We start from the raw sequence: 219770 nt of genomic DNA on the forward strand, positions 1-219770 counted from the left end.
CACCACAAGCACCTGTGAATTCTGTTGAAGCAGGAACCACTTTATTGAGGAAGTGTACAGGCTTATAAAGCTTATGAAGGACATGCGCAGTAGGGGAGCCAATCAGCGAAAAGGTCATGCAGGCACAGGTGGACCACGCACAGGGGCACCTTAAGTGAGGTATAGGGATCACACATTGTCCATGTGTCCAGAAATAAATTGGACCTATCCCTGCAGGTGGTCCAATCTCACACTGCAGTGGCCGCAGACATGCCCCCCCAATCATCCGCCAGGCGCCATGTTGTTAGGGACTATTTTAGGCAATGCCCAAGAATAACCATATGGTTTTTGTTCTTCAGTTTGTTAATGTGATAAATCACATGTATTTATTTGTAAATGTTGAATCATCCTGCATACCAGGGATAAATCCCACTTGCTCCAGGTGAATGGTCTTTCTGATGTGTTGTTGAATTCTATTAGCTAATATTTTTTGATGATTTTTGCATCTGTATTCATCAGGGATATTGGTCTATAGTTCTCTTCCTCTGTTGTATCTTTTCCAGGCTTAGGGATTAAGATGATGCAGGCTTCACAGAAGGAGTTTGGGAGGATTTCCTCACTTTCAGTTGTTTTGAATAGCTTGAGAAGAATTGAAATTAGTGCTTTTTACATGTCTGGTAGGATTCAGTAGTGAAGCTGTCCAATCCTGGGCTTTTCTTTGTTGGGAGGGTCTTTAATACTGATTCAGTTTCCTTGTGATCGGTTAGTTATTGGTCTTTTTAGATTTTCTATGTCTTCATGATTCGATTTTGGTACTTTTTATGTGTCTAGGAATCTACCTGTTTTTTCCCAGGTTTTCTGATTTGTTGGTATACAGCTCTTTGTAGTAATTCCTGATGACTAATTTTATTTCTGTGCTATCTGTTATTATATTTATTTTTTCATCTCTGGTTTTATTGATTTCTGTCTTCTCCCTAATTTTTATTAGTTTTACCAATGGAGTATCAATTTTATTTATTTTCTCAAAAAAACAGCTATTCATTTCACTGATCTTTTATATTTTTTCTTTCAATTTTGTTTATTTCTTCTCTAATTATAATTATTCCTTTTCTCCTACTAGATTTAGGTTTGCTTTGTTGTTGTGTTACTAGGTCCTTGAGATGTATTGATAGCTCATTTATCTGTTACCTTTCCAATTTCTTCATGTAGGCACCAATCGCTGTAAACTTCCTTCTTAATACTGCTTTGGCTGTATCCCATAAGTTCTTTTTTTCAGTTTATTTATTTGTTTCTCAAAGAAGCATGTTACTTAAATAATACAAACTTCATGTATTCCATAAGTACAACATTAGAAATATAGTGATTCTTCTCACCAGATCCACCCTCCCACCCACACTCCCACCCTGCCTCCTCCTCCCTCTCCCATTCTCAGTCCCATTCAACACTAAGATCCATTTTAGATGAACTTTATACACAGAAGACTTACTCTATACTAAGTAAAGGCTTCAACAATTTGCACAGAAAAAAGAAAGTGTTACTTAACAGTCGAGACAAGGGCTGTTCAAAGTCATTGCATCTTAAAGTTAATTTCACTTCCTATTTTTTTTAGAAACATAATTAACTATTTTTTAAGATTTATCTTTTTTTAAAAGATTTATTTATTTATTTGAAAGGCAGACTTACAGAGAGGCAGAGGCAGAGAGAGAGAGAGAGAGAGAGAGATCTTCCATCCACTGGTTAATACCCCAAATGGCTGCAATGGCTGGAGCTGGGCTGACCCAAAGCCAGGAGCCAGGAGTTTCTTCTAGGTTTCTCACACATGTACAGGGGCCCAAGAACTTGGGCCATCTTCTACTGCTTTCCCAGGCCATAGCAGAGAGCTGGATCAGAATTGGAACAGCCAGGACTTGTATTGGCGCCCATATGGGATGCCAGCAATACAGACAGTGGCTTTACCTGCTACACCACGGTGCCGGCCCTGAAACTTAATTACCTTTAAAAAAGCACCCAAGAATGATACATCTTTTGGGAACACTTACACATACTTATGATACAACTCTTCGAGAACAGCGGTCTTGCATCAGAAGTTAGTGCACAATGACTTCTGTTGTTAATTTAACAATTAACAGTCTTATTATTTTTTTCTTTTTTAATTACTTAATTCATTTTTTAAGGAATACAGATTTCATATGTACAATTTTAGGAATATAGTTATTTTTCCCACCATACCTACCCTCCAACCCACACTATCAACCCTCCTCCTCCCTTTTCCCTTCCCTATCCCATTCTCCATTAAGATTCATTTTCATTTAACTTTGCACACAGAAGACCAACTCTATACTATGTAAAGATTTCAACAGTTTGTACTCACACACACACACACACACACATACACTCACACAAACTGTTTGAGAATAAGTATCACATTTAACTCTCATAATACAACTCTCATAATACAACTCTGCAGGACAGAGGTCCTGGATGGGGAGTTAGTGCATAGTGTCCCCTGTTGTTAATTTAACAGTTAATACACTTATGTATGACATCAGTGACCACCCAAGACTCTTGACATGAGCTGCCTAGGCTATAGAAGTCTTTTGAATCTACAAACTCCATTAGTTTTTAAACAAAGCCATAAGCAGAGTGGAAGTTTTATCCTTCCTTCAGAGAAAAGTACCTCCTTCTTTGATGACCACTTCTTTCCACTGGGGTCTCATCAACTGAGGTCCTTCATGTAGGATATTTTTGCCACAGTTTCTTGGCTTTACATGCCTGAAATGCTCTCATGGGCTTTTCAGCCAGACCAGAATGCCTTAAAGGCTGATTGCAAGGTCAGAGTGTTAAGTAAGTCCATAGAAATGTATTCAAACTTCATAGCTTTAGAGTTACAAAATTCATTTACTTCACAATTACAACTTTATAAACATGATGATTCTTCCCACCATGCCCACCTTCCCACCCATACTCCCACCCCTCTTCCTCCTCCCTCTCTTATTTGCACTCTTATTTTTTACTGAGATCTATTTTCAATTGACTTTATACACATATTTTTAACTCTGTGTTGAGTTCAATAAATAGTATAATAAAAACATTTCTCAACAGTTAAGACAAGAGCTGTTCAAGTAATTGCTTCTCAAAGTGTCAATTTCCCTTCTACAGATTTCCTTTTATGTGCTCTATTAGTTATTACAGGTCAGGGAGAACATATGGCATTTGACCCTTTGGGATTGGCCTATTTCACTAAGAATAATTTTTCCATATTCATCCATTTTGTTGCGAATGACTGGATTTCATTTTTTTTACTGCGATGTGGTATTCCATGGTGTACATAACCATAATTTCTTTAGCCAGTCTTCAGTTGACAGGTGTTTGGGTTGATTCCATGTCTTAGCTATTGTGAATTGAGCTGCAATAAATATGGGGGTATAGATCACTCATATGCTGATTTCATTTCCCTTGGGTAAATTCCCAAGAGTGGGTTGGCTGTGTCATATGGTAGATCTATATTCAGATTTCTGAGGTATCTCCATACTGTCTTTCATAATGGCTTTAACAATTTACATTCCTATCATTGTTAATTAGGGTACGTTTTTCCCTACATCATCACCAGCATTTGTTGTTTGTTGATGTATGTATGAAAGCCTTTCTAACTGGGATAAGGTGAAACCTCTTTCTGGTTTTGATTTTCATTTTCCTGATGGTTAGTGATCCTGGGCATTTTTTAAGGTGTCTGTTGGCCATTTGAATCTCCTATTTTGAAAAATGTCTGTTGAAGACCTTTGCCCATTTCTTTTTTAAAAGATTTATTTATTTTTTTTTGAAAGTCAGAGTTACATAGAGAGAGAAGGAGAGGCAAGAGAGAGAATGAGGTCTTCCATCTGCTGGTTCACTTCCCTACTGGCTGCAACGGCCGGAGCTGTGCTCATCCGAAGCCAGGAGCTTCTTCCAGGTCTCCCATGCAGGTGCAGGAGCCCAAGGACTCGGGACATCTTCTACTGCTTTTCCAGGCCATAGCAGAGAGCTGGATCAGAAGTGGAGCAACCAGGACTCAAACTGGCAGGCCATAGGTGATGCAGGCTCTGCAGGCAGCAGCTTTACCTGCTATGCCACAGCGCCGGCACCTGCCAATTTCTTAACTGGGTTGTTTTGTTTTTGTTGAGTTTCTTTGATCTCTTTGTATAATCTGGCTATTAATCCTTTATCAGTTGCATAGTTTGCAAATAATTTCTCCTATTCTGCTGGTTGCCTCTTCACTTTTCTGAGTGTTTCTTTTGAAATACAGAAGTTTCTCTATTTGATGTAATCTCATTTGTTAATTTAGGCTTTGCTTGCATGTGCCTCTGGGGTGTTTTCCAAGAACTCTTTCCCTTGCCAGTATCTTGCAGGGTTTCCCCAATGTTCTCTAATAATTTGATGGTATCATGTCCTTGATGGATCTTTAATCCATTTCAAGTGGATTTTTATGTAAGGTATAAGGTAGGAGTCTTGCTTCATACTTCTGCATGCTGAAATCCAGTTTTCCCAGCACCATTTGTTGAAGAGAGTGCCCTTGCTCCAAAGGATTGGTTTTAGTTCTTTGTCAAAGATAAATTGATTATAGATGCTTGGAGTGATTTCTAGTGTTTCTATTTGTTCCATTGGTCTATCCATCTGTTTTTGTACCTGTACCAGACTCTTTGATTATAACTGCCCTGTAGTATATCCTGAGATCTGGTATTGTGATGCTTCCAACTTTGTTTTTGTTGTATAAGATTGCTTTAGCTATTCGGGGTCTCCTGTGTTTCCATATGCATTTCAGCATCATTTTTTCTATATCTGAGAAGAATGTCCTTGGTGTTTTGATTGGTATTGCATTGAATCTATAAATTGCTTTCAGAAGTATGCACATTTTGATGACATTGACTCTTCCAACCCAAGAACATGGAAGACTTTTCCAATTTTTTGTGTCTTGTATTTATTTCTTTAATGTTTCTTAATTCTCATCATAGAGATCTTTGACATCCTTGGTTAAATTTATTCCAAGGTGTTTTATGTTTCTGTAGCTATTATGAATGGGATTGCCCTTAGAAGTTCTTTCACTATGCTTTCACAATGCTATGGCATTGGCTGTGACACAGTGTTTATGGAGAGCCGCTCCTGGTGATTGTCCAGTGTCCCAACTACTCCCTGTACCTTCTCATGTAACCACTGAGTCCTTACCATCTCAGCACACATGAAGTTCCCACAGTCACTGGGTGCAAAGATCTCTGTTTGCCCTGCCAGCTTGCCCAGTCAACAGAGAGGAAGATGTTCCCCGAGATAGCTCTGTCTAGGCATCTTGATTCTGGGAGGCTGTGGGCACCTCACTGTCCTTTATGGTTGCCCAGCCACCTCCCAGCTAGGCCCAAATTCATTGGGGAGAGGGGTGTGTGTATGGATTGTTCCCTCCAGTAGAATCCCTGGATCACACACAAGAGCCACGGGCTGAATGTTGCTCTGCCACTGCTGCCAGTATTGCTGTGAAGATTGCATTCTCTCTTAGCCAATTTATGTGTGTGCACGTGAATTCTTCGCAGCGGCCACCCAGACCCACAATGGCCTGCCCTTTCTCAGCCAGGTAGTAGCAGACACTTGGGGGAAGTTGTAGGATGAGACAAATGTGCCCCTTCTACTTCCACTGGGTCTGCTGGCAACCACTAATAATCGCCATTTCCCAGGGCTCCATTCCGGCCTCTTGCCACGCTCTCCCCACCGTTAAATTGCCACTTGTTGCTGCAGTCCAGTCTCACATCCGTCTCCAAGCTGAAGCCTACTCCAGCTCTCAGCTGCTGCAGTTGTGCACTGCGCTTGCATTCATGCTACACATCCACACCCTCCACACGGGTCCACAGGGTTCTTACTCCTCTTGTAGGGTTTCCAGTGTGGTTTTCTCTCCATTTCCCAAAAAAGTACAGTTCCTACACCCCTTTCTTTCACTGTTTATCCCCAGTCGAGTGCATCATGTCACTCCCTAATCTGTCATCTTGAAATCTTCCCCCAATTGTCTTTCTCTAAAGTTCTTCAGTTTCATGTATACAACAAATGGATATAACAAAATGTCATTGGGGCTATCCATTTGCCATGATTGCCAGCCTCCATTCTAACATTGCTAGGATAACTCTTTCAATAAATTATTCTGTGAAACAAAGATATCAACCTAAAACTAGTGAGTAATTAATAATACATGACTTGCTCTAATCTAGATTATACTTCTGGGTTAGAATTTTATTTTTCATGTTTTGGTGAATGACTGAAAAGTTTCATATAATTTCTTCCTCAATGGAGGTTAAATTTCTTTTCAGATATAACAAGACATTTCTATTTCAAATAACTAAGTACAATATCATGAGTATTTGCAATGCAAGGGTAAAACAGACAATATTAATGAACCTCTGTTTATTGAAGTCTAATTTGTTTTCATCACTAAGCTAGGTGCTTTTGTTTCCATAATATTAGCTGTAAAATACCTCAACAATATATAATAAGACTTTTCTAGCCAGAAGAGTAATATGGAATGTAAGCCATAATAACATTCATAGAGGAAATACACTTTCAACTCTGATTTTGTCAAAATGGTGAACTATTATTCCTGGCTAATTGGTTTTAAAAATCTCTCTTTACCTGTGGTAGTTAAGAACATAGAAGATCAAAACAAGGCCAATGGAAGGAAGAAAATATCAATCAGAGAAAAAGATTACATCTCCGGAGAGACAAGAAAAAACACATAGATCTTTGGCCATTATGTTTTTGAAGGATGTCAATATTGATAAACATCAATTGATGAAGATTAAATGTTGAGAAGTATTTTAAGGAGCATCTAGCACTAAAAATACTATCCCAGGAGCACAAGTGACCTTGCACAAAGGCCATATGGCACAAAATGGAGCGTTAAGCACAAAGACTTTGGGTAAATCCAAGAAAATAGTTTTCCTTAGATTCTGTAAAGAGAGTGCTCTACCTTGACTAAAAATTAAAACTGTCTAGTATGATGAGGAAGAAATGAGATTTAATATGGGTACTCAAATATATATATTATTTAGGTTTTTTTAAAAGAAGATTTAAGTATGCCTGAATTAACTTTGGAATAAAACAGTTATAATATGCCTGCCATAGTTTGGACTTCATAATCTTAAATAATTCATCACTAAGTTTTAATTTAAAGTACTTCTTCTAGGTATAGATTTTTATCTAACTGTTGCAAGTAAGTTTCTGGGTCTGGAGTTGGCAGCACCAAGGAAATATCACCTTTTATTTATTTTTTTAAGATTTATTTATTTATTTGAAAGTCAGAGTTACACAGAGAGAGGAGAGGCAGAGAGAGAGAAAGGTCTTCCATCTGCTGGTTTACTCCCCTACTGGCTGCAACAGCTGGAGCTGCACTGATCCGAAGCCAGGAGCCAAGGGCTTCTTCCGAGTCTCCCATACCGGTGCAGAGGCCCAAAGACTTGGGCCGTCTTCCACTGTTTTCCCAGGCCATAGCAGAGAGCTGGATTGGAAGTGGAGCAGCTGGGTCTCGAACTGGCACCTATATGGGATGCTGGCGCTTCAGGCCAGTGAGACTGGACCCAGAAGGGAATGTTTGTGTGTGAGACATTTCACAGTGAAAAGAAGAGCTTGGTGTTGACAAGAGCTGTAGCTCAATCATGGCTCTGCCATTTCCTAGATGTTAGCCTTTGGCAAGACAACTTCCATCTCCATCTATAAAGTAATAGTGCCTTACAGGATTATTTACAAATACCTTAAAGGATTATTTACAAATGTTAATGATCATGTATGTGAAACACCTTGAAGTGTGTGTGTGTTTTTTTTTAACTTTTATTTAATGAATATAAATTTCCAAAGTACAGCTTATGGATTACAATGGCTTCCCCCCCATAACGTCCCTCCCACCCACAACCCTCTCCTTTCCCACTCCCTCTCCCCTTCCATTCACATCAAGATTCATTTTCGATTCTCTTTATATACAGAAGATCAGTTTAGCATACATTAAGCAAAGATTTCAACAGTTTGCTCCCACACAGAAACATAAAGTGAAAAATACTGTTTGAGTACTAGTTATAGCATTAAATCTCAATGTACAGCACACTAAGGACAGAGATCCTACATGAGGAGTAAGTGCACAGTGACTTCTGTTGTTGACTTAACAAATTGACACTCTTGTTTATGGCCTCAGTAATCACCCTAGGCTCTTGTCATGAGCTGCCAAGGCTATGGAAGCCCCCTGAGTTCACCGACTCTGATCATATTTAGACAAGGCCATGGTCAAAGTGGAAGTTCTCTCCTCCCTTCATAGAAAGGTACCTCCTTCTTTGATGACCCGTTCTTTCCACTGGGATCTCACTCACGGAGATCTTTCATTTAGGTTATTTTTTTTTCCCCAGAGTGTCTTGGCTTTCCATGCCTGAAATACTCTCATGGGCTTTTCAGCCAGATCCGCATGCCTTAAGGGCTGATTCTGAGGCCAGAGTGCTGTTTAGGACATCTGCCATTCTATGAGTCTGTTGTGTATCTCACTTCCCATGTAGGATCGTTCTCTCCCTTTTTGATTCTATCAGCTAGTATTTGCAGACACTATTCTTGTTTATGTGATCCCTTTGGTTCTTAGTCCTATCATTATGATCAATTGTGAACAGAAATTGATCACTGGGACTAGTGAGATGGCATTGGTACATGCCACCTTGATGGGATTGAATTGGAATCCCCTGGTATGTTTCTAAGTCTACCGTTTGAGGTAAGTCAGCTTGAGCATGTCCCGAATTGCACATCTCTTGCCTCTCTTATTCCCACTCTTTGTATTTTTTTTTCTTTTTTTAACTTTTATTTAATAAATATAAATTTCCAAAGTACAGCTTTTGGATTATAGCAGCTTTTTCTCCCCATAACCTCCCTCCCACCCGCAACCATCTCATCTCCCGCTCCCTCTCCCATCCCATTCACATCAAAATTCATTTTTAATTATCTTTATATACAGAAGATCAATTTAGTATATACTAAGTAAGGTTTTCAACAGTTTGCACCCACACAGAAACACAAAGTGTAAAGTACTGTTTGAGTATTAGTTATACCGCTAATTCACATAGTACAACACATTAAGGACAGATATCCTACATGGGGAGTAGATGCACAGTGACTCCTGTTGTTGATTTAACAATTGACACTCTTATTTATGGCATCAGTAATCACCCGAGGCTCCAACGCCGATCTTATTTTTTATAATCTAGAAATGACTTAATGCATTGTACCTAACCAAGGGGAATACAAAAGAAGATTATCCTCAAGAGCTGTGTGAGTCAGTCAGAGAATAATGACACTGTATGATGGGGTCAGTTGATATTTATATTTGATGTGGAAGTAATTGGGGCCTCACTGAACATTTATAGAAGACTGATGAACAAAAATCAACATGATATGGCACATTAATATTAGAACCACATAATGGGAAATTAATGGATCTTTTTGTCTGAGTGGGAAACTATTTGGTGTTTTATTTTAAAGATTTATTTGTTTATTTGAAGATCAGAGTTACACAGAGGGAGGAAGAGACAGCGTGAGAGTGAGAGAGATTACATCGGCTGGTTCACTCCCCAGATGGCTGCAATGGCCAGAGCTAGGCCAGGCTGCAGCCAGGAGCCAGATTTTTCTGGGTTTCCCATACGGGAGCAGGGAAACTCCACTGCCTTCCTGGGCTATCAGCAGAGAGCTGGATTGCAAGTGGAGCAGCCAGGACCCAAACTGGCAGCCACATGGGATGCTGGCATCACCGGCAGTGGTTTCACCTGCCATGGCACAACACTGGCCCAGCTCTTTTGTTTTAATGATGAAACAATATGTAGTTAGATTTGGGAATCTGAATTGCAATTTGAAGAAACAAGCAGCAGTAGACAGAAAATATAACATATTGTTAATATTCATGGTGTGTATTTCTGAGCACTTTCTTTTATGCCTTAAATTTTTCCCTCAAGAAGTTTATTGACTTCACATGAGAGCTATCAGGATGCTTACTGTAAGAACCTGGAAATAAGGGCTGGCTCTGTAGTGTACTGGGCTAAGCCTCCACCTGTGGTGCTGGTATCCTATATGGGCACCGGTTTGAGTCCCTGCTGATCCAGCTCCCTGCTAGTGCTCCTGAGAAAGCAGCGTTTTTTTCACCACATCTTTCCCACTAGTGTCTCCCACCTCCCTCTTCTCTTATAAAGACTTTTATGTTTACACTAGACACATTTGGGCAATTCAGATTAATCCCCTCTTTTCAAGATCCTTAATTTGGTCATATCTGCCAAGTCACCTTTGCTAAGGAAGAGAACATGTTCCTTGGATCCTGGAATTAGGACACAGCCATTGTGTGAGGCTGTTATTCAAATTGCCAACATTGATAAACCTGAAAATAAACATTGAAATTCGAAGTTGAGAACCTTATTAAAAATCAGAAGCAATATCAACACTGGCTCTGTACTTTCTCATGAAAAAGATTAGTCAAAGTTGAAAGCTTTTTGGAAGAGTTTATAGCCCTGCCATTCATCAGAGTTTATTAGGGAATGCTATCTTAACTGATGTTACTTGCCTGGCCTCCAAAGCATTTGTCCTTTTATTTTCTATTGTAAAAAGAATACATAATGCTAATTTCATCAGTGTCTAGAAAACATTTCATTTTTTAAGTATTACCCTTTTTAAAAAGTGATCTGTGGGGACTGGCACTGTGGCTTAGTGGGTAAAGCCTCTGCCTGCAGTACCAGCATCACATATGGGTGCCGGTTTGAGATCTGGCTGCTCCACTTCCAATCCAGCTCTCTGCTATGGCCTGGGAAAGCAGTAGAAGATGGTCCAAATCCTTGGGCTCCTGCACCCATGTGGGAGACCCAGAGGAATTCCTGGCTTCTGGCTTCAGATCAGCATAGTTCCAGCCATTACAGCCATCTGGAGAGTGAACCAGTTGATGCTGCCCTCTCTCTCTGCCTCTGCCTCTGCCTCTCGGTAACTCTGCCTTTCAAATAAATAAATAAATATTTTTTTTAAAAAAAGTGATCTGTGATAATAATTTGGCTTCTCTTGTGTGTTTTCCTAGTGAGAGATGCAAATATTTGTGTTCTGTTTAGAATTTTCTTTCTTAATGAACATTTTTTCATTTGAATTTTAAATTCATATATCAGGTTCATGATCCATTTTCAATATATAGGAAAAATGAGATCTCTGATGTTGCAAAATGAAGGCCCCATTCCTGGCCAGTAATTTATTCATGAAGCTGGTGATACTCAATAACATAGCTTTGGAGACATCCTGCTGGCTTTCTCATTTGCATTTTGAAATATAAACATGAGAGAAAAATAGCATAATCAAAATTTAACAGGGAAGCAGAAGGGACCTAATTATTTAGAGCATGCAAAAATTCTCAAACTAAAGAGCAGAAATAAATCTTTGAGTATTCTGAAAAATTAGAATGACTTTTTGTTACATGCATTTATATATATTTCAACTCTTAGTGGGAAGGGTAATAACTCACAGAGTATATTTTATTTCCATGGTCTACTGAAAATTTTAGTTATGTTGGAGCTATTTAATTCTTTGAAAAATCTTTTCAGATTTTTATTTTATTTCAGACAATGAAAGCTTTAGAATGGTTCTAACATGCAACTGAGTAACCCAGTGATATTTACATGTATTAGAATCAAAGCTGGACTTCAGTGTGTAGGAAATCCAAAGTCAGTCAATTGTAAAGTTATTACTTTGTCATATTTAATCATTTCTTTTAGTTTCAAAAATTTCCATGAACAAATGGAAAATATGTGCCAAGTAAGAATGCATATTTGGTTTCATTATTTAAAGTACACATTTATGTTCTGTCATTGCAAATTTGTTTGATCCATGGTGATCAGCTACATTGCCAAGATGACTGAAACATGAGAAATTACATATATTTTAGCTGTCACCACAAAATGATTCTCATTTCACATCATTAAACTCCTCAGTTTCTCAGGGGGTGTTTTCCTTTATAGCCCTAGGTAAATGTATTCCTCAATCCTTTGAATTTTTATGCCGCTTAGTGGGCATAGCATTTTATATATAATTTAAGATAATTTTTCATATCAGCATTAGTGACTCCTATACTCATTTTATTAAGAGCCCATTTGTCTTTGTTTGTTGATATTGTCTTGCAATGGATATCATGTCTATGATTTTTTTCTCAATGTCTTTCAAGAGTTCTGTGAAATAAGAGATAAATTTGACAGAATCATGAAACAGAATGAAAGGAGAAGGAAAAATAATTTCTATATAAATTCTGATAATTACCTCACAAAAAGAGTATTCATGAGGGATGCATTAGTTTTGTAAGGTAAAAGCAAAATAAGTAAAGTAGGAAAATATTAAGATATATAATTAAGAAGAAAAAATTCCTGAAGTAGTAAACTTGTCAATCCAAAGAATAACCAGATGCCAGATAAAATCATAGTAATAATCAGTTGTGAACTATATCTTTGTGAAATTATTGGACTTTAGGAAGAAATACCTTACAACCTTCCGAAAATCATTTCTGGGGGATGGTAGATGTAAATATGAAAGGTACAATATAAAGCATTTAGAAGTGTAGGAGAGTATGTTTATGTCCTTGGAGATAGTAAATATTGTTAAAATGAGGCACAAATTGCTACTATTAAGGCAAAAATTGATAAAGTGATTATTACAAGTTAAGATTAAGAGAGTGGGTGGGAGAATGTGTGTGTGTGTGTGTGTGTGTGTGTGACTTGACCCATATATAAATAAAGGTCTTACATATAGAATACATAAATATTACCTACAAATCAATACAAAAACGGTAGAGAAATTGGCAAATGCCTTGAGCAGACACTTCATACTAGAGGCTGTCCAAGGATCCCATATACCCATGAAAAGTGTTACTTTATTTAGTTATTGGAGAAATTATAAATTAAAACCAAAATGAGTTGTCACTCTACATCTGCCAGATTGGCTAAAATGACAATTTCAGGTGCTAGGAAGAATGTGGAGCAACTAGAATTCTTGTCCATTGGCCTAACAATTCTACTCTTTAGTCTATATTCCAATAGACAAGAATATGAATATCCATAGCTGCACATTTGTAATGACCCAGTGCTTGAGGGTGCTAAGACCAGCCCCAGGATTGATGATTCGCACATGTACTCACAGGTTTCAACATGACTGCAGTTCTGTTCCTGTGTATGATTGATTATGGTGCAAGCATACAAAGCAAAATCAGCATGAAGAAAAGTCTCACTGGGAAAATGCCAGAGAAAACCTGCTACAAGTTTGCAGAGCCCTCCCCAGTGCAGTCACATAGACAGGCTTAATTCCCCCAGCCACAAGTGGTGACAACACATGTGAAATGCTGCCTGCCAGGGAAACTTGGGAGAGACTCAGTACCAGAGATTTTACTAGGCGATAGTCAAATATGCAGCCCTCTGCCCAGCATGTACCAAGAGTCCAGACTCCCAGCAGGAAAGCAGGTGTTCAGAATAAACTATATTATTTTTATAAACCATTTTGACACAGAGAAATACTTTTACCATTTAGTTGCTTTAAAATCCAAATACTCACATGTCAGCCAAGATCCAACGGTATATGCAGGCCTGTTATTTTAACTCTTCCGCACAGCTCCAAGCTGGAATCGCAGCCTTGCATGACGTGATGCTGTCTCAGTCAAGGGTACATATGTAAGCATGCATATATAAGAACGGCCTCTTATGGGATTATAATGGAGCTGAAAAATTCCTATCCCCTGGGGACATTGTGGCAATTGTAACTTCCTAACACAGTGCATTCTCCCTGTATTTACAGTGATCTGTACTGTGAGCTATATAAAAGTGTAGCACCCATAATTATGTACAGAACATAATGCTTGATGGTGACAATAAATGATTATATAACTGGTTTATATGTTTACTATAGTATAATGTCATTTTAGAGTATATTCCTCCTATCTATAAAAAGCTTCCTATAAAGCAGTATGCCATGTTACACTAGCAGCACCTTCAAATATCTTGTGTTTACTGTGTCTCTTAACTGCATTAAGAGGCCACATTGAGTAATTGGCCTATGCTATCTAGGTTCATGTGAATGTACTCTAAGATGTTTGCAAAGCAATGAACAAATTATATCTTTGTCAGAATTCATCCCCATCCTTAATCAACACATGGCTGTAATTCAAAAGTTTATCACTGGTAGAATATAAGAATACATACATAAATTGTGGTATATTTACATGCTGGATTGCTATAAAACTATGAGAATGTAAATCAAAACAATGTGCAACAATATAGGTGAAATATAATGTTAACTGAAAAGAGAAAGACAGGAACAGGCATTTTGTCATGGTAGGCTAAGCTCTTGGGATTCCTGCATCTCATAGAAGTGCCTGGGATGGAGTCTCACCTCTACTTTCCATCCAGCTTCCTGCTAAAGTGTGTCCTTTGAGACAGCAGGTAATGGCTCAAGTTTGTGGTCCCTGGCTCTCACTGGGGACTGGGTTCTAAGCTCTTTTTTTTAATATTTATTTATTTATTTAAAAGTCAGAGTTACACAGAGAGAGGAGAGCAGAGAGACAGAGAGAGAGGTCTTCCATCTGCTGGTTCACTCTCCAATTGGCTGCAATGGCCAGAGCTGTGCCGATTCGAAGCCAGGAGGCTGGAGCCTCTTCCGGGTGCAGGGGCCCAAGGACTTGTGCCATCTTCTACTGCTTTCCCAGGCCATTAGCAGAGAGCTGGATCGGAAGAGGAACAGCCGAGTCTCAAACCGGCGTCCAAATGGGATGACAGCGCTTCAGACCAGGGCATTAACCTGCCGCTGCTCTTTCTCTCTCTTTCTCTGTCTCTGTCTCTCTCTCTCCCTCTGTTGGTAAAATGGTGCAGTCTTATCTATGGTGCGATCCACACCCTGACACCATCCTAGGCTCTAGTCCCTGCCGTCATTGCTGGAAGCCAGGTGACCCCATGGCCCAACCACTTGTGTCAGCCCCACTGCTATCCTAATGGGATGTTTGGTGTGTTTTGTGGCGGCCTTACACCCTCCCTCCCCCTCCCTCCTCCCCTCTCTCTGGCAGTCTTCCTTTCAGTTGAATTAAATAAAAACTTTAAAATATAAGTAATAAATAAAAGAATGTAAATTGTATGTTTATTTGTATAAAGATAAGAAATAGGGGCCGGCACTGTGGCGTAGCAGGTAAAGCCGTGGCCCACAGTGCTGGAATCCCATGTGAGTGCCGGTTCGACACCCAGATGCTCTACTTCCCATCCAGCTCTCTGCTATGGCCTGGGAAAGCAAAAGAATATGGCCCAAGTGCTTGGGCACCTGTACCCATGTGGGAGGCCCGGAAGAAGTTTCTGGCTCCTGGCTTCGGATTGACTCAGCTCCAGCCGTGGAGACCATCTGGGGAGTGAACCAGCAGATGGAAGATCTCTCTTTCTCTCTGCATCTACCTCTCTGTAACTCCTTCTTTCAAATAAATGAATAAATCTTTTTTAAAACAGCTAAGAAATAGCTAAAATTTAACACTGCAGTGTTTGAAGTCACCTGGGGAAGTTATTGATCTGAGTGTGTTGGTTACTTGTAGATATTCTTTAGGTCAAACACTTAATGATTTTACTCTTTTCTGTTTTATGTTCAGTTTCAATTAAAATTTTACTTATAGGGGCTGGCATTATGGCATAGTGAGTTAAGTTGCTATCTGTGACACTTGCTTCCAATATGAGTATAGGTTTGAGTTTGGCTGCTCTATTTCCAATCAACCTGATTGCTAATGCAAGCACCTGGGAAAGTAGTGGAAGATGGTCCAAGTACTTGGGCTCCTGCCACCCACAAGGGAGACCTGGATGGAGTTCCAGGGTCCTGGCTTCAGCCTCGCTCAGCCCTGATTGTTGGGGAGTGAAACAGTGTTGGAAAATTTCTCCCTGTCTCTCTCCATCTCTGCCTGTCTCTCCCTCTCTCTAATTCTGCCTTTCAAATAAATAAATGGATATTTGAAACATCTATTTAAAAATAGTTTTTAACTTGAGGAAAAAGAATCAGAATTCCTTTAGATATTTAAGCAAAAGGAATATGACCTTGGCTATTCTAGGCATTTGGGGAGTAAACCAATGGATACAAATTTTTTTAAAAAAGAATATTATTTATAAATAAAATATTTCCATGGCAGTTCTACATATCATAATAAGATAATAAAAAGATTAAAATTTAGTGAATTTTTATGCCAGAAACTTCATTGAGTTGTATTGTATAGTTTGACACTGTCCAAGATAATAGTCACTGGATACATACAGCTACTGGACACATACAGCTACTGGACACTTGAAATGTGACAAGTCCAAGTTGATATTTACTATGTGTGAATATTGTAATTGTATGATTTAACTATACATTATGTGTATAAAAACACATCAGATTCAGAATTCTTAGTATACAAAGGAAAGTACTGTCTAATATTATTTTATTACTTTACATGTTGAAATAACATGTATTTTTGAACATATTGGGTTAAGTGATATATAGGATTTAGATTAATTATATATGTTTCTACCCTTTTTAGTGACAGAAAAATGAAAGCTATATCTCTGACTCACTTTATATCTCTTTTAGCACTAACATAGCTTATGTCATTAATTTCTTACATCGAAACTGAGATGTATTAGATCCATTTTATAGATGAGATCACTGAGATTTAGAAAATAAGTAAATGGTGTATTTTATGTGTATGTTATGTAATTTGCAAAGGTCTCATAGCAAATAGTAGAGCTGAAATAATACCAGGGCTTGTGCTGTTCACCTCCTGCTCAATTCTAAGATGACCAGGGAGCACCATCCACTAGATTTTTTGAGGAGACTGAGTTTAATCCAAGAAATCTATTTAAGAAAGCCATCAGGAGCCACCGCAGTGGCGTAGTGGGTAAATCCATCACCTACAGTGCTGGCATACCATATGGGTGCTGGTGTAAGACCCGGCTGCTCCACTTCCAATCCAGCTTTCTGCTATGGCCTGGGAAAGCAGTAGAAGATGGCTCAAGTCCTTGAGCCCCTGCACCTGTGTGGGAGACCCGGAAGAAGCTGGCTCTTGGCTTCAGATCAGCTCAGCTCTGCTGGTTGTGGCAAATTGGGGAGTGAACCAGTGGATAAAAGACTTCTTTTTCTCTCTCTCTCTCTGCCTCTCCTTCTATCTTTGTGTAATTCTGACTTTCAAATAAGTAAATAAATCTTTTTAAAAAAGAATACAAATTCAAAGAAATTTTCTTATTTATCCATAGACTCAGGAAATATATTACCAACTTTCTAATTTCTCCATGGGTTCAGGAAATATATTACCAGAATCTGTTTTGTTTAACAAGCATTTCAGCCAATTTATGGAAAAATAAAGTATTTTTAAATAGGGAATCCATGATGTGAAAGAGCTGTTTGGTGAGCTTTGAGTCTATGTAAACATAGGATGGAGTTCAATTATTGTCATAAGTAGAATTGTGAAAGAAAACCTAATTCCTTTTTAAATGCTTAAGTAAAAATGATAAAATGTAATAATTGCAATTTCCAAAATGCAAAGCAGAAAAAGAAAAACTAGAGTGTGTGTAGGGAGATAGGACTAGGTGGTGGAAGTATGCAGGTCATTAATGCGTTTGTATTTGTTAGCAGGAAGTTAATAGATATTTCGTTCTTGAATTTAAACTGACACTGTATGCTTAATAAATGTCACTAAAAGATACAAATGTATACATTAGAGGAACTAAAAACAACATCAAATTTACAATTACTAAGAGTAGATTTCTTTTTTCTTTCTTTTTTTTTTTTTTTTTTTGACAGGCAGAATGGACAGTGAGAGAGAGAGACAGAGAGAAAGGTCTTCCTTGTGCCGTTGGTTCACCCTCCAATGGCCACCACGGCTGGCACGCTGCGGCCGGCTCACTGCGCTGATCTGAAGGCAGGAGGCAGGTGCTTCTCCTGGTCTCCCATGCAGGTGCAGGGTCCAAGCACTTGGGCCATCCTCCACTGCACTCCCTGGCCACAGCAGAGAGCTGGCCTGGACTAGAACCCGGTGTGCCGGCGCCGCAAGGCGGAGGATTAGCCTAGTGAGCCATGGTACCGGCTAAGAGTAGATTTCATAGAAAATATATGCCGTGAAAGAGAGTAAACAAGAAAATAAGCAAGAAAAAGAAACAGAATCTTTAAAATAAGAAGACTGAAAGGAGATCAAATACAATTTTTTAACAGTAAGAGAATGAAATAAACTCAATTTAGAGAAAATATTGAGTTAAAAGAAAAAATTAGAGCATAAACTTGAATTACATGTATTTTCCATTTGAATCTATTTCTCCAAATATTTAAGTAAAGCTGTAGTAGCAAAGCTGTAGCTAATGATCCCAAGGGATCTAATTCCATATGCTTATCTGAATGCTTTTTTAAGAATTCTTAGGGCCTCAGTTCTAGTGACTAAATTGTTTATATTCACTGGCAAACAGCCATGTGAGTTATAAATGTTAATGTCTCATTTTTAATTATCCCTGCTTCTCTCAACTTGTGGCTACATGTAACTCTGCTTTAGAAAGCAATCATAACTGTCCTTTATTGGAAGCATTTAAAGCACTGTTTATCTTTCCTGACTCTCAGCCTCCAATTATCTAGAAACCAAATGCTTTCAGCATAAAGGTGCAGATGCCAACAGGAAAGCAATGATTTGTATGCTCACTATAATAACCATATGTATTCCTTGTGATGAGACTATTTTTACTACATGCTTGCCTTTCACTGAAATGTTCCTGCTATATTTTGAGAAAACTCCATCATAGAAAACTGAGGGTACCAGGAATCTAGCTATTTATTCTCTTACATTTTATTGATTTGTTAGTGTTTCCAGGTAACTGGGAGGGCAGAGTCTGGATCTGGGTATCGGTTACACGGCAGGAAAGCGCTTTTCTGAGGTGTGATTCCACTCGGTCTCCAGGAAGGCCAGCCCTCCCCTGCCCTACACTCCTCTGCTTTGCAGGGATCTTCTCCCCATACCCCAGGCATGAGTCCTGCCATCAGCTGCAAGATGTCTGCTGTTCCTTCTCTCATGTCTTACCTCCTTGTGGTAACATTTCCTGGCTCTGAAGAGGCCATTTGTCATTTGTGCTCACATGTGATACAGCTGTGGATATGTACAGAAGTAGGCAGTTCTAGAACTGAAGCAGATGGGTTCTGCTGCAGTCTGCACACAGTTGTTGTTGTTGCTTGATGTTGAGGATATGGATACATGAATCACTTGTGTCTTCTGCTTCTGCCAAAGACATTGGCTCCATCTCCTGCAGCTACTGCCTTACGTCGGTACCAGTGGGGCTGATGCTTTGCGTTTCCCATGCCTGGCTGTATCTGTTGAACTCTTGAGCATTTCTTGGTGTTCACTCTTATTGCAACTCCCCCTCAAGATGCAAGTTGGAGTCTATGAGGACATTTTGCTTTTCTGATAGGTACCATGATAGTCAGACTCTCCTCTTCCTTTAATTAGTAGCTATATACTTGAGACAAGCTTCTGTCCTTTAACCTCACTCTTCCATTATAGGCCAATGGTTTCTCAAGAGGCTTCCCTGCTAGGGCTGCCAGAAAAAATATAGAATTCCTAAATTGCAATTTCAGATAAACTGCCTTAGTCTGTTCAGGCTATTATAAACATGCTGTAGACCGGTGCCTTATGCACAACAGAAATTAATTTCTATAGTTCCAAGATGAAAGTACTTGCGGGTTGAGTGTCTGGTAAGGGGCTGCTTCTAGTTCATAGATTGTTCTATTCTCCCCGTTTCCTTAGGAGGTAGAAGGGGTAAGACAGCTTTTGAAGGCCTCCTTTATGAGGGCACTAATCCCTTCATGAACCTCTGCCCTTGTGACTTCGCAATTCCCTCACCTTCACGAAGACCCACTTCTAAACACTAATGCATTGAAAGTCATACATATTTCATTTGTAGCAACAATGACCAATTTTTGCTAAAAGAATATGCCATGAATATAAGGGATATTCTTGTACTAAAACTTATTCATTGTTTATCTGGATGTAAGCTTAGCTGGGATTCCTGTAGTTTTATTTGCTAAGTCTGATTATGGAATTCCATATTTCTTATCAATGTAGACCAGTGAATGGCTCCCCGTACAAGCCCATATAGGCTCGAATCCTAGAGTAAATTTGGTTTAGGCTCAAGGCCAGCACCCAGTGTCAGAAATGATAAATCTGTATGTCTGAATTATTATTTGCTGGCCTTATCTCATTCAGTAATCAAGAACTATTTGAGTCAGCCTTGCAAACTCAAAATCTCAGTCTAAACACTCATTACAAAGGTGTAGCAGGCTGGGTGTAAAAGCACAGGAGCAGAGTGTGCTGTGGTTAAAAGTGGAGCAGGGATTCCCTTCTAAGGGGAACAGCCGATTGTCACCACTCAACTATTTGGTTCCAATGATGCTAGATTTACCAGTTTGTCAAAAGAAACTGGACATCTGGATTGTCATGTGAAATTTCCAGATTTTCAAATATTGGTAACTAAAAAAATCTTTTAAAATATACCTATGGGAATGTTCCTTCCAAACCCAGTTTGCTTAGAGTTTTCATCATGAAAGGGTGTTGTATTTTATCAAATGCTTTCTTGGCGTCTTGGAAGGAACATTCCTCAATACAATCAAAGCAATCTATGAAAAACCCACAGCCAACATCCTATTAAATGGGGAAAAGTTGGAAGCATTTCCACTGAGATCTGGTACCAGACAGGGATGCCCACTCTCACCACTGCTATTCAATATAGTTCTGGAAGTTCTAGCCAGAGCTATTAGGCAAGAAAAAGAAATTAAAGGGATACAAATTGGGAAGGAAGAACTCAAACTATCCCTCTTTGCAGATGATATGATTCTTTATTTAGGGGACCCAAAGAACTCTACTAAGAGACTATTGGAACTCATAGAAGATTTTGGCAAAGTAGCAGGATATAAAATCAATGCACAAAAATCAACAGCCTTTGTATACACAGGCAATGCCATGGCTGAGGAAGAACTTCTAAGATCAATCCCTTTCACAATAGCTACAAAAACAATCAAATACCTTGGAATAAACTTAACCAAGGACGTTAAAGATCTCTACGATGAAAATTACAAAACCTTAAAGAAAGAAATAGAAGAGGATACCAAGAAATGGAAAAATCTTCCATGCTCATGGATTGGAAGAATCAATATCATCAAAATGTCCATTCTCCCAAAAGCAATTTATAGATTCAATACAATACCAATCAAGATACCGAAGACCTTCTTCTCAGATCTGGAAAAAATGATGCTGAAATTTATATGGAGACAGAGGAGACCTCGAGTAGCTAAAGCAATCTTGTACAACAAAAACAAAGCTGGAGGCATCACAATACCAGATTTCAGGACATACTACAGGGCAATTGTAATCAAAACAGCATGGTACTGGTACAGAAACAGATGGATAGACCAATGGAACAGAATTGAAACACCAGAAATCAATCCAAACATCTACAGCCAACTCATATTTGATCAAGGATCCAAAACCAATCCCTGGAGCAAGGACAGTCTATTCAATAAATGGTGTTGGGAAAATTGGATTTCCACGTGCAGAATCATGAAGCAAGACCCCTACCTTTCACCTTACACAAAAATCCACTCAACATGGATTAAAGACTTAAATCTACGACCTGACACCACCAAATTATTAGAGAGCATTGGAAAAACCCTGCAAGATATAGGTACCGGCAATGACTTCTTGGAAAACACCCCAGAAGCACATGCAGTTAAAGCCAAAATTAACATTTGGGATTGCATCAAATTGAGAAGTTTCTGTACTGCAAAAGAAACAGTCAGGAAAGTGAAGAGGCAACCGACAGAATGGGAAAATGTATTTGCAAACTATGCAACTGATAAAGGGTTGATAACCAGAATCTACAAAGAAATCAAGAAACTCCACAACATCAAAACAAGCAACCCACTTAAGAGATGGGCCAAGGACCTCAATAGACATTTTACAAAAGAGGAAATCCAAATGGCCAACAGACACATGAAAATATGTTCAAGGTCATTAGCAATCAGGGAAATGCAAATCAAAACCACAATGAGGTTTCACCTCGTCCCGGTTAGAATGGCTCACATTCAGAAATCTACCAACAATAGATGCTGGAGAGGATGTGGGGAAAAAGGGACACTAACCCACTGTTGGTGGGAATGCAAACTGGTCAAGCCACTATGGAAGTCAGTTTGGAGATTCCTCAGAAACCTGAATATAACTCTACCACTCAACCCAGCCATCCCACTCCTTGGAATTTACCCAAAGGAAATGAAATTGGCAAACAAACAAGCTGTCTGCACATTAATGTTTATTGCAGCTCAATTCACAATAGCTAAGACCTGGAACCAACCCAAATGCCCATCAACAGTAGACTGGATAAAGAAATTATGGGACATGTACTCTATAGACAAATATCATATATTCTCCCTGATTGGTGACAACTAACTGAGCACCAAAGGGGAAACTTGTTGAAATGAAATGGACACTATGAGAAACAGTGACTTGATCAGCTCTTGTCCTGACGGTTGATGTACAATGTAATACTTTATCCATTTTAGTATTTTTTTCGTTCTAGTACCATTGGTTGAACTCTGTAATTAACACACAATTATTCTTAGGTGTTTAAATTTTAACTGAAAAGTGATCCTTGTTAGGAATTTGGAAAACATTATGCTGAGTGAAATAAGCCAATCCCAAAGGGACAAATACCACTTGTTCTCCTTGATCGGTGACAACTAACTGAGCACCAAAAAGGAAACCTGTTAAAGTGAAATGAACACTAGGAGAAACGGTGACTTGATCAGCCCTCATCCTGACTGCTGATGAGCAACTTGATATGTTATCCTTCTTAGTATTTTTTTTTTTGTTTGTTCTACTTAATACTTTTGGTTGAATACTGTAATCAATACACAATTCTTCTTAAGTGCTGAAACTTAACTGAAAAGTGATCACTGTTAAATATAAGAGTGGAATAAGAGAGGGAAGAGATGTGCAATTCCAGACATGCTCAAGCTGACTTACCTCAAATGGTAGAGTTAGAAACATACCAGGGGATTCCAATTCAATCCCATCAAGGTGGCATGTACCAATGCCATCTCACTAGTCCCAGTGATCAATTTCTGTTCACAATTGATCATAATGATAGGACTAAGAACCAAAGGGATCACATAAACAAGAATAGTGTCTGCAAATACTAGCTGATAGAATCAAAAAGGGAGAGAATGATCCAACATGGGAAGTGAGATACACAGCAGACCCATAGAATGGCAGATGTCCTAAACAGCACTCTGGCCTCATAATCAGCCCTTAAGGCATGCAGATCTGGCTGAAATGCCCATGAGAGTATTTCAGGCATGGAAAGCCAAAACACTCTGGCAAAAAAAAAAAAAAAAAAAAAAAAAAAAAAAAAAAAAAACAAAAACAAACCCCTAAGTGAAAGATCTCTGTGAGTGAGATCCCAGTGGAAAGAATGGGTCATCAAAGAAGGAGGTACCTTTCTCTGAAGGGAAGAGAGAACTTCCACTTTGACCATGGCCTTGTCTAAAAATTATCAGTCAGTGAACTCAGGGGGCTTCCATAGCCATGGCAGCTCATGACAAGAGCCTAGGGTGATTACTGAGGCCATAAACAAGAGTGTCAATTTGTTAAGTCAACAACAGGAGTCACTGTGCACTTACTCCTCATGTAGAATCTTTGTCCTTAGTGTGCTGTACATTGAGATTTAATGCTATAACTAGTACTCAAACAGTATTTTTCATTTTATGTTTCTGTGTGGGAGCAAACTGTTGAAATCTTTACTTAATGTATGCTAAACTGATCTTCTGTATATAAAGAGAATAGAAAATGAATCTTGATGTGAATGGAAGGGGAGAGGGAGTGGATAAGGGGAGGGTTGCTGGTGGGAGGGACGTTATGGGGGGGAAGCCATTGTAATCCATAAGCTGTACTTTGGAAATTTATATTCATTAAATAAAAGTTTAAAACAAACAAACAAACAAAACAAAAAATATGCCTATGGGCCAGCTTCGTTCTTCAGTCTTTCTGTCTGTAACAGGCCTAAATGACTGCCTGGCCAGGCCCACATGACTGCACCATCCAAACCGCCTTTCCTATCTCTACCATCCAGGCCCGCCTTCCATTCACCACCAAACCCCTAACTCCACCCAACTATTTCCATGTAGCAGAAACCGCAAGTTCCAAATGTTATGAACTTAGAACTAACACCAGCTGGAAATATTCAATATGGCTGCAACACATGTGCCTGCACATAATGCCCTGATAATAAAATTCCATAGCTGGCACTCACACTCCTATCATTCACGGAGTCATGATACTTCTGATCTTGGCACAGAAATGGGCATCATTCAAGCCATACTCCACCTCTCTCTGAATGTTCAATTAAACTCCACTCCAGATAACATCCCCTTTGCCCCGATGATATAAAAAGATGAGCTCAACGTTGTGGAGGATTTTTGTTTGCTGTTTTCCTTTGCTTAGGTTCTTTTTGTGTTTTGGTTTGTTGTTCATTCTCACCTTTTCTCAAATATTTTTCTTTTGCTTTGAATAAATCATGTTTCCCTGCACATCTCTATGCCTCAGCTTGGAACCATGTGTAAAATAAACCCAGCCAGGGACCCAGTGGCTCACAACAACCCAAATAGTTTTTCTTAGACTTCCTGGCTTATTTTTGACCTTCCAACTGCCTGCTTTGGTCTGGTATTTGCAGAGACTCAATGAATGAAAAGAATGACCTGAATTTGGAAAACAGAAAGGGACTATGGATTAGGCTAGCATAGGCCAGTCTGGTTACTTTTGCAAAAACAATGTCAAGCATGTGATTCTGTTGTAGTAAATCTTGAGAACGAGATAGTCTAGAGGAGGAAGATACCTTAAGCTTGGATTAGAAGGAAACCTTTCCCAAAAGGTTTCTTGTGTTTTTAGTCAGTCATTTGAAGAAATAAATTATCTAATGAATATAAGATAAAACATTTTAATAATAAAACTTTTAATATAATACCTTCAGTTGGAGTGACTTAGATAAACTCCACATAAATGGCCTTTTAAATTGAAATTTAGAATTTATTTATTTATAGTCCTTGAATGTTATGATGAGTTATTCTGATACACGCCCTGGGTTGGATGAATTTCTCAGCATAGGATGCTAAACCAGACTCAGCAGCTCTTAGGGGCGATGTTAGCTCACTCTGCTCCTGAGATCTGTTTTTCATATGCTCAGAGATGTTCTGCCTTCAGCCTGTAACAGAGTTGTACTGTTGAGATTCTGGGAGGCTTTCTACTGGGCATCAGTGATTTCCTCTCCTAAACTACAAACACAACAGCCCTTCTGAGGAGGAAAGCAGGCAGGTTTGCCTTGGCAAAAGTCCAGTGGCTCAGAGTCAAGCCCTTAAGTGCTTTTTCAAGTGCCCAGACGAGTTTCTTTGAGGATCAGTCTGCTTGGTAGCCTAAGAAGGAAATTACCTGATCATTTCTGGTCTGGCATACATTAGTATCCAGCTGTTACTTTCAATTCTGTAGGGGAGCAGAGTTGGACTGGCATCTTTCCTAAGTAGGAGAATACAGCTGGTAGACTATATAAAATCTTGACCTACAAAGGTTGCAGAATATATTATGAAAAAATGTGCTTGATAATTTTTTATTCATAAAATTTCCCTTATCTGTGCTACATATTAGTGCCTCTAGCAGTATTTCTAACACTATTAAGGCCTTGAGTTTTATAGGTATGTGCTGTGATAGTTTTTAATATGTAGACGATATACCCAGTCTCACTGAATCTAAATTTCCGGGGAAGAGGCCTAAGAATTTTCAACTTTCTCAGTTTTCACAGATGCTTTTGTTGTTCACTAACTTTTATAGAAATCTGGTTTAAACCCTAAAGCAAACAGTTTAACTTTATAGTTGCCATCTATTTCAGAATAAGAAGAAATTTAAATTATACCAAAATAGCACTGAGTTATCAGGATCTACTGAGATAGAGATAATTGTTATTGCAAGTGCTTCATTCCAGTAATGCTCTGATTTTTTTTCAAGGCCACAAAGTTTGTGACTCAGAGTAGACTCAGGGTGTGGTGCAGCTATCCCAAGAACACATTCATGTTTTAGAAGGTAAATCTTTTGTGTGCATCTTGAATATTTCCACATTACCAAGAACTCTTTTCTGTAGAAATGAACTTGTAGCGGGTTCCAGCATCACTAGTCTGTCAAATTTTATATATAACTTCACAAAAAAAGATTTATTTATTTATTTATTTATTTGGCAGACTGAAGAGAGAGAGTGACAGAGAAGTCCTCCATATGGTGGCTAACTCTTCAAATGGCCACAATGGGCGGAACTTGTCCAGGTGGAAGCCAGGAGCCCAGAACACCATCCAGGTCTCCCATGTGGGTAGCAGGGACCCAAGCACTTGGGGCAGTTTTTGCCGCCATCCTAAGTGTATTATCAGGAAGCTGAATAGGAAGCAAAGCAGACAGCGATTGAACCAGAACTCTGATCTGGTATACTGACATTGCAAATGGTAGCTTAACTTGCTGTGCCACAATGCTGGCTGTTAGTATAACCTTTGTAACATTGCCATGTACTATTTTTCACTCTTGTCTCAGAGAGGAGCAGATGGGGAGAGGAGTATGAAATGAATTTTTCTCAGGGACATAATCTATTACATCTAGAATCTATGACAAAATGTCAAGAACTGTTCTTACCTAGGCTCCCTTTGCCTTCTTTTTCTCTTTACCTAAATGGAAGCTTGTCTGTTTTACATTCTTAAATAAATATATTTTGGAAAAGATGTTGTGATGTTTGCATACAGGCTTCATACCAATCATGTGGTTTCATTGTTAATGTTAGCATGGCTACTTTTTCTTTTCTTTTTTTAGCATTTCTTTCCACCGTCCCCATCCCAACTTCCCCTGAGGATTTAAGTTCCTATGTCTGATGAATGATAGAATCTTAATCACATCCTGAGCAGCAAAATAGAAACCAAGCTTTATTACTAGCATATGGGACTATTCTCTAGTTCTTTCTCTGTTAAACAAAAGAAAAATAATGAAAGAATTAGAATAACTTTTTCATACTTTCTCCAGCTATTTAAGGTAGCCTTTAGACTGCAGCAAAAATATGATTATGTATAGATTTAATAATCCATGGACAGAAGCTGAACTTCAAACAGGTTTATCCTATAATTATTTTTCCTAATTTAGAGTGTTTATGAGTATTGCCTTATCTTCTGTATTCTAATTTCCATTGAGATGTAGTATAAGAACTGTGGACTTTCTTAATCACCTACATGTGAATTCCCAGATGATGTACTTCCAGAAAGGTTTTTATAAATTTCTATTTACTTATTTGGTCAATAACTAGGTTTTGAGCACCTTTTGTGGGCCAACTGCTCTTCTTTGAACTGAAGATATAACAGCAAACAAAATCAACAAAAAGCCCTGACTTCACAGAGAGTTTGTGTAGGGTCAGGCACTGTGGCGTAGTGGCTAAAGTTGCCACCTGCAGTGTCGGCATCCCATATGGGCACCAGTTTGAGTTCTGGCAACTCCAATTCCCATCCAGCTTTCTGCTATGACCTGGGAAAGCAGTGGAAGATGGCCCAAGTTCTCGGGCCCCTGTACCCACATGGGAGACCCAGAAGAAACTCCTGGCTCCTGGCTTTAGATGGGCCCAGATCTAACTGTTGCAGCCAGTTGGGAAGTGAACCAGCAGATGGAATACCTCTCCCCCTCTCTGCCTCTCCTTCTTTCTCTGTGACTTTCAAATAAATAAATAAATCTTTAAAAACAAAAGAGCTTGTGTAGATAGAAGAGGTAGACAATGAAAACAGCAAGTAGGGCCGGCGCCCCAGAAATAAATGCAATGCGCTGTGTGGAGCTGGTCCATATAGTTTGAAACTAATGAGTCATTTTTCTTAAATAATTAAGCAAAATATTAATGGCGTCTTTTCCTGTTTTTATAAATTACTTTTAAATCAGGCAGGCTGGATACAAAATGGTCACATAGCTACTTGCTGTCACTTTCCCCCCTCTTCCCTTTCACTGCCTTTTAAGGGTTACATTCACCTGATTTTGTAATTTCTTTATGTTGATCATTGCTGCTCATTGAAGTATCAAGGGCCTGCCCATGCTTTTCCCTTCAGCAAATTTAGGTTTCATTAGATTCATTCAATAATAACAAAAGCATACATTTTAAAAAAACATTTTTTAAATGAGAGAGAAAGAGAGAGAGAATATGAACTTTGGTCTGCTGGTTCATTCTCAGAGTACCTGCAACGGCTGAGATTGGACAGATGCTGAAGCCAGGAGCTAGGAACAAAATCTAGGTCTTCTACATAGTTGGCAGAGACCTGATTACATGAGCTGTCACTGCTGCCTCCCAGGGTCTGCACTGACAGGAAGCTGGAATTGGGAACTAGGTGAAGAGCAAACCCAGGCAGTTTGACATGAGATGTGAGCATGATAACCACTAGGCCAAATGAGCAATCCCAAACATAGATTTTTGAGTGTAGACAATGTGTTGTAGACAGTACTCAGGGCTCAAGGTGTTCTTTGCATGTCCTGCACACATGTCTGATGTGTGCTCCTTGTCCTGTGCACACATCCTCTGAGATGATATTACTGAGAAAGCCTAGATAATTTATTCAAATTCATACAGGTAATTGGCAAAGTTTAGCATTGGAATTTAGATTTACTTGACTCCAGAAATTAGAATCTTAGACTACACTAATATTTTTCTCTCCTTTTTTTTTTTAAAGAATTCTATCGCCTGCACTCCAATGTGACTACTGTTTAATCTGATTAATTCATCCCAGTGTCATACTCTATTGGGATATTAATTACATTATAATATTTTATTCTGTTTATATTCCATATCTCAAGATCACAAGGTAGCACTTATCTAGATTTTTAATTCCTTTAAAGAATGATGTATTTATTTATTTGAGAGGCAGAGTTACAGAGAGAGAGGGAGAGACAGAGAGAGAGGTCTTTCATCTGCTGGTTCACTCCCTAAATGGCCACAATGGTTGGAGCTAGGCCGATCCAAAGCCAGGAGCCAGGAGCTTCTTCAGAGTCTCCCACATGGGCGCGGGGGCCAAAGCATTTAGGCATCTTCCACTGCTTTCCCAGGCCATTAGCAGAGAGCTGGATCAGAAGTGAAGCAGCCAGGACATGAAACTATGCTCAAGTGGGAGGCTGGCGCTGCAGGTGTAGGCTTAATCTACTGTGATACAGCATAGGCCTCCAGATTTTTCATTTTGAGTTTTCAAATGAATGAATGAGTTAGTGACTTAAATGAATATAACATCAGTCAATATGCTTAGTGGCTTTACCCAAGAAGATGAATCTCAAGGTGGAAATTCCTGGTAGAAATAATAGTATTTTAGGGACAGATGATGCTTGGGACATCATTGTAATTTATCAAATCATTCTATCTAGTTTTATTGTTCTATAATAATAGTCATGAGAAGAAAAATTGCTGTTTTTATTTTGAAAATTATTATGTTGACGCTATTACAATTAAGTTGACTTAAATTCTTGATGTACTGAAAATGTCGCCAAAGAATTGCTACTATAGGGTTTGCACACCATTAGAATTGCAGGTATGTGTTATATGGAAGAAATGACATCCTCTCAGTGGGTAATTAGCATGTTTGATTTATTGCTATCCAGGTGAGATATCTAAGTAAATGAGCCACACAAAATAAGTGAGGAAGGAGGAAGAGAAGAAGAAAAATGTACACCTTATAAACATCATTGTTATGCCAAATACATAGAAGTAGCCATTTGATTTTAGGAGTTTTCTTCTTTTGTGGAAGGTGGGAATTCCCTGGGGACAGACTCCCTATCCCTTTCTCTCTACATCTATCTATCTATCTATCTATCTATCTATCTATCATCTATCTATATTCAGTTATAGGTAGACTGTGATTCTCTTGTAGCTGGAAACATTCAATTGTGATAGTGTCAGAAAACCTAGATTTAGAAAAGCTAGATTTAGACTCTGGAACTGCAATTTAAGAGCTGTGTGTCAATAAGAAATTCCATTAAATTTTCTGAACCTGAATTATAATTATGTTAAACCGACGATAATACTACTAAACTCACAGGAAGTTCTTGAGAATCATAATTAAATTATATAAGAAACCATAAACAGATCATGCCTTGTCGAAAGTACATAATAATAGTTGTTAGTTGAACACAGATTTCAAGTAGATTTAACTAAAGGGCTCTTTTGTATTATGCATACAGTAGAAAAATGTACCTTTTAGAGAATTCCAAACTATTCTAGGAATGTACTCATTCACTCTGGGAAATTAGTCACATTGGTTAGCCAAGTTTTGAGATTGCCATGAGTTCATTTGCCCTACTTTGCCTTGCCTTGCATTCTACTGCTCTATTTTTTTGACCAAAAAGGGAGAAATAACTTTTAATTGGCTTTTGCTAATTACACACATAATTCATGCTTATTTTATAAATATCAGAGAATAGAGATAGATAAATTTTAATAAATCCCTACATAATGCTATCCCAAAAAATAGATTCTATGAAGACTTTTCATCACTTTTTTTTCCTGACATTTTCCACAAGATGTACACATGGAAGAACCTCAAAAGTTTGTGGATGGGATAGACATTAGCACAGTGATTAAGAGGCTGCTTCCTATGCTTGCATCCGATATGCACGGTGCCTGACTTTGGCTCCACTTCCATTTCCACCTATCTGCCCATAATGTTCACCATGGGAGGAAGTAAATGATGAAATGATGAATCAATTACTTGTGTCCTTTGTCACCCTGGTGGGAGGCCTGGAAGAAGTGCCAGGCTCCTGAGTTCAGCAATTGCAGGCTTCTGGAGAGTGGACCAGCAGCTCTTTCCCTGTCTTGGTCTCTGTCTCTCTTTCATATAAATATAAATATAAATAAATACATAATTTTTAAAAGCTCATAGAAAATAAAACTAAAAATAAGCTGATTGATTTTCAAAAAATTAAAATCTGTGCATAGCTTTTTCATAGCTGCTCATGATCTTTTTAAAGAACACTTGTTAGGTGTATTTATGCATGTTTGAAGATTTTGATGTTTAATGTGCTATTTTAAATATTTTTTGAAATTTTTAATCTCTAAATTATTAGTATGGAAGTAAGGGTGCCTCTTCACATTTTCATTGACACTATGTATTATTATTGCAAACTTTTATTATAAAACATGACCAGGTATAGAAAAAATACATGCATGGGAATACATCATATATGTATATGTACATATAAATTCTATTTTTTTATTTTTTTTTATTTGACAGGTAGAGATATAGACAGTGAAAGAGAGAGACAGAGGGAAAAGTCTTCTTTCCACTGGTTCACTCCCCAAATGGCCACTACGGCTGGCGCTGTGCTAATATGAAGCCAGGAGCCAGGTGTTTCTTCCGGGTCTCCCATGCTGGTGCAGGGCCCAAGCACTTGGGCCATCCTCCACTGCCTTCCCGGGCCACAACAGAAAGCTGGACTGGAAGAGGAGCAAACGGGACTAGAACTGGCGCCCATATGGGATGCTGGTACTACAGGTGGAGGATTAACCAAGTGAACCACGGCAAATTCTAACACAGCGAATACATTTATAACTACTATACAGGGCAAGAAGTAAAACATTTCCAATCACACAAAGGTCTCTGCATGTGCCCTATCCCAGTCATAGTCCCCTCTCTGCTTCCCTTCAAAAGAGTGGAAGAACTCTCTTGGTTTCATAGATATTACTTTTTTTTTGCATTTCTCTATGGTTTTATCAGCAATTATGTATCTATCCCGGGGCATTATAATTTACCTTTGTTCATTAGTTTAGCATGACGTTCCTTTTAAATCTCTCAGCCTGAAGATTCCCTCCTCTGGCCTCCTCCGTCTCTTTTCCTTATAATCTGCAGAGGCGAGTCACAGCCTGCAGAGTTCCTGCAGTCTGATGTTTGCATAATCATTGTACAATTTTTCTTCCCTCTGTATTTCTTCCTACTCACAGCTGCATCCAGAGGCTTATCAGAGTTAAATTCACACTGATTGAGAGATCATAGATGATTCTGTCCTCTCTTCAAGAAGCTCTTTCTTTTTGTGATGTTAGAAGTAATGATATTCAATGCCTAGATGCAGTGATTCTTTCTGGATTGTCACATGTAATATTATTTATTTTTGTTTTTAATTATCATCTGAAATAATTTTAAAAACATATGTTTTCCTTTATTCTTATTTATTAAGAGGTAGAGTTTATCTAGGAAAGACAGGGTGAATACCTTATTTATTCAGTTTTCATGATGTCCAGATAATATCATTTTAAAATCAAACAGTTAAGCATATTTGTGTGTGTGTCTTGAGCCACTAGACTCATTTTTCCCACTGAAGGTCGCATTGCCCTAACTTTGGCCTGTGGAAGACTGACATTACCTTAGTGGTCTTAGACAGTTTACTTGCTATTGGCTTGTCCAGATGTTCCAGTCTCATCTTTTAGATTACCTCTCCTAGAACTGAAATTTGTTATCCAAGAATCCCTGGATTCTTTTAATGGGAATGAGCATTCAATGTTACAACCTGGGTGTTGGTGATGCTCACTGCTGCTGGATTTGTCATTTTTTGTCATGTCTTATATCGTTTTGGTGTATTTCATCTTTCATGGAAATGTATTATATTTTTGATTTTTTTTTCAAGTTCATTTTTTTGGGACACTTTCAGTGTATTTGTGATGTTATTCTCTGTATTCTTTTTTTAAATTTTTATTTATTTATTTTTTTGACAGGCAGAGTGGACAGTGAGAGAGAGAGAGAGAAAGGTCTTCCTTTAACGTTGGTTCACCCTCCAATGGCTGCTGTAGCCGGCGCGCTGCGGCCAGCGCACCGCATTGATCCGAAACCAGGAGCCAGGTGCTTCTCCTGGTCTCCCATGCAGGTGCAGGGTCCAAGCACTTGGGCCATCCTCCACTGCACTCCCGGGCCATAGCAGAGAGCTGGCCTGGAAGAAGGGCAACCAGGACAGAATCCGGCGCCCCAACTGGGACTAGAACCCGGTGTGCCGGCGCTGCAAGGCGGAGGATTAGCCTAGTGAGCCGCGGCGCCGGCCCTCTGTATTCTTTTTCTTATAATAACTGCATTGAATGTAATCTTGATATTTTCCTCATGGTCATTTTAAAAGTAAATTTAGTTTTCCTGAAATTTTAGAAGAAAGATAGGTACAGATAATTTTTCTAACTTTGCAAAACTCTTCTTAAAAATTGTCATGTAATGTTTAAAAACATAACAGCTAAGAGCCACACCCACCCCCCAAAAAAAAAAAATCTGGACCTTCTCTTTCCCTTATTGCTAATGTCCCTATGCAATTTAACTTTTATTCCACTCCTAACAGAGTCATTCCCAGCAGTGTGGGATCCTGGGCTGGAAGACAGCCTGTTAATATCAATTTTAAGAATTCATAGGAGATTAATTGCCTCAGTCCATTTATTTCATGAGACTTTTATAATAATTGTGATTGTATTTGATAAAATCATTTCTAGTTCCAGTGAGTGTAGCATATCAAGGGGTGGAGGTGACAGTGGAAGCAATTTGCCCTAGGCCCTGGCAAGAATGGGATACACTTTCTCTAGAGAGTTAAAACAACAAAAAAGATCAGCCACTGAAAGTTGAATTACTGTAAAGTATATGCTTTAAATGACAAAATAATCCTTCCACTGGGTCGGTCATTGTCTGTGCCTTCTTGTTCTTTTTGCCATTGATCCCAAATTGGTCTGCTAGATCTGAATTCATTCTGGCAGCATAGTTTCAAACCTTAAGTGAATAAATTTCTCAATTTTATCCCACATGGTTTTTGGTTGTTGAAGAGTTTGGTAAGTTTTACTGCTGAACAATGTTTAAGTAGTGTCACCACAGGATAAAGGACAATGAAATCTCAGAAGGTAGCCTGTTCTCTTAATTTGAAATCATAGCAGACAATGTTATTCCCATGTATAAATCATCTCTATATGCTGTTAAACAAATAATAACCAATTTATATGCAGGACTTGCCTCATAATTTATAGACTTCTTCACTTATATTAGTTGGGCTTGACAATAATTCACATACATAGAAAAATAACTGCCTAAAATCAGCAGCAATGGACTTCTTTTCCAAGTGAAGTTTGCCTAATTATAAATCTCTCTGTTGCCAAGGGACCTGAAGGTCAACGTTAGCAGTTACAGTTCTTTTTTTTTCTTTTCTTTTTTTATTTGACAGGTTGAGTTACAGACAGAGAGAGAGAGAGAGAGAGAGAGAGAGAGAAAGAGAAAGGTCTTCCTTCCGTTGGTTCACTCCTCAAATGGCCACTATGGCCAGCGCTGTGCCAATCCAAAGCCAGGAGCCAGGTGCTTCCTCCTGGTCTCCCATGAGGTGCAGGGCCCAAGCACTTGGGCCATCCTCCACTGCACTCCTGGGCCACAGCAGAGAGCTGGACTGGAAGAGGAGCAACCAGGACAGACTCCAGAGCCCCAACCGGGACAAGAACCCCGGGGTGCTGGTGCCGCAGGCGGAGGATTAGCCTAGTAAGCCACGGCTCTGGCTGAGCAGTTACAGTTCTTTTAAAAACCCATGGACAAATTAGTTCACAGACATTTGCCCAGAAATGGATTATTTGCAGATTATGTGACATAGATCTCTATAAGGGGCACACCCTTCTCCATACCCCTTCACTCTGCTTTTCCTGCTTGCTCTGCTCTAAAGAAGGAAACGTCTAGATACATTTGAACCATCAAAACCAGCAGTTTATACTAACATGAACAAAATAAGTTATAAAGAACAGAGGATGCTTGAATATTACTAATTTTTCTGTAGTTGATGATATCTTTAACTTCACGCTTTGAAAAGATATTATGAATATCACTCTTCTTAGAGTTTCCTTTATTTGATAAGAAAAGTTTAATAAAGCCCTAGCATGTATTTATGTGATTTGGGGAACTATATCTTAAACGGGAGCTTTAAAAACATATCTCTTTAAATCAAAGTTATTAGATTCTATGATGCTGCAGTTCTGTGAGTCAGAAACTCACCATATTTGGATGTTCAATTTTCCAGTTTCAATGGCTTCCTCTGTATTTTTTTTTTCAAACTTAACAAATGTAAAATATTTTAATCAAGTGAAAACAGACAAAAATATGACTCATTCTCCTCGACTGGGGACTGGTTTACTGATGTCATCCCAGGCCCTGCAGCCAACGGCTTTGAGGGGTATGATCAATCTGGGAGCCTGGGTTTCAGCCCAGAGCAGAGGCATTTTGTTCTAAACTCTCTTTATCTCTCTCACCCTCTCCTTTTTGTTTCCTTCCAAGAAGGAAAAAAAGAAAAAACTCTTGAATAGTTTCATGCTTTTCTTGTGCGTCATACTGCATACATTTCCTTTCAGCCCTCATGTCTCCATCCCACAGCTTAATATATATTCCTTCTAGAGACTGTTTGCTATTCTTTATGTAGGAAAAAGAGCCATAAAGATTTATCCTGGACAGCTTGAAAGCTCTGCTCACTCTCTTTTCTTAGACTCCTGTTCAGGGAGGCAATTACTCTGTATTTCCATGGCTTTTTCTAATATCTTTATTCGAGGGTTCCAATTTTCACCTTTTTGATGGAACTTATTCATGACCAAATCTCAACACACATCATCCTCAGATATCCTGAAAGCATTTTTAATCCAAAATATTCAACATAGAACTAGTTATTCCTACTGGCATCCAAATCTGATCTTTTATTTTATTTTACATTGTGGTCAAAAGCTTAATTATTCACCCAATCACTAAGACTAAGATTTTTTTGACTTCTCTATAATCATGAGTCTCTGTTGAATTAGTGTCCAAATATTATTACTTCTTTTCAGAAATAACTCAAGCGTTCAATCCCTTTTCTATTGGTAAAGGGAAGGCTGCTGAAACCAGAAGACTGAACTTTAAATCTTGAGTCCACCACCACTATCCAGGTGACCTGAGGCTCACGACTTGAAATTTCTCTGAACCTAAGTTTCATTTCTTATAAAATGGAAATAGCTACAGTATCTCTAATGCAGGAATTATGGAATTAGAACAATGTCTGTATATTTTTAAGTGTTTTACAAATGTTAAAAATTTTCTTTCTTTTTTTTTTTTTTTTTTACTTATATGAATGTCAGAGTGACAGAGGGAGGTAGAGACAGAGAAGAGATATTCCATCCATTGGTGCATTCCCCAAACAGTCGCTATTGTCAGGACGGGACAAGCCCCAAACCAGGAGCCAGGAGCCAGGAGCCAGGAACTCATACAATCTCCCATGTGATTTCAGAGGTCCAAGTGCTTGGACCATCTTCTGCTGCTTTCCCCAGGCACATTAACAGGGATCTGGATCAGAAAATGAGCAGCTGAGACTTAGCACTGGTGCTTAGATAAAGGATCCAGCATCACAGGTGGTGGCTTAACACACTGTGCCCCTGTGCTGGTTCATTTTCATTTTATTTAAGGTTATTTATTTATTACAAAGGAATAGTTAAAGAGAGAGGGGAGAAACAGACAAAGAGCATTCATCCCTTGGTTCACTTCGAAAAATGGCCGCAACAGCCAGGGCTGAGCCAGGCTGAAGCTAGGAGCTTTGGCACTTCATCTATCCAGATATCCCGTGTGGGTGGCAGGGGCCCAAGTACTTGGGCCACTTTCTGCTGCTTTCCCTGGAGCACTAGCAGGCAGCTGGATCAGAAGTGGAGCAGCTGGAACTCAAACTAGTGCCCATATGGGAGGCAGTGGTTTAATCAGCTGTACCACAATGTCATCCCTTAAATGTTAGCAATTTTTTAAAAAAATTATTTATTTATTTATTTATTTGAGAGGCAGAATGAAAGAGGAGGGTAGATGAGAGAGAGGGAGGGTGGGGGAGAGTGAAAAAAGTAAAAGAGAGAGAGAGAAATAGCTTCCATACTCTGCTACTCTCTCCAAATGGCTACAATAGCCAGGACTGTGCCAAGCTGAAGCCAGGAGCCAGCAAGTTCCTTCTGGTGTGCCATATGGTTGGCAGGGGCCCAAATTCTTATGTCATCTTCCACTGCCTTTCCAGGCACATTAGCAGGGAGCTGCATCAGAAGCTGAGCATCCAGGACTTGAACTGGTGCTCTCATACGGGATGCTGGAATCACAATTGGCAACCTATTCTGTAATGCCACAACACTGGACCTTTTAACAATTATTATTTTTTATCACTATCATCTTCACTCACATAGCCACAACTTTTTCTCTTGGCTAGAATATTGAAACAGTTTTTTAACTGTTCTTCCTATCCCCGTTTTTACTATTCTGTTTTTTAATCCCCAGCAAAGTGCTTATGCTGGTACCAGAGTCCAATCAGAATAGAAGGCAAGCAAGTATTTCAATACAGAGAATGGAAGATGTGTTGATAATCAGTAGCTAGAGAACTGAAAAGAAAAAGAAAGCAAAAGCAATAACCAGAGGAATAGCTGCAGAAGCTTCTATCAATCCACAGCTGAGGGAACAAAGGCAAGAGACTGGGCTTTCAGGAGCTAGCAAGTGAAAATAAAAGTCTTCTTAAGCAAGACTCAGACATGGAGCAGGTGCTTTGCCTGAATATGACTGGTACCTCCAAGAGGGCAGATGAGGCTGGCGGTGGGAGGACTGACAGAAACTTGTGCACCATGGTGGAATGAGGTTGATAAAAACAAGCAACAAACAGAAAAGAGGGAGCTCCTTTTCCTTCTACCATTATTAACATCTCCCCTCATATTCCATTACTGACAGAATTAAACAAGTAAGCAGTTGATGAAAGTGGGCCACTTGAGCATCCCTGCGCCAGCATTTCAGAACAAAGTTTAGAAAGATGGATTGGAAATGCAAATCAGTAGCTCAACAACAAATACAGTATGCCTTCTAACACATGAATCAGTTCTCTTCTTCAGCTCCCAAACATTAAGAGGCTTCTTATTGCATTTATGATGGAAGTTCTAATTCCTCAAACTCTGGTCAAAATCTCCATTTTTCAGTTTTTTGCCCAATTTTCTTTTCTTCCATCATTACTGCCCACACCCTACCACTTAACTTCTAGTTCCTGCAGCACTATGCCATTTGCTCTGAAGTTGTTGACTCAATCTCTTGAAACATTTAATACCTCCTTTGTTTTGCTTTTGTTGCCTCTGTCACCCTCTTTTATGTTTTGACAAATTCCGATTCATTCTTTAAGAGTCATCTCTTCCATTACACTGAGAGCTCCAGGCAAGATTAATGACCTGTTCCTCTGTCCTTTCAAAGATAGATTGCTTTTTCATTCATTCAAATAAAGTGTGTAGTGATCCATTATTCTGTAATAGACATTGTCCAAACAGATAATGCTGAACAAAATATCCTCAGTTTCTGCTGTAGAATTCTCTGTGGCAGAGATTTTTTTTTTTAAACTTGGATTGGAGTAACTAGGTGGTAATTAGGGAAAAGAGAATTGTTTTGGAGGAGAACAGTCATAAATTTGGGTTTCAATAAATGTAATATTCCTTTGGTACATAAAAGAGAGAAATTAAGAGGATTGTTGCATAGGCACAAGATACTTGTCCTCTATCTCTTCCCAATACAACGTTTCAGGGTGAGTTGAGACATGAGATGAAATCCATTTCTTATCTTTGATGGACTGTTTATTTTTAAAGTAACATTAGAACAGCAACTAAAGGAAAAATGAATTAAAATATAGAGAGCCTACTGGGCTAAAATTAAATTTAAAGATGAAATGGGTTCGCAAGTTTTAAAGTAAATCTAAGAAAATTCAACAACAATTACTGACACATCAGTGGATCTGGAACTCTAGATCAGTGGGAAAGTGAGACACAGGTGAACTCATAATTTAGAAACAAGGCAGTCTGCAGTAAGTGCTGATTAATTAGCCCAGAAGGACATCCTGAAAATTTCTACATGTAGAGAAACATGGCACTAAGGAGGTATTCAGTTGTTATTAATTTAACAAAAATCTCTGGGCAAAACCCTTCTTGGCGAATGAAATGGCACTGTTTTCATTTTCATTTTGAAGTGTTAGAGAAATCTGAGGAACCAGTGTTGTGTCGTAGCAGATTAAGCTACCGCCTATGCTGCCAGCATCTCATATGAGTGCCTGTTCTAGTCTTGGTTGCTCCACTCCAAATCAGCTCCGTGCTAATGTGTCTGAGAAAGCAATGGAAGACAGCCCAAGTGCTTGTGCTTGTGCCATGCATGTGGGAGACCTGAATGGAGTTTCAGCTCCTGTCTTCAGCCTAGACAGCTGTTGTGGCCATTTGGGGAGTGAACCAGCAGATGGAAGATTATCTCTTTCGCTGTCTCTCCTCTCTCTCTCTTTAACCTTACCTTTTAAATAAATAAATAATACATAAATATATCTTAAAAACCTGCATATTTCCATTAAATAGCCTAATTTATTAACCTAGGGAATTAAAGATCATTATGTGAAAATTCTTCATTCTTGGATAGGGAAATTCCTGGAGTAAGTTCTAATTTTCAGTCATTGCTTTTATGAACATAAATGTGACATAGTTCACTTTCATTGAAACTTCAACATATATGTAACTAATTATATATTTAATTAAGTGATTTTTAGGCTAAAGGATCATTAGCTGATCTTAAATTTGTAACACACTTGTGAAAAATATTAAAATATCCAAAGAGAGAAGAGTTGTATCTATGTAAGATGTGGCCTTGTTAATGAGGCTGGAAGTATTATATTACAGTTGATAAGGTGACAAAAATTCTTCACACAGCTCACTTTTCTGTAAAAAGTTTTAAAACATCAAAATGGCCCTCTGCTCTCTAAATTTGCTGATGCATTGCAACTTTGGATATTCCTTTATGTCCAATTCAGCAGTTTTAGGAACACTAAAATATTCTGCATGCAGCTGTGTTCCTACTTGCTCAGACGCCACATCTGCCAAGGCAAACACTGCTCTGCTCCCTGTAATTCTACCAGTCCACTAGAGTTTCTCCTGTATTTATGGGATGGGCGTGTTAATTATAAGCTAGAGTTCTGGTGTTTGGTTCTTGACTACATTGTACTTAACTTCATTCTATGTTCTTTTGGTTAGAACTTGAAAGCAATGCCACTTTTAGATTTGGGAGGTGGTAAAGAAATCAGACAATTATATTATGGTCAAGATATATCCTCATTATATTTCCTTGTCCTATATATGTGTTTGAAGTATGCATCCTTTCTTTTTTACAAAATAGGCATTAAAGACTCCATTGCATTTGTATTTTATCTTTACTGGTGGGAGGTTACTAAAGTTGGATTCCATTCTCAACATTAAAAAAAAATCTTTTTAAAAATAGCCATTAAGACACTTTAAAGAGTTTTAGGATCTTTGCTTTTATTTTATTTTGAAATTCATTCATTTATTTGAAAAGCAAACTAAGAGAGAGAGAGAGAGAGAGAGAGAGAGAGAGAGAGAGAATCTCCTGTCCCAAATAGCCACAACAGTCAGGGCTGGGCCATGCGGAAGCCAGGATCTAGGAACTCCAACTAGGTCCCCCACATGGGTGGCAGGAACCTGGGCCATCATCTGCTCATCTCCCAGCACATTAGCACAAATTTGGGATGGAAGTAGCATTGCGAACTGATCCCAGGTACTCCAATTTAGAATGTGGGCATCCCAAGAGGCGGCTTAACCCACTGAGTCACAATCCCTACCCCACATGCCCAATATTTTAATGCATTTCTGCACTAGTTGGGAAATAAACATATTTATTAGAGCAAGGATTTCAATCTGCTAGTGATCATATGCATGTGGAAAATTGTAGTGTTAAGAAAAACTCTGGGAGAGTAAATAATTTCATTTCAGTATTGATAAGTCGTGAAACATAAGTGATCAAAATTGATTTCTAGGAAAAGTTAATATCTGAGTGTCTAATTTTACTTCTCATTCCCTCATCCTCATCCCTAATGTCTGGATAAACCTCACAAAAAGATGATAATTTTCTTATGATTCTCAAATTCTTCATGCCTTAAGTAGATGTATTGCCTTCTTCAGAGTGAGTTATAGAAAATCATATTAACTTACCTTTCAATTCACCTTACATGTTTAAGTATTACTCTTATCTTTCATTTCTTTTGTTCAGTAATTTAAATTTTCCACCATGAATTATAAGCTGGAGAAATTTAATTTCTGTTCTTTCAGATAGTGAGCACTTTACCTCATCTGACCAATTCACTTATTGCCTCTTGAGTAAGTCAGTGTTCTTTCTTCTTCTACACTCATTTTCTTCACTTTGTCTTTCATTCATCCCAAATCCTACCTGTTATTCCAAGACATAGAATGCAGTGTATTTATAGTTATTTTAAACAAATTTTAACATATTTCACTTTTATTTTGCATTTTTCTTTTTTCTGTTTTTTACTTTCATGCTTTTTTAGGGAAGGTTTAGTGCACTTTATTTTTTTCTGTTTATATTCTACTCCCCCCTCTACTAGATTATATTCTTTGTATTTAATTTCCACTTCTTTTAATGATTATTCTAGATATGTTAACATATATAAAATTAACAATCTAAAGTTAATATCTTTAACCTTAGGCTTAAAACGCTTTACTCTCTAAATTATTTCTAGGTATGTTTATATATGAGATGTGTGTTTTTTATATGATAGTCCTTCAAAAAGTTCACAAAAATATGGAATTAAAAGATAAATTTAAGGGTAAGCATTTAGCTGAGCAGTTAAGATGCCAGACAATATACCTGTGTTCCACGTAAGACTACCTATTTTTTGATGCCTGATTCCAGCTCCTGAATCCAGCTTCCCAACCGTGCAGACCCTGGGAGGCAGCAGTGATGGCTTAAGTAATTGTGTTTCTGCCATTTCTATGGAGACCTGGATTGTGTTCTTACCTTTGGCCCAGCTCAGTTCTGCCCATCAAAGGCATCTGATAAAATTGTGCATGGGAGCTCTGTCTCTGTCTTTCTCTGACTCTCAAACAAATGGACAAAAGCTTAAAAAAAGATTAAGTTTATTTTGGTGTAAAAAAATTATCCAAATATATTAATAATTTTTTACTAAAGCACATTTCCAGGGAGTTTTAAATAACCTCTCATGTTTCTCAGGCATGGAAAGCCAAGATGCTGTGGCAAAAAAAAAAAAAAATGACCTAAATGAAAGATCTCTGTGAGTGAGATCCCAGTGGAAAGAACAGACCATCAAAGAAGGCGGTACCTTTCTCTGAAGGGAGGAGAGAGCTTCCACTTTGACTATGGCCTTGTCTAAATAAGATCAGAGTTTGTGAACTCAAGAGGCTTCCATAGCCTTGGAAGCTCAGGTGATTACTGCTGTCATAAATAAAAGTGAAAATTGTTGAATTAACAGGAGTCACTGTGCAACTACTCCCCACGTAGGATCTCTGTCCTTAATGTGTTTTACTATGTGAATTAACGGTAAAACTTCAACTCCAACAGTACTTTGTACTTTGTGTATCTGTGTGGGAGCAAACTGTTGAAATCTTTACTTAGTATATACTAAGTTGGTCTTCTGTATATAAAGATGATTGAAAATGAATCTTGATGAAGAATGGGATGGGATAGGGAGTGGGAAATGGGATGGTTGTGGATGGGAGGGAGGTTATGGGGGGGAAAAGCCGCTATAATCCAAAAGTTGTACTTTGGAAATTTATATTTATTTAAAAAAGAAAGGAAAAATAATCTCATATATGTAAAAATGTATTATATATAATACATGGTATATTCACTAAAAAGTTTGAAACTTAAAAAAATACATAGTATATTAGATATAATACATATACTTTTCATTTTTTATTATTTTTATTAATCCATTGTATATTTAAAAATTGTTGGGGCCAGCATTGTGACACAGTGGGTTAAGTAGCTGCTTGCAATGATAGAATCCCATGTCAAAGTGCCAATTTGCAACCCAGCTGCACTGCATCTAATCTAGCTTCATGCTATTGCACCTGGGAAGATTACCCATATGGGAAACTATGGTGGGGTTCCTGGCTCTTGGTTTTGGCTTGGCCCAGACCTGACTGTTGCAGCCATTTGGGGGAGTGAACCAATGAATAGAAGGTTCTCTCTCTCTCCCTCCCTCTCTCCCTCTCACTATTCCTTTCAAATAAAGAATTCTTAAAAAAAATTGTTTCATAATGCCATTGAATCTTTATGTTTACCTTAGTGTATATCATTTTCCTTTCATGTATTTCCTTTTTGCATCTCAGAATTTTTTGTGATGATTTTATTGATAAATTATTTTATTGATAAATTATTTTTGATGTTTTTATTGACAAATTAGCTATTAGCTTATTTGCTGTTCCTTTCGTAGCTATTTTTCTTTATTTTCCTCAAACTGATCTTTCAATATTCTGACTGGTGTGCTGGAGTTTTTTGTGCTTAACTTATTTGATATAATGTATTTAAAACTTGTGATACAATGTACTTATTTTTTAACCTATCCTGCTAGGGTTTCTCAGATTTTTCTAAATGTGAGAATCAGGATTCCTTTTTTAAAAAAGATTTTATTTATTTATTTGAGAGGAAGAGTTACAGATAGTGAGAGGGAGAGAGAGAGAAAGGTCTTCCACCCACTGGTTCACTCCCCAGTTGGCCACGATGGCTGGAGCTTAGCCGATCTGAAGCCAGGAGACAGGAGCTTCTTCCAGGTCTCCCATGCGGGTGCAGGAGCCCAAGAACTTGGGCTATCTTCTACTGCTTTCCCAGGCCACAGCAGAGAGCTGGATCAGAAGTGAAGCAGCCAGGACTAGAACCAGCGCCCACATGGGATGCCAATGCCACAGGTGGAGGATTAACCTACTGTGCCACAGCACTGGCCTACAGAATAATTTTTATTTTGAAAAATTATCAGCCATTATCTCTTTGAATATTGCCCCTCTTCCATTCTCTTTGTTTCCTCCTCCTGGGACTCTTATTAGATGTATTTTAGAACTTCTTATTCTAACTAATATCACTTACTGTCCCTTTCCTGTGTTTCATCTTAGTGTTTTTCTGTGTTGCATTCTGGATATTTTCTTGAGTTCTATTGTCCAGTTTCCTTATTCTCTCTGCAGTTATGTTGAATCTGCCTGATTTTGTATTAACTGCATATGTTGTCCACTTTATATTAGTTATAGACCAGTTATTGATACTTTGTTAGTGATTGTTCTAGGATTTTAATATGCATTTTAATTAGTCAATCGTTGCATTCAGTGTTGAACCTTACAGAGTTATTTTTCCAATTCCTCTTTGGTGTGCTTTGAGCTATGTTTATCATATAGTTTATTTTTTGTATGCTGTAATTGCTACCATTGTTGCTTTAGACATCCAGTTATATTTCTGAGTGAAATTAATAATGCCTCTGTTTTTAAAATAAACTATCTTCATTTTGGTCATTTCCTTAGATATTCATTGCTCTGTATAGATCCAAGTTTCTGTTATATTCCTTTTGCCTGAAGAATTTTCTTTAATATTTCTTACATTGAGGGTTGTCTGTAATGTATTAACTCAATTACTGTTTGTGTCAAAAAGGTCTTTATTTCTTCTTCATTTTCTGTTTCATTTGAATGGAGCTTCTTTAGGATATCAATCCTATGGCTTTGGTATTTAGAAGTAATTGAGTAAGTCAAGAAGCAGAGAGACAGAAATATAGAGACACACACACACATATACACACACACATACACACACACAAATGCATATGGAAGGGAGAGAGAGAAAAGTAGCTCCCACATGCTGGTTCTTCCCTCAGATGCCTAGAACAGCCTCCAAGTAGGGGCAAAGAAGAGAGCTAAGAACTCAGTCCAGCTATGCCATGTGGACAGCAGGATCCCGAACACTTGAGCCATCACTGCTTCATTCTATGGTTTGTAAAAGCAGGAAGGTAGGAATTTCAGCTAAGAATTGAATGCAGGAACTCTGATGGAAGACAAGCGTGTCTTTAACCATAAGACAAATGCCCACCCATATTTCTTCATCATTTTGAAAGGTATTCTTGGTATGTGAAGAATTATTGGTTGACTTTTGTCTTTCTGAACTTCAAAGATAGTATTTGTCTTCTGTCTTGCAGTATTTCTAGTGAGGACTGTGGTGCCATTCTTTGTCCCTACTTTTGTAGTATGTCTTTTTATTTTGGCTGCCTTAAATTTTTTCCCTTTTTATATTAGAATTTTAGAAATTTACAAATGGTGCATGTAGGTATTTAGTCTGAGCTACTTCAATCTGTGCTTTTGTGTATACTATTTTTTGAGGAAACTTTTGGTCATTTTTTCTTCAGAATTTTTTTCTGTCTCATTTGCTGTTTTCCTTCCATTTTAAAAGCTATCTTGTTCTCATTTTATTGGACTTCAAGCTTCTTGCCTTCCCTGTAACCTCAGCTCTCTTTTGGGTTCAAAATTTGATTTTGAAGATTATCTGATTTTCAATCATTATTATAATACAAGTGAGGCAGTTGCCAGTTTTTTGCTTCTTAGGAGATAAGAACTCTTTCATTCTAAATTTGAGGTGATATCTAATGACTTTGAACAATAAGTTATGAAAATTAGTATATTTCATCTTTTTTCTACTTCTCCTTTTCTTCAACTCCTTAATTTGAGTCAGTCTATTTATTACTTATGCCATCAGATTTGTTTTTTGTGCCATCAAAGAAAGAGCAACTGGTGAATTATCCAGGGCCCGCATTTGTCGTCCATAGAACTGGAGAGGCAAAGGAGAGCTTGTTGGAACCTTGGGGAATGTGGCTGTAGGACAAAGCTACTTCCCTGGAATGCATTCATTCTCTGTCCACAGCCTGGCAGCAGGGGAATAAGCACTCTGCTTATACTCTTCTCCTACTGTGCTTTCAGCTAGCCAGATCTCAAGGAGCCAAAGGACAAGTGTGTCTGTGATAGCTGTGTGAGTGGCCAATGAACTCAGTAAGGCAAAAAAGGAGAAAACCAAAATGCATTTGCATTGTTTCCTGTGAAAATTTGTCATATGAAGACACATATTCTTTTTTTAAGATTATTTATTTTACCTATGTTAGTCATATCAAATACATATTATGTTTTTTTTATAGTTCATACTTGTTTATTATTTACCTGAAGGTAGGTAGAACTGAATATGCACAGATGACATTCCTGGGAGCTGTTTTTTTTTTTTTAAAGATTATTTATTTTAAATATAGAATTACAGAAAGAGAGGGAGGTAGAGGGAGAGGGACATGGAAAGGGAGAAGGAAGATGGAGAGGGAGACGGAAGAGGGAGAACTTGCATCTGCTGGCTCACTCCCCAGAGGCCCACAATGGCAGGTGCTGGGCCAGGTTGAACCTGGCCAGGAACTCCATCCAGGTCTCCTACATGAGTGGCAGGGACCCAAGCACGTCCACCATCTTCTGATGCCTCTCAGGTTATTAGCAGGGAGCTGGATCAAAAGTGGAGCAGTCAGGACTGAAACCGGAACTAATACTGCATGCTGGCATCACAGATGGCTCCTTAACCCATTGTGCTACACCACTGTAGCACATACACATTCTACATACACATTCTAACAGTGGATATTCTATTTAGCTGTATTGGTACAAATGTAGGATGTTTAATTGTATAGCTTTTTTTAAAAAAAAGATTTATTTTATTTGAAAGACAGAGTTACAGAGAGGGGTAGAGACAAAAAGAGAGGTCTTCCATCCCCTGGTTCACTCCCCAGATGGCCACAATGGCCGGAGCTACGCCAATCCGAAGCCAGTAGCCAAAAGCTTCCTCTAGGTCTCCCACTTGGGTGCAGGGGCCCATGGACTTGGGCCATCCTCTACTGCTTTGCCAGGCCATAGCAGAGAGCTGGATCAGAAGAGGTACAGCTGGGTCTCAAAACAGTGCCCACATGGGATGCTGGCACTGCAGGCCAGGGCTTTAACCTGCTGCGCTGCAGTACCAGCCCCCAATTGTATAGCTTTTATCAACAGAATTTTTAGATTTCTGACTGTTTTACTTTTAATTGCCCACTGTACAGCTTCGTGATTCAGTGGACTCAAAAAAACATAACTTTGTAGACTATTCTAAATTTAAAAGAAGAAAAAAACTGTTGATTATTATTACCTTAGTAAGTCCTACTCTGTAGTCATGTCATTATTCAGTCATCTCTCTGGTTACCAATAATCCAATGATTTACATTTAAGTTTTAATGACCATTTATATGTAGATTATATAAATCATTTCTAAATAAAAATGGAATTATTAAAATATTCTATGTCGCTTTTTGATCATGAGGCTGACCAGTAATTCATATTTATGGGAATGGAGGTCTTGATTCTTTTTCTTAGGGAGCAATAGTCAACCTTGGAGATGAAGCATAATTATGTGAGAGAATAAATAAGAGTGCATATCAGCTTATGATATGTAGGGAAATAGCGATTCCGGTTAATAGATGTTACAGGATTTTAGAGAAAGAAACTTGTTGGCATGGCTGAAGGAGTGCATAAACAGCTGATGAAAAAGTTAGAAATTATGGTAGAATTACTTTGCTTCTCAACTCAGGCTCTAAAAAAGTCACCATTGTTGAAAAAAATGTCACCTTATCTCTGAAGGTAATAAATGGTGGCTTGAAGTTTATCATCATCTTAACCAATTATTTATCTCTATCCTCAAAATGGCAATTTATATATGTTTTACAAGGACAGGTAAAGGGTTGATATTCTTACTTATAATTATTTTTATATTTACTATTCTGCCTATCAATTTCTGGATAATTAACTCAGTTTCTTAGATACGTCACTAATGAAAGTGTCTGATAAATAACTGTGGCCACTATGTGTTTCCCATTTATCAATAAACCAACAAATTTTTTCTTGTCTCTCCCATCTTTCCAGCAAAACTTGTGCCTTGCTTTTCCTTTTGCATTGAATTTCCTCAAAAAGAGCCTTCCTCTACCACATTTATTCTTTTGCTAGCCATATCTCATCCAATTACAAACAAGCCTCATACTGTTTTGTTCATAATAAAGTCTTCTGCTCATAGATAATCACAGAGAAGTACGAGATCTCACCTTACTACAGCAGTGCTAGACATCAGTGACCGACCAGATTCTGTATTTGTCAACCAATTAATTATCTTCTTATCTGCATAGCTTTATATTCATAATATAAAAATGGTATATTAATTTTCCCAGCTTCATATGAGAAATTGGTAAGATAGTGTGATACATTTCTTCCAGATAGGAGTAATAAAATACTAGAAATAAATATATACCTCACTAAAGGTTAATGTAGCATAATGGAATACAATAAAGACCTTGAAAATTTTCTGTTGCATAAAAAAAAACACTAATTGGAGTCATCTGACCATTTGGAGCTTCTTTCTGTTCCTTAAATATATCAAACATCCAACATCAGTGTGTATAAGCTTTTGTTGAAGGATTGTTTTTCCCTGGAAATTTGTCATAGTTGGATACTCTTTTTGACATTTGGACCTCAGTTTAAACATCATTTATTAAATAAATAAACCTAAATATCATTCTTTTAAAGCCAATTCAACAGGTTTAATATGTCTTTTTCTACTGAATACCTTCATCTACCACCCATAAACTTAGAGCACCTCCCTAAAAACTCTCCAAGCTCCATTATTTATAATATTGTAAATTGAGGAACAGTTTAAGAAATTATCAATAACGGGATGGCTAAATGAGTTATAGATTGGACATATGATAGGATATGATGCAATCTTTAAAAGAGCTGTATATGGAATTTGTAACATACATTGGAAATGAAAGCACTACAATATGCAAAAGATTACATGTAAAAGGCATTTTCAAATGAAAAATATCTTCAAAGGGATATAAATGTTATAAATGTTAATAATGATTATATATTATATATTAGTGACATTCTTTTCTTTATAATTCTCTGCATTTTCTCTTTTCTAGTAGTGGCAGTAAAACATGTGATACTGTTATGTATTTGAAAATTAAATACTATATCCAAATTCAGTTGAAAAATGTACAGGCTTGACCATGCTCTAGGGCATTGTTTCTTTTTTTTTAGCTTTTATTTAATAAATATAAATTTCCAAAGTACAGAATATGGATTACAATGGCTTCCCCCCCATAACGTCCCTCCCACCCGCAACCCTCCCCTTTCCCACTCCCTCTCCCCTTCCATTCACATCAAGATTCATTTTCGTTTCTCTTTATATACAGAAGATCAGTTTAGCATACATTAAGTAAAGATTTCAACAGTTTGCTCCCACACAGAAACATAAAGTGAAAAATACTGTTGGATTACTAGTTATAGCATTAAATCTCAATGTACAGCACACTAAGGACAAAGATTCTACATGAGGAGTAAGTGCACAGTGACTCCTGTTGTTGACTTAACAAATAGACACTCTTGTTTATGGCATCAGAAATCACCCTAGGCTCTTATCATGAGCTGCCAAGGCTATGGAAGCCCCCTGAGTTCACCGACTCTGATCATATTTAGACAAGGTCATGGTCAAAGTGGAAGTTCTCTCCTCCTTTCAGAGAAAGGTACCTCCTTCTTTGATGACCCATTCTTTCCACTGGGATCTCACTCATAGAGATCTTTCATTTAGGTGTTTTTTTTTTTTTTTTTTTTTTTTTTTTGCCAGAGTGTTTTGGCTTTCCATGCCTGAAATACTCTCATGGGCATTTCAGCCAGATCTGCATGCCTTAAGGGCTGATTATGAGGCCAGAGTGCTATTTAGGACATCTGCCATTCTATGGGTCTGCTGTGTATCTCACTTCCCATCTTGGATCATTCTCTCCCTTTTTGATTCTATCAGCTAGTATTTGCAGACACTATTCTTGTTTATGTGATCCCTTTGGTTCTTAGTCCTATCATTACAATCAATTGTGAACAGAAATTGATCACTGGGACTAGTGAGATGGCATTGGTACATGCCACCTTGATGGGATTGAATTGGAATCCCCTGGTATGTTTCTAACTCTACCGTTTGAGGTAAGTCAGCTTGAGCATGTCTGGAATTGCACATCTCTTCCCTCTCTTATTCCACTCTTATATTTAACAGTGATCACTTTTCAGTTAAGTTTCAGCACTTAAGAAGAATTGTGTATTGATTACAGTATTCAACCAAAAGTATTAAGTAGAACAAACAAAAAAATACTAAGAGGGATAACATATTAAGCTGCTCATCAACAGTCAGGGTGGGGGCTGATCAAGTCACCATTTCTCATAGTGTTCATTTCACTTTAACAGGTTTCCTTTTTGGTGCTCAGTTAGTTGTCACCTATCAAGGAGAACAAGTGGTATTTGTCCCTTTGGGATTGTCTTATTTCACTCAACATAATGTTTTCCAAATTCGTAACAGGGATCACTTTTCAGTTAAAATTTAAACACCTAAGAATAATTGTGTGTTAATTACAGAGTTCAACCAATGGTACTAGAACAAAAAAAAAATACTAAAACGGATAAAGTATCACTTTGTACATTAACTGTCAGGACAAGAGCTGATCAAGTCACTGTTTCTCATAGTGTCCATTTCACTTCAACAAGTTTCCCCTTTGGTGCTTAGTTAGTTGTCGCCAATCAGGGAGAACATATATTTGTCCCTTTGGGACTGGCTTATTTCACTCAGCATGATGTTTTCCAAATTCCTCCATCTTGTTGCAAATGACTGGGTTTCGTTGTTTTTGACTGCTGTATAGTATTCTATAGAGTACATGTCCCATAATTTCTTTATCCAGTCTACTGTTGATGGGCATTTGGGTTGGTTCCAGGTCTTAGCTATTGTGAATTGAGCTGCAATAAACATTAATGTGCAGACTGCTTGTTTGTTTGCCAATTTAATTTCCTTTGGGTAAATTCCAAGGAGTGGGATGGCTGGGTTGAATGGTAGGGTTATATTCAGGTTTCTGAGGAATCTCCAGACTGACTTCCATAGTGGCTTAACCAGTTTGCATTCCCACCAACAGTGGGTTAGTGTCCCTTTTTCCCCACATCCTCTCCAGCATCTATTGTTGGTAGATTTCTGCATGTGAGCCATTCTAACTGGGGAGAGGTGGAACCTCATTGTGGTTTTGATTTGCATTTCCCTGATTGCTAGTGATCTTGAACATTTTTTCATGTGTCTGTTGGCCATTTGGATTTCCTCTTTTGAAAAATGTCTATTGAGGTCCTTGGCCCATCTCTTAAGTGGGTTGCTTGTTTTGATGTTGTGGAGTTTCTTGATTTCTTTGTAGATTCTGGTTATCAACCCTTTATCAGTTGCATAGTTTGCAAATATATTTTCCCATTCTGTCGGTTGCCTCTTCACTTTCCTGACTGTTTCTTTTGCAGTACAGAAACTTCTCAATTTGATGCAATCCCAAATGTTAATTTTGGCTTTGACTGCCTGTGCTTCTGGGGTGTTTTCCAAGAAGTCATTGCCGGTACCTATATCTTGCAGGGTTTTTCCAATGCTCTCTAATAATTTGGTGGTGTCAGGTCGTAGATTTAAGTCTTTAATCCATGTTGAGTGGATTTTTGTGTAAGGTGAAAGGTAGGGGTCTTGCTTCATGATTCTGCACATGGAAATCCAATTTTCCAAGCACCATTTATTGAATAGACTGTCCTTACTCCAGGGATTGGTTTTGGATCCTTGATCAAATATGAGTTGGCTGTAGATGTTTGGATTGATTTCTGGTGTTTCAATTCTGTTCCATTGGTCTAGCCATCTGTTTCTGTACCAGTACCATGCTGTTTTGATTACAACTGCCCTGTAGTATGTCCTGAAATCTGGTATTGTGATGCCTCCGGCTTTGTTTTTGTTGTACAAGATTGCTTTAGCTATTCGAGGTCTCCTGTGTCTCCATATGAATTTCAGCATCATTTTTTCCAGATCTCAGAAGGGCATTGTTTCTTAAATGTATGGTTTGGTCCCAGAAGTCCCTCAGACTCTTAAAATTATTGAGGACACCAAATAAATTCTTGTGGATTATATCTATTAATGTCTACCATTTTAAGATCTAAAATGAGAAATTCAAATAAGTCATTAATTCATTTATCAACATACCTAATCAATGTTAACATAACTACTGCATTTTTATGAAAATAACTGCATTTACTCAAGCACATTATTAATGAGAAGTATGACATTACAATTTGGAAATGTCTTCAATAACTGGCTTAATTAAATTCAGAAATCTCACGTTTGCATCTGATTCCAATTTGTTGTAATATATGAAAAAATCTGGCCTCATGCAAATATGTGGTTGGAAAAGGGACATTCTCACTGTCACCCACTCCCTAGGAATGGAGGTTGAGGGAGCACCCAGAGTGTTCAGCGTTTTCTGGAACAGAAGAACTAGAAATCAGATATGAGTTTGAGTCCTGAGCTGTTTACTCACGTGATTCTTGTGTAAATTTTGCATGACATTTAACCCTTCTGAACTAAGTGCTAAATAAGGTTTGTATCTTACTGTGTAGGTGAGAAAAATTAATGAGGCCTGTGAGTACCAAAACTAAGACTGAGCTACAAGAAGTGTCATTTTCAGATTTTCTCAATTTGATCAACAAAGGCCTTTTATAGTAGTTATAGTCAGAGCTCTCATGGTCATAACTGGTAAGGGGCTAATCTTCCATTCTTTCTATTACTTTTAAGAAAGTCTGAGTTTCCATCAGCCTGTCTCCCTCATTCTTATTTCTCACTGTTTCCTTCCAAGTTCTTTCTCTCCTTTTAACTCATCCTGTAAGATCAATAATAGACTTATCACTTCTTTCTGAAGTTAGACAGTGTGAAGGAAACTTTGCCATACCAGAAAACATCATATTACTTACTGCTCTTTCCCTTTTTCCCATCAAAAATGCATTTTAAAAGGCCAAAAATAGCAAAGAGTTGAAGACAGTTGGTCTCAGTCTGGTTGTGTTTAATCATCCCCTATGTTGAGGTCAAATAAACAAGAATAAGAATTATAGTTAATATTTTATTCATTTTTAGAATTAATACAACCCATTAATGAAGAGTTCTTAAAACACACAGGAATATGAAGGGGCTTCCCCCATACTGTTTTGCAAAGAAGGACTTGGGCTCTGAGGACCTATATAAAGCAGTGGTCAGAGGCTATCCCTTCCTCACATAGAATGGGTAGTGAGAGCTCACGCTTCCCACGCCCTCCCACCAGAGAGGACATTCTTGCGGAGCTAGCCCACTTCAAGTTCTTATTGATGCAAGCTCAGTTTCTGTTTCATTTTTTTCCCCTAAAATTCCTCTGATTATACTAGGAATTCGTTTCCTTTTCTTCTGAGTGTGGGACCGTATTTCATCTTTCTAAATACCTTACGTTGCTAGTTGCCCTCACTGACTTAGAGATGGGAGCAACCTATATGTGATGAGACTTTTTTCCACTTTTCTCTGCTATGTTGACTCAGTGTGATGAAAAAAGATGACCACCTTGGAGTGATTGTGGAAAAAGGGATGAGGCCACTATGTGAAAAAGTAGACGTTGAATTTATGTGTGGTTGCTGATTCATCCACATTTTTGCCTGAGCTATGTCTTCTTTTGGAAGCAAAGAAATAGGTGTGGTTCTACAAGAAACAAACCATGCAGAGCAGTTGAAAGTCTCTTTTTGCTGCAAGAGTAAAGATGTGAGAGATGTTATTGATGTCTTTCTGTGCCTTCTTGATGACAGAACATTATGGAGACTCCAGTGCAATAGTTTTAGCTTTGTGAAACAGTTAAAAATATGATGCTACTGTGAAATATAATAACTAACAAAAATTATCTTTAAATATTGGCCAGATCATTATAAAATGATGGTATTGTTAAGGTTGGGATTTATCGCACTTGGCGTTAAGAATATGGCCTGGCCATTCTTTCTGTCACCTGTACTATAAACATTTCATGATTTTCTCTAGGAATTTTAAGACATTAGGTTTTTATTCCCCCATGCTGTAGTGTTGAGTGGCTGATAATTTAACAGTGTAGGGTGTGCTAATAATTTCTTGAAGTCACCTAATTTCCCTCCTGATAATCTTTGCTGTAGTGCTACCATTTTTGAAGCTCTGCTTAAATTCCACACATTCACAAGCTCTTTCCACTTTCCTCCTGTTGCCCTGTCAGGTTCTTTCTGTGTATTTCTATGATAGAATCCATCCCTGTGTAATGTGCATTGCAGATATCAGTGCTTATGTCTGTTACCACCCAACCTGCTGTCTTTGCACGTATTCACATCCTCAAAGTAATCTCCCAACAAATATAAGAGTTACAGGTGACTTTTTACACTGGACCCTCCAGCCTTTTCTTAAGTAGATGAGCACATTAAGATGAGCAAAGAGCATTTAAAACCAAAGTGTGCATGACTGATGCTCATGCTTCAGTAGCACAGTAACTTTATCCTATTGGTGATTTCTGTGTCCAAAATAATTGCAGTGTTTGTAGAAATTTTAACAAAGTCACAACATACTTGAACAAAATTCAGAATTAATACAGGAAATTAACTGCATTGTGGCTTCTGGAGCCAGCTGGTGTGCCTTAGATATTCATCACGAATAAGAACTAGTAAAATTCTCTTCCTACAAATAAATGGCTATAAATTTAATGTTAGTAGGTTAATAGGAAGAGAAATTGCCAAATGTTCCAGATATCTGCTGATTGCCTTAGCTTTGTATTATATTTATAAAAAGATATTTCAGATGCTCTAGGAACAATTTTCAATATCCTCCTGGTTCTAAAACTTGGAAATGGAGATGATGCTAAAGAAAAGACAAGGCACATTTATAAAATCTCATTCATCCATGACTACATTACGATTGCAATTATTCCAAGGAAAACAAAAGTATCTGTGAAGCAACAAAATGAAATCCATGTGTTCCTCCAAATCTCTTGAGATTATATCATTCACATATAAAAAATTAAAATAGGACACTCTCCAACTGGTGAATGGAACCTACATTATAATTTACTATGTATTAGGAATATCCTATTTTTTAAAGTAAGTCACCACAGTAGACTTTGATGTTTTTGTCCTTGATTGTCAAGGAATACTCAGATTTATTACTACATAAATATGTAATAAGTTAATAGTATCAAAGTTTAAAATCAAATTTATGAATTACTCTTTCACCAATTCTTCTGGCATTTTTAAAAATATGCATACACACATGTTTTAATTAAACAGTAACTAAGGCTAAATATACAGTGAGGTCCTGATTTTTAAGCAGTGCAGTCAGTCACTGAGTTTAGAATTTTGAGAAACTTGCCTACATTTTAGTATATAATTGAGAGTTCAATCACATGATCAAAGATTATTTAAATGCATATTTGCATATTTATACTAAAGTGATTGTGTTCATTACTTTAAAATATTTAAATAGAAATTATAATTCAAATACATCCATTATTGTAGATCAATATTGCTGTTTTAGCTTTCTAATGAGTATTAAAGTACTTACATACTATTAAGAATTATAGTGTTTGTGTGTCCATCTGAACAATCAACAGTTTCTGGCTTTAAATAGCTGGTAAATTTTCAGTTCTACCCATTTTATCATCCACTCATGATTTTGAATTAGGGCATTTTAATTTCTTTTAAAAAAAGTATTGCCATAGTAGGGACAATGATCAGATTTTTTGCATTTTGGCATTAATCAAGACTTGACCACTGTTGGACATTTTCCATTTGATTCACCTACATTGGGGAGAGAGATAGGGCTGTATCTTTTTATTACTAACATATTCTCCAAACAAGGATTTTTTTTTTTAAACTTGTGGGGCAGAAATGAGGCACAGTGGATAAGTCATCACTTGGGATCCCTCATCCCACATTAGAGTGGTTGGTTTGAGTGTCCAGCTCCTTTACTTCCAATCCAGCTTCCTGCTGCTGCACACCCTGGGGTGCAGTGAATGATGTAGCAGTACCTGAGTCCCTGTCACCCAAGTGGCAGACCTGGATTCAGTTCCAGTCTCCTGGCTTAGGCTTGATCCAGCTCTGGTTTAGTGGGCATTTGTACAGTGAACCATTGGGTGGAAGATCTCTTTACATCCTTCTGCTTCACTCTCTGTCTCTGCATTTCAAATTAAGTGAAAATAATCAATAAATTTTAAAAATAAAAATTATTAGATATATAGAAAAGGAAAAAAATTAAAAATTGGTATTCAGTGTTTCTGATATATTGATGTTTGGTATATTATTTTAATGAAACACTGGGCCCAAATATGAAATGTAAAATGAAAGTACAACAGAAACAGAAAAATGAAAAATTCATATAAAATTCTGTCCTTTCATAAGGAATAATTTATGAAAACTTTTTACTTTTCTCTCAAAAGCAGATTTCCATAACTCTGTAAAATAGAACTGAGGTCACGAAAGAGGCCACAAAGTAGTTTTGCCCAACATAGAGGACATTTTAGAATACTAAACAAAATACTTACAGACTTAACAATATATGAGGATATACATTGCATGATTTCCCTGCCCTCTCCTGTCCTTTCCATACCAAGAGAAGATACATTTTCTGTACTTCTGACTGCCACATAATTGTCCATTAAGCAATGCACGATCTAGATGCCTGATAGACTGAATGACTTTTTATTTTTTGGGAGGAAACAACTTGAGACTCTTAGGCTTTTAATATTTTTTAAAAGCAGCACATGAATACTGGCACACTCATTTTGTATAAATGGCAGTTAGTGTCACTGAGCTTCTGGACAATTTCCCCTTTGTAGTCTGTACCTTTTTCTGCCATCTAAAAAGTTTCCCTGAGGGGAAGCCCTGAGTCATGGCCTCTCATTTTAGCTACCAAGAAAAAAAAAAAAAAAGTCTATTCCAATACAATCATCCATGTTTCAAGATTTGTTAGGCTTAAAAAATAAACAGATTAATTATTAAAACATAGAAACATAAAAGTCTGTAAAAAAAAAAAGAAGTAATCTAATGATACAAGCAGAAGCATGGATGAGTCTTGGAATATGACACAAAAAGCTACATACATTGTCATTGTGTTTAACACTCAGGAAAGATGAAATTATAGGGGTGGAAATCAGATCAATGGTGCCAAGACTGTGCTGGCAAGATTGTTTCCAAATAGAGAGACTTTTTGGAATAAGCAAAATATTCTATGGGTTGTGATGATGGTCACATGATTGTATACATTCGTTAGGATTCAAAGAACTACGCCTAAAAATGTGAACTTTGCTCTTTGTAAACTGGGCTTCCACATGTAATACACATAATTATAATTACACATTATAATTATAAATATAATGTATAATATGAATATAATGCAAAAATAAAGGAAGATTGACTAGAGCATAGTGTAGTGGATAATCAGATTTCCTTCTAATTCCCTGGTTCTTTAGTAAGATTTGATAGTCAAATTTCAAACTAATGATAAATGGAATATTATTACGAATTTTAACATTTTTAAAAACTAATTATTTTTATTTAATCAGCCCTTATATAATATTGCTTCTATGCCAGAAATTGTTCCAAGAATTTCACAAGTTTGAACCCATTTAATCCTTAGAACAACACAATTATGTAGATGATTTGTATTATTCTCCCTGTTGGGCAGATGAAGAAACTGAGACATGTAATTTTTCTATGGTTACATCACTGGTTAAGTGATAGAGCCAGTACGTGGACTGCCAGTCTGTCTTAAGGGTTTTTTCTCACAACAGCTACATTTCTGAAGACATTTTTGATGCTACCTTCCTAGTTAGCAAAATTTGATTTATATTTTAATTGTCAAAGTATAGTGGGTAGCATGCTAGAACTTGGAATCCTGTATTTGACAAAGTTCTTTGAATTCTGACAACTTGACTTCTGACATCTCATCTCTCTGAATTCCAATACAAAATGAGAATGCTCATCTAGCCCATGTTATTTCACTGGATTATTGTGAGTTTCAGAGTATGTGTATACTCAAATAGTATGTAAATAGTAGGATGCTACACATACCAATGCTATTCATCATAATTATGATCTTGGCTACTGGACTCTCCATAACTTCTGAATGTGACTGTTGTTTGCCTTAGGAGATAACACAGTATTTTAAAATGTAAAATCACAAACTTTTCTGAAAATATGACCTAGCTAATATATGAAATCCTGATGAAATTGAAACTCATATGTAAGAATGTTAAAGTAAATATATTCTAATACAGAAAAATCTTTATGCCTAAATATGTAAAGATATATTTTACTGTTTTTACAGATTTATTTATTTAGAAAATCAGAGTTACAGAGAGTGAAGGAGAGACAGAAAGAGAGATCTTTCAGCTTCTGGTTTGCTCCCCAGATTGCCACAACAGCCAGCTATGTGCCAGGCCAAAACCAGGAGCCAGGAGCTTCATCCAGGTTTCCCATGTTGGTGCTGGGGACCCAGTCATCTTCAGGTGTTTTTCCCAGGTCCCAGGTTCAGTTGGGGCATGAACCATATGGTTGGTGACCATTTGGGATGCCGGCATCCAGGGTGCAGCTTTACCCAGTCTACCACAATGCCAGCCCCTGTAAAGATATATTTTAGTAGACACATTCAGATAGAGATATCATGCATTTATAGAGTCTCAATATAGATGACATGTATAATTGACTTAATTTCTGGATATATTTGTTTGCTTGAAAATAACATGCTAATGACATTTTTGAGTTATTCTTTTGCCTTTTGTATAAAGAAAATAGTGATTGTGTTTGAGCTGAGGAAATAAACATCACATGATTTCTTTGAACCTCAACTCTTTATTAAAACACTGCATTTTTTAAAAAAAGACATATTTATTTAAAAGGCAGGGTAACAGAGATAGAGGGAGAGACAGAGAGGGAGACAGAAAGAAGGAGAGAAGAGAGAGCAGAGAGAGAAAGAGAGAGAATCTTCCATTTGCTGGCTTACACCCCAAATACCTGTAACAGCCAATGCTTAACAACAGCCAAGGCTGGGACAAGTCTGAAGCCAGGGTCCAGGATCCATCCAGGTCTTCCACATGTTGGTAAAGAGTACTTGGGACATCATCTGCTGCTTTCCCAGGTACATTGATAGGAAACTGTTTCTAAAGATGAGAAGCCAGAGCTTGAACCAGCACTCTGATATGGGATACAGGTGCCCCAATTGGTAACTTAATACACTCTGCCACAATGCCCACCCCTCTTATCATTTATTTTTAAAAAAGATTTATTTATTTATTTGAAAGAGAGTGACAGAGAGGGAAAGGCAGAGAGAAAGACACACACACACACACACACACACACAGAATATCCATCCACTTGTTCACTCCCCAAATGTCTGCAATGGCTGGGGCTGGATCAGTCTGAAACCAGAAACCAGAACTTCATTCTGGTCTCCCATGTGGGTGGCAGGGACCTAATTAGTTGGGCATCTTGCATTGCTTTCCCAGGAACATTAGCCAGAAGCTGGATCAGAAGCAGAAAAGCTGAGTGGGAAGCAGCACTCTGATACAAGATGTTGGCATTGCAAGCTATGGCTTAGCTTGCACACCATGATGCTGGCCCCCTAAACATTTATTGATGTCTAATTTGAAAGCCTCAATTTTTGTTCTCATTTGAAAATAAGGAAAATGATAGCACTTACTCCATTGCATTTACTTAAGGATTAAGTTAGTTAATGTATATAAAGTTCTTACATGGTATTTGACACATAGTAAACACTTAATACATTCTAGTCATTGTTATTATGTTCACAGTGATTTTCAGCTAGGAAGAGAGTATCCTCATAGGGTAGAGTCTTTTTCTGTTAAAAAGTTTTCAAAATGTACACGTGCAAACATGCAACTAATCAGTTACGTATTCTCCTTCTGCTCTAGCTCCAGTTTGTCTCCAAATCCTTTCAAGAGCATTGTCTTTTTCCTTATTCTCTAAAATGGATGTCCTGGAATCATCTATTTTGGCTCATTGCCACTTCTATCTTGGACTTTCAATCATCAGTTTCTATTAATTCTTTTATTTATTTATTTATTTGACAGGTAGAATTATAGACAGTGAGAGAGAGAGACGGAGAGAAAGGTCTTCCTTCCGTTGGTTCACCCCGCAAATGGCCGCTACAGCCGGCGGTGCGCTGATCCAAAGCCAGGAGCCAGGTGCTTCCTCCTGGTCTCCCGTGCAGGTGCAGGGGCCAAGCACTTGGGCCATACTCCACTGTCTTCCCAGCAAAGAGCTGGACTGGAAGAAAAGCAACCAGGACTAGAACCCAGCACCCATATGGGATGCTGGCACTGCAGGCGGAGGATTAACCAAGTGAGTTACGGCGCTGGCCTCTATTAATTCTTTACCAATACATTGTTTGCAATACGCATTCAACAAAAATCTATTGGGCATAAATAACCAAACAATGCCTTTAATAGCAGGAACTTTTCAATGTGGTGCAGGGTTGGGGGTCAGACTTATAAATACAGTGTGATGTTAGGCAGGCCTGTGCGGAACATGTTGGTCAGTTCTGTGAAGAAGCAGGATGGTCCATCACAGGAGGTAATGATTGAACTTTGCTGACTCTGCCCACTTCATGAGCCAAAGTGTCCTCTTTGATTTCTCCCTTGTTTAGTTGATCATAGCCCATCAGCAATTTTATTCCCCAAATGCACTCAGAATCCATCCACTTTTTTCTACCTCCACTGTAGATCCTTAGTCCAGACTATCATTATCTCTTATTTGGACTAAAAGTGTCACCTAACTGAAATCTCCACTTGCTTACCTTATTATCCATTTTTCTCCTTTTCCATTTAGATTTTTCAAAAGTAAGTGTATCAGAGCATGACATTCTTCTGTTTATAAACCCTTTTGTTGGTTTCTTATTATGGTTAGAAAAAAAAAAAGATTCAAGTTCCAGCTGCCCAATTTCCCCAATCCAGCTCCCTGCTAATGTGCCTGGGAAAACAATGGAAGATGGCCCAAGTGCTTGAGACCCTGCAACCACCTGGGAGACCTGGAAGAAGCTTCTGGCTCCTGGCTTCAGCCTGGCCCAGAGCTGGACTTTACAGCCATCTGGAATGTGAACCAGCAGATGGAAAATCAATTTCTCTCTCTCTCTCTCTTTCTTTCTCTCTCTCTCTCTCGTTCTCTGTGTCTCTCTCCATCTCTGTAACTTTGCCTTTCAAAGGAATAAAATAAATCTCTTTAAAAAAAGACTTTGTGAGTGTGATTAAGGACTCTTGAGTGGAGGCTGTTATCTGTTACCTAGGAGAACTCAATACAGACAAATGTGTCCTAAGGCAGAGAACCTTCACATGCTGTGGTCAGAGAAAAAAAATAATAGAAGTTGTGTCAGAGAGAGGATATGTCTGGCTCTGAAGATGGAGGAGAGGCTATGAGACAGGGAGTGTGGCTGACTTCCAGAATTATGAAAAACAAGGAAATGGATTCGCCCCTTGAGCTTCTGGAAAAGAATGCAGCCGTCCTGGCGTGGTGATTTTAGCCCAGTGGGATCCATACCAGATTTCTGACGTACAGATTGTGAGACAGTATATTTGTGCTGTTTTAAGCCACAAAGGCTGTAATAATCTTTATGGCAGCAGTAGAAACTAATATACCATCCCAGACCATTGATGCCTACTGTATCTTTTACTTGTAATGTCTGTTGTCCCTCAAGTTCTGCAGAGATAAACCTTTTTCCAATTTTAGGTCTTAGTTCACAGTTACCTCCTGAAAAGGGTTTTTCCTGATGACCTTATCTCTAACAGCCCTCCTCTTGTTGACTCCTGAACAATTCTAAAACAACAGACTGCTATTTCCTTCATGATATATCAGTGTCTGAACTTACCTCATTTGCATATTTGCTTTCTTACTTATTGCTGCTTTTCCCTTCAAGATTGTAGCTCCAGGATGTCAGAAACTTGGCAGTGGTGGTGTTCACTACTATATCCTCAGTGCTTTGAATAGAACCTGGTAGATATAGACAGTAAATAAATATTTGTTGATTGAGGGAATAAATTAGACCAGGGCAGTGATTATCTCAGGCAAAGATCAGAAATTCTGAGTGTGGCCTGAAACTGTTCTATGTTCTAGGGAAATATTCCTTATGGATGAGATAACATATGAAAAACAGAAAGAGATGGAAGCCAAGAAGTAGGCACTTATTATTATTATTATTTTAAAATATCATGCTACTTTAAGTTACAATTTTATATCTTCTAAGTACATGAAACTATTAAAAAATTTGGTGCAGCTGTATTAGCTTAAAAAAGAGAACTTAGCATCCATTCTAAGATAAGCAGAAAACTAATCTCACCATGATTACATAGCTGATCTTAAATTAATATCTTTTTATGCAATAATATGACTTATTCAGTAATCATGAATTAAGGATTTTTGTGTGCTATAGAATATGCAATATGTTGGGAAGATAAACAGAGATAAACAACAACATAGTCCTTATCAGAAGTCACTTTTTAAGGAGCAGGGAGCAACTGAGTGAAGGATTGCGTAACAAAATCAACAGGCCTTGGTGACAAATTGATTGAGTTGAGGGAGAAGGCTGAGTCTTCTGTTTCTGATCTTTGGGACAAGGGAAAAGGTGGCAGTGTCAAAGGGTACCAAGGACAATAGCAGCCAATTAGCATGTAAATGGAATAAAGGCAGGGGATCTAGTAGTTAATATAGCCCAAGACAATGGATAGGGTGGGGGAAGAGCTGAGCACAATTTACAGAGATGAATTAGCAATGGAAGTTTGCCCAGAAAAACAGGGGGCCCAGGGGACTAGGGAAGCCATGACAGAAAGGAGTTTGAGTAAGAGGGCAATAGTCAGAATTCAAATATAACTGTGAGGAGGGAAGAAAGTTTTGGAGGGTTGTATTCGGGGTGGTTGTTGATCTCTCGAGCTATAGGTAGGAGTGTGCTGGTGCTGAAATCCTGATGCAGAGGATGAAGATGACTGAGAGCAGTGAAAGCAAAGAGACTATAAAAGATAAGAGAAATCACCCATCCTTCCTTTCTTCCTTCCTTCCTTCCTTCCTTCCTTCCTTCCTTTCTTTCTTTCTTTCTTTCTTTCTTTCTTTCTTTCTCTCTCTCTCTCTCTCTCTCTCTCTCTCTTTCTTTTAAACAATGAGCAGTGAGTGAAGAGCAGATTTACAGGGTAGAGGAGAGGTACTAATACAGGAAGAGAGGAAGAAGGTAGAAGGCAGAGAGAAGACAATGATGTGCAGTGTCTAGAAGGAGGTTGAAGGGATGGGATGCAGTCCAGAGAAAGGTATCACCCCTAAAAAGGGCTGAGACAGCTTTATTCCTGAAGCTGGAAGCCTGTGAGGTAGGTCAACCAAGAGCTGGGAAGCCCAGAGAACAATCATTGGAAGTCAGATATCATCTAAGTAGAATCCTCAATTTTGTCATTCATAAACTTGAACAAGTAAAATTCTTTGAACTGTAATTCCTTATATATGCTTTGAGAAAAATAACAAGTAGCTCTCAGGGTTTCTATGACAATTCATTAACATTTACCCACTAGGAACATATCATAAAATGTACACAGTTAAGATGGGCTTTTTGGAATTAAGACAGATTTCTGAGCTTTCTTCAACAATTACGGTATAGTCTGTTCTTCAGGGACTAAGAAATACTTCCATCCTCTATGCTTAATTCAACCATATCTACTGATATTAAACACATTTCTAAATGGTAGTGTAGGACCCTGAAGTCAAAATTATAGGCAAAGGCCAAGTTGCAAAATATTTCTCTACTCATTACTTGACTCACAAGGGCAATAAAAATATTGATTTATTTCAGCACTCATGAATGCATTTGCAGTGGCTGGTCTTGTGGTACAGGAGGTTAAGCTGCTGCCTGCAAAGCTGGCATCCCATATAAGAGCTGGTTCAAGTCCTAGCTGCTCCACTTCTGTTCCAGCTCCCTGATAATGCACTTGGGAAAACAGCAGAAGATGACCCAAGTACTTCTGTCCCTGCCACACATGTGGGAGACCCAGTTAGGGTTCCAGACTCCTGGCTTATGCATATTCCAGCCCTGGGCTGTTGTGACCATTTGAGAAGTAAACCAATGGATAAAAGATCTCTTTCTCTCTTTCTCTCCCCGCCCCATCTCTCTGTAATTCTACCTTTCAAGTAAACAAATATTAAAAATAATTTTTAAAAATATTTATTTATTTATTTGGAACAGTTACACAGAGAAAGAGAGGCAGAGAGAGAGAGAGGGAGGGAGAGGGAGAGAAAGAGAGAGAGAAGAGGTCTTACCTTTGCAGGTTCACTCCCCAAATGGCCCCAACAGCTGGAGCTGTGACAATCCAAAGCCAGGAGCAAGGAGCTTCTTCCGAGTCTCCTAGGTGGGTGCAGGGGCCCAAGGACTTGGGCCATCCTCCACTGCTTTCCCAGGCCATAGCAGAGAGCTGAATTGGAAGTGAAGCAGCCAGCACTCGAACTGGCACCCATGTGGGATGCTGGCACTGCAGGTGGCGTTTTTACCCACTACACCACAGTGCTGGCCCCCCAAAATACAATATTTGCTATACCCCTATTACACTATGAGTTTCTAGTATGATGCAAAGAGGTGGCAGAAACTGGAGGGAACTGTGAGAAGATGCATTGTGTTTTAAATCTTTCCATGTAAGCTGTGTATTATGTTGATAAATTTAAAATAACTATGTAATGTATTGATAATAACTCTCTTAGTAACAGATCCTAAGGTGCTGATCAGAGCAGGTATGCAGTGTTATGTCCACTGACTGCTGTAAGACTGATAACTTGATGATCTGATCTCCACATGGCGAATAGTTTCTCAGAGTTGCAGGTTTTCTACAAATGTATATTTTCTCTGTGTTCCAGTAAGGTTCCACACCAAGATGGTTGAAAATCTTGCCAACTCTTTGGTATCAGTGTTGTGTTGATGTCTAAAATTACTTCATAATAGAATAGAACTTGGGAAGCTCAGAGGGTACTTCGTTCCTTGGCTTGCATTTGTTTATTTCCATGTTATTCTGTTTGAATATTTAGCAAGTTCATTTCAAAGTCCTGAATTCACTCAGATATTCTACAAAGGATTAGCAGAAGGGTGATTTTTGGTCCTCGGGCCATTTCTTAAGTGGGAACAGAGTATTCCATGAGAACGGTGTGGTGGTGACAAAAGTCATCAAAATGAGATGTGTCTAAGTAAGGTTATACTGAGGGATATAGGAATAGAAAATTGGAAATGACTTGGAAAATTGACCACCTCAGGAATGTTTCTATAGATTTTAGCTTCAAAGCTAAAATTCAATTTAATGCATATGTTTTTTCTATTAAGAAACATAATATCAATGCTTTATTTACCTAATCTCATTTTATAATCTCTCCTTTGGCTAAATTTATACAGGGCTTACTGTGTCCCACACATATGTATATGCAGTGGCTTATATATCTTTGTTTCATGTAAATTTATTTGCTCAGCACCTACATATGTTCATTGAAGGTGATGGCCTTTTATTGTTGTGTGCGTCATCCTTTCCTTCTTTTGCTTAGTACAGTGCCAGGTACCAATCACTGATAAATAATTACGAGCGATTGACTCACCTGTATGGTATAGAACATCCATTCTGATTCTAGGGGGATTCAAGGTAGCAAATGTATTGGTTTATGTAAAATGCTGACATCATTAAGATCTTAGTAAGCATGAAATTGGAAGAGAAGTTTATAAATAGTGCTACTTAAAGGCTTGTGTGATTGTCATATTTCCTAAAAAGCTGGTTGAGGGTTAATGACACTGCTATCTATGCTTATGTAGCTCTTTGTAATTTGGAACTTAGTTAATAATATATGGTTCATTTTAGTGTCACTCAACTCTGTAGCATTGGTCAGGGCAAAGTCCTTTTCTCAAGGGAGTAAATTGGAGAGTTCAGAAGTAAAGGAGTAGGTTTATTTACAAAATTGGTGAGTGGCAGAGCTGGTGTTTGAACCTTGCTGCTTCCAAATTCAGTGCACTGCCCATTCTACACTGACTTAGCAGACTATTTTTCTAACAAAACAAAACTTTCTACAAAAAAGAGGAACCTGCATATGTGGTCCATTAACAGGGGATGTGAAGAGATTAGGAGAGGACCAATGAAGGACTTGAAAGAGTTTATGGAAAATTGATTTCAAAGTAAAGTTTATTTTGGCACAAAACTTTTAAAAATCCATGCTTTTTTTTTATAGTACAGATTTTCCATGAAACTTTTGAAGTCCTCTCATATTTTCTTAATTCAGATTATGATTTGTCACAATTTCAGTCACCTAAAACAGTTTCCTTACCTAGATTTTACCTGAGCTCCATTCTAACATTGCCCTTTCATAATATTGAGGAAAAAAAAAAAAAAAAAACCAGGATATGAGAAAGGAACAAGAATCCTACCTATGTACTTAAACGAAAGGGTTAAAATTGATCCTTTGAAGATTTAAGGTGGACAAGGGAGTCCTGAATTATTTAAATCTTAAAAACTGGGCTAAAGGGCTGTATTTCCTCCCTAATGTCTTTTTTAGCAAATAGTGGAAAAGTTAAGGGGTGTGTGTTTGGGGGAAGGGCAGTCTGGAAGAATAGGATTCTTTGCTTCTAACAGACTTAGTAAAATAAAAAGAAAGAAATAAAAGTTTGTTTCCGTTATTAAGCCCCATCTATGCTTGAAACACAGCTGAAATAGGGCAAGTTCAAGGCACAGAGACGCGTGTTCTGATTTGGTTGTTTACCATCAATCAGACCGTTGCTTGGCAGACACTGGATGGTTATGAGCCTGAACAAGCTGAAAAGGGGCAGGAAAAGAAGTGGAGGCAGCATTCTTCCTATTTAAAGCTGCAACGCTTGAAAAAAGTTTCCGCAGACGGTGCTGGAGCTGGTGCTGAAAAAGTGGGTTTGCAGAGGCTGCCTTGGGGCTGGTGCCGAGAGAGGACCCCTCAGCTGCCTTCATGGTGCTACAATAACCTTAGAATCGACTTTTCACGCCCAGGAGGACCCACATGTCTAATATTTAGATATGATGGCAAACTGGGTGGAAGCAAGACCTCTCCTCATTCTTACTGTTTTATTAGGGCAATTTGTCTCAATAAAAGCCCAGGAAGAAGGCGAGGATGGCGATTTTGCCGGTGAGTTTGCTTGTGATGTTTATTGCACGGTTTGGGAAAGAGATGGAATGTTAAGCCCCAGGAAGAGCATGAAGAGGAGGTTCTGGTTTGAAGTTTGAGAAAGGGGCTGACAGATTTGCACCTGGGAAACGGCTCAGAAGACAATTGGGATGTTTGTTAAGTTCGGAGATTCCCTGTCTGCCATTGGAGAGTGTACATTACTAAGTGTTTCTGGGAAAGTCGACGATTAAGCTCTTTTGCTTTAGTGTAAGGGTGGGAAGTTTCAAAGAAGAGAGTTTAAAAACCGAGCCCTAAAGGCAGTTTTCGTTAGAGGAGTTCCGTTCTGTGGGCTGGAGTTTTCAGAGCAAGAAAAAGTTGCTGCAGAAGCTGGGTAGGGTGGAGTCTTTTTGTACTGAACTTCAGCTGCTTCATAAAATTCTTTGTTTAAAAAAACCTTTGCAGCAACTCTGATAGCTCTGAATTGCCTTTGTCTTTGTCTTCTGTTCCTTTCTCTTTACAGACTTACACTTCTTCACCATTTTCATTTGTGAGCTTAAAGCCATTTTTGCTTACTGAGCCGGAGTCTCGTTTATTTCTCTGACAGAGGCTGATGGAAGCCAGATTTCTTAAACAGTGGTATTTTCCCACCCGAGTGACTCGCTCATCAGGACAGCGGTGGTTCCCTAGTTGGATGGTGGGAAGCAGGAAACCAGCATGCCTTATATACAACTTATTTGGCATGGGCTATTTGTGTGGGCAGTATCCCTTAGAGCAAAGTTTTGGGTGTTTTTTTTTTTTTTCTGGTTTTTTTCAGAGACACATCTTGCCTGATTAACGAATTTTTTCCTATGCGATTTGCATATACTAGGGTTGGGTTATATGTTACAGTTAAGCAAAAACGCATGAATTATAGAACAGACAATATTTAAACTGGTTTCTCTGATTGTTAAATCCTTACTCTTGAGGAGTGAAAATTCAAATAAAGATATGTGTTCCTTTTTAATATACCATTACAGATTTCTATAAATGTTTAACATTAAACTCAAGCTTTTAAAACTTAGCATATTCATTAACATTTTCAGTTGCTATCTTTCAAATATATATATATATATACACACACACACACAGATACACGTGTCCATACATGTATATCAAATAAACTAGCTGCTTCTGTGCATTTTTCTCCAAGTTGTTTATAAAATTAATCTAGCGAGCATAAGTTCTAAAAACTTTTAAAAAGTGAAAATAAGCATCTGGAAATGGAGATTCAACAGTCCGTCAAGAGTCCTATAGAGGGGGCACTTTCTAAGATCTTGGAGCTTTTTGAAAATGAGGCAATTTGCAAAATGTAAACTCTTGAGTTTCCTTGCAATAGTACGAGCAGAATATATTGTTTAGTATGGTGTGGCCTACAACTGAATGGAAAGTGGAAGTTTGGAAAGTGAAGGAAAAAATGCAGCAAAATTACAATACAAATAGAAAATCTGAATATAAAAGGAACAATTTGCTCCCCTCCCCCACCAAAACAATCAACTTTAAAAAATGTAATACAACTTTCTTTTTCAACTCTTGTTAACATTATAATTTACTTTTGTAAAGCTTGAAAGTAATTGAATGTGTGAACCAATGAAAAGAATGTTCAATTTGGAATAGGCCATATGCCAAGAGACTTTCCCAAATAGTTGTGATTATCTGTAGGTATTTCTGAAAACTGAGTGAGTTTTCCTTAATACTAATTTACATAAATGTTAGGAATGTGATGCTTGGTACAAAGAAGTTCCCAACTCCAAATCAACCCCTCTACCCTCAGTATAATTAAACACCACAGAAACTGGAATTCCAAACATCAGATTTTACAGAGAAGGGGTAATTGCTTGCATATGTATTGCAAATAATAAATTCCCCTTTTATTTCTCAACCTAAAAGTGTGTATGTTATAAAACTCAATAGCAAAAAAAAAGTAACTACTTAAAATGATACAGAAAAGAATTCCAGAATCCAGTGTATTAAGAGTTACTTAGCTTTATTCTATTACCTACCATGTACATTTTGATTTAAGTTGATTTTGTTTGGATACTTGGCAACATCTTATTTCCCTTGTTCAGACATGTTACAAGCTTAATGAAAGTTTAAGAATTTAGAGACTTCATGTGAGATTGAGTTAGGGAAGAATAAGTTTAGGTAAATAAATTAGAGAAATATCTAAGGCACACATCAAAGCAAGACTATATTTTTCAAATTTTAGCTATAATGTCATATATTATAGTATTTATTTTGTGTACAAATGTCAACATGTTTATAAGCTTTTACTTTTGCCTTTTTAAGAGTTCCAGATATATTTTTATGAATGTGACTGTGGTTATTTGCCAGTAAATTTTTAAAAAGCTGAGTTCCTGTATGACAAAAATATATATGTATGATAATGGAAAGTTTCCAACACAAAGAAATATTACCCTGATTTGATCATTGTAAATTGTATATAAGTATCAAATATCACATTGGACCCCATAAATATGTATGAGTTTATGTGTCAATTAAAAATCTTAAGAACCTTGAAAAAGTGAGTAAATGCAATTTAGGGATTTTAGGTCAAAATAGTGCCATTTTTCAGTATATAACTTAGAACTGATTTGAATTTTTAAATTATATGAAATCAAAGGAATGATATTTGGGAATCAGGCTAACTTTATTTGAAACTATTCAGTAATAAAAATCAGGGAGTTAGAAGACAAAATCAGCTTTTGAAAAGTTTTCTCTCTCTCTCTCTCTCTCTCTGTATGTGTGTGTGTGTGGTGGTAGGGGGCTTTGAAATATTCCACATTATTTTTTGTAAGAAAAATACAAAAAATTTACAGTAAAGTTCATAATCCCAAATAAGTCTAACATTTAGTGAGCTATATACATTCTTATTATTAGAAAAAATATGCATACACTATTTGTGTGAATAATCTTAGGTATGAACCACTTTATTCAACTCTAGAGGAGGAATAGAGAAAAGTGAAGGTGGAGAAATGTACTATTTTATTTCCAGATGCTGTAAACACCATTGCTTTCAGAGGACTGACAGGTTACATAAACAAGTGAACCAAGTGAGTGTCACAGGAGATGATGAGGCTTCTGCAGAACAAAGATGCATGTCTACCTTAAAGCATTCAAAATTAACATTTTTAGAAAGCATTGTACAAGCCAAATAAAATATATCTTAGTGCCAAATATAGCTCATGAACCATAAATCTGCAGCACTCACATTTCAATCCTACACTGATATCCTGGGACCAAGCCAACTCCTTATTACTAAGGGAAGAGGGGCTCATAGTGTTTTCTGTATCGTGATCTCTTGTACTTTCGCACAAAGGAATAGGAAGATGCAGGTGCCTAACACCTGGCAGGGCTTCGATAGCATCGTTTTGCAGAATACATAGAATATTAATATGGAACTTAAGGTAGCTGTTCATTCATAAATTGTTTTCAACTCATTACTATTCATATAAGTACTTTGAATTATGCAAGACATTTAGATTTTTTTTCATAGTAAATGTTTTAATTTATGTCCAGCTGCGTGTAACAGAATGCAGTAAACCAAAAATTGCTGTTTTTTTCTCTTATGTAGCAGACTTTAAGTAGGCAGTGAAAGGCTTGTCTATTGGTTCTATAAAGTCATCAGGAAATTAGGCCATTTGTAGCTCTCTACCGCCATATTTGTAGGATGTGGTTATTGATTTTATGGTCCTAGATGGCTGATAGAGCTCCAGCCACTGCCTATACTTTCTGCATTTGGATACAGGATTGGAGACAAAGGCTGTGACCCTTCTCCCCCAACCCCCTTTAGAGAAACATTTAAGTTTTCGTAACATTTAAACTTGTATTTAGTGTTATGGTCACACACAGCTTCAAGGGAGACTGGAAATGTACTAGCCATAGGTATTAGCAATGTACTCTACTAAACAGTTATGCTGTGAAAAGTTCGAGGAGGAATGGCTATTCAGATACAGCCACAGTTTGGGCCACAATGAGCATATGCATTGGCCACTTTTAGTGAAATAGATCTTGTGGTTTCAAAGAACAGAATATAGTTGAGTGAGCAGATCCACCCTGATTAGTGTTCATTTCTGAGCACACTACAAAGCTAAGGACCCTGGAAGGCACTTAAAAGTTAGGCTATATTTTCTTTCCTAATTGTCTTTAGATAAAGTACTTATACTGTCTATCCAAAGTAAAGTCAATCTTTATGTTGAGGAGTTTATATTTTCCTACATAAGTAGATAGGTGAACAGATTTTGTGAATTTTTTATATAAACCAATACAATGTGTACTTCAAACAGGATTCAAATTAGTTGGTAAGCAGTATATGTATCAAGGTCAGGAGATCTTGTTACTAATGTAGATTCTAGGTTCCTCTCCTTTCCAAATATCCTGATTTAGTAGGTTTGGAATGGGTCTGGGAATCTGCATTTTCCAAAGCTCTACAAGTGACTGACTCACATCAGTAAACCACTGTATTAAATCTTTGACCCGCTTTTGATCTTAATGTGAATCATTGGCTTATATGTTCCAAGTCTACACATTGTGACTTTGAAAATAATTTGGTTTGTAGTTATTCACTTTACTTGTAAGGCTGCCTAGTTATTCTTCATAAATAATCCATTGCAAAATCTTTACTTTTATTGTTTGTTTGTTTTTTTGCTATGTGACATCCAAGTTATGGGCCAGTGTTGTGGTGCAATGGGTTAAGCCAATACTTACAATGCCAGCCTACCATATAGGAGCACTGGCTCCAGTCCTGCTGTGCCACAACACTAGCCCCTAAACTGTGTCTCCTTCTGTGGCGAATATGGCATGGCGAATATGGCATGTGGGCCATTTTAAGCGCTTTTTGCTTATTTTTTAAAAAAAGATTTATTTATGTATTTATTTGAAAGAATTACAAAGAAGGATATATATATGTGTGTGTATTTAGAGAGAGAGAGAGAGAAAAAGACACTCCTCTGGTTCTCTTCCCAAATGGCCGGAACGGCCAGGGCTTGGCCAAGCCAAATCCAGGAGCCAGGAGCTTCTTTCAGATCTATAAGGACTTGGACTACATTCCACTGCTTTCCCAGGCACATTAGAATGGAACTGGATTGGAACTGGAGCAGCCAGGACTCAAACCAGCACCCAAATGGGTTGCCAGCACTCCAAATGGTGGCTTAACTCACTGCGTCACAGCACTGATCTCTGAAATTCACTATCACTTCTGGAAAAGTAACTCCAGACCCAAATCTCCCTAATGGAGACTTAGATGAATTATTCTGCTATGCAAAGAACACTTGTTATCCAAATAGATTTCCAGTTGAATAAAAAATTTTCATTTTCAACATTTCCCCTAGCTTAACTTTCTGATCTTCACACTTTCAGCACTATCAGCAAAAGCCTGAGATTCATCGTTCGCTTTTTAAATTATTTTATATGTATACACAATGCAGGATGTGAGGCAAAAACAGCAAAAGAAAGCTTTGAGAAACTGGTACTTAGAAAATTGGAATCATGTTTAACTGTGGCCACAGAATAAAATCTTTGGGAGTCACAGTTTGCTCCATGTAAAAGACTAATTCATGCACTGTCTCTTTACCTGGCATGGTATTCAAAAAAATGTGAACATGGATATGCTTCATTTTGAACTGATGGTTCTTGCTCTGCAATTACAACATTGAAAAGTTTAGATTTAAATATGAGAGATATAGTAATGTGAAAATTTCATGGCATGTTTGATCTAAACCTCACGGAAGACTCATGAGCTGTTATAGTCAATATTTCCAAAGGTCACCTTTTAATTCTCTTGGCAGACTTTCCTGAAATGTGCTGGAGGAAGTTTCTACCTCTATTTCCATGTTTCATTCATGAGCTTCTTCTCCTTTCTCTGTTTTCTTCTCAAAGGACTTGGTTCGCTGATTCTGGATATCCTCTTCCTAGACCATCTATGGAAAAGTGATTTGCTTAACAACTAAATGCTGGGACTTCTCAGATCTCTCTCTTGGACTTGACCTTTCACATGAACTTCAGAGTTGTATATCCAACTCTCATCTGGGTGGTCCAGAACCAGTTTAAGTTCAGTATCTCCAATACCCAATTCATTATGTCTCCTCTGAGATGGGATCAATGTTCTTACATATTCATTATGACAGCAAATCTTCTACACCATCCTACCTGGCATTCAATCAGTACAATTCTAATCAGTGTCTACCATTTTACTTGCTAAGTGTTTCTCAGATTTACATCATCTCCATCTCTACTACAAATGCTTCAGTTCAGGCCCTCATCATCTATCCGTGGTTTACTGCAATAGCATTCAAATGTCCCTTTGTTTCCCACGTGCCTATTCCCCACCCACACATATACAGATCTACTCTGAGTGTGATATAAAACTAAAGCTTGATCATTTCATTTCCCTCTTTAAAATCTTCCATTGCTCACAGGAACTTTGAGAAAAAATAGGGTTCCAGGTTCTTAGCATGCTATGCAAGATGCTCCTGATTTGGCCCATTTCTTGTACTTAGTCACATCACTTGTCATTCTGTGCCTCAGAATAATGAGTTGCTTGTAGCTTCCACCCTTCAACACACACACACACACACACACCCACCCATACACTCATGCATTCACACACTCATACATTCATTTTTCCTTTTGTAATCTCTACTGTCCGCATTCTACTCAGAATTTACATTCTCTCTCTAGTTGAGCTAAATGCACCTCCTTTGCATTTCACAGCTCTAAGTCACCTCTCCCAGGCAGGAACTGTATCATATTGAGAACACTTTGACCCATGAATCCATTTCACAGTTTCCTAGAAGGTTAGTATTCTTAAATCCTGTTTTTATCATGTTATTACCAGTCTAATATTTTAATCTCAATTTGTCATTGTTTATTGCATCAAGCTTAACACATTATATTGGCATTGACTCTGTGTGTTTTAAGTGTAACAATGCTAAAATTATCCAACTGATTTTCAAGGCCACTCGTAATCTCCACTCTATCAAGCACCTGAAATTATTTCTGTTATCATGACTTAAACCCTATTGATAACTGCATGATATATCATCTTTTATCGTGTCAGAGCCAACTTGCATGTCTAACCTTTGCAATTTGGCTACTCCTGTGCTTCTCTTTCATCCTCCCCCTGTTGACATTTTCCTTCAAAACTGGTCTCAAATCTTATAACCTCTATGAAATTAGGGGAGTCTAGTCTTTAATAAATAAGCCTTTTCTTTAAATGTACATTCTCTCTAAGTGCTTCAAATATGTTAGTATTGACCTCTGGGAAGTTTCTTGGGAGATAAGGGCCATGTAACAAATTCACTTTACATACCAGGTATGGTAATTATCTCATGCATATATGCCAAGTAAATACTATTCGTGAAAAATCTAAACAAATTTTTTACCACCATTCATTTGAGTGAACTGATTTCAATTCATGTTTTGTAAATTATATTTGTGGATTCTTGGGTGATTTTCTTGATTTTCCTATGTCTTAGTTCCTTTATATATAAAATATGAATGATATTTGTCTCAAATAGTTATTATGCAGGCTATCATGTATGTAAACCGCCTATATGATAGCATGATTTCCAGCAAGTAGGAAGTCATTAAATGGTAGTTGATATTATTATTACATTACTATATCACTTAATAGCAATAACAACAAATACTTATTGGGTGATTATGAAAGCCAAGATGTTAGATGTTATAGAAAAATCAACAACTTCTATTCTCAAACAGATTAAAATCAAATGTAAAACTTAATATGCAAATTTCATTTACTACTCTGGTATGGTCATTTTGATAATACACCAATAATTTTATATTTTATTCATAAATTTTTCTAAACCAATTTTAAAAAAATTACTATTCAGATGGAAGGGTTATGTTGTATTGTCTCCTTTGGTAGGTTTACTACTGGAAAAAACAAAAGAAGAGGAAAACAAAAGCCTCTTCCCACTGGAGAGTTGCTGAAGGCCCCATGAACTGAAGCATCACTGTCCCTCTGCTATTTCACACCCACAAATACATCTCATTCTCTGTGATTGTTCCCAGGGTGTGCACAAGCCAAGCTTGATCCACTCCATGTCCCAGTGCCACCTCATGCCTGGTTACCAACCTTGTCTCTTTCAGAGTTTATTTTCTGAAACTATGATGGTCATAAAAGTTTCTGTTACGAAGTGGGAGCTTATTTCCCACCTTGCATTGCTCTGGGTTCTTTGCAACGAGAGGGATTGCTTAACTAGGCAGGGATTTACAAGGCAGCTCCTGGGACTACTTGGATACAGTAGTGGGAGTGACCATCTTTTCCCAGACTTTGCAGCATTTCCCAAAGGCTGTTAATCTACTTCACTCTCTGCACTCCCAGAGATTCTTGTGAAATTGACTCCAGAAAGCAGAAACGGATGTAAGATACAGGCACATTTTTCTTATGTTGCTGCACTTCTCTTTCTTCTCAATTTTTCAACCTTACAAATAAAGATGGGAAAAAAGCAATAAAGATGAGGTTAACTTAGAGGGAAAGAAGTGAAATTTATGTAGCTATGGAATTCTTTATCTTTTATATTCAATAGGGTTATTTTGTGGCCATCAGCTTTAGATGTTTTTCATTTTGGGATTCTGAGACTCCAAATGATTCCCATAGCAAATGCAATTCATTTATAGACATTGACTATTTTCAGTTCTCCTAACAGCAGCTGTGTGCTTATTTATTTGTTTCTGTGGAAGAAGAACTTATCAGACTCATTTATGCTGGTTTGTAGTATTGTTAAGCCATTTCCCCCCCTCATTGTTTTTCAGAGCTTTTTGAAGAAATGATTCTACATAATTTAATTCAAGGATCCTGTGTCTCACATTAGTGTTCAATTTTTAGCTAGGATTTCTGGTGGGATGGGCTGGTAGACAGTGAGACCAACTGATTACCATGGAAAGATGAACTGCAAAGAAGTTTCGAGTTTTCCAGTATCTCAGTAAGGAAGGCCGAAAGGCACTACACGTTATGACACAAGTCAGACATCTTGAGTGAAGAGCTTTCTGTTATATGAATTTATACTGGAAAAAAAAGCAATGAGGTCAACAAATGAACAACTGTTAATTCTATCAAGGGAACTTGAGTTTAAGCCTTGATGTGCGACAGTGGTATGTCTTTCTACGTGCTTGTAAAAAAAAAAAAAAAAAAAAAAAGCACTCAATTTTCCCCCCAACCCTTTACCAGCTTCTACTTAAATCTTGAAGTCTTCTGATTAGATTAGATATGTTGTAAGTATGATTTGTATTTTTCTGCTTTAAGCATAGTATCACTGAAGTGAATTTTGCTTAGACACAATTCATAGATTCCAAAATCAATTGGCATTCCCATTATCCTTGGAAGGTTTTTTATAGTGTGATTTTCTTTGATTATTTAAAAAAGGTAATAGTGGAGGTATTTATTTGTGTAGTGGATTAAACCAAATAACAATGAAATTATCTCTTCAGAGGTAAATCAATTAATATACTCCAAGTTCCACAGTGGATATTTTGTGTTTTCGTACCTGAAGAATGACCAAATTAAATCAATATGCTTTATGATATTTTACTATATTCAGCACATAAATAAATAGTTTTCTTGCACCTGCCAAAGGTACAGTTCACATGAGCCACCTCATGTTCTTGCCATGTGTTCTTTGAGTAATGGCTGCCAAAGCTGTAGAAGTAAGAACCACTTTACTTATTTTAATTTTTAAGATAAGTATGCTTTCAACCTCCTTTCTGTTTGAAGAAAACCCAGTTAGGATTTTGAGGCCATCCTAGCTTTTACTAGTGTCTCACACTGCAGCTCCATCTGCATATTATTTTCCCAAATTTTGCTTCAAATCAGACTTAGTTTTAGTCTGACCTACATTATTCTGCATCCTTTTATTTCTTACCCCATAGGGAACAATTGCATGCCACTTGTACTCTGTAGTTATTGCTTTAGTGCACATGTTTAATAATACTACTCCCTTGTAACGTGAGTTCAATATATGGCTTTTGCCTTTTAAAATCTTGGTGTGATATTCTCTGTCTGTGGGAATTAGCTGACATAGTGACCCTAGGAGAAAATCCCACTATTCCAATTACGTTGTGCTTTAGGCTATAGGAAGATGAAATTCAGTTGTTATAGAAACCCCAAAGTGTCCATGGAGAGTTACACAATCTAACATTAAAATCATTTCAAACCTATCATTTTTCTTAATTTTTTTCATTAATACATAATAATTGTGCATATTTATGGGACACAATGTGCTGATAAAATCATGGTAATTAGTACATCCATCTCCTCACCTTTACTTTAAGTTTGGAATCTTTGAGCTCTTCTTTTTCAGTTCTTCCTGAAAGACAACAAGTCTTTTCTAACAGAAACTGAAAGTCTCTTCCTATATTCAAAATGGAAACTTTCTCACCAGATTCCCATGGTTTTTAAATAGGAGTTTTGAGTTTTGTTCTTTCAGGATTGAACCCTAAAAAGGCCACATCATGTATGCCCAAAGTGACTTTTTCCCAAAGCACAGATTTCTGGAACCATTTCAGAATGGGTATTTCTGCCACCTCTTCTTTCTCTCCCTGCTTGCAATGTCTTCTCTTTCCTGCTTTGGCAGATTTAAAAAAAATCATTTTTTTCTACTGTGAAATCCTTCAGCAGCCTTTCAAGTGACACTGAATATAACTGTATGCCTCTGTGGCAATCAGCAGGATGTGGAAGATAGGAGAGAGGGAATGGGAAGTGTCATGTGCATGGGACAAGGGTTCTCTGACAGGGAGGAAACAAAACTGGCTGATAGTTGACTCTTAGACTCTCACTGAGATCCCCTAAAATATACTGCTCCATGCTGATGTATGGCCTGATCTATATCTATATGATGTCTTGTGAGATTTATTTAGAGAGTTTCAAGGAATTTGTCATCTCTCAGTTTGTGTTCTTTGTTCTGTTTTTTTTTTTTTTTTACCATGTTCTAAAACATAGCTATCTTAGAATAAATAATAAATAAATAGTGCCATGTAATAAATAAGTAAATAAATAGTGCCACATCCTATTCTTTTGAGCTAACAGCACGTATACTGTCAATTAAGCCTGCAGGCAAAAAAAGAGTATATTGATTAACAGTGGGATTTTTTTGTTCCTGAGAAATTCCTAAGTTCCCAACTATTATTATTTTTATACATTAAGAGCTTTCTATAGCCAGTAATTCCTATATTAAGAACTTCTTTCCTGTTTACTTTCAACATATGCTTAACAATGCCGAGGACTTTGGAGTCCCCTGTTCTGAGTTCTGACTCTGCCTTTTGCTGACCATGTGACTTTGAGCAATTTACTGATCTTCTTTGAGACCCAGTTTCTTCATCTGCATATTGAAGAGGAATTAAACCATTTGGCTCTTTATGGACACTGAAGAAATGTGGGTATTATTAGTTCTTTTTGGGTGGATTTCCTTCTTGGACCATAATAAACTATCACCTCCATTACTGAAATAATCTTCATTAGACCATTCCTAGTTACTAGGTTTGATAGTGGGAAAGCTAGGGGAGCAGTGAATTCTAGGCACCAGGGGAAAAAATGAGGAGGTCGAATATGGAGAAAAAGTGTAACTGGGACACCTGAAATGACAATGAGTTTTTATTTAACTTACATTTTCCCCCTTGGGCCAGACTTGTACTCAGCTCTTAAATATCCACAAAGCAAGTCAGGAAAATAAACTGGCCAAAACCTTTATTGGGATGCCTTTCACAAAGTTGGTGGTCCATATATTAATTTAATTCTTTTTTTCTCTGTAAAGATTTCTACAATTGTTTGTACATTTGACTCAGGTAGAGTTGTTTGAGAAGAGTGAAACTGCTCTATACATAAAACATCCATTTATTTTCCTGATATTTTCTTGATGCCAAGGTAGACTAATCTGAGCCCTGAGGCAGTGTTTTTATGAGGGAAGACACGCACCTTTCCCTGAGCAGTCAATGAAGAGTAAGCAGCTATTTGAACTCACTCAACTTCTAATAACTCAGCTTGGCAATAGAGTCCCAACAGCACTGACCCTGAGTCAGAGAACTGGAATGAAGTCAGGACTTTTCCCTTGTAAGTTTCTTATAAATAAGGTGTGCTGCAGCTTTAATTCTTTCATTTATCCAACTTGATAGCACTTTATACATATTTATCTTACAAGTTCAAAATCAAGAGTTTATAATATCTGTGGAAATTCTTCATGAGCTAAGGGTTGCGTTACTATTTTAATATGCCTTCACTATGATGAAGTTAGCTACATGTAACAAAATCTTTCACATAAATGATAACATGAAAAAAAAGGGAGTGTTTTTTTCTGTTCCAAAAATTTAAACCTTGAATCAAGGAAAGTAAAAGAGGCCACTTATATAATTTTCTAGAAGTTCTCAGAGTCCAAAATAAGAATTAAGTAGGAAAATTAAAAATAGAAGCTTTGATAAATACAACCTATTAGAAGACAAAATGTGATTTTTTAAAAATATAACTGGATGGCAGTCTCTCCAGAAGGAAAAATGTAGCTTCCTGGCAGAAGGCTGAATCGATTATTATTATGATTACTTTTTCCTTATTCAAGTCTCATCAGGAAGCCTGTCTCAGAATCAAAGTTAAGCTCCAAGGGCCTGTTTGCAGCATGGTATCCCTTTTCTCTGGGTCATAAGGGGACTTGGAGCTAGAAGTTTAAACTGGTGACAAATATCCTCAACAGTCTGAGCCAAGTGTTTAGACAAAGGTTCCATCATCCTTCAGGCCTGTCTACTTTCTAGTATATTTTAAGACTCCCATGAAGAAAGAAACATGCAGTTAGAGAGATGAAAGCTTCAACTAAATAGACTGTTACTTTCTTTCATGAATGAATTGTTGAAATAATTTTAAAGAAAAGTTTCTAAATTAAAGCTGGAGCAGGACACAGGAAACCTGCATTCTAAATGCAGCTCTATCAGAGACTAACTCGATGATTTTGTGCAAGCAATTTAAATTCTCTCAGCCTCAGTTTCCTGCCTTCCAAAATCTGTGATACATCATCCAGGACCACTTTAACCATTGAAAGCCTGTGAATAAAAAGTGTCATCAAAATGTTCATGAAGATGTGTAAATGAAAATATTTTATCTGGATGTCATTTTTTATGCAATAAAGTAAACATCTTTTAATACCATTTTCCAACAAGACTTTGGAAGTCCACTTGTAGAATATTTCCATAATCATCCTTCACATAGGCTGGATTTGTGCAGAAATACCACAAGGAGTCTCATGAACATGTTTGGATGAATGAAACCATCAGATGCATGCAATCAGTGTGGGAAAAAATATATATTATATTACTTCACTTAGGATTTGACGTTGTGATTCAGGATTACAATTTCTTCCCTAATACTGGCTCCCTGAAGGAACACATGTCCCATTTATGCTTTTCAGTGAGTGGCTCAATAAGAAGTTTCTGGCTAAAGAAATGATGATTATGGGAAAAATCCCCAATGAATGGATATCAAATTGTATAGATTTACATGTTCAGTTGAACTTTCTAATTAGAAAGGAAATATATGGATGCATCATGTGATGTGTAACATTTTAACAATCATAAGACTCAGTTTCTCTTATAGTTTTTGGCAGTTTGGGAGTCAGAGTTTAACATCATGCCTTCTTACCTGTGCAGTGGAGAAACTCCTTATTTTTTCCAAGAATCTAATGAACCTATTATACTACTATTTTATCTATGATAATATTATTGATAATAATGAGAAGAAGAATAGATGAAGAGGGAGGAAGAGAAAGAATAATGACAATTAAAGAACGGTTATGGCTTTTATCTGAGGAATAGATCATGGAATTTTCTTACTTGTTCTCTATTACTTATTTTATGCTTGCTCTTAATTTCTTATTTTTTTTACAATAATGTTTCTTGGGAGATTATTATAGTATGGATTTGTAGAAAGTTTGATTTACCTCCACTGGTATTTTGAGCACAAAATATTTTGGATCATGCTGCTTACCATTCTCTTTTTTCCACGAAAATGGGATTCCAGTTTTGTGTTCCTCTCTCCCATTTCCTTCCTTCACTAACACTAGTTGTGTCCTGTAAACATTCTGGAAAAGAGAAAAAAGCCTCTCTTAAATGTCTGCATAGTAACTGTGTGTATCTAATGCAGGTGCATGACATATTCATGTTAAAAGTCTTGTGAACTTATTTAAAAAATTACAAATGCTAATATCCACATTAAATCAGAAATTTCAGTGGGAGAAAACTGTCAGGTTCTAGTTAAATGGACTATTTAAAAGTGAGGTATACTGTGTTGTCATGAAGCATTTAACAAAAACTTACTTCTTTGTAGAATATAAATTCCTTTCCTCAGAATCCATTATAAAAGTGTCAGTGACGCTGGAATTTGCTTTGGATATCCAGCTTCTGAATGACTTGACCATTTTTTTAAAAGAAATGTTGCTTTGATATCAAATGATGGTGTCTTGTTTGAAATTGCTCTTCTCCACACCATGTATTCCCTCCATGCAACCTACAGGTCAGTGATTTTCACTTAGTAAGCATGTACTGAGAGCCTCTGCTTAGCAAGTACTTTACTGGATGATACAGAAACAAATATTTGATTCTTAATTCCATGAAGTTGCTTGTCTAGCTTGGGGATGAGACAAATAAGACAAGGTTAATACTTTATGAGGTGTGTTGTAGTGGAGGTGGATGAATGATACTAGGGAAACACAAGAAAGAGGACTGGTGTGGGAGTTAGGGAAAGTCTCAGTGGAGGGAACACTCCAGCAGTGTCATTTGTACTAAGACTATTATTTCTTTTATGAGGTTCCCATTTTCTCTTTCATAGCCAAATCCTTCCAGTCCTCAATCAAATCTGATATTCATTGTCTTTGAACTCTTTTTGAATATTCCAGACATCTTTTCTCTTTTTTCCTTTTTTTTTTTTTGTTAAAGATTACTTATTTGAAAGGCAGAGTTATGGAGAGGCAGAGAGAGAGAGAGAGAGAGAGAGAAAGAGAGAGAGAGAGAGAGAAAGTCTTACATCTGCTGGGTCACTCCCTAGATGGCCATAACCGCCAAAGATGAGCCGATCTGAAGCCAGGAGCTCCTTCCAGGTCTCCCATGTGGGTGCAGGGACCCTAGGACTTGGGCCATCTTTTACTGCTTTCCCAGGCCATAGCAAGGAGTTGGATCAGAAGTGGACCAGCCGGGACTCGAACTGGCACCCATATGGGATGCGGGCATTGCAGGTAGCGGCTTTGCCCACTGTGCCACAGCACCAGCCCCTCTTTTTTCCTCTTCAAGTGTAGCACCTTAGATCTTTCTATGTACTATCCATGGTTTTATTTTCACATGTCATACTGTAAATGTCATTGATAAATTAATTATGCTAATGAGACTCAAGCTATCTCTCAAATCCAGAAAGTCAGGTATAGATCTCGTGCTAAGAATATAATAAATACTCAGTAAGTGTTTGTGACTAATACGTAAAGCAAAATATACTTATCTCAATGGTTCATTCAAGTACCTTCTTTCTATTGTTAGATCATTGCCTAATTACATTATTAAATTTTGCTGAAGTATTTTGTAGACATCACAGTGAACTTAAAAACATGGAGCCAGCATTTATATTTTGGCTAGCTGTGTTCTTTGCCTCTCTCATGAAAATACATGCTTCAAAGCCTGCTGAAAAGGCTGTTAAATGGGAACAGAGGTTAAATTTGTACTTTATCTGTTTTATTCAGTAAATATATACTGAGATACTTTTCAAAACCAGCTGATCTATATTCCTGCTCTGTTTATTTTAATATAATGTGAAGATTACCAGTGAATAATGTGTTTTCATTGGGAATGCTGATGAAATAATAAAAAGGAAGTTGCTCAAAACACTCTTACATTACAATACCTGATAATTCCTTTTCTAGGTGGGCAATGTGCAGTTCTTTTGAATAAAATTAGTTTCACCATTCCACAAGTCAGTTGCTAACTCCCCTGTGAAAGATTGGGTGATGTCACATCAGAACAATAAAAAGAGATCCACTTTATCAGTGGCAATACTGGGGTTTTCTGTGCTAGTCAGCAGTCTGTACTCTGTTGACTTTTTGTTGTTGTTGTTTTAGAATTCTCTCCCAGTGCAAATAATAATGTTTGATGGCCGGTGCCGTGGCTCACTAGGCTAATCCTCCGCCTGCGGCGCCGGCACTCCAGGTTCTAGTCCCAGCTGGGGCGCCGGGTACTAGTTCCGGTTACTCCTCTTCCAGACCAGCTCTCTGCTGTGGCCCGGCAGGGCAGTGGAGGATGGCCCAGGTCCTTGGGCCCTGCACCCACATGGGAGACCTGGAGGAGGCACCTGGCTCCTGGCTTTGGATCGGCACAGCACGCTGGCCGTGGCGGCCATTTTGGGGGTGAACCAATGTAAGGAAGACCTTTCTCTCTGTCTCTCTCTCTCACTGTCTAACTCTGCCTGTCAAAAAAAAAAATAATATGTTATTCATGAAGTATATCCATTCACTTGATGCACATATTCTAAGAATGTTAGATAACAGATAAGGAGACTGAGAATTAACAAGAGATAAATGATGCAGAAGATTCCAGACAGAGATCTACAATTTAGTTATTTTGGCTCCTAGTCCAAGGTTCTTTCAACCATGCGTTATAGAGATGAGAAAAGGAAGGATGCAATGTTAGTTGCTCAGAAGAACACTCCGCACTGTGTGAGCATCATTTGTGATCAATGTCACATTCTTAGAGACATCAGTGAGACTAACCTCATAGTAGGTGGTAATTAGGGAAAGTGTAACTCAGTATTGTAGTAGCTTCATTTTCTTAGAGATTATTTTAAGCTCTAAAAGTTGTGGATCTGCATGGAGAGATGTAATGGGAGGGGGAGAATAACCACACATCTTTTAATATATCTAAATAAAATTTACTAGTGATGAAGTTGGTAATCTTTCAAGCTAGAATCTGCATGGAGATTAAAAATGGAAGCAATGTGATAGAAAAATAAAAAATATGAGCCATGGAAAGAAAAAAATGCTTGCTTAGCATTCAATGAGACGCCCCTAATTATGAAGACTTCTGCCTTAGCTTTATATACTCCACTGATTATTAAATTGATGGGACAGTCACCAGTCAAATACTTATTGAATTTCTTCTTAGATCCAGGGATTCCAAGTGTCATGTTAGCCAATGGAAGTAGAAAGCGTTAGAAGTGGTCTTCATACTCAGAGTACCAATATGAGAGATATAATTAGTGTCAGATTTTTGTACAGAGATATGATGGGTATATAACCAACAACATGCATGTAGACTATCTTCAGAGAAGATCAGACATCCAAATTATTTCAGTGGAAAGATTTCTAATGAAAATGTTTATTTGCCAAGGGAATATTTTTCTTCTTACTGCAGTGGCGTTTTTGATTATCATGGTTTTCATGAAGGCAATTACAAATGAGCTAAAAAATTAATCACCTGCAGAAATATTTTGCCAATTTATGTGAATACTGCCCATGTCTAGTCAATCAAGCAACCATGTATTCACCAAATCAAGTGCCATGGTGCATTCAATCTATATATTATTAATAAAGTCAGAGGTAGAATCGTTGGTTCCAATGTTCTGCAAAGTAAACATTTGTACTAATTGAGTTAAGAAATATTGGATATGAAAGCACTGAACAAAAAGACAAATAAGCTAAGAGTCAGTTCAGGAAATGGAAAATCAAGTGCAGTAGTTAGAAAATGAATACAGGTAAAACAGAGAAGCAGACAGGGAAAAATAGTGTGGTGGAAGCCATCAGAAGGATTCTTAGAAGAGCTTCATGGTGCCTGCATTGCACAGGATGATGGAGGAAAGTTACTGGACCTGGTAGTGTGGAGTGTTCTAATGACCTCTGAGAGAGTTTTTGTCCTTTAAGTTAAGAAAACAAAGCAATATTTCTAGAGATTAGATCTTTTCTATAACTTCACATACTGATTTTTGAACTACTATTTTCTTTTTTTTAAAGATTTATTTATTTATTTGAAAGTCAGAGTTACACAGAGAAGGCAGAAAAAGAGGTCTTCCATCCTCTGGTTCACTCCCCAATCGGCCACAACAGCTGGAGTGGTGCCAATCCGAAGCTAGGAGCTTCCTCCAGGTATCCCATGTGGATGCAGGGGCCCAAGGACCTGTGCCATCCTCTACTGCTTTCCCAGGCCATAGCAGAGAGCTGAATTGGAAATGGAACAGTCAGAACTTGAACTGGCTCCCATTTGGGGTGCCAGCACTGCAGGTGGCCGCTTGACCTGCTGGGCCACAGTGCAGGCCCCTACTTTCATATGATAGTTATTTAGTTCAGGTATTTGACTAAAATATTACTCGAATAAATTTTAGATTTATATTGTTTTCTAGTCTTAAGGACCTTCTATCAAAGAAATGATTAATACAATCAGTTGGTGTTTACACTGTATTAATGATTTTAGTGCTAGGAAAGTTCTGTAGTTCTAGTAGGACTAAAACAAAAGAGAACTGGGATTAGTGGATTTAACAATGGATTATATAAAATTATTGGCTTGCTGGTTATGTGTACTGATAATGATGCTTTTGTTACCATAAAAACCACAAACTTCTATTGGTTACTTAGAGTCAGTATTTTGGAGTCAGACACGGCACTTACCTTCAGCCTCCTGTCACAACTCTCAGTAACTCATCCTCCAATTATTGAATGATTGCCTAAAATGTTAACTTCACAGTTAAGATTTAACAAACATTTATTGGAAATGGATTATGTGCCAGATTTTTCTGTTAGGCTATAGGGATAACACAGTGTAAAATCACCAAACATTACCTTCTTTAAACTTAAGATCTATTTTGAGAGAAACAAATAATATGCAAAATGAAAAAAGTTTTCAAATTTTTAGCTGCCACACAAAAACATTTTTCCTATTTAGGTCAAGAATGAATGATATATATCTGAACAATATCAGATTTAAACAGTTTATTGTTCCAATGGTTTCACTGGTGGTGAAAATATTAAGTTGTTTCTTTAAACTAGGACATACCAAAGGGAGTAGGGCATTTTGACCAAACCCTTGGCAAAGAAAATTTCAAACAAGGATACCACAAAACATTTAGTTCCACTAAAAATTAGCCCATATTTTATTTTTTTTTCATCCAAAGTGTATTTCATTCCAGTCCCCCTTTTACTGGTATGTGTGAATTACACATTGAAGTAGACAATGGCCTGGATTGAGATTCCATGTGTCTGCTTAGTTAAGTTTGCAAAGCAGTGCAAATTTCACCTCCTCTAGAGGATAACATAATTATGTTTGTGATTCTTATAGCAAGTATGTGATGAAACTACATCCATGCTCTTTTTAGTTCTCTTTATTTAGATGTCCTTAGCAGGTCTTATTAATTCAATGCATATTTTAGATTCTTCTAAACCATTTTTTATTTTTTGCCTTTGCATTTGTTTGGGGTTAAACTTTCAAATGTGTTATAACTTGTACATGCTGCAGTATTTTTGGAAGAAGCACTTAAAAGAAAAGTGAATTTGTGTAATGTTCACTTTGAATGTGATCTGATAGTTTAGAATTATTAATTTTGTGCTTCGCATATATGATAAACTCATTTAGAGCATTTTGCTGTTCAGTTCATTAAACTGTACAGAAGGTTTACCTATTTCCTGCACTATAGCCTGAATACTATCCATTATTGAGGTGGGTAAAAATACATTTAGTTAGAATTATTACACAGTCACATTAACAGTTGCCTAGGCCAAATTTTCCATTTTGTTACCAAAAATTATTTTTCAGCAACCATGGCAACTAATCTTCAATCATATTTCTACTATTTTATTGTAACCTTTTAGAGTAACTTAATAGATCGTGTGTTTATTACTTTCCCTAGGGTGAATTAACACTGGATGATCTGCTAGCTATTTTAGAAGTTTAAGAAGACAATGTGATTTTACAGTGTGAGTTTAATGGAACTTATTCTTAGATAAAAGACTTAAATATTTAGTACAAAGATACATAACTCTGAGGAAACAGCAATGAGCAAATCTGTGAGCACATGGAACTTGAGTACAGCTGTTAGCTATGAAGGACAAAGTAATGGTCTCCCAAAGAAGTTCCCGCTTTAGTCTCTGTAACTCAGGTATACGTTGCCTTGTATGGAAAAGGGGGTTCAAGTTTGCAGATAGCATTATAGTTGCCGATCAGCCAATTATTCTGGATTAACTGGATCTTTTGTAAGAAGGAGAAAGAGATGCAGTGAAGGAATCACTTCTCGGCCTTTTGGCTAAGATGAAGTGTAGAGATACAGTGAAGGAAGACGTGATGATACAAGCGGGCTTGGAACCAGAGAGATTTGAATGTGCTACTTTTCTGGTTTTGAAAATGAAGGAGCTATTAGTCAAGAAATGCAGGTGGCTGCTGGAAGCTGGAACAGGTGAAGATTTTTGTTGTTGTTGTTGTTGTTTGGTTTGTTTTTGGTCCTCTAGAGGGTGTGAGTCCCTACCACCACTTTGATAATAGTATGGTGAAACCTATTTTGAACTTCTGACCTCCAGAACTATATGGTGATAAGTTTTTATTGTTTTAAACTAGTAAATTTATAGTAATTTGTTACAGAAACTCTAGGAAGTTAATACAACAATATCACATAGAAGAGGGAATTGGAAGAAAGAACCATGTAGATGGTAGTTTCAGAAGGACTTACCTAAAGTTTCTGGCTTGAAATTTAAAATAGAACCATGAGCTAAAAGTATATAGGCAGCTTTTAAAAGCTGCAACAGACATTGGAATGGATTCTTCACTAGGCTTCCAAAAGAAATGCTGGCTAATTGATTTTGGACAGTGACAGCCATTTGGAATTTTCGACCCCTGGACTTTGTTTTTAAAAGATTTATTTATTTATTTGAAAGGCAGGGTTACAGAGAGGCAGAGGCAGAGAGAGAGAGAAAGAGAAAAGAGAAAGTCTTCCATCTGCTGGTTCACTCCCTAGATGGCCACAATGGCCCAAGCTGCACCAATCTGAAGGCAGGAGCCAGAAGATTCTTCTGGGTCTCACATGTGGGTGCAAGGGCCTGAGGACCTGGGCCATCTTCTACTCTTCTACTGCTTTCCCAGACCATAGCAGAGAGCTGAAGCAGCGCCCATATGGGATGCTGGCACTGCAGAAGGCGGCTTTACCCTCTATGCCACAGCACCAGTCCCCAACCCCTGGAATTTTAAGATAAGGTTTTGTTGTTTTAAGCAGCTAAGTTTTGGTAGTTTGCTATGGTAACAATCAGAAACTAGTAGAGAAAGATAATAGATGAATTATTCATATTATGTATGTGTGTGTGTATATATATATATATATATATGATTTCAGGTAGTAAGTGAAATAAGTATCAAAACAAGGCAGGATTCTGAAACTGTTTTTCAACAACTACTGTCTCCTCACCACATGTGGCTATTTAATTTAAATTATTTAAAATCTAAATGCTATTAGTGTGGGTAGTGACCAATGCTTTGGACAAGACAAATAATAGATCATTTCCATCACCACAGAAAGTTGCTTTGGACAGACTTCTGATAGAAGCATGGCTTTAAAAAAAAGATTTATTTGAAAGGCAGAGAGTTACCGAGAGGCAGAGGTAGAGAGAGAAAGAAGTCTTTCATCTACTGGTTCACTCCCCAATTGGCTGTAAGAGTTGGGCTGATCTGAAGCCAGGAGCCTGGAGCTTCTTCAGGGTCCCCCAAGTGGATACAGTGGCTGCAGGACTTGGACCATCTTCCAGTGATTTCCCATGCCATGGGAGAGAGCTGGATTGGAATAAAGCAGCTGGGACTTGAACCCGTGCCCATATGGGATGCCGACACTGCAGAATGTGGCTTTACCCGCTACGCCACAGCATCGGCCCCCAGAAGCATGGCTTTATATATGGTAGATTCAGTTTCAGTGAAAAAAGGAATCAAGGATGTGAAAGGCCAAGGGAAAGGCATTCCAGACCCATGGAGCCAAATGTGAAATAATACACAGTGTAGTGCAGACTGATGTGATAAAGAGCATTTAAAAATCTCACAGAATGCTTTAGGTACATGATAATGATTTTATTTTAAGGTACTCATAACTACTCATTCACTCATTCATCAAGCATTTACTAACAACTGAATTTGGTGTCAGGCTTTATGCTAGGTAAATATAAATAAATAGATGTGGATGTGACAGATATTAAAAACTCACAGTTTGATGGAATTCTCCTTTTAAAAATTATGGTTCATGAGCTGATGTTATGCCACATTGAGTTAAGCCACTGCTTGTGATGACAGCACCCTATATCTGACTGCAAGTTCAAGTTCTAGCTCCTGTGCTTCAGATCCAGGTCCCTGCTAATGCACCTGGGAAGGCAGCAGAAGATGGTGCAGGTGCTTGGGCCCCTGCCATCCACGTGGGAGACTAGAACAGATTTCATGTCTCCTGGCTTTTGCCTGACCCAAACCTGGGTATTATAGTCATTTGGAGAATGAACCAGCAGATGGAATTTTTCACCTTCTCTGTTTCCCTACTCTACCATATCAAATACATACATCATACAAATTTTAAAAAAATTGAGGTTCATTTGATGTCTTCAGGGGCCATTGGTTCTAAAGGTGGAGAATTGAACTACAATTTTGCTTAATGCTAGGGGAATCTGGAAGAAGGCAACTGGCAAAATTCTACCACATTTGTTACTGCCCACTTGTTCAGTACCCAAAGGCATTTTCCCTGTCATTTTGTGGAATTGATTGAACTCTGACATCAACACACGTAACACCAGCAGAGGAAATCAGAAATAGACATGAATTATGGGGGCCTCATGAATGAGTAGCATCTTTCTTAAATTTTGTTAAGTCCTTCTGCGAATCAGTCTTGTATTAGGAACTTCATCTTGATGGCATATCTTTTTTTGTTGTTTGGCTATCCATTTGGTTCATCTTTGTTTTTCAGCTTGTATTAATGATATTGACTTTAAACTCTCATGTCTTATAAGAGAAAAAATTGAGCCTCTGGTATGGGTGTCTCCTTTAAGTTTCCCAGATGTGTGTGTGTGTGTGTGTGTGCGTGCGCATGTGTGTGCACACATGCATGCATGCTTTTTCTGTTGCCTTATTTATTTTAATATTTTTCTTTTAAAATTTATTGCTTTAGGATACTATCACATTGACTCATAAAATAAGTTATTATTTATGTAACAGAAAGTGCTGGAGTTGGCAGTCAGTGGGATCCAATTTTCCATAACCAAGGAATATTGGAAAGCTCTTACTCAAAGGTAATGCAGGATCTCAGGGGCTCTATATGGGAACTACCTTTTAAGGCAAATGCATCTTACCAGTGAAAGTGATGGAGGATGATTTCCAGATGTTGAAATGCTTATTTTGGCAACTGCTACAGAAAACTGAAGCATGTGTTGCCAGAATAACCAGAAGGGATGTGGAGCACTGATGTAAGAGGGCTCAGATGCATAGAAAGCAAGGCAAGCAGAAACCAGAGCATATAGATACAGGGGAGATAGTTGAGCCAAGAGAGGAAAGTTTGGAGCACTCAAATGCATGTAGTCAAATTACATAATTATACATGGTCAAACTGGGCCTGCCTCTGTGCTGGGTTGTACACTCAAGCTTATCACTGCTGCCCACTCCACCTCTCCTTCCTGTTCATCCTTCGGTATCTTTTCTGTAACTGTTATGTCAACATGCTAACCGAGGAGATTGTCTGAACTAATATGTTTGTTAGACACTATGGGGTTAGTGAAACTTACATGATTGGAGTCAAACAAATCCTTAGTTCATTATTTACCATTAGAGTTGTTTTACATTCACTTGACAGAGTTGTTTAGCTTCTATTTCTTCATCTATAGAATGATAGAATGGAGATTATACTATCATTGCAGAAAGACTGTTGTGGGAATCAAATGAAATTATGCACATGAAGTACATGCACTTCAGCAAGCCTCCAGAATCAAGATTATGCTTTTGTCCATTTAGGAAAAAACGCATTTTTCAAATGACATTAGAGAACTGAATGTAATGTTTTCAGACTTACAGATTAAATATTTTTAGTCAAGCTAACATTTTGTGAACTCTTTAAATAGAATCACCTAGGGAACCAGATATCTGTCTATAAATCAGGTACTCTCTTGGATTGTTTTCTAGAAGGTGAAGAAAATACAAAAATAAAAATTCATCCTTTTACACACTGAATATCTGCCATGATTCCTTTTGTTCAACACTTTTAAAAACTATGTGCTGTTTTTAAAATGAGGACTATCAATTGCTATCCCTAACTAATCAACCAGTTCCAATAAGTTCCTGATAAATAAAATCCCCCATCTTCCTGAACATCTTGGTGAGATCTTTGCTCTTAACTCCTAAATAATTTTTAACCCCCCACCCCTTCCTTCTGCGGTACTCTCTACGCCTGCCACTTTCTGGAATACAGATTTTAAATTTCTGTGCTAAGTGTGGTTGTGAGCCAGAAAATCCAGGCTTTTGGAAAAAGTCAGCCTATGCTGGAGTTGGAAAGTAAAGACCTAGTTCATAGTCTAGCTGTTTTCCCAAGGGGTGGAGCAACAGGAGCCAGGATAACAGGAAGAGAGTCCTGTGGGAGCTGGCTCATTCTACACCTGGGCAACTGTGAATTTGCTAGGGAATCTTTTGAAGTGTCTATTTTTAACTGACCTACATTGTGTCTGGCTTTCCTGTCATTTCAGTTTACCACATTAGCTATCCATGCCCTTTGCCATTTTAGTTTTTCTGAAGAAATATCAGATGTAACTCATCATTTTTTTATGTATAATGACATGACTTGTAGCCTGGATGTCATAGGTAAGCTGCATGACCTTGTATGTGAAATGATACATGTAAGTCTCAGGTTCTACATCTACAGAAGCAGAGCTCTGACTACTTCACAGTGTGTGCAGATTGAATGAAATCATGAGTCAAAGTACTTAAAGCAGATAGGATGACTCCTTTCTCAGTTCCCTGAGATTTAGATAAATCCTGTCACCTACTGACTCACTGAGATTATTTTTGTTTCTTTTGAAGCTCTTAAGTAAAAGAAAAAGAGTACCAAAGTTCTCTTTCTAGTAAAATCACTAGGGTCTTAGACTCCACTAAAACTTTAAGGTGAACTACATATTTATCAGTTTTGTTCAAAAGTCAAGTGGCTTTTAAAACCAAATTGGCTTTCATATAACTTCTTACTTGGATGTGATTTTCCTCAAACTATTGAGAACTATTGGAAATACATGCAGTCAATTGAAGAGGCTTAATTACAGCAAGTCATTCAAAATAATTATTGAAAATAAAATTAGGAAGGTATTCTATTGGTTTTTGTAGTTAAAGTAAATGGAAAATTACAATTTTGTGGTCTTAGGTTTTTAACTTAAACACGTTGGCAACTCATTATGGAAGATGGGATAGGGTAACTGAAATTGAAACTTATAGAAACAACAACTGAATTTCAGTTGTTATTTAATTTATGGATTATCTGTCATCACTATTTAAGCATTTTCCATACATTCATGTTTTCAGTTATTTATGAAATAAAAAATGAGACAATCAGAAATTGGTTATTTTCATTATAACTTTTCTTGAAAGGATCTGAAATCCAGATTGACTATCTTCACTTGGATGGTTGCTTAAATTGTCATTTTGTCTTCATTAAATATAAGTCAAAAACCATTTTTGGGCCCTACGATAACGTTCATTTATCATAGGGACTATTATACTTTAAAGAAGGCATGATTTTGAAGGATGTCTGGGGCAATTCTGTTGTTATAGAAAGGATGAAGTGATTGTATTCATGTCAGAGAAGATAAGAATAAAATGTGCAAAGGGGGATTATTAACATATCTTAAAATGTTTGCAGGGATTTTCTGTGTGGAAATGAGTTTAAGCTTATTTATTTTTGCAACTACAATAGGTAGAAGTAGCTCCATATGGTAGAAAGTATAGGTAAAATAATTTGGCTGTCAGGTAATCCATGATTTGTTCATTGAAATACAATTAAAGACTACTCCATAGCTCTGCTTCATATTTATGTACAGAAAAACTCTAATAAACCATGTGGGTTTCCCTATGCAAGATCATTTTAACAATTGTACTCAACTGAAAATACTGTTGGCTCCCTTTGAGGTAATGAATTCTCCATTCTTGGAGTTACCAAGAGGATTTATAGCATTGATAGATGCTATAAAAGGGTCTCCTAACAAATTGGGCTACATATCTCATGTTCTCTTCTGATATGCTGTGTAAATGAATTTAGTGTTTAAGGAACCAAAGATAAGCTCTTCAGGTTCATTCTAGGACAAAGATCTGAGACTAAGGGAGGTTTCAGTGAATGTCAGGGAAGGTTATTGTATACAGAAACCTTTATTTTAAATGGAGGTGAAGAAATTTAAGCCTGATTTAGACAGATTTTTCTTTTAAGATAAAAAATGATATCCCACTGAAATAATTGCATTTCATATGAGCATTTTAATCTTTGAGAACTTGTAAAGACTTTAAAATTCACATTTCCAAAAATATGTTCAAAAGAACTCTAGTTCTAAATTTTCAATGTCAATCCCTTTTTATACAATCAGCCAATGAATTTTATATTGATGTGACAAAACACCAGTTGCAGTTGTTCCCTGATGTGTGACAGTTAGTATGAGCTCTATTTGCTTCATGTGCTCCGTTGCTTATCATCTGAGAGTGTTCTGGATATAATTTATTGCCTGTTAAGGCATCTCCAAATTACAGTTGTGACATAGGAAACAACTGCAACTATTCAGTGGCTACACAATTGCTCACTTCCATTTGACCTTGTCATGGACCATGAACCTATAAGTTTGATTCCCGAAGGCACACACATTGTTCAGGAATGTTTACCAGTAATGAGTGAGGACTTGTTTTCCATATTGACCTCATACATAATTACATAAATTAAAGCAAACCATAAAAAGTGAGGGTACACATAAAATACACTTCAAAAAGAGACTGTAAAACCCTTGCATTGCCCTCAGCTTAAAATTACATAGCATGGAGCACATGTGTCATTTAAAAAATGGATGTTTAAGTTCCTACTAAGACTTTGAAAGAACATTAAATAAAAGGTTCTATTTTATTTTATTTTTAAAGATTTATTTTATTTATTTGAAAGGCAGAGTGATAAAGAGAGGAAGAGACAGAGAGAGAAACAGATCTTCTATTTGCTGATTGAGTTCCCAAATGGTTATCAAGGCTGGGCCAGGCCAAAGAAGGAGTCAAGAACTCCATCCAGGTCTCCCACATGGGTGACAGCGAGACAGGCCCTTGAGCCCTCTGCCATTACTTTCCCAGGCACATTTGCCAGGAGCTGGATCAGAAGCAGAGCAGTTAGGACTTGAATAGGTGTACCAATATGGGATGCCAGTGTCGCGGGCTGTGGCTTAACCTGCTGCGCCACAATGCCAGCCCAATAAAGGTTCCATTTTGATAAGTGCTACCATGAAGTTTTTCTGTAGAAAAATTTGGCTAATAAAAAGAATGTCAGCATGGAAGGCTCTTCTGCAAACTTATGGCTTGATGATAGAAATTTCTAATGCTAGGTTTCCAAACTGTCTTGACACCACTGAATGTTAAAAAAAGAAAATTGAAATGCAGAATTCAGGTCTCACCTCACCAAAGAGATCAGTAATTTTTTCCCTAAATTTTAATTTATTTATTTTGAGTCAGAGGGAGAGAGACTACTTCCATCCACTTGTTCATATTCCTTATGCCCACGGTGCCTGTGGAGCAGGGAATTCAATCCAGGTCCTCCATGCAGCTGACAGGAAGCCATCATGGCACCTCCCATTGTCTGTATTAGCAGGAGGGTAGAGTCAGGAACCAGCACCAAGAATCCAACCCAGGTTGTCTGATAACTGCTGGGCTAAAAGGCCACCCACAAATCAGCCATTGTTTGTTTTTTTTTTTTTTTAAAGATTTATTTATTTATTTGAAAGTCAGAGTTATACAGAGAGAGAAGGAGAGGCAGAGAGAGAAAGAGAGAGATTTTCCATCCACTGGTTCACTCCCCAATTGGCTGCAACAGCTGGAGTTGTGCTGATCCAAAGCCAGGAGCCAGGAGCTTCTTCCAGGTCTCCCACATGAGTGCAGGGACCCAAGGACTTGGGCCATCTTCTTCAGCCATTGTTTTACACTTATAGTTTCTTCCTTCTTCAAGTCTAATTTATAATTAAGCTTTTTAATATAGATACTTTTGGTTAATAGTGTGGTAGATTGTTGTTTAGATGTATAGTATTCATAAGGCTTCTGCAAATGAAATTGTATTCCGTGTGACTGCTGAAAGAATTTTAGACTTCCAGAAGTAAAGGAAATTTAAACCTGATATTACAGATATTTACAGATACTTTCTTTTAGATTTGGAAGGCCGAAAGTTTTAGCTATCAGTCGAATATTAATGTTCAGAGATTATTAATCTATAAGCATTACTACAGTCATCTCACTTTTTAAAATAATTGTGGTTTGTAGAAATTTAGTTTTAGTGATCTTCACCATTATTTTCTGAAGCAACATATTACATGTAACGATGGGGAAACCCTCACCCAGAATTCACAAATCAAATTTTCTTTTTGATGAGAAGAAAGTTGAAATCATTTTGTCTAGAAAAGTACCATATTCCATTTTTCAAAAACCTTCTCTTGTGGTGTAATCAGTATTTCTTGTTGATCATGTGAGAGTTAAAATTAAATTTATGTCCACTCATATTATTTAGGAGTTTCCGTTTTTGACTAAAACCATGGTATTTGTTACTTCCTAATCTATATGTGAAATCAAGTTTGTGTGGTGAAGCTTCACTGTGGAAAACGAAGATTCATATAAGTCTATAACTCTTGAATATGTGGAAGTAAGAGATAGTTAAAGGTACTCTCAGTATCTTAAGATTTCGAGGTTTAGCTAAATCTTTTTTGATGATTACATCATTCACAATTTTCTGACATCAAATTGGGTGACAATATAGATTTTTTGTTTTATACAAATATTGTATTTTTTCTTCCTAATTTTATATCTTTCATATCTTGATTCACATCCTTTGTTGCTTGGTAGACATCACTGGCCTATCACATTCTTGGCTTCTTCATCTTCCCAATTTCAGAGTCCTATTTTTTTCTGGATGCATTCATCCAAAAATTGCATTCTTTTGTGACAGTGTTTGGGCCTGTGCTTGGCTCTTTCTGAACTTTTCTGCCCCTAGGTATCTTTTCTTAGATATGATACCTAAGCCACATGACATATTCCAAACCCAGCCATATTTTGAACCCAAGTGTCACACATCATATGTAGTCTTCTCTTTTCCCAAATAAGTTGGCTTCAAAAACTGGTTTCTTCAAAAAATGGGTTGTGTTCAAAAAGGATTGTGAAAAAGCTGATATTTTTCTCAGTCCTTCTGATAATAATGTGACTAATCATCAAGGTAAAATTTGTATTGCTTGGCCGGCGCCATGGCTCACTAGGCTAATCCTCTGCCTGCGGTGCCGGCACCCTGGATTCTAGTCCCAGTTGGGGGGCCGGATTCTGTCCCAGTTGCTCCTCTTCCAGGCCAGCTCTCTGCTGTGGCCTGGGAAGGCAGTGGAGGATGGCCAAAGTGCTTGGGCCCTGCACCCACATGGGAGGCCGGGAGGAAGTACCTGGCTCTGGCTTTGGATGGGCTCAGCACCAGCTGTAGTGGCCATTAGGGTAGTGAACCGATGGAAGTAAGTCCTTTCTCTCTGTCTCTCTCTCTCTCTGTCTCTCTCTCTCACTGTCTAACTCTGCCTGTCCAAAAAAAAAAAAAAAAAAAAAAAAGTATTGCTCTTCTTGTTAGCCATCACAAAGCACACCAGACACCGGAGTAAGGGAAAGGGTTTATTGTTTATTGGGGGAAAACCCAGCAGAGGGATGAAGGGGAGGGATGAAGAAGGATAACGAGAGAAAGAGAGTATGAGAGAGAGAGAGAGACAGAGACAGAGAGACAGAGGAGAGGAGCTAGTGAGAAGAGAAGATAGAGCAGAGAGAAGAGAGATGAGAGGAGGAGAGGAGAGCAGATGAGAGGAGCCAAGAGAGCAGGAGAGAAGAGCCAAGAGAGCCAAGTGTTCAGGAACAGGTCCTTTAAAAACTTTGCCCGAGGGTGAGCAGGGAAGCAGGAGCACGAATAGGATGGGGGTGGAGCTTGACAACGGTGGTTGAGCCGTGTGGCCACCTGGCTTCCAGCAATGGCGGGGGTGGGGAGGTGGGGTTGGGCCTAGGATGTAAATCAGTGTACAGATCGCACCATAGATAAAACTGTGCCATTTTCCTAACACTTCCTTTGATGAATCGAAATATATTTTTCTTTGAATACAAGTATATTATCCACAGAGAAGTTACTTAGTCCTTTATGTACTAAAAGCATCACAGAACTATTTAGTGATTATCACTCAATTCTTTTTTACTTTTTTTTTTTTTTTTAAGATTTATTTATTTATTTGAAAGGCAGAGTCAGAGAGAGGCAGAGAGAGGGAGAGAGATCTTCCATCTGCTGGTTCACTCCCCAAATGGCTGCAACAACCAGAGCTGGGCGGATCTGAAGCCAGGAGCCAGGAGCTTCTTCCGGGTCTCTCACGTGGGTACAGGGGCCCAAGTGTCTGGGCCATCTTCTAGTGCTTTCCCAGGCCATAGCAGAGAGCTGGATCGGAAGTGGAGCAGTTGGGTTGCTGGCGCTGCAGGTGGCGGCTTTACCTGCTATCCCACAGTGCCGGCCCCCACAATTTTTTCGTTAATCCCCAGAAGAGTTTAGGTTTATCCTCAAGTGTTTCTTGGGATTTGCCATCAAATTCTCTTCCAACTCATTTGGCAGAGACCCAGCAAGCACCCAAGAGGAGATAAAGCTTCTCTTTCTCCTCTAATTTATTTGTCATGGATATTTGCTGTGGCCCTGGAATGTTGGGGAAGGTATGCAGGTGGAAATTCAAGACAATAAAAATCACCGTGAGAATGCTGTGGACAGAGAAGGTATTGCACTCTAGCTTCTGGATGGCCCTGGTGTCTGAATTTCTCTACCAGAAGCAATGCTTCTAACTGTGCCAGCTTCCTCCACATGTCAAATCATCTTCCTAAATTCCACGATGGATCAGTATTCAAGAAATTTTGGTTTGAAGCGTGTCATAGAGTTTTAGGAATTACAAACAAGCTACCTACCCCTGTTATCTCCTTTCCAAATACTTAGATTTGTGAGCAGCGTTTCCCCTCCCAGGATCACACTTTCTCTGTGAATTCTATTAGGATAAGAGCATCATTATCCTCCACTCCATAGCAAATTCCACCAGACTGACTCGTAGAAATAAGCCCTAGATTTACAGGCTCTCCCCTGGATTCTGTGTTTATGAATGGAGAGTATGTTAAAATTTTTTCTTTTCTGGTTTGCTTGATTTGTCATTGACAGGTTGCATGTCTTGACTCAGTGTTCAACATTTCACTCTTAAGATTTTCATGATTTTGTGTAGATTCTATAGTATATCAATTATTAATCTGCATTGAAGTTCTTAATGAATAAAACAGTATTTTGGGTAATTTCCTCTGGTATTTCAGACATGACTACTAACAATACACAGTTTAATTGTAAAATCATCTAGTAGACACACCAAAGCAGAAAAGAACTACCCATTCCTTGATTATTCCCAAAATACACTATTTTATATTTAGAATTTTTTTGGGTTCAGTGGCTGAATTCCTTCCTCTCTTAGACATTTGAAAGGATCCTCTCATTGTTGGCTTTGAAGTTCCTAGTAATATAGTTTCACAAATATTTCTCTGATCTAATTTCTAGTTATAGCTCATCTGTCACATTTTGGAGGTTTTCCCTCCCCCTCCCTTGATTTTTCTCTCATTCCATTTTTGTGTTTATTTCTCTCTATGAAGTCAGCCTTTACTGTAATAGTTTGCTGTGAAAGCATTTTTTTTTTTTGCATCTGGCCTGTTTTTATGATTCATGACAAAAAATTCATCTTGGGCCTCTAATGGTGTATTTTAAAATAGTCTCCAGACTTCCTGTGGTTTACTTTATTCAAAACTATTCCTTTTACTTCATTTAAAAAAATAATGGCCACATTTCCATAAGCTCTCTTTCTTAACCTTAACATTAAGTTGTTTTGTACAGTATTCCTTCTTTTGCCAAATACTGGGTTTAATTGCTATATACAGTGAATAGAAAGACATGGGTACCCATGAAACCGCCTGCACCAGTTCCTGCTCAAATCTGCCTAGACCCTGAAAATCCAGTTTTAGGAAACAGATGTCTATAATATCCTGTATTCTTGCATTCTGATATGCATTCCGTCTGTCTATGAAGAGGACAAAAAATCAAATTCACATTATTGCTTCATCACTATTTCACTTTCTTATGTAATAATCCATAATAATTATATGCTATTCAGACTGTTTTACTTAACAAATTTGCTTATAACATGCAGAATAAGATGTATATTCTTTGACAACAATAATTGTCTTACCTTCTTTTACTGTTCACCTAAACTGTCCCTTTGCTTTTGCCATGTGGTTCTTCCTAAATGGTATCATTACATGAGCCTATACATTTTCCCAGATCTTCCTGGGACACCTTTCCCTTTCTTCTTCATTGTTCATCCATTCAAATATCATCAAGGTATCCTCACTGTAATTGAGATGTTAGCTATAAGCCACTCTCCAGTCAAATCCTTCCCCTAAGTCTGTGATCTTTTATCTTCTATATAATTCTGTGGTGCTCTGTGTGAGTCCAGATATGGGAGTCAGCCTCATTCATGTACACAACAAAGTCCACTCATGCCAGGTGTTTGGGAATGTAATAATTTAAATGAAGATTTAGGGTTCTAGAAAGGGTCACTTTTTTTTTTTTTTTGAAAGGCAGAGTGGACAGTGAGAGAGAGAGAGACAGAGAGAAAGATCTTCCTTTTGCCATTGGTTCACCCTCCAATGGCCGACGCGGCCTGCACACTGCGCTGATCCGATGGCAGGAGCCAGGTGCTTCTCCTGGTCTCCCATGGGGTACAGGGCCCAAGTACTTGGGCCATCCTCCACTGCACTCCCGGGCCACAGCAGAGAGCTGGACTGGAAGAGGGGCAACCGGGACAGAATCCGGCGCCCCAACCGGGACTAGAACCTGGTGTGCCGGCGCTGCAAGGCAGAGGATTAGCCTAGTGAGCCACGGCACCGCCCAAGGGTCACATTCTGAAAGACCAATTTCTTTATTTCAGTTTCCTTCTTCTCCATCTCTTCTCAATCATTCCCATTCTCTTTCTGTCTTCACACCTTACCTTCTATGAGGAAAAAAATTTCCTTATATCATATGCTTTTGTAGCTGATCTCACTTTTACAGTGCTTTCTCCTATTCTCTCAGCAGCTTAGCAAAATATATTCTTGCCTTTAAGTATTGTATTTTCCTAATGAAAATCCTACTGAATAAAATGATCTTTAGCTCACTACCTGACACTATTTTTTTAAGTGCTCACAATGGTCTAGTTAGTGGGGTAGACATTGATTATGTAGTGAGGAAATCAGAAACAAGGTTTATACATTCATGAAGTTTTCAATTCACCGTGATCCAAATAGCAATAAGTAATTATAAATCATTTGATTTGAATTCCAAATTTGATATGGAAGCCATTCCTATGTACTACTCTAGTATCAAGTACACTGTTATTCCTATAAATAACCATGCATTATTATTATCATTGATGATTTGTAGATTTTCTCTACTATTCTGTAAACTTTCAAAAGATGAATGATGTCTTATTGCATTCTGTGTTCTTGGAGTCGAGCATAGCACCTGTATGTAGATTGCTTGACTGTAGTAGATATTCAATAGATATTTAGCGTTTTTTGAGTGAGCCTTTAAATTTTCAGCGTAGGGGTCAGCACTGTGGTACAGCAGGTTAAAGCCCCAGCTTGAGGCGCCAGCATCTCATGTGGGCATAGGCATCCCATGTGGACGCTGGTTTGAGTCCTGACTGCTCCGCTTCTGATTTAGCACTCTAGTATGGCTTGGGAGAACAGTGGAAGATGGCCCATGTCCTTGGGTCCCTGCACCTGCATGAGAGACCTGAGAGAAGTTCCTGGCTCCTGGCTTCGTATCAGCTCAGCTCTGGCCATTGTGGTCATTTGGGAAGTCAACCAGCAGATGGAAAACCTCTCTCTCTGACTCTACTTCTCTCTGTAACTCTTTCAAATAAATTAAAAAATGGATCTTTAAAAAAAGTTTCAGCTTAATGATTGATATATTTGCATTGCTGTATTTTATTAATTAAGTGGGAAATACTGCCTTGAAACTTTATTAAAATATTAGTAAATAAATGATGCTCAAAGAATGAATTTTTCACAATTCCTTCTATGTGTTTTCTAACATAATTTTACTGATTTAAGTAATGTTAATTTCTTGGTTGAATTTATGGTTCTCATATCATATTTCTAACCCTTTCTAAATACAGGAATTCCTATACCTTCATCACATTATATGTATTCAGAGTCAGAGGTAAGGTGGTTTTTATGAGACCATGGAAACACTTATGGCTTCCACTATTCCATATATGTAGGGATTAAGAAAGTTCAGGGCTCTAAAGGCAATTCTGGTTGTGGACTAGGTTAACACAACTTTTCCAGAGGTTCCAAACTCAAAGAAGGGCTAGTTTGGAAAGGAGGCTTGCAATAAGGAAAGTTGAATGTTAATGTATTCTAGAAGATGATGAAATCTCTTATCTTATTAATTTGGCAGTGCTGAGTTCCTCTTCTGTAGAATGCAATTTCCTTTCTAAAAGATATGAGGCATCTGTTCCCACTTAGAACCAAAAGGAGAATTCCTCAGCTACATCAGCTAGTCAGGCCTACTCAGTGCTCAAATTCCACTTACTGTTCAGGATATTTTACTCACATAGACAAGTTAGTGCATCTAGTGTTTCACATTATTTATTGCAATTATAAGTACCTGCATCTTTGCAAGTTCATTAGGATTTTTAAAACTGCAATAAAAGTGTATATGTATATTATTAATTTAAGTTGAACAAGATGGCTAGAAAATTTTCTTCAGTCAGATCAATTGAAAACTCTTGAAAAAGTTTCACAAAGCAAATATAAATATATGTATATATATACACACATATATTTTGATGACCTCTTTCTTTTAGTATTACGTGGTTACAAAACATACACGACAGACTATTATTTTCTTATGAAGCTAAAATATATCATAAAACACAATCCAGCTCTCTGTTTCAAAATTTACAGTCAACAGGTACTGACCATTTGTTTTCTATCTTCTCCTTTGAGAAAATTCTTGCTCAAAAAGAAAACTTTTGTTTCCTAGCTGGGTAAAACTATATAAACTCCCTCTGTACTTACTTATTGGAACTGACATTCATATTCTCAGTGTGTGTCAGACTGTATTTTTTTCTTTTTTATTGCTCTTTTATTTCTTGAATTGTTCAGAAAACTCTCCGGTGCTTTTGAGCTTACTGTTTTTAGAGGCTCATGAGTATTGCATCATAGCAACATGGTTTCTTTCAGGGAAGAAGGCCTTTGGGTGTCCACACCCTTTTCTGTAACCATCTGGTTTGCAGATGATAAATACAAGCATTGGATTGTCCCTTCCTTCTTCCTTCAAAGAGCTGAGAAACAAATTGGGACTAAAATTCTAATCTGGTGATCTGTAATCTATTAATTTTCATCATGGTGTCAAGTTCTTTAAGAATCAGTTCTGCAGCTATGTATTTTTTAAAGGCTGAGCATAAGATACCTATAATATACTTGCAGGATGTTTTCCATGCTGCTATAATGTCTTCATTCTTTCCTAGAGCCCAGCTGTGTCTTACTCCTTTTTTTTTTTTTTTTTTTTTTTGACAGGCAGAGTGGACAGTGAGAGAGAGAGAGACAGAGAGAAAGGTCTTCCTTTGCCGTTGGATCACCCTCCAATGGCTGCCGCTGCAGCCGGCGCACCGCGCTGATCCGATGGCAGGAGCCAGGATCCAGGTGCTTTTCCTGGTCTCCCATGGGGTGCAGGGCCCAAGCACCTGGGCCATCCTCCACTGCACTCCCTGGCCACAGCAGAGAGCTGGCCTGGAAGAGGGGCAACCGGGACAGAATCCGGCGCCCCAACCGGGACTAGAACCCGGTGTGCCGGCGCCGCAAGGTGGAGGATTAGCCTATTGATTACTCCTTTTTCATAGCCCATTTTAACACCGTCTTTCTCTTTGAAGTCTTTCCTAATGAGTCTAACTTCCATTGATCTCTTTTTCATTCCCTGGAATACCTGCCTTCACACAACATCAAGATGTATATTTGTTTAGCTGTTCCATGTGTGTGCTGGGTTCTGCAATCAGATTGTAAGTTGTTTGCAGACAGGGTTCTTTGTGTTTTGTGTTCACAACATAAGGGACACAATAGTTCTTCAGAAACTAGTTGTAGGAGAAATACTACCTACATTAATGCCACCAAAGAATCCTCATTAAGTTATGGAAAAATCCGCAGAAAGTACTTAAATAGGAAATATAATCTCAATTGCAGGGTCAGGGTTGGCCTTTACACAGCTTTGGTCCAAATTAGAAAGCAATGCCACTGCTGAGCAACCCAGCACTAGGGGACAGGAACTTTATGCAAATGAAAAACATTCCTTCCTCTGTAGGTGCTGCCCCAGCAGGGATCATAGCATGACTAGGAGTGCTTGGATTGAATATCAACTTGAACTTCCCTCCCTGAGTTGGAGCCTCTGTGACATATGCAAGCAATACACAGCAGCTCTCCAAACAGGATACTTCATGGTACTAGAATCTGCTAATATTGCAAACCCTGTGTGACATGAAGGCGGAGGCTCAGCTCCTGAGAATTTTATGTGTTAAATATTGAGAGGGAGATGTAAGAAGTCATGACCTTTGTGAAAAAGATTTATTTAAGGATATGAGTTTTCAATTGGCATATGAAAATAATATTGAAGAGAATGAATAAACCAGAGAATGGGCATTTATCTAAATGAGATAAGGTGTGTAACGTGTGAGTAACAGAGTGAAGAAAATAACTGAATCTGAAGGTGAGGATGAATTTGTTATTGGGCCATAGCGTAACTGAGAACAATTGTTGAGTTTGCAGGAAGGTGACATAGTTGAAGTACCTTTTAAGAAGATTCAGTATCTAGAATTAAAATAGATTGCAGAGTAATAATAGCAGAAAGAAAGTGTAGGATGTCTGTGGCATTGAGAGCTGAATTAAATGGGGAATGATGGAAGTAAAATATACAGATAAATTATTAGTCAATTCCAAGTGATCATAAAATCTGAAATTATGTTGTATAGGTTAAATAAATGGACTGGATAGTAATTATTTAAATTACCATTCTTTCATGAGTAAGCATTAGTATAATAGTAATTACTATTTTGTGGCTACCATTTATTTAGTGCCTAATAATTGCATGGAGTTACTAAGCCCGTGTACAATATAGTCTTATATATGAAGCACCTGTAAAATGTTAATGTGATATTAATAAAATCTCATCAATATAAGTTCAAAATGTTATTCTTATTGTAGAATCATTGATTTCCTTAATCTATGATATACCTATGGTTTTTCTGGCATGTAAGCTAACTTAAAAAATTATCCACACTCTATAATTCTGAAATCTGTAAGGGTATTTCCTAAGGATAATACATTAGTCACTGGTGATACATGAGATAATTTCAGGTAGCATGCAACATTTTGTATTTGATTATATAGCTTATCCAATTTTTTAAATGTTCATTTATTTGTTTGGAAGGCAGTTACAGAGAGAGAAGGAGAGACAAAAACAGACAGAGGGAGGTCTTCAATCCACTGCTTCTCTACCCAAAATGCTACAGTGTGGGCCATGTTGAATCCAGGAGCCAGAAGCTTCATGTGGTCTCCCACGTGGGTGCAGGGGTCCAGGGACTTGGGCCATCCTTTGCTGCAATTCTAGGCACATTAGCAGAGAGCTGGATCAGAAGCAGAGTAGCTATAACTCAAACTGGTGCCTATATGGGATGCCAGAATTGCACGCAACAACTTAACCCATTAAGCCACAATGCCGGCCTCAGTTTATCAAATTTAATTTTTACATAGACTGAGGTTTAAAGAGGAATAAATCAGAGTAACATAAATTTTAATGACTAGTATACATAAAATTGTAGGTGACATATGCAGATACAAAAACTATAATTATGGTGAGTTAGTAGACACTTGTATGGGTAATACTAATCTGCAGTCTATATATATCAAACGTGTTCAACATTTATCTGAAAAACAAGAAAACAAGGAATTTGGAGAATTATACATACTATGATATATCTAGGATGAAGAATAACTTGTTTCATACCAGAAAAGATTTTACTACCTTAGATAATTTTTTTAAAAGATTTATTTTATTTATTTGAAAGACAGAGTTATAGAGAGAGGTAGAGGCAGAGAGAAGTTGTCCATCTGCTGGTTCACTCCCCAGATAGCTGTGACGGCTGGAGCTGCGCTGATCCGAAGCCAGGAGCCAGGAACTTCTTCCAGGTCTCCCACTCTGGTGCAGGGGCTCAAGGACTTGGCCATCTTCCACAGCTTTCCTAGGCCATAGCAGAGAGCTGGATCAGAAGAGGAGCAGCTGGGACTAGAACCAGGGCCCATATGGGATGCCTGCACTTCAGGCCAAGGTTTTAGCCTGCTGCACCACAGTGCCAGCTCCCCCTTAGATAATGTTTTAAAAATTATTTTCATCTATAACATCAAAACATATGACTAAAGCCTATGTCTTTAAGAATAGTAGTCTATGTCCAGTCCAGTTATAGCTTATCAAGTGAATGCAATGTTTGCAATATTTACTCAGAACAAGGAAAATCTCATTTTTTATTATATAAAATATATTTTATCTCAGCATAAACAGAAGAGATTCCCAATAAGAGTTTGACAATATTTATAAAATGACCATCATCAAAACATCTCAGGTTCTCTTCCTTGGTTTGATCAAGCTCAATTGTTGCTCTTTGATTCTTTACATAGATTTCATTACAAAATCAAGCAAATAGGGGCTGGCGCTGTGGCTCACTTGGTTAATCCTCCACCTGCGGCGCCAGCATCCCATATGGGCACCAGGTTCTAGTCCTGGTTGCTCCTCTTCCAGTCCAGCTCTCTGCTGTGGCCCAGGAGGGCAGTGGAGGATGGCCCCAGTGCTTGGGCCCTGCACCCGCATGGGAGACCAGGAAGAAGCACCTGGCTCCTGGCTTCGGATCAGCGCAGCGCCGGCCGGCCATAGCGGCCATTTGGGGAGTGAACCAATGGAAGACCTTTCTCTCTGTCTCTCTCTCTCACTGTCTATAACTCTACCTGTTAAATCAATAAAAAACAAAAAGGGAAAAGAAAAATCAAGCAAATGAAACACATTGGAAAACTGGATTTCTTTAAGCATAAAAGAGTTGGGTTCATCACCAAACTGTATAATATCTTAATTCAATTAACTAAGCAGTTAACTTTATGTACAGGTCAGCATATACCTTAAGAATTAAGGAGAAATTTAGCAGTGCTTTTCTCTTTTAATGTAGCACAGGTTAATTTCAAGAGTTTGGAGGAAATTTGAAGAGTGAGAATGTGCTAAGTTAAAAACTTGTTTTAACCATGCGATCTTTGTGACTATATAAACTTATTCTATTTTACTGAGTGAAGGAAATATTTAAGGAACTACAAATAAACCATCCCATCAGATGGGCACTCTACTATATATCAACAACTTAGTTTCTGGTTAAAGTGATGGGTAGAGTGTATCTCCTGTGGTCACATAAATAAGGCTTTGAAAACCAACTCTTCACTAGCTTGGAGTCATCATTTTCCTTTTGTGTGTAAGATAGGACAGCACTGCCTACCTCAAGTAGTCGTGGGCAATTATCAGATGGCATCTGACAGGCTGTCTAGTTTAAAGTAAACACTTAATAAATAAGTGGTCCTTATTATTATTACTAGTGACCTGTAGCATTTTAATTCATCAATATTTTCAACGGTCAGTTCCACATTACTTTTCTAATTTATTTCCAACTCAGCATCAGACCATTTAGAATCTATAGCTTATATCACCCAACTTCATGTTATCTGTCTCCCATTTCTGCCTTTCCATGCCTGCATTACTTCCCAAGAAAAGTCACTTGCAGCACATGACTATTAAAGGGAATGGGTGTTACTACTTTATACTTCCTTTTAATAAAAGAATGATGATTCATACTTTTTAAGTTTAAAATAATCAAGGTACAAATTTTGAATACATTTATTTTAAAGAATATTTGTATCTACATCAACTAAAAGGCTATATTTGTGTAGTGGTTAACAGTTAATATGCTTTCTTATCTAATTTATCTCATTTCATTTCAGATGAGAATTAGTAAACCTGTTTTCTACTGAAAGGACAGTCTTAGAGAAAAAGTGGCTTAGTCAAAATCTCCCTGATGATAGTTGCGGCAACTGAGTCTTCTGCTGGCAGAAACTTTTTCCTAGTATACTTTGAACAGCTACAATGAGAAATAGGTTCATAAAATGATAGGGAGGGGGCAAATACAATAACCTGAAAGGAAAGTGGTATGAAAATATAAAACTGACTATAACTATACAAACTGGGCAAAGATCAACTTCCAATTCTCTTTCTTCCTTTATATATGTGTGTGGATGTTTTTAAACTTTCTGTATCTTTATCATGAGCTTTGTTGAAGTGCAATGGTATCTATGTTTAGCTTTCTGTTCTGTAAACACATCTTTCATGCATAATAAATTTGTTAATCCTCATAACAACTTTGTAATACATATAAGACAAAATAAAGAAGGCAACACCCAAGAAATGACTCTGGAATGAGAATCAGAGGGCTCCAATCAGCATTAAGGCCTTGGCTATGTGCTTAAGAGTGCTGGAACATTTTTTGTTTGCTTCTTACTCAATATGATATTGGATAGAATGTGATTATACATTAAGGTCAGTTCTATATTTTGGTATCAGTGAATTTTTTTAAAACTTTGATGCTTATTTTAATTTTTTGCTTTTTACAGGTAGATAATTTAAAAATTCCAACCAATTGTGCTTTGAATGTGCTTCTTTTTTAAAAAAAAAAATATACTTTTTTGGGCTGGTGCCATGGCTCACTTGGTTAATCCTCCACCTGCGGTGCCGGCATTCCATATGGGCACCGGATTCTAGTCCCGGTTGCTCCTCTTCCAGTCCAGCTCTCTGCTGTGGCCCGGGAGGGCAGTGGAGGATGGCCCCAGTGCTTGGGCCCTGCACCTGCATGGGAGACTAGGGGGAAACACCTGGCTCCTGGCTTCAGATCAGTGCAGAGCCCACTGTAGCAGCCATTTGAGGGGTGAACCAACGGAAGGAAGACCTTTCTCTCTGTCTCTCTCTCACACCGTCTAACTCTGCCTGTCAAATTAAATATATATACATATATATATACATATATATATATACTTTTTTAGTGTTGTAAGTTTTAGGTGTACAGAAAAATATCAAAAAGAGTACAGAGGATTTCCAAATACATCAGACTCAATGTTTCCTTCTCTTAACATCTTACATTCATTCACAACCAATGAACCAATAGTGATATGTTATTATTAACTGAAGTCCATACTTTTTATCAATCTCCTTATATTATTAGCTAATGACCCTGTTCAGGATCCTGTATAGGATACCATAGTGCATTTTGTTGGCATGTCTCCTTAGGCTCCTCTTGGGTGTGGTAATTCCCCTGACTTACCTGGTTTTTGATGACTCAACAGTTTAGAGGACAATGAGCCAGGTATTTTATAAAACATTCCTCAATTAAAATATGAATTTTTTTCCATGATGAGACTGGAGGTGTGTGTGTTTTGGAGGAAACTCTCATGTCAAGTGCAACTATCAGCAAGATTTTTCACCCGTGATGTTCAACTCAGTCACCTGGCTAGGGTAGTGTTTGTCACCTGTCTCCAATAAAAATGTTCCATTTTTCCCTCTCTCCATCCTGTAATGTTTCGGAAGAAGTCATCATGTAAACTCACACGAAGGAGTGGAGTTATTCCCCATTTTTCTTTAAAGGTTGACTTTTAATTCTGCACACACTTGTCTAATTAATTAACATTATTGTGGACTAACAGATATTTTATGCTTTTGGTGAAAATCTAGTAGTATTTTGCTTATTTTGTTGCTCAAATTATTCCAGTTTTGATTCATAGAAGTTCTTTTAATTGGTTCCTGTACTTCCTTGATATATCCTGATTATGTTGGTATTTTTGTCTGTTTGTTGTTAGTACTTTCTTGCTTCTTGACTTGGTAAGATACTCTGGGCTCATCTTGTATCTTTCCTGGCCTAATCATATGAATTACTCATTTTTCCAGAGTCCTATCTATTTTATTGGAGCCTGATATCAAAAACCATAATCTGAGATGTAGGTATGTTCATTGTTACTTGAAAGTTACTGCTTCTGTCCCCTCTTAATTGTCACAGCAAGAAAATGTATGCATGTATACCGATATGTATACGCACATATCTAAAATATTTAAATTAAATGTATTTTATTAATTTTTTGGAAGCATGAATCATAGAGTAGCCTTGATTTTTACAGTGGCTCTTCCCTAATTTTTCATATGAAATATAAAACAGAAGGAAGTCAAAATATACTAACAAATAGGATAAAGGTAGAGGTAGGCAAAGCTTAAAGCTAATATCTTAAAAATGCACCCTAAGCCAAAGGTTCTTGCCTGGAATCCTCAGACTGAATTAGTTCTGTACATGTATTTTGTTTCACTCACACTGTACTTTATAAAATCATTTGAATTATTTAACTGGCATTTAGAAACCCCAAGATGTCAGTGCAAACACTACTTTTTAGATTCTCTTTAAAATTTGTCAGTTCAAAGAAACATTGGACCCACTTTATTGATGCACCAGTTCCCTTGGGCTGATGGTGGTTCATATCTTGGGGGAAGATTGCTCAAGATCCAATTCACCAGCCTATCAACCCAAGCCCATTTCTGTCTCACTGTGTGCAGAACACTGCCAAGACCGCTCAGGTTCCACCCACTGGGTACTGTTGTTTCTCATGTAGTAAAAAGAAATGAAAATACTTCTTTACCCATGTCTAAACAGTTAGGAAAACGAGAGAAAGTATTTTCCACTGCCTAAGTCAAAATTTCCCCTATTGTTAAAATATGCATTGTGACTGCAGCAAAATAATGCTACTTAACACTCTAGTGTGAATTAAACCCAACTCAGTAATTTGGACTTTGGTTCTAATACTTGGTTCTCCAAGGATGTCCAGAACTTAAATCTTCCCTCCTGGCACTTCTACAAAATGACTTCATTAAGTAGCATGAACCAACATAGAATCTGAATTTTGGTGTGGCTTTGATATATATGTTGTTATTATATGGTCTAGGTTTTAAAATTTTAGAGTAAAACTCTCATGTCAGAATAGAATTTTATTTTTTTTCACAGTTTTTACATGTCGTACTGCTTGTTTCATGTAAAAGGCCAATAATAAATAATTCAGTCAACCACATTTTACTGCTATATTTAAAGCACAATGTTTGAGTTCTTGTTTTTAGGGATCAGTTCAGTTAAATATATTCAGAATGGGCATTAATGAAGAAATTATTTATTATAGAATTTAGCTTTTGTCTGCTAAAGATAAGGAATATAAATTCAACATTTTTTGACATTTATTTGTTTTTCAAAATGATGAATATATGAGATGATGAGAAGTTTAGGCCATCAGCTGATAAAAAGTGAAAATGAAGTACAGATTGTAAGTAGCCAGAAGTGAAGCAGCTTTTAGCTTGCTATGTTTTACTGATTGAACCAAAATAAATGTGCATGACCACCAGATAGAGGTTGTATGGCAAGCAGATGGAAAAATGGATTATAATTATCTAAATAACAGTGAATTGAGTTTAAATTCCAAGTTTGAAAAAAAATAGTATAATAGTATGAAATAAAATAAATAAATGTTGTGTAAAATAACATTAAAAGCTACAAAAAATCAGGTTTCCAAACTTGACAACTTCTCTCCCATTTTAATTGTTAGCACCATAAGATTTGCAGTGTTCATGTTTGTCTATATATATAAGTATACAAACATAAGTTTTCTTTGTGTTTATACCTGTATATTTTATGGGCAGGTATGCACTTATAAAAGGAAAAAAAAATTTACAGCTGCCCAATGTGAGTATATTTGTATAACAATCTAGTTAATAGAAAATCTATCCTTAATACATGCATATGGAACTGTTTAATATATAAATATATATAAACACTTAAACAGATATTTTTTTATGTGGTCAACATAATATGGTCTACAAAATGACAAGTTGACTTTTTACACAATAATTTCCTGGGAACATATGCAATTTAGGTTAGCATTTTAAAAAAAGCATACCTGTTGAATATGAATGTGACTTAACCATTAATGATGTCTCTGCACTTTCAACACCGAGAAACCAGTGCTTGAATCAGTACCTACCTCAGTAGATCTTGTGCTACCAATCATTTTATTCTAAAACCCACCTGAACACAACACATCCAGGCAATGGCTGGCACAGATGAGACTGTTTCTCTGCTCATCTTCACTTCTGATGACAAAAGCAAACATCTGTGTTAATACTGTCTGGCTTCAAATCCAGAACCTATCATTTTCAAGGTGTGACACTTACTTTGAGCCTTTGTCATGGATATGGGGGTTGTGTGAAATCAGGAATGTAAAAAAGGACAACACTTAGCACATACAAAATATTTAACAAATGCAAACTTTTATGGTATTTCTGTTTGTACCACTACCATGATTACTGTCAATTTAAACAAAATTGTTTTAAGTTGAATTCTTTCATTTTCATAGATCTATAAAATGAAAAAGACCAACTTTTAAATGCTGAGTCACCAGTTCTTTGTCATTAATCCGGAGATTTTCAAACTGTAGATAAGGCCATAGTGTTTGTGAATGTCTAGGAGTGAAACAATTGAAAGGCATTAGCCTACAGATCATTAATAATTAATTTCCAGGTGAAACCATCTATAACTCTTCTGATTCATCAAGTGTTGGTGATTTGATCTCTTTAGCTTCTCTCCCCCTTTTTTTTGTGTGCATAGAGTTTCTTTCTCCTTTTCTCTGTCCATAGGCTCCTGAACTCATACTAGGCCCAGAGAAATGCCCAACTAACTGGATTGCTGCCTGGAGTCTTTTCCTCCTCTCTGATGTTAATTCCTTCTAGAATCTCAGGTGATTCAGTCATCCTTGTCTTCATTTCACAGCCCTCTAAGAAAAAGATTTTAGTGCTCTCACATCACCATAAATCAAGGAAACTACAATAATGTTAGTTGGTGTTTAGGATTTCTGTGACTGGAGATAGCCAACACTATCTGGCCTTTCTTCCACTTCTCTCTAGACAGAATATTCAATCAGTTTTAAGCATACCAATGTCTATACTGTTGTCCAAACATACTTCGTCTTCAACTCTTTTTTCTTTAAGTAATTGCTTAGGTTTTGCCCTAGTATTTACTTGTAAAACATCCAGCCAAAGAACATTCAATTAATACTGTTTTATTAATTTTTTCAATAAATTAGAGGCATATTTTAAATTATGTGAACAATTATATGAAATTAAATTTTTATTCCTCTGTATTTTGTTGAATGAATTTCACTTGTAGTTTTTAATACTCTTGTTCTTTTCAAAAATATTAAAGGCATTTATTTTAAATAAAAATTCAGTCAAATGATAAGAAAGTTAGAAGTATTTAATTAGTATTGAAGTCAGGGATTACTTATAGGACCACCTTAAATGTTTGAAATTCAGTTTCTCTGATTAACAGTTTTTTAAATACATAATCAGATTCATAACTTTTCCAAAAACAAGTTCCCTCTTTTTTCTTTCCTCTGACTTTCTGAAAGTCTGCACCAAAATGATACTGTTATTCTGGAATGTTGATGTGGTAGGAAACTTCTACTTACGTCTGTAAAAACTAGGCCATGATTACATATCATAAAAATAGATGTGAAACGTGGCTATTCTGGCCTCTTGAGGTCAGAATTTTGCCATGAGCATATTTAATCAGTACATCTCTGTGAATTATTTTTCAAACAGACATTTTAATAACAGATAATTAAATTATGAACCTTGGTGGATAAATTTACAGGTACCCTGTAAAAAATCTCATCTTCTGTATTAATCCAAAATTCAGTATTCATATTTATTTTGCTAATTACATTGTACTAATAGAAGTGACTTGTTTTTAATGTTCAAATATTTTCTGTGAGAAATATGTAATTACTGATTTACACGTAGTTCTCCCTTTTTTCTCTATTTTGTTTGCCAAGTGTAAGAAAGTAATCTAGGTAAAAGTTATTGTTATACAAATGATGAAATTCTCTTAGAACTGTAAAACCGACTGAATCATACTCATGTGTTTCAATGATTCAGTTCTTTAATGCATATTTCAGTAGAGTTGCCAGAGTTTTATGTTTTTGGACAAAAGAAAGTAGCCTTGATGTTTTTTTCTGAGTCCATTTGCACAAAAAGTCATCATATATTTCTTCTGCCCCAAGTCCAGACAGTCAGTCTTACTATACAGTTATTTATTTGTTTGTTTTTTTGAGAAGTAGAGTTACAGACAGTGAGAGGAAGAGACAGAGAGAAAGATGTTCCTTCCGTTGGTTCACCCCTCAAATGGCTGCTACAGGCGGCGCTGCACTGATCCGAAGCCAGGAGCCAGGAGCTTCCTCTGGGTCTCTCACATGGGTGCAGGGGCCCAAGGACTTGGCCATCTTCTACTGCTTTCCAGGCCATAGCAGAGAGCTGGATTGGAAGAAGAGCAGCCAGGACTAGAACCAGCGCCCATATGGGATGCTGGCACTGCAGGCGGAGGATTAGCCTACTGTACCATGGCGCCAGCCCCTTACTATTCAGTTTTGAACTCAGTTGCTGCCCTTGCTCAACTGAAATCCTCAGGGGTCAATGGCAGCTAAAGCCAACCTTTGAATGTAAACCTTTGTCTAATAAAATATCCTAAGATCCATTTTCTTTGAAGTTTGAGGACAATGTAATCCACTACAAATGTTTTGCCAGTTGAGAACTTTCAGTAAAATCAGATTTTCTCACTGAATTCCCATATGTTCATGAATTTTTAAAGAAAATTCAGAGAGTTTCAGGGTAAAAAGAAATACATTTTTTCTTTTTTCTTCTCTCTCTCTCTTTTTTTTTTTTTTTTTTTTTTTTTTTTTGGTGCTTTGTGTTTCATTTGCTGCTGGGTGGCACATAGACAAAGCAGCTTATTGTCCTGTTATGTGAACTTTACAATTCAGCTAGCTATCAATGTTATTTCCTATAACACAAGAAAGAACTTAAAATCACTTTTTAAGCTGACAGTGCTTAAAGATAACATTCCTTCTGATAGTGGGAATGAACCCCTAAAATCTATACAAAAATGTGGCCCTTTAAAGTTCCCCAGGAGCGTCATCTGGGGTGCCACATATGCTACTGGAATTTGGGGTGTCATACGATATCACCAAATGCTTATTAATAAATCCCCAATATTAATAAGCCCGAGAGGGTTCTTGCCTAATATTTAGAGAAGAATTGTAAATGCCGGCATTAATAAACGAGGTAGCATTTTGGTACATTTTAGGCTTTTATTTAGTGCAAAAGATACGTAGGAGAGTGAGAGCTTTATTTAAGAGACAGAGAGGTAAATATGGATTCATACAAGCACCAGGAACCAGCCACATGGAGGAGCATCTAGGCTAGGAAGCCTCTGGCAAGAGGCCAGGAAAAAGAGAAGGGGCAGGGACACACAGTGTCCCAGGCTTTTTTTTTTTTTTTTTTTTTAAAGGCAGAGTGGACAGTGAGAGAGAGAGACAGAGAGAAAGGTCTTCCTTTTGCCGTTGGTTCACCCTCCAATGGCCGCTGCGGCCGGCGCACAGTGCTGATCCGAAGCCAGGAGCCAAGTGCTTCTCCTGGTCTCCCATGCGGGTGCAGGGCCCAAGGACTTGGGCCATCCTCCACTGCATTCCCAGGCCATAGCAGAGAGCTGGCCTGGAAGAGGGGCAACCGGGACATAATCCGGCGCCCCGACCGGGACTAGAACCCGGTGTGCCGGCCCCGCAGGCAGAGGATTAGCCTATTGAGCCGCGGTGCCAGCCATGTCCCAGGCTTTTAACCTACTTCCAAAGGGGAGTGGTTAATTAACCTGATTGGCTGGTGGGCACCCAGGTGTGGCCAGGTAGGGGCATGAGATCACACAGGGGCGTGGCGAAGGCATGGTCTTCAAGCTCACAAACCTAATCGATTTTAGCCTATATGCCTGCCTACATCACTTCTAATAAGAATTGTAATTTAAAAATATTTTTATTTTCCTCATGCCTGTGCACAAATTCTACTTTTCTGAGCCCATCCCTGCTTATTTAAAATAACTCTGACTCCTCTCCTGAAATAATTCCCTTCCCTTCTGGCATGCCCTGTCTTTCCTATACTGCAGTTTCCTTTATCAAATTTGTCACTATCAGACATAAAAGGTTAAACTTGGGGCCGGTGCCGTGGCTCACTTGGTTAATCCTCCGCCTGTAGCACCAACATCCCATATGGGCGCCGGATTCTAGTCCCGGTTGCTCCTCTTCCAGTCCAGCTCTCTGCTGTGGCATGGGAAGGCAGTGGAGGATGGCCCAAGTGCTTGGGCCCTGCACCCACATGGGAGACCAGGAGGAAGCACTTGGCTCCTGGCTTTGTATCAGTGCAGCACCGGCCGTAGCAGCCATTTGAGGGGTGAACCAACGGAAGGAAGACCTTTCTCTCTGTCTCTCTCTCACTGTTTTTAACTCCACCTGTCAAATAAATAAAAAAAAGATTAAATATTTATTTTCTGTTTTCTTTTTTTAAATTTTATTTAATAAATATAAATTTCCAACATACCATTTATGGATTACAATGGCTTTTTCTCCCGCATAACTTCCCTCCCACCCACACCTCTCCCATCTCACGCTCCCTCTCCCATTCCATTCACATCAAGATTCATTTTCAATTATCTTTATATACAGAAGATCAATTTAATATATATTAAGCAAAGATTTCATCAGTTTTCACCCACACAGAACATAAAGTGTAAAATACTGTTAGAGTACTAGTTATAGCATTAATTCACATTGGACAACATATTAAGAGATCCTACATGAGGAGTAAGTACACGGTGACTCCTGTTGTTGACTTAACAATTTGACACTCTTGTTTATGGTGTCAGTAATCTCTCTAGGCTTAGTCATGAGTTGCCAAGGCTATGAAGCCTTTTGAGTTCGCCAACTTCGATCTTATTCCGACAGGGTCATAGTCAAAGTGGAAGTTCTCTCCTCCCTTCAGAGAAAGGTACCTCCTTCTTTGATGGCCCATTCTTTCTACTGGGATCTCACTTGCAGAGACCTTTCATATAAGTGTGTTTTTTTTTTTTTTTTTTTGCCAGAGCGTCTTGGCTTTCCATGCCTGAAATACTCTTGTGGGCTCTTCAGCCAGATCCGAATGCCTTAAGGGCTGATCTGAGGCCAGAGTGCTGTTTAGGACATCTGCCATTCTATGAGTCTGCTGTGTATCCCACTTCCCATGTTGGATCGTTCTCTCCCTTTTTTATTCTGTCAGTTAGCATTAGCAGACACTAGTCTTGTTTGCGTGATTCCTTTGACTCATAGACCTATCTGTATGATCAACTGTGAATTGAAATTGATCACTTGGACTAGTGAGGTGGCATTGGTACATGCCACCTTGATGGGATTGTATTGGAATCCCCTGGCACATTTCTAACTCTACCATTTGGGGCAAGTCCAATTTTTCTCTAATTTAAATGTAAACTCTTGAGGACTAAGTTTCTCTGACTGCGCACATGCATATCCCTAACACTGGTTTGACACCCAATATATATAAGGCACTTCATATATATGTTGGATGAATGGAAGCAAATATATTGAGTTTTTTTTAAATATGACTTGGGATTTGTTGCCTGCATCCATTATTCATGGTTACTTGTGCAAAGGCAGGGTTTTAGGCTGGTTTGTTCTTTAAATATTTGTTCATTTGTGAAAGTAAATGCAAGGCTGGCGCCGTGACTCACTAGGCTAATCCTCCGCCTTGCGGCGCCAGCACACCGGGTTCTAGTCCTGGTCGGGGAGCCGGATTCTGTCCTGGATGCCCCTCTTCCAGGCCAGCTCTCTGCTGTGGCCCGGGAGTGCAGTGGAGGATGGCCCAAGTGCTTGGGCCTTGCACCCGCTTGGGAGACCAGGAGAAGCACCTGGCTCCTGGCTTCAGATCAGCGCGATGAGCCGGCCGCGGCGGCCTTTGGAGGGTGAACCAACGGCAAAAGGAAGACCTTTCTCTCTGTCTCTCTCACACTATCCACTCTGCCTGTCAAAAAAAAAAAAAAAGTAAATACAAACGATATATATGAAATCTTTTCAGAAAAACTGTGGCTATTTAAATATGTCAGCAGTTCTTCTCTTTTCATTATTTGTTTGACCATTATGTCCCCCAACTCCTGCTAGATGTCAGGAATACAGCAACAAATAGAAAAGATATCCCTGTCTCTATGGATAGGATATTCTAGGAACTAAAGCAAAAATTTGGGAATGAAAATGATAAGTGGTTTTCAAAATAAGCACCCTTTTGAATTTGAGCGCATGTTAGGTGCTAAATAAATAATTGATAATAAATAAGTAAATGAAATTTTGAAATGCTAAATCAAAACTTAATCCGTTTTCACTTATTTCTGTAAGTGAAAAGTCAAATATTTTTCATAGACATTCTTCTTATGATATATCAGCACCTCAAAGGATTTGCAATGAATTCTCCACAAGCACAAATACACAGTTTCTAGCCACAAAAGCCAGCCATCTTTCCATGAATTACTAGACAAAGGAAAACTTTCATGCAAAACAGTAAGCCTATTCCCTTCAAAGATAAAGGAGTTAGGGTTGTTCTTGTCCATTGCTTTATTATCAATATCCAGGGCAGTGAGTCACACAGCCAAGATAGAAAAATGTGTTTTGTTGAATTAAACTGAAAGAGTAGAAAGAAGAAAAAGTATCTAATTCTGTGGCCAAAAAGACTTCTAAAATATCACAATACTGACATCTTACTTAATTATGACTCTTTTTCATCTTCCTTGGCTTCAAGGTCACCTATGCTGGTAAAAATTCATAGCTGATGCATGTAGAACCATTGAAAGAGCATAAGTTAAAACAAACAAACAAACAAAAAAATCAGAGACCATCATGCTTAGTAAAATAAGACAGGCCCAAAATGATAAATATCTTATGTTTTCTTTGATTTGTGGCAGCTAATATATAGAGTACAAAAAATGCAATGTGTGTAAGTGAAATTGACTCCTTGAGACTTGATTACTGTTTATAGCCATTGTCTATTCTCCTGGGGTACAGTGGTCATTCTACTTGTTGAATTCTTTATTTAGTGGAGGATTAAACCTGTGGCTATAAAGCAAATGAAAATTATTATTGTGAACAGTAAAAGATAAAAAAAGGAAGGAGGAAGGAGGGAGGAAGGAAGGGAAGTGTCAGGAGCTTAAAACTGTATATATGAAATACATGAAATCTGCTCTCTTTACATAAATTTAAAAAATCCAAAATATAAGCTGAATGAGGGCAACTTATTGTAATATAAACTTATTTATAATATTATAAGCATTGGGTTATATCATGTAGCAACATAATAAGTCTATTTGATAGTTAATTATTTTTTAAGGATTTTTTAATTTATTTGAAAGGCAGAGTTACAGAGAGGCAGAGGGAGAGAAAAAGAGAGAGAGAGAGAGAGAGAGAGAGAGAGAGAGGTCTTCCATCTGCTGGTTCACTCCCCAAATGGCTGCAACAGCTGGAGCTGCGCTGATCTGAAGCCAGGAACCACGAGCTTCCTCCAGGTCTCCCACGTGAGTGTAGGGGCCCAAGGACATCTTCCACTGCTTTCCCAGGCCACAGCAGGGAGCTGGATTGAAAGTGGAACAGCCGGATCTCAAACCAGCGCCCATAAGGGATGCCTGCACTGCGGAAGGAGGTTTTACTTGCTACGCCACAGTGCCGGCTCCAGTAGTTATAATCCAACCTCTTATTCTATGTTTTAACATGAGTGAAGTTTGAATGAATGTGTAATACAGATAAGTTGTTGTTGATTCCAAATTTAAATAATTTCCTATTCCACATACCACAATATTCCAAGTTGAAAGTAGGTAGGTGATTTATGAAAGTAAACATTATCTAGCACCTAAAAACTGTTGGGTGTAAAATAGGGAAGAGTGTTTTAAAAGATGAGAAATAGAGGAAATTTAATAAAACACTACTATTTTATCGACACCATTTCCTCTTTTTCTATACTTAAATTTTTCTTTTTTTTGACAGGCAGAGTGGACAGTGAGAGAGAGAGACAGAGAGAAAGGTCTTCCTTTTGCTGTTGGATCATCCTCCAATGGCCAGCATGGCCGGCGCACCGCGCTGACCTGATGGCAGGAGCCAGGTGCTTTGGTCTCCCATGGGGTGCAGGGCCCAAGCACTTGGGCCATCCTCCACTGCACTCCCGGGCCACAGCAGAGAGCTGGCCTGGAAGAGGGGCATCCGGGACAGAATCCGACGCCCCGACCAGGACTAGAACCCGGTGTGCTGGCGCCGCAAGGCGGAGGATTAGCCTAGTGAGCCACGGCACCGGCCTTATACTTATATTTTTTTAAAGATCTATTTATTTAAAAGGCAGGGTTACAGAGAGGCAGATGCAGAGAGAGGTCTTACATCCATTGGTTCACTCCCCAAATGGCCGCCAATGGCCAGAGCTGGGCCAATCCAAAGCCAGGAACCAGGAGCTTCCTCCGGTTTCTCACATGGGTGCAGGGGCCTAAGGACTTGGGCCTTCTTTTACTGCCTTCCCAGGCCACAGCAGAGAGCTGGATCAGAAGTGGAGCAGCCGGAACCATTCGGGATGCTGGGACTGCAGGCAGTGCCTTCCCCTGCTACTCCACAGTGTCGACCCCTATACTTACATATTTTTAGAAATATCTCCAAACCAATTCTCAAAACAAAAGAAAATAAGGATCTATTCTTCAATCCTTTGATTATTTTAAAATTCAAAACATGAACTTTCAGATTGCTTTAATAAATCATGTACAGACAAGTTCCCTTTTGGTAAATTGTTAAAGATTTTTTCTTGCAAATTTATGAAAGCACCCCCCTCCACACACACAAATACCACCCCCCCCCCCCAAAACAGGCTGAATACTCAGTTGACAGCATTTCAGCTTTAGAAAAACCAGCCATCTGTTTTCTATAAGGTAGTTGTTTTTTCTTGTTAAATTCTCCATGTGAGATGTTTTCCTTGGGATTTCTGTTTTTGGTCTGTGAATTCTTTGCAGTGATAAAACTCACCAGGGGACCATAAAGACACAAATGAATTCTGGGAGAGCTTTGTGACTTCCTATATTCACATTAGAAATTCCCTAGACTGATCTAAATTGGAACTTTCTCCTAGGAGATTCATTACCAAAATGCCAAGAGGTATTAATGATTAAAGTGATTTTCATTTTAAGGTGTTTATACCTTAAGATAGATGCTTCATAAGAGAGATCTCAGGTTTGTTGTAATTCTCAGTGGCAACCTATTTTATCTGAATGAGAACCAGTTAGCTTTGATTTGTGGCGCTATAGAGAAGCAGCAACTGGAGCAACTTGAAGGAAAGAAAGACCCTTAATCAGAATGTCCTTAGTAGGGAATGACAGTTTTCATATTATTTCTTATGTTTAAAGAAAGTCTTGCATTGCTGGAAGTGCTTATTGTGGGGACGACAGTAATTATCCCCAAATCTGCCATCAAAGTAGCAGAGAAGCTTCTAGAAAATATAGATCTCCAGTTTCAAAACAAAATCAGAATCAGAATCACCCATCTCAGAACCAGTATTTTTAAAACATTCTGAATGATTCTGAGGCAAAGCCAGCTTTGAGAAGTACCAGCCTAAAACAAAATCAAGTCTGAAATTTAAAAAGGAATGAAAACCCCTCAATTTGAGGGATGCACAGTATTTAAAAATCACAAAACACATAATTTTTATGGGGCTTATTGTGAGTAAGTCTTTGAATTAAAGAACTGAAAAATCATAAATATATGTTCATAAAAATAACCTGAATCTTGGGGCCAGCACTGTGGCTCACTTGGTTAATCCTCCGCCTGTGGCACTGGCATCCCATATGGGCGCCGGGTTCTAGTCCCAGCTGCTCCTCTTCCAGTCCAGCTCTCTGCTGTGGCCCGGGAAGGCAGTGGAGGATGGCCCAGGTACTTGGGCCCCTGCACCTGCGTGAGAGAACAGGAGGAAGCACCTGGCTCCTGGCTCCTGGTGCAGCGCTGGCCATAGCAGCCATTTGGGGAGTGAACCGATGGAAGGAAGACATTTCTCTCTGTCTCTCTCTCACTGTCTAACTCTGTCAAATAAAAAAATATAACCTGAATCTTTAAATGGCTCTAAAGCATGATACCGGGATTTGCCTCTCACAGTGCCAGCCTACTCTTCAAAAAAACACAACTGGTGACTTCTATGTGAGGAAGGCACAACATATTCTCCAGAGGCTTAACAAGCCTGTTGTCAAGGTGCTATATAGTTAGTTTCAAAAACTTTGCAAGTGTGATTATATTAAACAAGGTGCTTTGGGCAGCTAGTTCAAGTATTGTAGCATGAAGAGGTCCAAGTAATTGCTAGTATAGCTTGTCCAGTATCATATGCTGAGATACAAAAAGCATCTTGCCCTACAAATATCAACTTTCCCTTCTTCCCTGCCCTGATCACTGTTCTTGAAGTCTGAGTGCACTTGTGTTTTGTGCTACTATTTATAAGGACAAACATGATTGTGGGGTGTTCTGTGGGAGAGGCAGGGTTTCTCCACCATGACCTTAGCCCTGTATGAATGGGTTTCTGCCAAAACAACATAAGGTGTGATTTTTCACTCCTTACTCACCACACTCCAGATGCTGATGGTCTCCTCTAAGGGGGAGGAAGGTGGCACCAGTCTGCTTTTATATCCATGTAAAAGGGATACAGGCAAGACAGAGAAGTCTGGGAACCTGTGTGCTAAATAGTACTAGTTTGTGTTTAAATAAGACATTCTGATTTTTCAAAGCACTTTCACATATATTGGATTCTCAAAATAATCTTGGCAGGGGTTATATAATCTCTATTTTTAAGATGAAAAACTTGAGAATCAAAAATGTCGTTTTCCAAATATTACATAGCAAGTAATTTTCAATGCCAATGTAAAAAAGCAAACTGAAACAAAAAATTTGGGTTGCCTCAACCCTTCAATTTCTACCCACCTCCTCTGCACCCCACCCCATCACTTTGCCCTTTGGGGATTCCCAGTGACTAGGCAAATAGTCAAAATATGTCTGGAATGTTTATCAATTAAGGCTGCAGATTTGCTTTGTCTTTATTCCTCATTTTCTTGACTTGGGTTGGCAATGGCCTACTCATCCTGTAGTGCATCAGAAATTTGTGTTCCAGATCTTTGAGGTTGCTGTTCCTTCCAATCTGATCCCTTTCCCCACTGCCCAATTTCTTTGTTTTCATCTTCTTCTGACCATAGTGTGTCTTCTGGATAAATTCCACCACTTTCTGAGTTCTCACCTAATTCCACTAGAAAGTCTAACTTTACCCTCTTAAAAAATGTCTTAAACAGGCCGGCGCCACGGCTTACTTGGCTAATCCTCCGCCTGCAGTGCAGGTTCTAGTCCCAGTTGGGGCTCCGGATTCTGTCCTGGTTGCTCCTCTTCCAGTCCAGCTCTCTGCTGTGGCCCGAGAAAGCAGTGGAGGATGGCCCAAGTGCTTGGGCCCTGCACCCGCATGGGAGACCAGGAGGAAGCACCTGGCTCCTGGCTTTGAATCGGCGCAGCGCGCTGGCCATAGCAGCCATCTGGGGGGTGAACCAACGGAAGGAAGACCTTTCTCTCTGTCTCTCTCTCACTATCTAACTTTGCCTGTCTAATAAAAAAAATGCCTTAAACAATGCTTGTTTTTACTCCTGTGTTTATTTGTATCAAGATTCCTATCATTTATACTTCTTTTGCTTAACTATATATTTTTAAATGTTTATTTATTTTATTTGAAATGGATGGAGTGCGGGAGGGAGGCTGAGAAAGAGAGGGAGGGAGAAAAGAAGTGGGGAGAGCTTGGAAAGATTGAATTTTCATTTTTCCAGCCTCCAGTGCTGGAAACCAAGAACCAGGAACTCCATCAGGGTTTGCCATATAGGTGGCAGGAACTCAATTACTTGAGCCATCATCTGCTGCTTCCCAGATGCGTTAGCAAGGAACTGAATCAGAAGCAGAGTAGTCAGGATTTGAACTGATATTCTGAAATGGGATGTAGGCATTCCCAGAGGTGGATTAACCCAGTGCACCACAACACCTGCCCCAGTTGCTTGATTGTCTGGCTGACTTCCTAACTAGGCTACATCTGCTTGGAGTTAGAATGATGTCTTTTGTTTTTGTGTAGCTCTAGCACTAAATGGAGAAATCGCATAGTGTATGTGTTCAATATTTAGTGGATGCATAAAGATCATCTACTCTATCCGCTCACGGCCTTTGTATGTCTTTATGTGTCCTGGGCATGTCTTAGGAGACCCTTTCCAAAACCATGTAGCATACTGAATTGCAAATATTTCATTTGTTAAAATGGCCATTCCTATTGCTATTATTAGTTCTTAGATTTGAAATGTACTCTATTATAATGCTATGTCTGTAAGAGAAACTAGATTTGATTTGTGTTATTCTGTTTACATTCTCTATCAAGAAACATAACTTATTCCCCCTGAGTTTTAGGAATTGGAGAAATGATTATCTCTTTCAAGGCATAGTGCAGAATGTTCCACTTGATGTGGTTTAAGTGCTATGTCACTTTTCCTGAAATGCATTCTTATATGGCCACATGAAAAGAAATAAAATGGTATAAATTTTTGTTAAATTTTAAAGAATAATTTCTTTTGATAATAAAACATAAGATTATAATTTAAAATAGAAAACATTAATTAGGTTATTAATTGTAACTTATGGAAAATTTTATATAATCTCATCCCTTTATACAAAATATCATTATTATAAAGACTCTGCATATAATGACCTTAATATACATATTGCACCTTAAATTTATATTGGCTTTATGCCTTTATTGATACTTTTATTCATTTAATTCCTAAATTGGATGGGTTGAATGATTGAGCTAAATGAGTCCCCAGTGAATGCAGATATAACCCATTAGCCCTGACTATTAATGAACAACTTAATACATTATCCCTCTTAGTAGTTTTTTTTTGTCTGTTCTACTTAATATGACTGGTTTAATTCTGTAATTAATACACAGTTATTCTTAAGTGTTGAAATTTAACTGAAATGTGATCCCTGTTAAACATAAGAGTGGGAATAAGAGAGGGAAGAGATGTACAATTTGGGACATGCTCAAGCTGACTTGCCCCAAATGGTAGAGTTAGAAACATACCAGGGGACTCCAATTCAATCCCATCAAGGTGGCATGTACCAATGCCATCTCACTAGTCCAAGTTCACAATTGATCATAATGATAGGACTAAGAACCAAAGGGATCACATAAACAAGTCTAGTACCTGCTAATACTAACCGATAGAATAAATAAAGGGGAGAGTGATCCAACATGGGAAGCGAGATACTCAGCAGACTCATAGAATGGCGGATGTCCTAAACAGCACTCTGGCCTCAGAATCAGCCCTAAAGGCATTCCAATCTGGCTGAAAAGCCCATGAGAGTATTTCAGGCATGGAAAGCCAAGACACTCTGGCAAAAAAAAAAAAAAAAAAAAAAAAAAAAAACCTAAATGAAAGATCTCTGTGAGTGAGATCCCAGTGGAAAGAACAGGTCTTCAAAGAAGGAGGTACCTTTCTCTGAAGGGAGGAGAGAACCTCCACTTTGACTATGACCTTGTCTAAACAAGATAAGAGTCGGAGAACTCAAGGGGCTTCCATAGCCTTGGAAACTCATGACTGGTGCATAGGGAGATTACTGATGCCATAAACAGGAGTGTCAATTTGTAAAGTCAACAACAGGAGTCACTGTGCACTTACTCCTCATGTAGGATCTTTGTCCTTAATGTGCTGTACATTGATACTTAATGCTATAACGAGTACTCAAACAATATATTTCACTTTGTGTTTCTATGGGGTGCAAATTGTTGAAATCTTTACTTAATGTATACTAAACTGATCTTCTGTTAAAAAAAAAAAAAGAAGAAATTATCAATTCCCAACTTGACTCTCACTGGGATTAAACATGACAATAGGTCTGATCTGATTTCATCATCATTTAAAAAATCATCTATTATTTTTCACTTTATGTTTGTGTGGGAGCAAACTGTTGAAATCTTTACTTAATGTATGCTAAACTGATCTTCTGTATATAAAGAGAATTGAAAATGAATCCTCATGTGAATGGAAGGGGAGAGGGAATGGGAAAGGGGAGGGTAGCGGGTGGGAGGGATGTTATGGGGGGGAAGCCATTGTAATCCATAAGCCGTACTTTGGAAATTTATATTCATTAAATAAAAGTTAAAAAAAAAGAAAAGAAAAAAGAATTAATTTTTAAGTTTCTGATATCTTTATAAAATAGTGGAGTTTATGCTTTACTATACATAGGCTGATGCTGAGTAGCTAAAGTCTTGGCTGTGTCAGGCTGTCATTGCATATTTCCTATTCCTGCAAGTTATAACTAAACTCTTTAGTCACTCAGTGTACAGTTAAAGGAATCCAAAGCCTAGGGTCCAAAAGGGATAAACAACTGTCTTTTAATTTTAGGAGATGAGGTGAAATAACAAGATAATAGCACTTTATGTGCAATTTTGTATGCATATGCAGAATGATTTTGTCTATCCCTTAAACTTACGTAAACTTAGGTGGACATAAAGCAATGCCTTTAGATCTGTTCTCTTTAGCAATCTAGATGCTGAAAATGGCCTTATGCCCTTGTGTCTGAACCTCTAAAACATCAGAGAGGTTTATTGATGGAGACATACCTTAAATTTCATTCTGTATTCAATACCTCTTGTCAGTTCACTTGATAATATGGTCTAGTCATGAAAAATTCTCTTGAACTCACTGCAAACACCATTAGCCTTTACACTTCACATTTAACCAGTAAAACTACATTTAAAAACTCTTACTCGTTGCTATTCTGTTAACATAATGAGAAAATTCAGATTCACTCAGTTATTTTCGATCATTTCAGTACAAAAATGATATGCATGGATAATTTTATTAGGTCACATGCCCTCTTTTTGTGGCAAAGCAAAATGCACGGTCACACTTATTACTTTATTTACTTTTATTTCTAATGCTTATTGCCAGTCAAATCTATTATGACTAACCTAATGATAACTAACCAGGAAAAAATTAAGTTGTAGCTTGGTTCTTGGAGGAAGTTCCTATTTTCAAACTCCTTAGCAAAGATTAAATTAAAACACAAAATCTAATTAAGAGCTTTTATAATTACTTCAGACTTCAAAAAAAGAGAGAAAATGAAGATATGAACATGATAATTTTTAAAACAGGCAGCTGATGACAACTTGCTTTAAATCATATTTTTCTGAATCTTGATGAAGAATGGGGTAGGAGAGGGAGTGCGAGATGGGATGGTTGCGGGTGGGAAAGAGGTTACGGGGGGAAAAGCCATTATAATCCAAAAGTTGTACTTTGGAAATTTATACTTATTTAATATAAGTTGAAAAAAAAGAAATTTACATTCTTCAACATTGAATTTTGTTGAGTTTTCCCCAATTGTTTTTTCAGAGTCACCTGTTTATTTTAAATAAGAGAGCATATCACAGATTGTTTTCTATGAGCGGAATCATATTTGTATAATATAAACTGAATGTTCTGGAAGAAAAATTCATTTCCTGTGCCCTACAGCCTAACCTAAAAAAGCACAAAATCATAGTTGGTATGCAACCATCTACTGTTCCTACTCATTACGATGCCTGAAGGCTTATTCATATCATGGGGATAGTTTTCTCCGCATCAATATCCTGTGAGGCCTCAGGAAAGCTAGGGGAAATTTCATCAGATATTAGGATGGTAACATTTGGTGGATACGCAGGCAGAGCACCAGGAAATGAAATATTGACCATTTAGAGTTGGGAGCTGAATAGAAAAGAAGGAAGAGTTCCTGTTCTTAGAATGTTTCAGATGCTTCCCTTTGCTAACAATTTTACAACTTAAGAACACACACACACACACACACACACAAAAATTAATCTTTCGCTTTCCTTATCTCTAAGGTAAATGTCACCTTAGAATAAATTCTTTGCCTGGTTCATTTTTTTCTTTCAAATTACCCAGATACTTTTTGCTTCCCATCTTTTATGTGAACTCTATTAGTCAGTTTATTATCACTCTTCCTTGTTCAGAATCAATGTTTAGAGTGTGACTTTCAAATATTATATATGCAAACTTGTCTTCTATTCTATGTAAGGTAGCATGGTTGTTTGAGTGTGGTTTAAATAATGGCTTTGTCACTCACTTGCTTTGTGACTTTGGTTGACTCCAAGCCTCCATTGGGATGGTTAATAAAATTAAGTACAACATTTTCATAAAGCACTTAGTATAACTCTTAGAACACGTTAAAAAGCAACTACTAATATTTGTACCAGACTGTTCTTCCTTAGTATACATCCCATTATGGTTTAGAATTTTTTTTGACAGGCAGAGCGGACAGTGGCCGGCACACTGAGGCCTACGCATGGCGCTGATCCGAAGCCAGGAGCCAGGTGCTTCTCCTGGTCTCCCATGCGGGTGCAGGACCCATGGACCTGGGCCATCCTCCACTGCCTTCCCGGGCCACAGCAGAGAGCTGGACTGGAAGAGGAGCAACCGGGACAGAATCCGGTGCCCCGACCGAGACTAGAACCCGGTGTGCCAGCGCCGCAGGCGGAGGATTAGCCTAGTGAGCTGCGGCGCCGGCCAGTTTAGAATTTTTTAAAGCACAATTAGAGTTTAGAATTTTTCCAATAAAATCTCTTTCCACAACTCTTATTTTTTATGATGTTTAGTCACACTCCTATGCTGGAGTTATCTACACTCATTTCCTAGCACCAGCAACTGGGTGGCTTAAAAATGACACAAACATCTGATCTTCTGTGCCTCTTCAGAAACGGACATTGGTCATTTTGGGTTACAGCCCCATCAAACTTCATCTTAATGAATTACATCTTCAATAACTGATTTCCATGTGAAGTCACATTCTGAAGTTATAGGGTTAGGACTTCATCCTATCTTTTTGTGGTGGGAGGCACAATTTAGCTTATAACAGGACCCGATAGGTGTAATTTCTCTATTCATTCTTGAAACTCCTAAGTTAGTTTAAAATCTTTTACCACTGTAACCCACCCATAATTAACCAAACACTGCAAATTTTTTACCTGATATCTCATGGATTTACCTCTATCTCTTTGTTCCTAGAAATATTATTTTTCCTAATATGACATTTTAGTTAGTGACATTTGGGTTCATTTGCTTCCAATTATTCCTTAATTCTATTGTTTGATTAATATTCCTAAAAGCAGCTTATACTTCCTCCTGTTTATGAAATGTCTGTTTTTAACCAGCATCTTCTGCGTGTCCTTCATATATTAAACATTGTTCCACACTTGCATTATAGAGATAATTTGTTTTTCACCCTCAGAAAACATATATCTCTATTAGAGTTAAAAGGTAAACAAACAAGTATTTTTGCAGGTACTTTGCAAGGCATATTGGTAAGGTAAGATCCGGGCACAGAGAGTAACCAAATTCCAGTGAGCAAGTCTTAAGTCCCTTCTAGAAGAAGAGGCACCACTTTTACCAGCAATTCATTTCACCTCATTTTCTATAAATTAAACTGTGCCTCTTGATCCTACACATTTGACATGTTTTTCTGCCTCTCCATGCCTCTTTTAGGTGGTGTGCTGCCTCCTTTCTAGGCAGAATACCTTACAATTTTTAGTGCTTGTTTAAGAACCCACTTTTACTCATGCCACATGAGATAATTTCAGTTCACAGTGATTCTATGTTTTCAGATTTCTTATACGTAATTTCTCAAACCTATTATCTTATACAAACTATTTTCTTCCTTGACTAATTGCAGTAATTAGAGAAATAGCTGGACAGAAGATACATTCCATTGGGGCTGGTATTGTTGTGAGTAAGTTAAGCCACCACTTGTCATCACAGCATCCCACATAGCAGTAGCAGTTGAGAGTACTGGATTCTCCACTTGTGATCTAGCTTCCTGCTAATCTACATGGGAATGCAATGGAAGATGACCCAAGTACTTGGGCCCCTGCTGCTCATGTGGGAGACACAGATGAAGTTCCTGGCTCCTGCCTCAGCCTGGTGCATCCCTGGCTGTTGTGACCATTTGGAGAGTGATCCAGCAGATGGAAGATTTCTCTCTCCCTCTGCCACTACACTGGCTTTCAAAGAAATAAATCTTAAAAGAAGGAGATACTTTACATTTAGAAAATTCTTAGTAAACACTTATTAAATGTATGATTTAATAAACTCTCCTTTTATTTTCTCAATTAAAAATTCTTCTGTACTAGTTTATTTTTATATGTGTTTTTGTGTCTTTCTGGCATGAGACGTACATAAGCACACAGTTAAGTACACTGAGTTAATACTTGTCGTCTATAAAATCAGTAGAAATAGAGCTGAGCATAAAATCTAAGTGAACATCTAGTACAGTGTTAGATATCTGTAGACATTTTTATAAACTAGTACCCATGGACTAAACTCAGCTTCTTTTAAACTAGACATTATACAATAGAGCTATTTTTTGACTTCTTAAAATGTCAAGGCAGTATAATCCAAAATTCTGTATCTAAATTTGAAAAATGGCTGTGGAATTGCATGTGGAAAACACATTTATAGTTTATCGCTATGTTGCCAGAGTTAGTCACTGGCAACCAATTTTTCCTTCCTCGTTACTGTGCCCTGCTGTGCTGGCTCCTGGGCTGATGACCCACACCCCTGCTTCTCTGAGGCACCCACTACGGACACACTTGTTGGTTTAGAAACAAGAGTGCCACTGTTTTATCCTCTGGTGAGGGAAAATATGGGAAGGAAATTAAAACAGGTGAGAGGAAGTACCTGGGCTCCTTCAGGTTCGTGTTGACTCATTGGCAGAGAGAAGACGTCCATTGCCAGTTATGGGCATTGGTCCAGAAGTAACCATGTTATATAATTGGAAGGGAATCTATAGAAGAAACCAATTTTGATTTTAATTTTCTCACTTAAAAAGAAAGCAACTCCAAAAAACAATGCATTGAAGAAAGGAATTTACAGAACTTGAATCACAGATTTCTTTTGGCTTCTCTGACCTCCAGCTTAGGTGAGATGCTCTGCCTGTCTCCACAGTACCGGAGTTTGCCTTTATGTCTATCTTAAAAGAACTGTGTTTCAGTAGTTTGTTACTGCGGTGGCTCCCTGCTAGTTTGTATGCTCTCTACAGTAGGAAGAAATTCATTACCTTAATTCTGTATTCTCTTTGAAAAACAGCAGATAATAAATATTATTATTATTATTATTTTACAGGCAGAGTGGACAGTGAGAGAAAGATAGACAGAGAGAAAGGTCTTCCTTTTGCCGTTGTTTCACCCTCCAATGGCCGCCGCGGTCGGCGCGCTGCAGCTGGCGCACCGCGCTGATCTGAAGCCAGGAGCCAGGTGCTTCTCCTGGTCTCCCACGGGGTGCAGGGCCCAAGCACTTGGGCCATCCTCCACTGCACCCCAGGGCCACAGCAGAGAGCTGGCCTGGAAGAGGGGCAACCAGGACTAGAACCCGGTGTGCCGGCGCTGCAAGGCAGAGGATTAGCCTATTGAGCCGCGGCGCCGGCTAATAAATATTATATCTAATATAACCTGGATATCTTCCTTCATATTCTTACAATTGTTTTTAGATATAAAAGTCCCTTTTATATAATAAAGCATGTTACAATATGATTTTACTGCTTAAAACTTTTTAAGCAGACATCTAATATTAAAAAATTAACCCAATTGATATTTATTAAACATCTGTTATGATCTTGATACTATTCTAAGATACCGGGATATGTCAATGAAGAAACCAAGATAAATTATTTCTGCTCATATAGAGTAACAATACAAGCATGGCGAAGCAAACAATAAACTCAATGACATAGTAGGTTTAGCAGTTCTACTTACTATATTAAAAGAAGAGACAAATAAAAGAGAAAAAATGAAGTGTAAGAATTGGTGGATTGAAAGTGTACTTCAAAATCTTGCAGTGAAACTGAATTAAAATACATCTATTTTGGTGCAACATTTTTGAAATCCACGCATAGATTTTTTTATGATGTGTATTTTCCTTGACTTTTTCTTTCTTTTTTTTTTTTTTTAAGTGCCTCCTATGTGTGTGGTAATTTGCAGTTCTATGTAAGGTGGTCAGAGTAGGTAGGCTTTATGGAGACGACTTTTGAGAGAAAACTTGCAGCAGGTAAAGAAAAAAAATCTTGAATATGGATATTGAATAACACTGAGAGCATGTTACTTACTTATATACTTATCTCCAGACCACTTAAGAAAACTGATTCTATCCCTTATAAAGAAAAATCTCTTCAACTCAACGAATGTTGGGCTGGGAAAAATTAAGTAGATAGATTTTATTAAGAAGAGTTTAAAATTGTTCATGCTTTTATGTAGGCAGATACATTTGTCATAGTGCATGTACTTAATTTACTCACTAAGGGTTGATATTTAAAACAGGACTAGGGTTTGCTAAAGAAATTGTTATTGAAATTTCTGGATGATAAGACATAGGATGGGTCCAATTTTCTTTGAGCTTTTTTTTTTCAGTTCTTCAATAGTTTGAACCATACATTTGGAAAAAAATGATGTCAAATGCATGATCAGTTTGTCTTTGAGATATAATTGAGTACTATATTGAAATATGTATTGTTTTAGTTTCACATTGTAGCCATAATCTGTACAATTTCCCAATGATTCATGTAAATATACTTAATACCAATATGAAAGTGTTTTATTTGCATTTTTTCTGTTTTAAGTAAAAACAAAAGTTGTAATAATTAATGAAAAACCTTTGAATATGAGATTCTAAAAAGTTTAATGGTTGCATTAAAGAAAGCCACTTTCATAGGCAGTTTATGCTTGTTTCCTTGTGTGCAGCATTGAAATTCTTTGAATGGGATGTTTCCATTTTGCTTTTTCAATTTCAGCAAAATATTAAATATTAAATGAATTATTATTGTTCTATTGCTTTTGGATATATATTTGTCCCTAGTGGAATAAAAATTAACTCAGTTCAAATAATCATTGTATGCCTACTCATATTTAGCTGGTATAATGAAGAGAGGAGGATGACAGAAAAAGTAATGATTTGGATGAATATCCTAAAAAGATTTAATTCTCGATGCTCATGACAAAGTGACAGTCAGCGCTGGGTCCAACAACAAATGTAAAACCTCACAGGACTGCTCCACCCACCTGCTCCCCCACCGACTTCGATGCCAAAGTGGCTGTCTCTGCTGACTTCCTATCTATGGAACTTTCAGAAGCTTGGGCATTGGATAAGGAAAGGGAAATGCTGGTCCTGGAATTGTTGGCATTTACTCAGCAGGGTTAAAGGAAGACTTGAATGCTGTTTCTTGTTGTCTCCCTATGATGATAAACAGTGCCGAGAGCAGAGGGGAGGAAAGGATTTCCTGGAAGAATCTCTGGAACTCAGTGCGGCAGCTAGGGCTGTGCTGTGCAGTTAAAGGCAGCATTTGTGGCTCGGTCCAGAACACGTGAGACTCCTTTGTTGCCTCCTGCTTTGTCCCACAAGCTGACAATGCCATGATTTAAGTCCTTCAAAGACTTCCACAGTCAGAGAGAAACTAAATAAAGTTAGCCCAGACCTTCACGACCTCAGAGGAGACCTCGGTCAACTGGGTCGGGAAGGCTGAAGCCTTGCTGTAGCTTTCTGAAAATCATGAAATATGAGCTGCTCTGACTGACGCAGACTTTTCCTCTCCATCCACACAGAGGTCTGGACCTCAGAGACACACTTGGCAAGAACCATGTGACTCATTGCCACTTCATTCGGAACAGAGGTTCCAAGTGCACATTGTCTCTGGGACATATTTAAGTAGGACAAAAGAGGGCAGACTTGTCAATCATCCCATCAGTGAACTAGTTCCTGCTTTCATTCACTTACACATTCATCCATCCTACGAATACGTGTATTTAAGAATGATTCTGTGACATGAGATGTGAAAGTTGTTGAGCTGAACTCAGTTTGAACTCCTGAAAACTCAGTCCAATGAGAGGAAATAATCTGAACAAACACACATCTGAATAGGAGATCCAAACTTTTTGTGACACAAGAATATCTGCATTATTTTTGCAAGGAAAAGATATAGTTAATGGCTAAGTCATATATTTCTCAATGTCTTTAAGTAGACGCCAGTAATTTAATACACAAATGGAATTATATGTGTCTTGTCTACTCAAAAGGTTTCAATATGGCCATCTTTATGCTGGTCTTTTGTTTTGTTTGCCCAAGTGTAAAGACTGTACATGAAGCGATGGAGGTGTAGGGCATGGCCCAGAGATGGTAAGCAGAACTTCTAATAATTTAGTTACCAAATGTCTATTATAATAAGGTGATAAATTTGCTCTGCCATCTAGTGATTAAGAACTGAATCCTGGAGGCCAGCGCTGTGCCATAGAGGGTAAAGCCACCGCCTGCAGTGCTGGCATCCCATAAGGGCGCCAGTTCGAGTACTGGCTGCTCCACTGCTGATCCAGCTCTCTCCTCTGCCTTGGGAAAGCAGTAAAAGATGGCCCAAGTGCTTGGGCCCCTGTACCCGCCTGGAAAGTAGAAGCTCCTGGTTCCTGGCTTCGGATTGACATAGCTCCGGCCGTCGCGGCCATCTTGGGAGTGAACCAGCAGGTGGAAGACCTCTCTCTCTCTGCCTCTGCCTCTGCTTCTCTGTTACTCTGCCTTTCAAATAAATTTTTAAAAATGTAAGATTTACGGGACGCTATATCTATGAGGATGTATGATAAAAATAGGACTTTTGAGTTGATTTTAAATGAAATGTGGTCAGATAGCAATATATCTTTCTATCTAAAATATTATCACCAATTTATTTGTGAGAATGACTTCATAATGAATTTAATTTGTTGGGACATTTGGTAAGGGTGAAATTCTATAGCTTGAAAGATAAAAAGTTTGAAAGTTACAGTACCATGAAAATCATAAAATAGTGACAATGCTATCAGGTTCCAATCAGTCTTCCTGAATTGTAAGACATTTAAAGAAATATAGATAACAAAAAACATAAGCAGTTCAAAAGTATAGTTTTGGAGTTATTTTTAGATTGTATAAAAAATTGCTTATCCAATACTTAAGACACAACAATTATTTCAAGTTTTGGGCCTTTGATCCAGGCTTTAGATTTAGCTTACGTTAATTTTAGGATTTGGTTACAGGAGTCAGGAGGATAGTATTTCTCAGAATGTGCTAGAAAATGTTATTTTGTTATATTTCCACTCATAGAACAATTATGTCATTAAAAACTTCATTGCAAATTTTTCAAGAAATTGGCTGAAATTTTGCTTTTTTATTTTACTTTTTATTTAAGCAAACGTCTATAGACAAAACAGAAGGAACAACCTAATCATATGGTGCACAACTACCATGTAGAAACATAAAGGCTGTAAAACACCCTGTATTTTCCACCCACTGTTTCTTTGTATGTGTCTTTCATTCAGACATGAACAATGGAAGTTCACTGCGTTTTGGAGCTCTCTGTGATGTGTATGCATTCTTGTGCGAGTGAAGAGAAGGCAGGATTTAGCAGCAAATGTGGTTTTTCCTCGCCTTGCCATTTCAAAGCATTCCAGCTAACTTTCCACATCATCTTAAACTTAATTATAAATGTGCAGGGAAAAGAGACCAGTGATGAATCACAGTATAAAGCTAACCTTTAACATTGCCATTTAAAGAAGGTAATACAGCAGCCCACTTCGCCCATTGGGTTGAAGTCACGTCAGCTTAAACACTCAGGAAGAAACTGTCTTTGTGTTAACACAGGATGGATAGAACACATCATTTTATTCCAAGCTTGAAGGAGACAGAGAACAGATGTCTTCCCCTAAAGAGTTTCTTACAGTCTAGTGATATTTAATTGGCAACATTATTGTAGGCTGTCTTTTGCTGTTTGTTTGTTGTTAAAGTTCTCTACCTATTTCTAAATATCTAATTATTTCATGAATGATATAATAAGAAAAGGCTTCAGACATTTCATGGAAAAATCCATCATAGGGCCGGCGCTGTGGTGCAGTGGGTTAACGCCCTGGCCTGAAGCACCGGCATCCCAAATGGGCGCCGTTTGGAGACCTGGCTACTCCACTTCCGATCCAGCTCTCTGCTATGGCCTGGGAAAGCAGTAGAAGTTGGCACAAGTCCTTGGGCCCCTGCACCCATGCGAGAGACCCAGAGGAAGCTCCTGGCTCCTGGCTTTGGATCAGTGCAGCTCTGGCCATTGGGGCCAATTGGGGAGTGAACCATTGGATGGAAGACCTCTCTCTCTCTCTCTCTGCCTCTACTCTCTCTCTGTAACTCTGACTTTCAGATAAATAAATAAATATTAAAAAACAAACATCTTATAATTCCATTTTAAATGAATGTTTTGAAGCTCTCTTGTATATATCACATATATAAAACCTATCCAAATATAATATATTTTATTGTAATAACTCTCAAATCTAATTTATAATTTATAATATATGTAATAACAAACAATATATATTGCATATTTTACTAAATCATATTGTTCTTATTTAATATTTACATCTTGTGTATAACATAATTTTTAAATTTGTTACATAAATGCTCTATAATGTTATATATATCATATAGTAAGAATATATAACATATGGAAGTACACTTGCATATCTGTATACACATACATTATACTCCACAGCTATGATAAATAGTTTTGAGGACAAAACATATATATTTTCAATAATTTGCACTTTCACTACTACTACTTAATCCCCAGAAAATATGTTTTAATGCTGTTACCCCCCAGGGAATGGAAAGGGAGAAAAAAAAATCACTGCACTTACGCCATAGCTCACTTTTTCACGCAATGTTATCTAATATTTGTGGTTGAATGTTTCCTTTTAGATCATAAAAGTTAATGAATAAAATAATTCTTAATTTGTCTACTTAATAGACTTGTTCAATGGACTCTGGTCTAGGCCTCTTTTATATAGGTTGTGTTTTTAAACTAATTTTTCAACTAAAAGGCACATTGCCTATTTGACATAAATGTTTCTCATTTTTTTAATACTATTTTATAAAAACATATGAAAACATGAATCCTGGTTTCTCCTCGGTTTCAAAACCCTACAGTAGAATTATGCACACACAGAGCTCTATGATGATTACCTATGTATTATGTGCTAAAAGTCTTGAGGAAGATAAAACAGGTTATACACTTAATGTTCTTTTTCTAAGAAAGCCGATTAATTATGAGAACATGGTTGCTCTAAAATCGTTTCCACTTGCCTACTACCTGTGCTGGGCAGTTATATATGTGAAAACCGTTATTTTCTCCGGCTTTTTTGAGATACAGTTGACAAGTAAAAATTATGTAAGATAAATTCTTGGGTTTATATCTTTATCTTAAATTGTGATCATTTTTACCTATTATGTTGAGTGATAATGCCTTTCAAAAATTTAATATCTGTGGCTTTTAAAATTTAGCTTTCACAAAGTTAAGTGTTAAGATAGTAAGGTAGGATGGATGTTATTTGAAATGCCTGTATCCCATAGGAGTGTCTGAGTTCTAGTCTCAGCTCTGCTCCCTAGTCCATTCTCTTGCTAATACACACCCAGGGAGACAGTAGGTGGTAGCTCAAGTTAGTTTGGTCCCTGCCACCCACATGGGAGACCTTGAGTGAGTTCCTGAGTTGGCTTGGCTCAACCTTAGTTGTTGCAGGCTTTTGAGTGAGTAAATCAGTAGGTAGGAGATCTCTCTTTCAGATTAAAAAAAAATGTTAAGCTAAAGGTATGAAACTAATTTACTGAAATATAATTTAGATTCGTTCACTAATGTATGTTTGGTGATTCAATAGGAAAGTTTTATTTATTGAATAGCAGCTCTGTGAAGGGTATATTGTCAAACATTAGAAATACAGTATTGAGTGCCAGTGCTGTAGCGCAGCAGGTTAAGCAGTTAAGCTGACATCTGCGAAGCTGGCATTCCATATGGGTGCAAGTTCCAGGCCTTGCTGCTCCACTTCTGATCCAACTCCCTGCTAATGCACCTGGGAAAGCAGCAGAAGATGGCTCAATTACTTGGACTCCTGCACCCACATGAGAGACCTGGATTGAGTTCCAGGGTTCTGGCTTTGGCCTTACCCAGCCGTAGCTATTGTGGCCACTAGGGGGAGTGAACCAGCAGGTGGAAGATCTCAGTCTGCCTCTGTCACTCAATAAATAAATAAGTAAAATGCAATAATAAATTAAACATACCCTAGTTCTTACCTTGATGGAGTTAGTATATTATCTAAAGGAACAAGTGAAAAATAAATAAAAATGCATTAGTTAATACTCATTGTAATAGATTTCATAAAAGAAGTGATCTTTGCCTGTCTGTATGTACATATTTTCCCCATTTTCCTTAACTTTTCATTTAAATATGAAACAGGATTTGGAAGATATTGTATAATTAGTCGCTATATGATGTTGCTTATGGCTTTCTTAAATTAATTTTGATTCAAAGATAATTAACTCATCATGTGTATAAGTTTTACATTTCTATTATAGTTTACTAAGGGCCTTTAGAGTGACTAATGGAAATCTCTACCATGAAATAGGGCAAGTTTGTTCTTTTTGTTTATCTTCATGTCTAAATAATTGCAATAAACTCATATACCTTTATTTAGAAGCTTTTCTTCTTGGTACATGAATGCATATTGTCTACTGTGGAGGATTTACTAATCTCAATTTCCAGTGATTTGAAAGTATTATTGGGCTCACCAAACACTAAAGTCATGTATTTTCTTTTAAAATACTCTTTTCCTCCTCTTTTTCAAATTATTTCTTTTTTATTTTCCTTTGTTGACCTCATGTTTGGTATTTCTTGACTTCAAAAATAATATATTATAGGAAGTGTTCTACAATTAAATAATATACCTACTCTGGGTCACCAACTTTTCTTCACTTGTCATGTAAAGATGTAAACATTGTAACAAGTTCATGGTAGTCACGTATAATTTTGTACATAAAAACTAAATGAAATAAGTTCATCTGTGTTTTACCCCCTTGGGAAGTTACTTCTTCGCTCAGAGGTTGTTAGGATCCACAAGATGACTGACCATCTTAACTAATTCTCAAATAACAAAATTTCAGGTTACTAACCTGCTTCTCTTTCTTCTTATTTCAAAAGGATATGATGAAGAAATAGCCTGCACACAGAATGGCCAGATGTACCTAAACAGGGACATTTGGCATCCTGCCCCTTGCCAGATCTGTGTCTGTGACAATGGAGCCATTCTTTGTGACAAGATAGAGTGCCAGGATGTGCTCAACTGTGCCGACCCTGTGACTCCTCCTGGAGAGTGCTGTCCTGTCTGTCCTCACACAACTGGAAACACCAATACCAATTTTGGTAAGAATGCTTAGGGTCAACTCAGAATTGATCTGGAGCTTCCCTTTATAGTCAGTGTTTTTCTCTCTTGGGGTTCAGCAAGCCAAGAAAATAATTAAGTGGCTTAGTAGCCTCTGGAGCTAATGATTTTTGCTTACACACTTTAACACTGAGTAGATGGAAACAATAATTCTTTATTCTGACAATATAGAAGTAAGCATGCAATTGGTATATAATGTCAAATAAAGAGTAAACTAGAGTGAGTTTCTAATTCAAACCTAGTGGTTTGAATGAAGTATGGTGCATTTAAGCCTACAATGATGCAAAGAAGGAGCATTTCCTTGTTTGAAATTGACAAAAAGAAGGTGGAAGGCATGCAAGAAATAGGAAATATTGTCATTTTTATCATTGCTCATTTTAATGGAATTAATAGACTATATCTAAATAAATCTATATCCAAGAGGTTGCAAAAGAATAATGTTAAGGGAAATAGTAGAGTTAATATATAAATATTTTAAACACCAGGCATACTAACATACCAGAAAAAAAGCAGATTCCTGCAGGTGTAATGAAGCATTTTATTTTCAAAAGATAACGAAAAATTTATAGCTCTATCCATATATAAAAAAGAAAGTGAAAGTCTGCAGTTAGCATGCAGCTCAAAGTTAGAAGAGCATCAACCAAATAAACTGAAAAGAAGTGGAGGAAAACTCTACAGAAAAAAAGCCAAGTCTGAAAGTGAGTTAACTGAAATCATACAGACATAATTTTAAAGTCCAAAATATAATTCTACAAAAATGAAAAAAAAATGACAAGGAGACAATAACCTAAGTAGCCTAATAAAAATAAACAAACTTGAAAGAATCACAAGAGACCCATTTACACAACTTTATGTTAATAAGTCTGAAAACCTATACAAAATGAATAATTTGTGGCAAAATATAATCTACTCAAACTAATTTAGATAGAGAAAAATTGAGCATACAGATTTCCCTAAAAAAACAGAGTCATTTGTAAAATAGCTAGACTCTACCAAATGTATAGATGGCAGTTGGTTCTACAGTTGTGGAAAGCCATTAAAACTGGGTGATTTTAATACTTTAAAACCTCTTCTTGAACATTGAAAAAGAAAAGGCAAACTTAAGTCTTATTATGAAGGGAGTATTATCATGTATAGCAAAATGTAATAAAGATCACATAAAAAGAAAGCTCTGGACTGATTTTATACATTTTTGTTGAAAAATCCTAAATAAAATTCTGTCTACTAGCATCATAAAAGAACCACTCATGAAAAAGTGGAGATTATTCTACAAGTTTCAGAATAATTTAGTATTAGGAAAACTATTAATAAAACTAATCTTTAACAGACCTATGAAGACAAAATATATGCTTCTACCCATAAATGAAGTAGAGGTATTTGACAAAGATCAATATTCTCGATAAACAGTTAGTAACTTGGTGATAAATGGATATTTCATTGACATGATAAAATATTTACATTTTAGCTAAAAATCTTTACTATGCTGAGTACTAAAGTGTTCTTCCTAAACTCAAGGGATAAGACATGAATGTCTACTGATACCACCACCTAATCATAGCCCTGAATGTGCCCAGTTTTTAAAAAAGAAAAATCTGAGATTTAGAAATCTGAGATTTAAAAATCAGAAAAGAGGAGCTAAAAGTAATCATTTACAGAAAATGTAATTCTGTGGTTAAAAAATCTAAGGAAACTGAGTTTAAAACTTACTATAAAATAGAAAGATGTAATAAGACAGTACAGTATAAAATTAATAAGGGAAAATCAATAGATATTCTATGAGTAAATAATTACAGCATAGAATGGATAATGGGAATAAAAAACCTCATTTATAATAGTAACAGATACTTAAGGATAAACTTAACATTAGATATATAAGATCTTGCTGAGGAAAACCTCAAAATACTACTAATTCAGATGAAGACTTAAAAATTTGAAATGTCCTATTATGTCTCAGTTAGATTGACTAAATATGATAGGCACATCATTCTCAATAAGTTAATAGTCTGAACGTAATTCCAATGGAACATATAACACTGTAAGAATTCAGCAAGTTTCAAACAAAAAACTTATGTAGAATAAGCAAGAAAGACTAGTCAGGAAAACTCTTATAAAGAATAATCAAGTGATGACTGGTCTTCCAAGATTTACATATATTAAAAGGACTCATTAGTTTTAAAAAATATGGTCTTGATGCATTAAATATTTTTAAAACATTGAAGTATATTCAAATATCCATAGTCAATTTTTGTATGATAAAGATGGCATCCTAGAAAAGCAGTTATTTTCTATGTCTTCTTGGAATAGCTAGGCATTCATCTGGAGAAACCAGAAGTTGAGTAAAAATCATATCTCCTAATTCTAAATAAATCAATGATTCAAATTTGAAAATTAAATCATGTAGTTTGAAAGACAACTGGGAATATTTCTTTGTATTCCTAAAATATAGAAGGCTTTCTTAATGCTAAGTCAAATGCAGAAGTCATAAAACTAAGCAAAGTAAAAGAAAACCAACTCACTTATGATTGCCATCTTTTAAATTAAAAAATGTAAATATTCATGAACCAAAACACCAATCACTTCATCAAAATATAGGCAAAGGAAATTAGCTAATAATTTTTACAAAAGGAAATACAAATGGTTCCTCAACATATGAGAAGACTGTACAATTTCCCCTTAATACAATAAATGCGCATTTAAATCACACTGAGCTGTCATTTTCGCCTATCGGATTGACTCAAATTAAAGGACGGTACATTGAGTATCACTGTATGTTGCTTGGGGAGAAATCTCTGCATTGATTGTGGAAATATAAGGTAGTATAACCTCTCTGAAGGGGTAGTAACAATATGTATCAAATTGCAAGTGCCTATACCTTTGGACTCAAAAAAGATATTGAGTTTATCCTACAAGCAAACTTCATGTGGTCATAAATGGGACCATTATTCATCACAGTATTATTTGGAATTGCATGACCATCCATCCCAGCCCGCCCAGGTAAATTCTAATATATATAGATTATCCTGGCGTAATAAATAGTAGCACTCCTTTTCATTATTAAAACTGTCCTGGCTGGGTACGAAATGATACCCTTGTAATAGCCAAAGGTTAGAAGCTATTTTTAGGCCTCTTATGGGGACAAATGAAAGTGTAGTCAACTCTAGTAGTTTAAAAAATAAATCCTTTAATATTTTATTAAAAAACAATTTGGGAGCCATATACTGAAGGCTTCGAACATTTAAAGATCTGTATGATAAACAGACAAATGAACAACAAGGAAAATACAAAAATGAACTTGAGAACAGTGGAGAAGAACAAATAATAGTATTCTTAAGGACAGAATGAGTTTTTTTTTTAATTGCAAAATTATAAACATTTAATATATTTTTTATTTTGAACCATGTGAATGAAAAGCCATGCTCACCAAAAGTATTAGAAAAGCAGAGAACACTGATTAAACATAACTCATTATAGCTTTAATAGTTAATTTATAATTTAATTAACTTAGGTTCTGTATAAACATTATGAAAAATATTAAACCATGCTAGAATTTCCCAAAAGGCTGCACTGTTTTACTTTTTATGTAAATACTGATCTGAAACCACTTTTGAGTACTGCCTACCTGTGATAGGGTGATCTGTTTAAGCTAAATTCTGATTCTTAAGAAACCCATTATTGAAAATATTTAACATATCCCAAATAGTCATTTCTCCACAAAATAATATGTTTTTTCTTTTCTTTTTATAGCTAGAGGAAGAAAGGTAAGTTTTCCTTTGCAATGTCTTTTTCATAAGAATTCTTTCTAATACTATCCATGAAGAACTGTGCTCTGAAATGTTTGCATGCCTTCTGTCCAGTACATAGAACTGTACACACACATCAGGACAAACACGTGAGCACAGTTCATCCACTGTGCTTGTAGATTCCTATTTTATTTGTCTTATGGTTAAATTTATGTTTTGAAATTTGTTTCTGACAGAAAGATGCAAACTTTGTAGGGATTAAGAATGTGTTCTATTAATCATCATAGTCCTTACACTTTCCGTTATGCTTAGGATGTGTTTCTACCTTACACATTGTAGAAGCACAGTTAACAGTAGATGGAAAAAAGAAGGAAGGGTAGGTGTAAGTCATGGGGGAAGGAAGAATGTTAGTGCTACTTCACTGGAGTAGTGGTCGCTCTCCTGCTGGTTGGGGAAGTTAAGATCCAAAAATTACCTGAAAGTGTTACCGAACACACATTTCTTCTGCTATTTCCCCTCCTCCACTTCCAGGGGCCTGAAGTCTAATCCTGGAAACTAACTTCACACTCAAGAGGACAAGGGCGGGGATATCCAGATGCTGCTACAGCTGGCCAGTTTGGCCATGTGTCAGCTGGACATGGATAATCCCATGGAATGAATAGGGTTCCTTCTGCCTTAGCAGTGCTCTCAGTTTTCTGGTTATCTTAACAGTAAGGGCATCTGCTTCAATCTGATCCAAATGGAATGGGCATGGAGATCAAGAGAGTGAAAATGGCCAGTGAGTCCAGTTTTCATGGCAGATACTAGACAGATTAGCAGCTAATTTAAATTTTTTTTTACTTTTACAAACAGTAGAACTTTAATAAAGTGATTTATCAGATAATCAGACAAATGATAGTGATGCTATCAGGGAGAGGCCCTGGCTAGCTGTACACTTTTGGGCTCAATGGACAATATTATACATTTAATATAGAATAAATGTACATGAAGCTATTGACCTTTGAATGGACATCAAAAAAAAAAAAAGGATTGCAAATACTTGTTACATTTAACTGAGTAAATTGAAACTAAAAAATGAATCTAGGCTTTAAACAAAGTAAATAAATATATGAAAGATAGATAAAGGGGTAGGGAGGGAGCATGGGAGGGAAAGATAGAAGTATTTGAATGAGGGAAAAAGAACCTAACAGAACTGCTTTGAAATAATCAATTTATTCAGTTAGTAAACAATTTACTGAGAGGCAGCTGATAGACTGTTCATTTACTGCTTTTTTCAAAGGTAGTGTGGGGCAGGTGGGCGACGCTCATACTTACATGTACTTTAAGATGTGACAGCCTCTTGTGTTATTTTTGACTTTCCAATTCAATTAATTTTTTCTACATTTTTCTCAGATACCAAGAATTATCTAATTAAAATTCAGATATACATGTTTTTAATGTTTAGGTAGTTTTTCCTAGCATGCATTTTCTTTACATTGTTTATCACAACTATTTCTTACTCAAGTCCATTCTTTGGATTTGATCTGTATAAAAATTAAAGGAAACAATTATACATTTCACCTATTGAATTTTTTGTCTTTTACTGAAATAGTAATTTTTCCCATGAAAAATTTCTGGTTAAATATACTAAAGTTGGTTAAGTTTGTTTTTTACTTGAAAAATTATTTATGTATTTTAGGGGAAGAGAAAGGAGGAGAGAGAGACATACACACACACAGAGAGAGAGAGAGAGAGAGAGAGAAAGAGAGAGAGAGAGAGAGAGAGAGAAAGAGAGAGAGAGAGAGAAAGGAAGAGAAATGACTTCCATCCACTGGTTAACTCCCCAAATGTTGCCCAATGCTTCTGGGTCAGAGCCATGGCCAGGATCTAGGAACTCAATACAGGACTCACATGTGGGTAGCAGGAACCCAGTTGTTTGAACCATTACCAAAACCCACTAGGATCTGCTAAAACAAGAAGCTGGAGTTAAGAGCCAGAACTGGCTGTCAAACCCAGATACTCCAACATGGGACCCTGGCATGTAGCTGGCATCTTAACCGCTACACTAAACAGTACCTCTCTTTTCTCTTTTTTTATGTTTCTCATACATAAATCCACACTTTTACATGACATATACTAGTGTAATATGTTCCTATCTAATACATGTATAATATTGTATTTTACTAATCAAATTGTTTTTCTTTTAACTTCATAGGGGCAAAAAGGAGAACCAGGATTAGTGCCTGTTGTAAGTATATGTTTACATGCTGTTTTAAAGTTAACTGAACTATAGTTATATATTATTGTATATTGACATACTTTCAAAAAAGGAACTTCATTATTCTATAAATTTTCAGTATAACAAAAGCAAGTTAAAATAGATGAATTATATAATATAATATTTAATGCTCTATATTCCTGACTTCTGTAGTCCTATGACTAAAGGTAGAAAATCATAGTTTTATAAAATTAAATGTATTGCATGTATATATATATCAAGTGATAGTATGAATGAGTAGAATAAAACTTTACAAATATTTATATCTTCACAATACTGTGATGGAGGCTGTTTCATAATCACTGTTACCATTTTGCATCTAAGGTTCTATGTTAAGGAAATGAGCACAGAGGATTAGTAGTGTGAGGGTTTGAATGCAGTCCTCTTGGCTCCAGCATGGGTACGCTGCATCACCTTGCCAGCACTTCTTCCTGTATTAGAGTTCCAATTATGTACTGTCTGAACTCATAAGGCAAGGAGTAAATGGGCATCAATGCACGGCATTCATTGGCTTAACAAAAGTTTACTCGTGCTTTTGTTAGTATTCTTACTTGTCTTGCCACTGACTTTTCTGAATCTGTATAAAATGTTAACAAATTATGTTGTTTATTGTTCAGGTCACAGGCATACGTGGCCGTCCAGGACCAGCAGTAAGTAGTTTCCTCCAATATTCTTGGTACTCTCAAGTTACTTGAGGTGTTGAGAATCTTTACAGATATTGCATCCATGAAAAGACAATAGAGTATAAAATGATGAGGTTTTAGTTCTTGAAACATTTTGCATCAAACAATGTTCAAGTTTAGGCATTCCTTTATGGTGATGAATGACACAGTGGGTGCTTCATTCTGAAACTGAGCAACCTTATTTTTCCTCATGTGTTAATGTTATTATTGGTTCTATGGAGGTCAAAACAATCTACTCTTACATTGCTAATTTTAGATTTACCTTGTTCATTGAAATTAGAGCAAACTTGTTTCACTATGATTAAGGAAGAACTATTTTTATCTGTTCAATGAAAATATATGGTATATTGCATGTATTTTGAAAAATCATATACAGAATAACATATTTCTGGTTTAGCATAAGAGATTAATTATTTCAGGGTTGGAATATTAGCAGCATTCATAGGTAATTAGGTATGTAATACATACCCCTCATGTGAATTTTAAAACATATCAAATCAACTAAATAAAATAATAATACAGTTTTTTTAAAAGATTTATTCACTCATTTGAAAGGCAGAGTTAGAGAGAGAAAGAGACAAAGAGAGAGAGGTCTTCTATTCACTGGTTCACTCCCCCAAATGGCTGTAATGGCTAGAGTTGGGCCATTCCAAAGCCAATAGCCAGGAGTTTCTTCTGGGTCTCCCATGTGGGTGCAGGATCCCAAGAACTTGGGCCACCTTTTACTGCTTTCCCAGGCCATTAGTAGGAGCTGGATCAGAGTGGAGCAACCAGGACTTGAACTGTCACCCATATGGGATGCTAGCACTGCAGGTGGTGGCTTTACCTGCTATGCCACAGTGCAGACCCCTATAATACAGTTTTAACAGATCTACTGTGGTCCTTATGAAGGTTTTTACTTAAAAAATTCTGTTTTCTATGATTGAATAAATGCAAATCTAATCTTCATAATATAATGGAAATTCTCTTTTGAAGAGAAATAAAATCCCTCTGGCAACTGTCATTTCCCAGGGAGAAGAAGAAAAAGCCACTCTGTTAGCACAACAATATCACTTTGAAATAGAGCAATCATTGCTATTTCAATGGAGGAATAGCTACAATTATCATTTTGAAACTTTCAAATGAGTTTTAAGTATAAAATGAAAAAAATATGCAACACTGTATATCTAGGGGAAAAAAAACCATGTTGAACCTTAATAAGGCACTGTGGACTAGGAAGCCTTTCTTTCCATTGCATTCACCTCTAACTTGAGCAGTTAGGAACAATTTGGGATATAATGTACCAGTTTGAATGTATATATTCCTTCTGATAATTGTTAATTTGTGGTTGGTGCTTTTATGTAGTTCTCAAAATTTGAACTTATTTTTATGCCCATGATTTAGGGATAAAAGCTTCACTTGGGAGAAAATAATAAATGATCCTTAAAATCTTGCAAATACCAGTTAAGCTTTTACACTTAAATTGAACTCTGTGACACTAGACCATGGCAGATAATTTTTACAGGCCTTTAAGGGTCACTGTAAAATAAACAGCCCTTCTTTGTATAGAAAACTTTTATATGCACATGATATTATTCTCTACAGTCTTCAACTAGACTCAATTAAAAAGTGTGATATTACTATTATCTTTTTTTTTTTATCAAGCAAACATTTAAAACTAAGATACCCAAAGTATAAATGTTTTGAAATCATAATCATCATTTTCTGTTTTAGGGACCTCCAGGATCACAAGGACCAAGAGGAGAGCGAGGCCCCAAGGGACGACCTGTAAGTCAAGGAAGCATTCAAACCTTGTTCCTTAATGCATCTGGTGAAGGTGCACTGTCCCTCTTCCACCTTGATTAAATGTTAGCATTCAGAGGAAATGATCATATATAAATGATTACTTACTGTCTAGTTAGATAACTCAAATGATATTTCTTTGTCCTTTTTGAGGTCTGTAGGAGTAAACAACTGGATAGAGGAAAAAGAAATTAGTAGAGAATGAACTTTTCTTTCAAGTGGTTGTGTAACAGATTTATTCCTCAGGTAGCATTCTTCCTTTTTTCATTGAGCAGATGCTGCAGAGACATCAAAGTGGTAATACTGAAAATCAGCAAACACATTACCCAGAATAGTAGCCATCTTTAAATTGAAGTGATGATCTTTATGCCTCTTGAGATAAAACATAAGAATTTTATTTGATATATATGAACTTCTTTTCATTACCCGTCATATATAGAGTAAACTTGTTCTCAACTCTTAGGAGTACATTTCTTTTATTTTTTTATACTTCACCCCTAAAATCTAATGTCTAATGTCTTTCACATATTAAATAACTGGGTTAATTTGTTTATAGCTATTATTGTCCTATTTCTAATATTTTTAAAAAATAGGACATGTAAATTAATTTTGAGATGGAGAGAGAGACAGAGAGAGTAGGGAGAGAGATCCATGTACTGTTTCACTCCCCAAGTGTTTATGATGGCCAGGTGTGGGCCAGGTGAAAGGCAGGAGCCTGGGGCTCAATCCTGCACATGCCAGGGACCCATGTAATTGAGCCATCACCTGCTGCCTCTCAGGATGCATACCAGCGTGAAGCTGTAATTGAGAGCAGAGCTGGGACCCAAAAAATGCACATCACAAGCAGAGTCTTAACTGCTGCCTGAAATGCCTCCTGCTGTTTTGTTTTTCTTTATTAAAAAATATTCTTGGCTTTGCTTATCTAGCAGATTGTGTTGCTATCTTGAACATTTGGGCCTATGTACATTTGTCTTTCCCTTTTATATTAAGCATTTTTAAAAACGTTCCTGGGTGCTTATATTTGTATTATGAAAGAGAGATCTCCATCTGCTAGTTCGTCTCCCAAATACCCTCAACAGTTGGGGATGGACCACGCTGAAGCTGGGATATGGGAACTCAATCCCAGGTCTTCTACTTGGGTGGCAGGGTCCCGACCCCTTGAGCCATTGGCTGCTGCCTCCCAAGGTGCCCATTAGAAGGAAGCCGAAATTGGGAGCAGGGTTAGGATTTGAACCCAGATACTCTGAGATGGGGTGTGGGTATCCCAAGGAGCATCTTAGCCACTATGGTAAATACCTTCTCCAATCTTATGTTTCAATCAGAAAACTTCATGTTGTCCACTTTTCTATCTAACGATATCTACTAAAATTTGACTCTAAAATGGATTTAAGCCTCCTGAATATGTATTTATTCATATCTCAATGAGAGAGATAGGAACTGACATTCTGGCACAGTGAGTTAAGCCCTGCTTGTTTGAAACTGAAACCCCATATCAGAGTACTGGTTTAAGTCCCAGATGCTCTGCTTCTACTCTAGCTCCCTGGCTCCCTGCTAATGTGCCTGAGAAAGCTGTGGAAGATGGCCCAAGTATCTGGCCCCTACTATCCCCAACGGAGGCCAGGATGCAGTTCCTGGCTCCTGGCTTTGGCCTGGCCCAGCCTCAGGCATTGCAGCTGTTTGGGGGAATGAATCAGTGTTTAGAAGATCTCTCTCTCTCTCTCTCTCTGTCTCTCTCTCTCTCTCCTCTCTCCTCTGTCAACTCTCCTTCTCCTCTCTCCTCTCTGTCTGTAACTCTGGCTTCAAATGAATAAAACAAATCTTAAAGAAAATAAATAAGTGGAAGAAATAGATGAATACAGAATCAATGGACAACTTTGAACAAATAAATGAGGTAAAAAATATTTTAGATCATGTCCCTAGGTACTTTTGGTACTAAGTTTCATCTTTGATACTGTTTTATGCTTGTACTTATTTAACTAAATAAATAACATAATGTCAATGTTTTTCTCAAATGGAGCTAGAGTCAAGGATGGAGTCTATAGGTATGTGAGTGATGACAGTGCCCCAAATAAGTTGGACACAGCCATAAGGATGTCCAACAAGGCTTCATTCAGACTGTTTTATATCCCATCCTTCATTGCTGTTCTGTGGAGCTTCCTTACTGGTATTGGTAGCTTAAAAACTGCCAGTAGGTCTCCAGGCACCTGCCCAAGGTCTGCAGAGAGTCTGGTAGAAGATGATAGTAGTTGGATGGAGAATGGGTGCTCATGCAGAAAAGACTTTATATCAGGTACTTGTACATTGTAAGAAACTGGGTCATATTTCCAGGGGGTGGGGAGGAAGTTACCAAGGAAATAATTTCAGACTTCCAGAATTCCTGGTTAGGATCCAATAAATCTCCTCTGTGACTCTTACTTCTCTTCTCTTCTCTTCCTGACTTGACTTAGCTTGTGATGTCATCCATTTCCTGTCTTGGTTAGGCCTGTGATAATGTGAGTGGAGTATGAGTGTTTGTGTATGTGTGTAAGGAAAGAGTGGGGAAATAATTATTCATGAGCAATTAACAAAGACTATTGTAGAAGATACCAAAGTAGGAAATCTGTTGCTCTTTTTAATCTCATTAAGCATGGGCATGATGGCAAGTATTTAACAACTGACTCTCTTAAAATTTTTGTCCTTTTTGATTTATAGCTTCTGCCGATTTTCCTGGTGTAAATAGTCCCAGAATCTGATTTCAAGCTACCAGTATGATGCGATAGAATCTCTATACATAGAATGTTTTGCCTCTATTCCAAGCCTTCTAAGAACTGCTTAGCTGGAGTAAAGTTAAGATTATCACAATATAGGGTGGCACTGCAACCATAAATACCCCTTTCTTCTGTTTACCATCACAGAGTATAAAAGGCTCACAAAGTGTACAGCAGAGTTCCTCAACCTCAGAACTATTGGTATTTCGGGTTTGATAATTCCCTATCCATTGTAGGACATTCTGCAACATTCCTGTTTTCTACTCACTAGATGCGATGGTCCCCAACACCCATTCATCTGTGAAAACTAATATTGTCTTTTGATATCATCAAATCTGGGCAAAATTGCTCTAGATTGAGAGCTACTGATACAAACTCTCATGAAACTCTCAGTACCAGCCAGTGATCATTATGGGGATCTCACGTCACATGTCCTCAGTTTTAAGTGCACTGTCCAAGTAACTTCACCGTGACAAGCAACAGCCTGTCAGGAGATGGACAGTGTGCTGAGCCCCAGTTCTACAAGACACCTACCCTCTATAGGAATCAGTTTCCTTATTTATAAAACATGAAAATAAACCAATTATCAGTTCTAATATTTTATCATGTACATGTGAGAATGGGGGGAGGCATAAAAGGGAAGATAGAGAGAGAGGCTATTAACCAGCAGTAAGTAAAATTCTAGACTATTCTGTCAGTCTTTTCTACTTGTGGACGTCTACACGTCGCCACCTAGTGGCAATCTACAAGCATTTTTTTATTGTAGATTGCTGTCTGAGATTAATGAATATTCTGGGGGATGGGAGGTGATGATGATAATATTTATCTAAAAATAAACATTATATGATTCATTTTAGTTGGAAATATAAAAACATTTAAATGGATTCTAAAATTGTGATTTGTTTTAAATATTTTCCAATAAATATTTTTGTATACTCTAATTTTTTTTTCTGATGGGCAATTTTGTTTATACTTATTGAAATTTGGATAGTTGTCATATATTTATATTAACTTTAATTTCAATTATATAAGATTATATAATGTAGGTTATTTAAAAAGAATTCCATCGGCTGGTGCCGTGGCTCACTAGGCTAATCCTCCGCCTTGTGGCGCCGGCACTCCGGGTTCTAGTCCCGGTCGGGGCGCCGGATTATGTCCCGGTTGCCCCTCTTCCAGGCCAGCTCTCTGCTATGGCCTGGGAGTGCAGTGGAGGATGGCCCAAGTACTTGGGCCCTGCACCCACATGGGAGACCAGGAGAAACACCTGGCTCCTGAAGAAAAAAAAAAAAAAAAAAGAATTCCATCAAAACACAGACTGGATTGTGAAGTCTGAGAAAGTAGATTTTTCTCTTGATCAGATTTGAAATATGATCGTTCATCACAGAAGGCTAGAGAGGGACACAGCCTGTGTTGAGGTTTAACATACCGAAACTTCTCTTTGCTTTCACTGACATTGAGTATAGTGTGTTTTATCTTTGGAAACCTCAGTGGGAGCAGAGATTATCTTTTAACTCACTTTTTGTATATAATAATACTTGATTATCAATTAACATTTGAAGATTGCAAAAATACTATGAGGATTTTCCATACAAGGTTCTATGAATAAGTCAGACGATCCATTAATATCTACATTCATATGATCCAGCACTCCTAGACAGCAATTTAAATCACCCTCTATTATGTTTAATGAAAAGAGTAAAGTGAACTGTCAGTGATTTAGGAGTTATAGGAGGTTTGATTTTTAAAAGATGAGAATAACTTTCTGGCTCTTCTTGGTTAACAAGCCAGAAAATATTTAACAAAGACTGCTGGGGACGATGAGGGTAGGCACTGAGCATTTCCAGAACTGAGGACGTGGCAGTTCCCCAAGCAGTCTTCAAATGGGCGTTACGAGAAGGGTGGGACTTGGCTGCTGGAAGTCATTGCTCATGTCTCTGAGAACTAGACTTGGCTGGGTAACAGTGCCTTTGCCTCAGATTTCTCCTTGGTTTAGTCTTCCTCTGGTGGTGGGAAGGAAAATAAACAGTGCTGTAGTTACAGTACTCAAGAGGACTGAAATGTGAAAATGGCATATTTATATATTGAGTGCCTTCTGTGCACCAGGAGCTAAACAAAACATTAAACATTTATAGTTGAAAATCACCAACAAATTACAATTAAGGGGCCCTCACATTTTCACATTTTTGTTTTTTGGCAGAGATGGTGGTGAAGTAGGCACATAACTAGTTGAGTTATAATCCAGAGATATGAATTTAATTGTGTTGTTCAAAAGATAATTTTGAACAACCAGGCTCAACTTAGGAGGCTCATTTTAGAACCTGGTGAACTGAAAGTCATTGTATGATTATTTCAAGACAGTTGACTCCTAGAGATTTAACATATCAAGTAAAATTTCTCACCGAGACTTTATCCCAAGATGTAGTTATTTTCATCGGTGCTGAAATTGAGTAGGTTACAGTAGGTGATAAAATTGCCACTTATCTTTAGACGAATGGACACTCCATGTCCATCAAGAAATCTGTGCTTTTAGCTTTTTGCTAAGTACATATTTAGAAGTGGGTTCTAATATCTATGGCATGTTTTCCCAGGGTCCTCGTGGGCCTCAAGGAATTGATGGAGAACCTGGTGTTCCTGGTCAGCCTGGTGCTCCGGGGCCTCCCGGACACCCGTCCCACCCAGGACCCGATGGCATGAGCAGGGTGAGTTGTGTACATTGTCCAATGCCATATACCAGATGTACATTATTGTCTTATTGCTATGATTTAAAACTGTGTCACTTCAGATACTCTTGACTATAAGAACACTTAAATTAACACATTGCTGCCATAAACAACAATAAAACTAATTACTCCACAGTAAATTATAGCATTTTTAAAGTGCTGCTTCAAGTTATTTGTAGGTTTCAATATTAATTCTGGACTTCATGTAATTTCTGACGATTCTGAAGGACCAGTGACCCTTCCCTTTGTGAACTGAGAAAAGAGATGTATTCCTTATTCTTTGCTCTTCTCTGGGCTCTCACTACTGACAAAGCCTGTGCTGCACACCAAGAGAGGATGACTCATCCATGATGATATCTATGATTCTTATAGATCTCTATGATATCTAGGAAAGGGCCACTGAGTTAGCACTAATAAAATCCATCTAATTATTCCTTAGATTTTTATTTTCTGCCTGAAGTAAAATACGACGAAATGTTTTTCTACATTTGCAACTTTGAATTCTTCCTGGCAGACATAGGGGTTTTGCGACTAGATGGCATAGCATAGCAGACAGATGGAGCCTCAATGTGAGTTTTGTTTTACAAGAATTCATACTTCTGTTTCTCAGCTGATTGCAGAAGAAATTACCAGACTGTTTTTTAAACAATACACTCTTATTTCCCACTAAAATCTCGAAATTAGCATTAGCACCGGAATGAATATGAATCATTCTGGTCAATTTGATTACTTAGGTCTCTTAAGTGAAAAAGAGAGTAGGTGAAATAGTTTGCAATTCTGACACATTCAGAGATTCATGAAAAGGCTTATGAAATTTTTATCAGCTTACATAAATCCAAGTTAACATTGACTTGCCGGAGCAAAGAATAAAGAGTACCATCTAAATAGTCAGAAATAGAATCTGGAATCTCTAGCACGACTGTTTTAAAGGCATCATTCAGGCTTTCCTCAAATGTTTGGCATGTTCTAATTGTGGGGGGAAATCAGATGAAGATATTTAAACATGAAATCAATTAGACTGGCTAAATATTTATTACAATGATCCATCCTTTTACAAAATGTGGGACATCTGTCCCACTGCAGCAGCTGTGCTGAAGCAATGTACTTATAAAAGCCTCTGGGGAACAGTGGTCCATCAAAAACACGTACAGTAAAACCAACTTGAATCTTTTTCCATGCTTTATAGTTTAGTGGTTAAAATAAGAATTCCAGAGAATATACCTTTCTCAATTGTAAAAGTATGCTGAAGTATGTCTTTTACTATGGAAATAATGTCTTCACCTTGCCTTTCTAGCCATTTTCAGCTCAGATGGCTGGGTTGGATGAAAAATCTGGACTTGGGAGTCAAGTAGGACTGATGCCTGGCTCTGTGGTAAGCACATATTTTACTGCTAAGCACAGAACATATGAAAAAATAGAGGCTTGAGTTAGCCAATCAGGAAATAACATGAGTCTTCTTAAACACCGCCTTTCTCCCATTTCTCAAACCTGCTGTGTACAGTTGAACCCCGAGTGGTGTTCTGTCTATCACTATGCAAGGTATTTTTTGTATATTTCATTAATATTTGAAGGAAATAAACAATCTTAGGACATGGAACTATTGCCAAAATAAAAGCTGTACCTTTGTAATTAAAAAAAAAAAACAGTTTTATGGTGCTGATTAAAAACAGTGATTTTGCAAACTTTTGAAATTGGAAATAGTTTACTATGTCCATTTTTATTGTTCCTTACTTATCTTAATAGTCCCTGGTTGCCTTATGCCAATAATTCTGTAGTTTCCTGACTGGGCTTTCTCATCAACTCCATGTTCTGAATATCTTTACTAGCCAGAATGATATTCTGGGCAAGTGCTTTAACCTGGGTATTTGGAGCAAAATGAATCATTGAACAAATTAACCCTTTTCAAATTCTCCCATACTTTTTTTTTTTTTTTTTTTTGCTTCTAACTTAATTCAGAAGTATTCCATATTAATGGCATTTCATGTTATCAGAGCTCATATGTGAAACTTTTTATCCCCATCCTATTGCCAGCATTATGAGTACCATAAAAATTGTATAGTTAAATTTTTTAATTTTTAAAAAATTTATCTATTTGAAAAGCAGGGTTGTAAGGGAGTTAGAGGGAGACAAACAGAAATTTCCCATCTGCTGATTCACTCCCCAAATATCCAAAAATCTGCAGTAGCCCAGACTGGGCCAGGCCCACGTCAGGAGCTGGAACTCAATCTGGGTCTCCAACATGAGTGGCAGGAAGCAAACAACTTGATCCTTCAACTGTTGCTTGTCTCCAGGGGTGCGCTTCAGCAGGAAGCTGGGTTTGGAAGTGGTGCTGGCACTCAAAGCCAGGTGCTCTACCCTGGGATGTGGGTATCACAGACAGTACTTAATTGCCAAGTCAAATGCCAGCCCCTGAATAGTTTTTAATTCACTGGTAGTATGTAGTTCATTGATTACTTTGGAATATTATTCTGAGAGTTATGAGTTTTGAGCCTATAAAATGTTAAATTACATATGTGTTTATTTTTTGAAGGAGATTGTATTTTCTTACTAACTGAAATCTCTAATAAATTTAAAGTAAAATGTTAAGTGTTTTGCCATAAGAATGAATCTGATTTTAATTATCTTAAAGTGTGATATTTAAAAATTATATGGCATGTATTATCAGATAGTCAAATTACAGTTTCCCTTTCTTTGTTCTGTCTCAGCAAATTATTTCATGTTTAAATGAGGAAATCCTGTGCAGACACTTTCAATTTATGTTGTAAAAGAAATAAATAACCCAAAAAATGCAGTACCCTAGAAAACTTTAGGTTGACATTTAAAATAATGTAGTTAGACTTTTAATTCAACTTGATCCTTTAAGTAGTAAGAGTTACCCTCTTTAAAGCTTAGAAATTTTTAAAAGATTTATTTATTTTATTTGAAAGGCAGAGTTATAGGAAGAGAGGGAGACTGAGAGAGAAATCTTCCATGTGCTGGTTCCCTCTTCAATGGCCGAATCTGCTGGGGTGGGCCAGGCAGAAGCCAGGAGCCAGGAGCCTCCTCCTGTCTCCCACATGGATGCAGGAGCCCAAGGATCTGGATCTGGGCCATCTTCTGCTGCTTTCCTAGGTGCACCAGCAGGGAGCTGGATCAGAAGTGGAGCAGCAGGGACTTGAACCAGTACCCACATGGGATGATGAGCGCTGCAGGCAGTGTTCTAACCCACTGCACCACAAAGCCAATCCCCAAACTGAAGCATTAAATAGGGAGTTTGATAAGTAGTTTATGACTGCCAAGATTTTTCTTTATTCAGATGTCCTAATTTAAAAAATCACCCTTTAAACATGCAAGTGTTCCTAAAGACTCTGGGTGTGTCCAGGAATGTATTGTTTATTTCTCTTTATGACACAGACTGTATGCATAAGATCATCCCAAATGTTGCCCAGGCCTTCCTATTCTTGAAGTGAAATGCTTTCCAGATGATTGCAGATGGAGAATATCATCATCTAATTATCCCTCACTGTCAAATCTTCATTTTTCCAGATTCTAAAATTAAACATGTTTGAAGCATGACCTAATTGTTATGGATACTATGCAACTTTTATTCTCATTTGTTTTTAAGGGTCCTGTTGGTCCAAGGGGGCCTCAAGGTTTACAAGGGCAACAAGTAAGTTTTTAAAACATAATTTAATTGCACACTGTAGAGAAAAAAGAATGCAAGTGATGTCTACGTTACATGACTGGGTTGTCCTTTAAATTGTGTATTGAAATACTCAATTTGAATAGCTCTATTAAATATTTTTTTCACATAGAAGTATTTACAATCGTTTTATCCATGGGTTAAATTTTTATCATTTGATTTCTTTCTGTGGTTGATTTCCAACACCATGATTATGTGCCTTTGCTTCTGAAATAACATATTATTATCTCATTTCATGATGAAGACTATCAAAATTGATTATAAGCCATGTGAGGCTATTAAATCAGCCCAAAGAAGGCCATCGCCATCTGGTGTTGTTAGAAGTATCAGTCAAGATGATAACTCCTTGATATCTTTACAAAGAACTTAATGCTATGAACTTTCTTTCCATGTCTGTCAAATACCAAAATAATATATAAAATTATCATATAGAGCTATTTTATTTATTGCAGAGATTTAATAGACCATTGGAAATAACTTTTCAAAATGAAAATCTTTAGATTCCTCAAGCTTACCACATTGTCCTCATCACATTGTGTGGAGTTTTATTTCAAGTTATTGGTTAATAGAAAAGGTAGCTGGTGATGGTGATGAAGATGATTATGATGAGATAATAATGGCTACCATTACTTGAGCTCTCACTGTATGCCAATACTATTCTACATCCTTAATATTCATTAATTATATGGACTGTCATAACATCCTAATGAAATAAATACCATTATTAATCTCATTTTTCAGATTAGGAAGTAAAACTCAAGACAGATTAAATAAGTTGCCCAAAGTCACATAGCTGGAAAGCTCCAGAGTCATTTGGCTAAATAACTAGTCTATATATTGTAGAGAATAGAATATTTAGTATTATGATTTCCTTTGGTTTGTATATTCAAATTGTTCTCAATTTTAGGGTGGCGTAGGACCTGCAGGGCCCCCTGGTGAGCCTGGTGAACCTGGACCAATGGTAAATGTCAAGTAAGCATGTAGACCCAGTTACAAATGGGTCCACCATTATAATAAGGTCATGAATGATATATTTTCCAAGGCCCTCCCTAATGTAGCAAGAAATGACAATCCAGTTTGGGAGTTCTGTCCTGTGGACTGTACTTAAGCTATATGTTCTTTGTAGCAGAATATTTCAATTTACAGGCTTAGATTATCATCAGTAGATTGTCTTGAGCTATGTACATTTGTGCATTTAAATATTTTTCCCTATTGAACACATGACTGAGAGATACAATAAATAATCTAAACATTAACCAAACATTTCTATGAAAATGTTCATTTGTCTCGATAATTTTGGACTTTAACATTGCTGGTAGAGGTAATATTCTTTTTTCCTTTAATTTGCTTTGTCATTAGGGTCCAATTGGTGCACGTGGACCAGAGGGCCCTCCTGGGAAACCTGGTGAAGACGTAAGCAACCTTGCTAATTTGACTTGGAAGTTAGAGGTTTAATAAGGACCCACAGTGTCCAGATGAATGTTCTGTATTAGTTTCCACTTCATTTTCCCACCCTCTTAGCCTCCACTAAATTTAATCTAAACTGGAGAACTCAGAATGGAATTTCATAAAAATCTAAAAGGGCTCTTAACTTTAATAATATTACAATATTAGGTAATGTCTCTCCCATGTATCAGCTGGATTTTAAGATTTTCTCCATGAGATAATAGAACTGTTGTCAGAATAGGTACAATCTCTGCTGATGGAACCACTGAAATGAACTGACAGAAAAAACACATTACTCTGATGGCAGAACATCATTATGAGGTCTTAACTAAATGGGATTTTAAGATTGTGTTAGCTGTACCATGCCAATATGGCTCCCCAATGCTGAAAAGTATTTTTCTTCAGTTGAATTTTTTTTTTTTTTTTTTTTTTTTTTGACAGGCAGAGTGGACAGTGTGAGAGAGAGACAGAGAGAGAAAGGTCTTCCTTTTGCCGTTGGTTCACCCTCCAATGGCCGCCGCTGCAGCCGGCGCACCGCGCTGATCCGATGGCAGGAGCCAGGATCCAGGTGCTTTTCCTGGTCTCCCATGGGGTGCAGGGCCCAAGCACCTGGGCCATCCTCCACTGCACTCCCTGGCCATAGCAGAGAGCTGGCCTGGAAGAGGGGCAACCGGGACAGAATCCGGCGCCCCGACCGGGACTAGAACCCGGTGTGCCGGCGCCGCAAGGCGGAGGATTAGCCTGTTGAGCCACGGCGCCGGCCGCTTCAGTTGAATTTTTTTAAAGATTTATTTATTTATTTGAAAGTCAGAGATACACAGAGAGAGGAGAGGTAAAGAGAGAGAGAGAGAGAGAGAGAGAGAGAGGTCCTTTATCTGATGGTTCACTCCCCAACTGGCCGAAACGGCCTGAGCTGTGCAGATCTGAAATCAGGAGCCAGGAGCTTCTACTGGGTCTCCCACATAGGTGCAGGGGCCCAAGGACTTGGGCCATTTTCCACTGCTTTCCCAGGCCATAGCAGAGAGCTGGATGGGAAGTGGAGCACCCGGGTCCCTAACCAGTGCCCATATGGGATGCCGGCATTTTCAGGCCAGGGCATTAACCCACTGCGCTATGGCGCCAGCCCCATCAGTTGAATTTTTAAAGTTAAGACTCAGCTGTAGGTTTTAACATTAAGAATGACTCATCAGAGAACAGCGGTAATAACACATTTGCTTTTCCATAGTATTTTCTTAGTGATACCAAAATTTATGATAAAACTAAGGATAGGCCAAATATATACAAGTTTTTTCTTTGTGAGTCATAATATGATTAGGCAGATTGTATTGAACTTGTCACAAGAAAAAATGGCTCTGGTAGTTCTTGGGTAGTTTTTTTTTTTCTTTATTCACAAGAAAAGAACTGCCAAGTAGTATTTTAAGACACAATGTTTTAACTCAATGCCAGGTTGTCCTACAGGATCTCCTAGAATGTATGTGTATTTATGTGTGTGTGTTCCTGTTTGTAAGTGTTGGTTTTCATAAAATGGTGTAGTAGATAAGACCAGGATAGTTTATATCTGTTTCTTCTTCTGTGTAAACTAATGAAAGCTCTGCAGACCATCTTACAGATTGCGTTGCTTTCAGAAATGGAGTTTTGTTTTGTTTAGGCTATTCCACATAAGCTTTCTAAAGACATTTGCAATGTGTTTGTCATATAAATTTCAGAGAATAGCATTTTAAACTCTCTTCAATTCACCCCTTTCCTTTTTCCCCCATAAAGGGTGAACCTGGCAGAAATGGAAATACTGGTGAAGTGGGATTTGCAGGATCTCCGGTATGTTTATACTTACCAAGACATAAAGACAAACTTCCAGAAATAAAAACATTGAAATTAACTTGCAATTCATTGTTTGCATATTTATTAAACACTAAATAAATGCAGGCAACAGAGCAATGTTCCACTCTATCAAAATGTAAAATGACATAGGACATTTTGCCAGAGTTATAATTAATTCCAATTACTTTCTTTGCATTGGCACCATATGAGTAACCCCCTTAAAGCCAGAGTATTACATTATAATCTAATTTGGATACTCTCAAACTTAGTGTTGAATTTTCAAAAACTAAGAACTTTTTTTTAAAAGTTTTTATTTATTTATTGGAAAGGCAGAGTTACAGAAAGAGAGAAGAGGAGAGATTGCACATGCTCGAGAGAGAGAGAGAGAGGGAGAGAGAGGGACAGAGAGAGAGGTGTCTTCTGTATGCTTGTTCATTCCCCAAATAACTGCAACAGCCAAGGTTGGGACAAGCCAAAGCCAGGAGCCAAGAGCTTTCTATCGGTCTCCCCCATGGGTGCAGGGGCCTAAGTAGTTGGGCCATTCTCCTCCCCTTTCCTAGGCATATTAGTGGGAAGCTGGATCAAAAATGGCGCAGCTGAGACTCAAACCAGTGCCCATATGGGATGCTGGCTCTGCAAGCTGCGGCTTAACCTTCTGCATCACAGCACTGGCCCCAGAACTTATTTTTTTCAAAAGAAAAGTCATCAGCCTAATCCATAGACAATTCACAGCTCAATCTTGTTTATCTTTTACTTTTTAGTACTTTAATTTTCTATTTGTCCATCATATCTGAAATAATAGCTTGAAAGAGAGATTGTAGACTTGTTTTTGTATGAGCTAGGAAAACGCATTGTGGCTAGGGTGCCTATTTGCTCCCTAAACCTTAATGTTGACTGAAATTCGTGATTAATGTTCCAGGCCCTAAACTCTGATGACACAGTTTTGCCAATCCTCCTAACACGAATTGCCTGCCTTCCTAAAACAATTTTCTTCTCTCTTGGCTCACTAAAAGGACAGGTCTCTGGAAACTGACTCCAGCAGAGTTTAGGACCTGGGCCACCTGAACATTCTCTGAATCCACCTTTCTGTTGTCACTGGCATTGCTTCACTAGGCTTTCCCCTAGGGTGTGCTGTACAAGCAATACAGAAAACCAGAAAATGATAAGCAAGCAAAAATCCTCCTTAAACATTCCTGCTCCTAAGGTTTCTCTTGCCTAACAGCCCCTACGTGGATCCAGCCTCCTGAAGTGTTTCCTATACGTTTCTGATGTTTCTACCATTCTAAACAACAGCACTGCATTGTTCTATTTACCTCCTGAAAATTGATGGGGTTCACTGCTAGGATTTTTTTTTTAACAAATGAATGCTGATCTTTTAAGGAAATTAACAGGGCTCCAAAGATTATTTAGTTTTAGTATAAAGCCTTCTCCCATCTCTCTGTTCTCTTTTCTTTCCTCCCCTATGAGCCGGAGAAGTAAATCAGACAAAGACATGAGGTTTAGTCATTAGCACAGATGTCCTTTTCAACAAACCCAGGCTTGGGCCTCCAGTGTCCCGCCGCACATCATGCTCCCAGCATGCGTCCTCCATGGGGGGAAAGGTGCCCTGCCAGCTCCGCACAGATGCGCTCTGTGAGCTAGGACAGCAATGTGCGATTGCACTGTGATGACAGTCCTGGGTCAGCACAATGAAACTGTTTTTATGAGTGTTAGTACATTTGGTTCATTCTCTTGTTATGTTAGGGATATGTAATGGCATGGGAATTTGCCTCACAGATCATAAAATCTGAAGTTAACTAATTATTTGGAATAACATAGCTCGGTAATTCCCCTATAGGCTGAACTGGATATGCACTGAGTTGCCTGAGCAGGGAGGAGGGAAGAGAGGCAAAGCTCAGAAAAAGGGAGGATTTCAGGGGGATTCTTAATGTAAAAGAATTCCTAAGCAGGGTTGTGTCAACAGAAGAATTGGTGGGAATTCATTTGTTCAGAGGACATTAATTCATGTACTCTAACTGTGAAAGTCTCCCAAAACACTGAAGAAATACTTTCTAGGCAAAAGTTCACAGAGGAATTATTGCTTTGATATTATCATAGGATTTTCATTTATTGAGTTTTCTGTTCTTTTAGTAAATAGTGAATGAAGTTTATGATGTGTAGAGAAGAAAGATTTTGCCATCTTATGTAAGATTGTACTAGGATAAGAGAAGTTCCATGAGAAAAGTTTGGATAAAATGTTATTTGAGTTAGAAATATTAAAGCATTTTTTTCATTCACTTGTTTTTCTAATTGTCATTCATTGAATGCTTGCTACCTGGGCTAAGCTAAATGCCAGGATTATGGTGATTAATAAATGATTAATACTTGATAATCATCGATAGTATCAGTTTACAATATCAAAGAGCTCAGTCACCAAGTGGCAGTTGGAATGACAATGCATTGCAAAACCAAACACAGGCAATGAGAATAAGAAAGTAATTGTCATTGGATATTTGTATGTTTTAGGAGAATATAAGGGAAGTGTTTCAAACACCATTTCAAAATAGTCATACCATTGAATTTGATTTTCTGTCGCATTTCTAGTTAATGTTCTTTGATGGAAAAATGCGTAGAATTATCCCAATTCTGAGTCAGGAAACCAAACCATTCTTGCATTTTCTGACCTTTCTATTCTATTGAATATTTTATTTCTCCATTTAGTTTCCTAAATAATCTACCAAGCTATTCATGAACATTTTGTTAAGACTTCCCTGATAATACCATCCTTTCTGTCATGTTCTGTGGTCAGTATTCAGAAGTTTAAAGGAAATAAAAAGAACGTTGGCTTGCTACAAAGGCATTCATTCTTCTACCACAACTGAGCGTGTTGATTTATGCTTATGCTCTTTTTTTCCCTTATTACTAATTGTGACACAATTTATCATATTTAATTTTGAAAATGTCATCAAATCAAAAACCTGGTATTAATCTATGTCTTTGTTAAGTCATGTTTCCATTTCTAATAGCGTTTTGCTGTGCTAATTTTGATCACAGATACATTTTGACAGGTATCCTGCTTTTTTTCTTTAGTTGAATGATGAAAAACTGTGTACTTGATAAAACTGGAAAAGCTCTATATTAAGCAATTCCTGTTCTTATTAATGACTCTAAAATGCCTTGTCTGTTTTTCCCCCTAGGGAGCTCGAGGCTTTCCTGGGGCGCCTGGACTTCCAGGCTTGAAGGGTCACCGAGTAAGTTCAGTCCATCGTCATCTTAGATGCTGTGGCTTATGGAGTAGGATCTGGGGCACATCAGCTTCAGAATTTTTGCAATCCCATTTGTTAGACATCCTTAACTTGTTGTGGTTGCAGTATTCACCTGTGACCACCGAAATCACGATACTTTTTCACACTTCTCTGGAATTTCATTTATTTCTATGAAACAATATATGTGGATTTTTCGCTGTGTGCCGGGTGCTGTGCCATAAAAGAGGGTACACTGCTGAAAGAGCAAAGTCTCAGACCTGCAGCTTCAGGCTGATAAGAGGCACAGTTAGGAAAACAGGCAACTACTACATGGTAGAGCAAGCAACATGATACAAGCACGGAGTTCATTAGGTTGCAGGAGGGACCTAGTCAACTTGCACTGGGGAAGCAATAACATGATTATTTAATAACTCAGTGTAATTAATATGTAGCTATATCTATATTGTATGCATATATAGAATCCATCTATCTGTGTGTATGTCTGTCTGAAAGCAGTGCTGATATTTAATCAGTATATACCGACTAGCCTCTGTTTTGAGCAACAGAGTTCTTGCTGTTGTACTAGTTACTAACTGCATTTTTCCCTTGGTATTTGTGGGAGACACAAATATACATGGATACTCAAGTCCCTAATATAGTGTTTGCATCTAATTATTGAACATCCTCCCATATATTTTAAATCATCTCTAAATCATTCATAGTGTTGAGTGAAATGTAACTTCTATGTAAATAGTTGTTATAGTATATTTTTAGGGAATAATGCCAGGAAGCTAAGCCTGTCATATTCAGTACAGACATAACAATTGTAGGCCTAATTCCATAGTACACATGAGCAACAACGGAACATTATTTTCAATTTTTTTTTGGTGGTTCTTTGACTTATGGCTTGAACCCTGTGGATACAGAGGTCCAGCTATTTTGTGAATGTCAACAACAGATATAACTCATATTTTATAACATAAACTCTGCCACTGTGTATTTTCTCTATGAGTTTTTTTTTAAGATTTATTATTTTATTTGAAAGTCAGAGTTACAGAGAAAGGATAGGCAGAGAGAGAGAGTTCTCCCATCCAATGGTGCACTCCCAAATTGGCCGCAATGGCTGGAGCCACGCCGATCTGAAGCCAAGAGCCAGGAGCTTCCTCGGGATCTCCCACGCTGGCACAGGGGCCTGAGAACTTGGGCCATCCTCCACTGCCTTCCCAGGCCATAGCAGAGAGCTGGATTGGAAGTGGAGCAGCAGGGTCTTGAACCTGCATCCATATGGGATGCTGGCACCTCAGGCCAGGGCATTAACTGGCTGTGCCACAGCGCTGGTCCCTCTCTATGAGTTTTTATTTGTAGCTATAGATTACATGTCCATGAAGTCAAAAAAGTTTGAAGGGTGATAATATTGCAAAGTAAAAATGTTATTTAGAGGTGAAACCACTAATTTTCTTTAAATAGATTTTCCAAAAAGTTGAGAATTTGGGAATATTTTGAACAACATTAAACTTGAGAATAGTTTGTGAGCTTATTTTTTCTTCTTTCTTCATGATTTTGAGAACTGGACAAACAGGATATCAATACTGATTTACATTTTCTTTACAGGGACACAAAGGTCTTGAAGGCCCTAAAGGGGAAGTTGGAGCACCTGGGTCCAAGGTAATTCACTGTATAGTACCTTGGTGTAACCTCACCGTGTCATTTCAGGTCTGCTTTCAGCACCAACAGATTTTTACTTCCATCCTAAATAATTCTAGAGAAAAGAGTAATATAAATAAATGATTAGTTAAATAAAAATGCCCCTGTAATTTAATATCTTTTAATTCCAAGGAATCCCAGTCATTGTTTCTTCCCAAAATGTATTTATTTTTGTAGGAAAAAAAATCAAGGAAGGATAAAGAAATTTTTCGCGGGAAGCATCATGAGATAGACTTGGAAAAACATTTTGTTTCAAGTTTCTTATTTTAAGTTATGAAAAATTACAGGGGGTAGAAATTAAAGCAAACTTTAGTTTTGTTTCAGAAATATTAGACATAATTTTAATTCAGATACAGACTTTTTTGAGACTATGGTTATGTAAGGCAGTTTCATCATCTTATTTAAATCCCCAGTGTTATTTAGACTTACTCCTATTTATTTGTTTTCATTTATTTTAAAGGTAGACACACACACACAGAGAGAGAGAGAGAGAGAGAGAGAGAGAGAGAAAGTAAGACAAAAGAGAAAGATACCTACTATCCATTGATTTGTGAGTCTGGGCCAGGCTGCAACCAGGAGCCCAGAACTCAATCTGGGTCTCCCACATGGGTGGCAGGGACCCAAGTATTTGAACGGTCTCCTGCCTTCCAGGGTTACATTATCAGGAAACTGGAATTGGAAGTAGAGGCAGAACTCAAAACTCAGTCATTCCAATATGGGAGTCATCCCATGTGACATCTTAACTGCTGTACCAATGCCTCCCCTTGTGTACAGCCACTTCTACAGAAACTCAGTTTTCATCCCATTGTTCCATTGCATTTTGAGAAAAGGTGGTAAAACTGAATTTTGAGATCATTAATTGAAGCTAAGCTTTTCTGTTGTCCTCTTCAAAATTATACACACATGGAACAAGTGATGTGAATGTCAATTGTAGGATTCTCATACTGTCATGTAATCTTATTTTTGTATTAGGGTGAAGCTGGCCCGACTGGTCCAATGGGTGCCATGGGTCCTCTGGTATGTATTGATTTCTTTGCTATTTTTTTTTTGTTTTAGAGATGTCATTAAGAGAATTTTTAAATGAAAAAAAACAAAAAAGATATCTGAAGAACATGAAATAATCTTGATAACCTGCTGATTAACAAGTAGAAGAAGAAAATTGCTCATTTTGAATGGAAAGGGGCCCTTCCTGCATTTCATTGCTTTTATTTTTATTTATTTATTTATTTATTTATTTATTTTTTGACAGGCAGAGTGGACAGTGAGAGAGAGAGACAGAGAGAAAGGTCTTCCTTTTGCCGTTGCTTCACCCTCCAATGGCCACTGTGGCTGCGCACTGCGGCTGGCGCACCGCACTGAACCAATGGCAGGAGCCAGGTACTTCTCCTGGTCTCCCATGGGGTGCAGGGCCCAAGCACTTGGCCATCCTCCACTGCACTCCCTGGCCACAGCAGAGAGCTGGTCTGGAAGAGGGGCAACCAGGACAGAATCCGGCGCCCCGACTGGGACTAGAACCTGGTGTGCCGGCGCCGCAAGGCAGAGGATTAGCCTAGTGAGCCGCGGTGCCGGCTCATTGCTTTTCTTAACTTATTTTTTTCACTGTTCTCAGGATCAGTATTAGTGTACATTTAATTCCTTGAGGCTAAGTTAAATGAAAGCTATTTACACAAGAAGATTAAGTATCTTTACAGCTAGAGAATTTTTCTAACCTAAGATTATTCTTGGAAGCATTGTTGTTTGTTGACTGAATATATTGAGTCTCAACTGAATTGAGCGGTGTAGTCAAACTATTTTCCAGTTCGAATTTGATGATCCAAGGGTTGCATTAACTGTCTCCTCTACAGGGTCCAAGGGGAATGCCAGGAGAGAGGGGGAGGCTTGGGCCACAGGGTGCTCCTGTAAGTATTCTTGCTTTTATTTTTACTGTTGAGAAGTGTTTTCAACTCTATATTTTGTGTTACAGAATGTACCTTTCCAATAAGATTAACAGTTCTGTTATTGTTTAAATTTTTATTTTGGAATAAAGTTATTTTTATAGAAATGTGGAAAGATAGAATAGAGAATTCCTGTCTTTCTTCACCAGGACTCTTGCTGTTAACATCTAACATAACCGTGGTTCAGTTGTTACTTTTTTGTTATGATAAGAAAGAAGATAGTGAAAAATATAGTAACATGAAATACAGGCCATAGGAAAACATGAACTTTAAAGTGATAATACAATTATAATAGGTAACATTTATCAAGCAATTATTACATAGCAAGCATTCTTTCAAGCATCTTTATTTCACATTTTTCACAATCCTAGATGGTAGGTTCTGAGTATTCCCTTTTAGAGAAGTGAGCTTTCCAATCATCTCTCTGCCTTTGTTTTAATTATACAGACTGAGAACTGTCCTTATAGTCTGTGCGTGCATCTTGAACCTGGGTAGCTGGGCATAATCTTCTAATTTTCTTCACAGCTCTCTGAAGATTAGACCATAGCTGGCTAATATTTGAAACCTGCAATTCATTAAATTGCACCCAGCCTACTTATGACAATTAAGGAGTACCATCTGGCCTCTATTTTTTTTTTTTTTTTTGAGATCCTAAATTCACATTACTCTTAGGATTCCTGGGTTTGTAACATGCTGTACTGTTAGCCCTAGACCACAAAGGACAGCCACTTCAGAGCTTCTCAATGACACCAAAGTCGAAGCTCTGGTTTGAAAGCAGTGAGATACTCTTACCAGGCCATTTTGTATGCTGTTGATGGGCAGAATATATTCTGAGAATAAAGAGAGTATTGTATAGTATGAAAAGCTACAGGTTTATCCAACCTACACAGTGTATCAAGTCTGATACATTCCCTTCTCTGTGCTTCCTTCTATCATGTGCCAACACAGTTCTGGCCGTTCTACTTCCCTTTACGTGGGCCATTGCCTTTTGCAAGTTTCCCATCTCAGCACCATGTCCCAGGGTCCCTGCTAGGATGTGAAATTGTCTATCACGGGGAGTACTTCCACATCATTAAAGTTTCCCAACTTTATTATCCTGACTCTTGATCCAGGTTTATGCATTCTCTCTTGGATCCTGCCTCTGTAAGATGTTTAGGTTTTAGAGATCTTTTGGTGTGCAGTCTCTTTCCTCTTTTATCACGTGTAGTACTTCCTCAGCCCAGTTATTTTTTGACTTGATGCTAGTTATTGGTCTGGTAGCCAGAAGGGGAGCTTATGTTGTCTGGTAAAGTAGAAGCTTCTGCATCTTCTTCAAACAAGAGAGAAGTGTGAAGTGTAAATGGGGATTATGGGCCACTTATACAGGCCTAGGGGCCTCAAGGGGTTTGAGATTTCCAAGTTCTTAAGTGTGTTAAGCCATACATTCCAATGCAAAATCTCTGGGACCAATTCCTTTTAATCCAGGACCTGACTGGGGCATAACAGAATCTCCAGGTTTGAGTATTCAACTTGCTCAAGAGCCCTTATGTGCTTATAATTAGGAACTGGGCATGATATTCAATGTTTCCTTTACTTTGGTTCCAGAAGATGAGAATTGTTTGAAATGCTGTCAAGAAGCCTTCCATCAGTGATTAATAACCATCAGGCTTTCCAAGTCTTTCTCCAATTGATGGACTACTAAATCTCATCAACTTATTGTTTCTGTTTCCCCTAAACTTCTCATATGCCTGTGATATTGCATCCTATCCTATTCTCTTATCCTTGTGCCCTATCCAGTTCATCACTGGAGAAAATATTTATCACTGAACCACCTACTCCCTCTACCAACAGCTGGCCAATAGACAATCCAGCCTAAAGTTTCCATTTCACAGTCCATTTTCTTGCACCACTTCTGGCACCAATCAACCATCTTAGGGTCTCAAATCAGGTTTCCTGGGGCACAGCCTCAAAACAGAGAGTGCCCTTAGAAGCTACACTTATCAGTGAATGACTATCAGAGAAATTTAATTGTATTGCAATACAACAGAGACCTCAATAAAGCTGAAAGGAACTATGGAGCTCTTCAGACTTGTCTTGAATGGGGGCCATTCCTTTGTCCTTCTGCCATGACCAAGGAAGAGGCACAACCTCCGAAGAGTTAACTCCCTCTGGCTGAGGGAGCGCCTGGGGGAGTCTCAGCTGTGAACCATCAACAAGGAACACGTCCAGCTGATTAAATACTTCAGTCATAAAAGGAGATCTGGGTGAAACCCACAGAAATCATGACTGAATTTGTGTGTGTATGTGTTGGTTGTTGGTTTGCTTGTTTGCACGTGGAGGAAATACTCCTTTGAGTTAGTCTGGCTATCAAGAAAGTTGAGGTGTTTAAATTTTCATTGTAATAGATCAAGGTGTTAAGAATCATTTTGGCCCATTTCATTTTCTTAATCTTGATTTTTATTTTCTAATTGATTTGAAGATGTGTTTATTGCCACCTTATCAGCTTGTGTAAATGTGTATTTTTATCACTGTTAATCCACTGATTGAGGTTGTTATTTATCCTTATTATCTATTTTTCAATTTCTCACATGGAATTATTTATAAAGCAATTGAATTAAGAGGAAAATATTGTGGAATATGTAATCTTATTCATTTTTTCTTCTAATTAGGGACAGCGAGGTGCACACGGTATGCCAGGAAAACCTGGACCAATGGTGAGTTATGTTTGTTTAAATTTTTATTAATATAAAGAGAACAGATTTCATATATTTTGTAGATACCATTCTAAGAATATAACCATACCCGCCTCCCTCAATCTTTCTCCTTCCTTCCTTTTTTTTACATTTTTTTAATTTTTGCAAAAATGTAAATTCATTTTACTTTATAATCACAGGCTTAATGCACCACTAACCATAATGTTCAGCAAGTGAAGAGTAGAAAGACCACAGTTCCACAGAATATAAACAATGTCTAAAAATGATAAATCACAAGATGTCTGTTTCATTCTTATAAATTATTTGTATTCTATGTTAACTACCGCATGTAAGAGAAAACGTGTGATATTTGTCTTTTTTGGACTCGCTTATTTCACATTTCACAATGGTTTCCAGTAGCATTCATTTTATGGCAAAAGACAGGATTCCATTCTTTTTTATTGCTAAGTAGTATTCCATAATGTATATGTACCACATTTTCTTTATCCAATCATTAGCTGATGGACATCTGGGTTGAATTCATATGTTAGCCATTGTGAACGCAGCTGCAGTAAACATGGCATACAAATAACTCCTTCATATGCTGATTTTATTTTATTTTGGTAAATTTACAGGAGTAGGATGCCTGGATCATATGATAGATCTATTTTCAGATTTCTGAGGAACCTCCATACTGTCTTCCATCATGGTTGTACTAGTTTAAATTCCCAAAAGCAGTGTATCAGGGTACTTTTTTCTCCACATTCTTGCCAGCATTTATTATGTTTTGATTTTTGGATGAATGTTGTATTACTTTCATATTAAATCATTAATTAATTTATTCTTCTATTTGTACATTCATAAATATTTAGAGACTACCCATTGTATTCCAGGAACCTGGAATTAAAAAAAAAAAAAAGCTGATAAACACACAGTCTTGTCCTTGAAAATTGTATACATTAATTAATATTGCTGTATAATGCTATTGCTAACTATAATAATATATAATATATAATACAACTTGAGACATGAGAGCATAGAGGAAGAGTACCTAAACCTAAACCTGTTATGGAAAAAGGTATAAGGTATAGGCAATTATTTCAAACAATTTGAACTTGTGACTAACAATCCTATATGGTACAGTTGGAAAATCCCCATTATGTTGAATATCACTGGATATGTCTCTTAATACTACTTGAGATCAATGTTGCAATAAAATTATATCATTATCTTTAGGATTATAAAGTACAAAGAGGATTATTCCTATATCCTGTGTGAAAACACACATATTATCAAAGAATAAAAAAAGACCTACTTAGATACTAATTAAATGCATGTCTTTATTTCTCTGATTTCTTTTGATAGGGTCCTCTTGGGATACCTGGCTCCTCTGGTTTTCCAGGAAATCCGGGAATGAAGGTAAAATACTAATATATTTAACTCTATGTGATAATATGTGTCCCAAAGGGAAGAATAGCATCTTGTTCATTGAAGACTATGAGAATTACTCTCAAATATATATATATATATATATATATATATATGAGAGAGATAGAGAGCAAGAGCGAGAGCGAGAGTGAGAGAATGAAGTGAGAGAGAGAGAGAGAATGAATCTCCCATCCTTTGATTCAATCCACAAATGCTGCAACAACCCAATATCCACGTTTGGGTCAGGCTGAATCAGGTGCCAGGAGCTCAATTCTGGGCCTTCCATTTGTGTCACAGGGACCCAATTACTTGAACCATTACCTGATGCCTCCAAGGGTATACATTCACAGAAAGCTGCAATTGGGATTGAAGTAGGGACTTGAACCCAGGCATTCTGATAGGGGATGAGGGCATCACTTGTAGCATCTTAACCCGTAAGTCAAACACCCACCACTGGAATTTACTCTTAACTAAGGAAAGAATCTTTAATATGCTAATTGTCAATTATTACAAAAATAAAGAAAATAAAATTACATCATATGTAATTAAAGGATAATAGCATCGTCGTATAATTATCGTATCAAAGAATCTGTAGTGTTAAAACTCTAAGAGCAGAGAATTGAAGTAGCTACAAGAAATAAGGTCTTTAAACTGGATTGGAACTCTACTCCTGGACAGAATGCCTGGTGATAAGAAAAAGCAGAATGTTCTAAACAAAAGGAAGTTAAAGTAAGTTAGAGGTTGTCAAAAGGTTGTTCTTTCAAACAATGCTGGCCCTCCCACTGTTCCCTTCCTTCTTACAATACACAGCCCTTAAAGGAATGGGCAGGGAAAATATTTGGCTCTCCACTTGGGAATGGATTAAAGTATTTTCTGGGATAAGTTACATTTGTTAGTGAGTCACAGTTCATCCTTTTTCTTAGTGCTTTGGTATAAATACAAGGTTTACAGTAGGAAGACATTAACATTATATTAGCTAATTCATTGAATAAATTCGGAGCTTAAAATTCAAATTTTAAGTTTTAAGCAATACAACACTTTTGATTACCACTCAGGCCCAGTTTCTCTTTGGCAATAATTTCCTTCATACTGAAGAGGAATTTACTTTGCAAAATGGAGCTGTATGAAATGACTGCACCAATTTATACCTTGCTTTCTCAAAGAGTTTCGTTGAGAATTATGTGTGAATCTGTGTAAATCTTTAGCATTAAGCCTGACACAGAGGACACTCTTTATAAAAGCTCATGCTTCTTGCTGGTTGTGCTACTTAAATTGGGATTTGAACTTAGAAACAAAGAAGCAAGCAAATAAAACTCTGCAGCAGATCTGATATGTCAAATGTGCTTTGAAGCTGAGACTCCTCAAGTGAAATTTCTGGAGACTTTGCCCTATGTCATCTTTAAGATCTGTGCCTTCAGTCATTTCACAGGCCAGCCCTTGCTGTCCCTGAGACCTCAATGTGAACTCAAGGGAATGGGGTGTTATTGGGTTCCCCTCGGAATCTGACGTTGTCCCTGAAGTTCAGATCTTAACTGCCACTGACTCTGGCCCAATATCCCTAATGCCACCCTATCAAAGCATGTATAATCCCTTTCTTCTTCATCTGAGAACTCCTGCCCCTAGGCTAAGCTCTGGCCAGGAAAATAAAGAAAGGACACAAGGCCTGGAACTGTGAGTTTTCAGCAGGAGCATGATTCTTCCTTGCGAAGGCATCTGGTTAGACTGTTTGCAACCAAAGGTTCACACTCATTCATGCTAGACAGTTTTCCCTCCTCCAGGGTTTTTGTAGTACTCCTTGTTGGCTCCTTAGACTTCAAAGGCTTCCTATTAAATTTCTAGGTCCTTCTAGATTAGATCAATGTAGCTATGCAATATTCCATATAAAATAAAAGAGCTGATTGAATTTCAGATAAACAAAGTATGAATATTGAGTGTAAGCATGTCCTGATTATTGCTTGGGAAAAGTATGTGAGTGCTGGAATTTTTTGTTTATCTGAATTAAAACTAAACTAAGCATCCTGCATTTTCATTTGAGTTAAAAATCAAAGTAGTTATTAGATTTTTTGATCACTTTACTGCTAATACTATTTTATTTTTTGAATATCCTTTAATTGCTATAAAAGTTTTGTTAAAAAATAAAATGCTTGGGATTTTGCTTCTGTATTGCTTGAGGTCATCAAGTTCAATAGAGATTTGTAGGCCAGATGTTTTCCACTTTATTTAATAAATGCTTTCTTGAAATTCAAAGGAATTCCATTTTTAAAACAAATCATATCTTCTTCTCTGAAACATGATTTGCTATATTGCTTCTATAGCAAATAAACAATTTATTGTCCTGCATTGATGAGAGGAAATTTTATATGGATGTTTTTACAGAGAATATCACACATTTGAAAAACTATTCCAAGTTCCACAGCACATTTTGGGTGACATTGGGCTATTTTAAAGATATGAGGCAATAATCTACTTTATTCCTGGATGACCACATCAAGCTTTTATTGTGTGGTTCATTGATAGACTTGGAATGTCCAGGTTTACATTGAACAAAAACAACTTCTGTAAGCATGGTAGATGTGATCAATTTTCCTCCCTCATCTCATTTGTGTTGTTTAAAGAATGTGAATGTGCTACTTATTTACATAGACTCAGGCTTCAGGGACCTGAACACTTATTTAAGGGACGTGTTAAAAGCAAACTTTGCTGGGATAATGCTATGTACTGTCATTCTTTGTGTAACTTGGTAGCACCTACTGTAGAGCAATTCCTAGTTTTTCATTATGAATCTAGTTTTATGTTAAATGTTACATATGTAATGAATAGGAAAGAACTTTGATAGCTGTGGTTAAAAAAATCCAGATTTCCTGGAGGTTCAGAGGTGGGGTAAATTAAACTAACCCTGGTGGGAATGGAGGACTTCTATCCCTGGAGACTGAAATATGAAGAATGTTCTTGTGAACAGTTCCCAGCATCATCCCATTACAGAGAGTGGGAGAGTGACTCCACTCGTGGAGCTGGTTTAAGTGCATACTCCTGATAAGCTCTTTGTTCACCTGGCTTCTTTAAATGTTTATGTTTAAAGTCTAAAACTCCAAATAAGCAGTTAGCTTCCTAACACACACTCTTATGTTTTACTTAAATTAATGTTTCCCTTTGTGCTCTTTTAGGGAGAAGCAGGTCCCACTGGGGCACGAGGCCCTGAAGGCCCTCAGGGGCAGAGAGGGGAAACTGGGCCACCAGGTCCAGCTGGATCTCAAGGGCTTCCTGTAAGTACACAGCGTGCTAAGAACTAGGCCAGCAAACCAGACACTTTTATAACATCAGAACAAATGCCACCCATTTAATGTAGTCTCTGAATTCTGGATGAGTGCTTAAAACTCATAAAAATACCAACACATTTCCCATGTCATCTCTGCAAGTATTTCCTGTTTTATGGGAAAAGGAATTTGTATGATATAATGGTGGTTGATTTTGTTTTGTTTTGCAAATTTTCTGTCTCCTCTTGGAAGATGGCTGGACATACTAGGAGCACCCCAGAGATGTCTAGCTATAGCTTAATATTTCTCAAACTTTTGATGTGTTTTGCAGGGTGCAATGGGAACTGATGGTACACCTGGTGCCAAAGGCCCTACGGTGAGTAACTTAATGTATTCCTGGTGAAGTTCACCCCAGACTGCTACCTAGTTCTTCACTCACTGCATCAACTCTGCTGTCTCACAGGGCTCTGCAGGTACATCTGGTCCTCCGGGGTTGCCAGGACCTCCTGGATCTCCAGGACCACAGGGTAGCACTGGACCTCAAGGAATTCGCGGGCAACCGGTAATGTTTATTTGAAACAACTGTCATCCTTTAGCATAACCCATCTAAGAGCACCAAAAGAAATAATATGAAAGATGAAAGATGATGCAATGAAACAGACAATGTAGCTTATGCCAATGAGAAAAATGAAGATTGGAATCTTTGTAAGGTGAAAGCCAGACATTAGAGTACAATTTAAATGTTTAAATTTTAAGTGGGACCTCATTGCAGTACATTAGATTTAAATGTTTAAAAAATAAAATAGTAAGTCATACTTTCATGATTTACCTCAGAGATTTTTTTGAATAGTTGAAAAATAGCTGTTATGGAAAGCCAGTCTGAGGAAATATGGAGGCTTAGCAGGGATTTATATTGCTGATTTAACTAAAAATAGTTTCAATGGCTCTTTCTTGAAAGTTATTTTTGAAAGTGATTCCAATATATTGTTCATGTTGGATGAGTTCCAGTTTTTTGAATTCCTTGCTTTGCAGAAGTTATTAGAAAAATATTGTAATGAACCCACAAGAAACAAACACAATGAAAAGTTGTGCTTGCATAGCTTTGAGTTTGATATATAAAATTTAAAAACATTTTCTTTGCTAGTATTACTTGAAATAAATATTTTAGATGCTGCTCCAAATAATTTGGTCTTGCTGATAAATCCTTTTTAAGAGCTGATGATAGACTTATTAAAATATGAGTGGTACTGATATGTCACATTTGATTCTACCATGTTCTGGTTCTGGAAACATAAAATACAATTAGTTTTTAAATACAAAAAGCCTATAGGTGAAACACCCTCTTTGAAGTTTCTAAATTCTCTATAAATAGAACATAAATATATAAAATTATTTTTATCTGGTGAACAAGTCTGTATCATAAAATAGACACTATGTAGATATATCTATAGAAATTTGTCATTGTTCCTTATGACTTTAATGATCAAATTTGAATAATAACTGAATGATCCTAATTATTCTAGTGTACATGAGAAAAATGATTTTGAAGGTTAATTTTTTGAATTCAAACAACAAAATGCTACCAAATTATGTTGGATTTTACAACAGTTCACACATATTTTCTAAGATTTGCCAAATTTAAAACAATGATTATATTATATTACCATTTCAATACAGATTATGCTGCACAGAATTTTTTAGGCCTACTCACTGTAATTAGTTAGAGTAAGTTGAACTGGCTTATAGTTATTATTATTATGAACTGGTTCTTATAGTTATTAATATTTCATTTTAGGGCGATCCAGGGGTACCAGGTTTCAAAGGAGAAGCTGGCCCAAAAGGAGAACCAGTAAGTCTTCATTTTCTTTCTAATGACAAGAGCATAAATATTGTCTAGAAGTTTACAGCTCAAAATACCCAAAATACCAAACTGGTTAAAATAACAATGAGAATGGTAATGACTTAGGATGGAAATAGTTTAATCATTTAAGACACTTTAAAAGTTGTGGCTGACTTCATTCAATTAATCTGTGGCTGTAACTCCCTCATCAAATGGTGCTTTCTGGTTACTGACCTTCTGTTTTTGCTAGGGGCCACATGGTATTCAAGGTCCCATAGGCCCACCTGGTGAAGAAGGCAAAAGAGGACCTCGAGGTGATCCAGGAACAGTTGGTCCTCCTGGCCCAATGGGAGAGAGGGTAAATTTGAATAATAATATACATTCTTAGAGATGTGTGTGTTTGTTGTGTGTGTGTGTGGGGGGGGGGTTGTGGATTGCATGAGCAACTTTTAGGATTAATAAGGAAAGCAAAAAATAGGAGAAATGGATGTAGGTGCTTTGCATAATTCAGTATGATTATCTATGAGTAGAAAGAGCCAAGTGTCTCATCATTCTTCATGCACTATTTTTTTTTAAGATTTATTTATTTATTTGAAAGTCAGAATTACACACAGAGAGAAGGAGAGGCAGAGAGAGAGGAGAGAGAATTTCTTCCATCAACTGATTTCCTCCCCAATTGGCCACAACGGCCGGAGCTTCTTCCAGGTCTCTCACACGGGTGCAGAGGCCCAAGGACTTGGACCATCCTCTACTGCTTTCCCAAGGCATAGCAGAGAACTGGATTGGAAGTGGAGCAGCCAGAACTTGAACTGGCACCCATATGGGATACTGGCACTGCAGGTGGTGGCCTTACCCACTATGCCACAGCACTGACCCCCATGCAGTCTTTCAGCTAATAATGATCAGATCTCTACTGTAAACCAATTTGAACTATTGGTGCTTGGAAAATATCATGAACAAGAAATCCATGGTCTTAGTCCTCATGGCGGGGCTAGTAAACCATAGCTTATTTTAGTCGGGAGGTAAGCAATGAATAAATCAAGAGATAAAGTTAGTTTATGCACTTTAATGAAGACCACATACACCTAATAAATAGTGAAGTGACGTGGTGGAGAGTAACCACAGGTGTATGGAAGTGGTGTAATGTCAGAGTATATGTTTGGAAAATGCAGTCATCTGAGAAGAGAGTATATTAGTTGAGACTTGAAGATGAAGATGAACCAACAAAAGAACCTGGAGAAAAGAGTACTCATCAGAGAAAAATGCAAATGCTAAGTCAGAAGTCTAGAAAGGACTAGGTGATGTCCAAAAGTCATAATAGATTCCTATGACTAGAACATAATGAATCAAGTTTGGAAGAGACAATAGCGATTTTATGTTTGTATTGATCTGAAGAGAATGCCAAAGGCTTCAAATCCTTAATAGATGTTACCGTTAAAATTTTTAGCACCATCAGATGATACCTTTGCCTTTCATTTCTACATATCAATTTTTTTCTGTGTTTACTTTATTTTTTATTTTTTATTTTTTATTTTTTTAACAGGCAGAATGGACAGTGAGAGAGAGAGATAGAGATAAAGGTCTTCCTTTTGCCGATGGTTCACCCTCCAATGGCCAGCGCGGCCGGCGCGCTGCGGCTGGCGCACCTCGCTGATCCGAAGGCAGGAGCCAGGTGCTTCTCCTGGTCTTCCATGGGGTGCAGGGCCCAAGCACCTGGGCCATCCTCCACTGCCCTCCCTAGCCACAGCAGAGAGCTGGCCTGGAAGAGGGGCAACCGGGACAGAATCCGGCACCCCGACCAGGACTAGAACCCGGTGTGCCGGCGCCGCTAGGCGGAGGATTAGCCTAGTGAGCCGCGGCGCCAGCCTTCTGTGTTTACTTTTATAATGAATCGTTAGAATATTTCTTGATTTAAAGAATTACTTGGCTCTGTACTTATTTATTCTTTAAAACTTAAATTTTATCCTATCTAGTCATTTTTAATCCCTTGCACACATCTACAGCTATATTTATAGGTATGTTGGCTTGATCACAGCTCCTTAAACTTTATGGTACTAAAAATAGAAATTACCCATTCATAATATATTACAAAAATATCATCAGTTAAGAATTGCTTTTGGTTATTTGCAGGGTGCTCCTGGCAATCGTGGATTTCCAGGCTCTGATGGTTTACCTGGTCCAAAGGTAAAAGTTGGCTTTCAATGTTGATACCCATACCTGTCTGGGTGGTCCTCCAAAAGATGCCATTTTCTAGAGTTGTATTCTAGGTCTGGCCCATAGAGTTCCAGACCCAGGAAGGTGTCAAATCTAATGCCAATCCCTTATGTGTTACTTTTTGGATTAAAAGTGTAATGGAGAAGGATAATGGTTGGAGGAATATAGAACTTGTTTTTAGACTTTTTAGGGATATTTCTGAGATGAAAAAGGTCATAAACTGATATACTCATGTATTCCTTCAGTTGAAAATTTAGACTTAAAAATATTTAAAGAAAGCCTCAATTGTAAGAGTAATTGAACTTTCGTTGGTTAATGAGGAAAAATCACTATTTTACAAGGAACTAAAATTACAAAAATATATAGTGACATTGTTTTCAAAGAAGTAATTGTAACTTCTGTGGCAAAATAAACACATGTTTTATTAATGCTTTGATTTGTCAAACAAGAATTGAACTTATGCCCTTTCCTCCTTCTTTGTTCCTAACACATCTGCTATGCTGTGGAACAGGGTGCTCAAGGAGAGAGGGGCCCTGTAGGTTCATCAGGACCTAAAGGTGGCCAAGGTGATCCAGGGCGTCCAGGTGAACCAGGGCTTCCTGGTGCTCGGGTAAGAACACAGCAGTTGTTGGCTCTATCTACCCAGGTAACATGCCCCTGAGCGTTCACTCAAGGGTGTCTTGTGCTGTTTGATTTAGCTTTCCTTTTCTTTTTTCACAACTTAGAACATTATTTGTTTTTATTAAATTCATTACTTTTAAAATACTGTTTTTTAAAATCATGTATAAAAAATAGCTTCTAAGCAGTATATATTTATAGCTTCACCACTAGATGTTGGGAAAAAATCCTGTTTGGCAACTTTTGTTATATTCCTTTACATGACAGCAAGCCACTTGTTTGATGTGAGACTGAGAAAATTCCTGATAAAATTCATCTTAGCAAAATGTCATTTGAAAATTTATTCATACTATGGAATTGCCTTTTGATTAAGTTGTCAAGAATTCAGTGCTGTTTCCACTCTTTAGAATTTTATTGCAAGTCTGCAACAAACTGACAGGTGCTTTTCATTTTCAGGGTCTGACTGGAAATCCTGGTGTTCAAGGTCCTGAAGGAAAACTTGGACCTTTGGTAAGCAATTTAAACAAAAGACCACATCCATAAATATTTTTCAATAGGGAGGCAACTTACATAATGTTTAATCAAGGTTAACGTGTTTGACCATGTGGTAGCCGATCATGTTGATATACTTAAATTTTCCCTCAAACCCGTGGAAGCAAATTCTTAGTATCTGTGTATTTTAAAATTGGCCAAAGCATACATCACATTATATCGAGGTAAATGAGATTGAAATTGCTTCCCTGACTTTAGTGCAAAAGGTAAATTGATGTATTTTTGCAATACTAGTGAAATTTGTCTATTAGTATTATTCTCATTGCTTGGTGGCCTTCCAATTTTACATTTTTACAAAGGTAGCTATGAATTTTGACAGCTTAAATATTTTGAGCCCCCCCTTTAATACTACAATGTGAAATAGAGGTCCTGAATTTCTATTACCACAAATCAGAGCATCTCTTATAATATGAGAGTTTCAGGAGACCTCAAGTTGAGACTTACGTGTAGAATATGAAAATCTATGCTGTAAATACTCAATCCAGGTTTTTTTTTTTTTTTCCTAAATACTGTCTGATTCATTAAGATAAAATCATAGGTTTAGAATTTGTGTGACTTCTAAGGTAAACAAGGCAAGTGAGAACTTGGATGACGTGATATAAGAGAGCTATTTCATTCAACTTCTGTGGCTCTTGTCAATTCCATAGGGCACTCCAGGGGAAGATGGCCGCCCAGGTCCTCCAGGCTCCATAGGGATCCGAGGGCAGCCTGGCAGTATGGGTCTTCCAGGCCCCAAAGGTAGCAGTGTGAGTACATTGCATAATGTTCGCCATCTCATCCTAATCCTCATTGGGAGCGGGTATGTTTGCAGCAAATGGATTGAATTTTAGGATGTCTTCAATTTATTCTTTAGGGTGACCCTGGGAAACCTGGAGAAGCAGGAAATGCTGGTGTTCCTGGGCAGAGGGTAACTATACATTTTCTGCTAAAGAAAAATATATATAAATATATGAAACTGCCCAAGTTCGATGGCCTCACTTCCCAAATGATCTCTGTGTGATCCTAGGGAGCGCCTGGAAAAGATGGAGAAGTTGGTCCTTCTGGTCCTGTGGGCCCCCCGGTATGTCATCTTGTAATGGGAATTTATATGTTTGTCCCAGATTCTACTTATGAGTAAGTTTCAAAGGTAGTGAGTGTGAATTACAGGAGTGAAGGATTTCAGTTCTAGCCTTTCTTCTGATTCCTGTGCTTTTCTTTTTAAATGTCACAATGGGTCTTTCCATTTTAAACTTCCCTAAAAGTTGAATGGCAAAAGCTATCTTGTTGTCTTTATATGGCAACTCAAATAATATATCAACTGAGAAAAATAAATAGTTTTTTACAAATAAATATTTATCATTCAAATTTTTTAAATACTAAATTATCTGTACCTCTTCCTATAAAAATTATTTAAACTGACTGGAGGGGATAAGAAGAAATGTTTGCCCTTGGAAGTTATACTTTCATCCTGGCATTTTAAAATTAACTTTTTATCAGGCAAATTTTGGCATAGTTATTTGTTCTGGGGTAGAGTAGCTGAAATGTCTTTCTAAAATGTTGCTTTTTTTTTGGTCATTCTAGTTTTGTAATTTGATTATTAAATCTTATGACCATTAGAAATAAACTTTAATAGAAACATTACCATGTATATATAATTGGTTTTCTCATACTCAAGTCCAATTTACCCATAGTTTCATGTTTGGCCCCAGTTGTTTTATATTTGGGTCAAAAAATAAATACACATCATCTGTCTCTTCACTGGCTTTAGAAGATAGATTTTGACCAACTTCATTAAATGACTTTTAATGCTATTTATTGTCTGACTACAATGAAAAAAATCATGTTTGGAAGACATATAAAGAAATGTCAATACATCTAGTGGATCACACAACAGGATCCAGGTTTTGCGAACTGGCTGTGTTCATGGTTTTCTTTCCTTCCTGACTTAGGGTCTAGCTGGGGAAAGAGGAGAACAGGGACCCCCAGGCCCCACCGGCTTTCAGGTATGCATGAATTCAGTTTTCCATTTCCTCTTCCATCAACTAAAATGCCTTTTTTTTTTAACATAAAAAGAGTCAGTCCGCTTTTAGTGAATAGGAGAGACATTTGGATAAAATCAGTTTTATTCAAAGAGAAGGAATGGATTTTCTCTGAAAAACTGATCAAAATCCAAAACTGTTAACACATTGAAAATAATAAAATGTTTCCATTTTCTCAACAAGGTTAACTAATCTATTTTAATTTAAGGCTTATCTACTTTTATTGACAGTTACTATTATTTTTATTGAATCAATGTTCACGATTTTTGTACATATCTTGGTATGTACATTATTTAATAGCATGGATAGTCAGAATTTCTGAAAAAGATTCAGGACAGAATTTGAATATTCTAATAGTTTCTGGTATTGTTTTCAGAGCCATGAAAATCCTCCCACTATATTCACATCTACTTTTTGCTAGATGGCATGCAAATGAAAATGTAACCCTAGAAACTATCTCTGTGTTTTGTTAGAAGTAATGTTCTTCATGTGTCTAAACATATTGCTGCTTAAGGTATTACTTAATGTGTGTACACAGTATCTCTTGCTTGAAAATGTAATCATGGAAACTCCATGCATTGTAAATGGTGAACTGTTAACCTTGTTAGCCTTTTAAACCTCCACAGATTCACAATCTGATTCCTTTATTTTTGTTTTAGGGACTTCCTGGGCCACCAGGGCCTCCGGGGGAAGGTGGAAAGCCAGGTGATCAGGTAGGCTTTTGAATAATAAGAATACTCCACATCGTTGGCTCATACTATCACTTTGTATTTGTGTCCCTGTCCTGGTTTTCTTAGTTTATTACCTCTTTGAATACTTGGACCCACCCTAAGTACCATTGCTGTGTGCATTTTACACACAAATGTTAGATAACTTTCCTGAAGCCACTGATAATGATTTGAACCTAGGTCACCTGTTTCCTGAAACTCTTGTTCATCATACAGTTTTACTGGAAGATTTATAAAGAGTTATGAACAGCATCTTATTTCTATCATTTTACTAGAATAGATATATTTAACTTGTTTCTCTTTAAGTACTTCATTTGTTCATTTTACCAATCCACAACTATTTGCTGAACATTGTGTGCATGGCTCTGCTAAACACTGGCCTGACCAAGTTGAACAAGTTGAGTAAAGACCTTGCCCATCATCTACAGAGTGGTGGGCGACAGACAGTTATACCAATGGAGTGTTCTATAGGCTATGATAGGGGAGGCACTACATATATGGAAACATAAACGTGAAAGATGTACCCAAATGAGATTTAGAAGTTTAGGCAAAGTATTCTGTACAAGAAAAGTTTTACATACAAGATAAGATGGAGGAGGGAAAAAATATTCCAGGAAATGAGAACCACAGGAACAAAGCCTTGCTGCTCAGTTTAAGGATCTGAAAAACATTTGGTGAATGAGGAATATGTCCTGCAATTTGATGGGGCTGGAGATAAGGCTGGAGCGGCACATCAGAGGCTAGGTTATGGGCAATCTTAATTTGTGTTTAATTTTTTTTTCAGAATTAGAAGCTGATGAAGGGCTTTTAATAGAGAGCAATTCCAGCATATTTGGGGTTTGGGAACATCATGTCACAATAAAGACAACTGATTTCAGAATGTATCACCAGAGACCTATTGCATGAAGTTGTAATCTTTATCAAAGAGAAGTTCAAGATGACAAATTTTCTTTTAGCTAAGATCAAACATTTAATGTAGACAGAACTGCACTAGTTTGAATCCACAATTCCTAGTATGAAGAGTCTTCTAAAAGATCATGAAAAATGTATATTATGAAAACCCATGTATGGGTTTCAAAAATGTTTTTAATGCAAATTAGCTGTTTTTTTAAAAAAGATTTATTTATTTACTTGAAAGTCAGAGTTACACACAGAGAGAAGGAGGGGCAGAGAGAGAGAGAGAGGTCTTCCATCCATGGGTTCCCTCCCCAATTAGCCAGAGCTGTGCCAATCCAAAGCCAGAAACCAGGAGCTTCTTCCGGGTCTCCCACATGGGTGTAGGGGCACAAGGACTTGGGCCATCTTCTACTGCTTTCCCAGGCCATAACAGAGAGCTGGATCAGAAGTGGAGCAGCCGGGACTTGAACCGCCACCCATATGGGATGGTGGCACTGTAAGTGGCGGTTTTGCCCACTACACCACAGTGCCAGCCCCTGCTTTTCTTTTAATTTTATTTTCCATGAATGTTTTGAAGTACCACTGCAGAGAGTTTCCTAGAGTGCTCCAGAAGTATTGGGTCAATCATTTAGCCTAGGGGTGACCATGCCAGTTAAGACTCTTGCCTCCCATGTCAGAGTACTAAGTTCAGTACTTTGCTCCTGACTCCAGTTTCCTGCTTATGCAGACCCTGAGAGACAGTGAAGTAGTTGGGTCTCTGCCACACACACACACAGAACGCTTCGATTGAGTTCCCTCTCCTGACTGGCCCAGCCCAGCCTCAGCCATTCCAGGCACTTGGAGAGTGAATTAGCAGATGGGAATTCTTTCTATCTCTGGCCCTTTCTCTCTCTTAGATAAGTTCTTAAAAACACCAAGTTAAATAATATTGATTTTTCCACTTAAAAGATTACCTCTTCATTACATTTAATTTTGCTTACCTCTGCTTAAGCTTTCTACTATTCTATTAGGGAAAAAAAAAAGCCATTTGGCATGTCTTTTCTTGTCTCAAAAAAATAATGCAGAATGTTTGTGAGGAAATATTTTGCATTTCCTTATTTCCAAAAATGAAACATTTGGGCATGTGGATTCTTCTGAAAACAATTTCCATTTAATATATGTGTTACCACCACATTTATTGATCTAAATTGTATATTTTCATTAGTCAATATTGTGGGCTCATTCAACATTCCAATGTTGTACATTATAATAATTAGCTGTGTGATTTGGAAAGATTGCTAAAAATGTGTAGGTGTTATCCCAGTGATTTCTGCCAATTGATTAAAATGTATTTATAGGGTGTTCCTGGAGATCCTGGAGCAGTTGGCCCATTAGGACCTAGAGTGAGTATTTTCAACTTTATGATTAATTTTATTTCAAATGCTCTTGGTTTAAAAAGACATATTTGATCTTAAGCCTGGCTTTATTTTTATTTTATTTTTTTTAACTTTTATTTAATGAATATAAATTTCCAAAGTACAACTTTTGGATTATAGCGGCTTTTTCCCCCCATAACCACCCTACCCTCCCACCTGCAACCATCCCATCTCCCACTCCCTCTCCCATCCCATTCCTATTAAGATTCATTTTCAATTATCTTTATATTCAGAAGATCAATTTAGTATATATTTAGTAAAGATTCAACAGTTTGCACCCACACAGAAACACAAAATATAAAGTACAGTTTGAGTACTATTTATACCATTAATTCACATAGTACAACACATTAAGGACAGAGATCCTACATGGGGAGTAAGTGCACAGTGACTCCTGTTGTTGATTTAACAATTGACGCTCTTATTTATGATGTCAGTAATCACCTGAGGCTCTTGTCATGAGCTACCAAGGCTATGGAAGCCTCTTGAGTTCGTCAACTCCAATCGTATTTAGATAAGGTCATAGTCAAAGTGGAAGTTCTCTCCTCCCTTCAGAGAAAGGTACCTCCTTCTTTGATGCCCGTTCTTTCTGCTGGGATCTCACTCACAGAGATCTTTCATTTAGGTAATTTTTTTTTTTTTTTGCCACAATGTCTTTGCTTTCCAAGAAGCCTGGCTTTATTTTATTTATTTTAAAAATTAAATTCTTCTACTGAATAAAAATCTATTTTATGAAAAATAGTCTGTCATGTGAAACAAGCATGTCCTTCTTTCAGTGAGGCTCGTCTTTTATCACTAATTTAGAAAACTGAGCCTTAAGGGTAGCTCATTTCTAAAGCTTTGTCTAGTAGAAGCCGTTTTGAAAAAAACATTTGAAACCTGGTTTTAGATCAAGTACTGAGACTACTTAACTTTGTAATTTCTTGCTAGGGAGAACGAGGAAATCCTGGGGAAAGAGGAGAACCAGGAATAACCGGACTCCCTGGTGAGAAGGGAATGGCTGGAGGACATGGTCCTGATGGCCCAAAAGTAAGTACAGTCACGACTTCGATATTTTAAAAGGCTCTAAAATTACTGCCTCATTAACACATGGTGGTTCTAGAATATATTTCTCTTGTTTTTGAGAGAATTTGATTATTCAATGAATACTTAATGGACACCGATTAGACTTTTCCCTGGGAACTGAAGTGTTGGCAAAGAAGCAGACCCTTCTTTGTGATGGGGATTATTGTCTGTGGCACATGATGATCTATTCCTCTATCTCCATCTCCATCTCTCTCTCTCTCTCTCTCTCTCTCTGCATTACCAGTGTTGATTTTTATAAATTTTACTAATGCCTTCCATGAAAGCAAAGACAAGAATATGAAGTTGCATGATTTATTTGAAGGTACTTCTAATTATATGTTCCATTTTTGTCTCAAGTTCTACAACTCTTCTGACCACATATATGAATATATGTAGTTTTAAAACCTGAAAATTCAATGTGTTATATGGCTGAAACCAGTACCCTTTCAAATGCCATTTTGTTATTGGTAGAAGATAATGTATGTGGTCAATTTCAATGAAAACAATTGAACTAGAATTTTTTCATGATCATATGATGCCACATCTCTTATCATTTTCAAGTTCTTGATTGATTAAATATAGCCTACTTCAAATTAATTATGGATTTAGCCTGAAAACCAGTTTAAAATTACAAGCATGAAGGAAAGAGTGAAATATTTCCCTAAATGCAATACATTCACTATTAATATCTCTATGATGTTTCTAACAAGGGATAAATCAAAGGCAATGCTGTCAGTATGATTGGCACTCTTGCTCAATTTTCTCTCAAGAGAAATGTTGAAAACATAAACAATGAGAAATCAAGTCTGATGCTTTCAAACAAGTCAACACTGAGACTTTTCTAAATGAGAAATATAAACATTAAAATTGGACTACATGAAATTGCAGATCTTCAACTATTTTTGATTTACTAAAAGAACAATTTCATTGGTATGACCACTTATTGTTTGTTCACTTCAGGGTAGTCCAGGTCCAACTGGTACCGTTGGTGATACAGGCCCACCAGGCCTTCAGGGTATGCCAGGAGAAAGAGGAATTGCGGGAACTCCTGGTCCCAAAGGTGACAGAGTAAGTCTGTTTATTTTTATTTCCAAGTTTGTTTTTTTAGCATTCCTGATGAAAATGATTTCCTGAAACAGGGTTTTACTTCTGTTATACTGGATCCCAAGTCTTTCATCCAATCATTCTTCTAGTACATATTTAACGAGAAAATATACAGTGACAGGCACTGTTCTATGTTCAAGAGGATACAAAGGTGACAGTTAAGCCCTTGCCTTCATGAAGCTTCCAGAACCAGACAAATGATTAAATGGTGTTTTGTGTTTTTCTCCAGGGTGGCATCGGAGAGAAAGGTGCTGAAGGCACTGCTGGAAATGACGGAGCAAGAGTAAGTGAAAGTCTTCTTTTTGTAGCAGGGCTGGGAACCAATGTCATTATCATGTTTCCCAGAACTTCTAAAACTAAAGTTCATCACATCTCCTGGGAAACTGATGACATTTGAGATTTGATGTTGATCAACTATGGATAACCATTTACTTACCTTGATTTAAAATGAGCCAAAAAGTAAAGTCATTGTTGAGAGACTTTCATGTGCAATGTTCATGTCTGTTAAAATGCTGGTCTAATTAGCTGGCCTTGGGCTCTTTCCGCCATAGGCAAGCAGAGTTTTTAGAGCTACCAAAGTTGTGATCAGTGTCTCTCAACGTACTGGATCTCAGGAATGAGAAAATTGCAGCATAGTAAATCACCATTAATACTTTCAGCAATAAAAGGTTAAATATGTAGTATATCAAGAAGGATTGTTGATTACAACACAGTGTTTAAAGTCATTTCAGAAAATTTCATTAACAAGCTTTAGGTCTTTAGAAATTAGAAAGCATTTGGAATTCCAATAATAATCAGACTAGAAAGACAATATATTTTGGAGATGAATGATTTCCTTATGTAAGAATAGTTAGTCATTTGGCTCAAATATCTAAACATTCTGGAGAAGTTCCTGATAGCTGATGAATAATTTCTGTTTCAGTATGACATGATTTGCTGTTAGCTGTCTAGTTGTCATATTGAGCTCTAACAATAGCAGTTGTGCCATGAACATTGAGACACAGTTTTGTTTTACCCTTTGATCCATCAAAACTTTGATTCAGCAAATAGTGATATACAGGAAAGTTTTGCGGATGTGGTAATTGGTTCTTTTTTTCTTTATATAAAACTAGGTAAGGGTGATGTACTTAGCTCAGAAAATTGTGGACATATACTATCTCTTGCCTTTTAATTAAATCTAATATTTGATTTCTTATTTATAAAACAATTCCAACAAATCTTATGTTCTTTTTTTTACATCATGAATATTTGAAATACATAATAAGTAATAATATACTGTTTGAAGGGACAATGTGTTGACAATTTAAGAGGAAATTCCAAATAAAAAAATCTGTTGTGTTCATAAAAGCTTGAAAGTGCAGTATAATAGGATTGGTACATGATCACTGAGGGGTATATTTTATAGTGAGGTTAATCCATTATTTTAGGAAAGAAGTAGAATGGAGCATTTACTATAATCTTATTGTAAAAGAAAAATCATTATTACATTTTCCCCATTTGCCAAAAATCATGATATAAGTAATGAAGTGATCTTTATATTTAATCAAAACCTATAAAGAAGTATGTTAAATTATTGGATAAATTATCCTGCTGTAGATTGAGAGAATGTATGAAAACAATTTCCTCATGTTCTTGACAAAGATATGCAATTTGAAAGTCATTTTTTGTTTCTTCTGTAATACACACAGAAATTAAATGATGCAAGAATATTTTGGCTGTGTACAAAGTGGTGATACACAAATGTCAGAGTAAGAGCTGTTTTGGAAAGGTTTCCGATACAGTCCAGAGTTTGGAGATTATGACCATGTGTCCAGAGAGCAGGCCATGGCCCCAAGAGATAGTTCTTGTGTACTAAGTTGAAAAAACTCTAAATCTACCAACTCAGTGTAGATAGAACCTGGCACTCATTTTTATCTCAAAGGAATGTAGAAAACTGAATGCTTTAACATAATTTTTAAAAAGTAAAAGGTTGGTTTTTCTTATTATGATTTAAGAATATAGTTTCCCATATAAAAGTGGAAAAAAATTCTTTCAATCTAGACTCAAATTCCAAAATAGATATTAACAAAATTAATTGGCCAAGAAACATAGAAACATTGTGTGTGCATTAATTTAAAACTAATAAGACAGATGTTTGTACATGTAAGTTGAGCAGGACCAAAGAGTTAAAAAATTTCTGTACAGATATGTGGAGATGGTATTTGACTGGATAGAGAAATCTTGAAACTATACAGATTATATTATCTGTGATAGACAGTGATTTGCAGAAACAGTCAAGCTATAACAAAATAGCCCCTTCTTTTTTGTTTGTTTGCTTGCTTATAAGTCTGCCTAAGCAGAGAGATTTCTGTGCATTCTTTCCCTCAGCATGCCTATGTTCTGTTGATTGACAGGGTCTTCCAGGCCCCTTGGGTCCTCCAGGTCCTGCAGGTCCAACTGGAGAAAAGGTAAGTCACAAATTGTTGTTCTGTGCACTCAACATCATGAGGCCTGAATGCTGTTTTTTGATAAAATATTCTCTTTTATAATATGGTAGCTGAGCTGGATCATCTTAGATTTCTCTTCCACTGTCTACTTCCACACAATTTCCAATGTCCTACAGTTGTATTATTCCATTGCATTATGTTTTGCTGCTAGTTTGGATAATAACCACCTAAAATCTACTTTCCAGGGTGAGCCTGGTCCTCGAGGCTTAGTTGGCCCTCCTGGCTCCCGTGGCAATCCTGTAAGTACCGATATTTTGATGTTTTTCAGTGTAAAATCGAGCAACAAAATAATTCATCATTTTATTTTGAGATACATGTAACCATATTTATTGGTTTAAGCTGTTATAACTTCCTGCTTTCCACCTTTTACTTTTCTAATTAAACTTAAAAATCAACTATACTATCTATTAAGTTAAAGTAGGTATCTTGTTTTCTAAATGATTAAGAAGCTTCCTTGGACCTTATGATCTTGAGCATTTTGTTCTATGACTCATCTATCACCCCTAATAATCTTCCTCAAGCAACAAGTCTACTTTTTATCTAAGTATATTTTTAACTATACCAAATTCATACATACTCACATCTTAAAATACTGATACTATTTAGAACAATGTGCAAAAGTTATAATAATCTTTGTCTTTTCCTAGGGTTCTCGTGGTGAAAATGGCCCAACTGGGGCTGTGGGTTTTGCTGGACCTCAGGTATAATTTTCAAATATCTCTAATTTATAGATGAACACTCCTGTTGTTATAGCAATGAGTTTAATTAGCCTCAAGATGTATTTTGAAAGTTAAATAAAAAATTGAGAAACTTTAAGAATAACTATATTCCTAAAGTTGTACTAATGAAATTTGTATTCCTTAAAAAATAAATTTTAAAAAATTGAGAAATGTTTGTTTTTAAGGAATTATTCTCATTTTTAATACAGTTTTTTATAGGTAGGAACACAAATTGTGTTTGCATTATTTGAGCATATATAATTGTTTGATAATAGAGAAGTAACTTACATTTTTCAGGCTGTCTTCAAAGATCTCATCAGGGCATGTTTTTCTTCTATAATGCTTTAATACTGACTATTGAGCACCATTTTACAACATATGAGTGAATGAGACATTAGTAACCGTGACTATTAAATTGCCTGTCTGTAATTTTATATTCCATCGCTCATTTGTATAATTGCATATAGGGTCCTGATGGGCAGCCAGGAGTAAAAGGTGAACCTGGTGAGCCAGGACAGAAGGGAGACGCTGGATCTCCTGGCCCTCAAGGGCTGGCAGGATCCCCTGGCCCTCATGTAAGTTAAACTAAAAAAAAAAAAAAAAAAAAGTATAATTTTAGTTTGGTGCCCAGTGTTTGCAGTGCATCTTCCTCCTACTTTACTACAATGTGCTTTTGTTTGTTTCTTTTGTTTAGGGTCCTAATGGTGTTCCTGGACTCAAAGGTGTTCGAGGAACCCAGGGTCCACCTGTAAGTTGGTTTGATACTTTGGGAATTATGCCCAGCCTGTTCTACGTGTGTAGCTATTCCTGGCCACATGAAAATTCATCTTCTGAAGCTGTAATGACAAATCACAATATAACAAATCACAATATAACTGTTGTGCAATGGGCATTTAGCTAAGAAGGGTACCAGTGTTGAAATCAGTTTTGTAATCTTAGAGGCCTAAGTGATTCATACGTAACATCAATGATACATTCCTAGGTAAAGAGGTAAATAAATAATATGAAAGTATTTTATATAACCTGATTATATAGAATATTAGTGTGATTTTAGCCCCACTTACATATCTTCAAGATAACTGAAAAGTACAAAGAGAAAAATACTGCCCTTCCTATCAATTAATCCAGATATTTTCACAAAACATAGGATGAATGAGAAAAAAAATTAGTCACATTATATAAGTGAATCTAAAGGCCTAATTCTTTCTGCGTAAAAAAAAAAAAGTAGACCTTTGGAAAACACATGTATTTAATTCGAAATTTTCAAAATTGTCTGTATGATATATCCCCAGGGTGCTACAGGATTTCCTGGTTCTGCCGGCAGAGTTGGACCTCCAGGCCCTGCTGTAAGTTAATTTGGTGATTGAAGTACAGTAATTACACACACATATACACATACATCTGAGTTGACATTTTCTTTTATTTAAAGGTTTGTTTATTTTCCTGATTAACAACTGTTTAACAACTGTTTCCTGTTTAACAGCTACTCACAATGATTCCTGTTTACAAACTGACTCACACTAATATTTTGTTAAACAGAATTCATATTTAGTAATCCAGTATTCTTAGAGGAGTTTATTTGCAAAGCTTTAGCCACAACATTTAGCAATTACTCTTTTGGGTACTAAATATTAACAATATCACATGCTGATAATCATTCTCTTCAGTTAGGAACATCTCAGACTTTCTTTACAAACTACTTTTTCATTAAAAGATCATGTCTGAGAAGAAAGCATTATACATTATTGAAGCAGAGCCATGGATAAGGGTGAAGATTCCAGCTAATTTCACCTCTCTTTTGACCATGCTCCAAAGGGAATTATCTCCATGGGAATGAATCTGCAGCTATGTTTTCTTCCTCGTTGATTTGTTTAAATCACTGAGTGATTGATGATCTAACATGAAAAAATGAACCTGGAGGCTTGGACGTCTGTATCTGAGGCAGAGCCCATTGCATCCAGCTGTCTGAATGACTTCTAACTTTCCCACTTCGGTGTTTCATTCTGTGTCATACTAGGGAGCTCCAGGACCTGCAGGGCCCATAGGGGAACCTGGGAAAGAGGGACCTCCAGGTCTTCGAGGGGATCCTGGCTCTCATGGGCGAGTGGGAGATCGAGGACCAGCCGGCCCCCCTGGTGGTCCAGGAGACAAAGGGGACCCAGGAGAAGATGGGCAACCGGTAAGTTTGGCTTCCGGATTCCAGGTCACCTCTGGTTGAGAAATTCAAAGATAGAAATCCACAATAATCACTGCCACAAAGAAACTGTTTAAATACTAAATACTGTAAATACATTATGTCCTATAGATTTTTGATTTACAATCCTGTGACCAAAGGTGGAATGTTTATGTATAAATATAAAATGTACAATACTAGTGAATATGGTGTTCAAAAACTAAACCCAAGAAATTATTTTTTATTATTTATTTATTTTCATTTTATCTGAAAGGCGGAGAGAGAGAGAGAGAGAGAGACAATTTTTCCATCAACTGTTTCACTCCTTAAATGCCTAAAGTAGTTGGGCCTGAACCAGGCCAAAGCCAGGAACATGGAACTCAATCTCTGTCTCCCATGTTGGTGGCAAGGACCCAAGTACTTGAGCCATCAGTTGTTGCCTCCCAGGGTCTGCATTAGCAGGAAGCTGGACTTGCCTCCTAAGCTGCATCTTAACCACTGCATCAAATGCTGGTGCCCAAAGAAAATCTTTGTTAAATCTATGTGTTAAATAAAGACATTTATATATACATATATTATTTATTAGCCAAATAAATCTATATTGTCATTAGATTATAATTTCTTTATTGTTAAAAGTTTTGTCATTTTGAAAAATAGGAGAAAAGTATTTTCCTGAATAGTTCTTTTATTGAGTCAATATTCACATTAGCTACCAGGACCTTTGCCACTATTTTCATTTTAAATAGTTAAGGGTTTTTTGTAGATATCAATTTATAAATCCTCCCAAGCTGTGAAGCTATAATCAACCTACTGCCAATTTCTTAATATTCAGTTTGATGTTGCAGAATTTGTAATTATACTTTATTCTCCACATTAGGGTCCAGATGGCCCCCCTGGCCCAGCGGGAACCACCGGGCAGAGAGGCATAGTGGGCATGCCTGGGCAGCGTGGAGAGCGCGGCATGCCTGGCCTACCAGGCCCAGCGGTGAGTAGTTGCTTTGGTCACTACTTTCTCTGATGTGTGCAACATCATAGTGCAGAGAAAGTTGGTTTTGTTTTTTTTGCTTAATAAATAGATTTAAACAGTTTTATACAGTCATAAATCCAGGGAATCTTAAAAACCTTTGGGACTTAAATGTCAAATGCTTAACTACCTTGCAAAGTCTTTGAAAAATATATTTAACCTTGAGACTTGAGCAGAAGGAAAAAAAGATGTAGATCTTTGGTGACTGTTAAATCTTTCTTCAAAGATTAAAAAGATCTATGGTGCTAGACAAAGGGACTAATCTCCTGGTGAGTAGGTAGCTCTTTTAAAATAAACATGCTTAACAAGAAAACAATCCATATTTCACGGTGAACCATCAAAGAGCAGAAATAGCTGAGCTAAAGTAATGTGAGAGGTAAATGTGGTGTGAAATCGAAGGACTCTGAAGGAAATCTCCTGTTCCCCAGAGGGTGCTTAAGAATCTCATATTCCCAGAAGTATGGATAACAGTTTGGTTCAATGTTTGCTTTGAAGAAACCAAATTTCACTGCTGAGAGTTTTAATGTTTGAGAAAAAAAAATGGATGATATTTTTACATGGAGTACAGATAGAGAAATAAATTCCCCAGATATTGGAAATGGAAAGTATATAGGTAGAACTGAAACCAGAAAATTAGAAGTCAAAGGAGATTTTATCAGCGGTAAATCCTGAAACCAAAACCTCTCAATAATGAGACTAAGGTACTAGAATATAGAAATGAAATAAGCAAACAAAACAGGAGGAAAACAAGGAGTGTTAACATCCTAGTGTTGCTGACTCCAGAAGGGCAACACAGAACTAACCAGAGGAGAGATGATTGACACCCAAAATGCATACCTGAGTAAGTGGTAAAGGGTACTTTTCTGGTCTCTTTGCTGTGTCAGGAGGAATGTGGTAAGAGGTGGACACATTTGCATTTCCCTGTTGGCTAGTGATTCTGAACATTTTTTCATGTGTCTGTTGGCCATTTGGATTTCCTCTTTTGAAAATTGTCTGTTTAAATCCTTGGCCCATTTCTTCACTGGGTTGTTCATTTTGTTGTTGTAGAATTTCTTGATCTCTTTATATATTCTGGTTATTAATTCTTTATCAGTTGCATAGTTTGCAAATAATTTCTCATATTCTGTTGTTTGCCTCTTCACTTTCCTGAGTGTTTATTTTGCAGTACAGAAGCTTCTCAATTTGATGTAATCCCATTTGTTAAATTTGACTTTGATTGCCTGTGCCTCTGTGTTCTTTTGCAGGAATTCTTTGCCCGTGCCAATGTTTTAAAGGGCTATCCCAGTGCTTTCTAATAATTTGATGGTATCAGCTCATATATTTAGGTCTATAATCCATGTTGAGTGGATTTTTGTGTAAGGTGTAAGGTAGGGGTCCTGCTCCATTCTTCTGCATGTGGAAGTCCAGTTTTCTCAGCACCATTTGTTGAAGAAACTGTCCTTGGTCCAGGGATTGGTTTTAGCTCCTTGGTCAAATATAAGTTGGTTGTAGATACTTGGATTGATTTCTGGTGATTCTATTCTGTTTCATTGGTCTATCCATCTGTTTTTGTACCAGTACCAGACTGTTTTGATTATAACTGCCTTGTAGTGTATCTTGAAATCTGGTATTGTGATACCTCTGGCTTTGTTTTTATTGTTTAAGATTGTTTTAACTTTTTGAGGTCTCCTGTGTTTCTGTATGAATTTCAGCAGCATTTTTTATAGATCTGAGAAGAATGTCCTTGGTATTTTGATTGATATCACATTGAATCTGTAAATTGTTTTCAGAAGAGTGGACATTTTGATGATATTGATTCAACCAATTCATGAACATGAAAGATTTTTTTTTTCATTTTTTTGTGCTGCCTTCTATTTCTTTCTTTAATGTTTTGTAATTCTCATCATAGAGGTCTTTGAAATCCTTGGTTAAATTTATTCCAAGGTATTTGATTTTTTTTTAAGCTATCATGAATAGGATTGATCTTAGAAGTTCTTTCTCAGCCATGGCATTTTCTTTGTATACAAAGACTGTTGATTATTGTGTATCGACTTTATATCCTGCTACTTTACCAAGCTCTTCTATGAGTTCCAAAAGTCTCTTGGTTGAGTCTTTTGGATCCCTTTTATATAGAATCATGTCATCAGTAAATAGGGATAGTTTGACTTCCCCTTTCCCATTTGGATCCCTTTGATTTCTTTTTCTTGTCTAATGACTCTGGATAAAATTTCCAAAGACGATATTGAATAGCAATGGTGAGAGTGGGCATCCTTGTCTGGTTCTGGATCTCAGTGGGAATGCTTCCAACTTTTCCTCATTCAGTATGATGCTGGCTGTGGGTTTGTCTTAGATTGCCTTGATTGTATTGAGGAATGTTCCTTCTATACCCAGTTTGCTTAGAGTTTTCATCATGAAAGGGTGTTGTATTTTATCAAATACTTTCTCTTCATCCATTGAGATGATCATATGATTTTGTTCTTCAGTTTGTTAATGTGATATATACATTGATGATTTGTGAATATTGAACCATTCCTGCATACCAGGGATAAATCCCAGTTGGTCAAGGTGAATGTTCTTTTTGATATGTTGTTGGATTTGATTGACAGAATGGCTTTCATACAGAAGTCAACAACCAACAAATGCTGGCGAGAATGTAGGGAGAAAAGGTTCCCTAATCCACTGTTTTGTGGGAATGTAAACTGGTAAAACCACTATGAAAGACAGTTTGGAGATACCTTAGAAATCTGAATATAATCCTACCATATGACCCAGCCATCCCACTCCTGGGAATTTACCCAAGATAAATGAAATCAGCAAATAAAAGAGTTATCTGCACTCCCATGTTTATTGCAACTCAATTCATAATAGCTAAGATATGGAATCAACATACATGCCTGACAACTGAAGAAATTATGGGATATGTACTCTATGGAATACTACACAGTGGTAAAAAATGAAAACTGGTTATTTTCAACAAAATGGATGAATCTGGAAAACATCATACTTAGTGAACTATGTCAGTCCTAAAGGGACAAATACCATATGTTCTCTCTGATCTGTGATAACTAATAGATCACCTAAAAGAATATCTGTAGAAGTGAAATTGACATTTTGAGAAGCAATGACTTGTACAGCCCTTGTCTTGACTGTCAAGGAACATTTTTTCTTTCTTCTTCATACTATTATTGAAATCATTACTTAACATAAATCTTTATTTAATCATATGTGTATAAAGTCAATTGAAAATAGATCTCAGTAAAAAATAAGAGTTGGAATGAGAGGGAGGAGGAAGTTTGTAACTGTAAAGCTGTATAGTCCTGCATGCATTCCTACAGACTTACTTTTAAGGGTACAGTTTAAAAACTTGCCGTGGGACCCCAATTCTCTTAAGCTGGGTTATAAAAATGCCTTCTTAAGTGTTAAAGTGATCATATTAAATGTTAAAAGTAATCATATAGATAGGATTAAATGCTAAAGAGATCATATAAATAAGATCAAGTGTCTGGTAGTAATAATAGAATTATAAAGAAGAGAATGTTCCAACACGGGAAGGAGTTCACACAGCAGACTCATAGAATGATAATTGCTTTAAATAGCATTCTGACCTCAGAATCAGCCCTTCAGGCATTCTGGTCTGGCTGAAAAGCCCATGAGAGCCTTTTAGGCATGGAAAACCAAGACGTTGTGTCAAAAAATATTCTACATGAAGGATCCCTGTGGATGAGACCCAGTGGACAAAAATGACCATTAAAGAAGAATGTACTTTTCTCCAAAGGGAGGAGAGAACTTCCTCTTTGCTTATGGTCTTGTCTAGATACTGACAGAAATTCTGGATTCAAAAGGCTTTATGTCAAGAACCTCAGGTGATCACTGACATATGTAAGAGTGTTAATTGTTAAATTAACAATAGGAGTCACTGTGCATTTACTTCCCATGCAGGGCCTCTGTCCTCAATGAGTTGTATTATGGGAATTAATTGTAAAACTTGTTCTCAAACAGCTTTGTGTGTATGTGTGTATGTGTGTGTGCAAATTGTTGAAATCTTTACTTAGTTTATAGTCGTTATTCTGTGTATAAAGTTTATTGAAAATGAATCTTAATGGTGAATGGGACTGGGAATGGGATAGGGAAGAGGAGGTGGGGTCCGGGGGTGGGAGGGTGAGTATGGTGGGAAGAATTAGTATATTCCTAAAGTTGTACTTATAAAAATTATATTCATATATATAAAATTTTGGGGGGGAAATTTTTAAAAACAAACAAAATGAACATTTCCATAAATATGCATTCCTCATAAATATCGATGCCATGAGCTGAAGAAATTCCAATATCCTTTAATCATTTTCTAATTAATATTCTTTAGATGGGGCAGTCCTGAGTAAATATTAGGCTTCTGTAAAACAGTTCCATTGAAAAACAAAATATCCAACCAAAAAAAAAAAAAAAGAGGTGTAGATGCTTCTAAGAAGGCATTCCAGTGACAATTATTAACTTCGAAAGGAGAGAGGCATCATTGGAATAAAGGTTGCTATTATGGGAACAGAAATTCTTAAATTTCTTCAAAAATGGTTGACTTATTTACACTTGTATTTCAGGGCACACCAGGCAAAGCAGGACCAACAGGTGCAACAGGAGATAAAGGTCCACCTGGCCCTGTGGGACCCCCAGGCTCAAATGGTCCCGTAGGGGAACCTGGACCGGAAGTGAGTATTGCCACGAATATCACCTTTCTCCTGTCATCAGGGTGTCATAAGGACCATTTTCTCATTTAGAAATTGATTTAGACACTGATTGCACATTTGACCTTAATGAAATAATGTAATTTGATACAATCTACTTTCCCAGAAAGCTGGCTAGAAGATGGCAAAAGAGGAACGAGACAGTGTTTCACAATGACCTTCATCTAGTCTAGAGCTAAGTACGTTAGTGGACTTGGCTGTTCCAAATTGTTTTGAAGGTGAAAGGACATATCCATCCATCATTTCTCTTATTATTTCATTCTGTAATGGTGTATTTATCAAAATTGCCAAGTTTTATGGTGATAGGATTAATGAATGTTCTTGAAAAGGGCAAGGTAAGTAGAAATCATTTACTTAAATATCACTATAAAGTGACATGAATGTCATGTTCTTTTAGGCCCTTTTGAAGGGAAATTGATTTTTGATAGGCAAATTGAGAAGCTAAAGGCTTGGAATGTCCTCTATTCAGTCCTTCAGTGAACGAATCACCAAATAGCTAATGTTGCATTTTTCTAAAATAAGTAATCATATAAAATAGTCTAGAAAACATTTATAAAATGCAAAGTAGAAATAAAACAGGGAGATGGTACTATTTTAAAAATAATGTCAACTAAACATAGTTATTTGATTTAAAAAATTTAAAATTATTATTTGGATAAACATAAGAAAAAACATTCATTGATAATACAAGCAAATATCAAGTACGAGAATATAATTTTTTTTTAACAGGCAGAGTGGACAGTGAGAGAGAGAGACAGAGAGAAAGGTCTTCCTTTTTCCGTTGGTTCACCCCCCAATGGCCGCTGCCATTAATTAATTTTTTACTTAAAATATCTGAGGATTTTTTTTCTCTTTGTAAATAAGTAATAGAAGTTAAGAATTTAGATTAAGTAAAAATTTGTTGGTAATTTCATAAGTAATTTAGAATAATAGAAGTGATAGAAGCCTTCTTCAAATGAGAGTTCCAATGAATATCACTTAAAGTTTAAAAAAAGGACGTATAAAATATGTTGTCATTTTCTGGCAATTGGAATATTTCTTTTTGTTACATAGCTACTTATTTTTCAAATGTTGCTTACTACAGGGTCCAGCTGGAAACGATGGCACTCCAGGACGGGATGGTGCTGTTGGAGAACGTGTAAGAATAATTCCACTGAGTACAAAATCTAGACTCTTGTCAACCTGAGATGCTTTTAATGTTAGATAACACTAAAATCCACTCATGGTTTTGTTCTCATAGCAGCAAGCTTGTGTAAGATCATAATTTTGGAAACACATGTAAATGAAATGACATTTGATTGTTCAACAAAGATTAAGATTTTATGAAGAGCAAGATAGCAAATTGCTTTCATCTTTGGCACAACAAAAAGGCTTCAGATAAGGGTAGAGTCTAAATTCCAAATTCATTTGCAAAAATGTTAAACATGAAATAGAGCTGTGTGACATCTAAATTTCTCTGCTCGTCCCCTAAAGTGAATGCCCTGTGAGAACAGAACCATATGGCTTTGTAAACACTGTATTTTCCTATTCCATGGTGTGGTTTTAGATTAGACATGTGCTGAACTGAGCAATTCACCAACTGTGCCTGAATCTCCTGTCCCTTTTTTCAGTCACGCAGTTGTCCCGGACAGGGTTTCAGGCCGGTGAAAGCAAAATAGTTCCTCACTCTCGTCTATTATGAGGTAGTTGGCTTTTCTCCTCTCAGGCTCATGATGAAACAGAACAGACTTTGGAGCCAGATATATGTCACCTGCAGTCTTGAGTCTAACTAGCTATGTTATTTGGAACAAATTTTCTGAATCTCACTTTTGTAATACTTTAAATGTGATTAATATTCTTAGCATTAGGCATGTGTAGATTGAATGGCATGCTTAATGAATTTACTACAGAGTAAGCACCGAAGAGCACCCTAATGCTAAAAAAAAAAAAAAAAAAAAAAAAAAAAAAAAAAAAAAAAAAGTTCCGGGGATAGGGGAGAGTGTTTTTTTTTTTTTTTTTTAATCTTTTATTTAATGAATATAAATTTCCAAAGTACGACTCATGTGTTACAATGGCTTCCCCCCCCAAACCGTCCCTCCCACCCACAACCCTCCCCTTTCCCACTCCCTCTCTAGGGGAGAGTTTTGAAGATTTCTAACCTAAAGCTTCCTTTGTGTCCTGCAATCGCAGGCACTTCAAATTGTCTTATCGCCAGACTTTTTCCTTGGTTGCTATATACTGTCTAATGCAGTAGTCTTCAAAGATTTTGCTGATGTACCCCCTGAAATAATTTTGAAATTCTATCGACACTATGTATAATTCTAGTAATTATTTTTTAAAATCACAAGTTTAAATAGTTGCAAAGGGTTGCATGCCTATTAAATTCTAACTGAATATGTGCTTTAAATATTTTTTTCAAATCCTGGGAGTGGCCAATTTGGCTTCTCTGATTGATTATGTGTTTGTTCTAGAACTAATTACTTAGCTGCTAAATTAATCAAACATGATAACTTGATTTCAGAAAATAAACATTGACTATCTTTCAAATCACATAATGATGGTATATATGTTCACATCACAGTTAACCCATTTGGAGCCTTGTCATAACTGAGTCATATGGTTAAACAAGCAGCAGACTTTCCCATTCGCTTTATTCACAAGTGAACCATGCTTCCAGAAAATCTTCTGAATTTGATGTCTGAAGATCGTTACGCCCTGGACATCACACTCTAATAATAGCATGGGCAGCAGGATGTCTACTTTTCTTTCATGAAGTTGGAGAGACATGAGTAATCAAGGGGAACAACAAGGGTACTAAAATGAAATCAGTCTTCTGAAAGAACATGCGTGGAGTTGAACATATGGGAGGTGGATGCCTTAACTTTGTCCTTGTTTACACTCTGGGAAGTGTGCATGTATGCAAGAGTGCAGACACTCCCTTTTAGAGACTGCCAGTCTAGGTCTCATGTTAAATTCTCAAGGCGACCATGTCTAGAACCCAACAATAACGACCCTAGGAGTAAGGAGGTATAGGTGATGTAATCAGGTGGTGAGATGACATTCAAAATTGGGAAATGGTAGTATAATTCTTTTCTACTTTGTTTTGTTAGTTATTAAATATAAGTAAAAAACAAATAAAAATGAGTCCTGAAAGGTATATGAATACCATGAACATAAGTGATAAATTTTAAAGTAATAACATGGTTATTTTTGTCAGGGTGATCGTGGCGACCCTGGGCCTGCAGGCCTGCCAGGCTCTCAGGGTGGCCCTGGAACTCCTGGGCCTGTTGGTGCTCCTGGAGATGCAGGACAGAGAGGCGATCCGGTAAGGAGGGGCAGCTTCACTCTGACCATTGTATGCATGAATACACTGTGTGTTCATGTAGGCCTGCATGCAATCATACATGTACTCTGGGTAAAAGGACTCTGTTAAAGAAGGATAAACAGCTACATATGAGAACCTATTTTCTTGCAGTCTTCATGAAGATATTTCATCTCTAATAGGAATTAAAAGATTCTGATGCTTTGACTTCTATCATCCAAAACATGCTATGATTTATATGAAATGTAGCAACTATCTGCCATGTAAAGTGTAAGCAAATAATGTCTTGCTGTGATAAACCGAGGTTATCATTTACTGAAGCCAGTGAGTAAAATTCACAATAAAGGGTCATTGGAGTTAGAGTGAGCAGATTCTCCTGTATATACTGGCCTTCATTTGATTTCAGTCAGTCAGAAGAGCACGCACACGGGCACACATATGTCTGATATGTGTCCAGTTACAAACACATATATTTGGACATGCTAAATTAGTATAACATAAGCATATCTGATTTGCACACTGATTGTGAACATTTCTTCCAGGGCTCTCGGGGTCCTATAGGACCACCTGGTCGGGCTGGAAAGCGTGGTTTACCGGTATGTTTTCTGATTTCTTAAAAAAAAAAAGTATGTTTCCTCATGTACATTATAGTTCCAAAGATGAAGTATGATTTAAGATATATAAATGAAAAATACCAAATTCCTCAAGCCTGGAAAAAGTTACTTTGAAATAATGTAAGCATTCATATTTGCCTTTGTAATTGTAACAGATTCTCTGAATTTAATATTGAATTCTTTTATCAATCAATGAAGACATTTATTTTTTAAAGATCTATTTATTTATTTAAAAGGCAGAAAGAGAGATAGAGTGAGAGAAAGAGAAGAGAAAGAGATAGAGAATGAGATCTGTCTGCTGGTTCATTGCTCATGGCTGCAACAATCAAGTCAAGGTCAGGCTGAAGCCAGCAGCCTAGAACTCCATCCCATAGATGGCAGGGGCTCAGCCTTGTTTGTTTCAGGAACAATAGCCCCAGGCTTGATCATTTGCACAGAGTAGCCAGGTCTCAAACAAGGCACTCCAGTATGGGGTACAGACCACAGCAGCCAGCTCATGAAGACATTTAAAGTCACAGTTTTCTCCCCTAAAAATAAGGAAAATAGAGCATTTTTCTCTGAGCTTTCTAAAAATCCCATCTACAAGTGGATTTCAAAACTCCTTGAAAATTCGGAAAGTGCCGTTCAAACTCTTTGTTTTGTTTTTTACTAAGCTTTACTGTCTACATCCTGATGTTTTTGTTATTTACGATCACTTTCAGGTTCATTATTATTATAGAGGTGTCTGATAATGGATCACCTCTTATGGGCAGTCTAATAGGTAATGCTTGTCATGCTTATTATATAATGTCCATATTCATGAAGAACAATTATATATTTAAAAGTTTGGCCATATTAATAATAATTGTTAGGTTAGAGTCAAGCTTGACTAGCAAAGATCTCAGTTTCATAACATATCAAATGAATGGCTTCCTAAGTAGTTACAGAAACAGTGTTTTATTTTCTGTAAGTGAATCTTAATTAACATTATAAAAATGTACTTTCTGATATAGATTATTTTTAGTTGTAAAACTTTGGGACATCTCCCCAGATAAAAGGCCCTTTCTAATATTATGGAAACATTGATTTTGATATTTAAATTTAGATTGTTATATAAAATATGTAAGAGCTACTGAAATCTAGCCTTATTTTTATTATGAAAGGGTTTCTATGATGTCCAACAATACAATTAAAATAAAACAAAATTAAAACAAAAATCTGATAAGGGAAAATCCACCTTAAAGCTAATCAATTTGATGAGTCCATCAACCTTCCAAGGTTAGACTAATGGAGCTCCAATTATTTTTAGGCAAACTCTAGATACCTTGGAAACTGGCCTTGAACATGAGATGACTCCATGCTGCTTAGTCATTCGCTAGTTTACCATGAGCCACTGAATTCCTGGAGCTGTTTTTAATACCCTAGATTTAAAACCAAAAGTAAAACAGAACAAAAAACCTACCTCAGATACTTCTCACTTCTTTTTTGGGTGTAGCTTCTATCCCAAAATAAGATTTTTAACTGTGAATTTTTCATTAGTCTCCTGGGATCGAGATCATTGCACTTGGATACAAATATTGCAGATATGAGGAAATCATAGGCATTCCTCCTGTTTTCTTATCAGGAAAGAAGCTTAATAATGATAGTTCTCCTTCTGCTAAAAGGTTTTTCAATTTTTAATATAATCCCAGTTTTCATATCCAGTTAATTTATTTGCACATAAAATTTAATAACTTTCATTCTTAGAGGAAACATGGTAAGTAAAAAAGTACTCTTGATTTAATTTAAAATAATAAGTATATGGAGGCAGTATTTTCACATAATGCTGTCTGCCAAATATGTGAAAAACAATCTTTGAAAAATGCTTCAGATAGGCTAGGCCAAACTTAAAAAAAATACCTCACTTTATTATAAATGTAGGGTAAATGTTTAAAAACTGAATCTTTAGGAAGGCTTTATTGTATGTCTGTGTTTTCAGTGATCTACTATTCCTTGAGAAAAACAGAAAAAAACCCTAGCTCTAATGTTAGATTAGTCAATATGTTAATTCATATTAAATGCAAGGTTCAAAATTATTCTAAATACAATTATTGAAAAATGAAAGTACAGTATTTTGTAGTAGTAACTAGTAATGTCCATTCCACGACTGTTTCTAGGGACCACAAGGACCTCGTGGTGACAAAGGCGATCATGGTGACAGAGGTGATCGAGGTCAGAAGGGCCACAGAGGCTTCACTGGTCTACAGGGGCTTCCTGGCCCTCCCGTAAGTCATTCCTTTAAGTGTTTTTCTGCCTGCCATGTAAACATACACAGATATGTTGATATGAACATATGAGCATATATCTGTCTATAAGATAGATGGTCTTTTGAAATCTTATTTTCATTCAAAGACTATCCTTTTTTAAGAAAAAATTTATTTATATTTGAAAGAGTAACAGAGAAGGAGAGACAGAGAGAGATCTTAGATCTGCTGGTTCACTCCCCAGATGGCCACAAGGGCCAGGGCTGGGCCAAGCCAAAGCCAGGAGCCAGGAGCTTTGTCTAGGTCTTCCACATGGATGGCAGTGGCCCAAGCACCTGGGCCATCTTCTGCTGCTTTCCCAGGGAACTAGCAGGTAGCTGGCCCGGAAGCCGAGCAGCTGGGACATGAATCAGCGCCCATATGGGATGCCAGCATCACAGTCAGTGGTTTAACCTGCTCCACCACAATGCTGACCCCTCAACAATGATCTAGATGGATAACTAGTTTCTTAATATAGTTGCACATACATGCATAACGGTTATTTTATAAGGGGAGAAATAAAGCAGAAAGCTGTATGTATGTTTACTTCTGCAATTACTTTTGGTACTGGTCAGGCAGACATTTGGATTGATTAAGTAGCTTATACTGCTAAAGTCAATTTCAGTATATATTAAAATCTGAGAATGGCACAATGTAGGTTCTAACTATATTGACAAAATTTTCCTTTTATTCCTACTTAGGGTCCAAATGGTGAACAAGGTAGTGCTGGAATTCCTGGACCATTTGGCCCAAGAGTAAGTGAAAAAAGCAAAATTAGTTAAATTTCAGATCTAAGTAGTGCCTTTGGTAACATGCTCCTTGTGCTTGAGTATCCTTTTAAGCATTGAAGTTGAAGTTGACTCATGTTCTCTGAAGTTGGCAGCAAATGTATGAGACAAACAATTCAGCAATAAATGTTAAGTAGAAATGTCATGAAATATGACATATTACTTCATGGCAAGACATTAAAATAAAATCTCTGATCTAGGGTTGGAATATATTCACCTGTTAATTTTGTTTTAGTTTAAATTTCTATTAAACTTATACTTTTTGAGCTGAAATGATAAGACTTTCCATGAGAAGAGGTGGATTTTGAAGTTGGATCTGTTTTGTCCTTTGTATAAAACTGTGATAGTTCCACATAAGTAGTTTGCAAAAGGCTGATTTGGAGGAAAATCATGAAATGAATTCAATATCTGAAGCTTTTACAAATTCTGCATTTATATTCTTGCTGCCTCTAATAAGTCATTAGTGTCATAAGACAAAGGATATATATATATATATATTAGGAAAATAGAAAAATTTGCTAACAAAAATTTGAAATATTAATTAGAAAAGCTCTGCTATATCTACAGAGTCTAAAGAAATTTCATATCATATTGTGAATGATAGTATGCAGCTTACTATGATGTGACAAGATTTTGAAGTGTAAGCATACAAATACCACTTACAACAAATACTTCAACTTATCATTTTTCATTCCAAGTTAATTGGATTTTCAACTACGTTTACAATATTTGAGATTTATAAAGCAGTTCCTAGCCATCAAGGTTGGTGGATAGTTGACTAAAGATTTTAGCTCCTACTCGTCTTTTGTCAGGCACAGATGATGGACGTTTCACATGTGATTAAATTGTAAATATTACGAAGTGCCAGGAGCCATGGAGAAAATGAATCTGAGACATCACCGCAGTTGTTTCTATGTAAACTTGCTTTTCGAGTACAAAAAGACATAATAAAAATCTTCTTCATAGAAACTAAAAGGCAGCCTTTATTTCTTACAGGGTCCTCCAGGCCCAGTCGGTCCTTCTGGCAAAGAAGGAAACCCTGGACCACTTGGACCAATTGGACCTCCTGGTGTGCGAGGCAGTGTGGGAGAAGCAGGGCCAGAGGTAAAGTCAGCAGGGTTTGCATGCTAGAAGTGCTGTTGATTCAATAGCTTGGATTCAATCCAGTAATGTCTCTGTAGCTGGATGAGAAAAGAATTAAGGACCCTAAAACTAACCTAGAAATTACACACGTGCTGTGTGTATAATGACTAGTTAAAATATCTTATTATTGGTTATTTAGTATACATAAAATCTGCACCCAAGCTCCCCAGGCCTTGACTTAATGTTATAACAGTAACAGCAGATAGCAAGGTAGAAGTATATTTATAATTAAAGATATGAAAATGTTGCTTTGCTTTAGATAGCAATAATCTAAGTGTCTGTGAGATATATTTATTAATTCAGGAAAATCTCTGAGAATGTGGGCATCCCAACTCGTGACTTAACCATTAGGCCAAATGCTCACCCCGGAACTCCAGCCTTCTGACTTCCAGGTCTATGCTGTCAACATAACACAAGAGACAATGTGTATGTTCAGTTTGTCACCTGGTTCTTTCACATTGCTCAGTTCTTCCTAGGGGTAAGGCAGAATTCATAGAGAGAACCCACTTCCTGGCCTCTGCATTTACCTCTCCCTCCTTCCCGTAGATCTTACTTGGCCATAAGGAAGTGGAGTTCCTTATTTACTTTGGATTCTCTTCACTTTTGTCTAGTGCTTAGAATTTTTATCTACATAGTCTTAAAAGACTTCTTGTGCTCTCCCTCTTCCCAGTCAGGAAGTAGGGGAGAATTCTCTCAGTCTGAAAGTATGGCTGCTTCTTATGAGTATTTTGTTGGTATTGATACATGGACTTATTGAATCAGCACCCACAACTTCCCTGCATACCTTGTTCATCTTCTGCCCATAAATACTTTGTAACTATTTTGGTAGCACTTTGGCCTCAAAGAGTTTAGAAATGATTGTGCATATCTACATGATCTCTGCATAAAATATATTCTCTCTGCAAGGTAAAGAGCAGAGCTGATGTTTTGTGCTTTGAGCCCTATTTATCTCCTATGCTGCCTTGCAGTTATGTTGCCTGGAAAAGAAGCATCATTTCTCATCCTTGGAATGCTACAGCCTGTCAGGCCAGCCCCATCTAGTTACAAAAAGGCATGAGTCACAGACTTCCTAGCACTGTCCGATTGGAATGTTGCACTCTAACCCCCCAGGCACCAAGTCCCACAAGTTTAGGAAGACAAAAACAATGTGTTAAATGTCTTTACAATTTTTTTGAACTAGGGTCCTCCTGGGGAGCCTGGACCACCTGGTCCTCCAGGTCCCCCTGGCCACCTGACAGCTGCCCTTGGAGATATTATGGGGCACTATGATGAAAGCATGCCAGATCCTCTTCCAGAATTTACTGAAGACCAGGCGGCTCCTGATGACAAAAACATAACTGACCCAGGGGTCCACGCAACTCTGAAGTCACTCAGTAGTCAGATTGAAACCATGCGCAGCCCTGATGGTTCTAAAAAGCATCCAGCCCGTACTTGTGATGACTTAAGGCTTTGCCATTCTACAAAGCAAAGTGGTGAGTAAGCGATGGCCCATCTGAGCAGAACCCAATGTTTCTGATTGTATATTCTCAACCACCTTCCAAAAAATCTCTTATTGGCTTTCTGCTTAGTGATACACATAAGAGAGAAAATTACAAATATGTCATGGAGCTTACAGTTTACTGTTGGAGACAGTTGCATGAAAAATCAGAGGACAAGATGATAGGTAGTATACTAGAGGGCATATCCTAACTCCATTTCCATTCAATAGTCTTAAAATATTGATGATTTTTAGAAGAAGTAAGGATTTGTGGTAATAGAAAATACTTAAGCACAATTCATCATGTTTATTTACTTGTGTGACCTCTTGAAATTTTTTACAAAAGGACTTATTTATTTATTTGAAAGAGAGAGAGAGAGAGAGAGAGACTCTCAGAGAGAGAGAGAGAGAGAGAGGAGAGGTGGAGAAAGAGAGAGATCTTCCATCTGCTGGTTCATTTTCCAAATGGCTGCGATGGCTGAAGCCAGGAGACAAGAACTTCCTCCAGGTCTCCTGTGTGGGTGGAAGGGTTGGGCCATCCTCCTCTGCTTTCCCAGATTCATTAGCAGGAAACTGGATTTGAATTGGAGTGGGCCAAGACTGTCACAAGTGGCATTATGGGATAGTTTAACCTACTATACCGCAATGCTAAACCCAATCTTTTGAAATTTTTAATATGCTATAATATATTGTTGGATTATCAAAGGTCAAGTAAAATATATATTGCATTCAAAATTTATCTGAGTACAGAATTACAGCTATGTGGTTTCATGTTCTATGAATAACACTTTTGGAATCTCCACTGGCAGGATTATGTTATACTGAGGTTATAGGCATTTGGAATGAAATCTTTTTTCTACCCTAGTTATGTGCACCATGCTTAAGGTTTGTCATATTCTATCATTTTGTTTAACCTAACAACACCTGGAGAAAAGGATCCTAGGCCATAGGGATGAACTGTGAAATGTCTCAGTTTCAGATAACTGAAATAATGTTGACAAGATAGCAGAAATTATTGTTGAAAAATAAGCAATTTTATTCTCTACTCTTATCACTGTTCTTTCATTTTAATTGAAATTTATTTTCATATACAGATGATATACACACAAATATATGAACAAATATATATTTATATATTTATTTGACTCTTTATAGCACCAACCATGAACCTAGTATATCCTATTTCAAAAATCCCTCATATAGCAAAGATTAATTTTTACCAGTGCCGGTGAAAAGATTTACAGCATTCTAATTATAATTTGACTCCTTTATTTACTTTATTCATGGTTTTAATAATGCATTCTTTTATTATATTTCAATTATAATTTGATTCAAAATTTTGACTTTATAAATTTAACAAGAATGCATATATATTTATTTATTTATTTTTATTTTTGACAGGCAGAGTGGACAGTGAGAGAGAGAGACAGAGAGAAAGGTCTTCCTTTTGCGGTCGGTTCACCCTCCAATGGCCGCCGCGGCCAGCGCGCTGCGGCCGGCGTACCGCACTGATCCGATGGCAGGAGCCAGGTACTTCTCCTGGTCTCCCATGAGGTGCAGGGCCCAAGCACTTGGGCCATTCTCCACTGCACTCCTGGGGCACAGCAGAGAGCTGGCCTGGAAGAGGGGCGACCAGGACAGAATCCGGCACCCCGACCGGGACTAGAACCCGGTGTGCCGGCGCCACAAGGTGGAGGATTAGCCTATTGAGCCATGGCGCCGTCTTAAGAATGCATATATTTTGATAAAGTCGATTATGTATTGCAGATGATCCTTTATGAAATTGTTTTCTAATCTGTTATGAGGATAATGACATTTCCTTTATGTGAATGCATTGAACCTTAAATACATAATTTGGCTAAAGTGCCTTAGAACAACAGCAACTAATGTTCAGAAAAGCCCTCAATACAATCACAGTTGCTTTCAATTAAGGGCTACTTTTTGGGGAGGCGCCGTGGCACAGTGGGTTAAAGCCCTGGCCTGAAGCACTGGCATCCCATATGGGCGCTTGTTCTAGTCCCAGCTGCTCCTCTTCTGATCCAGCTCTCTGCTATGGCCTGGGATAGCAGTAGAAAATAGCCTGAGTCCTTGGGCCCCTGCACCCATGTGGGAGACCCAGAGGAAGCTCCTGGCTCCTGGTTTCAAATAGGTGCAGCATTGGCTGTTGCAGCCATCTGGGGAGTGAACCAGCAGATGGAAGACCTCTCTGTCTCTACCTCTCTCTGTAACTCTGTCTTAAAACAAAACAAAACAAAATAATAAAAAAATGGGCTACTCTTTTTCCATAGAATCTTTGATCATTGAGTTCATAACATCAAACCACTTTAATTCTTTTGGAGATTCATAATCATGTTTGAGAATTTCTTTATTTAGCAAATATTTCTATTTTGGAAAATAGGTGAATACTGGATTGATCCTAATCAGGGATCTGTTGAAGATGCAATCAAAGTTTACTGCAACATGGAAACAGGAGAAACATGTATTTCAGCAATTCCATCCAGTATACCTTGTAAAACCTGGTGGGCCAGCAAATCCCCTGACCACAAGCCTGTTTGGTATGGTCTTGATATGAACAGAGGATCTCAGGTAATTTAATGTGCTTATCAAAAATTGTGCTTCTCATATTTTGTTTTATTTTAAAATTTATTGGTTACTATGCTATTATTTTTTGACCTATTTTATTTTGAAGCAATTTATTCTAATTAATTATATTTGCAATGATTATTACATAAAGTTTTACTATGAATTAAATTAGCATAAATTTTGAATCATAGCTTTTGCATTGATGAATTATAGAAAAGTAACACTTTTTTATATTAATTCCTTAAATGTACATTGTACAAGTTGTAAAATATATGTGAAGGGACCTTGCGATAATTAAAAGGCAGTTCTTATACTGACCTTCTGGAGAACTGGGTTGCTCTTAGTTGCATCTGTTATTGACTTTGGCACCTTATGAAGTCCTTAAGCTTCTGGACTTCAGCTTTGCCAGTTGAAAGTGCATCATGCCATAGCCTTGTTTGAATATAAAGTGCTCAGTGTAATATCTCGTATATAGTAAGTGATAATCAAATATGAAGCAAAATTGCTATAATAAATTTTTCAGTTAAATAATTTCATAAACTTTATAGTCTTTTTTAAACTTAAAGCACATTTTATTATATGAATTCTATGAATATTTTTCTAGGTCCCAGGTTGCCCTATGTTTCTATCATGGTTCAATGATTAGACTCTTATCTGGCCTTGCCACTTCCTATTATAGTATGACTATTTCTTTCCAGACCCCTTTCTGGAAGCTTAATCCTGATCTTATCTTCTTACTTCAGCTCTTGACATTTTCCCAGAATTCATATTCAGGATAAAGATGAATAAGAACATCATGAATTCATGAAAGATGTGTTAGAATCTACCATTATTTAATAAGCATGAAATTTTAATATAAACAGTTGAAATATAATTTATCTAATATAACATTTTGTAAGAAACTCAAATGGAAACATTGAAAACAAAGTAGAAGATAAATAGGAAACAACCATGGGAAATAATTTTTGATTACTTTGGTTAGCTAGTGGGGAATTTTGGATTCTTATTTCTTTTTTTTAAAGTTTTATGTATTTACTTGAAAGGCAGATTTACAGAGAGATAAAGACAGAGAGAGAAGAGAGAGAGAGAGCGGGTGAGAGAGAGTGGGTGAGAGAGGAATGGGCCAGACCAGATCCAGAAGCCAGGAGCTTCATCCTGGTCTCCCATGTCAGTGGCAGGGGTCCAAGTACTTAATCCAGCTGCCAGAACATGAACCAGAGCTCTTGTGAGATGCTGGCATTATAGGCAGCACCTTAGTCCACTGTGCCACCATGCTGGCTTCACATTCGTATTTCTTTCAAGTGTATAACAGTTAGTGTAAAGACGATTTTATACCAATACTTACTTTGAAATTCTTAATATAGTTAGCATTAAAATAATGAGTTATTTTTGATATATGATTAAAGCTTATTTTAAAAATCCCTACATTTTTATTACTGATTTCATCATTTCTTAGTAGGTGTGGTAAGGACAAAAGTTCTTATGACTACTCACAGATATTTTAGGGAAGTAGAATAGCTCATTATATAACAAGAATTAAGGGAATGCTCTTCAGAATTGGTTTGTTTGAAATCTGTCTATCTACCTGTCCACGTGTAGGGCAATACGAAACCATTCAGTATTGTATATGAGACTCTTTGTTTTTCCAGTTTACGTATGGAGACCACCAGTCACCTAATACAGCAATTACTCAGATGACTTTCCTTCGCCTTCTGTCTAAAGAAGCCTCCCAGAATATTACTTACATCTGCAAAAACAGTGTAGGATACATGGATGATCAAACTAAGAGCCTCAAGAAAGCTGTGGTTCTCAAAGGAGCAAATGACCTAGAAATCAAGGCAGAGGGAAATGTTAGATTCAGATACACAGTTCTCCATGATACTTGCTCCGTAAGTACTTTTTAATGCACATTGACTTCCTAGATGAAGAAATAAGTTATTTTTGATAAAAACTGTCATGGATCTAGAAGTGGAGGCAATTTCACCTTGTATATAAGCTCAGAAGTGGTTTGTTTATAGTTGTTCTTTAGAGTAAACTTGAGTGAGTGATTACACACAAAACATGATAGTGGTTTTTAACACAAAACAATGAAGAAAGGCCTGGATCTCCAGGATCTGATCCAGCTATTCTGCAAACTCTCTTTGGTTCCCCTGTAAGTTATTAGCTTGTTAAATCACAATTCAGGCTTAAAATTCATTAACTCCAAAATATATAGTCAATATGAGATACTTTGTATATTTTTTCTGATTTATATATCTCCCCACTAGCATATCCAGATATAAAGTAAAATAAGGAAATATTACTTTGTATTATGATTTAATTTGTGAAAAAGAAAGCAGTCATAATTTATGTTATTAGTGATCATTTGTGTACCTGCCAAAGAAGAAAGGAAATTTATTCACTGAAAGCATGAAAGAAATGCCTACCACGCATGCTAGTACCTCACTTTAAGTAACTAAAGTCATTGCTTTTACTTTTATATTATGAAGTTGACTGAGGGGTTTGCTGTATAACATACATAGGAAAAAATGTAGATACTATTAACCCTTGCACCATTTAATTCCAGAAACGAAATGGAAATATGGGCAAGACCGTCTTTGAATATAGAACACAGAATGTGGCACGCTTGCCCATCATAGATATTGCCCCTGTGGATGTTGGCAGCACAGACCAGGAATTTGGCATTGAAGTTGGGCCAGTTTGTTTTATGTAAACTAAGCCAAGATGCATCTACAATGACCGCCACCATCAATGACGACCACCATCATTCACGAGAAGTTTGACTGTTTTGAAGTTGATCCTGAGACTCTTGAAACAATGGCTGATCCTTCGTCAGCACTGTATATATGGTCTTAAGTGCCTGGCCTCCTTATCCTTCAGATATTTATTTTACTTACAATCCCCAAGTTTTAATTGATTTAAAATATGTTTCAATGTGGCAATTTAGATTTAAGATGACCGATGACAATGACCACCTTTAAAAAGAAGTAAACTGATTCAATAAAGAAATCTCCGTTTTCTTCAATTTATTTCAATGTAATGAAAAGGTTGCTTAGTATTTATGAGGAAATTCTTCTTCCTGGCAGGTAGCTTAAAGAGTGGGGTATATAAAACTATAACACATGTTTATTTTGCTTGGCTGCAGTTTGATAAATAGAAAGTTGTGCCCTTTTGTGACCTTTCATTCCCTCATTATCAATGGAAAATGAAATCAAATTGTTTAATCTTGTGATTGAAATCTACATATGTCTTGATATTGTATAACCATTATTGAGGCTCTTAAAAAGAAAATGTTCAAAAGTACCAGTTTCTCATTGTGTTAAATGGAATTTTAAAAAATAATATATATTTCATGGAATTTCAGGAAAACAACATGAAATTACTTTCTCTTAAATTTTTGTGAAGGGTGTTAGGTTTAGACTTAATTCTCATGAAAATTTAAAAGTACTTTTTCCCTTTTGATGTAGTCTATCAATACAGAAGGAAGTTATGTGAAAACTTAAATAAATTCAAAATAACTCACACATACAACTTTATAAATATGTATCTAAGACTCAAAGTTGAGACTGTTCCACATATCCAATTTCATCACCCTGAAGCTTATAATGAAGAAAAACATCTAGAAACCCAGAGTTATAGAGCTAACTCTAATCAAATGTGATGATTGGAATTAGACCATTTGGCCTTTGAACTTTCATAGGAAAAAAAATGGCCCAACATTTCTTAGCATGAGCTACCTCATCTCTAGAAGCTGGGATGGACTTACTATTCTTGTTTATATTTTAGATATTAAAAGGTGCTATGCTTCTGTTATTATTCCAAGAATGGAGATAGTCAGGGCTAAAAATATATAATTGCGATTTTTTCTTTAATGATGGTGCTAAAATGCTTTCTACAAAAGTCGTTAAAATAAATATTGTTTCATCAACACCGTTGTAAAACCATAATTGCTAGACTTCCTTTTCTGAAAGAAAAAGCATTGTTCCAGTGCCTTTTCACTGTTTCTCTGTCATACTGTATCTGGAATGCTTTGTAACACTTGCATGTTTCTTAAACTAGAACATGTAGGTCCCCTTGTGTCTCAGATTTTTTTTTCTTAATTGCATTTGTTGGCTCCATTTTTATTTCTTCTTTAAAAATAAACTGGGGCCATCCCAAAGACAAGCCATGCACACAACTTTGGTCATGTATCTCTCTGTAAATCTCAAATTAAATGCACGCTTTTGTCATGTCAGTGTTTTTCTTCTTTTGTGGAATTCCTTTAAAAATATTAGATTCTTTTCATTTTTAATAGTGAAAAGTAAGATGTTGTGGTATTCTTTCTCTGTTATTTGTTTAGAAGATACAATATATATCTTCCAACGTGCAGGTACTGACTCAAATTAAAATCTATCTCAGTATTACCCCAAAGGCAACATGACACTAGTTATCATTGTCTATGCCTTTTAAAATTTCAGGGTAATATTACTGATAAAAAGGGAAAGCAGTAACTATCTCACAGTTCAAAAACTGTAATATAAAACATATATTGAAAAGAATCACATGAAATCATCCTGTTTACCGAGTTTTATTTTTATTTATTTTATTATTAGATATTTATTTATTTGAAAGAATTACATGGAGAGAGAAGGATAGAGGGAGAGGGTGAGGAAGAGAGAGGGAGACAGAGAGAGAGTATTCCATCTGCTTGTTCCTGGTTCACTCCCCAATTGGCAGCAACAGCCTGAGCTGCGCCTATGTGAAGCCAGGAGCCAGGAGATTCTTCCTGGACTCCCACGTGGGTGCAGGGGCCCAAGGACTTGGTCCGTCTTCTACTGCTTTCCCAGGCCATAGCAGAGAGCTGGATCAAAAGTGGAGTAGCTGGGGATGCCGGCACTGAAGGTGGTGGCTTTAGCCCCTATGCCACAGTGCTTGCCCCACAGAGTTTTATTTTTAATATTTAATTCACAACATCATTTTTTTCACAATTGGTTATTATTTGTATCTGTATCTTGGATATTAATGCTTATATGCCTAATTGCATTTGTAAGTTTTCATTGGAATTCAAATTCAAATTCAAATTCAACCTACATAGATTACACAAGTTCAGTTATATGAGCCAGAAATATATTCTGTTAATTCAAAAACACTATGAAATTACAACTACGTAAGTAGCGGTTTTTATTTGGACATCAGGAATTCTGCAAATAAAAGGTTTCCAAGACCATACTTAAGCCCTTGGATTTTTTGCCTATAATCGATCTATATATCCTAGTAGACTAGCAGACTTCTTTACCTTCATGTCCCACAGGCACATCAAACTCCGCATGAACAAAAGTGAAATAATCTATATATGGGGAGATTACTGGCATTATTTTATGATTATTTTAAAATATAAATATGAATTGCCAGAAATAAAAACTAAAAAGTAATCAACAATAATGAAATAACCTAAAATGATAACAAAAAATTAGTTGAATTATGGGACTTTCTTAAGAAAATGGTGTTATATGTCAGGAAGCAAGTGCAAAAAAATCTAGACAAATTACTTGGAACTATTACTGAGCCCCTATTTCACTACACATAAGAGCATCTCAAGAAAACATTTTTATTTAAATCATGAAGATTTCAAGAGAGATAGTAATCTCATAAAAGTCATTTTGGGGGATGAAATCTTAGTCATAAACCAAGCAATGATGGGGCAACAGTGAGACAGAAAGCTATACCAGTAAGTAGATTTTTTTTTAATCAAAATGAATGGCTCATTAAACAGCAATATAAGTTTTCCTCCTTGTCAATATCTCATTTTATTCACTTATTGAATGTTGGCATTCCCTAGGAATCAGTCATACTCTCTTTACCTTCATGCCAGTATGCTCTCATCTCCTACACAGATCTACACCCAATGCCTTTAACTACAAAAGTTATGTCAACAGCCACACAGTTCCTCAGACATATATCGAGCATGACTCTTCCCTTGAAGCTTGAGAAATGCTTATCTAAATGTTCAACTCACCATCATCTTCATTTGAGTTTCAGAAGAATCTAGAACTGTTTATGTTCAAAATGAAATACATGATGTTTCTATATCATGGGCATGTGTTCTGTTTTCCCTGTCTTGGGTAATAGCCCATCATCAATCCATTTAGTTGGGCTAAAAATCTGAGAGTCATTTTTTTTTTTTGACAGGTAGAGTGGACAGTGAGAGAGAGAGAGAGACAGAGAGAGAAAGGTCTTCCTTTGCCGTTGGTTCATCCTCCAATGGCCGCTGCGGCCGGCGCGCTGCGGCTGGCGCACCGCGCTGATCCGATGGCAGGAGCCAGGTGCTTCTCCTGGTCTCCCATGGGGTGCAGGGCCCAAGCACTTGGGCCATCCTCCACTGCACTCCTGGGCCACAGCAGAGAGCTGGCCTGGAAGAGGAGCAACTGGAACAGAATCCAGCGCCCCGACCAGGACTAGAACCCGGTGTGCCGGCTCCTCAAGGTGGAGGATTAGCCCAGTGAGCCACGGCGCCGGCCTGAGAGTAATTCTTATTTCTATTTCTCTCTCACTCTGTCTCTCTCTCACCATGAAAGAGTCCTGGCATGTTTTCCAACTTTAATATCATTGTCATAAATCCCACATTCTGTGCTATTTCCTGGGTTCATTCCTGTGTTCATGTTTGAACATTGGCTCCACTTCTAATTTCAGCTTCCTGCATTCTCTGGGAGGCACCAGGTGATGGCTCAAGCACTTGGATCCCTGACACCCATGTGAGAGATAAAGACTGTGTTTCTAGTTCCAGGTTTTGTACTGGCTCAGGGAGGATTGTGGTGGGCATGTGGGGAGTGAACTAACGGGTAGCAGAAATCTCTCTCTCTCTCTCTGTCACTCTCATCTCCCTCCCCTATCTATCATTTTCTCCAGCTTTCAAAAAAGTAAAAGTACGGGGCCGGCACCGTGGCTCACTTGGTTAATCCTCCACCTGCAGTGCCGGCATCCCATATGGGCGCTGGGTTCTAGTCCCAGTTGCTCCTCTTCCAGTCCAGCTCTCTGTTGGGGCCCAGGAGTGCAGTGGAGGATGGACTAAGTGCTTGGGCCCTGCACCCGCACGGGAGACCAGGAGGAAGCACCTGGTTCCTGGCTTCGGATCCGTGCAGCGCACCACCTGTAGCGGCCATTTGGGGGGTGAACCAATGGAAGGAAGACCTTTCTCTCTGTCTGTCTCTCTCTCTCACTGTCTAACTCTGCCTAATGAAAAAAATTAAAAAATAAAAAAAAGTAAAAGTACCTAAGTAGAAATAAAAATTTAAACTGGGCTGGAATTTTGAGAGTAAAAGAAGCAAGGAAGACAATCTGGAAAACTTTTTGTCAAAAAAATGAGTCTTGAGGGATGAACAGTGTCTTGAGCAATGAAGGAGGCATGCCCAAGTGAAGAGCAACATAGGTCAACATAGGTCCAGACACACAGTTCTCAAAAGTCATGGCTTGCTTGCAGAATCCCTGATGGGCTGGCATGCAGTAGGCTGGCTTCAAGGGGTGGGTGGGAGAGGCCATTAAAGCAGTAAGATATCATAAAGGGATTTATGTCCAAAGGGGTTTTAGGAAACTATTTGTGGCTCTCAGTTGGAACTGTAGCTATACCTTCTAGAGGGCCCCCTGGAGATGGGTGAAAATGATGCTTGTGGTTGTCATAAAAATCAGTGAATATTTCAAGAATTTTGTGGGTAGCCCAAGAATCTTGAACATATTGCAAGTAGGCCAATTCACTAGCATAAAACCTGAACCACCTAAAATACTGCAATAACTTTCACTGCCAAATTCTGAAGTGTTCTAAGTGAACAAGACACATGTTGTGATTTGTTTGTTAGAAATATAGGAACTAGTACAAATTTTTATTGTGAAGGAGACTGGAAACAGATTAGTTATGATGATGTTTGAGAAAAAGAAGTAGGAATGAAAAGCCAGTGTCACTGTGTATGGAGAAAGAGAGATGGGTTTGAGAGAGATTTAAGAAACAGAATTAACAATCTGATGAGATTGAGAGGGCAAGGAAGTAAGGATTTTAGAATAATTTAAAAACGTGGGTAGCTGGAAGCAAGTTGATGGCATGTAGTGAGAATGTGGAGAGCTGACGGTGTGTGTTCTGGGTCTGTGGAGTGTCTACCTGGAGACGGGTCAGGGTTATACTTAAAGACAAGTGAGGCCGGCGCCGCAGCCCACTAGGTTAATCCTCCACCTGCGGCACCAGCACCCCGGGCTCTAGTCCCGGTTGGGGCGCCGGATTCTGTCCCGGCTGCTCCTCTTCCAGTCCAGCTCTCACTGTGGCCCGAGAAGGCAGTGGAGGATGGCCCAAGTGCTTGGGCTCTGTACCCGCATGGGAGACCAGGAAGAAGCACTTGGCTCCTGGCTTTGGTTCAGCGCAGTGCGTGGCCATAGCGGCCATTTTGGGGGTGAACCAACGGAAAGGAAGACCTTTCTCTCTGTCTCTTTCTCTCACTGTCTAACTCTGCCTGTCCAAAAAAAAAAAAAAAAGGCCAGTGAGCCATCCCAGGGAGCCATTGTTGTTGGAGCTTGGATGTGTGGGTGGAATGACTCATGAATGAACTAAAAAAACAATGGTCCAAGAAGAGATCACTAGGGGACACTGATGTGTGAGGGGAAAAGAGAGAGGAGGGAAGTTTTATATATATATTTTATATATGTATATATACACAGGTGTGTGTATGTGTATGCTTAACCTATGTAATATAAATATATGAGGAATATCATCCTTTTTTTTTAAAGATTTATTTAGTCATTTGAAAGGCCAAGTTACAGAGAGAGAGAGAGAGAGAGAGAGAGAGAAATCTTCCATCTACTGGTTCACTCCTCAAATGGCTGCAATGGCCAGAGCTGGGCCAATCTGAAGCCAGGAGTCAGGAGTTCCTTCCATGTCTCCCACAGCTGTGCAGATGCACAAGCACTTGGGAAATCTTGGGGTGCTTTCCCAGGCACATCTGCAGGGATCTTGTTAGGAAGTGGAGCAGTTAGATCTCCAACGGGCACCCATTTGGGATGCCAGCATTGCAGGCAGCAGCTTTACCTGCTGTGCCACAATGCAGCCCTGGAATATCATCTTTTCATTACAGAGTCCTGTATCTTGATCATGAAAATCAAGAAAAGAGAGTGAAGCCACCTTTGAAGTTACAATGCAGCTCTTATTCTCATTTCGAGCCCCCCCCCCGAAACCTTTTATTTAAGGTATAACACTTAATGAATTTCATAAATACAAATTTAGGAACATAGTGATTATATACTTTTATGTCTAAACTGAAGAAAATCAACAGAAAGCAACATGGAGCAAGCTGAGAATTTTGGTTAAAAATTGAACTGGATCAGGATTGGCTTTGTGGCACAGCTGGTTAAACCGCCAACTGCAATGCAGGTGTTGAGTGTGAGCACCACTGTGTTGGTCCCAGCTAATATGCCTGGGAAGGCAACATAGCAGGCCCAAGTGCTTTAGTCCCTGCCACCCACGTCGGAGACCAGGACAGAGTTCCAGGCTCATGGCTTTGGCTGGTGCAGTCCTGGCCATTGTGGCCATTTGGGGAGGGAACCACCAGATGGAATCTCTCTCTCTCTCCCTCTCTCCTCTCTCTCTCGCTCTCTCTATATATATGTATATATATACACACATATATATAAAACTCTGTCATTCAAAATCTTTTAAAAATATTTTCTCGAAAGATACTTGAACTGGGTAAAAATATCAGTAAGATTATTATAACAAGGAATCCTAGAGTTGAAATTGTACCAATTTAGCAAAATCTAACATACTTTATGCTTATAACTATTTACTGAATTTTATTTTGATGCTAGTGTCAAATCTCAGGTGATAATATTTAATTCACATCCATGCTTTTACATGTATCCATTCCACAAGCAGAAGAAGCCTGATGCTCACATTTATTTTTTTTTTATTTTTTTTGCTCACATTTATTTTTAATCAAAGGATGTGATTCACTGCATTTTACAGAGTACATACCAAAGACATAATATGCATATAAGCAATTATAGCTAAATACTGGCCATACTGCAAGAAATTACTCTACACATATGTGAAGTAAAGAATGTTCATTCAAATGGTAATAAATAGAGGAAAGTAGAACTGCAATGGTAATGGGAACAATTTTCCCAGCAGTTGAAACTATTCTGAAGTAGATCTTATAATGAAAGGCAGCTGGAGATACAGAGCCATCAGTATTGTTA

The 219770-nt window shown here is 37.4% G+C and overlaps 1 protein-coding gene across 4 annotated transcripts; it reads left to right on the forward strand.

The window, feature by feature from the left end:
• Window positions 1-66414: 66414 nt before the first annotated feature.
• Window positions 66415-213795, forward strand: COL5A2 (collagen type V alpha 2 chain). Of its 4 annotated transcripts, XM_002712334.5 has the most exons (54): window positions 66415-66992; window positions 138495-138716; window positions 142480-142493; window positions 144670-144702; window positions 145350-145382; window positions 147129-147182; window positions 152533-152643; window positions 153959-154036; window positions 156269-156313; window positions 157254-157307; window positions 157706-157759; window positions 159554-159607; window positions 162787-162840; window positions 164446-164499; window positions 165511-165555; window positions 166383-166436; window positions 169121-169165; window positions 170510-170563; window positions 173737-173835; window positions 174158-174202; window positions 174290-174388; window positions 175622-175675; window positions 175917-176024; window positions 177797-177850; window positions 178392-178490; window positions 178955-179008; window positions 179698-179796; window positions 179904-179957; window positions 180057-180110; window positions 180979-181032; window positions 181728-181781; window positions 184031-184075; window positions 185039-185137; window positions 186134-186241; window positions 186507-186560; window positions 188671-188724; window positions 188949-189002; window positions 189411-189464; window positions 189950-190057; window positions 190177-190230; window positions 190775-190828; window positions 191500-191661; window positions 192533-192640; window positions 197251-197358; window positions 198479-198532; window positions 200591-200698; window positions 201238-201291; window positions 203445-203552; window positions 204272-204325; window positions 205355-205462; window positions 206682-206973; window positions 209377-209564; window positions 211211-211450; window positions 212128-213795. In XM_002712334.5, the coding sequence occupies exons 1-54, from the start codon at window positions 66884-66886 to the stop codon at window positions 212272-212274; spliced, it is 4509 nt and encodes a 1502-aa protein (XP_002712380.1). In that variant the 5' UTR covers window positions 66415-66883; the 3' UTR covers window positions 212275-213795. The 4 variants fall into 4 exon arrangements, with proteins under 4 accessions (XP_002712380.1, XP_069926586.1, XP_069926587.1 ...); XM_070070485.1 differs by lacking the exon at window positions 142480-142493 and having other exon boundaries at window positions 138495-138724; XM_070070486.1 differs by lacking the exon at window positions 142480-142493 and having other exon boundaries at window positions 66446-66992; window positions 138495-138731.
• Window positions 213796-219770: the final 5975 nt, after the last annotated feature.

This window comes from Oryctolagus cuniculus, chromosome 3, assembly GCF_964237555.1.
Source record: "Oryctolagus cuniculus chromosome 3, mOryCun1.1, whole genome shotgun sequence".
Lineage (NCBI taxonomy): Eukaryota > Metazoa > Chordata > Mammalia > Lagomorpha > Leporidae > Oryctolagus > Oryctolagus cuniculus.

Coding starts and splice junctions, on each gene's coding strand:
- COL5A2 (XM_002712334.5), top strand. CDS start 66,884: ATGATGGCAAACTGGGTGGAAGCAAGACCTCTCCTCATTCTTACTGTT. Junction 170,564..173,736: donor CAGGAAATCCGGGAATGAAG/GTAAAATACTAA, acceptor GTGCTCTTTTAG/GGAGAAGCAGGTCCCACTGG. Junction 190,231..190,774: donor GAGGAACCCAGGGTCCACCT/GTAAGTTGGTTT, acceptor ATATATCCCCAG/GGTGCTACAGGATTTCCTGG.